The sequence below is a fragment of the Alosa alosa genome, chromosome 13 (assembly GCF_017589495.1).
Source record: "Alosa alosa isolate M-15738 ecotype Scorff River chromosome 13, AALO_Geno_1.1, whole genome shotgun sequence".
NCBI classification, from domain to species: domain Eukaryota; kingdom Metazoa; phylum Chordata; class Actinopteri; order Clupeiformes; family Clupeidae; genus Alosa; species Alosa alosa.
This window is the reverse complement of record NC_063201.1, coordinates 32,594,128-32,843,443: the sequence shown is the minus strand read 5'-3', so window position 1 is coordinate 32,843,443 and position 249,316 is coordinate 32,594,128. Positions and strand designations below refer to the sequence as shown.

The 249,316-nt window shown below is 40.2% G+C and overlaps 6 protein-coding genes and 1 long non-coding RNA gene across 7 annotated transcripts; 4 read left to right on the top strand and 3 right to left on the bottom strand.

The window, feature by feature from the left end:
* The first annotated feature begins 2,593 nt into the window (after positions 1-2,593).
* On the top strand, positions 2,594-4,110 carry LOC125306540 (zinc finger BED domain-containing protein 5). The gene is made up of 2 exons (XM_048261957.1): positions 2,594-3,448; positions 3,637-4,110. The coding sequence occupies exons 1-2, from the start codon at positions 2,594-2,596 to the stop codon at positions 4,108-4,110; spliced, it is 1,329 nt and encodes a 442-aa protein (XP_048117914.1).
* Positions 4,111-12,191: 8,081 nt separating this feature from the next.
* On the top strand, positions 12,192-107,180 carry kmt2bb (lysine (K)-specific methyltransferase 2Bb). The gene is made up of 37 exons (XM_048261956.1): positions 12,192-12,638; positions 23,313-23,388; positions 29,254-32,310; positions 32,568-32,785; positions 32,948-33,061; positions 35,036-35,192; positions 38,759-38,969; positions 39,135-39,199; positions 40,557-40,793; positions 45,193-45,287; positions 51,421-51,534; positions 57,415-57,528; positions 59,420-59,566; positions 59,872-59,964; positions 62,816-62,933; positions 63,817-63,930; positions 64,808-65,025; positions 67,917-68,018; positions 72,003-72,113; positions 72,685-72,761; positions 74,124-74,350; positions 75,283-75,386; positions 80,962-81,099; positions 81,236-81,394; positions 81,507-81,624; positions 81,728-81,806; positions 81,915-82,075; positions 89,306-89,455; positions 89,607-92,694; positions 92,979-93,074; positions 93,845-93,948; positions 100,268-100,402; positions 101,349-101,601; positions 103,005-103,112; positions 103,251-103,334; positions 103,948-104,077; positions 105,031-107,180. The coding sequence occupies exons 1-37, from the start codon at positions 12,192-12,194 to the stop codon at positions 105,304-105,306; spliced, it is 11,295 nt and encodes a 3,764-aa protein (XP_048117913.1). The 3' UTR covers positions 105,307-107,180.
* A 20,703-nt stretch (positions 107,181-127,883) lies between these two features.
* Positions 127,884-213,719, bottom strand: igflr1 (IGF-like family receptor 1). The gene is made up of 7 exons (XM_048262132.1): positions 213,651-213,719; positions 198,537-198,714; positions 190,241-190,280; positions 161,076-161,106; positions 155,582-155,656; positions 146,914-147,003; positions 127,884-128,720 (listed from the first exon to the last, which is right to left on the bottom strand). Exons 4-7 carry the CDS (start codon positions 161,104-161,106, stop codon positions 128,398-128,400), a joined length of 519 nt encoding a protein of 172 aa, XP_048118089.1. The 5' UTR covers positions 190,241-190,280; positions 198,537-198,714; positions 213,651-213,719; the 3' UTR covers positions 127,884-128,397.
* On the top strand, positions 162,474-164,502 carry LOC125306643. The gene is made up of 2 exons (XM_048262131.1): positions 162,474-162,659; positions 163,501-164,502. The coding sequence occupies exons 1-2, from the start codon at positions 162,537-162,539 to the stop codon at positions 163,984-163,986; spliced, it is 609 nt and encodes a 202-aa protein (XP_048118088.1). The 5' UTR covers positions 162,474-162,536; the 3' UTR covers positions 163,987-164,502.
* On the top strand, positions 164,722-166,373 carry LOC125306642. The gene is made up of 2 exons (XM_048262130.1): positions 164,722-165,023; positions 165,130-166,373. Exons 1-2 carry the CDS (start codon positions 164,723-164,725, stop codon positions 165,492-165,494), a joined length of 666 nt encoding a protein of 221 aa, XP_048118087.1. The 5' UTR covers position 164,722; the 3' UTR covers positions 165,495-166,373.
* A 13,464-nt stretch (positions 213,720-227,183) lies between the features above and the next one.
* Positions 227,184-229,050, bottom strand: LOC125306538. Its single transcript, XM_048261955.1, has one exon. The coding sequence runs from the start codon at positions 229,048-229,050 to the stop codon at positions 227,257-227,259; it is 1,794 nt and encodes a 597-aa protein (XP_048117912.1). The 3' UTR covers positions 227,184-227,256.
* Positions 229,051-232,382: 3,332 nt separating this feature from the next.
* On the bottom strand, positions 232,383-241,607 carry LOC125306280. Its single transcript, XR_007195534.1, has 3 exons — positions 241,348-241,607; positions 233,216-233,348; positions 232,383-232,896 (listed from the first exon to the last, which is right to left on the bottom strand). It is a non-coding gene; the product is annotated as an uncharacterized LOC125306280 (long non-coding RNA).
* Between the last annotated feature and the right edge of the window lie 7,709 nt (positions 241,608-249,316).

Genomic DNA, 249,316 nt, shown 5'->3' with positions numbered 1-249,316 from the left:
ACAACATTTTTAAGCAACAAACAAAATACTAACATAACAGTGAAGTTGATCGTTTTTACATCATCATCATTTGATCGTTGGTTTATTTTTTTCCAAAAGCATCCTCTCCCCATGCGTCTATTGCATTTACGTAAGGAGCTTGGAACAAAGTTGGGTTTTCTTAGTTTTCATTTTCTCCAGGCATAGTGCTATATCCTCAACAAATATCAGCTAGCTCAGCAGGTCATGAGAAGGCTATCAATAAACAGAAAACCGTGTTGGCTAACAATTTAAATACTCCTGTTATTGTCGTCAACGACGTCGCTGTAGGCTACTGCCTTTTCAGCGCCTTCTGCTTATCAGTCTTTTGAATTCGTTTGGCCTTGCCATGCAGTTGTACTGTAGGCTAACGTGCCATTCCCTTCATGTGTTCTATCAAAATGTTGTATGTCCTCATGGACAGTAGCTCCGTGATGTCTGCATCTTTCCAGGTCGGAGATTTTCTGGACAGCACTATGCCACTCCATCATAACACTGGCATTTAAGTCAGGTCACCAACACGCCCTCTCACTAGGTGTGCATGTTCTACGCCTCGTTCAGACACAGCACATTTACATAATGTCCGGAGGAAATACTAGGGGGGGAGTTGTAGAACAACCGGCTAAATTCGGACTTCCATATGACCGGTTATGTCGTTTAGATATACGGCCCCACCGTTTAACATCGGCAGAACCTCCGGTCTTACACGGATGTCTGAAAGCGCTTACAGAGAGGTGAAGCACACACTAATCCCAACGCAGTGAGCTGCCTGCTACAACAGCGGCGCTCGGGGAGCAGTGAAAGGTTAGGTGCCTTGCTCAAGGGCACTTCAGCCGGCAACTCTCCAGTTACAAGTCCAAAGCGCTAACCAGTAGGCTAACTTTCTGTCAATGAAGCTGGAATACATATGACGTAGCAGCACATAGAGCCTTGTTTACGTTTTTAACCAATGATATCTGCTCAGATATTGCTGCTGCAGCTGGCGTCTTTAGGGTAAAGTCAGTAGGAGTCGATTGCCAGGTGTGGAGTAACACGCTCTGGAAATTTCACAATTTCGTTGACGTTTAAAAAAAAAAAAAAAACATAGTCCAGTCCATACAACCTCATTTCAATTTCGAAAGAAATACTGGACTATGTTTTTTTTTTTTTTTAAAAAAACGGCAACAAAATTGTGAATTTCCAGAGCGTGTTACTCCACACTCGGCAATCGACTCCTACGGACTTTCCCCTAAAGACGCCAGCTGCAGCAGCAACATTTCCGGAAAGGTACTGGCTTGATGAAATTTATTCTGGACTCTCTATCCGACCACATAAAGACCTCGGGATACTTCATAAATTTTCCCATGGTCTCTAGTATTAATGAATGCCCTGTGAGCCGGTTTTGGTGAAAAAAATGCTCTCCTGCGTCTATTTCATGTTGTTCTAGTTTGGTGGGGAAGGTGGGAGGGGAGGAACGACAGGATTTGCCTCTTGCTCATGAATATTCATGACATGATGACCTCGCCTCTGATTGGCTAACAGTACTGTGACACTCCCTCCAGTGCGTCCTCATCCGATTCTGCCTGTGCTATGCTCCATATTCAACTTTACAGTGCTAAAACCTGGCTAAACCTCGAGTCAAAACTGTTGCACAAAATGTCTTCGGAAATACAACTTCATGTGTTTGATCCTAGTATCCGAGTAGGAAGAAGAACCGCTTCCTGATCGTTTGTCGGTGAACGTTTGAACACCGTCGGGGGGCGTTGTGAATGAGATAGCTGAGAGGGGGGCGATCAGGCACAAATAGGGGGCGTTGATCACTGATATTTATTATAATGTTTAAGCATTACATTTGTTTGTTTTGACACGAAATGGAATGATTTGTGCCTGGTGGCTCTGTCTAGTTTCCTCCTTAGAGCGCTCCATTCTAGAATCTTTGTTACTAACCTACCGTCTTTGCCGGCCGAAGATTCTACAGCGGAGCGCTCTAGGCTACTGGCATGTCATTTCCATGGCAACATCTATAAACAAATTCAGCAGACTGACCGCCGCAGAGCGGGTTGACGGCTCCTGACGGCTGCAACAGTCGAACCCTGCTTTGCGGGTTAAAATTACATTACCAACTACCAAATTACATATCCAATCAAAATGTACACAAGCACAATTACGTATACATATTTTTTTAATATCAAAACTTAAAAAACATGGCGGCAAACAAGAAGAAATGCAGACAGTACAGTGTCGATTACATAAACTTTGGCTTTATTCCCTCACCTACAAATGTTCAGCTCCCGATGTGCCTGCTTTGCGAGCAGGTTTTCTCTAATGAGGCGATGAAACCCTCACGTTTAAAGGATCACCTGAACAAAATGCATCCTGACAAGGCATCTCATGATGCGGCTTATTTCAATGCCCTCAAAGAGAAAAACATTCAAGACGGACCATTTCGAATCTGTTCGCTCGGAAGACAAACCAGACAGAGAACGGGTTAGTGGCGTCCTACAATATTTCTTTACTGATAGCTAAGTCTCGCACACCATTTACTGTAGGAGAAAAGCTGGTTCTCCCAGCGATTAAAGAGGTCATCTCCACTGTGATGGAGCGAGACCCAGCGCCAGTGTTAAGGGCCATCCCGCTCAGCAATGACAGTGTGGCACGGAGGGTTAGAGAGATGGCGCTGGACACTGAGGAGCAGCTGTGTGCCACACTGCGAGAAAATCGTTTCAGTATCCAGCTGGATGAAACAACAACAGCAGACAACAATGTTCTCCTAATGGCCTATGCGCGTTTTGTGTCTGGGAGGGATGTGGCCGAGGACATGCTGTTTATTAAATATCTCTCTGCGGACACAAGAGGAGAAACTATATTTAACGCGCTAAAAGAGTACCTCCAGGAGAAGTCCATTCCACTGGGGAACATCCTCGCCTGTGCCACAGATGGAGTTCCCGCTATGGTTGGGAGGTACCGCGGATTCACCACTTTCCTTAAGGAGCGTGTGCCGCAGGTGTTGACAGTGCACTGTGTCCTCCACCGTCACTACCTCGCGTCCAAAGCCATCAGCCCATCTCTCCACCAGTCACTCAACACAGCAGTAAAAGCAATAAATAAAATCAAAGCCCATGCTCTTAATGATAGGCTCTTCAGGCAGCTGTGTGGCGAGAATGATGAGGCCTTCGAGCGTCTGTTGCTCCACACCGAGGTGTGCTGGCTCTCCAAAGGCAACTGCCTGGTGAGGCTGTGTGAGCTGTTTCAGACAGTCCTGGAGTTCCTACAAGGTGTCGATGCCGATCTAACGGAGAAGCTGCTGTCTTGTCGCGCCGACATCCATTACCTCGCGGACTTCTTTGGGAAAATGAATGAGGTCTCCCTGAAGCTCCAAGGAGAGGCCGTGACGCTTGTCCATTCAAAGGCCACAGTGCACAGTTTCCTTACCAAGCTGGACCTGTACCAAGCTGGGCAGGCGTCAGCTAAATCATTTTAATCAACTGACCAAGGTACGTTATTAGGCTAATAATAATAATAATAATAATAATAATAATAATAATAATAGTAGTAATAATAATAATAATAATAATAATAGACAAGCAATGAAGGCTGAACTTTCTTTGGGAATAAGATAACTTTTATACTTACATTCAGGTGCTGGATGATCTCACAGACAACCATCTGCTCCGTTACACTGACCACTTGAAAACGGTGAAAGCGGACCCGGAGGTCTGTTTCAGGGATCTCAATGAATTAGACGTCCCTGAATGGGTGACGGAGCCATTCCAAGTGGATGTGTCCAGCATTGATGCTGCATTTCAGGAAAGCCTCATTGACCTACAAAATGATGAAGAGGCCAAGGCCACGTTCCGCACCTCTGGCTGGCGTGCGATGTGGGCCACACATGGTCTGCGATTTCCGCTGCTGTGGGAGAAGACTTGTGTTCTTCTTGCTTTCCCCACGTCCTACCTCGTCGAGCAGGGATTCAGCCAAGCTCTCCACTTGCAGACCAAGTACCGCAACCGTCTGAATTTGGTAGACTCCGGTGCGCTCAGGCTGAAGCTGACGTCTGTGTGTCCTGACGTTAAAAAGCTGGCAGCTAGCCACCAAGCACAGGGCTCACACTAAATTAATTTCCTTTTTTACTAGTTTGTTCATTTCTGTGGCTGAATATCCATTTCATCGAAGTTCTTTGCCTCAAATTTCTATTTTTCTTGTTTAAAATTGGCGACAGGCTGTTGCCGTCGTCTTCCCCCGCCTTCAGTTAAATAACGGCGATTTCAAATTATATTTTATAGGGCTGCTAATCAGCTTAATTGAGTGCGTGACCAAACGCTATTGTCATTGGTCAAAGAGGCATGCTGTTCACGTGATTGATTGATGTTAAAATGTCTGTTACCAGAGACCTGCATCAATCTCTGGTGTTGCGTTTTGAATGTGCAAATACATACTTTCAAACTTCCCCAATTCTTGTGCAATGTTTTTCCCTTATTACTAATGAACTGAAACAAGTAGACCACACACAAAACATAAATGAAGTATTATCAAGAATTTGATCATGTTCCACAGATCTGGCCAAACAGCATTCAAGCACAAAGCCTTGGCTACTCACTCGAGGTCCTATCTCAAACAAAACCTTAATTTGACTACTCATAGACCACTTTGATTCCAACATTTATACAACCATTTGTTATTATTATTATTATTATTATTAGTAGTAGTAGTAGTATTAGTAGGCTAATAAAAATAATAATAATAATAACAATAATAATTATCACCATCATTAGGCAATTATGAGCATATCAGTGGTCTATATCTTTGTGTGTGTGTGTGTGTTTGTGTGTGTGTGAGTGCAAGTGCGTGTGTTGGGTGGGGGGCATCAGGAGATTCATGATGAAGTCAGGGGGCGTTTGTTTCTAAAAAGGTTGAGAACCACTGGTTTAATAGAATGGTAACAATTGCATGTCAGCTTAAAATTTTTCCTAAAAGAGGTAAACGTTTGTGGCAATCGTCATCTTGCATTCAAGTAATAAATAGTTGGAAACGTTTTAAAATAAAGACCTATTTCTTTACACAGTCAAGTCTTTGCAATCTTCTTAGTAGATATTTTACTTCACAACACAGGTTATAAGCACCCTAAATGCAGTTCAGCCACTGGCCTAGCCTGCTAATTGTATGCTATCGGAATAGATAGTTATGGTTTGAATTCCATGATACTATCATTGAAAGACCACTTGGTCATAGCTCAATATATATATAGATCTAAATGCAAACACACTTACCTACTCCTAGCTATATTTCGCTGGAATTGCACCAGAATGCCTACAGAAGCAGAGAACGTGTGCTGCAGACTTCTCCAGTAATGAGTATAAACTATGGCTTTGATAGCCTACATTGGCAGAGGTTAGCCTACTCAAGTTGTTTCTGTCACGTATGACTCTTAGGAAAAAGTACTATAGGAATCTTATAGTATAAGACTACTATAGAAAAACTATAGCAGTTATAGGGTATTATAGAGTTATTAGTAGTACTTCTACAGTATGTCCCAAAATACGTATTCCTATAAGATTACTATAATATTTTGTCCCAAAATACTATAAGATTCCTATACTACTTTTTCATAAGGGGATTGCTCATGTGGTTAGAAAAATGGGCAACACCAGTACCCCTGTTGTCTGTATGACCCTGTACCCAGGATTAGAACCAGTCTGCCTTAACATAATGTACTCCCTTCAAAATGCACTAAACATTCGACTATGACGACTATGCCCCCCTGTGAGACAGAAGATATGAAAGGTAAGATAAACCTTTAGCCTAAAAGGGACAAAAACTGATGCAACTCCTAAAACGAATATACAAAACAGGTCAATTTTCAATAAATAGCTTTATTATATTTACATACAGCAGTGGTACTCAAAGTGTGGTCCGCAAGCTCTCAAGTGTTCCACAAGTAGATGTGGTAAAATATAATAGATGAGTTGTTTGCAATATTGAGCCAACTTGTATGTAAATCCAAACAGTTCTGCAACACTGATGTAACCTACAGTATGCCAGTTTAAATCATATGAATCCTCTGACAGCATAAGCAAGGTTCAAAGACAATAAGCAAGGTGGTTTAGTGAGAAGGCCTATTGTGTACTATACTGTTGAAGTAGGTCTACTGTTTTTTTTTTTGTTTAAATTATTATTGTTTAAGTGGTCCTTGGTCTGAAAAAGTTTGAGAAACACTGACAAATAGTAATATTGCAGTCTATTAAAATAATGCAAACACAAAACAAGTACAAGCCAAGGTGGGCAAGGCCATGAATAATTGTTTTCCCTGCGGCGTCACAGGGAAGGGCTTTTTCTGATTTGCTTGTTTTTCCGTGTATTTTCTTTCATTGGCTAATGCGGGCAATGGGGGTAGAAGATAATTTTCACGTGCAGCATGCATATGCAACTTGGAGTGAGCTATAGTATTTCGAAAGGAACAAGTATTAAACGGTTTCTCGGTGAATGAGACCTTTAAAATCTGACCGATAAAAAGCAGCAATAGTAGAGATGGCACGTAAGGACAATGAACTCTTACCTTTATGGTCTACAAGTTATTTTCATTACCCATAGTTAGTCCACTGTTATTTCCGTCATGCAATCTTCTCAATATGAGCTAGTTAGAGATAGAGATAGCCTAGTCTGACTAAATTCAAGTCTGACTAAATTTAAAGTTTCACTCCAGAAACACTTTGTTGTAGCCTATGAACCTTGCGTAAAACTTGCGACAACATAGCCTGACGAGCCAGACCCACATTAAAATGTAGGGTCTGGGCATTCACCGTTCGCAGTGCTCAGTCCAAGGGGCGGGATAATCGGTTGTCTTTCAAATTCCCTCTGCACGCAATAGGACAGCGCTGAGTCCCATGCGTTTTACCACCAGCGGAGCTAGTTGGCTAGTTCAAACTTTTGCCATCTTAAAACAAGCTTAACTTGTGTCACACTGTTGGCCAACAACAACATCCATCTTCTTTGTTTTCAAGTAGCAGGGAATTCAAACCGTTGCAACTCTGCCATCAATCATTATGTTAAGCCCGCCTAACGACTCTATACACGATTTGATTGGCCTGATAGAAGTTTATTTTTTCGAACTCACAAGCCAACGGAGAGTTGCTAGACTAGCCCTGGAAGCAAATGTAATTTGCTGCCGCTAGGGTGCGTCTAGATTTCTAGGCTAGCGACAACAGGCTTTACCCTTACAAACTGTCATAGTGTAATATGCAGTTTCTGCCATCCATAAGAAAAGCATTTGTAGATGAATGGTCAAAATAGCTGACTCATCTTTAGGGAATAGCAACATTGCTCTCCTTCAATAACATGACACACAACTTTATTTTTATACATTAATTTGATTGATTAATTTGAACAAGCTAGACTAGGCTACACATGGCGATCAAGCACACTGAAAATGTTTTCGTAAACGTAGCATGCCTATGAAAAGGCTTTGCAATAGGATTGTCCAATGGTCAATCTGTTGATTCATTTTGTGTTTTATGTGACGTGCCAATGCTGGGTTCATGCTGTTTTGTGCAAGTTTAAAATGTTTAGCGACTGCGTAATTTGTCAGCTATGATGAAATTTGTTCAATAAGTTCCACTGTTCATGCCATGAACGATGCCATGCCAATAATAAGGCTTTGCCGTTGTCCAATATGGTCAATCTATTGTGTATTGTAATCCTTGAATTTCCCCTGGGGATCAATAAAGTATTTATCTATCTCTGTTTAATGTGACCTGCCGAAGCTACATTCATGCATTGTTTTGCTCCGTTTGAAAATGTTTCTGCTTAATTTGTCAGCTGTGATCAAATGCGTTCAATAAATTCCACTTTTATGTCATAAATATAACATGCCTATGATTCACATATAGTGTATCTAATCTAGGGATCTCTTATTTTCAATGTAATTCTTCTGTGCCCACCCATTTGAATATTTCTATATGCCACTGTTTTAGATCCCAATGCAAATTGACCAAGAAGAGCCAAACGTCTGTCTACTGCGTTTAAGATCCTTGAGTCTTTCATCTGAACTGCTCCCTGATTCTCTTCAATTTCCCTTCCAAATTACTTTTTATTGTCCAAAGACGCAATCGCAAGAATCTGACATTTTAAGCATCGACACATACTGCACTATAATGCAAAGCAACTTCACTTGCATTTATAGGATGCTAAAATGTGTGCAGCAGCTAATGTTTTACACTGGATTTAAAGACTATGATACACTGAAAGCAGTCTTCCTAGAGTCAATGGGCCTCATTCACCAACCGTTCTTAGGAAGAAATTTGTTCTTAAAACCCACTTAGGCGTTTTTACGAATATTATGGTATTCACCATTGTTTTCTTGTTCTTAGGTAAGAACAAAATCTACGAACACTCAAGAGCACTCTTACACACATTTGAGAACTGACTTGTTTGTGCAAAATAAATGGTAAATTTACAGCTGAGTAATACACTTTTTTTCCCGAAAACAATGCTATCACGACGGAATGAGCACACTACTTAGCGTTGCACAGGAGCGAAGTAACCGTATACTCTGGAGAAGAAACTTGAAGGCAGTGTGGGTGAAGGTCCACGGGTAAGATATTTAGGAAAGCATCGAGGGGGAAAAACAATTAAGTGATGTTTTGATGGGTTGACACTACGTCAGAACAAATCCCCGACAAAAGCTGCACTCAAACTCGCAGCGCTCTACACATTATCAATTTTCTTAGCATGGCTACCAGACGAGTTAAGCCTGTTTTATGCTTCTGCGTCAAATTGACGGCGTACCCCTACAGACCCCTCTGTCGTAGCTTGACGTGCGCCTCCAAAAATGTTTAACTTTATGTCGAGGCGACGCAGACCGCAAGGACTGTGATTGGTCAACTCGTCCTGTGTTTTGATAGTCTGTGTTTCAAGCAGCCTACTGTGGGGAGTTAGCAACATGCTAGTTCACTGACATAAGCTTTGCAAATAAACTCAGAAATATTTTGCTTACAGGGTTATCCGTTTATAAAGTGTCTATATGTCAGTAACGTTTTGAAATTAGCACTTCGCCAGCAAGCAATACTTAGTGAGCAGTTGTGCTAAAGTTCGCTTGCTAACATAACTTAAACTGGCTGGCAGGCACCTCGCAAATAACCTCAGACTTATTTGTTGGTTATAGTAACTAGGTCAATGGATTTTACTGTGTCTATTTCTTGATACTTACAAAAATCTAAGCAACGAAAAGGCCAAACAAATAAGATTAATATTTTAGCATGACAGTCTATGGGTTTGCCATTCTGAGTACCATTCGGTCATACAGTCTATGGTTTCGGTGGTGAGCAACGCAGACACAGGCGACACCGAACTTCGAAGCCACATACCCCCTAGCGTTATGGTGGTGAAATGCACCCCGATGCAAAGCAACCCGACGCAGAACCATAAAAGGGTCACAACGCCATAGGAGTGACAGCGTAGCTACGCCGTGGAGTTGACGCAGAATCATGTAACAGCCTTTCAGTCTTTTGCTTAACGTCACACGTGTCTCACTCGCCTGGACTGAGGATGCACAAGAACCGAAGTCGACCAACAGGAAATGGGTGCTCGATGGTGTTTTAAGCCCCCACCGTCGACGTCAAGGCAGCGCTGCGACCGTCATCTTCAAGGCACTGTAACCTTAACCCTAACCCTTGCCTAACCATAATGCCTTCCATGCAGCGCTGCCTGGAAGACGATGTTGGGGGCACCGAAATGGGTTCAAATTTGCTTCACTTGTCTCCTTCGAAGTCTATGGGATGGCTGTGTCTATATCCTTTACTGCCTATGGGATGAAGTAGGACAGTATTTCTAACCAGTATGCATTGCGTTCAACCCAACATGCATCACATCAAGTCACATCTGCATCAAGTCAGATGACCCTAATAGCAATAGTAGGCTTGTTCAAGATGAACTGTGTCTGACTTTGGCTGACTTTCTACGTCAACTTCAGAGGCTAGCCGGGAGGAGCTACAACAGACGGCAGCTTATCCCGGACAGACAGAATTTTGTTTGCAATAAATACAGCATAACTTTCATTCTTACTTATTAAAATGAGCATGATGACTGAGGAAATAAATTCTTATGATGTAGTTTAAATAAACCACCGTCGTTGTCATACAGTTAACAGGCCTGCATTGTAGCACACAAATTCAATATCAAGTGTTTTCCCTATATGTGTGTCTATCTATTTAACCAACAGCAGAAAATAACAGAATATCCAAACGTTTTCAGTAAGCTAGCCTACCATTGTTGCAGAAATCACATATAAGAAGGTATCCCTTCGATTTTGGTTAATTTTTTTGCATATTCCAAGGAAGTAGCATGAGAAACCTGTCAAAATCATCATGAGGAGATTCCTCGCAAACGGCCCCATCACGTCTTTGAACTGACGTCATGAGGGCGGGTTTCAGCTCGTGCAGACCGTGGAAAGGCAACTGCAAGATCTGTCTGCAGGCGAAGACTCCTGCGATATTTTAAGGTCATGTGACATGGTGACACAGTGGTAAGTCCCTCCCCGGCTGACAGAAGTCGACAGGATTTCTAACCAGTATGCATTGCATCCATCCCAGTATGCATTGTGTTCAACCCAGCATGCATCACATCAAGTCAGATCTGAGCAGATCTGCATCAAGTCGAACAAGCCTACTATGGCGGATCTTAGGCTAAATAGGAGACCAGTTCCACCTAGCCGTTAATTGAACCGCCACTTTGACATCAAATAACGTTAACAGCTGAAGCGTTTTAAGCCTTTATATGAACTTTTTCTATTTTCGGAGTAATACATTGTGTGATTGGCGTCATAACCTCGTAACTGATTTACCGGCTGAGTAATAAACTTTTTTCCGAAAATCAATGCCAACGTGACGTAATTTACGTAATGAGCATGCGACAAGAGCAGGTTAAAGCGTTTCACAGGAGTAAAATAACCGTATTCTCTGTGTAACGGAGGCGAACTGAGCTAGCATGCTAGTTGCACGTGTAAATCCTCACACCCCTAACCTTAAGAACGCTTCTAACCACTGAGTTGGGAGCCTGGGCTTTTAGCTCAGTGGTTAGAGTGTTCGACTCCCATGCTGGTGTGTGTCGAGGTGGCGAGTTCGGGGGCTGTGAGCAGCGGACGAATTGCGACCTCTGTTACATTGGTGCTGTGACCCGGATCATGGGAGTGAGGATTTAGGGAGGTGAGTGTAACGGAGGCGAACTAAGCTAGCATGCTAGTTGCGCATGTAAATCCTCACACCCCTAACCTTAAGAACGCTTCTAACCGCTGAGTTGGGAGCCTGGGTCCTGGGCTTCAGTGGTTAGAGTGTTCGACTCCCATGCCGGTGTGTGTCGAGGTGGCGGGTTCGAGGGCCATGAGCGGCGGACAAATTACGACCTCTATTACATCTGGATAAGAACGAAAGCATCGGACCACAACATTTCAGCGAAGTTTTGATGGATTGACAGTAGGCTATGAATGTTGCAAGTGCTGTTTAATATGAAATCACATTTATCTACGAACAACTAGGACATTTAAGAAAACTAAATGTAGACGTGGTGGTAACGAAGTGGGCCTACATTAACCCAATCTCTCGGTGCAGCAATCACAAGAGTTACACGAGTCAGGCTATGTGCCTACGTCACCCTGAGCCTGCACAGAAAGCCTTGTCGGCCAATAGGAAACGGTTGAAACCCGTCTCGACCTTTACTGTCTATGGTTTCGATTGATGTCTACGTGATGACTGTCCATATGTTTTACTGTCTATGAGTGACACCAGTATGCATTGTGTTCAACCCAGCATGCATCACATCAAGTCAGATCTGAGCAGATCTGCATTAAGTCGAACAAGCCTAAAATAATTCAGCCATAATCAAGGACCCGAACCAGGCCTACCCGTTTTATTTTTATTGTTATGGGGCTAACGATAGGCTACCTGAGGGCAGACGGTCTACGCTCATCGACAGACAATAGAAATACGAGTGGACTGGCTACTGGAACTTGAATAAACAAAAACACCTGCTACAAATGTGCCCGTTCACAAGGCTGCTTGTCATATCGAATACGAACTGGATCACAGTAGAACTAAATCAGACATTTACTGAAATTCCCCTTGAGTTGAGAGCCAGTGTGTGAGCCCCACGAAGAAATAAACTCGAATATTGTTTACCATAAGCAGAGGCGGATCTTGTAGTTCTATATGGCTTGTGGAATTGTGCTAGTCACACGAAAAAACTACTCTACCCAGAATGCCTTGGATTATCTGTGGCGTCTCACCTCGCGCCTTCCCTCTTGTCTCACCCAGAAGTTGCCATCTATCGGTGTTGTTGTTGTTGGAGTAATGATGGCGGCAACGGGATTCGGATCCGCTACTGTGTCAACTGTCGCAGTCACAGGTGGTGTGGCAGCAGCTCGAGGTCGGTTTCCCGGCCGACCATTTTCTTCTCGTAGCCGTTTGCGATCAGAGAGACGGTGGCAGTTAAGCCGGTCAAGGACAGAACCTGACGACAGCCCGAATGGAGGCCTGAGGCCTTCCTGCCTGGCACTTGGATTGAACGAAGACCCGTCTCATCTGCGCTTGCTGGGTATAGAGGCAAGCCACAAGAGCCTAGGAGAGGTTGGGTACAGCTCAAGTGGAAGCGAGGAAGTAAGTAAAGTGGAATAGGACCTTACCCTCACATGGTTATGTATTAGCTTGTGCTAATGTTGTGCGTTTCTCCTAAATCTACGTAGAATAATACGTCTAACGTTACTCTGATAAAAATGGATTAAATGCGCACCTAGCATACCGTTAGCGAATGTTGTGCAGTAGCATTAGCCAGTTAGCAATATGCTAGCTAAATGTTCGTCGGTGGAGATTCAACAAAGAATATGCAGTTGGCTAATGTAACGTTAGCCAACTCACGTCAGCTGGCTAACGTTAGATACGTTTCCCCTTGCCTTCTCGCAATCTGCCGCAAGTGCGATCTTAGAATGTATACCGTTAAAGGAGGTTCACTTCATTCAATATCTATTTTGCAATAGAATATTTACAGTGGTAGGTAATTTGGCAAGCAAAGCGAGCAACGGTGCGTGATATTGAAGGGGAGGGGGTGGGGATATTCACTGTTGTAAGTGGTTAGCTAGATAACTATGCCCCAACTGAGTTCAGATTTGTGTCACTGGATAACCTGGAGTTCTTAAAAGTCAGATTGTCATTTTGATGTGTAGATACCTGTTGGCTGTAAGTTATCCCAATATCAGTCGTAACGCAAAGCTGTAAGGAAGCTACCTAACGTTATGGTAACGTTAACATAAACTAGCGAGAATTAGCAATGTGGTGTAGTTGTGCTCTGCTGGGCAGCACTGGCTCATGGAGGGAAAGGCCATAGTCTCACCTAAATTAGATATTTTTTAGAAAACAACGAACGATTATGCTACGCTAATATGAAGCAACTGTATATTGGCCTATCCATAATCCAAGTTAGCTCCTCAATTATTGAAATGTTGATCACTGTAACTGTCAGTATGCCTCATGTATGCCAGTATGCCACATCCGTGCTACGCTTGTACGGGTGAATGTCAGGTGAATAAGGTTTAAAAACTTTGGTTTCAACCCTTAACTTTTCGAAATTACCTCTATCAAAGAGTACATGACATGTGTGGCAGTTAGGCTAAAGCAAATGCAGTTAGTGAGAGTAAATGTATGTTTTTTGAGCATAGAGTGGACTGTAAAAAAAAGAAAAAAATCTCAGTAGATAAGTTAAATAGCACAGAAGGACAGTGTTTGGCAAAGCAACATTCAAAGCCTACACTACCCAGGCTAACAACACTAACTTTGCTATTGCAGCTGAATTCCTCTGATGGCTTCTTCTTTTTCTTCTAGGAATTATCTATGTTTTAATGGAATTTGAAGTGCTTAACATATAAACTGGTTCAAATTGTTTAGGCCTTAAAAAAGACACCGGAACTGTATTTATCATTTTTGTGCAATTTATGGTTTTTGAGATGTTCATTAAAAGCTAAGGGCGCTTTCATACCTAATTTGTTCTGAATCAAGGGTTGAATCGATACAGTTTTTCTCCATTCTCCCTATGTTCGTTTGTGTTCACATGCCAGCATTTAGATCGAAACAAATTATATAACAAACCCTTGTGAGATTGAAATTTTGTCTACAAACCCAAGCGTGATTAAATTGTTCCCTGATTGGTCACATTTGATAGCTGAAGACACTTTCCCGAAGTCGCCTAACACTTAACCCCACATTTAACTTATTATAAGAGCTCCATATATAGGTCTGTGTGTGCGCGTGTCCAAAGTCTCTGGGCTACTCTCCCACTCGTTCCTGTTTTAGGCTAGCTAGATCTCTACACTGTTAAAAGTTGAATAAACTTGTAGCCTAATGTGTAGGCCTACTAAATTGTAAGCACACATAGTTGTCCCGCTACACCAGCCCGATTGCCTTCTCACTGCAAACAAACTGCTCTAGAGTTCGATTGGAAACGAGCCAAGACCACCTCCTCCAGGCAGTCTCCGTCAGTTTGTTTTGTTCTGAAATAGAGTGCTATTACTGCTTTCACACATACCCAATCAAACCGATCTTTGGTGGGAACGCTCCACGTTCCGATTCAACGCGGCAGGGATTAAAATCCAAAGATCCTTGATTACTAGCTCCGCTTTAACCCTCTCTGTGAAATCGCTCTAAGAAAAATTCTGTTTCAGGCTAAACATGGGTCATTGTGACATCATAATTGGGTAATCAAGCTAGGTAGCACCTGTGTTCTTACTGACTGTGCAGCGACTTCAAAGGCACTTTTTCTCTGTGTCTATCTCAATTCTGGGTCTCTTTTTCTTTCTTCAGTTTTTCACTTTTGCTTTTTCTCTCTGTATCCCTCTTTCAATTACACTTCATTTTCATACTTCACACTCTGTCCATTTAGCATCTTCTCTATATCCCTTTTTTTCTTCTCCTTCAAACTTGATGTCCTTGTCATCTGTCCTCACTCTCTTCCAGGATTTTTCTGTGTGAAGTTACTAAAACAATTTCAATCACCCTAGCAACCACATGCACTGGTGCACAGGAGATGCTTCTCTAGTTTGTTTTGTAACTCTTTTTTTTTTTTTTTTTTTTTTAGCAGTTGAACAGGCCAGTCCACAACCTCTAACCCCCTAAACATATCTTCTAGTGGTCAGACTGAATATCAAAAGGTAGTTATTATAAATTACATTGGAATAAATTGACATTTCATTGTAACAAGAACTCATATTTATCTTTGTTACGTTTGCCTGCATTTGTGCACGATTGAGTGTGCATCAAATGTAGCATGCAACAACCTATGATTTCTAAGATGCCTATAGACAGGCTCATTTCTGACATCACTCGGCTATAAATGCATTTATCCCAATCCGTGAATTAGTGAAGCACACAGCACACAGTGAGGTGAAGCACACAGTAATCCCAGCGCAGTGAGCTGACTGCAACAACAGCGGCGCTCGGGGAGCAGTGAGGGGTTAGGTGCCTTGCTCAAGGGCACTTCAGCCGTACCTACTGGTCGGGGTTCGAACCGGCTTACAAGTCCGAAGCGCTAACCAGTAGGCCACGGCTGCCCCAAAGTTGTATTATTTAAGTTGTAAGGTAAACGTAATGTTATCAATCAAAGCAAACAGGGAAAAGAAATAGCAACACAATCATGACACTCATCAACACTCAAATAAATCAATGTGCACATAAGTCTGAATGAAAAGAGGCACTGGTTGAAGCCTGGAAATATTGTAAACAAAGTAGCTTAATTTGCTAGTTGGTCTACTGGTTAGACTGTTCAGTTTCCCCACGTGTTTCAAATTAATACTTTTTCTCCTTGGGACAGGCCCGTTTGAGTCTTGGAAAATACTTTTCCATTTGCATCGGGATTGAGATGATTAGAATTTAGCTGTCAATTTGAATGCAACAGTTTTTAACAAATTCGTGCAGCGTGCTAATAATGCTAACCGTATTTAATAGCAATTTAGCCAGTCGTCTTGCACGATTGTGAATGTTTGGATTACATGCCTACTTCTGTGGAGGGGCTGCGGATTGCGGCTGTTGAGAGAGAGAGAGTGCACGGGGCAAGGACTCATTGAGAGTCTGTGTTGAGGTAGGCCTACTTCTATCGCCTACTCTGGTAGAACATTTTTTATAGATATCGATTACATGTCTATTGCGATACATATCGTTACCATTTTAGCGCCCAGCCCTAGTGTTGAGTTAGGCCATCCTACATCAGTGCAGTGTCAAGAAGGCTCACATAAAATCGCCTTAAAACTTTGCTGATTTGGGACCCCTCAGAAAGAATCTCTTTTCAACAATTTTCAGCCAAGTACATTCATATTATGTACATTGAGAGATTCATGATTTGATTTTTGTGTTATGTCAAGTAGTGTTTTGTCAATTTTTACTATTTGCTTTTATTTGGAAAGATGAGTTTTGCTAGTTAGCGTAGCAAGCTAATCACAAGCAGGGTTTTAAATTAACACCCACCAACCCGTCAAATGCGGGTTAAAATTCATTTTGGCGGGTATTAATAAAAACTTACTATCCAGTTTGGCCGGTGATGCATGAGGCATTACATGCATGATACGTAAGGCTCTGTTCTCGGTCATATATCCCCCCTGGCAGTACTCCTACATTTCCCATGACCACTGTGCCGTAATGCTACGTGATGACGTAAGAACGAACAGAGACAGAACAGGGAGCATAGACTGAAAGAGGAGGGAGTTAGCCAGTAAAGTAAAGTAAAAAGTAACACATGTACATAACACAAATACATAACACGTTACGAAATCTTAACGCGATTAACGCATTTTGTTTACCTATTTCCTTTGTGGGGGGGCTGATGTCATGTAATGGAGGCTGCAAAACCTGTAGCAGCAAGATCGTTTATTTTATTGTCTATGGAGTTAGCTGAAGATGAAACGTGAGGAGCTTGTAGGCGAAAATTTTCAGTTTTAAAAAGTTTTCTGATCAGTGATCACCACCACCATATACATCACGCACTGTGCATAGGGCACCGAGACAGAGGAGGGACCAGCATTCAGCCAATAAATAGTAGCTGTACTGCAAACTGTTTTTCACTCTTGTTAGAGAAAGTAGGCTATACGTCAACATGCACCAACAGCATGTTACGTAAAGATGATACTTTTTCGGGTCCTCTCTATAAAGATCCAAATTGAACGTAGGCCCTATGCTACTCCATTTAATTGAGAACGCGTCTGAGCGCCCACAAGAGGGAGAGAAAACGAGTGGCAGGTTCCAGCTGGCTTGTCATTATGGGGGTGAGAAGAGGAATGAAGCAGGGGATGAGGACAGAGATCGACAGAGAATAGATAGATAGATAGATAGATAGATAGATAGATAGATAGAGATCCCAAACATGAAATGAAGTGTTTGCACTTTCTGTGTATATTTTGTGGTATTTATTCATGCCAACAATGTTAATAAAATGATCAAATGCATTCAATAACACTCATCTCATAAACTCATAATTCTCTTATTTTCACTGGAAAAAAAATGGCTAGTAGAAATTCTGATTGGCTAGTAACTTTAGAAAGTTACCAGCTGTGCATATGTGTGTGAGGAGAAAAGACGCACAGCCATAGGCTATTGGAGGAGGCGCTAGAAGCATGCCTTGCGCACACGCATGTTACTTGAAAAGAACACGGTCATTCTAAAAAGTATCGATACTAATAAAATTAGGCATCGTGACATTTTTAATTTCAGGGTATTGCGATACTTTTGTAGTATCGGTGCACCGTGCAACACTAATAAGGGGTAACCTCTCTCTTGGATACGTTCACTCATCTTAATAGCTGGAAATCTGTGACATTGTTGCAATTTCTACAAATCTGAAAAATTGACCAATAGGAATGTTCTGGATCAATTGTTTTGGATTAGGGCTGGGATAAACGATTATTTTAAACTATTAATCTAGCGATTATTTTTTCGATGCATTGATTAATGTAATGAATTATTTTTTCAGTCCGATTCGATTTCGATTCGATTATCGATTATCTCCTATTAATTGACTAATAGCAATTTATACATGTTGATTTATATATCTGAATGAAAAAAAACATGAATTTCTTAACATTGCAATTTATGTTTATTGCTCTTAAAATTCCAAAATAAAAGACTATACAAGTGCAAAGTAATGCATTCTTAGTCAGAGGTAGCATTTAAAAGTTCAGTAGTGTATAGGTCTAATTGAGTGCCTGTCACTTAAAGACGTTCGTTCCCTTGCAATTGTAACACTAACACAGTTCAAAGGCTGCTGATGTATGGATGCAATTCATAACGTAGTTAGTTCAAATAACAGTTTGTACTTCTCCTTGGGACAAGCACTTTTGAGTCTTAGAAAACACTTTTCCATTTACATCGGGATTTTGCAAACATTCAGTGTCAGAGTCAATAAAATGAGCCCTGAGTAACGAAATTGACAAACAGCTGTAAGTAAGCATGCTAAACTCAACATCCAAACAGTATTCTAACGTTAGCTTTGAGATACTGCTTGATTGAACTTAACTAAGTTTAGTCTCCTCAATGAACTATGTTGTGATAAGACCTTAGCAGAATTAACTGGGATTAAGCGGATTTAATAGCAATTTAGCCAGCCGTGTTCTATGCAATGCTTCTATGTCGCAACAACAATCCTTCAACAATTGTGAATATTTTGTGTTAAATGCACAAGCAGAGGAGGGGCAGCGGGCTCGTTACGAGAGAGAGCGGGCGAGGCAGGGAAAGGCTGCATGCGTAAAAAGTGCAGCTCAATGAAAGGATTTTCATTCGGTTTTGATTTCGTGCCGCCCCACCACAGATTAGTCAACGTATGGGAAACACTGAAGGTGTAAAATTCAAAATATTTGGCTGCACGCGTTTTGGGTCTGACAAATCGACGCGCATATTTTGCGTCGACGTGTTGTCCCAGCCCTATTTTGGATGATTACTGTCTGCCATCAAAGGTGTATTACGACTTAGTGGTTTGCGAAAAATTTTAGTCTCTTGTATTGTCTTTCCCCTTGGATAGTGTTAAGTCTAGAAAGTGAATCGAGGATTCATGCTGTTCCATAGTAAATGACAGATAGTTAGTTGTTGAATTTATATATTTTAGAAAGTCACATAGATCCCTTTGGTCACCTCGCCATATGACTATTATATTGTCTATAAATCTTTTCCATAGGACAATTTTAAAAAAGGAATTTATTTTAAAGTGGATTATGAATACAATTCTCTTCCCTGAAGCATATACATATTTTAAAAAGTTCATAGTAAGGATAATTTGGGACAATGTCAAAAGAAATTCATTGGGAGGCAGGGTCCCAGGACTGTGTTTCTCTAAGTAGTGGCTGAGCGCATCAATTTTGTGAGGTATACACGTTAGGGCTGTGACTATATGCGATTGCATTTGGGCACAATCCAAATAAAACATTAACAATTGTGAAAGCAAGGACGCATAGACGACTAGGTACTATTAAATCCGCTTAGCATCATTAGCATGCTGCACATATTTGTTTAAAACCATTGCATTCAAGTTGACAGATCATCTCAATACCAATGTTTCCCAAAAGGTCCTGTCCCAAGGAGAACAAGTATTACCTTGAAACTTAAACACGCATGGGGAAACTGAACAGTCCAATCAGTAGACTATGATAAGCTAGCCAATTATGCTACTTTGTTTACAATATTTCCAGGCTTCAACCAGACAGCTGAATTACAGAGGTAGGCTAGAGTTGTAATAGAAATAGTAGGCCTAGGCTATAGCCCCCAAAAAAAAAAAAAAAAAAAAAAAAAAAAAAAAAAAAAAAAAAAAAAAAAAATCAAGGTTTGTATCGAACCGTGGGTCGTGAGATTGGTGTATCGTTACAGCCCTAATACACGTGTATAGACTTTGGACATCAAAGGTTACAAAAATATCAGTAGGTTCACACTTATATTCTTTAACATTTTTCAATACATCTACAGTATCCTGGACAAGGCTAGAGACAAACTTCCTAATAAAGAAATCAACAAACTGATAGGGGTTCAAACTTCCAATACATGCAACAATAGGACGAAGGGAAGGAATGGTTGTGGATTTATGTATTTTGGGCACACCATAAAACACAGGACATAAAGGATGTGCAACAACCAAGAACTCTATCTTTTTTCGTGTTATCCAATCGTTATTGTAGGCAAGATTGACATAAACTTATTCATGAATTTCACTATGGAACTTATCAGTGGGATTGGATTTCAGAGGTGTGTAGCACTCCTTCACAGATAGTTGACTTAATATACTCAGGTTATATTGCTCAAAACCCATGACCATAACTGCACCCCCTTGCTGGGCAAATTATTATGTCTTTCCTGGATTCCAGATTTTTAAAGGGATATTCCACCATTTGGGGAATAGCACTACTTCCCCTTGAGTTAAACCATTGATCAGTTCATCCAGCCGTTCTCTGTGCCTGGCGATACCACTTTTAGCTCCAGCCTAGCATAGATCATTGAATCTGATTGGACCATTAGCTCGTTTAAAAGTGACTAAGATTTCCGGTAATTTTCCTATCCTTCCTATCCTATCCCTAACTTGTCTCCTCTCAAGTTAGAAAGTGTAATAAGACCAACAGGGAATGAAACGTGATGATTTTCTTGGCTGATTTGACATGGAACTATACTCTCATGCCAGCGTAATAATCAAGGAACACCACAATGATATCATGCAGCACCTCAAAATAATCCCTGTAGGCTAACTTCAAGCAAGGTTGAGCTGCAGCAGACAAATTGGTTAGTGACTGGATTATTACGCCTGATTCGTTCCTGAATTGACAGGGCCGGTCGGGTTACTGCAAACAAAAATATTTTTAAGGATGGCCTGAATATGAAAGTCAGAAATGTGACAAAATTAACTGTCGACAATTATTTGTAGCTTTTGTGATTAGATTAATTCAGTTGGTTCATATTGCGATAATTGTGCTGCCCTAATCTCAACGATGGTGATGGTGAACCCCTGGCACTGGATTGGTCTAGTACTGTAGTAGATTTCCAGCCATGAACTTAATTTGACTTTGACTTTTAAATAGATTATAATTAATACTACCATGGGTCTGAGCTCGTCACCGCCATCACCCCCCAAAAAAATAAAAATAAAAATATTTTAAATAAAATTCGGATGGGGATGGGGTAGGGCTTGTATCGGTTGCCGTCCGACCGGGGTGGGGGGTTATGGTGTCGGTCCAACCGGTGGGGGTGGGGGGGTGTGGGTGCTGGCGTCTTGTTTGTGCGATACACTACAGACTGTGTACATTTAACAATTATTTATTAAACACTACATATTAAATAAATAACAGTTAACAAAGTTATAACACCAAACTTGGATGCTAAGCCTGTATTCTTTTGGCAATTAACCCCGACTGATCCATTTAGTTTTAGGCTTATAAGTTATACACTCACTGGAACAGTGTCACCACCACATGTTTATTCTTGCTCTACATTGTTAGTATCTAGTTGTTTTGTAGGAATAATACACTGATTTATCCGTTTTCTTTCACAGTAGCGTAGCCAGAAATGTTCAAATGGGTGAGCACAGAAAAAACGGGTGGGCAAAGCAAATTTGATTGAACATAAGACAGGCCTAAATTAGATACACCATACAATCATTAATCATAGGCATGTTATATTTACGACATAAAACAGGAATTTATTGAACGCATTTGGTCACAGCTGACAAATTACGCAGAAACATTTTCAACTGGAGCAAAACAATGCATGAATGTAGCTTCTGCGCGTCATATGAAACACAATTGAGACAATAGATTGACCATATTGGACAACTGCAAAGCCTTATCATAGGCATGTTGCATTCATGACATGAAAAGTGGAACTTCTAGAACGAAAATGACAAATTACGCAAACATTTTAAACTTGCGCCGAACGGATGAACCCAGCATCGTTGCGTCGCATAAATTAAAACAGAAATTGAAGCAAAAACTTGATCATTGGACAATCCTACCACAAAACCTTTCCATAGGCCTGCAACGTTTATGACATAAAAAGTGGAATATGAACGCATTTCATCACACCTGACAATTAAACAGAGCTGTGGCTCTTCGCGATTTGACTGATTCTTGAGAGCGAGGAGCGAGATATTTGCACCACTCAGCTCCGCTCACTAGCTCTGATTCGGAGGCATATCACATATGTAAAGATTAGAAAATCTGATTATTTTTCGATTCATGACACATTTCTTCTAATTTTTTTAATGCGTTCTGCGGAGAAGGGAGATTGGCGTTGGTCACGGTTTGGAATGAAAGGGAGAAAACAGGACAGAGTAACACGTTTTTTTTTTTTGACGACGACGTAGTTAAGGCGGTAGGCTTGTTTTGCCAAGGCGGCCGCCTTGACTGCAAAGTGCTGCGGGAAACCCTGTTCATGTAGGCTACCCGCCTGCAGAGGTCTGACTGCATAACGTGATTATTTCTGAGGTTCTTTTCAACCATGACATACACAATTTCGGGTTGAAAATGTAGCAGAATCTCAGAATTAATTTTATAGGCTGTGATGGCGGCACAAGATGGCTGAGAAATCTCCCTCTCCTTGAGCTCATGTCCAATTTAAGTGGTGTAGGCTAACAGTAATGCATTATGTTTATGTCCTTGAAAACATCTGACGAGGAAAAAAGTGGAGGAAAAATGTTTTAAGAGACTTTAAGAGCTACTTAAAAAAGAAAAACATTAAGCGTGGAGCCCTGCACTCTCCTCACTCCCTGTGTCTCTTCTCTGGAAATGGGGGCATTAAGGTGAGATTGGTGATTGTTGTGGACTCCTCCATTAAATCAAACACACTGCTTACATTGATGTACAAAGATGATGGAGAATGCCTTAAAATTGTCATTTAGAAGCTTGTTATGCTATTACCTTGAGCATCACAAACGATTGCAATTGATTATGATTCTGTTCTTTTGGTAGGTAATCAAGTTATTATTTTGGTAAAATGTTTTCTAGGTTTATCCCCATGTTCCTAATTGTTTTGTCCGACAAGTTTAGTTTCCTCATCTTGTGATAAAAGGCTCTCTATGGTTGATCTGACTGCAGATATCTCTCACTCTCATGATAGAGCATGGGAATCAAGCTACGATTATTTCCTGTGTTTAAGAAACAAAACCATATTAATACTAATTAACTGCTCCTATGTATTAACCTCATAGCTGAAGAAATTTTGCAAAATCAATGTATAAACCATGGCTAATAGTTGGGAAATTACGGTAGGCTCTTTTTAGGTCGAAGCTCAGCTAATGGCTAAAAGTTATCTTTCTTTGTTGTTGTGTCTTAGGAAGATGACTTCCAAGGGTTTGAAACTGAGAATGGAAGCCCACTACAATCAGGACATAGGCCTAGCCTATTAAGAAGTAAGTAATCTTTATCTGTTAAACTTGGCGAACATGATTAGTCATTGTTGTCATTTTCTTAGTGCAGTCCTTGTGAAGCTTTAACAGTTTGGTAGAAATGCGTTGCATTTGGACTGAATTAGAGTTTTCACTAACAGAAGGAATGAGCACTGCTGCAACTACAGAATGTGTTAGTGGAGTCATAAACATGGCGGACTAATGGTTCAGCTTTGATTACAGTGCACACTTCCTATGTAATGTCAGATCATTATGACCGCTGCGCAGCGAAGTGGCGGTCATAGGTTTAGTCAGTTTTTTTTTTCTTCCGGATTTTTTTTTGTTTCTTCATTACCACCACCCAGTTACCAATGAAAAAGCAAAAATGAGGTGTTGTAATCACAGGTATCTCTGGCTGACATGATCAAAACTGCACAAAATTCAAGGCGTAGGATCATTATGACACCCTCTGAATGCATGCCAAGTTTTGTGGAATTCTGTTCATGGGGGCCACACAATAAATTAATTTATGTGTACATTTAGTGACTGTACACTACTCATGCACACACACAAACTCACGAACACAAGCAAACACACACATAAAGATACATGCACACACATGCAGGCACACAAGCACAGACAGACACTAGGGATGCACGATATTGAATTTTAGCCGATATCCGATATACAGCATTTGCATATTCAGAAAAGAACTTCTTCGGTTTCACATCACATATGCTGCAAATAGGGAAACGAAATGCAAGATGTAAAAGACGACAACGGATATTTTTTTACATACACATAAATTCAACCCTGTATCCTTTTAGAAATAGACATTCACTCATGAAAAATAATATTTCAATTATTTCAAATATGGCACATTTATTAAGCAATATTTTCACATAAACATGTAAATGTCATTGCCTACAAGACAGTTCCCCATGAACTGTATTGTTGACAATATGACACATTGTCTCAAATGAACAGAAATGCAGCTGTAACCCTGTAAACTTAAAATGTCAGTAGAGTAAAATGAATGAGACCTTCATTCTGGACTCCAGAAACTGATTGCCATTGTAAACAAAAGCTTGGCAATGCGTCACGGTTTTAGCTGGTGCTGTTTTTCTGGCTTAGTTTTCAGGATGATGGCTCTTAACTCTTTTCCCCATGGAACGCCTTATAGAACTACCCTTTTAGAACATTCCAAGGCTACCCATGGAGTATTATTGAATAAAACAATTAAAACTCGCCAGGTGATTACAAATGAATGATACACTCCATCAACTTACCTGAAACATAGTCATGTTATATATTTTTAAAAACCTGAGGTTCTGAGCTATCTATTATGACAATGTCCATTTGTTTTAAATAATATATAGGCAAGTCCTCACCATTGGAACATTTAAAATTCTCTTAACTAGTGTTTATTTTTTAAAATAAAACATACTCTCCGTTTGATATATACATGTTATGAACTTTGTACACACATAAAAAATATTCCAATATGTTGGCCAAGTTATTGAGACAATGAAAATATCACCAGGTATGGTATAGAACAGTTTTAGTCTATTTTAACTTTTAATTAATTGGGGGGAGTGGCATTCTAAACTCGCCAGATGATAAACTTGATGTTACACTCCATGGACCTTAGAGAAACCCAGTCATGTTATATATCTTTGGAAACCTGAAATTATGGACTATCTGAAAAGAATTATGTAAGTATGTAATGGTAAGTATGGTATTGAGACCCTGTACCTGTACACATGGAAATTGCAGCGAGGGTCTTCTCATGATCAGGTAAGTAATGGGAAATATGGCAATGAACTATTTCACACCTGTTTTACCAATCTTGTAGTCTGTTGTAGTCAAGATTCCCCAAGTGGTAAGTAATGATAAGTGTGGTACAAAACAGTTTCAAGCCTATTTGACCTGTTTTGTGTTGTAGTTTCAGTCTATCAGTTATCAATCTTATACGAAATAAAACCAGATTTGACAGTGTTTGGTTGTTTCAATTAATATCTGTTTTTACTGAAACAAAATCAGATAATATGATAAACAGATATCATAAATAGATAAAGATAAATATGTATCATGAACAACACATTTACCACCTCATTAGGTGTGGCAATAATATAAAAACAGATATAATATCAATAGATAAAGATAAATATATCATGAACAACACCTTTACCACATTAGGTCATTAGGCGTAACAATAATATAAAAACAGATATAATATAAATATATAAAGCTAAGTATATATCACATGAACAACACCTTTACCACCTCATTAGATGTGGCAATAATATAAAAACAGATATAATAGAAATAGATAAAGATATCAGATGAACACCTTTACCACCTCATTAGGCATAACAATAATATAAAAACAGATATAATATGAATAGATAAAGACAGACAACAAGTTTACCAACTAATTGGGCATAACAATAATATAAACATATATTATATAGATACATACATACTATATACATACATATCAGATGAACAACACCTTTAGTTCATTCCTCAGGTTGGTGCACCTGGAGGAAACAGTCCCTGCACATGTGTGTGTTGCATGTGGCACAACCAAACACAGTCTCATGCCGACGCTCAAGTCTATAACAATTTTTACACCTACGGTGCTTGCCGGGAAGTCGCTCGAAGGTGTGAGCCGTCTTGTGCCTTTTTGGATCAATTTCAACCCCCCTTTCTCTGATGGTAGATCGCTTCCTACTGGTGAAGCCATTGATCAAACCCTTACCAAGCTCCAAGATGATATCTTTCTGGGTGTATCACGTCTTTCTCCCCACTCGTCTTGTAGAGGCCATCCTGTACAAAATCCACGCATTCACTCGGCAGACGTCCACCACAAACCATAAGATATACTTCCAGCACTTCTTACTAGGACGAGAGGCAGCATATTTTTTTCTTAGCTGATCGTGCACATCCACGCCATTCATGTGCTGATTGTATCGAGTGATAGCTTGTGGTTGTGGCACGACTAGCTTTTCCGTCTCAGCCTGCCGATGACAGGTCACCATCTGACCAGGATGTGGGAGACGGGTGTGAGCGACGACAACTACATTGTTGTCATTCCATGCTGTGACAGTGATGCCGGCCTTCTGGAAAAAAAATACTGTCAATTCGTTTCGAAATAAACGCAGTGATTGAGGCCAATCAAATCCCTGGTCATATCACGCACGACCCTGTATCCCAAACCATGGATCCGTTGAAGAGGTGTCTGGTCCCGTTTTCCTGAATAAAGCTTGAAGTCTGACATGTAAGATGTGTTGCCGTCACACCGGGCCCAGAACTTGATTCCAAACTTTTCTGGTTTGTTAGGCATGTACATTACAAGCGCTGTTCTGCCTTTGAACCCTTTCATAGCCTCGTCAATAGAAATGTCACGGCCGTGTTGATAAAACAACTTGCAATTTTGACGTGCCATCTCAAACACCGGCACAACTTTAGCTATCGGATGATAGCTAGCATCAGCTCTCTTCACTCGCACGGCAGCATTATTACATTTTAAGTACTGGCACAACTTTTCGTACCTGTTCAGTCATGGCACGTTGAAACCCGCTGACACCCAGGAATGGATCCGTGGACCAGTAATCACTGTATTCATATTTCGGATAAACACCCATCAGGATATTTAATCCAAAAAAAGCTCTCATCTCAGCGCCGTCAGTCAGAAACCAGAGGCTATCAACTCGCGAGTGTTCTTGAGCACAGCGCTTTGCGTACAAGTTCGTTTCAGTAGCAATCTTCTGAAACATTGTCTCGACGAAAGAAAGAAAAAAATAATCCAAGGGTGTAGCGTTTCCTACATTGAATGTCCTTGGCAACTTCGGTCCCGAATCCATAGTAAATGGATTGATTGTTTGGTCCCTTATAAAACGACTCCAGGCTACATCTCCCGTTTCTCTCATCTCGTCAGTGACATTTTCGTGACCATCACTTTCGTTGTCACTTTCCTCCGAGGGTATAAAATCATCTTCAAACCCAGAAAAATCAGACCCATCAGACTCGTTATCAAGAAAATTCTCAATATAAAAGGCTGCATCTTCCGGATTCCTGAACACGCCGCCATCGTCAAAATGTCAACATTCGCGGGTTACTCTGACAGCTGACGCGCTCGTCTTTTTTCCCCTCAGCGGCTAGAACTTAAATCGTCAAACTTCGGAAAACCCCGCGAATATGTATCCCTCACTCCTATTGGTTAGCCTGGTGTTGCTAGGTTTCGGCTCTGCCGATCAGATTATTTGTTACAAAGGCAAACACGGTACTTGCTCTAGTCATCGTCAAAACACGTCTTTATTGATACAACAGACTCGTCAAAACTCATCATAAAGGATTTGTGGGGGGTAGTTATATGACGTCTTTATGGGGGAAAGAGTTAAAGATGTGTAATGAAAAAAGATGTGTAATGAAATTGGTAACGTTGAAAGAGTGTCGTTTTACCCCTCCTCACATCACTGGTACTTTACAAGCACTGCAAATAGCAATTTTGTTATCAGTTTCTGGAATTTTTAAATACTGCCACACAACCGACATGTTGAAATGTTGTTGGCGCTTATAGCAAGGTAAACATTTGCTTCGCGTGCGCATAATAAACAGGTCACCCTATCGGCCAAGCACATCGGCAGAAATGTTCGTATCTGCAGATGCCGATAATTAAGTTATGAAGCAGTATCCCTAACACACGCACACACTGTACGCACACACTCATACACGCACACATGCGCGCGCCACACACACACACATTACCACATACGCATAAACACACACACACATAAAGACACACGCACACACTGTACGCACACACTCATACACGCACACATGCGTGCGCCACACACATTACCACATACGCATAAACACACGCACACATGCGCGCGCCACACACACACACATTACCACATGCGCGCGCCACACACACACACATTACCACATGCGCGCGCCACACACACACACATTACCACATACGCATAAACACACACACACATAAAGACACACGCACACACTGTACGCACACACTCATACACGCACACATGCGCGCGCCACACACACACATTACCACATACGCATAAACACACACACACATAAAGACACACGCACACACATACACACACACAGTTGACATGCAGGCATGCGCACGCACACACGCACATGTACACACACAGGTATGCAAGCAATGACTCACAGAGGCACGCACACAAGCACGAACATGCACACACATGCACACACACACATATAAACACAAACATGTACATGCACGCATTTACAAACACACACACACACACACACATAAAAACACACACAAGCAAGCACACATACACACACACACCCCGCATTACCCTCCCCTATTAACCTGTATAGAGAATGTTAACAACATAGCACTTGTCAACCATCAATCCAAATGTCAGATTTTGCTTATACAGTGATCCATCACCTTGCACAGGAAAAATAGTTTTTTATGTTCAGAATCAGATTTTTGAAGATGTTGCATTAGCAAGACCATTCCCTTTCGCTCACAAGTTTATGTGGTAATATATCTGTTTTGTCACAGTTCTGCACTAGCTATAGGCCTACTGATAAATTAATATTTTTTACACTAAAATGTATAATTAACAGCAAAACTAAGTAAACACACATAGAAAATATTTCAGTTATTGGCCAAATTGTAATTTTAAACATTGGTATTGGCCCCAAATAGTACATAGCTGTACAATGTGCTGTAGTGTACATTTTATGCCAGGTCTCCAGTTTTTCAGTAACCGGGGAGATGAATACTTTTCTTCTGAATACCTATATTGTCTAGGCCTATTTCTTGTTACAGTACTTGGTTGTTGAAATATTTTATTCACACAATGTGTCTCTTTACAGAAAATGTTACAACAAAGGCTTCAAAAAAGGGGTTTAAGAAACCCACACATGTGATCTGTCGTCGATCCAATCCTTCAAATGACACATTAATGGAAGAGGGTTCTAACACAGAAGATGGTTCTAAAAAAACACGGAAGAGGGCTTCTCCAAAACAGACAATGCCATCTCCAAGGATCACCATTAAGTTTCCATCTGAAGCAGCAAGGAAAAAGGAAGGTATTGGTCCTCCAAAAGCAGAGCAGAAAACGAAAGGACTAAAATTCCCATCAAAAGCAAAGAAAATACAAGGTGCCCAAATATCCCATGTCCATGTGAAATTAAAGAAAAGTAAAGAAGTTGCTGGAGAAGCACCTGTCTGTGTGGAAGAGACTTTAATAACCAAGCGCCGTGGCCGCTCTGCGAACAAAACTGTAGATTCCAGTGTTCCTGAGAAGTCTGTAGTTCAACATCTTGACCAAAAATCAGGTGTCAAGTCTCGAAAAGTTGCATGCAAGTTGGATTCTGCACAGAAAGTTGAAAATGTGACATTAAGTGCAGAGAATGTCAATTTGAAACAAAAGGAAAGAAAACTTGAAGACAGCACCAGGACATGCCACAGAACCAGTACTCTGCAGCCAAATGATGTTGGGAGATCAATGAAAAAGCAAGATCAGGGTATAAAAGGCTCTGCAGAATCTGTTTTTGAGTCCTCAGCTTTGGATGACTTGAGTGTCCAAAAAGTGTCATTGTCCAAAAAGAAAAAGAATAAACGAAAAAAGAAGTACCGCAAAGATTCTGAAAATAATACTATAACCCCTATTGCTGAAAATGCACATTCATCTGTTGATTCAGAAATGGAACGTTTTAAAAATGGCATAGACATGGGAATCCCTGGGTTAAAGTTGACAAGGGTCAGAAATACCAAATCCACATCAAGAAAAAAGCGTAATAAGTTTGTATGGACTCTGACATTGGTCCAAGGCAAAAGTAGGGCCAATCAGATGCAAGAGGTGGAAAATTCAAGTACAGGCAATTCTGGTATAGATTCTCTTCAGATGCATACTTCCCCTCCAAATGAATCACTTCTTCCTCTTAGTGAACATCCACCAGGTGAAGAGACTACAATTGAAAAGTCTTCTGTCAAATGCAAAGATCAAGATGAGTCATCTAGACAAAGTGAAGAGGTAAACAACTTGTCTCATGAGCTGGAAACTCAAGGGACGACTTCACCAGCCACAATGGAAGCCACTGAGGAAGAGAATGAAGAGTTGCATTCTAAAGAGGTCGTCCCACCCCTTCAGATTAAGGTTGTTTCCACACCAGGAAAATGTAACAGTTTAAAACAGTCTTTTTTAATTCATCAAGTCTCTCAGCCTCAGAGGGAGGAAGAATCATCTACTAAAGATTTTTCAGAAACAACAAAGATGACTGAAAGCTGTTCTCCAATTCCACCAAGTAAACAGAGCTCAGCTCTCAGCACCATGCGAAAGAAACGCTCAAGGCATAAACCATGGACAACCTACAAACGTAAGCCCAAAAAAAGCTCTGAGGAGCAAACTAGAACTCTTTTTCCTGTGGAATCCATTTGTGATCCATCAACATCAACAGTCCTGGAACAGAAAAATAGCCAGGGTGGATTTTCAGGGGTAAAATCAGGGCCAGGTGAAAATAAGCCCCAGGTCACTGATATAGCAGATACTCAGAATGCAGAGCTGTCAGAGCCTCTTTTGCTGGAGTCAGTCCCATGCAAATCATCTACTTTCCCAGATGTCCAAACAGAAATAAAAAAAGAAAGTGAAAAGCAATCCCTAAAAGATAAAGAGGTGTTGGTGTTTGAGCCTTCAAGCAATGAAGATCCAGAAAAAGAAACCCATACAAAGTTGCCACTCAGACATGGCAAGAGAAGACGCAGGGTTTTGATTGGACGAAGGATGAAACTGCAAAAGCCAAAAGTGATGCAAGGGAAATTGACAAAGAATAATGATGGCTGTTCCACAGCATCCTCGTCCACCCCCGTCAGTAAATTAATTGGTGTGCTCAAGACCAAATATCGGAAAAGACGGTACAAAGCCAGCATGGATGCTACATCTAAACAAAGGGACAAGGTCTTTAGTGGAGAGGGTGGGGGTGGTGCTGTTGATGAAGCTGTTTCTGATTCTATAGCAAGTCCGCTTGGAAAATCAAAGTGTCTCAAAAATATAAAGCATTTCATCATGCCAGTTGTTAGTGCTCGATCCTCTCGAGTGATTAAGACTCCGAAGAGGTTTATGGATGATGCTGGTATGTCTGTTCTTCCACGTAGAAACTCCCCAAAGAAAGGACACCAATGTAATGTGCAGTCAAAGATGCAGAAGAGAAACTATGATTTATCTGGCACAGAAGCCAAGTCTGTATTTCAAGTGAAGGAGGAGGAAGAGGACGAGTTCACAGAATCTCAGTTAAATGTTGATGTCTCAGCTACCCCAGTGAGTCAAAAGGATTTGGATACATGCAGTAGTAGAATGAATCCACAGAATGCATCTCAGAAGATTGTTGGAAAAAGAAGATCTCTTTTGAGAGACCCAAGTTTTAAATGGCATGCGCTTGGAGAAGAAGTGTATACATTAGACAAAAACCTTGAATATGATTATGAAAGTTTTCTTGGTACCAAAGAGTTCCAAACTCTGATCAACTCTGACCCATCCACTTTACCACTCTCCATCCAGGAGAAGAAAACATCTAAAAAGTTCAACAAGAAAATGTCAAACCTGAAGAAATCCAAGAGGCTGAAGAAACTAAATCAGGGACAAACATGCAGTAAGAGGAAAAAGATTACACACAATATGATTGGAAATACTCAACCATTACCCTGTGATGTAGACAAAATCAAACAAGAGGAATGTGCAAGTGGATGCACTCCAGATCGCTCCCCTTCCAAGAGTGATAAATCAAAGTTGAAGATAGAAGACCTTGATACTCCGGGAGTTGTACGAAAGGTCTCAGTTAGTGTGCGTGCTCTCAGCTCCAAGCTCTTGGCGATGCAGTACGGTGCACATGAAGAGGTTTTTGAGATGAATTCCCTTCCAGAAAACATACTGGGTCAGTAAATTGTTCCTGTTTCAATCATTTTTGTGACTGCTCTCGTGCATTACGCATTGCTAAATATTTTATATTTCTGTAAATTGAAGTTAGCAATCTTTTACATTGATAGAAAAAAAGGTGTCGCTTACAGCAGTGTTAAGTGCATTAGTTCAAGCATGGGTTCAAACAAGATGTTGATTATTGAATGACTTGCCCGTTTACACAACACCAGTGGAAGGGTGGGCAACTGAAATTATGTTATGTTGATATTTCAGATTCAGATGATAGCCCTGTGGTCTCTGAAATCAGCAAAGTTTCACAGCAGAATGACTTTGAAACGAGGGTGGACAATAAGCTTTTGAATTCCGAAGAGAAGGTTACATCACACCGTGTTCGCCTCACAGGTGCAAACAAAAGGATGTTCAACCTTCTCAAGAAAGCCAAAGTTCAACTCATCAAGATTGATCAGCAGAAACAGCTCAAGTCTGTTGGGGTATGTGGACTTACACAATATATGTGTCTTCACAATTACTCTAGATTTGTCATTTATTAAGTCTTAGTGAATCAGTGGAACTGTGTCAGAAACTGGTATTATTAACTGGAAGTATTAACGTTGTAAATCCCTAATGATTTATCATCATGTCATTGTGCCCAGCTTGTTACAGGTTCATTTGCATCACAGGAAGGTGCTCTCGGAGTGACAAAACGACAAAGAGGGAAGCATAAGAAGCTTGCCAAGTTAGAAAATAGAGATTGTACAGTAGAACAGGTACAACTCTCAAACTCAAAATTGACTCAAATTGACTTCACTAGTAATCAGATAAGCTTGTAATACACAACAATTGTAATAAAAACATGTCTCCACAAAATAGGCAGACTTAGTCAGAATTGGAAATTAAGAGAATTATCACACTTCAAAAAAGTTGTCAAGATAAACTTATTGTGTAATGAACAATGCCCAGTCTCTAGTTGTATTTACGCATGAGATAAACTCCTGAAGTTCTCTTCTCATTACCATGTGAACACGATGATTGGAGAGAGTTATTCATCACTAGGAAGGTGTGAAATTAGTCAGTAGTGCTGGGCGGTATGACCAAAAATGTATATCACGGTATTTTTCTAAATTCTTACGGTTTCACGGTATATGACAGTATTTTTTTTCCATGCATAATCAGATGTTCACAGCATTTTCTACAGGTTGATAGATGAATTGCTGCAGTACATTGACTAAGGATGGTCTATTTTACTGTCATGATGTAGAATAACTCCACACTAGTGGTAATGCAGTTTTGCATGACCCCAGAAAATGATGCTGTTTACAAAGAGCCACTCATAATTCTAATGAAGAATCTAATCAGAATGCAAAGACAAGTGCAGTCAAAATACAGAACTTTTACTGTGCAAATTTCACAAACATCGTGTAGCCTATGAAACTAATACAAAAAGTAGTGCAACTTTATACTTTTTTGAAAATTATACAATTTAAAATGAAACCTCTCTGCTAATATGCTTACTCTGTCAAATAGGCCTGTCTTCTGATTAGACTCTGTCAAATCAGAAACATGCCTTATTGTTATTGTGTGGTTTACATGACGTTAGTGGTAGGCTAACGTTAACTTCATGTGGATGTGGATGTCTTGTTAGCCTGCCATGAGCTTCAGTTCGGTTCGCTAGGCAAAACATTAACAAAAAAGTTTGTTTTGGTGCACTGATGACAGTCAGGATTATTTCTAACTAGCCAGCTAGTATTGCTCAGTGCATGTCTATAACATGCTTTACTTGCTACCTGGATAATTTCAGCGAATATTCTTAAGGTGAGATGAATGATAAGCTCATTAAACTTCACTGTGGGTTGCTAACTAACGACATCACCTACTAGCCAGCTAGCTACAGCTGTTCTCAATAGAATTTTCGTGACGGTAAATCCCTTTCAATGCAGTATCCCTTAACGTTTTTCCTTAACTAAAGAAACAATTTAAGGTATTCTGTGTAACACCCTTAAATAAACCTCTTATCTAAGGAGAAATTAAGCCTTAAGGGTCATACTTCAGGGGAAAAACTTCAGGTGTTTTGTGTTTACCCTCATGCGTGGCATCATGCGTGCGTGTGAAAAAAGTCCCGTCTGAAACACTGTCGCGCGGCACAGCGTTCCAAACGTTGTGTAATCATATACACCGGTATATTAAAAATACATATCATAACGAACATATACACCGGTATACGGTGTGAACCGGTATACCGCCCAGCACTTTTAGTCAGCTAAACATTTCAACGAGGCTACCCTTGCCAACCAACACCAAAACACAAGTCCATTAAACTATTATTTTATCAATGTGCAATGCCAATAGAACATTTGTGCAGAGCAGGCAGCTCAATGATCCTTGACCTGAAGTCAGATAAGCATAACTTTGGAATCACTAGTTCAAACGCTGTACTGGGTTGACAGACAGGGCAGTTAAATCGGCAAATATACTTAATTGTGAGGTCAAGGCTATCCGCAGTCTTTAAGAATAGCAGCTTTAGCTCAATTTTGTATAGAGGCTCACTAGACAGAGCTTTCAACACATGCAAGGTCTCAGAGCTACTGAAACCAGTGGCCAGAGTTGGTCTGCTGATTGTGTTGATTTTTTTTTCAACATTGATTTTTTTTTTTTAGATTTGTTAGCAAGAAATAAACACTGTACCATCTGATTATACCATTATCGTATTCAACTGGTGGTTTTTTTTTTCCCTTCATTGTCAGGATGTTCGAAGAGCTGGACCTCGAATTAAGCATGTGTGTCGAGCTGCTGCAGTTGCTCTGGGTCAACCACGTGCCATGATACCTGATGATATCCCACGTCTAAGTGCTTTGCCTCTACATGAACGTTCAGGCATTTCCCCCTCACTCATGGCACAAGGTAAACTGCAGTGAAAAAATGGTTCATTCCTCTTATCGGCTACTTCTAAAAAGTAATGGGTTCTTTGCATACACACACACACACACATAAACATGCACACACACACACAAAGACACACTTGTGCACACCCACACACACACACGGTACACATGCACGCATGCACACACACACACACGTATACATGTACATGCAAACATTTTCTACTAGTTTTAGAAGTAATGTGCAAGTAACTTGAAATGTAAAGTAGAATGACAGAAGTATAGGCCTTTAGGCTTCCCAGGTAGGCTAAATATCACCCCCTATTTTCCCAGTGTCCTTTGGTATGCAACGTAACATCATAGTTAACAACACAACACTCAATGTTCGTTGACATGTCATTGGCGAAATTGAACATTAGGCCTACTAGAGATTAGATTTGGTGATGGCCTTGTAGTCTGACTGGCTCATATTCAGTGAGGTGAAGTTTCATGCAAGAATTGAGGCTGTCATCATTTAAGGGCAATTCCACGCAAAACTGTCATATCCATAATGCCAACTAAGTACAGTTTTGCACGGAATTGCCCTTAAACGTCAGGTGTAGGTTTGTGTTTATATTTTTTGTTTAGATTTCTCACATGCAAGTGGAACCGAACGGGGTTAGCACAGCAATACTAACTCGTTGCAGTATACAATATATAACGGGCAGTTCATTTCGCGTTTTTAGAATCGGTCTCCGGATGAAATCTTTCCCATTTCAGCCCACTTGTGCTCGCTCGCAAGCTTTGCTCGCTGACATTTCCTTTTTGACGTTTTCCTTATCTAGCCTACAGCATACATCAGCAATAACAATTAAAATGTTCTTGTTGACTGAAATGGAGGGAAATCTGTGATTTTGTTTGATATTGACATGGCAGCGAGCCACGAAAGTTACAATATTGTGAAAGCTATGGTTACGGAGTCAAGTGAGGTGGAAAGTTATATTAAATTACTCAGATAGACCTACATATTTGCCACGAAGCCTTGTCATTTAAATTTTTTTGTTCATCTTTTGCCAACCCATTTCGTCCGAGAGCCCCAGCAATGCAACAAAAGAGCCACTGGTGGATCATGAGTCCCAGGTTCCCAACCTATGCCGTAAATCAACATGCTCACCAAATATTCACATTTCTACTCATTAGTAATAAATGCTTTGATAATGGATGCAAAAATTACTTATTGTGCACTTTTGAAGCTCTGATTTACAGCCTCTTGTCTTCTAAAAGCATCCGGCAGTGGCTTTTTCATTTTTTTACATGTCACGGCATACTCTATGCCTGAGGCTTATTGTGTTTAAACTGCGAATTGCCTCCACTTTCGGCAAACTTTGTGTTCCACGCAGTTCTGGGGTAGCGACTGCAACATTCGTAGTTCATGGAGTTCGTCTCCTTACAGTACCTCAACCAGCTGAATTCTCGCAGCCAGTCTTCCCGAAAATGGTTGGTTTGGGCCTTTTTCGCCACACAAACCTCTGACTCTGAATCATCATCCGACTGTGACACTAGACTCTGGCACTAGCACACTAGCCGCAGGTCAGAAGAACGAGTCAATAGTTTGCTTGCTCATTGTTCAGACGCACGTAGCAGGTTGTGATACCTGTCTTCTTCCCACAGACGTTTACACACGCTCAATTATCTCTAGGACCCCCTCCACTAGGGGTGTCACAATTCTCCAAATCCTCGATTCGATTTAATTTTCGATTTTAAAGTCACGATTCGTTTCAATTTTTTAACTTTTGTTTAATATTACTATTAATGCATTCCTTATATGTTACTTACTCTTTTTTTGGCCTTTTCCGTTTCCAACCACGAGGTTGTAATGTAAACAGAACAAACATTAGGCTAAACAGAGACGTGAACATAGTGAAATGAAACGACACAGAATGATAATTTGATTGTTTCAGCACACTCCGAAGAGACCCAAGGTTTGTGACCCAATGTGCATTTTAAGCCTTAAAGTAATTTGTAACTAGATCATCTTTTTACTTGCTAAGTTAGTGTTAATTGACGTGAATGAATGACAAAATACTTCCACACAGTGGTTTCAGAGTAGCAAGAAGGGCTTTGGTAGGTTGATTTTAACTTGCTGCAGCCTAAAATTAGAGGAGTGTTGACGCCGCAGTTCAGCACGTGCATGTGCGTCTTGGCCAAGGGGGCAGGCGAATGTTCAGAGAGCGTAGACACTATGGCGGATCTGAGGCTAAATAGTAGACCAGTTCCACCTAGCCATCCCATTAAACCCCATTCAATTTGGCGCCACTTTGACATCAAATAAATAAAGTTACAGCTGAAGCGTTTTAAGCCTTTATATATAACTTTAGACAGTAGCAGTATATAACAGTAGCACTTTTAGCTCCAGCTCATTGAATCAGATTAGACCGTTAGCATCTGACTCAGAGAACGGCTGGATGAACTGGGGAAAGGTAAAACTCACTTGTTTAACTTGAGGAGAAATGGAAAATGAGTGGAATATCCCTTAAAGTGGTTGGCTGGTGGTATGAGCGTTCATTCAATGCATGCATGTCTACGCGAGAGACACTGAAACCAATCGATAACGTTGGTATAGCAAAGCTCCGCTTCAGCCTGTTGGAAGGCCATATAACGACATTTAATAGAAGTTGAGTCTTGCAACTTCCATAAAAACGAAACAGAGACAGGATAATTCACTGTCTTACATTGAATATTGTATAATATTGTATAGTATTTCTCATGCAAGTGTCATATGCATAGTAAAGCGGTGTTTTGATGTGCATGATGTGCAAGCTTTGACTGCTTCGAAGTGCATGTATAACAAAATAGCATAACAATAATAGTTGACATAATGATAATCATAATTATAATTGTATGTACCCAGATAAATAGATTAGACTAGGACTAGTCCTTAGACTAGGGGTGTGGGTGTGTGTGTATCTTGATGTGCCCTATGATCCCAAAGTCTGCCATGATCAGTTTCAAAAAGGCAAACCGATTATTGGGTCATTCCGTGTGAAATCGGATAGAGATTCACAGGCTCTCTGCACTGATAGTTGCACAAATCAATTGAAATCTACCCTATTTAAAAACTAGGCCTTGTCGGTTACATTGCCATTTTCGTCTATAGGCAAAATATTGTTAATTGTTTTTATATTAAAAAAATGAAACCGTACCTTTATCGTGGGCCAAAAAGCGTGATCCATACCGAAGTGTGGGCACACTGTACTGTTGCATCCCTAGTTGGCAGTGAATGGATTGAAAATCTATGTATGAAATCTTTTTGAAAAAATCTATTTGACTTTGTTATTGCCCAAATTATAAATTCTAATAACAATGTGTTTGATTTGAGGCTGCAACTTCAATTCAGTTGCATTGTTATATTGGTTTCTTTTGTTTATGTTAATGAGCAATTCACACTCTTGGAATATCCCACTGAAATCATCAATGCGTCTTCTACAGTTTGAGAGGACACTGCTGTGTTGTAGAGGAAAACTGATTACGTTAAAGGATTCACAAAATGAAATCCCATGAAATTACTTTTGTAATGGTATTCTGTTATTTTCTTGTATTAAATTTTAGGTGTAGGATCACTTTCGGATCCAGAGAGCCCTGACTTACCTGAACAAAAGCCCCTCAAATTCCGTCGCCCCTCACGGAACTGCTTTGGGTTACGCTCAAGGAGATGTGGCGAGTGCAAGGGTTGTTTGCATACAGAAGATTGTGGGAAGTGCATGAACTGCCTCGATAAACCTAAATTCGGTGGGCCCAACACCAAAAGGCAGTGCTGTGTGTAAGTATTTGGTAGCTATCCCTAATATTGGTGCGGCAGTCTCATTATTTAACATTTGTTTTGAAAGTATGTCTCCTTTCTCATGGAACTACATGTCAGTATAACATAAGGTTTGTAGCTCTCCTCAAAAACACATAAACTATAAATCATTTTCTATGCTTAAAGAATGAAGAGGTGTGACCAGATAGAGGAAAGGAAGGCATTGCGTCTCTCAGGAAAATTACATAAAGGTAAGCCTAATTATAGTCCATGATATATTTAGTCAGTTGCAGATTAACATATTTATACTAAGGGTGTGCACAGATTGTCGAATAATCGGTTAACCACTTGAGATATACTACTGTATTTTCCGGACTATAAGTCGCACCGGAGTATAAGTTGCACCAGTCAAAAAATGTGTCATGAAGAGGAAAAAAACATATATATGAATATATATATATATCTTGCACCTGAGTCGCAGGACCAGCCAAACTATGAAAAAAAGTAAAAAAACGTATAGTTCGGAAAATACGGTATTCGAATTTTAATATCCCTAATTCAGCTATTCTAAAAGTCACAGAATTGTGGCAGTTGTGCTACTATGGTAGCATAGCATAGCATAGAAGTCACGCTATCGTGGTAAAAGTTCTGCTACCATGTTACTGCTGATTAAGTTTGACAGTGGTTCTGAGACAGGCTCCATCTTGCTCCTATTATTTGGCATTGCAGTGACCACATTTACCTCACTACATTTTCCTCAGGATAAAGTTTCTGTCTGTCATTCTGCCTGATGCCTCTCTTTAAACTTGTTGGCTAGGCACATGCAGTTAACTATTAAATATTGGGCTCATATCAATATTGTGACTATATCATTGGCCACTCCTACATAAAACATAACATTGAGATTTTGTTTCTTACCAGTATTACATTTTACAGCAAAACTCTATGCTGTTAATATCACTGGGGATCGATCGTTATGTGGTCAGTTCTAAGAAGGCAGTTTGTGAAGGCAACAGTTTGGTCTTAAGTCTAGATTTAAAACTGGCTACAGTTGGGGCCTTTTTGATTACATCCGAAAGTTGGTTCCAGAGGTGAACCACATAGCAGCTAAAAGCTGCTTCACCATGATTAGTTCTAACAGCAGGTTTTACTAACAGGTTTTTCTGACCTGAGACCTGAGAGGTCAAGGAGGTGTGTGTACTGCTGAAGCATGTCTGATAGGTATTTAGGTCCTGCTCCATTTACTGACTTAAAAACAAGCAGTAATGCTTAAAGTCAATTCTGTGACTTACTGGAAAGCCAATGCAGGGACTTAAGAATTGGAGTAACGTGGTCAGTTTTTATGCTGCTGTTGCCTGCTGCTGTTTTAATGCTGCTTTCATTTACACTAGTGGGATTGGGTTCTTTAGTCTTTCATACTATGGAAATTAAGTGTCTAGCCCATGGTTAAGTTGATTGCTAGGATGAAGGAAGCTGAATAGAATTGTACCAGAAGTCCACGTTATGCTGGGTTTAATTTGGGTCGTCTGTACTTTCTCAGCTGTACCACTTAGTTTTTAATGTTTGCCAGTGTCTTGCCAATTTCAATAACAAAACTATTATTCATAGGCCATTTAAAGCGCAAACGTACGAGTCAGAGTGGTGGCCATTCCAGCACTGAGGAAGGAGAGGGTCTAGAAGGCATGGAGGAAGTTGGCGACAGCCCATCAGTGCGTAAACAGCCCAGACGTTGTGTGAGGCCAAGGTCCTACTGTGACTTGCTTGATTATGACTCTGATCTGGACATCACAATCTCCCAGTCCACTCCACCAGCTAAACGCAAGGGACTTGGCATCCGCAGCACTGGTAAATTTAAATTCCTCTTATTTCCAGTTATATTCCCTCCTATTGTGATAATTTTTGTCTGGTTGAAAATTAGCATTGAAAGCAGATGATCATTGTAACAGATGTTTATGTATTTGTTGAATAGATTAATATCTAATTGTATTTCAATATTTTTTACACAAATGTAAAGTGATAATGGACAGCATCGCTGTTTATATTTTAACTTTTACAAAATAGCCCAAAGCAGGCTACAGTGGTTTCAAATGGTTTACAGCAGACTTGAGTCGACACTAGGTCTACATGCTTGGGCATTATCAATCCATTTGACAAGGGCGGCTTCCACTACAGAGGTGTTTTCATATTCTGTGTTCCTCATTCATTTTTGCCTTCGGTGCAACTTTTGATTATGCTACCCACTTCTTGACAGTTGTGATTTTAGTAGCCATTGAGCCATATTAGCCATTGGCTAATAGACAATGAAAATCCTGTTGATGAATAAAGAAAATAAATTTGCAAGCTTGTTCAATGTAGGTACAAATGACACTCAGAAAATTGCAGCCGAACAAACTGGAGTTGAACATTTATTTGTTACTAGAAATGTAATGCCAGAGGAATTACAATAGTGGATGGAAAGCTGCTGGCTTAATGTTGGTGGGGAGATTCCTGGAAAAAAAAACATTGAACCGCTTAATCTTTGAGTTCATACAAAACCTCTTACCGAAAAACCTTGTGTGTCTGGCGTTCTTGAGATATCACACTCAAGGTGGGTTTGACCCTGACATTTGACTTCATCATTGAGTCCATACAAATATTCACACCAAATTGGAAGCATGTAGCCTACGTCAAGCCGTTCTGAAGTTGTGGCACAAGCACGAAAGCTGGCCTTTGGAAAATGTATAGAAAGCCTAATTGTATGCAATGCAATAGGCTACCTGCAAAACGGGGCTTTCAGTTGGTGGTGTTGACTGCTTATTCTGCACCCAGATAACAATTAGTCATTGAATATATGTTAATTCAACATTAGGCTACTTTGTCAACGTTAAAATCATTGAATCAACGTCGCACTGCAACATTGATTCTACATCACTTTTGCACCCTTCATTAATACTGAAGCAACGTTGAAATTCTAACTACAGATCAACGGGATTTCAATGGTATTTCCACTAAAATAACATTGAAACAATGTTGAAAGTACAACCATACTAAAGATCTCCGTGATTTCAATGGTATTTCAATTGATATTAAACCTCAGTAAACCACTATTAGCCCAATCTGGCAAAATATTGGGAAATTCATATCCTGCTTTATCTACAACCAGGATAAATTTGGCTAGGCCTAGGTATGTCTGGTTTAGGCTATACAAGCTTGCATAAATAACCATTGACAACTTGTTATCAGTTAGCAAGTGCATTTATTCACTCCATCTAGAAATTCATGTGTGCTGTGCTTTTCTGCCATCCATTCACTTTAGCATCCATAGCAGTTGCAGTCAGCCTGATCCTCCAGTAGCAGAGTGAAGTGGCACCTAACAGAAATAGAAGGGGGCGGGGGAAGAGACTGTTGTTAGATAAATTTGTTCAACTGAACAACAAACTAAGAGCTAAGCCTACAATCAAGTCATTTTATGCGACAACCTACCACTCATACAAACGTAGTTCAAGACGAAGGCTAAGTTTCAGCCAGTGACTGTTTGCCATAGAAGGCTATTACCCTCGTCAGGCCAGCTACTGTGTGAAAGGCAACTGACAATTTGAGTGTGAAGGCTTAGCACTACCGCCGCCACTGCACACAACCATAAAAACATTCCCGAGTTCTAGCTAACGTAATATAACTTACCTACTGAATCCTCGGTTATCGCTTAATGAAGTTATGAACTTACTCAACGTAATATCAATATTATCAAACTAACTAGAGTTAAACGTAACATCCTCTCTAGACGTAGCAGCTACGAGTGTGTTGCTAATTGATGGCAGCTAACGCCAGCTTGTTTGCTTACTTGTCTCTCTGAGTCGTTAAAAACAGACTTCACACAGATGCTCCATTCAAATAGAAAATACAAATGAATTGTAACTTACATTGGGTGTGGTAGGAAAACGTCCGTTTCGTCGTAGTTTGTTGGACGAAGCAGACACCAAGAATGTAAACTGTCTTGAAGAGAATTGATCTGTCGCTAAGCGCCACCCTTAGAACGCTGATGAGCCAATGACAGTTCAGCCTCAGCGGGACTCGGACATCAGCTCGGACAACTCCATAGGAAACAACAGGGAGGAGGCATAAAATGACAAATTAATGGTTATTTATGGAGTTTATTAACTAAACTAAACTTAATGGTTATTTATGGAGTTTATTAACTAAAACCCAGACGGATAACCATTGTCAAACGTTTTGCATGTGGGACGTGTAATACTGATAGCCGGTACCCCGAGAGGCTAGAAAACGGGGTATATTTCCATCAACAGTAGCCTACAGGACGTCTCTCGCGTTTGCAACAGCTCGACGTAATGTAGGCTACTAAGCCAACAATGTGGGCACAGGTTCCCTGTTAAATCCCAAGATGAAAATGCTCATTAACCAACTACTATATTCTTACTACATCAAATATTAACGTAACCTAACATATCTTAGTATCAATCTTCCGCTAGCTAGCTAGCATTAACGTCAGTGGTTTTTGCATGATGATTTGCACGGCTACTTGCCACAACTGCTTGTCACCTTGTATGTATTCTAAAGTTTTGAATACACCCCTCCATAGCATAATTAAGTCCCTTTTGATAGCTTCTGGAGGAAAGTAAATCCTTTATCGACCAAAACGTCCTCAAAGCCTGCTTTCATATACTGTCAGCTGCCATTGTCCACAATGTATTTCTAATCAAGTCTGGTTTGTTTGTCCGAGTTTTCACACGGTAACAATGGAGGGCGGAGCTTAGCGACAGGTCAATTGAGCAGTGTGGTTCAAAAGCGATTAATTACAGGATGTGTAGGACTAGTTTAGGGAGCGCCTGATTGTATGCAGGTAGACCCGCACCTGATTACTTTACGACCCTTCTAAATGAGCCTCCTTTGTGATGTCATACAGAGAAAAATTATTTCTCAAAAAGTATAAAAAAATCTGAAATGATAACTCTCTTGTCCAACTCTAGACCTACACAACGGTTATTTCAACATGTCTGTATGTTAAGCGGTTAGAGCCGCATTAATTACTGAAAAGGTAAAAAGAAAAGGTTATAATAAGAAGAAGCCAGGAGATTTCAAGATAGTGGATTCCATCCACTATATTAAGAGCGCTAAATAGGCCAAATGTAAGTACAGTATCAGTATTGCATATTTGATTGACAAACTTGTGTGACATTTTAGAGGAGACTGAGGCTAAAGCATACATCTACAGTAATTATACACAGAAACATAAAATGTATCAAATGCATACAGAATTTTACCTGCATGATGTAAGCATTGTGACCAAGTTAAAATCTTGTCAACATTTTATTAATGTAACATGCAAAAATGAGGTGAGGTAGTTGCGCATGATGTTCAAACTTCACCATCAGGAACATAGGAAGTATTGCGTCCTATGTCTAATAATCATGAAATTTAGCACACACAACAGAGTGCATTTGACAAACACATCACATGTGAGTGCATTATTTAAATGTAAATGTAACGGGTCACTGGACCAAACATGCATAGGCTTTTTGTCGCCGCTTGCAACTATATTTGCCATAGTATCCCAGTAGGTTATCCTGCTCTATAGCCTGAAAGACCTGCTGCAAATGTAATTCACAATCTCCCTGTAGGCTAGTCTGCCTTATAACCCAAGAGCCTTGTTGAATTCATGAGATTGTTTTGTCTTTGTGCTGCATTTGTTTGACCAAAGGATTTTGTGAATGTTCCAGGTAGGCTGTGTGAGTACTCATTGTAGGCTATGCTGTCTTGTGTGATGAAAGAGGACATTCTGTTCTGGTTTTTCTCCACCTAGCAATATGGGCTCCAGAACGTCATTTCTCAGAGGTGTTCACGCTGATGTACCCTCTGACATCAGCAAATCTAAATTCATCATAGACAAATGGCAAACACAACAAACAATTTAGTCATTCTATGATTTAGCCTTTAACTGTATGTAATAGTTAATGCTGCCACTATGAAATTACTTATTGGTCGTATAGCAGAATGTGAATTAACAACCATTTTGATGTGATGTTTATTTAGCATGTAAAGTGCAAACCAGCAAGAAGAGGGCTGCATGCCACTGTATTAAATAAAATACAAATAATGGAGGAGTGCGTTCAACACAAACCAAATCCTACAGAATTTCACATAGCTCCTTTTATGCAGTCATTTCAGCAATGAGTATTGATCCCAAGATCAGTAAGGACAATATTGAGTAGCTGCACCAAATGTAATTTGTTGTCTCTTATTTTTCTAGATGAATTCTTGGGAGATTATTTGGACGACGAAGCTGCACGACATCGCAAGCCAATCTATCATAGAGGATCATCTGGACGGCGTAAAATAGAAAAGGTGATGAAAAAAGGTGATGGGGGGGCCTACTGGTTAGGGCTTCGGGCTTGTACCCGGAGGGTTGCCGGTTCGAACCCCAACCAGTAGGAGCGGCTGAAGGGCCCTTGAGCAAGGCACCTAACCCCTCACTGCTCCCCGATCGCCGCTGTTGTTGTAGGCAGCTCACTGCGCCGGGATTAGTGTGTGCTTCACCTCACTGTTCACTGTGTGCTGAGTGTGTTTCACTAATTCATGGATTGGGATAAATGCAGAGACCAAATTTCCCTCACGGGATCAAAAGAGTATACTTATATACCTATACTTTAAAAAATACAGTATTGTGCGTTGACAATGATTGGAGAGAAGTTATTAGGCTCACTTTAAATTATGTTTACTTTAGGGCTGTCAAATGGATGTGCTTCACCTCACTGTGTGTACACTGCGTGCTGTGTGTGTTTCACTAATTCACGGATTGGGATAAATGCAGAGACCAAATTTCCCTCACGGGATCAAAAGAGTATACTTATACTATATATACAAATGGTTAAAAATCAAATTAATTAATCGCAACTTTGCTGTGATTAATTGCAATTAATTTCTTTCTTCAAATTAAGCCTTTAAAATCATTGAATTAATGTAGAATCAACAAGGAATTAGCATGCTATTGTTCAATATTTTAACTAAGATTCTGCTCAGAACAAGCAAACACATTTCCAACTAGAAAATGCAATTCCAGGGAATTACCATTGCATGTAAATGTAAAAAAGCTGCTGTGTATAACATTAAATTACTTACAGTATGATTATTCAGATTACATAGACGTGTCCAGTATTCTTGAAAACCACTTACTTGATTAGATGTTAGCTTAGAGTATATGACAGTCAGTAAAAATAAATTGTTAATTCAATATTGATCAACATTCTTTTTTTTAATACAGCAGAATGATACTCAGAATACACTAATGAACACTTAACAACCAATGTAAGCTTGAAGTAAAAAAAAATCACAGTTGTGTGTGTGTGTGTGTGTATGTGTGTGTGTGTGTGTGTGTGTATGTATATATATATATATATATATATATATATATATATATATATATATATATATATATATATATATATATATATATATATATATATATATATATATATATATATATATATATATACAGAACTTGATAATGCCAATCATATTATCCTAAGACGGATCTATTTATCAGTGGTAATTCTGAAATGGCAGCAAGAGCTAGAGGTCTCAGTTAATTGTAATAAATAGGTCACTTTTGATGGTGATATAGACTGAAGAACAAGATTCAGCCCTTCAGATGATCAGTTTTAGACAGAACTTAGGTTAGAATCTTAATTTTCACACAGCACAGCTCAGGTCTAAAAACAGAGGTCTAACAGCATAGCTAAGTTTCACAGATGTCACAGCACATGATTCAAATGTATGCATGCTTCATATAGTTGTCGGCATAGTCCTCCTGCAACAATATAATACTCAGAATGTCTCAGTGTAGATCTCAGATCTACGTCTATAGTTCAAAGGTATGTGCAGATATGTTGAGATATGGTCACATGTTTTTAGGAATGAATGTAAGTGTTAATGTCAGCGATGTATGGTTGGCAGGATGTGCACACAGACAGGCACACACGAAATGTAATACACGGTCACCACCACACTGGTCTGGCCTGGTCTGGAACCTAAAAGACAAAAGCAAACAAGTTAGTTATACCAAAAACAAGGAATGTTTACAATTGTTCAAAACTTAGATATTTAAGTGAGATTGTTGCACCATAAATTTGTAATGGTAGTTAAATATACTAGCCTATAGTATTGCAAACAAAGCAACACTTTGTGTTTTTTCATTTCAGTTTAGGGATAGTTGGTAGCCAAACAGTTTCAAGTAAACAGCTTAGAACACTTTGTAGGCAAAGGGTGTGTTGTTGCTGTTGATAATCATCAACTGAGTCTTAAGGATGGACCATTCTGATATTATGTATCTTGATAACCAACTACAATAGTTTATACAGCTTGCTAGGTCTGTCATCCACATTTTTTTCTACAGATTACGATGTAGACCTACTGGTAATACTTTACTTGACGGGTGAGTTCATAACACATTCATAGCAGCTGTCATAAACTGCACATAAAGCATTCATGACTGTTTCATGAGACATGACTCAACATTCATACCAAACCTTTCATGAATGTGGAAGACGGAACGACGACAACTTGTCAAAATAAAAGTCCAACAATCGCAAAGCAGCATTGCCATTTTTGTTCCAAACCTCTTACCTGATCACATCACATCTGAGTCAATGGGCTGTTTTATGATGTAACCTTTGCAGATGATTTCTCATCTTTTGCTACTGGGAATGTCCAACCTTTCCAGGTTACACAAATACGGGTCAGCTGAATGTAGGCTAGTTTACCTCCCAGTGTTAAACTCGGTGATTATGAATACTTCACAACTTGTATAGTAAAGTGACATTCCATGAAGACTTCATTAGATATATTTATGAAATATTTACAAAGGCTGGAGAGAAAAATGACAATGTGCCTTTGCGATTGTTGGACTTTTATTTTGACAAGTTGTCATTCTGTCTTCCACATTCATGAAAGGTTTGGTATGAATGTTGAGTCATGTCTCATGAAAGTCATGAATGCTTTATATGCAGTTTATGACAGCTGCTATGAATGTGTTATGAACTCACCCGTCAAGTAAAGTGTTACCGACCTACTCTAGGATGTACTACAACTTGGAAGCTTGATTCGTGTGCCAGGCTACACTTTAAATTTTAGGCCAGAATAATGCAGAAATTAGTAACGTTAGCCTAGGCCAAGTAAACATACTCTGTAGCCTATGTTGACGACACAAACGTTATACCTCAACTTCTGTACGTGTGTTTTAACAATACTTTGGTCATATGGTCCGTTTCCAAACAGTATGGCTTTTATCAGGTCCCTTTCCACAGGTGTATTTAATCAAGAGCCAGATAGTATCTGTACAATATGATTAGGCTAGACTACTGTATCTGGTTAACGTTAACGTTGGTTAGTGAGCAAATGTAACGTTAACGTCGGTGATTAGCTGGGAGCAATGTTAGGTTTGATTGTCGTTAGCTAACGTTATCGAAACCTACGGCTAACCGGTCACTTTAAAGTTGACGATATACAGTAGCTGCTAGGCCTATTAACACTGATAAGGTGGGTGCTAACGTTAACTATTCCCCTAACGTTATAACGTTAGTTTGGCTATTTGTCACCTATCATTTCATACAACATAATGTTTGACGACATAAATGAGTCAAATGCCAAAAAATCGGACCACTTACCGTGTCTGTAATTAGAGAAGGACAGTCAGTTACGAGCAAGTAGCCTAAAGTGGGATCACGGCAGGCGATAAGACGAACGTTCAGAAGACTCACAGCTCCAGCAAAGATCCTTGATTACTAGCAAGATAGAGCAACGTAATTCGTTACTATGAGAGCAAAATGGGACAGTTCCGGTCTGCATAAGTGGGAGTGTCACCTTACGTCACTAAATAAACTTTCTCTCTTAATAAGCAATAAGAACAGATAAACATAATTGTGTTCGCAATATCATTGTCTATAATCATGTATGAGACCAATGAATCATTCTTTAGGACATGATATAAATAATTTAATTAGTCATGTGTACCGAGCTAGCTAGCTAGCTAACGCTAGCTTAAAACGCCATACAAGTGGATGGGAGTAGCTATGGCAATACAGATATGCGCTAACAAGTGACTAGTAGTTGAAGGACTTCGCTTTAAACTTAATATACTGTTCCAAATTCGGCTTTGAGTATAAACTATCCACTTTAACTAATGTCAGTAATGTTATTCAGCTAGTTGTCATTTCAAAGAAATTACACTTCTCCGTTTAAAATGTTACCTTAGCTAAGAGGCTAGCTAGCATGCTAACAACTGGACAGTAACTGGCAACAGCATGGTCTGATATTAAGTTATTTTATTACAAATCCGAACACTAAAAAATTACACTTTTAGGCTTGACATGATCCCAAACACTTACAGATTATGACAAAATGTTCCAAAAAACCCTCAACAAATCCAGAAAGATATAATGACCAATTTATTGGTAAAATTCCACAAGTCTCCATTGACATTAGTGCAGCGAGGGTTTACTCTGTTCTGCATAAAGGGGGATTTTCCCCCCTCCCCTTGCAATAATCGAACGCGGAAATTGTCGAACGTTTGCGCCTCTCGCTCCGCTTTAACCCTCTCTGGCTCCAGTGGTAGAGGTTGATTGCGTTCAGCTGCAGGTCACGTCATAATGCTAAAAGTTGCCGCCAAAGCGGTCAATGTTAACTCAATGGGAATTTGTTGCTCTTTTATCGTAAATATCTCAAAAAGTATAAAGTTCACAAATGTAAAAAATACATTGTACAATTGTCCGTTACAAGACCTTTGTAGGAGTGTTTGAATGACGTCAAACGGTTCAGTGGTTTTAGTGTCATTAAACGTCAAACTTGGTCGGAAGAAGATTAATAAAAGACGATAATAAGAAGAACAGTGATAATAGTCCATTGCATTTACATGCAATGCAATAAAGCCATTAAGGTTATTGACTATTAACTTGAAAAGCATACTTGTGCGCCAAAATAACTGATACTTCTGGTTTAAAAGAATCTTGGACTTCTGGAATTGATTGATTATTTTGAATAGATCTTAAAAGGTCTTCAATTTATCTTGAATCAACCTGCAGAAACCCTGTTGTTGGCTAGTGATGCACCGATATTGAAATTCTGGGCCGATACCGGTATTAAAAAAAAATTTGATACACCTTTGCTGGCAAAAAAGTATTCAAAGTACATTTCAAATTTTTTCATCAAGAAAATTAGAAGAGAGAGCAGGGCTTAAAATTCATTTTTCAAAATGGGGGAAATTCCCCCCTTAGGTTCTTCATGTAGGGGGGGATTTACACAATTTGGGAGGGGGGCGGGCGGCATCATTAGTAATATTGAATATACTGTAGTGGGATCATTCACACCAGTGGCCATCCTGGATTCTGCTTGACTCTCTCCACACACAAACACACACAGAAATTGATTGCTTGTGTCATGTTTCTATTTCATATATTTTGAAATTCATATGAAGTGTATTTAGTTAATAATGTATGGTATTTTATAATCTGCATAATTACATGTAGCTAAACATATTTAGTAATTTGAATACTTCATATTGATTTTTAAACTATTAAACTATTACACAGGAATATCTTTAATGTGGTGTGTAGGTCTAATTGAGTGCACATTGGTGATGTGTAGGTGTAATTGAGTGCCTGTCCCTTTGAGAAATACCTGAGTAATTAGCCTTCAGTCTCACGGTTTTAGGCTAGTGAATAAAAGTTGTGCATAGTGCATAAGGATATGTGGATGCAATTTATTATGTTTTCTATGTCATTAGATAGAAATAATTGTTCAAAAAACTAACAAGTCAGAGAAAATCTTTCTGGGATCATAGAAGAGATAAGTGTCTTGCAATGTTAGCAAGGAGCTCTCTCCAGTTGTAAAAGTTTGTCATGGTTGCGTAGCCTATTTGCATAAGCGCAAAGTGGTTCTCTCTGTGTGTGCTATGTTCAATTCAACTCGGTAGTTGATCCATCTGGTCAATAGCCCCGCATTCACGCCACTTCATGATTATTAACGTCATCAGACAGGCTATAAAGTGTATGCAGGAATTTCTCGTATTATGATGGCTAGAGTTGCGGGACTTGAACAAATAATGCGCAATACCCGCAATCCCGCAGTGAAACTTAGGCCCTGGAGAGAGAAGAAAAGAACTTTGATCTTGCACTCCCTATGAAAAGTTTTCAGATCTGCACTCTTAGAATAGGTTGGCGACGCTTATCAGCGATTTAATTGTGGCCAGCATATTTAAGAATATCAGCCACTATAGAATATCGGCCGTTTCGCAGATGGCTGATGGCAGCAAAAAGGGCCATATTGGCCGATACCGATAGCCTGCCGATATATCGGTGCATCACTACTCTTGGCAGGCCTTGTTAAACGATGTATGCAGTTGGTTGCATTTTGTCATTTTGGACTAGCTTTATGACTGAAATATGTACTATTGATTTCATGCTTGTCCACATTCCCACTTCTGCAGAGCCCCCTGGAACAGACACCCCCCAGTGTACTGGCAGCTCTTGCAAATGGCTTTGCTCAGTTCGAGAGGGAGCCCTCATCTGAACCCACACATAAGATCAGAGTTGACTTCAAGGTAAATGCTGCAGTCCTTTCAGTTGTTGGTTATCCTTTTTTTCATGCACAAACATTAACCTTTTTAAGTCCATTACTAACATTTAGCATTTCCTATATTCATTTTCTTTGCGTTTCATATTGAGAAATATGCAAAAGTGCATGTGCGATATGTAGCCTAGGTCTAGCACATTTCAATGAAGTGCATGAAAAAACTGAAATATCCTCGTCCTTATCCTCATTTTCTTCTTACACTAAACTATGTTCAGGTCATGTGTAACATTGTAAACAATGTTAAGCTCGTAGATTATAGTTTAAGTAGTTAAGTAGCTTAAGTGCTTCGGTGATATTTTAATTCCATGTCGACTGAGCCGACGACAACGTGAGTGCAGTGTCACTTCACACCAAAGTTTTCAACTGGCAAACACTGGAAGAATAATGGTTTTATGACTGAGTTGAAGTAAGAACAATGGAATCTAATGTAATTGAATGTCGAAAACGGAGTGCGCCGCATTCATATCCTCGCCAGTGTCCTCAACGCTTTAAAGCGCTATTCAGCCAACCGGGAATTCAGAACTGCGTTGATGTTTATTATCTTCATGACTAATGGAGGAGGACAAGGCAAAAGGCTAGGAAGTGTCTAGTACTTTTGAGGACAAGAAACGGTGCGTCAAAGGATAAAACAGTAGCAGCCAAAGGGGATCGTTGATAACAGAAGAAGTGACGGTGTAAAATGAAAAAAAAACATTTTGCGTCCTTGCAATTAATGCGTTACTAGCGCTGTAACGATACACAATAATCGGTTTGTATCACAATTTTTGACCCACGTAACGTTTGATACATACCTCAAATGGTTTTTTTTTTTGTGTGTGGGGGTATGTATTACAGGGTTTCCACGGAGTCATAAAAAGTCATAAAACGTCTTAAATTTAATAATGAGAATTTTAGGCCATAAAAAGTCATAAAAACATTCGGATTTCCCGTACAAGGTCATAAATTACATTTAGCCACGTCTTAAATTGATATGTTAGTTCATTCATTGTTCTACCGTTGCGTTTTCCCCCGAGAAAATACGCTGGTGGCGGGATTCATTCGTTTCGCCTATTGTAGTTCTGTCTGAGGAATCTGGGTCGTAACATCGCGTTCCAGAACTACAAAGTCCATGCGGCAGTGCAGGAAACAGACTTGTCGGGAAGGACTTTCACAGAAACCTGTGCGAACTTCAAAGCTTCACTGCCGGTGTTCTGATGTAGCCAGGTATTGTCTCCTTACCGCATCTCTTTCTGTAGTCAGCGTTTCTCAAACTGTGGGTCCCGACCCACTACTGGGTCGCGGAGACATGCCAGGTGGGGCGCGAACTGACGTGAAAAACAGGAGTTTTTTTTATTTATTTTCTATCTGTAGCCTAGGCCCAGGTAGCACCCAATGCGCAATGGACGCACTGTGTTATTCACAGGGAAGCGCTCGTGTCAAGGCAGATTAGTTATTAGTCCCAACCTGAATGAGATTTTGAACGAGGTTGAGGTTGTGAGAGTGGTGAATTTCATCAAGACCCGGCCCTTAAAAGCGCGTCTATTCTCCGCACTTTGGCTTTCCAGAGGTAAAGTGCTGTCGCGCGTGTTTGAGCTCCGAGTCGCCTCTTCTTGGAAGAAGAGCGCATGTTTGAATCTGCAAGCACGTTCACTAATGAACATTTCTTGACAAAGCTGTCCAATCTTAGCTATATATCTGGAAAGCTCAATGAGTTAAATCTACAGTTACAAGGCAAAGACAAGCACCCACCTCACCTAGCAGATAAGATTACTGCATTCACCAAAAAACTTGTATGGGACAGGCGCCTCGATCGCGACAGTATTATGCCTTTGAGAATCTGAGTGAAATCGCTGAAACGTCTGATTCGGGAGCCACTCTTGGGATCCCATGGTATTAAACAGTAGGTCTACATCACATCCCTGCAAAGTTTATATCAAAAATATTTCCCAACCAGCAGTGCTCAGTATGACTGGATTATGGATCCATTTAATGCAGGTATTTCATTGAATTGTACAATGCCGTAAAATATTGTCCGATGCTTCCTAATATGTTGCTGGAAATATGTGTGTTTAATTTACAATGTCACATTATGTATTTATTTATTTATTATTATATCTGCAGCACCAGCTGATTTTAACTCTGCTGAAGAGGATATATTTAGAACTTGTCATTATTTCAGTAAATTTGACAATTTTAAGCTTGACCTACCACTTTCTTAGAGCGATGAGGGACAGGTGGGGCTCGAAAATGCCCCCTTGATCAAAGTGGGGAATGAAAGAAAAAGTTTGAGAACCACTGCTGTAGCTGATATATTTGGGTCTGATTAATTGATTAGTGAAATTTTCCACAATGGGAAAGTGTACGTTTAACATGCTATGGCTAGATGATGGCGCGTTTAAGAGCTGGCTTAAGCCCGTCGCGAACAACAAATATCAAGCATATTGCACCCTGTGCAAGAAGACCATTGAGCTCTCCAGTTTAGGCATACAAGCCTTGGCTGAGCTGAAAAAGGTTGAGGAGGGGATCACCGTTAAGGGGGACGAACTGAGATACATGTAGACTGACTGACTGAATTGTTTACAGTTGTTAAGTGTTCCTGTGATGTTGAAAAGGGAGCCTTTAGTTTGCTACTCTTCAGAAAATGGAACCTTTAAAGAATACAATTCATTGCTGTCAATGAAAGTCAATAAAAAAAAAGAAGATTTTTGAAAGGAATTTTAACGACTGAAGTTATTTTTCAGAATTCGTGTAGGTCATAAATTTATATCATAATGGTCATAAAAAGGTCTTAAAAAGTCTTAAATTTGACTGACTAAACCCTGCAGAAACCCTGATATTAAATCCTGAAAATATAATACTGAATTTCTGATATTCATGACGGCACACTTACAATGCAGCCTGGAAATATTGTAATTGCATAGTTGGCTAGCTCATCATAGTCTACTGGTTGGACTGTTCAGTAGGGCTTTGACTTTTGCCCAAAAATCATATTCGAAGTTCGTTTGTTTATTAATATTAAAATTTGAATATATTCGAATATGTATTAATAATATTTTGACCATTTAAATGTCTTCAGTAAGACCGATATTGGCATCAAACTTAAGTTCTATTTGTTCTATATGTCAATAGACTATGTGCACGAAAAGCTGAGTATTTATGCGTGTGTTAAAATTGTTATTATTGAGCATAGGCCTGGGCGATAAAACGATAGCGATATGTATCGCAATAGACATGTAATCGATATCAATAAAACATATGTTCAATAGAACATTCGATTAGTAAAAGCAACACACACCTCCCGCTTAGTTGTCCATAAATAAATAGGCTACATATATCTTGCATTGTAGTAGCAGGCTATGTGCAACTCTACCAGAGTAGGTGATAGAAGTAGGCCTACCACAACACAGACTCTTGCCCCGTGCACTCTCCCTCTCAACAGGCGCATCCCTCCTCAAGACTGGCTAAATTGCTAATAAATCCGGTTAGCATCATTAGCACACTGCACAAATTTGTTCAAAACTGTTGCATTCTGCTAAATTCTAATAATATCAATCCCGATGCAAATGGAAAAGTATTTTCCAAGAGTCAAACAGGCTTGTCCCAAGGAGAAAAAGTATTCATTTGAAACTTAAACACACGTGGGGAAACTGAACAGTCTAACCAGTAGACTATGATAAACTAGCAAATTAAGCTAGGCTACTTTGTTTACAATATTTCCAGGCTTTAACCAGTGCTGCTTTTCATTCAGACTTATGTGCACATGTATTTATTTAAGTGTTTTTCATGATTGTGTTGCTGTTTCTTTACCCTTTGATTAATAACTAAGGTGATTCAAATCAGAGGAAGGTTAAGTTTAAAATAAAAGTGTCTGTCTATGTGGGAGCTCACTAAGCGCGAACCAGGATGCTAACGTCACCTACAGGAGCCCAGATGACCAATAACAGCCTTGCTAATGAGCTCGTGATTTTACTTCACCAGGCGTGAAATAAAACCTCGAAATCTGAATTTTTAAAACAACGTTTACAAGCAAATACATTTACAAAAAATAATTTCCATAGTCTACAGGTTCGAATATTAAGAGATCCTTAAAATTCGTTCGAATATCTTTCATTTTTTAAATAATCGAATTATATTCGAATAACGAAGTTCGGAGTCAAAGCCCTACTGTTCAGTTTCCCCATGTGTGTTTAAGTTTCAAGATAATACTTTTTCTCCTTGGGACAGGCCCTTTTGAGTCTTGGAAAACATTTGTATTGAGATGATCAGTCAACTTAAACGCAAGCGTTTTAAACAAATGTGTGCAGAATGCTAATGATGCTAACCGGATTAGATAGTAATTTAGCTAGTCCTTTTCTATGCGTCCATGCTTTCACAATTGTGATTGTTTTATTTTGATTAATTTCATTGAGCGTGCGAGAGGGAGAGAGCGGGGCAAGGAGAGGGGGTTTACTTCTATACTGTTTGGTAAAGCTGCATGCATACTCGCATAGTCTACAATGAAAGCTAGGAGAGCTATGAAATTATTATTTATTTATTTATTTCTGGACAATGTACCGGCGGGAGATGTTTTGCTTATGTGGCCGCGTAAGCTGCAAAGCGCTGCGGGAAACACTAGAAGGGGTGTGCCACAATTCTGCCTTCTCACACCACGACACAGGTTTGTGGATATGAGTGTCACAATTTCGGTTTCAATATGCATATCGTTACAGCCCTAATTTGGACACATAGGAATACTGCCTTTACTGCTATGACAATATGGCAAAAGCCTTTTCTTTGCATCCAGCTCTGATGTGAGCTGGATGCAAAGAAAGCTGCTAGCGTCGCGGTAAGTGATTGTCAAAGTTGTTTTATTTTTATATTTTATTATTCCATACATTTTTGGTCAACGATTCCCGGGGAACATGAAACTTGGTGGGCATGAAGCCCCACTCAAAAATTGTCATCTTGTGTGCAGTGGTTCGGGTAGTTATGTAACGAATGCAGTTTTTGCTATATAACTACCCGAACCACTGCACTCCAGATGACAACATTTTTATGGTATGTGGGTCTCAAGGGCCTGCATCAACCGAGCCCATAACCACTCATTTGTGAAAATGAAGCCCCCAGTAAAAAATGAAAATGCAACAACATACCTTTTTTTCTGTCATCAATTGCGTCAACGATTACCAAGTCACCGAAACACAGAGGGACATGAAACTAGGTGGGCATGTAGCAGCCCCACTAGACTTTAACGGAAAATAAGTGTTTGGTCCTCACACACACATAAACACACACACACACACACACACACACAATGACACACAAACATGCACACATGCAGACGCACGCACACATGCAGGCAGGCACGCACATAACCACATGTACACATGCGCGCACACACACACACACACACACACACACACACACACACACACACACACACAAAAGCACACATATGTACAAAAGCAAACACACACATGCATACACTCATTTACATACACAAACTGTAAATCTCCCTCTAGAGTAGCGATGTATTTATATGTTACTCTGCTACATTTTTTTTTTTCTTTGGAAAATCACTAGAGGGCAGGTTTTCTTCAAATATGGCATACATACGACTGACATGTTGTTGGTAAATTTTAGCCAGATAAAACTACATGGGACTTTGGAAACATTGTTTTAAGTTACTTTTGTTTTCAAAAAATTTCAGAGCTTAGCAATCACCAAAAAGGCAGAATCTAGGGTACCCAAGATATAAGCAGTATGTTAATTTTCGATACTTTCCTAATGCTTGTGGTTATATGCTTGCATTATAGGATCTTTCTCATTTAGTTCTTGTCCTTAATGTGTAATAATTTATTTTTCTGTTTCTGTTTCTCACTTTTCTCAGGAGGACTGTACCTTTGAGAATGTGTGGCAGATGGGAGGCCTGAGCATTTTGACATCTGTACCTCTGATGCCAGACTACGTGTGTCTTTTGTGTGCCAGTAAAGGCCATCATGAGGTGAGTGTGCACTTATTTTATAGCCTACTAACTGCTTATTGGCATTCTTGTTAGTTTAGATCTGGCACACCATAACACTTCAAATAATAGCAGAGTCCCAAATAGACGCCTGTCTCTTTTAAATGCCTGGTATGGCAACAGGTTTGGGTTAAAGGCCTGGTCTGTTTTTTAGTTTCGGGTTGTATTTAATGTTCTTCTAAACCCGGTCTGTTTAAAGCCCAATTCACACCAAAGATTCGCGATGAGACGAAACCGTTGCAGAAAGGAGTTGCAGCGGTGTGAATAGATGTTACACGCCGTCGCAAAGCATTCACCATGTCTAGTCACAGTTGCAAGGTTTTAGAATGTTGCATCAAGTTGCTGGTTTATAGAATGTTGCAGCTCATCTCGTCCCATATCTTTAGTGTGAATTGGGCTTAAGCCAGTATGGTGCAGACTGCGCAGTGCACACGTTATAATTAGATGGCATTAAAAGACTGCGGTGGGGAAAAGCTAGAGTTCCAAATTGTTTAACTTTTTTCAATATGAACTATGCCTATATGCCCGACTTTGTCACCGTTCAATTCATCCCTTTAGTTTCAAATTTGCGGACAGGCCGATGGTAAGCTTGTTTTTATGCTGGCAACAAAACAAAAAGGTTCGCAAACGTTATTCTTTATTCTAAATGCGTACCGCCATGGCGATAAAGAGAATGAAGTAGGCTATGATTTGAAATGTAAGCTGACTGTTGTCAAATTTGCCAAATAAAATATGGTTATATGGTTCATGCTTTCTCATGCTGTTTCATTCATGCCGAAAAGGAGGGACAATGAAACATTACGCACGTTCCACTTTTGCATAAATAATTCCTGAACGGTTTTGGTCAGTGCTGATAATGCAACTGTATTTGACAGAGGACAGATATAGGCTAGGTTGCTAGTGACAAAATATGAGCTTTGTGTGATACGATCTCTTTGGAAATTATGTTTGATTAAAATGTGTTTCATCTGTTCTGGCTATTCCAGCTATTTGGATCTTATCTCACTCAATGAACAACATCTCAACACTAAATGAATGATGATCCATAATTGTCATCGGATAACCTAGTCATATGGGTAGACATTAAGTGTTTTTGAAATAATTAATTCGATAATATTTTCCATCTTTGCAGAGGAAAAGTTTTGTGTAAAGGGAATTAAAGGCCTGTCTCATATAGACGCTTGTCTCTAATACTAGCCGGTGCAGTTTGGCAATTTGGGAAAATAAAAGCCCGGGCTATTATTTGGAGTTTTACGGTATGTTAAAGTACATACGTTTTATGCTATGGTAGTGTTTGGGAGGTTCTGTGTACATTAGCTGTAGGCAACTCCAGTCATTGTCCATTTTTTAGTTTTTTTCTCTCCTATATATATATTATGTATTTCCAAGCAAATATTTGAAATTACTCAAGTCAATCTTTATTACCAATCTTTATTAAGTATGTAGTAGGGATGCACCGATCAGACTTTTTCAGTCTCGATACCGATGCCTGGGCTTTGTGTAACGGTCGATACCCGGTACCGATCCGATACATAGTTAACATAGTTAACTACTGTAATAAATAGGAGTGTCATGATTTCGAAGTTTGAAGTCGAAATCGATCGAAATTACATCTCAATCTTGAACTTCGAACTCTAAGGTAGAATCGACGATGTAGCCACACCCTCAATGTCACGTCCAGCAAGATGCAAAAACACACACGTTGAACTGTGGCGTCAACACTCCTAACTTAGGCTGCAGCCAGTTTAAACTGATCAACTGATCAAAATCGAAGCCCCTCTTGCTATTCTGAAATCACCGGTGTGAAAGTATTTTGTTGTTCATTCACGTCAATTAACACTTTGACCACTTTGACTCTCTGGCTGCTATACAGATGCTGTACTGCCAAGTGTGCTGTGAACCGTTTCATCACTTCTGCCTTGATCCCACGGAACGCCCCTCTGAGGAAAATAAAGAAAATTGGTGTTGTCGACGGTGTAGGTTCTGCCATGTTTGTGGACATAAAAGCAAACCTTCAAAGGTACTAGCATGATATGTATGCAATTTTGTTCTCACTGCTCCTGACTGACTAACTATTTAATTTCACTTGGATAGGTAACATGAGTAGCAATATGTCCGATATTTCCTCATTCTGTGTCATCAGTTTATGGATTTTTTTCTGCCTTTCTGTCCGTAATGTAAGAAGCACTTGATGAATTGACACATAATTACCCCTTTGTTATGTCATTCCTTACCTTTGTACAAGCTGAATTTGGGGTGTGCCCTCAAAGTTCTATGAAATTAAACTTTATTTAGACTTTATTGATTAGTGTAAATATTCCACAGCCTCTGCTGGAGTGTGAACGGTGTCAGAACAGCTACCACCCCTCTTGCCTGGGGCCCAACTACCCCAAACCCAACAAACGCAAGAAAACATGGGTAAGATACTGAAAACCTCATCTCGCAACAACATGTATACTGGCTCAGAGCTAGTGAGCGGAGCTGAGCGGTGTGAATATCCCGCTTCTCGCTCAGATGGCTGTTCACTCAGCTGCTCTTCCGCTCAAATTTGCTTCAGGCCGCTCCGCTACGCTCAATTTCGCACCCCGCTCCACTTAAAACTCCTCCCGCTCCGGTGAAATCACTCCACGCTCGCTCCAATTAAAAAGAGGGAGTAATAATCTACAAGCCGAATTGTCACCTTAAAGCTACAGTTGGCAAGTCTGACAGATTGAGGGGACTTAGCCAAAATTTTGAATGTTTACAACTCTCACGCTCCTCCCCCACTACCACCGAGCACCCTCTCATCGAGTTTGTGCTCATCAGTGCGCACCAGACTGCACCAGACTGTGATTGACAGTCAGATTTCACACAGCCCTGCTCTGATTGGACCAGAAGAACCGGGAGCTGTGGGTTTTTGCAAAACAAATAACAGGCTCTAGGTGGAGGTAGAAGTGCAGGGTTTTTTTCTAAAACCAGCTGATTTATGTTGTTCGGTTGGAACATAGTGTTGGTTTCAGTGAATATGATCAAAAAAAAAAAATCTTGCTAACTGCAGCTTTAATCAGAAAATTAAATCCCAAAGAACTAAGAGCAATGGCAATATATGTCACTCATAGAACATTTATTTTAAAAGATAGTGCAACACCGATAGTGCAACAACGAACAAGCTTGGCAACATCAATACACATAAGCCTAAAACTAAAGGGATCAGTGGGATTAATTGCCTAAAGAATACAGTCTTAGCATCCAAGTTTTAGCCTTCTACTTGATAAGAAGCATATTGAAATTGCTCACGTTTTTCTTTGCTCTCCATAGCACACACTCATGTTTCCGCGAGATGTGTCTTCTTAGATTCCAAAATGAATCTTTACTCACTGAAACAGTGTCACCACATGGTTGTTCTTGCGCTACATTGTTAGTATCTAGTTGTTTTGTAGGAATAGTACACTTGTATGACTTATCAGTTTCCTTTCTAAAATATTTAGCGAACTCCATCCCCATCAACACACTTACAATCGCCAATCTTTGAAATTTAACTGTCTCGGTTTTATTAGGAAGACATGAATTCTGGGTGGATTTGGACACGCTTCAGACTCATGGTGTGAGCGGTATCGGAGCGAAATTGGAGCAGAACAGAGTGGCCGCTCCGACCTCTAAATTAAAAAGTGCCCCGCGCTCCAACTAAATTCCCCCCGCTCCGCTCCTCGCTTGCTCGCGCTCCGCTCCGCTCACTAGCTCTGTACTGGCTGAAGTTAGGGCTGGACGACATATTGTATTGGCTTGATAAAATCCATTGTATTTTTAAATACACTGGAATTTATCAAATCAATACGTAGTCCAGGTCTTTTGCTTAGGCAGTGTAGGCTCTGAATAGGTCTTACCTATGAAACATAAATCGTGTTAAAGTTTATTTCTGTTGCATTAGTCACCAAACATTAAACTAGTACTGTGTCAGGCAGTGATGACCTGTTTTTAATATTGTGTCTCTAGTAAACCATAGATTAATATGCCCTCCCAGACATGTGCATGTCATCCTGATTCTCCCTATCATTTAAAGTCAGATCTCATTCTATGAATGAGGTAGTCCTACTAATCAGGTATATTGGTGAGTGAGAAATATGTTATTAGGCTATATCTATTTTGATGTGCCCCATTATGACATATTTAGAAATATTTTATTAATTTACACATTTTGGCAACGTATTGTAGTCAGAGTACCATTGCCACCTACTGATTAGCCTGTTTGTGCTAAAGGCTGATATGATGTATAGGATGCACGCAGCCCTAGCACACAGCACACAGCCCTAGTTACTAGGGAACCGCTTCAAGTCATGTTGCGTCCTTGCGTTCAGGTAGAGAGGGGGCGCTGTGGCGTAGCAGGCTACAGTGCCTTTACAATATACAGGTCCAAGTGCCCACGGGGACCCAGGTTCGAATCCGACCTGCGGTCATGTCCCGATCCCACCCCGTCTCTCTCTCTCCCACTTGCTTCCTGTCACTCTCCACTGTCCTGTCCAAATAAAGGCAAAAAGCCCCAAAAATATAATTTTTAAAAAAAAAAGGTAGGGAGAAAAAAATAGATTTAAATTAAAGGTACACTATGCAGGTTTAGGTATTTTTGGCGGCTGTAGAGCTCCCTCTAGAGTTGTGATATATTTATATTTTACTCTGCTATTATAGCACACTTCTCACAACTTATCCCCTCTGTGCACAATGAAAATGCTTTTGTTGTGGAGGTGAAGGATTAACAGGCCTCTAAAGAGCTATATCTACTGACAAGGTAATATTTCATGATTCTCATAAAATTTGTCAGGCAGCCGTTCTTGGAAGATGCATGGCTGGTTATCTCAGTAGGGACTCGCTACGCCTATGCTGTATAGCTGTGCTAGGTGAAAGATTTGCCTATTACAAGTTTGTTTACCATCAAATTGGCTTCGTAAAGGTGAAAATATTGCTCAGTGTACCTTTTTAGAATTGTCTACAACACTAAGAAAAAAAAGATTACATTTTCACCCAGCCCTAGTTGAAGCAGAGACATAGCTTGTGAACGCTAACACGTTCCCCTTATATCTATTTATCGTTCATAAATGTGTTATTATCTATCTCTACCATTATAGTTCAGGGTTTATAATTGTAGCTCTAGTCTTTCATGTCAAATGTTGTTAAACTGTTTGAAATATCCTGAATATTCTGCATGAAATGAGTGGATTCAGTGTCCTATGAACAACAGACAGTTCATGCTAGGAACAATGTAGGTGATTGTAGGCACTATTTCTCTATTTGTCAGGTGTGCATGAGCTGTATTAGATGTAGGAGCTGTGGCGTGACCCCAGGGAAGAGTTGGGACACCGAGTGGAATCACGACAAAGGTCTTTGTCCTGACTGCACCAAACTCAATGCCCAGGGTAAGATCATATGCAGTTTTTATTTATTTATTCTTCTTCTGCTACATGGTCAACAATATCACCTACTTAATCAATACACATGAAACTTGGCATGCTTCTAACCCCACATGGCTGATATGGTATTGGGTCGAGGTTGCATAGTGGCTGAGGAGCTAGAGGGTGCAGTAGACCGAAAAGTTGTGCATTCAATTCCTGACTGTCAGCATTGTGACTTTGAGCATGGCATTTAACTCTTTAAGGGTTTTTCTATGGGGACTGGTCCTTGTAATAATTTACATATAATGGCATTTGATAAAAGTGTCAGCCAAATTAATGAATAAATAATAAACTAATATGGGTTGGGGTTTGTACCCCTAGATGGGTGTGTCCCGTTGCGCTAGCGTTCTCTAAAGTGGGGTAGGCTCAAAGCACTTTTTGGGCAATAACTCAACAACCGGTCAATGACATCAGATAAGAAGCTAATTTTGCAGTAAACACACACTGAACAGAAACTCTTGGGACATGTGTGTCTACTCCATGGATGGAGTGACCTACATGACATTACAGTTAAGCTTATAATAAATCCAGTTGTCAGAAAAGTAAAAACAAATAGTTTTACATAACATCAGATATTCAGAAACCCAAATAATGGGAATGGAATGATTCATGTTCCATAGCCACATAGACATTTATTCAACTGTGAGATTTGCAGTTGAATCATGCTCTTCAGATTGATTCTTAACTTTATAGGCTTGGCAAGAGCATAGAACATTTTATTTTTTATTACATTAACTTCTTGCTGCTCATTGAACATTTCTCTCTTAAATAGTTTTGAATGGCCTTTAGTGTAGCAGTCTGACATAAAACATAATCTTTGTGTGCTTGATATCTTCCATGGGTTTAGGTAACTACTGCACAATTTGCTTTAAATGCTATGAGGACAATGACTATGAAAGCCAGATGATGCAGTGTGCTACCTGCAACCACTGGGTTCATGCGAAATGTGAAGGCCTAACAGGTGAGTTTACATTTTTAACTGAAAAACATATTGTGGAAATTGTACTTTCAAGCAGTTAACTTTGAATTAATCGAAAGTAAGGAATAAAGGGTGTATTAAAGATTTAAGAAGCCATTAATGCTCATGGTGGATTTTTTTATATTATTATTTTCTTTGCTGCACTTAAAATACTATCCAAGCAAAGTTTTTTTTTTTTTTTTTTTTTTTTTTGTTACATTTTTAGTCTCAAGTCAAAATTGATAAATGGTTTTTATGTTCCATAAAAAAGTTGTTTGGTTTTTAATGACACCGATTCTGGCTACAAGCAATTTTTGATACACACATAGTTCAGACTCCTTTATGCATTCAAGAAAATAAACTGATTTCTATATGGTCTTTTATTAATAAAATGTCAGTTTTAAATCTTGACCTCTTACCATATGTAAATACAGTATGTGTAATACCTTCTTTGTATGTATTTGTAATCACTTACCAGAGGTAACACTGCAAATCTCTGGTGTTGCTTACAGAAAAAAAACCTGAACATCTGGTTATATATGGAGTATTCTTGCCCAGGTCATTTCTTGAGGAAGCTTAGGTCTTTTAATGTGTGCAGCAGAATGTTAAATATGTTATACCATTTTGTTTTATGTGGTTCTCTTGACTTGTTTGTTTGGTTGTGATATACTGTATGTTAATATTATTAACCGCTGCTTTAAAGGCCCCCCTAAAGAGTTTTTTACCTTGTAAGGTACCTTTACCTTATATTGGTTCCAAAATCATTTTGATGACTCATAAACTCTTAATAGGGCGAATGGCACTTCCACATATTTTTTTGCCAACCTTTATTGTACCTGTTCATTCCTGAGCTGCAGGAAAACAATTTGTTTTGTTTTAGATGACCTTTATGAGATCCTGTCCAATCTGCCAGAAAGTGTGGTATACTCCTGTCAGCCGTGCAACACTCGTCAGTCTGGCATGGAAGCATCACTAGTAGGAGGTGAAGGAGTGGGATGGAGAGAACTGCTTCAGCTGGAGCTCAGAGCTGGGGTGGAAAAGGTTTTGGCCTGTCTGCTGAGTTCCACTCTCAGTCAGCACCTAGTCACATGCAGCCAGGTAAGAACATGCAATTATGGCAAAAAATATGGTCAAGAACTCAACCTACGCTTTTGAGAACATCTGTGAAAATTGTAATAATAGGCCTACACAGCTAAAGACTTAGTACTTGCTCTAAAGCAAATCTTACACTCTGATTTTCTCCTCCACCGGCACCTTCCACTTGGCTGTGAACTAGACCTAGGTCACCCAGACAAATTAACTCTTTAGAGCCTGAGTGGAACATTCAATTTGTTGTTCATACTTGATGACCCTTGTGGCACAAAAATGCTTATTTTGTGGCCATGCTACATAGCAGAGATCAAATATAGCCACCACTGTAAACAGGAGAAACAGCCCTTTAAAATGGTATAAAACATAAAATAAAACTTTTAAGTGCAACACACTCATTGTATAAGTTTGAGTGCAGCACAATTTTGTCTTCTACTCAGTGAAAAAAACAGAATCAATTTGTCATTTTTCTTCTGAAGTTATGATCAATTTATTCATACCTACAAATTGCAGTGTAGTTGAGTGTAACTGATCATTATCTGATTTGACATCCGACCCAAAAATACCCACATTATAGTCATGTAACAACATAAGTTATTTTAACCATCTGAGCAGGACGCATAGCTAAATATGGGATGTCATACTATGTTCTAAAGAGACAGTTAGAATTGTGAGGGAGGAAAGATAAATGAGCTGATGGAGACTGCTTCTCCATTTGAATTCATTCATTTATCACTAAACGGTGAAGTTTGAGATTGAGATGTAATTTTGATCGATTTCGACTTAAAATCGTGACACCCCTAATAGATAGATAGAAACTTTATTCATCACGAGGGAAATTTGAGGCATCCAGTATCGTTATTTATTTAAGGGGCTACCGGAGGCATCGTTATTTATTTAAGGGGCTACCGGAGTTTTGGGAGCATTAGTCAAAAAAGACGTGACCCTCCCTCGCCAGCAAGAATTTTTTCTATGACCCTCCAAAGTGATTATGAAAAAACGCATGACCCTCCCCTTCAATTTATTGATGCCTTCTGTAGGCTACTGGGTCAATTTGGGAGCTTGCATGCTACCACTCCTTTCTTAAAATGCCTTGAAAAGGCTGTCGTTTGCACAATTTCATAAATAATCACCGGGACCGAAACAGCCTACCTGTCACCTTTTTTTTTTTTTATCACATACTGTATTTTAACTTTTTTCCCCGTCTTAGGAGGAGCTGCAGGGCCGTCGCAAGGGGGTGCGAGGCCCTGTGCGAACTTGACAGGTGCGAGGCCCTTTTCACCCTTTTCACCCTTTTCTTGCGTGAAATCATGCGATAGCCTATTGACGGTGCATTTTAATAGTAGGCTAAAGGCTACACCAGCTTGTCTTTAAGAGGGGAAATTTTATAGCCTATAACATTAGCTGAGTCACATATTTGGCCATAAGCCGTTTATCATAGGATATCACGAAACCAAACTACAAAGGCGAACACTTTAACAGGGGGAATTAATTGGGCATAAATCATGCTGAACGCTTTTCGTCAATGAGTTGAAACACACACGACACGACACTCAACACTGACAATAATGTAGACAGCAAATTAAGATATTTTTTCGTTTTGTGAAGCGGCACCGGTAGGCTATCAAAAGCAGATATCGATTTTCGTTACCACCGTGTAGTCAAGCCTTAAGCCATACCCAAGTAGCCTAAATCGAGGTAATGTTTAATTATGCATGATTTATTTTGTTATTAAATTCGTAGGCTGGGATTCCTCTCGAAGACAATTATGTTTAATGGTAGTCTCCTGCTTTTTCAGAAGGGGCGGCAGGCAGGCTGACAGAGCGACGTACAGTGGCTGAAAGTGGTGCTAAAGCTTCACGCAGCTTCACGCCGCGTAATGCGCGACTGAAGTGGCCATTTGAAAGCAACGCCCACTGTACATATCTCACATACATAAAAATCACTCACAGAAATTTCAACATTTAAAGAGTTTTGTGAAGTGATTACAAAGGTATGGTATGGACTGACCATGTGATGCATTCATTGACCATGATAAGGTGCTATGGTAGAGTGTGTGCAATGGCGATAGGTCAAAAGTGAACAGTGCAACAAAATACTTCAACATGGTCAACAAAACTTATTTTAAAGGCATGAAATCTAATAGAACAATAAAACCCGAAATAATAAATCAGAATAAATAAGTCCTCGGCTGTGGAGGTCACGTGACCAACAGCAGCAATGGTCGCTGAGAAATGACCTCGCTGAGCTCTTCACCCACCTCCTTATTTCATTGAAAAACAGGTCTACTCCCTTTTGTTCAACGGCAAATCGTTTTATTTGTTATCACAATGACTCTGTGAAATGCCTGCAAACGCAAGAAAGCAAGTCTCATTGCCGTCTTTTCACCAACAAACCAACACTGTGCTAATGTCTGTTATACCCAAAAGGGGTAAAGATCTTATGGATTGCTTCAATTTCAGGCCCATCAGGCTCTCTTGGGACTGATCTAAAGCTTTATTCCAAAATCTTGGCACTCCGCCTAGAGCGCTTTATTGAGAAGCCAGTCCACCCCGACCAATCAGGCTTTATACAAGGCGCCATGCTGCAGACAATGTACACAGACTATTACATGTAATAGAATAAGCCAGAAATCTTCCAAGGGCGGCTGCTGTTTTATCAGTTGACGCGGAAAAGGCGTTTGGCTGTCTAGAGTGGAACTACCTGTGACAAGTAATGGAGATACTTGGTTTGGGGCCCAATTCATTGATGTGGTTCATATTCTATGTGAAAATCCCACGGCCATAGTCTCAACCAATGGCTTGCATTCTCAGCCATTTTCCGTTGAATGGGGCTCTCGACAAGTCTGAACGTACCCTTAGCTGGTGGCTTTTTTAGCTTTCCATCTTTTTCTTCCACAGTGCTCCATCAATCAACATTCTGATGGCGATTCTGAACAGCTTGCTGTCTGTGATCTTAATTCGGTTGGGAAGAAATTTGATAAAGGCTTGTATATCACTCTGGTAAGTCTGCCTATATGTATGTTGGCTCCTCTTTTGTTTAAAAAACATAGTGATAAATATCAATATTGTTAGCCTACAGTTGTTGGCTGAGAATAGAGAATTGAGGCCCAGATGGACTGTGATTATGTAAATGCATGCATCATTTGTTGACCCAGGGTGTCCATGCGGTAGTAAAAGGTAGTTAAAGGAATCTACCAAAATTAAGGCTCTTGAAAGGTGGTAAAAGGTAACAAACACAATTTGACTTGGTTGTAAACTTTTCATCACCACCTCAATATATAATAAGTTTCCAATTCTTTTGAAGAATTCTATCTAGCCTAATTAAAAAATCTATGTGGTGCTAACAGGACCTGAGTGAGTCGGAGTTCATAGCAATGACGTAGAAGTAAACTGTGTAGAGTTCCGTGGTTGATGGCCTATCAGTGATGCCAAGGTTTCTTAGTGTTTTATGCCCCCAACGTTGTCTTCAAGGCAGCACTGCCTGGAAGGTGCTATGGTTAGGCATGGGTTAAGGTTAGGGTTAGGTTTAGGATAAGGTGCCTTTAAGTCGACGGTGGCAGCGCTGCCTGGAAGACAACGTTGGGGTCATAAAACACCATCGAGCCAACGCCAACAACATTTTCCGCCTTTTTGCCTCAGTTGATATTTAAATAAATTGCCCCTTGGGGACAGTAATTCACTGCTTAAGTCTGCGTGTGTGAGAATGTGTATTTGTGGGTAAGTGTGTGTGATGTGACACACTTTATTATTAATCTTTATTAATGTTAATGGTTGTTAAGTGTCATTTGTTTTTAAGAAGTGCCAAGGTTATTATTCACCTTATTGCTAAGGGCTATGGGTAAGTTAAGGACAACTGAAACTCAACTCGACACTACAAAAAAAGCATAATTGATCACAATTAGACATTAGTGTACCTAATAATTATGATGGGTGTGACAGTGTCCCACTTATACCTTATAGTAAGTAGCAATTAGTGCTTTGCATACCCAAAAAAAAAAGGGCTGCTGCTGCTTGATGTTGATGTTGTGTTGGTAGTAAAAAATATTGTGGAGGTAGTAAAAAAGGTAGTAAAAGGTCCTACCTTTCAATTCATCTCTATTGTACTGCAGTACAATAATATTTTCATGTCCAAAATATTGTATTGCTGCAGTCAAATACAGTACTGTGCTATGCAATGCAGTTTTTTCATGTCCAAAATATTGCATTTCCTGCATACAAACTGCAAATATTTCCTCCAAAACTGCAGTTTTGATACTCAGAAAACTGCCGTTTTGACACTTGAACTAGTGCTGTTATTTTTTTATTTGCCATGAATCAAGTTGACTTTCAACAGATATTATAATAATAATAATAATAATAATAATAATAATAATTACAAAAACATAACTAGAAATGCAATTCCAAGGAATTACCAGTGCATGAAAATGCTAAAGTTGTGATGTAAAATATCATGTATAGTTAAAAAAGATAATACAGAGATGGTTACTACGGTGATGCTAGGATAGACATGGTGGTTGCATAGCTTAATAAAAGTTGATAGTTTAAAAGTAGACTGTTTAAAAGCTGAATGTAGATAGTTTAAAAGTTGTTGATAGACAGTAGATAGTTTAAAAGTTGTTGATAGACAGCTAGTTTAATAGATAGTTTAATGATAGTTTAAAAGTAGACCGTTTAAAAGTTGAAGGTAAATAGTTTAAAAGTTGTTGACAGACTGGAAGTTGAATGAATGTTGATATTCAAATAGTTTAATGGCTGTGTATAGGTAGATATTTGACGATAACTGAAAGTTGGAATGGCTCTAATGTTTGCTAGCAGTTATGCTAAGATTTTTAACTATGTTAACCATGTTACTTAGCTAACGTTTTCTAGCAGTTTTGTTAAACATGCTAGCAATGCTAACATGCTAACTATGTTAACCATGTGACTTAGCTAACCTAGCTAATCATTTTTAGTAGTTATGTTAACTAACATGCTAAGTATGTTAACCATATGACTTAGCTAACCTAGCTAATCATTTTTAGTAGTTATGCTAACTATGTTATCTAACATGCTAAGTATGCTAACCATATGACTTAGTTAACCTAGCTAATCATTTTTATCAGTTTTGCTAAAAATGCTAGCCATGCTAACCATGCTAACTAGCTACAGTGGGTAGGAGTCATAGTTGATGACAAGTGTTGATATAGTTGATGACAAGGTAAAAGTTGTTGATAGACAGCTAGTTTAATAGATAGTTTAATAATAGTTTAAAAGTAGACTGTTTAAAAGTTGAATGTATATAGTTTAAAAGTTGAATGTAGATAGTTTAAATGTTGTTGATAGACAGCTAGTTTAATAGATAGATAGTTTAATGATAGTTTAAAAGTAGACCGTTTAAAAGTTGAATGTAAAAAGTTCAGTAGTTTAGTGGGTTACATTGTTTAACAGTGTATTATTGTAGTGAGGACTTTTTTATTTTGAAACAATTTTGGGCAGAGGAAACAGTTGAATAGGATGTGTAGTCTTAATTGACCCAGATTGTATGCTTAAAGCCTGCAGGTGGCCGGCCATAGGATTCTAATTGCTTAATGGCCGTATTATGATGTCATAATCGGCAATGTTAAGTCTATGGGGATTTTTAAAAAGTTTTCTTTAATAGTTTAAAAAGTATAAAAGTTTCAAAGTTGAAAAGACATAGCAACCCGATCTGTTTGAAGACCTACGTTACAAAGTTTGAATGAAGTTTCTAAGTTGAACTGTTCAAGAGAAATTGCGTGCGGAAAAAGTGGTAAGCGGAATAATAATAAGAAGCCTAGGAAGAACAGGACAGTGCATTTTCATGCACTGTAAATAATGACATTTCAAGAATGTTTAAAGCAGTCATGGAATTTAAAATGGTGTGGCATAGTTAAATAACGGCATACATACAGTGAGCCTCAAATCCCATTGTCACCTGCTTCATATAAAATAAAAAAAAAAAACTTGAAATGACCGCTGTAAAACAGGCGCCACACCAGCCCACTAACGTTATATCATGCCGCGCAGCTATAGGAAGTCCCAGTAAGTTTAGCTTGGTATCAACTCATAGGCAGTGAATGGGATACCCGCTAGAATGCTAGCTTTGTATGCGAAGCTAAGCAAATAAACATACAAAACCCGTTGTGTGGTGGACATAAAAAAAAAAATTATTTGAGGTAACATGCATATACATGTAAATCCGTATTTTGAGGTAACATCACATATATAGCAATTGTATAAGAGCACACACAGTCTCATATTCCATTTCTTTAGACGAAACTCTCTTTTTCTATGCCTTGCTCAGGAGGTACAAACTAATCAGATAGCATACACAGCAATGCAGTAGCAAATTAAACTGGCGCTGAAAGAGGGTGTAAAGCACAAATTAAAGTTTGAAGCCGCACTCTTTTTTCGTGAGTTTATACTGTTAGTGAGCATCTAAAGAGGTATGGTTGTGCTAACTTTGTATCTAGGCTGAAGTGCTATGATTATGACAATAGAGAAAACACACAAATGAACAATAATTACAAATTCCAGTCTTTGAGGGAGTGGTTCTTCCTCCGATTCTGGCTCAATCATGTACGGCTCAATATGTATCTCTATGAGTGTATCGCTCCAGTAAACGGGCTCTGGGGCATACATTGCAGTTTTAAGATTCAGATAGAAGCTGGAGCCTGATTTGAGTTGTCATTGGCTGCAAGGCAAATAATTATTCATTTGGATGCCAGGGGGCGCCAGATATCTGCTAAATTGGACCGCTTTAATCCCCCTCCTAGGGTTGGGCTTCATAGACTTCAAAACAAAAGAAATTGGTCATAAATGTATCTTGGCACATGCTCACATAGCAAATCCATATTGAAGTGACATGGATTGTCATCGTAACATATACCTCAGGTGGCTTTACATATACCTCAGGTGGCTCATGTGTAATGTTTTGGCGCTCTATAAGTGAAATTAAATTGAAATTGTAACTTTTTTTCCCTCCAGAAATCCTTCCATGAGGATGTTGTGGAAGTGATTTGCAAGCAGTTAGAGGAAGAAGAATCTATGCCAGAAGATCAGAGACCCACAGCTTTGGCCCGTTCTTATTATTTAAAGGTCAATATATTTTTTTCTTCGTATCATTAGCTCAGTTTCCCCACATTTCTTTATTTTTATCTTTAATGCATGAATTGCAGATGATCTTACCATATCCATGGTTGACAGGGGAAATGTTATAAACTTTGCTATCATTACCTGTTTTGAATATCTCAAATATAGCATGTGGTGATGAGAGTAACAGTTAATGACTAGATTTGGAATGAATGAAGAATGCCTATCAATCACTTAAAGGTTATGGGCTGGAAATCACGTACGATCGATAACTGCACGTTTAAATCCAACATTTTGGGAAAAGGTTTAAAGTTTGTTGTGTTAACTGTTGACATTTTATATTCCCTATCTGATTTAATTGGGGAAATATATAGGATAAGTTATGTGTCAACAGTTCATGGTACGTGAACTTTTAACCTTTAGGGTTGTGGTAATAAATAATCTACAGTTGTTTATAGAGAGAACACAAATGAACTTGTAGGTCACCTTTGTGCCAGAGGTCAAGTCAGCCGGCGCAACTTTTCACAAAAAAAAAAGTGTTTCAGGGAATGTAAAACTCTCGTAATGGTTCTTTCAGCTGATGGAGGAGGTTTTCACTTGGTTCAACAGCCAGGACCCTAAGGTTTGGGAAACTCGTACCAAACATCTTCCCCCGTAAGTTAATTCTTGTAAAACCTATGCTTTTACCATATACCCTGAGCTACCATGATACATGATGAATAAAAGATAGAATTCAGAAATACATTTTTGCAAGTTAATCTGTAGTAGGATATTGTGACTTTGGCACTCGTGGAAGTAGTGCAGCTACCAGATTAGGGTTCTTTGAGAAAAAGTGTTTAAGAGGTTTTCCTCTTCAGTTTACTCAATCATCCATGTCTCTTTGTTGAAAGCAGGAGTGAATTCCCATCTCACAGGCCCTCAATCCCACACCCCTGCAGCAGAATAGGGATGACAATAGGCTAGATCAGTATAGAAGAATATTCCAGAGTGGTAAGACATGAATACACTGCACTAAGCAAAGTTATAAGGTTCTGTCCAAAAGGTTTGATGTGCTTATTTCTATTGTGAAGTACATGGGAATTTCAAAGAAGGTCACCAAATACCTCCAGATAAATTTCACTCTTCAAGTGCACAGAATTTTCCAAATATTACATGATCCAGTCCATTCAGGAATTTGCTCTTGTGAGACTGATCAACTTAATGCTAATTTAAAGATTTTCGTAACAATAAACAATATTGTCAGTTCAGACCATTTTATGCTAATCACGCAATAATGCAAATGCAAGACTCCCCACCTCCAACTGGATCTTTTGTTCCCAGCTTGGAGAACTGGATGATATTTTAAATGTATTTATGCTCCGTTGCGCACTGACTGCGCATACATGCAAGTTTTCAACCACTGTCTCTGGTCAAAAGAAAACATAATTACAGTGCATGTTATTCGTAGGCTTCTTATTATTATTCCACTACCACCTTCTCTGCATTTAATTCAGCTTGAAGCACAAGCCTACCAGGAAGTGTTTGTGACAGTTTAAGGACAAGAAAGGGTGCATCAAAGGCTCAAAATAGTAGCAGCTAAAGACAATTTGTTGATACAGCACAAGTGATGGTGTAAAATAAAACATCTTTGGCGGCACAAAAAAAAAAAAAAAAAAACGTCCTTAATCTCATCGCAGATAGAATGATGGTTTCATATATATCACCATTGGTCTTTGCTAAGGCATCACGCTGGTTTACGCTGATATTCAGTGTTAAAGGTAAAAGAAATCTTTAAGAATTTGTGTTGTCTGTTTTGATCTCATCATAAATACAAGTGTATATTTTGGTTCTCTGATTCAGTACTCTGTTTCTATTTTTGGTGTATACAGCACAGAATCAAATGGTAAGATTGATAAGCTAAGTGATAAAGTTAGAGTATGCAGTAAAAGCTTTGTGTGAGAACAAATTGAAGTACCTGTGATATGTGACCCATCTCCTTCTACCCTTTTACTAACTGCCCACCATTCTGTCTCCTAGTGGCATACTTTCACATGCAGTAATGCCTCCAACTACTGAGCATATGTATGCTCAATGGTGTGAATGGGACGAACAGCGGAAGAGAAAAGACCAGACAATCCTGGACAGGAGCAACTGTCTGCTTGCTGTAAACATGGAGGAGGTATCCAACCTCACCCCGCTCACACATAACATCAACAATAAAATTAACAGAAAAATCTTCAGAGCTGCCAGGCTGAAGTCAAAAGGTAAATACTATTGAATTGTACTTGACAATAATTTAGTTAAGGATTTGTGGTTGCAATCTATTTTGCATATGATATTTAAATGTGTGGATGCCATTCTCAGCATTCCTTGCTCAGAAATTGTGCTTCATCTGCATAGCTGTTGAAATTGAAAATATATTGGTTAATATTACCTAATGCCAGCGTATATATAGGGGTAGGGGACCAAGACTGCTTTATTGAGGTGCACCAAATGGTCAATTGTGTTCACTGACATATTATGATCCCCTTGACTACATTTTTTTTCTCTCTGCAATGTAAGTTTGAAACCATGTTAAGACATTACCTGAGAGACCAAGCCATTTTTCAGGTGGTGAATTAAAATGTTGTGATTATTGTAGTGAAATGCTTCACTCAAATATAAAAGAATTAGGATTGACACTTGGTTTTAAGTCAGAACTTGAGTCTTAGCTTTCAAAGCTCAGTGCAAGAGTGTGAACTGTGTGATTTCCAACTAAACCAATCCTAAAAGAAATAATGTGGAATCAAATGGCCAAAGGCTTTCTCATGTATGAATGTAGTGTGTGAAAATGGATGGAGGACACCAGCATAGCATATTGCCAGTAAAATCATGTCTTTCATGGTAAGTGAGAATGAGATTAGAATTGGCATTTACTCAGGGAAAATGTGCAAGCAAGCATGTGTATGTTGGGAAGATGTGGTCCATTAATTCAGGCCAATTGTATGTCAGTTTCAGCCCAGTAGTAAAACTGAAACTTAACTCTTGCAGACAGACATTATCAAAGTTGAAAAAAACTAAATGTATTGTTTTTGTTGTTATAATATCCAGTAACAAGTAATATCACTCCAATAACGTGTGAATGAAACCGACGTACTAGGTTTTATACAATTATTTAGAACATAATTTTGAAATTTGTTTGGGTGCATGAATGCAGGTATGAAAGAGAGGCTGTCTAAAGTCGACATGGATACAGGCTGGTCTCAAGAGGATGAGCGACAGTGTTCCCTTTGTCAGAAATATGGTGACTCAAAATCAAATGTAAGTATCAGCAACTTCAAAGTGCATTTATTATGATGCACTGTAAGACTGCCAGCTCAAAAGCTTGTGCACACAAGTTGGGATTTGACGTTAGATTTGAGCGTAGCCACTGCTCTGCCATGCATTTAAGTGTGGCAATGAGCGTACGCCTGTCCTATGCCTCATGCGTTCATTTCGGCAAATGAGTGCCATTATGTTTTCAGGTTGTACGTACACCTGCCCCGATCTTGTGAATGCAATATCTCAAGAACGCCTCAATTTGCACCTGCTTCAAATTTGGTATGAATGTTCAATTGCATTCAAAGATTAACTGATTAGATTTTGGTGGTCAAAGTTAAAGGTCACTGTGACCATCAAAGTCCCATCCTTGTGAACGTGATTTCTCAAGAATGCCAACTTTAGTAAGGATGTTTACTTGGACTCTTCAGATTAAAGGATACACTTTTTTTAGGACTAAGTTCATGATGTCTTTGACCACATGTGTGTCGCTTTCTCATGAACGCAATATCTCAAGAATGCCTTGAGGCACATTCTTCAAATTTGGTATGAACATTCACTTGGACTAAAAGATCAACTGGTTAGATTCCTTTCAACTCTATAACATCTATTACATACCTCGCTACAGAAATGTATGTCAACCAGAAATTCACTTAATGATCATGATGCATTTTGGTGCTCCTACCACCCTTCCTGGTACTGCATTAGCCATTATGTCTAGCCTATCCAAAATGTTTTTGTTCTGCTAGACCTACAAACAGTTATAAGTTCTAATGTTTGGAATAACGCCGTTTAAAAGAGCGGCATTAGGTAACAACGTTATTTTTTCAGTAACGGGGTAATCTAACTAATTACTTTTCCCGTCGTTACAACGCTGTTAACGTTACTGGACGTTAAATGAGGTGCATTACTATGCATTGATTGAATAAACTGTGTAATCCGAACGCACCCCTGGCTCACAGCTAGTAAGGAGGTGGGTTAATAACGACGTAAGCGATTATGATTGGCTAAGGCAGAGTCATGTTTCATGGTAGCCAATCAGAGCCAGTGTTTTTACACACTTGCCAGCACACGTGCCACACACACGCAACAGCTAAAATAGAGATTTGACAAAACAGCAGAGGTCTGGAGCAATCCGATGAAAAGTTGGCATTTTCAAGGTGGAGATATAAGCACTACTTCAAATTCATTGTGGTCAAAGGTTGTGTACATTATGTCCAGGAGCGAAGACTGTCGACGTAAGCAACTCTAATTTAATGAAGCATCTCACACACGCATCTAAAGCTAGTGGCCAAAAACACCGATACCTCCACCACAGATGATAGCTCGCCATCCACTAGCAAAGAAGGACTCGGAGCAAAGTCCTCCAAGCAGCAAAAGCTAAATCTTTCTGCCTCACAACAAAAACCAATGACACACAGGCTGAAGTCAACCGTAGGTCTGTCGATGTGCAATATCTTGAATTCAATAAAGCATCTATCTATCTAATACATATCGAAAGTTATGTAGCCTATAAACATCTGTCTGTTCTACTCATTTCAACTGGCTGCTCAAAACGGCCAAAAAAAATCCAAATTCTTTGACAAATAGCAACTTTTTTTTTTAACAGTAACGCAAATAGTTACTTTCCCTGGTAACGAGTTACTCTTATCATAGAGTAATTCAGTTACTAACTCAGTTACACTTTGGAACAAGTAGTGAGTAACTATAACTAATTACTTTTTTAAAGTAACGTTCCCAACACTGATTATAACACACGGGACCGACTTTATTAATAAGTCTACTTTTTCTGATCACATTATACATCACAATTGATTCTCAGCAGTCGACAGACAATCAAGTTACTGCAGTCAATATTTCCTTATTATATAATTTAACACATAGTTCACTGGGCTTTTTGTTAGTGGTAGAGTGCTAAGCTTTTGGTATATCACCATTAGTGAAAGTCGAGAGTTACTTACAGTGAGCTTATTGGAGCACTTAACTTCTGCACGGTGCTATACAGTGGGTCCCAGTTAAGTTTGGACGGGTTCCTTCATGAATCACGCACCCCATTTTCTCAGCAGAAATTGCACAAACTGCAGTTGACACAAACTATTTTTGATGTGACTTGACTTAACTGCTTCCATGACTCAGTGAGCCATTACCAAACATATATGATAATATAATAGCGTGAGTTTATATATCTTATACCCTACTTGTCACGGTTACTTATAGATGTGGTAGTGTAACGATAAGCGCATGAAACTTTCAGCGGGGGCACGGGAACTTAAATTGATCACGGTAGTTTAAGCTTACACTTAAACAGACAAAACATTCTAATATGAAAATGTAGATGCAATTGTTGTAAAATGGTGCAGCTCATTTAAGAAAGCCCCGTGCGCAGGGATGGAAAGAGAGAAAGCGAGAGGGGATGTGTGTTAGAACTTAGATGCGTGTGGAAAAAGTAGACGTGCTGTTGAGACTGGAGCGAGTCATATTCAAAATAATGCAAAAAACAAATCTGCAGATAAAACCAATTGCCCTCATTCATTGCAACCGCAGCATGCCTGCTTGCCGACGTTCAAACGAAAAAGATATCAAAGCACCTTTTGCGTTTGAATGTAGCACAATTTTTTTTTTAAACAGCTGGACAAATGATTTAGCTAATTAATTATAGCCTGCACACCAGCAATTGTTGAACATTTACCTGTACAAGACAGTAGCCCAGCCTAACAAGCATGTTGCATGTTGTAGGCCTACTGTAGACATTTCATTTAAATTGCAACCGCAACATGCCTGTTAGCCGACGTTCAAACGACAACGAAAAAGATATCAAAGCAACAAGAGGGTTGAGTCTGAATGACAACGGAGTTCAGACTCATATTGCTCTTCATAACCATTTCTTTTTGAGCACGTCCGAATCCCAGGACATGACGCACTGGACATTATAATAGGCTTGAGATATAATTCCAAAGGGGGCAGATAGGGGCCTCCTGCACTTAAAACTTCACAAACTTAAAAAGATTGAACGAAGCATCCCGAAATTTGAAATTGTGATCAGTGACTGGCATCGGGTGAAACTTTTCGAAGTTGAACAGGCTATTAAAAACTATTTGCGCACCTCAATGTCACAGGAGAGACTGGGCTCTCCATTCTATGAATTGAAAAAGACGTTATGCTACCTGCAAACTGGCCTATGATTTCATTGCTGAGTTTGCGGCAAAGCAAAACAATGTTTTTTCAGTGTCAGGATATGGCGAGTCAGTGTCATTTATTTGTCCAATGTTAGCCTACAGACCAGTTTCCATAGTGCACATCTTATCAACAGTTTGAATGTCGTGTGTTTTTCTGCTCATTGACAAATACCGTTCAGCACAATGATTCATGCCCAATTAATTTCCCCTGTTAAAGTGTTCGCCTTTGTTACACTATTTGGTTTCGTGATGTAGCCTATGATAAACACCATATGGCCAAATATGTGACTCAGCTAATGTTATAGGCTATACAATTTCCCCTCTTAAAGACAAGCTGGTGTAGCTTATTAGACTAGGCTACTAAAATGCACCGACGGCAGCCTTGGCTATGTGTAAAGTAAGCTATCACATGATTTCATGCACACAAGTTCATGCATCTGTCAAGTTCGCACAGGGCCTCGCACCATCTGTCAAGTTCGCACAGGGCCTCGCACCCCCTTGCGACGGGCCTGCAGCTCCTCCTAAGACAGCGAGGAAAAAGTAAAAATATGCGATAAACCCGGGAAAAGTTGACAGGTTTGTTTCGGTCCCAGTGATTATTTGTGAAATTGTGCAAACGACAGCCTTTTCAAGGCATTTCAAGGAAGGTGTCGTATGCAAGCTCCCAAATTGACCCAGTAGCCTACAGAAGGCATCAATAAATTGTTGGGACTGGGGAGGGTCATGCGTTTTTTCTCAATCACTTTGGAGGGGCAAATTTCTTGCTGGCGAGGGAGGTTCACGTCTTTTTTGATTAACGCTCCCAAAACTCCTCCGGTAGCCCCTTAAATAAATAACGAACAGTCCCTAATTGATTATAGCCTGTAGGCCTACAGGGTTCTCCGCGCTTCTGTCGTTTGGCGACAATCCGGTGCAACCAGGCCAAGACAGATATTTTAGAGAGAAGGAGAGACGCCGGTGCAGCTCAGATGTCTTCTTTTTTTTCTTTATTCTTTAGTAAAAGGTGCAGAACATTATTAAACTTTGACTAACGTTTCGATGTGTCGTTGTTTTTGACTAACAAACATCGAAACGTTAGTCAAAGTTTAATAATGTTCTGCACCTTTTACTAAAGAATAAAGAAAATTAAGAAGACATCTGAGCTGCACCGGCATCTCTCCTTCTCTCTCTCACACACTTTTTGGCTTTGGCTAAATATTTCTAAAATCAAAGAGTTTCACTAGTCACATGTTTTAACAAGGAACACTTGTTATTGAACTAATAACAGACGTGTGTCGAAAATTGACTTTATTTTCCATATAGAGAAATAACAAATGCAGAGTCTAACCAAGGTCAATCTTGCCAAAAAAGCCCTCAAACCTGAAAACACATGAGGCAAAAGTGCAAAACATCACAAAACTAACTAAACTAACACGCCGCGATATTTTTGTATTGCAATCATTGTAGCCTACAGTTGTAACATAGCGTAACAGTCGCTTTTACTCCCGTATCGCTCATTATAAAGAACGCTTAACGTGTCCCAAAAACAGCTATCAATTAATCACCAAACGTCTTATAAACAAGTATTGCCAGGAGCAACACCTTGCAAAAAATGATAACAATAGGCCTAGGCCTTAATGGCTCTGCTCCTGCCTAGATTCAAACTCAGAACTGCCTGAAATTTGCAGACCTGTTATGGAAATACGCGCATTAACCCACTCGACCGTCAGACAACGCTATCTGCTTCGAGTAGGCCTATGGGTAGGACTGTAGCCTACACTGGTTGCTGTGGCACAGTCTTGAGTGACCGAATTCGTTTTCCTTTGTCATATGAATGCTGTCATTTTGTTAACATTACTGTTAAGGAGATGCTGTAGGCAAAGGCTATATTTAACATCGTTAGTGTAGTAAAACAAATCAGAACTATTCACAAGGTTTCTGGGCAGCATATTTATGTTCTGTTAGCAAGCAAACTTCTCATGACTACCGACAAAGTAGCCTACTGCCAGCTGACGAAGCTCTCATTTTAAAACATTACTGAGAGACAGGCACTGTACAATCAAGACATCTTGCCATTGAATCCAAAACTAAGTTTAACATTATGTACAAAGCTTATAGGCTACAGTGGACTAGCATGTTGCAGGGGCTGCTAAAAACACAGAGAAATGCACTGAAAACTCGGCCAATCACAGCCCTTGCTGTCGAATGCTCCGTCCGGTTCGACCGTGGAACGCCACAGCGGACTATGCTGCCCCCAAGCGGCTGCAGTTGTACTTACATTTCACCCAGCTGCGTAAATCACCTTGATGGTGAATGAAGTGTCAATTCTTAACTGGGACCCACTGTATGTGAATGAATGAGTTGCCCTGTAACTTTTTTATTGTACCTCAAGCTTTCTGCTTTTATATCCACAATTGCTTTAGGAGGCAGGAAGGTTACTCTACCTTGGACAGAATGAATGGGCCCATGTAAACTGCTCTATGTGGTCAGCGGAGGTATTTGAAGAGGATAATGGCTCCTTGATGCATGTCCATAGTGCTGTAGCCAGAGGAAGACTTATGGTAAGTTTATTTTACTACCCTGTGTCTGTTAATTCATCCTTATTACCTCCTCCTAAAAACCTACCTTAAAACAACAATGCATTGTTTATCTGTTCTTTGCCTCTTTCTGTCCTCCCCGACACAATGCCGTACCCAGCGATGTGAGCGTTGCAATAAGACAGGAGCAACAGTAGGCTGCTGTTTGACGTCTTGTCAGAGCAACTACCACTTCATGTGTGCCCGCACCAGGAACTGCGTTTTTCAAGATGATAAAAGAGTTTTTTGTCACAAGCACCGTGATCTCATCAGTGGGAAGGTACACACTGAGCCGTTTAGCTTTTCATACTGTATATTTCATACTATGCAAAATGCATCTTTTTTTTTAACCGTATTGTGTGTTTCCTGTCATTCACATTGTTACTCTACAGATGATCACAGGGCAGGGTTTTGAAGTTCTTCGGCGGGTTTATGTTGACTTTGAGGGCATTAGTCTACGCAGAAAATTTCTCACTGGAGTGGAGCCTGAGTCTGTAAACATAATGATAGGTATGTTTCTTTTGCTGTTGGAGTGGCACCAATGAAGTTTCTGCTTTATAGTGTCATTTTACAGTTTAAGGATCATGGTACTAACTAGCTCTTTCATGTTCAGGTTCTTTGCACATAGGCAAACTTGGTAAGCTGACTGGACTCTCATCTAAGCAAGGAAAGCTGTTTCCTGTGGGTTATGAGTAAGTAGCTGATTGCTAGTAACTTTGTCATCTAACTGAACTAATAGATTTCTAGAGTTATCATTTCTCCTTTGTTATTCTTATTTCCATTTCATTGTTTTGACCTAGATGCTCTCGCTGGTACTGGAGCACCAAAAATCCTCTTCGTCGCTGCAAGTACAAATGCAGAATTTGGGAAGTCAGACCACCGATGCAAGAGAAACCTGTGGAGGAGTGTCTAGATCAGGGAGACAACTGCACAATAGCCCATAGTCCCTGTCCAAATTCAGGTGAACATCCACTGAAAATACATACTTATTTACATTAGCCCACAAAGGTCCAATGAATTATTGTTTTGTACAAGTAGGCTACTTAACTACTTCAGGCATAGAATGGATATGTGTCATGCAATATTCATTCATTGAGAAATGTTTATTTATATGGCCAACCCTTTAAATCTAAATTGTTAGGTTTTAGCTGTAGAACAAAGTGCCAAAGCCAAGGCTATAGGAAGTTGTAATGTTTCTTATATGGTGTTAAGGGAGATTTTCATTTAGATATCTGTTTCTCGAGCATGAACAAACCCCCAGAGTGTAGCACTGTATCTGTCTGGCTACTTTAGCTGTTGGCTGCAGCAACTCGTTTTTTTCCCCCTGACGGACAGTATGGAAAGGACAGAATTCTCCTTTAAATCACTTGTACCTATTCATAAATTTTAAGTTTTAAAGGTGCATATCGCTAGCCTGACGTTGTCATACTCAAATTCTAGTCAGAATATGAGTCTGATACTGTTCCATTGGGATGTAATTATGGGGCGTGTTTCAACCGATACGGGGGGGATGCCTCTGCACTCAATTGGATAGACCTAACCAATCAGAGCAACGAAACAGCTTACCGTGAGATGTAGGAAGAACACACAAACCATCCTTCTTCTCCACAAATGCTTTAACATTGTTTTCTGGTCTTTTGTAAAAGTTATTGTGCCATCAATTTCTCCTACGTCGTTAGCGAAATCTAAGAGATACGTAGCAGGGTAGGCTAAACTGAAAACTTTCCCCGTTTTTAAATGATTCTGTTGAACACCGATATGCTACAAACGTTATTAATGTTATAAACAGCTGGAGAAGGCTGTCGCAAATCCCTTGAGCAGGTGGTCAATCAGAGATTTCAAACGAACAAGGGAACAACATGTCACAATGCAACACACTGTTTTCCTTTGATGAAGATGAAACCATGATTTTTCCCACATCTCAACTTTGGCCAAAGTTTTCAGAAATAATCGTTTTCAGTGATAAAACCTCATTGAAATAATATGCATTTATCCATATGGGGTCTTAGCTACAGCGTTTTTGTTGCAAACAAAATCAACTTAAGCCTGCTCAAATAACACTGTTGCTCACCTGTCCATCATCGTAAAGCCCTATTTGATTGGTCCGAACAGCTCTGGTTCGAGCATAATTGCTCCACAACGGAGCAATGCCAGACCGAACTTCCCGACCTCAAATGTTGTGGGCGGGGCTAAGTTCGGCTGGCACCCAGGCTAGCATATCGCTATCAAGTCTGGTGTAGCCAGTTCTATTGATTATAGTGGACACTAATTGTTGCAGAATACGCTCACAAACTTCAGTTACGTGCCTGGTGTAGCCTGCCTTTAAGTGCTGTTTTAGAGCTTTTGAAGCAGTGAAGCAAAAATAAAAAAGTGAATGTCAGAGATCTGAGATCCGCGCTGAGATGTCAGGCGGGAAAAAACAATATAATTTGGTCAGTCATTTTAAGTCCCTCCACTCGGCACCTGTATTGTAACGTTTTTGGGCACTTATCTGGCATCTATTTCGGCAGAAATGCGTGTGCGCAAGGCTTCACAACCCCAACCTTGCTCCAGCATGTCGACTTTTTTGCCGCCGAGTATTCACAGCACACCACATGATTGGCACAATGTATTCACATGTCGACTTTTTGCCACAGAAATGTTCCTTTAACGTTCCTTTAAAAATTACATTGCCTTTACAAATTGATTTATGGCCGGTGCTGGCACAATATTTTTGTGCAATAATAACACTCTACCACCTGAGAGCAGAGAGAGACACTCTCAGCCCCCTCTTCCTTCAGCCCTCTCTCTTTTGGAGACGCCCCCTGTCCTCCTAAAGCCCTGTACTAATTGCTCTTACAGTGGGCAGTGCTTCGACTTGGCCAGCTTCCCTCGCGGCCCACGCGCGGGATCACGCGACTTTAATTTGTATTTTTCCAGTGACGCTGCAACGACGCTGCAACAACCGGCAGAGGTCTCAAGTGAGCAGGGTGTCTCGTAAAAAGAAATGGAGCTGGAAAACCCTACACAGACTTCACTACAGACTTTAGCAGGCTGGTTTAGACATAATTTAATAGCCAGAAATATGCCTTCCTGTTACGTCCTGTTATCACGGAGTTACAGGCGATAAACTATTTTTGATGGTCACAAGTTTACTTCATTAACGTTTATTTCTTTCATTATTAAAGAGTGTTTTTCATTTAAAGGCTTGACTTCGTGCTTATTCAGAAGAGCATTTAGTGCTCTCCCCAATCCCAGATGCAGACAGCTTTTTGCGCAGGGGAGAGAGCGCGTGCGCGCGCACTGTGCTTTATGATTGTTGCCTTCTGATGTTATCTTGCTAATTCACTGAACTGCATTAGGTGACAGAAATGGTATTGCCTTTATCTTATAACTCCTTGTCTGAGCGACTACCAGGCCTATGGTTTTTAAAAGTCAGATGTTCCCTGACAAAGACATTCGAAAATTAAAAATGTTTATTGACTTGAAAAATACACTAATTTTTGCGAACTCCCTTCATTCAACCCTTGAAGACATCGCGGTCTGGTACGCTATGTAGATCGTTTCTCGTACCATTTAATTTCTCAGAATGTAGGTCTACTAGGCCTACAATAACGTCATCACCAAATACATCTTTTATTTTTAGTTGATCAACCACAAAGAGTAGCATAGGCCTACTGTGCACAGTGCACTGACGACTGTAGTAGCCCAAGGTAACCAGTTGTTGTAGATGAGAGGCAACCCCTTGTTTCAGATAGCCTGGACAACATGTTACCTGGGTGTTGCCTACGTTATTAATTAATGGTAGCCTACAATAGTTAATTGATTCGCGTAACATATTAGTTGGCTCAAAGAGTAGGATGGAGAGAGTCACCCGTGTGTTGCTTTTGCGGGATCGAATCCAGTTTAATGCTAGTTTTCAAAACATATATTTTTTACATGTCTTTTGTCCGAGTGGCTGTAATGTAGCCAAGCGCTCATGGCGTATGAAAAGCGACTTCAAACCGCCTAAAACAACTTGTTTGTGAATGTCTGACAACTGCTGCAGCGCATGCACGCCAAAAGGAAACCAGTAGGTGGAGAAACCAGAAGGCACACTACACCGGAACGATTTTAAGGCTATTTCGCATAGGCTACTCAATGGTGCTATTTCACACGCATTATAGCGACCCCCACTCACCAGGGTTAGGTGGAAGGTGTTAATAGACGATTGGCGTAGCCTACACTGGCATCAGACATTTGTTCCCAAGGGTCTATGAATTGTTAATCCGGCCCTGCCCCCAACGAACGCAACTTTCCACAGCTGAAAAAGAAGTCTAGAGGACTCCTAACTCACTAAGACCTACTTACTGTAGGCGCGCAAAACCACAGGCCTTTTTGGGCAAGCCTGCATTAGCGCAGGCCTTCTGTTGAAGAATTTTATATAAATCCTGCGCTAACAGTAATCCTCCTACCCCCACACCACAGCTGTGGATAGTGTGGCATGCTCACGCTTTATGTCTCCTTCTTGCAAACTAGGCCTATAGCCCAACCATTTACGTCTTCAAAAAATAACAACTTGCCAGATATGCCTTCATATCTTTGGGCTTCATTCAGCATTTTGTTCTTCCACTGGAAATGACTCTTCTACATTTGCTGCCTGCTGCATCCTTTCTGTTTGTATTGTTTACAAAATGTTTGACGTCTTGAGTTAATGCATTAAACATTGTTTGCTGGTAACCAGCCACAAATAGCCTACAGGTTCTTGCGTGCGTACATTCTCTATTCTCTCCAAAATGTGCCCGTTCTGTGGGCTGGCCAAGTGCGTAATTCTGCGGCATAAAGCAGATGTATTTGTTTATTGTACAGAAAAATAAAAACAACCTGTCAAGCAGTCAATTGACTACATTGCAGTCAATAAGTAGGGCAAATTACGAAACCAAAACGTGGGTCATAGTTGTCTAAGGCTCTGCTGTGAGGCCAAACCCATGAACAAAGACGCATTGATATCTGCAATAGTTTTTTTTTTTTTTTGGCGAAACAAGCTCACAGCCAAACGAGTCATAGCACTGAAGGGAGAGGCAACTGGCATGTGATCTCCCCACGGGCCAATGGATGTACAAGTTTTCTCCTGTGCCTACGATATTTAATCCAGTGTTTTGTCAAGTTGCAAAATGCTATTCGTTTTAACGAATTTTTATGATAGTATGAAGTACTTTTTGTATAGGGTACTATCTTAATTGCTTTACACTCAATACTTGACCAATGGCTATTGCATCTGTCTATTGAAAGTGAGAATGTGGCATGTGATCTACTGTGTAGGCTTCATAAAATAAATAAACAGATTGCTAATGGCCTACAAGCTGATCTGGGGAGTGTTTCCCGTACTATGGAGGTTAGCTTTTTACTAACAGAATGCATCGTTCAACTAACCAACATGTAAGTTACGACTGTTTCCCAAAACTGTCATACTTACATAGTACTGTAAGTTTGGACCATGATAGTTTCCAAACTTCAGTAGTATGGACTAAGGTGGTTAATGACGTTTACTAGCACGTGAACGGGCACCTGCACATACTTCTGTGGCGCATTGCGTTAAGGCCGGCAGATGACAGCCGCCGTTGCACAGCAGTTACCAGTCCCCTGTCCAACAGTTCGAATCTGGGTTAAGATTTTGACAACAATATTGACATCGTTGTTTACCTAAGTTTATCTTTTGTGCAGATCATATTATCAAAATCAGAATCAGCCTTCTTGGCTTGAAAAATCCATGAAAAAAAGTGCGCATCACCTTATTATTATCTGCAGGTGTGTGACTTTTACTTACGTGCACATGGCTGCAAATTGACTTTTAATTTATGTATTTTCTGCCTTGGGCATTTTAAAATATGGATGTATGGTGGTTAGAAGTGTAAATATCAATTAGAAACCTAAATATATTTATAATTATTAATTTGCAAACAAATAACTGGCGTCAGTGACGTCTTTGACATGAAGATCCCTGGAACTATGCTTCTACTAGCATTCTACCACAGGTCGAGAGGTGTAGTTGTAACTACACAACTTTACGATAGTGGTTGCGAACGTTCGTTGCTACTATGGTTTTGGGAAACACTAACGTAGTGTAACGATGCATTGGACTATGTAAGTTCCAAATATGAATGTAATTCTGCGGCATAAAGCAGATGTATTTGTTTATTGTACAGAAAAATAAAAATGACATGTCAAGCAGTCAATTGACTACATTGCAGTCAAGAAGTAGGGCAAATTAATTTACGAAACCAAAACGTGGGTCATAGTTGTCTAAGCCTCTATAGCGTAGCCTGTTAAAAATGCCGCAGAAGCCTACCCAAGGCTACAGATTAATTCTGAACAGTTATTTCTCTACTGGCTCAATTGTCACACCACTGTTTTGATTTGCGTAGTTGCGTTAACCCAACACTGACAATAATGTAGACAACAAATTTCGATTTCCGTTACCACCGTGTAGTCAAGCCTTAAGCCATACCCAAGTAGCCTCAATCGAGGTAAATCGAGCTTTTTCAGAAGGGGCGGCAGGCAGAGCGATGCCCACTGTAGCTCCTTCCCCTGATCAAAGTCAGATATTAACCTGACCAGGTCCTATTAACAATCTACCTGCTGGCTAGGGGTGGGCGATATGGACAAAAAATAATATCTCTATTTTTTGTGATTTTGACGATAACGATAATTAGTCGATATCCTTTAAAAAAATTGTTTTTGTTAAAGTCTGAGTTACTTTACAGCTCATTATTTATGAATAGCATCATTAGGCCTACAATAATAACCAATAACCTAACCTGTGACTTTTTAACTTAATCAACCAATGTATTGTCACTCTATGACACATTTCCAATTCTGCCCACACTTGTGTGTGTGGCAATGACATGGTCTAGCCAGCTACATTAGAGAAGCTGAATAGGCCTAACAGTTTCCCAAGAGAAAGTCTGAAGCTGAAGTTCCTTTCAAACCTTTACATAGGGTTCACTGTAAAACTAAGAGCAGACCAACAGAGTAGCTTACATCTCAGTTATTTCCTTCTATGTTTTGTTTTAGAGCAATCACGTAGGCTAGCATTCCAAGTTACAGAATAGAAACTAATGCGTTAGCTTATGGCTAATGTATCTGAGAAATCCCATAGAGATGCTAACGGTTAGCATAATCGGTAAACGTAGATATTTAGAGCAAACTTCAGTCCATTTACAAAAGAGTTACATGAGAATAGTTATTTGTTTACAACTGACTATTAAAATACTCGAAAGGCTAATGTTTTCTCTCCATATAATACCGTAGGAAAAAACGTGACTGTCTCATCAATGCCACTTGAACAGAAGTAGCCGCATAAAATCCCAAGTAGGCTACTCTCTGCACAAAATAAACATTAGGCTGCGTGGGACAACGTTGTGACCATGTGACCCACTAGTGATCACGTGACACTTGCTCTGCTGCACTTCTCCCGCATAGCCTACCTCCTGGGAATATATGAGTCTTCCGTGCGTGATTTCGAGTGTTTTTTCCCCATAAGTAATTTAAATACTCGATAATGTCAATTTGCACATCGTTAAAACAACAATCACGATATTATCGCAGACGATATATATATCGCCCACCCCTACTGCTGGCCAATTACCACCCCCACTCTGAATGAGCACCATGCCAGATAGGCAGAAAAACCTTGTTTATACACTAAAGCACAATCATTAAATCCAAATATATATCTTGACATTGCCATTGTACTGTTAACTACTGTACGATGTGGGGGTGCCATCGTCACACAGGAACATAGTTAGGGGGAAAATGGTCCTTTTTCACACCATCCCATATCAATGCTCCTCTGGATGGTCACTATAACAGCCATAGTAAATAGTTAACAACCGAGAAGCAACAGCAGAATCAACTGTAACCAAGTTAACCACCAACCGTTATAATTGTCTGTGACCAAAGAAAGGGGTATAACGATCTGAATAGGTTGACTCATAGACATGAGACACTGAGACATGACTCAGTATTGTGGCCAAAAACTCAAACATACCGCTTATAGAATGAAATTAACTACATTTTGTGTTATTAATGTTATTTGTGTTGAACTAAAATCACCTGTGAAGCCATGGATTTTGTGTTCTCTTCCACCGCTAGCAGGCAGGTAATCTTTGTCGGACCAACATGAGTGTTCAGTTAAGTAATATTCAAATGTATTTCTTGTTTTGTTTTGAAGCACAAAGGATTGATGTCGCCCGGTCCAATTCTCAAAATGAAAACAACCCCAAACTATCCCCATTTGCTACACCAGCTCTGGGTAGTCGACACAAAGTCCCCCAAATCAGACGGCCTGCTGGAGGAATGTCCAGACCATTGCCATCTCCAGGTACATATTGCAAAATATTCGGCAAAATATAAAACGGCTTAGACATTTTGTTGTTGTTGATTTTGTTAACTGTGTCCATCCACAATGGAAAACCTTTTAACATTATTCCAAGATTCATTTAAAATTATTTCGTTGCTGTTGCTCTTTCTAGGTGCAGCGATATCAAAACCTCATCATATATTGACTACAAGTGACTTCGATGAATCACGGCCAAGACACCACAGCCCTCATTACCAAACTGCAAGCTCTCGTCACATAACAGCTCCCCCCTCGGGATCTACCTCTGGATCGTTTTGTCTCCGAGCTGGGGGTTCTATGCACCCAAAATCCTTGCAGTCTACATCTTCATTAGTACCCCTTGGTGCTGCTGAAAACCTGATGACCTCAAACATTTGCCCTGTCGGTCGAAATGCTTTCGCCACTCGTATCCCAGCAAAGCTTCCTCACTCTACCTCTGGATCACTTCCCCAGTCGCAATGGCCAGGTGTCATGGATAGTCCCTCAACATCCCTTTCTTCTACCATGCACTATTCCCCAAGAACAAGACTGCCTTGTCAGCCTGATCACTCTGACTCTATAGAAATACCACACACTTTCACATTGTCATTTGGAAGTGGCTCAGCTGAGAATGGTTCTTCACTGCATGAGACAAAAAGTACACAGAGGGCTGGTCATGTGGACCATCGTCAGGAATTTGCCTACATACCTTTCCATGTGGATGCAGATCTGTCTGTTAGCTCAGAATTGAAAGCAGAGCTTGAGATTGATGAGGCTTTAATAAATGAAGGTGTGGCTATGAACTGTAGTGCTCAGATTGATGTGGAAGGGGAGATGAACCAAGACGATTTCTGGGACAGAGATTTGGATGAAGATAAGGATAAGGAACAAACAATGTCTTGCACTTCTGCTGCCTCAAGGGAGAACTGGGGTAATGTCTCATCTGATGAGGAGATGGAGAACTATTTTGACTTTACCCGTACCGTTATTACTCAACACACACAAAGAGACACCCAGGCACCATTATCTCCATCCCTCAGGCCAATACCTCAGCTTGATGGTGTGGATGATGGGACAGAAAGTGATACCTGCATGACCAATATAGACATTCAAAATTTGAAATGCTCTGGTCAAATCCAAAATCCTGTGCACTCAGATAATGTTTTACCCCAAGCAGTTAAGACCAGTAATGGTCTGAGTATACAATTGGAAATCCCAGTCTCAAACACTCAGCCGGTCTCCTCGGCCAAGGCCTTGTCACAGAATGTCATTGTTAGTGATACCACTGGTGGACAAAGTCAAGAGGAGTCCATTGTTGCTGGATCAGTTTCAAGTAAAAGCTTACAGGTGAACCCAAGGCCATCTTTGACTAGTCCTACCTTAAATTATGCGAGCGTTCAGTCATGCATAATGTCATCGCATCAAGACAGTGTCAACTCCTGTCAGCCCTTGCCACAGAATTCCACAGTGGAGGAATCTCTGAACTTTGATCTGCAGGATCAAAATGCCCTCCTGTACCAGGTTCCAAGTTTAGACCTGTCTGTAGAAACACCACTGATCTTAGATAAGTGTGAGCCATCTTCCCCTAGTACTTGTTTTACCGAGTTAGTCCCAGTCCAAGAGAGTGTTTCAGTAGACTTTTCAGATTCTGACAAACAAATGTATTTAGATCCAAATAATGGACACTTTGTATCATCTGTGAATGGTTACACTGTTTATACACCTCAAATGTCAGGGGCATCAGACAGTCCCCTCCCAAATTATCTGAGTGATGGTAAAGATGCAACTGATATAATTCAGCCATGCTCTGTCACTCCAATAGATTCTTCAGTGCATAGATTACAGAACCATCCGGTTGACCAGACTTTCATTACTATGTGTAAGCCGGTCTCTCCTCCCAGCCTCCCTTTGAGCACTACAGATTATAGTCAAGAAAAGCCAGCTTTGCCTGCTTTGGAAACTTTTAGGGCTAAACTAAAGACCCCAGTAGAGTGTAATCTATCAGCTCCATCTGCTCCAATTGGAGGTGTGATGCATACATCCACAGAAGGTTCATTACAACAAGAGTTAAAACCATTTCCGACTTCTGCTACTACACTGTCCTTAAGGCCATGTAGTCCCGTTTATTCCACTAATTCACAAACTCTGAGTTCTACCATGCATGGCTTCATTGCATCATCATCTTCCATAACCTCTCAGGTATCAACTCCGTGCCACTCTATGTTCTCCGTTCTACAACCGGGCTCTGCCCCTCTTGTCTTAAATGGATATAACTCCAGTCGAGTTCAGAAGGAAGCAACTTTGGGTCGTACCATTTCTATAAACTTTTCAACCCCACGATCAGCAATAGAGCCTCAACAGCAGGTATTAAATCAAGCTTTACCTGGTCATGCCATTCTGACGGTGAAGGAGGTCGGTGGGCCAAATGTTGATCCTACTCCACATGTACTGCTTGTCAATCGTCTTGGTCAGATCTTTGTCAAAAATCCTGAAAGCAATACCTTTCAGCTACCAAGTCCTAATTCTCCCTCATACAGTTGCGTCACTCAAATTGCAAGCCTTCTTCAGAGTAATGCATTTTCAGCAACATTGGCAGCTGCAGGAAGTATGTCTGCCACTGCCCCAGTAGTTCCTGTGTCAACTCATGTTCCTAAAATGATGACCCCTGTTCAAAGTTCAGTCGCCATCACTCAATTATTAGGTTGTAGCAGTAATGGGGTAGACCTGGATGTCAGAAAGTCTCAGAAGAAATCCATTTCTGCTGTAGCTGCACCGAAAAAACCTAGAAAGAAGAGAGAATCCTTGTTATCAAGAAAAAGCAAGTCTGAAAGCAAACAAGACAGCAAAGGGAACCTGCCTCTTGTGAAAGCAAAGACCTCTTCAGATTCTACAAACTCTGTGGACAGTGCGCAAGCTATAATCAATCAGGCAATGGCCAGCTATTATGACCCATGTCGGACTGTTAATCAAGCACAGAGTGTCTCCTCCATAAAGGACACCTTACCTGCGGGCAAGGCTCAGACTCTGAGCTCTGTCCTTCCTACACCTTGTGTCCTCATTGAACCCGAGCCAGCATCCACCCCTCCATCAGAAGCATCACGACCACGTACCCAAGTGCGCATGAAAAGGGTGTCCTCCATATCTGATCGTGCCAGCACTAAAAAGTCTAAGGCTGAGGTCATGGAAATGGAGCCCCAGCCTGGAATGGAGGACCTGTGCAAAGTGAGCTTGGCTGTAGCCAGGTGAGAAGATGTTACAAACATTGAATAGTATAGTTGGAGCAGCCTTCACTCAGTCTCTTTTTTTTTCTGTTTTTTTTTCCTTCTGTTTCTGAGAGCGCTGGGCCAAACTTATAAATGATCAGATAGGATAAAAAGGCTGCACTTTGCACACTGAAGAAGGCACTACGCCGAAACGCATCTGTGCAATAAATGTATGCAAAGTGCAGCCTTTTTCTCCTTTTTAAACTTTGCATAGTGTCATCCCATTATTATCACTGGTTAATTTAAATTTCTTGTCTTTCTAGCAGATCTGGAGTTCGGATTAAAGCACCAACAGTCAAAGGAGTTCTAGACTTGGACAAATCACAAGAAGAGGGTAGCAGTGACTGTGAAAGCATAAGGTAAAACTTTATGTAACAAAGCCTGTTTCATGTTTGGTTCAACCCCTTTGTCCTGGTGAGTGGCCTACACATCCGGAGCAGTGGGCAGCCCTTAATCCTGGCGCCTGGGGAGCAGTTGGGGGTTAGGTGCCTTGCTCAAGGGCACCTCATCTGTGGATGTTGGAGAGCTGTTTTAATCACTCACCCCGCCCACATTTTTCCTACCAGTCAGGGATTGAACAAGCCACCCTTTGGTCACAAGTCCGATTCCCTAACCAGTAGGCCACAGATGCCCACACTAACTACTATAGTCTAGAATAAGGTTCTAAAATGAGGCTCTTTTTCTTCATAGATCAGGATTTGACTCTCAGGCAAATTGCCAGAGTTTATGTTGAGATGTTTGTATTTTCAGGAACACATTTGACTTCAATTTACATTTCTGACATTAATAAATGGGTCAGCTATTCAAACTGTATCTTGCGTGTTTTTGCCACATGCATATAGGCCGACTTGAGCAGAATTTTCTTGTCCTGGCACAATGTGGTTCTCAAAACATTCTTGGTTAGTTGGCAAGGTGTGCATGTCACGTGAAGGAGAGAACACACTTTTCATTCCCTCCAGCCTTTGTAGGCCTGTGCTTGGAGTAGCTATGTTGGCTGATGGTTAAGTTAGCTTGGTAGTTTTAGATAAACACATTGTAATGTCTATTTATTTGATTCACACTTTTCAACAGTTTGTCTAAGTTAAGATATAGTTTGCACAAAAATAATTCATACATTTTTTGGTAAAAGGCCTGGACCTTGGGACCGTTTTGCCATGTCCCGAAGCGGAGACAAATTACATGCTTGGGATGGTGCAGGACGGTATTCTATGACTGACTGGAATAAGTACTCAGGTAAGATAAACAGAAATACTACTTCTTGTGATTTTGCAGATCTTAACATGTAGTTTTTCATTACAGTGAATACTTGACTTATTAAGTTCACCACAAACTGTAGAAATGTTTCCTGGTCTCAAGCCTTAGAACACTTAATAATAATAATACATTTATTTTTTTAACGCTTCTAGACACTCAAAGGCACTTTACAGTTTTATACATAGGTACAACAAACAGACAAGGTACATAGACGACAGGGTTACATAAACAGGGAAAAGAAAACACACAAGTCCTATGACAAAGCAGAGGACAAAGCTAGAGAGGTGGACAATGGGGAAAGAAAAGGAAAAGCTGGGAAAGTCTTTTAACAGGAAAAAGCAAGATGGAAGGGGTGAGTTCTGAGGGCCCGTTTCAGAGGTAGGAGGCAGCAGCTAAGAAGGCCCTGTCGCCCCAGGTCTGGAGTATAGTCCTGATGGTCTTGAGCGTGTTTGCATTGACGGACCTGAGGCGGCGGGCTGGAGTGAGAGATGTCATTTTTTAAAGGTGCCCTGCCACACAAAACCGTTTTTACTTATTATTATTATTTTTTTTTTTTTTTTTTTTTAATAAGTTAGGTCCATATGTGTTTGTGCTATGTCGTGAATGTGAAAATTACCAGCTACCTCCTCTGTCAGCTCTAGCCACAGAAAAGAAATGAGCGGACAAATTAGGCCAATTGCAAAAGCTCTTCAGTTTGACGTGGAATTGATAGAGCTCATTACTATTCATTAACTCGCCCAGTTGAGACCATGCCCACAAAATTCGTTTAGCTCTGTGACAGTTTTCGTAGGCCTATGCAAGGATGGCTGAATGTCAACGGGCTTGTGCGCTATGCACAAATAGAACTTGAACAATGCATTTTGCCCAAGAACCCAGACTTGAGGATCAAATGGCTTTAGATTTTTTGATTTTTTGGAATAATGCCACAGACTTTGCAAAAAGGTTGCTGTTTAACCCTTAGAACCCTAAGCTGTTTTTAGGGCATTTTCACTACCTTTATTCATAAGGATTTATTCTGGTCTTTGTAAGTGCCACACTACGGAGCCCCCGAGATGTCATGGGGAAAAAAAAAAAAAAATAAGTTGTGGCCACGAAATAGCAATTCGTTCCCACAAAGTACTAATTTGTGGCCACGAAATATTAATTAGTTCCCATGAAATAGTAATTCGTTCCCACGGAATAGGTAATTTGTGGCCACGAAATATTAATTCGTTCCCACGAAATAGTCATTTCAACCACCACGAAAAATGTATAGTCTAACGTGCACTGGACAGCTGGGTGAGCAAATCGAGCGCCAGTAGAAGCCTGTCGTGTCTTCTCATCACTCCCCACCAGCTCTCAATTCTCTGGTTTGCAGTAGGGTACAACCGGGACGATTGAAACGGGGGACGAATGAAACATTCCGGTTTTCTCTCCCCAGTGCAACGATGATACAGACATCATTTGGACAAAACATAGAGCATATTAACCTCCGTTGCTCAGCCAAATGCCATCCTGTTACGTCCTGTTATCACGGAGTTACAGGCGATAAACGATTTCTGATGGTCACAAGTTTACTTCATTAGCGGTTTATTTATTTTTTTGATTATTAAAGATTATACAACAATTGGGTTCTATGGAACTATTTATTTGTTTCTGATTGGCCGAGAGACGTTCCATGAGTTGGTATATCCCTGGACATTTCAACTCAGACTTTGCACAGCTAATAATAAATCACTCCGCGATACAATGCGAAGATTTGACACAATGTTCTCATCCCAGCTCTCCACTATTTTAAGCAATGGGTTACTCCTTAGCAAACCATAACGAAACAGTGCGTCACCACATCTGTGGATTAAGCTACACAGTCAACTCAATGTAAGTAAGATAAACGAGGATGCTAATTGTTCTCAGCATTGCCAGCATTGTGTAGGGCCTATAATATGATTGTCACTTGGAGGAGACTTGTAGATAACTAACGTTAGCATAGTTAGCTAACCGCTGCTAACGTGCTAGCATCGTGTCAGAAAAACATATGGGGCTGTGCACAGTAGTGTAACATTTATTCACCATAAATTAATAAAGTTGAGTGGTTCTGCAATGTAGGCTATGTTTCCGTTTTTTTGCAGTACCATGTCCCTTACATAACATGGCCCAGTGTCCTTGTAACATGCATGCAGCAAAGCTAGATATGAATGTGATTTCAGCCCGACTTTCAACATTTCTTTCAAGAAGACAGGTAAACCACAAAGACCCGTAAAGAGGGATCTGGAATGTTGGTTACCTAGCAACCAAGACGCTGTCTATTGAAAAAGGGAACTGTTTTTGATGCGTAAGAACGATGTCGAAATTAACATTTTTTAAACAATATTGGGGTGTTTTCAGATTATTTAGTTTGTGGTAGAATTGTTGTATAAAAGCAATATAGCACTTCGTGATGGTGGGATTGGTCATGGATATTACCCACGGCTGTTGTTGCCTCGCCACTTTCGGCCTCCCGCCTAGTGGCTACGGCCGAACAACACCCGTGGGAATATCCATGACCAACCCCACTCTCACTCGTGCTATATTGCTTAAGTGTTTTTCATTTAAAGGTTTGACTTCATGCTTATTCAGTAGAGCATTTAGTGCTCTCCCCAATCCCAGACGTTCACATTGCATGTTTGTTTGTAATGGATGCAAAACAGTCTATAATGCTAAATGTCTATGGGGGGACGATTGAAACACCTTTTTCATTTGTCTCGACCAGGCAGTAAACCCCATTTATTCTTAGTCAATGCACACATATCTGTGTTTATGCTATATTTTATGCAGGTGAGACATGGAAAAGAGGTTTTAGATAGATGCAAATATATTTGGGGCTATCAGGTAGGGGGTCGAGTTTTGCCATGTTAACCTATGGAGACTGATGGCCTGTGGGTCATGAAGGGCACTTATTTGGATGTGTGGTGGCTTTAACCACATAAAAACAGAGTGACACATTGTATTGTTCAGAGTGAAACATTATATAATTCGAAACATGCATTATTCTAGCTATATTAATGGCATAGTGCATGCTATTTCCATAACCGCGAAATACGCGCATCACCATGACTGCAATGAGTTGTTAACAGACATGAACCAAGACATATAGCCCAGCAGCAATCTATCTAAAATAACACATACTTGAAGTACCATTCATGGTATGTTGTCAAATATTGAAGTTGTGGGAAGTTTACATAATTTAAGCTGTATGTTTCATTAAGTCCCCATGCCGTTTCATTTGTCCCAGCCAGGAGGGACTTAATGAAACATAACGACGCTCGACTTCTCCTTAAATAACTCTTGAGCGGTTTTGTTCAGAGCTGTAAATGCAACTGTATTTGACAGAGGACAGATGTAGGTTGCTAGTGACAAAATATTAACTTTCAGTGTTTTACAATGTCTTTGTAAATTACGTTTCATTAAAAAGTGTTTCATTTGTCCCGGTTCTCCATCAGCCTCGGCGTTGCTCCTGATCGTCCATCTATCTCGGCACAGGTCCTCGGGTCAGCGCAACGCGACGTTTTACAAAAGATAGAAGTGCCCGAGATATGATTTCATCAGCGCGCGGCGTAAGAACAAAGAACAAAGAAATGGAACAGTGATTGGTGTGTGGGTAGAAGGCGTGAGATGAGATGAGGAGGGGGAAAAAGTGAGAGTGAGGAGTGGGGGGGATGAAGATTCACCTCCAGCTATCTGATGCGTGTTTATAAAAAAAATGCAAACGAGAGAGACACGTTCAAGTCGTACCTACGCCGGTGCAGCGACCTGGCTTTTAATAGTCTGTGGAGATGCCTCTCGCTAATAATGAATCCCTCCAATGCCAGGCTTTTCAAAATGTCTTTGTATTTCATTCCCAGCCTAAAATAGCACTCTACCATACTACCCCTGTCCATTGTGTGACAGCGACTGTTCCTGTTTGAGGAGTTTGATTTGCTCATCCAGCTGTCCAGTGCACAGCCTATAGGCCTACCTATTTTGTGGCCACAAATTACTATTTCGTGGGAACTAATTAATATTTAGTTGCCACAAATTACCTATTTCGTGGGAACAAATTAATATTTCGTGGCCACAAATTAGTACTTTGTGGGAACGAATTGCTATTTCGTGGCCACAACTTATTATTATTATTTTTTTTTTCCCCATGACATATCCGGGGCTCCGTACCATATTATATATTGTTGTTTTTTTTTCAGCAGAGTCTAGGCTATCCAGATCTGCCATCATTTCATGTATTAGTACTAGCATTGATTTTATTTTTATTTTTAAAGAATTAAAATATAAAATGCGTATTATAAAAAGTTCTTATATTTCAACATGTATCTCACCACAGCAAGCTCATAGCTCTACATGCATTTCATGTGTGTTCAGACTGTCCTGAATTGGGCATTACAATTGCCATGTTGGAGGGATACTCTGGGGCTGAGCAATTTACAGAAATATGTGGTGTGTAATTTACGGAAATAAATGCCATTTTTTGTTTAGTGATGAAAAATAACCTTTCTGCGCTCCATATCTGTGACACGAACTGATCTGACTTGACCCGAGGTTGCGTGTTAGCCTGCGTTCATATGGTGTATGCACTCATAATGATTCTCAACTTTTTACTGCATTGCCATGAACAAAGTAAAGGCAAAAAAGGTGTTTCTTTGTTAAAGGAAAATTACGGTTTTTAGCACTTTAAGGCCCTTTTCTGGTTTGTTTTGGATGAACTAGAGTGGTGGAACACCACTAACCACTCGGTGAGTTGCACAGTTTTGAAAACGAACGTTAAGGGTTGTTTTAGGACATGTTTGAGTAGCCTACTACAGTATGCCCATTGCCAGCCACCCTGAGAAGTCAAAGGCGATTCAAAACGAGTCAGAAAAGTCGAGACAGGACCCATCGTCAAAATTTCGGTGTCCACCACCATCCAAAACAAAACAGAAAAGGGCCTTAAAGTGCTAAAAACCGGAATTTTCCTTTAAACAAATTGGGATGCATTGTGAGCCTTGAATTGGATGCCATGCAGGAATTTGCTAGGATCTCAAAACCGGATTATGAACATGCTTTGCCATAGAGAAACACACAACAGCGTTAGATTATAAACATGCTTTGCCACAAAAACAGAAAAAACGTGGGGTAAGTCCAGCAATATGAAGTTATTATTTTGCTGTCACTTAGTCTGTTTTATAACCCAGAAGGATGTACTTGGTATCAAATCATAGCGCTAGCCTAGCAGGTTTATTGCCCATTTGGACAATGCTAGCACTCGGTAGCCAAGCTAAATTCATGCCATGAAGCTAACATTAGACGATACCTTGCTTTTCCGAAAAAAATGTTAGAGAGTCCATGGTAGAACTTCAGACATTACCTCAAAGTAATGAAATGTGTGTGGCAGGGCATCTTTAAAGAATTATGAAGCAACATTTTGCCACAAGCAAAAGAGCCAAACTGAGAGTGACATTTGTAGACTGGCTGCCCATGGCATGCTTTGTATTCTATTCAGTACCTACATTTAAACAACTAATTATTACTTTACACTCCTGGCAAGAAAGTGAGACAACATACACAGCGCACTTGGAGCGCTGTGCGCATTCACACCCCAGTGAAATGTATTTCTTGAAATGTAGGTCTGCTGTTCAGACCCTGAAGGACTTTATTTTCTGTTCATTGCTTGTGGGAGTATTTCTACTTATCTCAATAAGGAAAATATAAGAGCCTATGTTGAGTACAAATATGTCTTCTGAAGGCCTAAACAGAGCCCAGCCAAAAACTCCAATAAAATTTTGATCAACTTTGAGGGACAGCTATGACCATGCAGGATCATCCAGACCAAATGTGACGATTTTGCTACATACTATTCCTATTTATGTACCAGCATGCCAATTTTGAGCCACCTACATGGTTTAGTTATTGCACTATGGGCTTGTGAACTTTGACAAAAAAAAGAGGCCGAACAAAATCGACAACCCCCTCCCCCCGTAAAACTGGCTGTATCTTGTAAATTATTGATCTTACATAAAAGTAATTTTACAGTGTGTCTCCTGGGTAACATGGGTATACCTGGTAAATTTTTTGAGACCTAAGTGCGTGGGCCCTGGTTGAATTGACGTGGAATGACCCAGAGGTGTTCTGGAGTTTCCATTTTGGATTTTAACGTGGATAATCAAGGAAATGCTGAAAATGGCATAGTTAGATTAGATTAGACTAGATACATTAGATTACGCTAACAGAATAACCAGTAGTCAATTCCTGTCAACTAGCAAAATACATCCTGCTGCAGACCATCATTAATTGTCTTACTGTTTCCCCCTAGGACCTACTTATTCATGTGATGAGCTGCCACCATCTGATTCAGAGGATGAGACCAAGCCCAACCAAGACCAGCCACACCTACGGTTTGAGATCATTAGTGATGATGGTTTCAGCGTGGAAGCAGACAGCATTGAGGGTGAACTCTTGCAGTCTATTCTGCATCTCTTTGTTTCACAGATCTACAGTATAGGGTTGTCAAAAGAACAAGCTACTTCTAATTAATTACTTATAGAATAAATAGAAAGGGGGAAAAAAACCTCAAAGTTAATTGCACTCATCCAATGAAAATCTCTCAGCATCGACCACACAGATTTCAATAGTAGTGTCTTTTTTGGAACAAACTACACTAAGTTCCTTTTTCTTGCAACCTTTTTGCATGTGAAAGTGTTATTTTCATTCAGAACAAACATATTGGGTCAAGAGAAAATAAACATTATATCAATATTTGCCAGGGGTATGAATAATTTTGTTCTTAACTATAAGCACAGAAATAATTAATTCAATAAATTGCCATCAAGTCTGGAGAGTTTTGTTGAAGTGAATTGTGTTAACCTGGCTGTGAACCATGGGGTGTTGTGCAGAATATCTTGCTTTGCACACATACTCTATGTCTTCACAAAAGGATTCTGGGTCCTGTACCATGAATGCCTTCCCCATTTCTCTCCCACTCAATTATTCACATCTCTTCACTATCTCATTAAATAAATAAAACATAAAAAGCCCTAAAATGTATGTAAAAAAGATGTCACAGTCACTGTGACCGTGTGTGTCAATTAGTCCAGGTCACCAGTACCAACCTAAAAAGTACTCCAATCAGTACTTGTGCTTTATCTTACTGGTCCATTTCATCAATTGATGAAATAATTTGAGCACAGGCTTTACTGATTTTAGTTTCTGTTTGCATTGTTGCAGTGAGTTAGAATTGCCTTCAAATTATGACAAAAGAAGTAAAGTCTATTTAACCTCTTGACCATGAAGGTTGAATTACCGAGAACACTTGTTTTATTAAATATATATTTAAAAGATGATATACTGGCTTGCTTTGTATTTTGACCTCATGAGATACCTTTCTGCCTCTCTAGTGGCTTGGCGGGCAGTGACAGACGGTGTTCAGGAGGTGCGTGCTGCCCACCACCTGAAGCAACTTACCTGCATGGACATAAGTGGTGCCCAGATGGCAGGCATGCTCCATGATGCAGTGGTGTTCCTTGTGGAGCAACTAGAAGGTGCTCACCATTGTCTACACCACACCTTCCGTTTCCATAAGCAGGTGGCACAAGAAGAGGACCTGCCTGTCAACCCCAGTGGCTGTGCACGTGCTGAAGTGTATCTACGGTAGGTTGTTGCCATGATGTTAAAGATCCCCCCAGAATGTAGCACTGTAGCTGCCTGGCTGCTGTAGCTGTTGGCTGCATCAACTCGAGTTAGGTAGCACAGATTTTTTTTTTTTTTTGTACCGACATTACTCGGTGACATTACTGAGTCAGTTGCCAGAATTATATGTTTTAGGCAGTAATGCATCATTTTTAGTCCCGCTCCCACCCACATCTGTAACATTATTTCCTGCTCCTGCCCGCTAAAGCCCACACAAGATATGCAAAAGGGATATTAAGTTTTGCTTTCTGTCTCACAAGAAAGGAGCACTTGACACACAGAGCTGAGAAAGACTTCCAGATGTCTTGATTGTGCCCTCTTCCTCTGTCATGCTTTCGATTTCAATATCCGTCAATTAGGCTGCTTTAACCTATTTTTTAATTCTGCCTAGTAGAACATCCAGCTCAACTATAGCCTACTTATGTAGCCTACACTACTTAAATTAATTTACATATTTTATTTTACGCACATATTTGATTTGCAGGATTACAGTGAATCATTTGTTTCAACCGCACCCGCAAACGCACCTCTCTCATCCCATCAACTCCCGCATAGAACTTTCAAAGCTTGTCTCAAAGACCTGCGGGTCTAGCGGGACTCCGGGAGTGCAGACCCCTAGATTGAATAGCACTTATATTTGTAATACCTGATAAAAGAACAGAAATGTTGCGGTTACTCGAGGTAACCTCTGTTCTCTGAAGGAGAATGCAAGACGTCAGTACTTTGGGATAACTTCAAAGAGCGTGCGTAGTCAGGACAGTGTATGGCCAGCCCGTAACTTACTCTTTCGGCATAAGCCCAGTGAAGGGACTTGGCTACTTGAGGCAAACAGTACTGACTCATGTCTCATTTTCACCCTCAAAGTTGAACGGCTTAACATAAATACTGGGGATAAAACAAGCATTTTCAGTTAAAGGAACCGTATGTAAGATTGTGGCCAAAACTGGTACTACAATCACTTTCAAATTATTGTAGAGCGGTGACCCCCCCAACCCCCCGCCCCGAATGGCAGAGCTGGCAACCCGGATGCCGAAACACTACTGACTTTGTGATTAGTAGATAGGTGGAGGATGGCACATCAGGCCAAAACACAACATGACAACATCAACATCAGTTGAGGGCTGCAACTTCACTTTTTAAATGACAATATCCTGGCCGGACTACTGTTGTCAGTGATAGTAAAACGAACATGATTTTTCAATGTCAAGTGACATAACAGGGCCATTTTCTGATTAATTGAAACACATTTCTTACATACGGTTCCTTTAACTTACATATTTTTAACAGGAAAATGTCTCAATTTCCATGCCAAACTGTTTCTTGTCAACATGTTCCCCTGACTCAAATGTTCCTTCCAATCACAGGAAGTCAACTTTTGATATGTTCAACTTCCTGGCTTCACAACATAGACAGCTCCCAGACATTGGGCCATATGAGGAGGATGAAGATGATATTCCTCTCAAATCTATCAGGTAAACAACTTTTTCTCAGTCAGAAATGGCATACCTCTAGATACTCTTGATACTGTTCTAAATTTGTGTATGAGAAAACATGCTGTGCATGCCTTTCTCTACCTGTTTAATGTATTTTGTGGTTTTGTTCTGTGACAGACGTGCCACAAATCAAGAGCTACCAATGGCCATGCGATTCAGGCACCTGGAAAGGACATCAAAGGAGGCTGTTGGCGTTTACAGGTAAGGCAGGAGGTGGTAACACCACCATGGTTATATTTGGAAATGTGACTATTTCCTGTGCATATTTTCCTCTGAAGTGACAGAATGGCACATTTACCATTTATATTCTTGTAGCCTTTTGTTAGAATATACTTTTATCCAAAGAGACAAGGCTCCACCATGCCTGCCTTTCATCATAACTTACGTTTAATGCTTCTGATTAAAGAAATCCAAATTAAGTTTGTAATTAATTCATAGAGATAACAGTGGCCACCAGCTGATTATAGTGATCCCACATAGTAGTACAGAATGAAACTGGTATTTTCACTCACTTTCATTGCCGGTCGTGATAGAGTAAACTGTAAACATTGCAGTGGCAGAACTAGTTCTATTAGTTTATTATAAACCATGATAAGAAATAAGTGTGTAACCCTACCCTGGTCATGAACGAATATTATGGTTGCCTATAAGAGATAGGATTGATAATGCATTTATCCTAGCCATCTTTTTAAACATCCAGAAATGTCCTAGAATTGTAAACATATGTCAGTGAACATGACACTGGAATTGACCCTTTTTGAAATGGAAAAATATGAATGCTATAATGTGATGTCCCCATTTTCTCCTTAAATAGGTCTGCCATCCATGGCCGTGGACTGTTCTGCAAAAGAAACATTGATGCAGGAGAGATGGTCATCGAATATGCAGGCATAGTAATTCGTTCAGTTCTAACAGACAAGCGAGAGAAGTACTATAACAGCAAGGTGAGCTCTACTGTAGATCAGTGTTTCCATTTCCTTGTAATTGCCTTCTTTTTACTGGCAATTAGCTGGTGAATTTAAAAAAATAATATTCCACAATGTCCAGTAAGAATGCTCATACATTTAAGAACAGTGTAGCACTAACTGTGAGTATAACCTACAAAATCACCTTTGTCGGCAGTCTCAACAGTCCTGTTGTATGAACATTGCAGGCCTACAGCTAATTGTCCTGTTTCAATTGTCTGAGCTTATCCACACAGCTATGTTATGGCTAAAATAAACTTAGCACAAAAAGTAAGGAAATTTGTGTTTGGTAGATTATTTCTCTGTGGTAACAATTATTTTTTGCAATACATCTTATACCGTTGGAAAGCCTGTTTAGTTCCCTTTCAAATGGTGCCCCATTTGGGATGTGGGGCACTTGTGGGGGCAGCATGTATGTGGGTTGCGCCCATGAAAAATTTGCCAAATCTTCTGACCAAGTCTTGTAGCTGAAGGACTATTTGTCATATGTGATTGTACAGGTACACTAGAAGTTAAATTGAGTTTTGTTACAACTCCCAACTGAAGAAGACAGTGAGAAACAAATAAAATAAGTAAATATTCGGTCATTATTCAGTGTATTCGGGCATTCCTTGCCTTAATTTCCAGAGGGTAGCTGCTGAAACTCTAAAACTGGGGTGGTAAATGTCATAAATGATGATCTTTGACCAGTGAGCTTTTAGATTTGACTGATAAAATATATTCTGGACACACTGAATGGAATCTTTTGAACCATAAGAGTATACCCTGAGACAGTAGACAATACCCTGTTTTTAATATTTTATATTTGGTAGCTGTCTTTAATGTCTTGTGATTGTGTCAACTGTTCACTTTCATCGTCTATAAAATAACATTTAAGAATTGCTTGTTTATTTTAAACTGAACTCATTTGTGTTTTATGTGGTCTTCTGCAGGGGATTGGCTGCTACATGTTCCGCATAGATGACTTTGAAGTTGTCGATGCCACCATGCACGGAAACGCAGCACGCTTTATTAACCACTCCTGTGAACCAAACTGTTACTCTCGTGTTATCAATGTGGAAGGCCAGAAGCACATTGTCATCTTTGCTCTGCGTAAAATTTATCGTGGTGAAGAGCTCACTTATGACTACAAGTTCCCCATAGAGGATGAGAGTAACAAACTTAATTGTAATTGTGGGGCCAGACGCTGCCGCCGCTTCCTTAACTGAAGGTAGACAGTTGCAGAAATATCACAGACGTCTTTTCATCTGGAGAGTTTCTAATTTTCTAATGCAACACGAAGAGAAAGGGCAACATGCATTATGGGTCTTCCAAATAACAGGACATTTAGTTATTGGCTGGTCAGTTGGCATAATTCAGCTATCAACTTAGCCTTCAAACTGCAAAACCATAACATTACTTTCTGCAGGATACAGATATAAGGAGAGGAAGTGAAACATTTCAGACTCCACCCCCTTCCTTCTTTGTCACTCTTTAAGTTGCCAGTGGTTACAGTAAGGACGAGGAGTTTGTGCAGTAATTTTGGCATGCTGACTTAGTAATTATCCTTGGTGTTGATTCAAACAAGAGACTACAGTAGATGCATTTCTCATAAGTCTGATCTTTGTTTTACTTTATTTTGCCAAACAGTTTCCCCCCCTAGGTCAGCCATTTGAGATGGTTGCCATAGTCTCATTTCCTGTTGGTTCCATCACACTTTTTTGAGTGCCTCTTCCTGTGTGACTGAAAGCTCTTCTCTTTTTTTATGTCAGATTTTTACGGTGCTAGAAAAGCTCAGAGCTTTCTTTCTCAGGTTCTAGAACTGAAGTATTGCTTCTTGTTGACCCAAGGGAGTAATGTGTCAATATTCTGTCATTTTAATTTGTATGTGTTTTTTGTTTCTTCTTCTTCTTTCAGACTCATACAATTTTTTAAAGCAACAGTAGTGCATTAGTGTCATACCAGTTATGAGAGATCACAGTAGAATGTTACTTTCTCTTTCCATGGTCATTACAAAGAACACTACTGAAGTTTTTGTGTAAAAAAAAAACATACATTACCACTTTTGTATTTTACTGTGATATTCATTCATTTATGGCATGTCTTGTTATGCTGTCAGAGACATGACTGCTAACTGTTGAGAGATTGTCTATCCAAAATGTCAAAGTTTGATTTCTTATCCTCAGGCTTAAGCATAATTTGAACATAGGCTGAGACTGCCATGAACAAGACCTGCTTGTCCACCTTCGCTATTCTGTTCCATAAGATAAATTGCTATAGTCTGTAGATATACAATTATGGATCCTGAGCAAAAACTGTTGTGTACAAGTTGTATTCAGGATCACAAATTGCTCATGGGACATTTATTCACTTCACATTTTGATGTGCTCTCCGTTTCATCAGGTGTCTTGAAGGTTGTCTGCAGTTCTTGGTACCAACCTTGGTAGCATGGTTTTATTTTCCACTTTTGAGTTCATCTGCTTGTGTAGCCAGAAAAAAATGGAACAAAATGGTTTCATTATGCATGTAAGTGTTTATGTGTATTTTTATAAAAATACTCTCAAGGAAGCAAAATCACTCATCAGCGCTGTCATCATAGAGCACCAGAGATTTTTTTAAGGTGTGAACTAAGCAGTTAGCTTAATGCCAGCCCTGTCTTGGAAGAGTTGTGTTAAACTTGTCCTCCCTGTGTCATCACATCAAAATAAGAAAAGATGGAATTCCGCAAATATTGCAAGGATTCTACCTCAACTTGTTATGGAATGACATCAAAACTAAGGCAACTAACAAAAATGGAGTACCAATATGTTTTTTGCCTGTTTTTGTGTGCAATGAAGGACACGTGAGATATTGGTGAAACCATCACAATTTGTTTTACTGCTGTTGAAAGTGTATGCTCATGTTAAATTTTATTTTAAACATATGAATAGGTTTTTTTTAAGACAAATAGTACATAAATGTGCAACACGTATCCTTGTAACTTTGTACAAAATGAACCCCAAGTTGTAAATAGTTGTATCATATTTCTAAAACTGATTCATTTTTTTCTATGCACTTTTTTATTTATTGTTATTTGATTAATAAAGCTGTTAAGACATTTGAACAAAGTTCATTGATTTGATCAGCCCATAGAACGCCTGGCTAAAAAGTGCAGATTTTTTGGCAGAAAGTTTCGGGACACTCCACTGACCACTCACACTCATTTACGGACCTCTAAACCCAGCCATCTAGCGCCACCAACAGGTCAAAATCTGGCCGAAAATTTCTAAAGTTATGAAATTTGGCACACTGATTCAGCACTGTCCCATGATCACTCTCACCAATTTCCAGAACTCTATGCCCAACACTCTAGCGCCACCAATGGGTCGAACCTGGATTGCATTCACGCATGTGACCATTGAACGGTGCGTCCGATTTTCACATATCAGGCACCGTTGGAATCCCTGGAGCGACCTAAGTTCAATGACCCCTATTACGTCACTTTCTGCCATATTGGACCTCCGCCATATTTGATTTAGTCCAAACTCTACGAAAAGTTTCAGCGGTCAGAAATTTCGTCCGATTTTCATGGAACTTGGCGGAGATGATCTTCTTCCCGAGCTGCACAAACGATACTTTCAATCACCAGTCAGATTTTTCAATTTCATTTTTGTTTGCCCGTGACAGTGAAATATGTGAAATATGGTGATGAAGACGCCAAACAGGAAGTGGACAAACATCTAGGTGACGCTTTGAGTTAACATAACAAGACTTGATGCCATTAGTCAGGACACTGTCCCAATCACTCACAGCAATTTTCATGCATATACATTGAACACTCTAGCGCAGTGTTTCTCAAACTTTTTCAGACCAAGGACCACTCAATAAAAATAGCCTCACGGACCACCTAGCTAAAAAAAAAAAAAGTAGACCTACTTCAACAGTAAATTACACAATAGGCCTACTCGCTGATTGTCTTTGCACCTTGCTTATTGTGTCAGAGAATTTATATGATTTAAACTGGCATGCCAGTGTTGCAGAAATGTTTGGATTTACATACAAGTTGGTTCAATATTGCAAACAATTATATTTGACCACGTCTGCTCACGGACCACTTGGGCTAGCTTGCGGACCACCAGTGGTCCCCGGACCACACTTTGAGAAACACTGCTCTAGCGCCACCACCAGTTCAAAGCTGGACATGCGTTCATGCGCGTGATCCTTGACTCTTTTGTCTGATTTTCACAATTGAGGTAGCGTCTGAATCCTTGTACAATCTCGAAGTTCATCGACCCTATCCCCGTCACTTTCCGCCATATTGGACCTCCGCCATATTGGATTTAGTCCAAACTCTACAAAAAGTTTCAGCGGTTACAAATTTCATCCGATTTTCACAGAACTTGGCGGAGATGATTTTTAGACCGAGCCGCACAAACGATACTTGTCAGATTTTTTATTTTCAAGTTTGTTTGCCCGTGACCAATTGTCAGATTTTTTATTTTCAAGTTTGTTTGCCCGTGACAGCCAATTACACATGGCGACGATGCCGCCTAACAGGAAGTGGGCTAACATCTCGGCTACGCTTTAATGTGTGAAGTTTGTACAGGGACTTGGAATCTGATTGTGAGGACGCACTAGGAAATTGGCATCATTTGCCCTCTATAGGGGGCGCTGTAATACAGGAAGTGAGCTTGTATCTCAGCAACGCTTTGATGTACAAAGTCCAAACTTGGTATAAGGACCTGTTACCATATTGTGATGATGCACTAGGAAATTGGCATCATTTGCCCTCTATAGGGGGTGCTGCAATACAGGAAGTGAACTCGTATCTCAGCAACACTTTGACGTATAAAGTCCAAACTTGGTACAGGGACTTGGTATCTGATTGTGATGACTCAATAGGAAATTGGCATCATTTGGCCTCTATAGGGGGCGCTGCAATACAGGAAGTGAGCTTGTATCTCAGCAATGCTTTGATGTATGAAGTCCCAACTTAATACAGAGACAAAGTAGCTGATTGTGAGGACATGCAAGGAAAGTGGTCTCATTTGGCCTCTAGGGGTGCTGTAATAGACAAATTGAGCTCACATCTCAGCAAATGTTTGGTGTATGAAGTCCAGGGACATGGTAGCTGATTGTGAGAACCCACAAGGACATTGGTGTAATTTTCACCTCTAGGGGCACTATAACAAAGTAAATTAGCTTATTTCTCAGCCATTCTTTATCCAATTGCAATCAAGCTTGCTATGAGTGCTTGCTCATGCCATGGCAACGCCATTCCTGCTATAGCGCACTGCTTGGCCCCCACATTGCTGCTTGCTATATTTATTATTAGGGGTCCAGGCAGCGTAGCTGCAGGACCCCTATTGTTTCTGTACCGTTCATTTTTGGCCAAAATTCTGTAAAAGTCATACTGCAGCCTAAACCGTAACTCCAAAACTCTTCAAATTTTCAGGTATGGTTACCAGTACCCCCCTCTACCCATAACCCAAAATGTGGGGTACTGCACCCAAAGGTGGCGCTATTGGAAAAAAAAGTTAATTATGCTAATTTCTCCTTACCAGATTGACCTAGACTCAAAATTCTTTCATAATATTAATCTCTAAACTCAGATCATTTTTTTTACTGCTCAGAATTTTGATATTTCGTTCCATTTCAGAGATATAGGCCAATAAAGTTAGACCACTTAGGCCTTTTTTCCTAGATCACCTATATTCCTATAAACTGTAAGTCCTAGAAACTTGAGATTTTCAAGTATTGTTACCAGTACCCCCCACTACCCATAACCCAAATTTTGGGGTACTGCACCCAAAGGTGGCGCTCTTGTCAAAAACGCTTATTTCTCCTTACCAAATTGACCTAGACTCAAAATTCTCTCATTATATTAATCTCTAAATTCAGATGCATCTTATTCACCCTGGTCTTATGCTCTAAAAATGTTTACTTTTGCCACAATTTCAGAGAAAAGCCAAACATCAAGTTATCAAAATAATTTGGATATGTTCTTCCATTTCACAGATATAGGCCAATAAAGTTCGACCACTCAGCCCATTTCTCCTATATCACCTATATGAGTATTTTTTTTCCTTGGATAACAACCATACAACCATCATTAGGTGGATACCATTAAAGGAGAATTCCGGTGTGATATTGACCTAAAGTGTATTGAAACATGATACCGAGTGTGAACGTATGTCTCATAGCCCATCTCGGCTTGTCCCCTGCACTCCAAAATCTGGCACTAGTTAGCCGATGCTACCAACAGCTTTTTCAATAGTGGTGCTTCGGCATCCATGCAAATAAATCACTGTTTTACACCCATTTACGAGGCTCAATGTATCTCCACACTTCATTGGTAGATTTCCGAGGGCCCTGACATTTAAAACGAGACATTGAGAACTTTGAAAAAGCACTGGTAGTTTACTTACAAGACGATTTATACAGACAGTCTTCTTCGAAGTTTAGCGTTTGCAGCCATCTTGAATTTAGTCACGATAAGTTGAGCAACGAGTCAGAATGAACTGGTATGATAAGGGATCAGATTCCAAAAATAATTCAGTGGAAATGCATGGATTCCAGTTTCTTCCAGTAGCAGCATCTGGAATCCATGCATTTCACAAGCACATCAGGTGTACCCTTTCAGGAAAGCCCTTCATTTTATTGTCAAATGTATGCTTGGAGTTTTTCTTGTGTGTTTACCAACACATATTTTCACCATGTGAATGTGACTGCCCAATATGTATGATTGTCAGTGGCTCAGTGGGCTAATGCCTTGTACTGATGTTTCTCAGGTTGAGTGTTCGAATCCCTGTTAGCGCTTTAGGTTTTGTCATTTCAGATTCACACCATTGAACGGCACCTGAATGACATCAGCCAATCAACATTCACACTCATCAGTTGCCAAGAATCAGAATGCCGGGACTCTCTATTACATTTAGGGGAACTTCTTTGTTTACTATTTTTCCTTCACGTCTATCATATTTATATTTCATCCATTAGTGTTCATCTCTACAAATGTGTAATTGCCCCAGAATTTCAAAAAGTTTTCAACACACATTTTCACCATGTGAATGTGACTACCCAATATGTAGGATTGTCAGTGGCTCAGTGGGATAATGTCTAGTGCTGGTGTTTGTTAGGTTGAGAGTTCGAATCCTGGTAGAGCTTTAGGCTCAACCTGCACATGCTATTGGGTATTGAAGATTCACACCATTGAACAGCACCTGAATGAGATCAGGCAATCGACATACACAGTCATTAGTTGCCAAGAATCAGAATGCCGAGACACTCTGACATTTAGGGGAACTTCTTTGTTTACTATTTTTCCTTCATCATTAAGTCTATCATATTTATATTTCATCCATTAGTGTTCTTCTCTACAAATGTCTAATTGCCCCAGAATTTCAAAAAGTTTTCAGGTGTACTCTTTCAGGAAAGCCCTTCATTTTATTGTCAAATGTATGCTTGTACACATTTTCACCATGTGAATGTGACTGGCCGACATGTAGGATTGACAGTGGCTCAGTGAGATAATGTCTTGTACTGGTGATCCTTAGGTTGAGAGTTCAAATCCCACTTGAAGCATTAGTGTTCGAATGCTGTTGGGTTGTGGAGGTCAGCATACTAGAATAGAATGCTGTTTGGTTCTGGAGGTTAGCACACTATAACATTACAGCTACTTGTCAATATGGACTTGTAGTGCAAGGCAAGTATAACTGTATGATTATAGGCTGTTTATCTTATTGACTCCGACACAGCTGTAGCCTATAATTATTTGTTATTCTTATAATATTTGTCATTTCTTATACATATTTAGTCGGCTCTTCAACTTGACAAAACAACTCTATATCGGTTAAGGATGTCACGCATGAAACAATGCTGCAGAAACACGAAAATACGGAAAATCAGTTCCTGTTTATCTATTGCACAATGGGTAATAATTTAAAGGAATCGTGTTGCAGTCTTGTAAATAGTGACCCTGCAAGATCCCTAGTCATTGCAAAATCATAGTCTGTGACTTAAAACTCTACTATTTGTCTTAAGATGTGAGAGGGTCTGAGACTGTAGTCTTTCAAAAATCGTTTCCAAATCTTTCCAAAGTCTGTCAGTGTAAGAAGGGCTTGAGGTGAGTGCTGTGGAGAAATTGCAGGATTGTTTGGCTCTGCCACCTAACCACACCCAGTTTACCTGCTGGGAAACCCTGTAGCTCCGGAGCAGGGGCTCAGACCAGGATAAATTGTTTGCTAAGCCCTCAGTTCACTCTTTTGTTCATCTCAACCCAGCACTCCAGTGTGTCCTGCTCTGTGTGCGTCTTTGAGTTAACGTAAGTCATCACTTTAATGACCCTCACTATGACTTTTGTGATGTTTATCAGTCTGTAGAGTAGCTCTGCCATCATGTGTAAAGTTAAGGTCTTTGTTTGTTGGTTTGGTGTGTTGGAGTCCCATGTGAGAGATGATTACAGTAGGTGATGTTGGTTGACTTGGGATGTCAAGTATTGTTTAGTTGTACCTTATATAGCCATATGATTTCAGTTTATTGTTCAAATGTCAATTGGTTTGTTTGTGAGTTGGGATCTGTACTGATTTACCCCATTTCACTGATTACTCCATTTTCTGTTTGTTTCACTTGTGTTGCACCGAAACCTGCCATCTCCGTGTCATCACTCCATACCATTGAGCCTTCTGACCGAGGCTCTGCCTGCTCGCCACACACTCACTCTACCTCGACCCACACGCCCCCTACAGTTCCTTCCAGTTGGGTTGTGGAGGTTAGCATACTAGAATAGAATACTGTTAAGAATACTGTTGGGTTGTGGAGGTTAGCACACTATAACGTTACAGCTACTTGTCAGGACTTGTCGTGCAAGGCAAGTATAACTGCATAATTATAGGCTGTTCATCTTATTGACTCCAACACAGAACCCACCCCCACCCCCCTTCACTTACCACCACAAATACAATTCCATTCTGTGGGAAACACTGCCTTCCATTATCAGACCCTTCATCTTATCCATGACAAATGCATAGTCCTGTAGAATAGAGTAGAATTGTTAGAATACTGTTGGGTTGTGGAGGTTAGCACACTAGAATAGGGTATTGTTAGAATACTATTAGGTTGTGGAGGTTAGCACACTATAACGTTACAGCACAGGGTAATCGTAATTTTATGCATCAAATTTATTCCAATCCAACTCAAAAGTTTTGAACAACACAAAGTGTAGGTTTTTATCTAGATCAAAACCAAGAATAGATTATGTGATCTAATCCAATTTCAGGATCCTTGTTTCCCTTTGAACAAGCCATTTTCAAGATTTGATCCAATCCGAGCAGCGAAATCCGGTAACTGAAACCGATAACGAAACCGATCACGTTTCTTTTGAACAATTGGGCCCAAACAATCAAAGCATATGTAAAACTAAAAAGCTATGCTACCTCATGTTCGTTTTGCTCGGACCCCGTAAATCACCGCTTGCGGTTATATTTAATGTTATTATTATTTCCGTCTCCCTAATTTTTTGCCAGCTCCTGTGCCTAGGCCCTTAGAGACAGAGACACCGTTCCAACTTTAAAACGTCCGGGCAGTACCGGTGTAACTTGCTCGAGAAGATGACGTCAAGTGGGCGTGTTGTTCGTCCGCCATATTGGATTGAATAGAAAGCGAAACTAAATTTTCACAGGTCACAAATTTGGTCTGAACGCCACGAAACTTGACGTACATCATCATTGGACCAAGCCTCACAAAAGTTACTAGAAGGATTTTTGATTTTTCGAAAGCGTTTGCCCGTCACAGCCAAATGAAATCGGCAGCTAAGCTCCGAAACAGGAAGTCATCCATATCACAGGAACACTGTCACATATCGATACCAAATTTTTTTTGTGAACTCGGGACTCCAATGTGAGGGTGCTTGAGCTAAAAAAAAAAAAAAAAACATTACAAAAGTTTGCAGCATTTGGCAAACCACCCACCTGTATTTGGTAACTATCACCTTCCACATTTGCAGTTGTACTGGTACATCTATCACAATGCCTTCCAAGTATGCACAATGTCTCTGGGCAGCCACAATGTCTCCGGGCAACCTTGTCCAATCATGAAATCCTTGCTCTGCCATGGAGTAAGTAGTATGGACTTACGAACTGAAGTAGCAAGGAGAACATTAGCTATTTATAGCTGACGTAGTACAGTTATTTTCACATTGACGGTATTCAAATTAAAATTTTCAGTATTGTTAAATATCATGATGGGAGAGTATTATTAAAAATGTTCAAATTGCAAATTCATATGTTTACGGGCATTTAGGTTTTACTGTGTTGTTTTGTTGTAAAGACATGCAAGGCATTCTGGGCCGTAATGAACAGTGGTCGGCAGCACTCCATAGGCTACGTATTAATATGAATAGGTGTTTCTGTAAACCTAGGGACAATAAACAGCTATCTCTGTTACAAAAACGAGCTGTTAATCGCTCATTGAAGAGGGAACTATGATTGTTTTCCTAAAAGCATGGAGTTGACGAAAGAATAAGCAAGCAATGTCACGTTAATGTTAAATAGCCTACATCTGAACGCTAGGTGGCAACGTTGTATTACATTTCACTAGTGTACTTGAAATACGGTGTGAGCTTCACAAGTAAGGAAGGTGCAAATATTATGTAATTTATCATGGGAAATTATTGGAAATGTTATTTCTTGTTTATTCTAATTGCAAACCACACACATCCATTCGGAATCACACATACACATTTAATACTGAAAGACTCTCATTGCGTTTATTTGATGTTGCCTAGCAACGCAGCCTTCAGAGCAAAGATTCTAGAACAGGGCTTCAGAGAGACACGTTTCGAGTTTGTGGCCAAGAACCTAAAATATCGGTTTCCATGTGTATGTGCTGGATGGTGTGCGTCCTTTATGAAAGTAAGTGTTTTATACAGTTAACGTTACAGACATAATGAGTCATGTTGTAGTGGTCAACATATATGTGCCCCTTCTGTTATTAGAATGCTAAGCGGAGAAGCTATGGGAGAAGCATGTTAAGCAGAGATTTAGTATCATTAATTTCTTGTGTGGCTAGCTATAGGGAGGAGATGTATGTTGCTAATTGGGATTTATGTTGTTTAGCGTAATACCATGGTCATTTGATATGAGATGCTTGCACTCGTAACTTCGTCACTTGTAACTTTAGGACTGCTATTTTTTTTTACTAACAGTAATTCACGAAGCACTTTAGCCCTAAAAGTAGCAGCACCTAAGTCTGTGACAGCTTAAAAGAAGTGGCAAGGACTCCTAACGCGATGTTTTGAAATGCGTCTACTATTGTCTACAGGAACTTCCAATCGCGAGGGAACTTGCATTGTAGGCATAACTAAAGGATGCAATAACCACCAACAACCAGAACTAGCCTACTCATTGTCAACATGTACATTAAATGTAACGTTTCATGTGAATCAAATTAAAATGTTTTCTTTGCAAACATAGGCATATGGTGACAGATTAATTTAATAATGCTGCTGTGTGAATCACGGTAATTCTTAATGGGACCCATTCTTAATGGGACCCACTGTATGGAAGTGGGCTAAGTAAAATAGAGATGTTTCAAATAAGATGAGGTTAATCAGAATTCTACGATATGCCCGCTTGACAACGGCAGAGATAGAACTGGCCTTTGGCCATAGCAACCATCCATTTAGAACAATTGGCCTTCATAGCAACCAAAGATCTGAGCTGTGTTGCAATGTGAGGCACAGTATAGAAAGGTGATGTATACAGAGACAGGTCAAAAAATATAGTGCAATGTAGACAGTAGTATACAGTTGATTTACAGACGGTGGTTTAGAGTAATATGAAGTATTCCTTTATTCTGAGATACATCTGAGATAGGCTACATCAATAGGCTCCCAAAACAACCCCAGGCTCATGAAGCGAGAAATTGGGTAACTCAGAATATTGAAGACATGCAAGAAGCGAGATATTGGGTAATGCAGCTGAAGAAACAGAACCTCTTAAAAGGTGAAGTGCATGTGCCACGCTTCCTTGCCATGGAAGACAGCGAGGCTGTACAGGCGCTCGAGAATTTTATTGTTAATGGTGACACTTTCAATGCTGATGAAAGGCATGAAGTTATGGATCCTTTCATCTTTAACTTTAAGCATGTTGAGGATGTGGAATTGTTTTTTGAAAAAATTGGAAGTATGAATATTAAAAGTCAATTATGGCTTGCTTAACAGTGTTTAACCGGCCATTGTGGCTTGTTTTGGCTCTGTGTTTATTGTTTTTTTTTTAATTGGAAGTATGAATATTAAAAGTCAGTTATGGCTTGCTTAACCGTGTTTAACCGGCCATTGTGGCTTGTTTTGGCTCTGTGTTTATTGTTTTGTTTTTTTAATTGGAAGTACAAATATTAAAAGTCAATTGTGGCTTGCTTAACCTTGTTTAACCGGCCATTGTGGCCTGTTTTGGCTATGTGTTTAATGTCTATGAAATGTCTTTAATAAAATTCTTTGAATTAATCTGCTGTCTCTTTGTTGTCACAAAGTGGATATGTAGCCTTATGTAGGCCTAATGGTCCCTGAAAATGCACTTAAAAGTCTGATGGGAATTATCCCAAGGATGAAAAGTCTTAGGGCAGATAGGCAGCCTGTCCAACACGTGGAATAATCTTTTCCCAAAATTGCATCAGAGATATAATTTCCTGACGTTCCATGTTTGGAATAGACTTCATTAAAATGCTGATGGTATTCTTGAAATTCCATGAACCCGTGGGAACCCTACTTTACTTTGAGGTCGGCTACGACAACGGGTCTACAGCTCCGATGCAGCCTACTTCTAGTTATCTTCGTGCATGGTTATTTTCATAAACGGACATTTCACCCTCTCCGTTTTCAAAAATAACATTGTGCACAAACTCCGTTTTCAGAGAAGTTTCCCCGTGTATATATGCCGTCAAGAGCATGCCAAACCTGTCGGTGGCAGTGTAAGGAAAAACTCAATCCCACGTTAGCCAATCAGAATCCCGAATTTAGCAACCAATCACTTCCTATTTCTTCCTATTTCTCTTTTGAACTGTGTTTGCAAGTGCAAAAAGGCCAAAAGCGTTTGCACAAACAAACGTGAAAATGAGTACCACCTTAATAGCACCATAGGGATGAACGGGACCGGTAACAACATTTTGTTATGGATCCTTTGAGAAACAGCCCGCATGTTTAGTTTTCACTAAAAACTACAAACTTCCGGTATAGCTATTCTCTCAAGTAATGGAACGAAAGGCAACTTTGATACGTTTGTAACCTAATGCATTTGTGAAGGAGGATATAAGAGGTAAACTGCACAAATTCTGACATTTAAGCAATAGTATTTGTTTTTTTTTGTGGGTGTGTTGTGAAACACCGATTCGCGTTCAAGTAGGCAGAGTCGGTTGATGATGTGTCACGCAGTGGGCGTGTCTGGGTTAGTTGCCGTGCAACGTAGTGGGCGTGTCTTGTAGTATTGCAGGACGCAGACAGATACTATTGAGATAACAAGCATCGATAGCACTACTGTACTACAAGTCTATGTTATCAAATAAACATGAAACAAAACTTCCTTTTCCAATTCCTGCATAGGTTACCAGCTATGTGCAGAGCTAGCTGACGTTATGTGCATCTTGCTAACATGTAGTCTAGCTGACACCGTAACGTACATTAGCCTATATGTGAACTGTATAGCCACAGTGAAATAAGAATCTTGGGGTTTTCTTTGACTCCTCTTTAAATTTTAATAAGCAAATAAATAGTGTGGTCAAAGGCAGCTTTTTCCAGTTAAGAACCATTGCAAAACTGAAGCCCTTTTTGTCCTTCTCCGATCTTGAAACTCTTATACATGCTTTCATAACTTCTAGACTAGATTATTGTAATTCATTATATGCAGGCCTGACCCACTCCACTCTCAACAGACTTCAGCTAGTTCAAAATGCAGCAGCTAGATTATTAAGTGGCTCTAAGAAACGTGAGCATATAACTCCTGTGTTGGCTAAGCTGCACTGGTTACCTGTGGAGCAGAGTTAAGTTTAAAATTTTACTTTTTGTCTTCAAAGCCCTCAGTGGTTTGGCACCTAGTTACATAGGTGACCTACTAATTCCTTACAGCACTCCAAGATCACTTAGGTCTTCATCTCAGAATCTTCTCTATATCCCCAAAACACGCCCTTAAGACTAAGGGTGATAGAGCCTTCTCTGTTGTTGCCCCCAACTCTGGAATAGCCTACCTGTACATATTAAGTCCTCTCCAACCATTGACTGCTTTAAGTCTAACTTAAAGACTTTCATTTTCTCCCAAGCTTTTTAATCTACCTTACCCCCCCACACACACACACACACACTCTTTATTCTTTATTTTATTTTTGACCAATTTGTGTATTATTTCAATTATTTATTTATTTTCCCCCCATGTTATATTGTTGTTGTACCATTGTCATTGTTTTATGTTTGTTTGTAAGCACTTTGGTTCAACTCAGTTGTTTTTAAATGTGCTATAGAAATAAAGTTGACTTGACTTGACTTGACTATATTTTGCTTAATGAAGGCTTATCACACTGTAAAAAAATATTTTCCCTTTTAGTTATGTAATAACTTGTAATATTTAGCCAAGTAGACTTAAATTTAACTCTGTTGTTCAGATAACTTATATATTTGGGTTTTAGTGGTGAAAACCAATGACACAATTGGTACAACTTATTTTTTCTTGTCATATCCACTAGCTATCATAGTTCACCTCCGTTTCACGCTGCGTCACGTAAATGTCGCATGCGCAGACACCTAACCGCACCTCGAAGTAATTTTTCGTGAGGGTGAACCTTTCTTTTGTTTTCAACCAACTCCTGCCACTGGTGGTGACTTCAACTGTCACTTTTCTGTCATGCATCTGACTGCAAGCTGTACAAACTCTGCAGTCATCACATTCAAGGTAAGAACTACAGTACTTTTGTATGCCAATTGAAAACTGGAATTAATTAGGAAAATACTGCTTTTATATTGTAGCATTAATGTTAACCAAAACCGTTTGTTAACCGTCATGTTAGAATTAGCTAACGTTTGCTAGCTAGCGAGCTAACATCGCTAACGTTAGCTGTTAATGTTGGATGTAAAGTTTTAGTTTGAATGAAATGGCCAAGGCTATCAGGCACGAGTACGTTAGCTAACCTATAACTTAGCCTGCATGGTCATTAGCAGACACTAACGTAGGCTAACGTGAACAGGTTGTTGACCTACCTCAATATGATGCCGACAAGTCAAAGGATCTTTAGTTTGTGAAGGGTAACCTATAGTGTTATATTAAGCCATCCTTACACCAGAAGACTTGACTAGATTTGGGTAAGATTATTGAAAGATTGTAGTCTTTTTAGTAAAGCTTGAATGGGGGGCATTAGTTAAAAAACGCCAATCTTTCCCAAATCTTGTCAAAGTATTCTGATGTATGGGTAGCATTAGGCAAAATGTTCTTCATTTCATAGCCCTTATTTGGTTGTACCTGACTCGTGCCAAGGCATGTGTTCATTTAAGATGCATGTGAGGGCAGTAGTGCTTCAGTGATGGTCTTTTCATGTTATGTGTATTTTGCCATTTATTCATTTTAATTTCCCTCTGTTCCCTGTTTGCAGGCAGTGAGTTGTGAGGACTGCTTCCCTGAGAACACTGAGTGCATTCTGGAATATTCCAAATGTGTGCCACTTCCATACAAAAGAAGTTCCAATCCTGCAAGACAGTTCACTTACCAGGTAGAGACAGACACACACGCACATGTAGAATAGAAAATAACATTATAATATCTGTGCATGCATTTGTGTCTGTTACTGTGTTAAGTTTATCCCCTTTTTTTCATGTATCTGTTTGTTGTTATGACTGTAGTGGGCTTCATCAACAGACCAGGGCAAAGTCGGTCTGTCCCGCTACTACAACATGCTACTTGACTATGTCTGGAAGCCATGGCTGCTGCCCTCAACATGCTGTAAGTGTTTGTGTGTTTTCAATGAGGGCTATGTCACTGTGCACACTCTAATTTGTTTGACAAATGTGCAATGTAATGCATTAATACAGAAACGAATCATCATTATTGTAGCTTTTTATAATAGGGCTTATTCGCAAACACCGCCACGGCCATATTGTTGATATGACATTCCAGTTCTATAGACTATTCTATGTGACAATCGCCTGTAGCGTGTAGATTTGAGCTGAGCAGAGCACCTAGCTTACGGCTTCATCTCGTCAATATAAGTAGATAAACGTATGGACCCATATCTAATAAACTCAATACCATTAAGTAAAGATCCGTCATTATTGTCAGCTGTAACTTACCCCGATATTTATTTATAGCCTACTGTCTTGTTCATACATCGGTACACGTCGCAGCTGAAGGAGACAAGGCAAATCAAGGTTGGCAAACTTATATTTGTTCCACCAACGACATCGTCTAACATTGCCATGATCGCAGAGAATAAAGTTGCAGAAGGGCTAACATATTTCTCTGTAACATTTCCAAAATCCAAGTGAACAAAACACTATACAAATCAGAAGTATCTACGGATATCTTTCTCCGCTGAGTTTGTTCCTACTATTTGCCACTTGCCGTGCCGCTAAGACGAGCTGAGAAGGCCGCATCATGAATAAATATATAGCCTATAGGCTACTGTAAACGTTGGCTAACATTGCCTACCTAGCAATGCTATCGATGCAAATGCAATATGTCCAAAGGTAATCTACGGTAGGCGACTAAATCACATGAAGTTTAGCCATGTTTACCATTATGTTGGTGGTAATGTAAATAACGTGTTGAATATATGCCAAACTGAGCATAATCATAATTTTGTTAAATCTTCTAAAAATCTTTTCTATTGACAGAAACTGAAACCCTCACAAATAAAGTCACAAATCAAGAATTAACATTGATGGTGATGGTGGCAAGGGTGCCTTCATAAGGTAATTATCATTTTTGTTTGTACACCTGATTGACTTACCAACTTATTTTGTAATGCTTTGATTTATATCTTAATCAACAATAACATAATGTATAGCAATTGCTGTTTTATTTTTTTAGGTGCCATCCAGCAAGTCCCAGCCTGGAGCCAGAGGCTGGCACTGCACGTCAGATGGGGGAGGATCTATGTTAGGCATCAGAAAGGTGGTTTAAGCAAGAAGGAAAGAGCTTCTGCAGACAGTGTTGCAATTAGGTATGATACTTTTGGAAATTGATCTTACTGCCTTAATTTAAAAAAAAATAGGAAAAATCCAGCCTTTAAGTACAACAATTTTCTTTGTGAATAAATAAGTGTTCCTTAAAGGTTTGATTTTTCCTCTTTTTTTTTTTAATTACGACATTAAGATCAGATGATTTTTAAATGTATGTGTATGCTAAGGTTATGTTAACTTATGAGCACAACTGTAATACATATCTCCATTACTTCTAACTATTGCACCTGACTTCTAGGCTGCTATTGTGGGTTTGCTTTTATTTGTCACACAAGCTGAGTTAATTACATTCATGGACAGGGTCAATTGTAACATATGCTTTCTTTCTCTTTTCACAGACACCTGACTTTTACTGAGTCCCTTTTCTGGTTTGTTTTGGATGAACTAGAGTGGTGGGCACAGAAATTTTGTCGATGGGTCAAACATTCAGACACTCACACTCACTCACACAACCACACTTGTGGATTTGTCAAGCAACAAATCTTTGTATATAATCTGTTGCTCATTGAATATGCTTAATAAATGTTGTCTTCTTGACTTGTACATCATGTTTGCGTATATATTTTTGTATTACAAACCAGGTTGGTTAAAACAATGCATAGCAAAGGGCATTTGTCATGTTCACTTAAGCAAGCGTTAGGAAAACTTAAATTTTCAAGGCAACCAGGTTACTTTTGTGGAAAAGTTAATACAACAAGCTTTATGAAGTTGATCTAAGTAAAATGTTTGGTGAATACAAATTCAAAATACTAGTCAGTACGACTTCTATGTTGTTAAGTTAATGACGACTTGAGTTGACTCAACTCAACTAGGTTAGTTGACATGATGCATAATTTAAGTTGCATCCACTAAATAGAATGTTGTGTCAACAATGACTCCTTAGTTGATGGAACAGGTCATATTTGTCAGATCAACTAGCCATCTCAAGTTGACACAACTTATTTGCCTCATTTAGTTAACTTATTGTATTATTTTCAATTAACTCAAAATTCCAAGGCAACCAGGTTACACGCGTTTTTAAGTTGAATCAACTAATATTTTTTTTACAGTGCAATATATATTTTTTAAACAAAAACGGTCAATTTACAGTTCATAACCATAACCATAGTCATGTCAGTGTGACATACTTTTCCAGTGAATGTCTGTCTGTCTGACTGACAGAAATTGCTCACGAAGTTCATCACGTAAAGCGTAAAACCAATTAAATTCAAAACGATCCCCATTCAATGTTGGCGTCACTTTGACATCAAATAACATTACATCTGAAGTGTTTTAAGCCTTTATATGAACTTTTTCTATTTTCGGAGTAATACAACATTGTGTGATTGGCGTCATAACCTCGTAAGTGACTTACCGGCTGAGTAATAAACTTTTTTCCGAAATCAATGCTAAAGTGACGTAATAAGCATACAACCAGAGCGGGTGAATGCGTCGCACAGGAGCAAAATAACCGTATTCTCTGGATAGATTCTAAGAACGAAAGCATCGGAGCACAACATTTCAGCGAAGTTTTGATGGATTGACAGCAGCCTAGGCTATGAATGTGGCGAGTGCTGTTTTATCTACGAACAACTAGGTCATTTAGAACAGTAATGTAGACATGGTGGTAACGAAGTAAGTGGCTACATACCAGTGGCGGCTGGTGTTTTTTTTTTTTTCTAGTGAAGCAGTTATGAAATTATGACCCCGACAGAAACGAACATTGTGCCTAACACACCTGCCAAAGTTGATGTCACATGATGACATTGAACTGTCTGCAATAGCATAAACAAAAGCTATGTTGTTTGATCAGTCAGAGAGCTCAGAGTAATTTGTTGAGAAATCAAGACCTGTTTACCACCATCTCGAAGTACAGGCCACAAATGGGGTGTAGTAGGCCTGTACTTCGAGAGGTATTATAAGGTATTATAAGTTTGCATATTTTTGTTAGACATATTGCTTGCAGAGACTAGGCTATTTAGCACCACTTTAGCACTTATTAGTGACTAGGTACGTTTTTGCAGTGTATTAATTCCAAGTTGTAGCCTAGAAATCTAGACGTACCCCTATGGCCATGTCCCCAAAAAAGAGCATCTCCACTTTAGCACTTATTAGTGACTAGGTACGTTTTTGCAGTGTATTAATTCCAAGTTGTAGCCTAGAAATCTAGACGTGCCCCTAGCGGCTGCCAGGGCTAGCCAAGTTGTTGATGTCCACAACATCTTGAAACAACAACCTTCCAATATTCTAAGCTACTAATTATGCCCCATAAGCAATGTCAAATTCAGTAGCCTATTAAGAGACACATTCTTGCCTCTGGGATATATTAAGAAATTATACCATGACTGCTGCTCTGGCATATGTTTGACCAACCAGTTTGTTTCTGTCACTGCCTTCCTTCTCTACAAAAGTAAAGATCCACTTTAGGCGGGTCAATATATGAAAAAAAAAAAAAAAAAACACCTAACCTCAAAAAAATTGATTCAAAAGGTTTTTCAACTGATTATGATACCTTTAGATGTACTTAATAACATATTAAAATCTAGTAAAATCTGACCCCAGTAAAGGGGTCATTTTCAAGATGGCGTCCAAGATGGCCACCAAAAGCTAATTTTGGCTATATCTGAAGCATTATTCAGCCTAGGAAAGTGTTTTTCATGTTTAATCAGATTTAGAGGTCACTGAATCATATATGTCACACAATCCTTCATTAAATCATGCCACCCTAAAAAGATGGTTGTGGCATAACAAGAGGTCATGAATTAATTATAATTTATTGAATTTTCCACAACTTTCCAACCATGCTGCCAATTCAGTCTACTTAAAGCATAGAGAACGATAGACATCATTTAATTCTACTTTTTTTTCATGACTTTCTGTCAGTTCAGTCACATACATACAGACTATTAGGGCCAAACATGAAGAAAACAAATATTTTTGCCATGATGAGAAGCCAAACCCAACATGTTGTTTAAAGTCGACATGTCAACATTAAACACAACATTTTGAGAATAAAGTTGAAATATCATGTCAACTTTAATCTCTAGGATCTTTGGTGTCAGCAAAAGACAGCATTCCAGAAGAGGAGATTTTGTCCTTCATTCATGTGCCAATGCCTTCACTACTCTCAATCAGACAACAGAGGTGATTGGTGAATTAAGATGCCAAGTGATGGCTGTACTTTTTGGTGGGAAGTCCACAGACTCTCTTACAACATTACAGCACAACACCCTGAGTAGGAAGGTTGTCCTTGCGTCATTATTTATGACTCCAGAACGTCTCCCTCCAACTGAATCTGCTAGTAAGCTTCACAGCTTTTGAAAGTTATCCGCTGTAACTGTGTGCATTTCTGCAAGACACTCTTCTGTTAATGTAGATACGGATTACGCATCACTGCTGCCTGTGGAACATGTCAAAATAAACAATGTGACAATCTGCACAACTTCCTTTCAGAGGACTGGAGGATGATGGATAATTATGAATAATGATATAGTAATAGAGTACCGAAGCCATGACGTAGCGTTGCCAAGGCAGCAATTTCACTGGATCTAAACAAATCAATCTACCATTAAAAATCACCATAGCGGTGGCTTTCTTAATCTATTTCAATAATTTTACAACGTTTCTAAGACGTTAGTATATTTTTTTTTACACTGTAGGAATCACATACTACAACATATATTCATACCAACACGATCAAATGTGTGACTACAGAGTTTTATTTTAGCATGGGTTTCCTCCGTAAAAGAGACCTGCATGTAACTTCACAGCATGCGGTTAAAATCCTTAAATTCACGGACGCGTTTTGGCTTTATTTTTTTGGCAAAAAACGTCGCTCTTAACAGCCGCCAGTCTTTGAGAAGACGGGAAATATCCACTGGAATTTTGTTTCTTTCTATTACACCTGCCAGGGAATCCGTGTTATGTGGCCAAGCTGCTGCCTAGCAGTAAAGCACGTTTAAATGGCTATAGCCTACATTTAAAACAATTTATTGAGAAATGATGCCACATGTCTACATTCAATGCTATTTAAGCCACTTCGAAAGTTTGTTTAGATCCAGTGATTCTGCCGTCATGGAAACGCTACGTCACACTTCGGGACTCTATTATTTCTGATATACTAATAAATATAGTTTAATATTAAGTTTAATTAGCTCCCCCCTTATGATAGATGCCAACATGTATTTGATGCACACAAATATATAATGCATGCCTATGCATGGGTTATGGTTCACTAACGTAATAGAACAGCCAGAACTATATATATTCTAAAAGCAAATACCCTGTACATGAAATATAACATCAATCAACTTATCTTCTACCACACTTTGCATAATACATACTGTACATATTCTGTATAGGCATATCTAGTGTGCAGCTGATACATTTTGGTATGTACAGTCCAGGGGAAACAAATTAAACATCCTAAACTATATATTTTCTGAGCATATAACCTGTAGATGAGACATAACACCAGTTAAGACATGTCCCATCTTCCTCCATGAGTGCACAATACATTGCCCTCTATTCTGTATAGGCGAATCTAGTGTAAAGTGGATTCATTTGGGCATGTCCAGTCCAGGGGAAACAAATTAAACACCCTAAACAATGATTTTCTGAAAGCATATAACCTGCAGATGAAATATAACACCTGATAAGACATGTCCCATCTTCCTCCATGCCATGAACAATACATTGCCCTCTATTCTGTATTGGCGAATCTTTTATATATTTTTTATATTTTTTTATATATATTTCCATTTAAAATCATATTCTTGTTTAATATGACCACAATTTCACATCAATTTCACCCCTGTAGGCTGAATAGTAATTGAGATATAGCCATTTTAACCTCTTGACAGCCATTTTGGCGGCCATTTTGAAAATGACCCCTTTCCAAGGTCAGATTTCAGTAGATTTTTAGTATGTTATTTAGCATATCCAACAGTACCAGAATGAATGTAAAACAAATTGAATGTAAAACAAATTATGCGAATGAATTACACAATTTATAATGAAACTCTAGTAAGGTCACTGAAGGCAACTGAAAAGTGATGGCAAGCTAATGGAGACAGTGATTGGACAGAGTGTTGCGTCAATCATATTCAACGGCAGGAAGTGTGAAATTCTGCCCAATCGGTCACTGCTTCACGGGTGGGACTTATCTGCCATAAGGATCCACGAGCCGCCTGGGGTTTCACCAGACCTCTCCAGAATAAGTCTCGCCTCCTAACTCCCGTATCCATCCAACCAGATCAAATGTCTCCAGAATAACATGGCGTTTTGAAAGATCGTACCTGTCAAACTCTGTAGGTGACAAAGTAGAAAAAGCTGCTGGGCAGATTGGCCTACACACTTCTGCCATCTACGGCACCGACAATCAAAAAATCCAGTGGAAACTAAAAAAACTGACAGAAGTTGCTCACGAAGTTCATTACGTAAAGCGTAAAACCAAGAATGGAACTGCTGATAATGTGTGATCTGAGGGGAATTTTTTGCAAACAGCCTCAAGGACATGTTTTGTGCAACCCATAGGTCTATTTTGACTTGTTGAAAAAGAAATATAATATGAGACCTTTAACCTCATTTCTAAAAGCTCCTCTGATAGTTAACATTTTGTAGGAAAGCAGCAAATTGTTCCATAAAAGGATACCTGTGTAGAAAAACACTTGGATAATATTCTGTCAGCAATAGTTTAAAAGGTTAGTGACTGCTCTAATGTTAACCCCAGGTATGTAACACTTTCCTGAGACACTATTTCAGTGTGATTACATGTGACCTTTAGAGCATTCTTTTAAGACAACTTCTGCTTCGTTCCAAATAAAATGGACTCAGTTTTACCTAGATTTATTATACAGCTCTTCACAATGCCAGTAGAACGCTCCATTGACTTGAAAAGGATTTCCCAAAGTTCTACCGGACATTATTGTCGTCTAAGGACTGTAAATAATGATAGCTGTCAATGGCAACAGATTTTAATTCAAAAGTGAAGGCAGACGGTTGATCAGTGTTCTAAAGCAGTGGTTGCAAGTGGGGGCCGCAGCAAGTTGGAAGGAAAAATAAAAGCAAAAAATAAATACATTTGGAAAATTTAAAATATACCTATTACTATGAGGGTTGTTATACAATGCCATTATAATAATGTGAGGCATATCTGAACACTATATTTCCCATGATAATGACTGGGAATAATAGTAGAGTGATAGCTCTCATATAGCAGAAAGCCCCAAATACAATTTTTACACACTGTATGCTCCATCACGAAGTGCTTGTGGCTAAAATAATTATTAGGATTAGCTTAATGGATTTTTATATTTGCCGTAGTATTGTCGATGGGTTTAATAACACATCAAGGGGGTCCTTGGCCAGAACCTAGTGGTATTTGGGGGGCCTTGTCGTGGAAAAGTTTGGGAACCCCTGTTCTAAAGTACATTTGATTCAAGTTCAGCGTGTGTTGCGAGCTATTTGTTTCTCAGCAAAAGCAACAACGAAACTGTAACAAATAAATGTAAAGAGACATCGTGGAGTTTATTTTTTTCGTTTTGGCAAGTAGCCGTATAATAAACAGGATAATGTATAGAATAATGTCATTATTGGGAAAATAAGTCCCTTCAGGGCGAAGCAAGACCGGTCCGGTTCGCCCTGTCGGGACTTATTTTCCCAATAATGACGTGTTCTATACATTATCCCTTACATATTGAGAGCTTGTTCAGAAGCCACTTGCTAAATCCATCTAGTTCATTACCAATAGTCTTCTCAATCTAACTGATATCGCTCCCAGAGACCAGTAATGCAGTCATCAGCATATAAAAGAAGCTTACTTTACATTTTACAGCAGCAGGCATGTCATTAACATAAAAAAATAGAAGGGGGCCCTGGATGGAACCTTGGCACCCCACATGTATTATTCTGAGGATCTGATATGGTGCCCTCAACATCACAAACTTGAGTTCTTCCAGTGAGAAGTGAACCATTTTACAGCAGTATTTCTGAAGTATTCCCGCCTTCCACCATTGGGCCTTGAGCAAGGTTCTTAACTCAGAGTTGCTCCAGGGACCCTTGTAATATAATTGACATAAGCTGATTCGGATAAAAGCGTCTGCTAAATTAATAAATGTTAATGAATTTTACAAGTATGTTTCTTATGTACTTAAACTTTCTGGGGTTGACTGAATTTCTTCAGGACATTGACAGCATCATGACGGTCAATATCGTGAAGAAGCCATGCCAGTTGACCCACAGTCCACTCAGGAGACCGGGCAGCAATTGCCTCCAGCACAGCAACTAGAGGGCTCTTGCTGTCTCTCTTGGAATAAGCATAATTAATCCAGGTAGATGAGAAATGGCAGCGGGAAGCCAGGTGACGAGTGTTCTTCAATCCACTGCAGTCTGGATCCAGCAAGATTAGCAGGTCCTCCAGCACATCCATGTTATCCAGCAGAAGTTGTAATGGCACCATCTGCAGTTCAGGTGCTAAGGGCAAAAGACCACAAAGACATATCAATGAATCTTTATTCCTCTAGAATCCTCCATAGAAATATATGGGGACAGTTTCTAATGCCAAGATGGCAGTTGTCTACACGTATCCCGCCCCTTCCCTAATTGTGGGTCAAATAGGAAACCCTGCCCTGTAATGTAAACAACCAATTGCATTGTTGGAAAAAGCATGACTGACTTTTTGCCTTCTGTTTACTTCCCCGTCATCATGGTAATAGCCATACTGCAAATGTTGACGCATGCGCAATGAGTAAGTTAACGTCAAGAATAATCTTCAAGTTCAACGTCAAGTTAAATGTCTTCATTAGCCTTATTTTAGCAAATTAGGGGATATTTATACCGTTCAATTCAGATATAAACACAGATTTCGCCTGATGTGCTTTTATGTCAATATGACCTACCTATTTGGAGTTACATATGCCTCCCCATTTATTTGAATAGGAGCCTGGGGCCGTATTCACAAAGCCTTTTATCTTACCACTAGGAGTACTCCTAAATCGCACTAAAAGATTTTAGCTAGTTTTCTCTTAAAAGTTATTCACAAAGCCTTTCAGACCTACTCTTAGTAAGGAAAAATGACAACTCCTAAACTAAGAGCGAGTCTTCGTTGATATGGATGACGCCATTACTCATGCACAGGCTTGACTAAAGTGACCACCTTGATTGTAATCATTCCCGCGTTACAATCATCAGCCAAACACCTCATGATGAGTGACAAGTGACAGGTCTGAGAATCTGTGCGCTACACAATGACAGAAGATAATAATAATAATAATAATAATAATATGCTTTATTTGTATAGCACCTTTCATACAAAGTATGATACTTTGATGCAGCTCAAAGTGCTTTACATTTGGAGCATGTAACACAATAATAGTCAGCAGAGCCGGACAGTAACGGAGTACATTTACTTGAGTACAGTACTTGAGTACAATTTTGAGGGATCTGTACTTTACTCGAGTATCATTTTTGGGGAGTTCTCATGACTTTACTCAAGTACATTTGAGAGGCAAATATTGTACTCTTTACTCCATTTCTATCCATAACCGTGAGTACCTGTTACTACTTCTAAAAAAAGGAAAAAAGAAAAATCTCGGAAACCCTCAAGTTGTTTCCCTCTCAAACGTGATTGGATTGTGCAGGCACCGCTAATTGGGACAGCCTATCAGCAATCACCTTCAGCTTTCCGCCAAAGTCAACTCCATGGTCAGATTTAGATAAGAGACAAAACCATGGACGAAACAATAGATGAAGACGCAGCAGGTCCAACCCCGGAATGTGCCAACCTGTGGCCCCACCTTGCAAGACTATTTCAATTTTCTGAACAAGTGAATGATAGTTTTCGCTTCAAGTATTTTGTATTTGAAATACGTATTTTAAATACATGTATTAGAAATACTGCCCATCAGAGTCCTGCAACGGGTCGGGTATCCCGATGGGTACCCGCAGAAAAGTTGCTAAAACGGGTAAATTATGACGTCCCTAAAATGTAACGGGGAAAAAAAACTCCTTTATGGGCGGATAATGATGAGAACCAAAACAGTATAGAAATAAAACATCATTGAAAAATATGTGAAATATTTGTAAATCTAAATTACCATTACCACATCGCAAATATGTGTTTTAGTCAACGATACGACACTTGACCCATCACATCAGTACTGCGACTTTTGAATTATTTGTTTGATGCATCTATGTGTGAAAACATTAAACAATATAACCGCCTCGTAGTTGGAGCTAAGAGAATAGGCTACAATGGATGAAGTCAAGGTCAAAAAGTCAAAAGTCAAAAGTCAGCTTTATTGTCAATTCCTTCACATGTTCCAGACATACAAAGAGATCGAAATTACGTTTCTCACTATCCCACGGTGAAGACAAGACATATTTGACCAATTTTAAGTCCACAGACAACATAACATTCAAGTAAACAAAAAGTAAGTAAATAATAAAGTGAATAAGAGGGCACATATAATAATTGAAAAAATAAGAGCAGCAATTTTTTTTTTGAAATTGTGCATAGACAGTCAATAAAATACTAGTGCAAATACTGTAAAAATACTATAAAATACTGTTTGACCTAAGTAATAAAGAAAGTGGCATAGTGGTGCAAGTTATTGTAAGAGCAGCAGAAGTGTTGTGTTTTCAGGACAACAACACCAAGTTGTAAAGTGTACAAGTTGTGCAAGTGTTCAAGTGTGCAGGTGGAGTAGTGCAGGCGGCCATTGTGGGTCCAATGTCCAGGGTGTTATGTAGCTGAGGGTGGAGGGGGAGGGAGGAGAGAGTTCAGCATCCTTACAGCTTGGTGTATGAAGCTGTTGGTGAGTCTGGTAGTGCGGGAGCGCAGGCTTCTGTACCTCTTCCCAGAGGGCAGTAGATCAAACAGATTGTGAGCGGTGAGGTAAAGTTGGCTAGTGGCAGGCTCAGGTTGTTTTTTTCTTGTTCTCTTTGTTTCATTAACAGGTCCATTTTATGTAGAATAATGTTCTGATGCAGCAAGGTTTGGGCTATGTGTCGTTGTTGTAAGGTTTATCCCTGACGCCAAAATGTAAAAAAAAGGTAAGCCCTTTTACGTGCTTCAATTGTGCGAGAAAAAAAAATAAAGCACATTCATTTGAGTGATTTTAGCTTGTGTGTGATTTATCGCGGGCACGGGTCGGGTAACAGGCAAAATATTAACGGGTCCGGGCGGGTGCGGATTTAATTTTAATATCACCACAGGTGACGGGTCGGATCTGGTGCTTAACTTCTCGGGTGGGGGTGGGTCTAAAAAAATGGACCCGTGCAGGACTCTGCTGCCCATCCCTGGCAACATGGTAAAAAGATGAAAATGACTTGATTTTACTTCCAATATATTTTACATTCTCCAAGGTACTCCATGTAGGACGTTTCTGTACATAAATGTAAGCACTGTGGCAGTAGTAATGCAATATTTAGAAAATGTAGGCTACTCTTGTACTCTTGATACTCAAGTACTTTTAAAAACAAGTACTTCAGTACTTTTACTTAAGTAGACATCTGACTGTTGTACTTTTACTTGTACTTGAGTAAAATTTAGCAAAGGGTATCTGTACTTTTACTCAAGTAATGAATCTGTGTACTCTGTCCGCCTCTGATAGTCAGTCAGTCAGTCATTATCAATCACTTTCACTTTTCTTCATTGCTGTGGCCGTTTATGATCCAATCAGCAAAATATCAGAAATATAGAAAATAACATGTAACACAGTTATTAGAGAAGAGTCAGTCATTCCCCTTTGTTACTGTGACCGTTTATGATCCAATCAGCAACATATCAGAAATACTATTATACTACTATGGATATATAAAGGCTTTGCTGACAAATGCCTAGGCTAACAAATGCTTAGGCCCCGTTGATGCGGACTCCAAGCAGCCAGCCTTAGCTTGTTCTTAGCATATGTCACAATTATTTGACTTTATACACAGACATTCAAGACTGGCAGCCTTAACCCTTTACCCCCCACAAGCACGCCATATGGCAACTGTGGCAAGGAAAAACTCCCATATTCCAGGAAGAAACCTTGAGCAGAACCTGGCTTAATAGGGGGAGCCTCTGCTTCTGGCTGGCTGCGCCCTCCAATGGCAGCAGATGTAGAATAATCTGAAAAAGTAGTCTACAGGATAAGATGAGTTAACTAAAGGCTTTCCTATACAGGTATGTTTTCAGATCTTTTTTAAAAATATTTACTGAACTCACCTGCTTGATGTATAGAGGCAGGGTGTTCCATAGTTTTGGGGCATAATGGATAAAAGCTAGCCTAGAAATCTAGACGCGCCCCTAGCGGCATATAGTCGTTAGGTGGGCTTAACATAATGATTGATGGCAGAGTTGCAACGGTTTGGCTTGAATTCCCTGCTACTTGAAAACAAATAAGATGGATGTTGCTGTTGGCGAACAGTGTGACACGAGTTAAGCTTTTATTAAGTTGGCAAACGTTTGAACTAGCCAACTAGCTCCGCTGGTTGGAAACGCATGGGACTCATAGCGCTGCCGCTGTCCTATTGCGTGAAGAGGGAATTTGAAAGACAACTGATCCCGCCCCTCGGACTGAGCACTGCGAACGGTGAGTGCCCAGACCCTACATTTTAATGTGGGTCTGGCTCGTCAGGCTAGATAAAAGCAGCTTCTCCACTTTGCTTGTGGAGCACTTTGGGTACAATTAAAAGATTAGAATTGGATGATCTAAGTTTCCTTTGTGGTTGATAAGATATTAAAAGCTCAGATATATGAAGGTGCTATGCCATTTAGAGCTTTGTAAGTAATTAACATAACCTTAAAATCAATTCTATAGGAAACAGGGAGCCAGTGCAGTTCAGCCAACACAGGGGTGATGTGTTCTCTCTTCTTGGTCTTAGTTAAAAGTGATGAATAACTGAATAAAAAGGCCTAGCCTAAATGAATAGAGTATGGCAAAACAAATAGCCTAGTAGCCTAATGAAACATATGGATTGATGCAGTATCTGTGCAACATTATTAAATTAATCTGTCACCATATCTATGTCTATGCAAAGAGGATAATATTTGAATTTGATTCACAACGAAACGTTACATTTAATTTACATGTTGATAATGAGTAGTTTTGGTTGTTGTTGGTGGCGTTATTGCATCCCTTAGTTATGCCTACAATGCAAAATTGTTCCCTCACGATTGGAAGCTCCTGTAGCCACATAGGCTACGCATTTCAAAACATTGCAACGTGAAATGCCACAAAAAGCGATTTGTGAATAGGTCTTAGTGAATTAGGAGTCCTCTGGACTTCTTTTAAGCTGTCCCAGACTTAGGTGCTACATTTAGGTCTAAAATGCTTCGTGAATTACTTTTAGTGAAAAGAGTCCTAAAGTTAGGAGTGACACGCCCATTATTTTTAGGAGTTGCTCCTAAATTCGCCAGTTAGGAGCTACTTTTAGCCTTAAAATTCTTTGTGAATATGGCCCCAGATCTTGTTAGTCTGAAATAACTGCCCGAAGGCATTACCAAGATGGCCACTGAGTGGAAAGCAGGGCTCTACAGTGCGCCCATTTCACTCGCACATGCGAGTAAAAATTATTGCATGCGAGTGCAAAAAAATATTTAGGCGCACTGGTGCGAATGACTTCTAAACATGTCAATGTTTGTCTACAGAATACACCGCAACATCGAGAAACATTACTGGTGCAAACCATAGAATCACGTCGCGAATGCAGCATTAAAACTACACCTCCCATCAACGTTAGCAGTTTCGCGTTGTGACTCGCTAGTAGTCGCTTCTATCAAATCCAAGAGCGCACAGAAAAAGCGGTAAGTTAGACTAGCCAGCCAAGATGCAAAGATTGAAGAATTCATCGGTTATGAGGAACAGGATGAGATTCTGAGAATGCAGTGAGAGAACGAAAGGTAACCTAACATGCCTTTTAGCCCAGTTGACGTATTGGCTGCAATATGCAAAATATAGCTGTAGCGAACAGGCACAAAAGTAGCCTCCCGTAATACTTCCATTTTATTCAAAGGTAGAACGCTACTGACAACTCCAGGCTTCCACGCATTCTTGTTTGTTTACACTGAAGCTGAAGTGCAAAACGAAAGTAGGCCTGATGTTTGCCTAACTGCCCCCATCAATGCAGATATTTCAAATAAAAAATAAAAGTATAAAAATGTATCCTTGATTAGACTATGTTGGGTTTTGTGGAAGAGCAAATGGACTGTTTTAGTAGTAGTATTCAGTATGCAGTCAGATAGGTCACCATAGGCATATTTGGATTAGCTAAATTAACAAAATGTAGGAAAATAGAACAGACAGTAGGCACTGATCTTTAAAATCCTGTTTCCTGTAGCCTAAATGTCGTCAGTCATTCTTAATCTTTGCAATTGGTGCAGTGTAATGTTAGATTATGTGTAAATTAAGTACAGAACTGACTGTGCGCCCAAATTTGTGTCTGTGCTCCTACATTTTTTAACTTGGGCGCACAAGTGCTCCTGGAATTTTTTTTTAGTGTAGAGCCCTGGAAAGACTTGCCATTAAAGGACCTTGCTTGAGTCCACACCTCTGGTCATTAGAATACATTATTCACCTTAAAGCAACACCAAAGAACTTTCCCTCTGTCGCATGCACGCTATTTGTTTATCCAGCACCGGCTTTGCAAATAACGATGTCCACAGACAAGGTAGAATATTTTGCATGACTTAAAAGTACAATGTATTGCGACATCAGATGCAAGTCAAATTTGTAGTTTCTTGTGTCTCATTCCATCGAACTCCAGATCCGCTACCCGATCTGGCAAACTTACATAGTGCGGTTATAGCGGATAGAGGGCCGCGAAGCGAATGCAGAATTGCCGTTCACCCTGTTACGAGTTGATGAACCACTGAAACGATTTTGGAAACATTATTTTAAGGTACAAAAAAACTCTTTGGTGTTGCTTTAACAGTAACTACTTAAAGATGCCCTCTAGTGGAAAAGTATTTAACCTTGTTAACATGTCCGTATGATGTCTGCTGTTTTACAAGACATATCATGAGTAAAGTAAGCAGTCAATGTCACTGAGGTTTTCTGCTTTTGATCTACAGTGGACCAATCACAGCCTTGGTGCGCAAATTCAAACTACAGTCCTTTACAATCATCATAAATCATAAAATTCAATATGATTTAACAGAATCACAAACTATCCTCCGAAATGATAATACTGCTCAACCTCCACTAAACTGTTAAAACCCTTAATGTTGCCAAATATCATTTCAAACAAACATAATGGGAGACTGTTGTAGAATGCATAGTTTGTGCAGGCAAATGAGCTTAATATTTGATGGTATAGTAGGTTTCCGACAAACAGGGAACGTCCCCGGACTTTAACTGGACATTCACAACGTTCCCGATTGGACCCTAACATTGTGTTCTTGGCGTTATTGACGTCCGGAGCAAGGTCGTCTTTGGTCTTTGTGTGATGTCTGGTGTCGGACCTTTTGGGGACATCCCCGTTATGTCCCTCGGTGTCGTCCGCATTGGGTCATTGCAAAAACATCCCAAGGACGTCCTTGTGTACAGAGGCAACGCGAGCAAGCAACGCTGGCGAGCTATGGTCCAGATGGATGGAGTAATGGATGGTTGGTGAATGGCCACCATGTCCCAACAAGGCTGAGACGTCAGCAAGGAGGTGGCGGAGTCATGTTTTGGGCCAGAATCATAGGGAGAGCTAGTAGGCCCCTTTAGGGTCCCTGACGGTGTGAAAATGACCTCGGCAAAGTATGTAGAGTTTATGACTGACCACTTTCTTCCGTGGTACAAAAAGAAGAACCGTGCCTTCCATAGCAAAATCGTCTTCACACGCTGCAAGGAATACCTCTGGGTCATTGGCTGCTATGGGCATAAAAGGAGAGAAACTCATGGTGTGGCCCCCATCTTTCCCTGACCTCAACCCTATTGAGAACCTTTGGAGCATCATCAAGCAAGCAAAAATATCTATGAGGGTGGGAGGCAGTTCAAATCCAAGCAGTGCATTTTGAGTTTTTTATTTTTGAAAAAATTACTGTTATTTGTAATTTATTTGACTGTCATTTGCATTAACTATTTAGGAAAATCTGAGACAAATGTCATTTGCATAATAATTTGGAACACAGTGTACGCACATATCTGACGTGTGTGCAATTTTTTTTGTGTGTGTGCCAAATTTCATGAGTTTTCGACCATGGGGACCATCTATAAAAATTAGATTTATAGCCTAGAGAAAACTATATATTTTTTTATCTGAAAGTTCCCAGGATAGGCCAGGCCTATTTTTAGCTTTCCGTCTCTGGTTTGACCATGGGTTCAAGAAAGCACCTTTGGTTTAAGAAGCACCTTTGGAGAGTGGATATAACTTGGCCTGAATACCAGCCGAACAGCCCCACCCACAACAGAAGTTCTGTCTGGACTCGCCACTCTTGGAAGTTGCATGGCTGGTTTTCTCGGTACGTCTATGCTATATAGCTATGCTAGGTGAACGGAGGTGGTGTTCGTTGATTATTAAAAACAAATATATCGGCGCAATGATTTCAAAACAAATATATCGGCGCAATGATTTCAATCTATGTTATTTGCTATTGTGGAACTATTTTTTCAGATACCTCAAAACCGTGTATAAACTTCCGCTCAATATTTGAGTTTTAAGCATAGACAGTAAAAGAAGGTCTCGCGGAAAGACTACAACCATCCTTTAGCGCAGTAATATCAATGGGATGTGAAATCAATGGGATTTTACAAAATGCCAAATAAAACATGACAGAAACTGTATTTTGCTATGCTACTTGTTTGGGAACATCAATGAACATCACTAACCACTCGGTGAGTTTCACAGTTTTAAAAACAAACGTTAAGGGTTGTTTTAAGGACATGTTTGTGCATGCCCATAGCCAGCCATTCTGAAACCGTCAAAGGCTATTCAAAATGAGTCAGAAAGTCGAGACAGGACACATTGTCAAAATTTCGGTGTCCACCACTCTAGTTCATCCAAAACAAACCAGAAAAGGGATTCAAAGTGCTAAATACCGGAATTATCCTTTAACACTAAAGGTAAGGATTTCTGTATATGTTATTAATAGCAATATGGATAACCATGATAATGCGATCTGATATTATGTAAGTAGTCTCTCTCCCCACAGTGGCAGTAACATCACCCATATTGAAGCATTCACTGGGCTTATAGGTAGTAAATGCGCTATAGCCTATAAGATGGGTAGTTGTAGTGTAAGGCTCATAGCTTATTATTATTATTATTATTATTATTATTATTAAAAGGTTGGCAGTATGAAGACAGTTAGTCACGTCGCTGGTATGTCCTTTGAACGTCCCACAATAACATCGCGGTGACAACTAGATGTTCCCTCAAAGTCTCTGCAATGTCCCGAGGACGTGGTTTAGACGTCCTGAATAATGTTCGCGGGACGTAACGGGAACCCTACACATTCTTGAGGAGGGGACGTTTGGCGGGGACCTGTAGGGGGCGTTGACGGGACGTTATTTTGTTTGCTGGGTTATGTTGTCTTGGTTATTGTAAGATCTCTTATTGCACTTCAACTAGAATGTTATGCTTTGGACAAAAACATCAGCATGCTTTCTCACCAGTTTATGCTTTCTTGGTTAAAGGTAAACTATGCAGTATTGGCAATTTCCTTACTGTTTTCTCAATTTTTGCTTCTTTTTCGCTGGCTTTGTCATGACGATTTTTTGAGAAACTCCATCGCTACCTTTTTCTAGCCGGTGCCTGGCGTGTATGTGTATTTGAAAGCAGTAAAGCAATTCGTTACACTCGTTATATTTCCTGAAACTGAGGCCGGCGGCCCGCTGGCCGACAGTTGCAAGGGTGGTTTTTCCGCTCACAGGCGGGATAATCAGTTGTCTTTCATATTCCCTCTGCACGCAATAGGATATTTGTTTTCAAGTAGCAGGGAATTCAAGTCAACCCGTTGCAACTCTGCCATCAATCATTATGTTAAGCCCACCAAACGACTCTATACACGATTTCAATGACCTGATTAAGTTTCGATTTCTGGAGCTCACAAGCCCACGGAGAGTTGCTAGACTAGCCCTGGCAGCAAATGTAATTGAGTAGTTGAACACACGTTGTGGTATCACATTAGGGCCCTAATAAATTCATGTTGTCACTTGTAATGACATTTTGAGTCTGTTAACACTTTGAATGCCGCGCTGTTTTCAGAAGCTTGACCCAGAGTGCCAGCAACCTAGATCATTGTTGACGTTGAGCCACAGTGTATTCTATGTTGTAGCTATGGACACATACTATGGCTCGTTTGAAAGGTGAGACTTAAGCTCTCAGTGGGTACAAACCGTTTATTTCTACATGCCTCTGTTCTCGAGAAATCCCAAGCAAAACAGTGGCTAGTTTTCATCAAAATCCCTGTTTTTTTTCTAGAAATGGAGACATAGCGTCTTTTATGAATTATGCGCTGTTTGAGCCTGTCACTCTTCTGACACTTACATTTCTGGGTCAAAGGACTTGTGTAAGATAAATATAGTTTTTCTGTTCACAAAACCACCTTTCTACTGCTGTCAGGCTCCATAATTCCTCCTCCTCTTGGTTGGTAATGTCTGTGTCGCTATCACTGACATATTCGGCACTCTGGCAAGGACGTGCCCTCTTCCAAGCACGGCTCAGGCACGGGCCTATCACCCACTCCGCTTGGCCCGTGGTGGAAATGAAACTCCCTCCTCAGCACGGTGGTCAGTCACTCTTTCTAATGTTTTTGACCTGGCGTGTGCTCTCCGCTGATTGTGTGGTGATCCTGGTCTCCCTTGATTGTCGGGGTCCGAGTCATCTTGTCTTAGTAGAAAGGTGGACTCTTGTCTGGCGAAAACGCACCTGCTGCAATATCTTTTTCTTCCCCTTCAGCATCTCGTGCATGTGTCACTGATTCGACCCTAAGCAGCAACCATCAAAAGCCGATCGAGTTATGACAAAATGCCCAGATAAAATGTCCAGATTGTGTGTTTTCATGAGTTTTCGATCGTCATCTATTTCAGTTCTATTCATCATAGAGTTCCCAAAATCGCACATAAGGTGTGTTAGAGTGTCTATTTTCGTAATTTAAAAAAAAAAGCTAAAAAACGCAATATTGCGTTTTTGGCACTCAACACATGGGAACAAAAAGCACAATATTGCGTTATTGACACTCAAGTGTTAAGAGGCACAAAGGCATGTCCCCATAGCATATAGCTGCTCTAGCCACTAGTACAGTAGCACAACTTGAGTTAGGTAGTACCGATGTCCAGAGTTCTCCTTATAATAGTGTCATGAGAATAAGATTGACATGACACTATTATAATCCTTATAATAGTGTCATGTCAATCTTATACACCTTATCAATACACCCTGATGCTTTGTACAAATGAATAATCACTTGGCTCATGGTAGAAGCGACATGAAGTGGAGACCACACCAAAGTATATTTTAAATGCAAGATGGATTCATTAAATTAAATATTTATTAGTCAGTATGTGTAAGGCAGAGCAAAATGGTCATGTAAGTCAACATGTGGACATATGGTAAAAAAAGGTAAATGACTCAGGGCTGCAGCCAGTACTGGCCAGAGCAGTAGAGAAAACAGAGTGGCGACACTCCCATAAGACAGTTTTAGAACTGAAAACGGCCAATCATTTGGTCAGTAGTCAATGAGTTACTAGATTACGCCCTCCAGGATCCAGAAATCCATCCCACCCTTCTGCGATACAGCATTCAGCACAAGTTTTTGGAACTATTTATCGTGTGATGGCGACATCAAAGAGTGTTGCAACTCCCTCTTTCTATGGCTCTGGCGCTGCCGAGAGTGCCTGAGCAAGAGCAGAGCAAGCAACAAACAGCAAGCTGGAGAGCACTGGTTTTATTCACCCTCCAATTAGGCCATCTAATTAGCACATTAGGCAGGACTCAAGAACTCCACCTGCAGGCCAAAAGAGGAACAGACAAAAGCAAACCACATACAATGCAGTTCTCGCGAGAGCATAATTTGAATTTGCTCAGGTATGGCTTAAGGCTTGACTACTGGTAACGAAAATCGAAATTGAAATTTGCTGTCTACATTGCCAGTGTTGGGGTAACGCAACTACGCAAATCAAAACAGTGGTGGGATAATTGAGCCAGTAGAGAAATAACTGTTCAGAATTAATTAATCTTTGGGTAGGCGACGTTTTTTAACAGGCTACGCTATAGAGGCTTAGACAACTATGACCCACGTTTTGGTTTCGTAAATTAATTTGCCCTACTTCTTGACTGCAATGTAGTCAATTGACTGCTTGACATGTCATTTTTATTTTTCTAACAAATACATCTGCTTTATGCCGCAGAATTACATTCATATTTGGAACATACATAGGCCTAGTCCGAAGCATCGTTACACTACGTTAGTGTTTCCCAAAATCATAGTAGCAACGAACGTTCGCAACCACTATCGTAAAGTTGTGTAGTTACAACTACACCTCTCGACCTGTGGTAGAATGCTAGTAGAAGCATAGTTCCAGGGATCTTCATGTCAAAGACGTCACTGACGCCAGTTATTTGTTTCCAAATGAATAATTATAAATATATTTAGGTTTCTAATTGATATTTACACTTCTAACCACCATACATCCATATTTTAAAATGCCCAAGGCAGAAAATACATAAATTAAAAGTCAATTTGCAGCCATGTGCACGTAAGTAAAAGTCACACACCTGCAGATAATAATAAGGTGGTCGCACTTTTGACGAGTCAGCTGAGAATATGTAGCCTTTGATTTTCATGGAGGGGGGGTCCTTGTTAGTTTACACAAACCAAGCCAAGAAGGCGGATTCTGATTTTGATAATATGATCTGCTCAAAAGATAAACTTAGGTAAACAACGATGTCAATATTGTTGTCAAAATCTTAACCCAGGTTCGAACTCTTGGACAGGGGACTGGTAACTGTTGTGCAACGGCGGCTGTCATCTGCCGGCCTTAACGCAATGCGCCACAGAAGTATGTGCAGGTGCCCGTTCACGTGCTACTAAACGTCATTAACCACCTTAGTCCAGACTACTAAGTTTGGAAACTATCATGGTCCAAACTTATTGTACTATGTAAGTATGACAGTTTTGGGAAACAGTCGTAACTTACATGTTGGTTAGTTGAACGATGCATCCTGTTAGTAAAAAGCTATGACCCATGTAGGCCATCTGTTTATTTTATTTTATGAAGCCTACACAGTAGATCACATGCCACATTCTCACTTTCAATAGACAGATGCAATAGCCATTGGTCAAGTATTGAGTATAAAGCAATTAAGATAGTACCCTATACAAAAAGTACTTAATACTATCATAAAAGCATTTTGCAACTTGACAAAAAACTGGTTTAAATATCATAGGCACAGGAGAAAACTTGTACATCCATTGGCCCGTGGGGAGATCACATGCCAGTTGCCTCTCCCTTCAGTGCTATGACTCGTTCAGCTGTGAGCTTGTTTCGCCAATAAAAACTCTATTGCAGATATCAATGCGTCTTTGTTCATGGGTTTGGCCTCACAGCAGAGGCTTAGACAACTATGACCCACGTTTTGGTTTCGTAATTTGCCTTACTTATTGACTGCAATGTAGTCAATTGACTGCTTGACAGGTTATTTTTATTTTTCTGTACAATAAACAAATACATCTACTTTATGCCACAAAATTACGCACTTGGCCAGCCTATAGAACGGGCACATTTTGGAGAGAATAGAGAATGTACGCATGCAAGAATCTGTAGGCTATTTGTGGCTGGTTACCAGCAAACAATGTTTAATGCATTAACTCAAGACGTCAAACCTTTCCTAACAATACAAACAGAAATGATGCAGCAGGCAGCAAATATAGAAGAGTCATTTCCAGTGGAAGAACAAAATGCTGAATGAATCCCAAAGATATGAAGGCATATCTGGCAAGTTGTTATTTTTTGAAGATTTAAAGCGTGAGCATGCCACACTATCCACAGCTGTGGTAGCGGGGGGTAGGAGGATTACTGTTAGCACAGGATTTATATAAAATTCTTCAACAGAAGGCCTGACTCGAATGCAGGCTTGCCCAAAAAAAAAGGCCTGTGGTTTGCGCAGCCTAGGTCAGTGAGTTAGGAGTCCTCTAGACTTCTTTTAAGCTGTCTCAGAGGTGGAAAGTTGCGTTCGTGGGGGCAGGGCCGGATTAACAATTCATAGACCCTTGGGAACAAATGTCTGATGCCCCCCCCCTGCCCCCCAGCCAATGTGAATCGGGCGGTCAGTTAATAGGCCTATCTGTGAGGCCAAGCCTCACCAAGTAGCCCGTTTGTTTACAACTAACATTACATTTAATTAAACTGCTTATAGGCTATGCCGAAATAGTTTCAACATTTTGAATATCAGTGTCTGATGGGTGAATTAGGAAATGCCTTATGGCTGAAAGCTGCTTGGGATCCCCCCTGTCAAGCAATAACCATACAAAAAGTTAAAAACAGAAGACATGATGCGCAAATAATATAGCCTAGATATTCCAATGTATTCGAATACATGTGTTTATTTTAGAGGGGATATTCAAACATTTTTGAGCAATTTTGACAGCCCTAGTCCACTGTAGGCTACGCCAGTCGTCTATTAACACCTTCCACCTAACCCCGGTGCGTGGGGGTCGCTATAATGCGTGTGAAATAGCACCATTGAGTAGCCTATGCGAAATAGCCTTAAAATCGTTCCGGTGTTGTGTGCCTTCTGGTTTCCTTGCGCGTGCATGCGCTGCAGCAGTTGTCAGACATTCACAAACAAGTTGTTTTAGCCGGTTTGAAGTCGCTTTTCATACGCCATGAGCGCTCGGCTACATTACAGCCACTCGGACAAAAGACATGTAAAAAATATATGTTTTGAAAACTAGCATTAAACTGGATTCGATCCCGCAAAAGCAACACACGCGTGACTCTCTCCATCCTGATTCCCTACTCTTTGAGCCAACTAATATGTCACACGAATCAATTAACTATTGTAGGCTACCATTAATTAATAACGTAGGCAACACCCAGGTAACATGTTGTCCAGGCTATCTGAAACAAGGGGTTGCCTCTCATCTACAACAACTGGTTACCTTGGGCTACTACAGTCGTCAGTGCACTGTGCACAGTAGGCCTATGCTACTCTTTGTGGTTGATCAACTAAAAATAAAAGATGTATTTGGTGATGACGTTATTGTAGGCCTAGTAGACCTAAATTCTGAGAAATTAAATGGTACGAGAAACGATCTACATAGCTCACAGTGTTGCGCGGTCTGCCCGAAATTAAGCGGTCGCCCGCGGGTTATGAGTCATAAACAAAATATTGTAATGATATTCAGGTAATTTGCGGGCGGGTCAGTTAAAATTAATTAAATATATATTTTCTACAAATAGGCCTACTTAAAATATCATGAGAAGGCTAGCATCAATACAGTAAAGCATCAATACAGTAAAGTCAACAGTAAAGAAGCTGAAGACGTGAGTTAAAATAATAAAGACACCCCTTCAGGAAAAGCGATATAGGCTATGGGAAATATTGGGAAAAGTTCTTAAAGAAGATGACAGTATTGCAAGTTATGGTCTATGTAGGCCTACTTCTTGCGAAGCCATTTAAAAGTATGACAGCCAAAACGGGCAGCCTGCAGGAATAAATGTTATGGCACAGACTACACAGCCATATCTACCGGTATAGGTTCGCGCATGCATAAAAGTTACCTTAGTTCGTTGTGTTTGTGACTTTTAACAGTGGATGTGCTTTAGTAAGTAGTAGATTTGCGTGAGTTCTTTCTATCTGCTTTACTTTTGTGAGTTGCGACCACCTAGGCTACAGTATGTTATAGACGTTCTATGAGGTACCAGTGTTTAGCTGTGTCACAAAACAATAAGCTTTGTCAGACTACTTTCAAAATGATATTCAGGGCTATATACATTTTAAACTTTCGGGGCTGAAGACCCGACAAAGCCTTGCGTTAATTCTTCAGATGGGAAGTGTCAGGATTTTTCATACGAGAGACGTTCTCATTGGTGGTTAGTATATGGAGTAGGGAATTAACAGCAACATATCCAATCACATTATGAGAGATGCTGAATTTAACATAAACTGCGATGTTTGATTTTAAATTAATATAAATTTAGCCGGGACTGTAAGCTGGCACATGTGGGTGCTCGATGTTTTCAGTGGGTGCCCGAGAGACGGAGCACCCACGGTATCGGCGCCTATGATAAGCGTATCTTGCGGTTGCATCCATTACAAACAAACATGCAATGTGAATGTCTGGGATTGGGGAGAGCACTAAATGCTCTACTGAATAAGCACGAAGTCATGCCTTTAAATGAAAAACACTCTTTAATAATCAAACGCTAATGAAGTAAACTTGTGACCATCAAAAATCGTTTATCGCCTGTAACTCCGTGATAACAGGACGTAACAGGAAGGCATTTGGCTGAGCAACGGAGGTTAATATGCTCTATATTTTGTCCAAATGATGTCTGTCTATCATCGTTGCACTTGGAGACAACCAGAATGTTTAATTTGTCCTGCGTTTCTTCTACGGCTGCAAACGGGATTCACTCGCCGTTAACCAAGTATTTCTTTATTAGGGCAGGGCAGGCATATTTCTGGCTATTAAATTATTTCTAAACCAGTCTGCTAAAGTTTGTAGTGAAGTCTGTGTAGGGTTTTCCAGCTCCATTTCTTTTTACGAGACACCCTGCTCACTTGAGACCTCTGCCGGTTGTTGCAGCGTCACTGGAAAAATACAAATTAAAGTCGCGTGATGCCGCCTGATCCCGCGCGCGGACCGCGAGGGAAGCTGGCCAAGTCGAAGCACTGCCCACTGTATACACGATTTGATTGGCCTGATAGAAGTTTAATTTTTCGAGCTCACAAGCCAACGGAGAGTTGCTAGACTAGCTAGGGTGCGTCTAGATTTCTAGGCTAGTCTAACACATTAACTGCCAACTCACTTGCGGATGTATCTACTGTCTCCATAAATCCCAAAAAAGACTCCATCACTTCTATATTGACAGCTTTATCCATTGCATTTCGCACTATTGTGACATATCTATACACCTGGCTAAGTTGGTCATGCTTGGACAGATCCTGCGTAGTGTCCATTATGATGGAAAAAAACGGAGCTTCATTAATGTCGGCTGTAATGTTCTGCTGAACACGCAAGAACAATATGTGAATGAGCTTGTTCTGGATAGCCGGATGCATGTGTGAATGGAGTTCGTGATTGGGGGCATTTATCCCAAAAAATTGAATTCCACGAGTCCTCCCGGGTACACATCGGAGCCTGTGTTGTATTTGAGCAATGGAAACTCAATGGGACCATTGATAGTAATTTGGAGAGGGACGTGCGTAATACAAGACGATTTATACAGACAGTATCTTCACGAAGTTTAGCGTTTGCAGCCATCTTGAATTTAGTCCACGATAAATTCGAACATCCAGTAAGAATGAACAGGTATGATAAGGGATCAGATTCCAAAAATAATTCAGTGGAAATGCATGGATTCCAGTTTCTTCCAGTAGCAGCAACTGGAATCCATGCATTTCCACTGAATTATTTTTGGAATCTGATCCCTTATCATACAGTACCTGTTCATTCTTACTGCTGCTCTAATTTATCGTGACTAAATTCAAGATGGCTGCAAATGCTAAACTTTGTGAAGATACTGTCTGTATAAATCGCCTTGTAAGTAAACTACCAGTGCTTTTCAAAGTTCTCAATGTCTCGTTTTAAATGTCAGGGCCCTCGAAGTCTACCAATGAAGTGTGGAGATACATTGAGCCTCGTGAAATGGGTGTAAAACAGTGATTTATTTGCATGGATGCGAAGCACCACTATTGAAAAAAGCTGTTGGTAGCATCGGGCTAACTAGCCAGATTTTGGAGTGCAGGGGACAAGCCGAGATGGGCTATGAGACATACGTTCACACTCGGTATCATGTTTCAGTACACTTTAGGTCAATATCACACCGGAATTCTCCTTTAAGCTATCGCTCATGAATGCGGAAGTAATTGTTTTTAAATAGAGGCGGTCTTGTAGCCTGGCATTGGCCTGTCTACGTACTTCCGGTCGATTTCTTTTCCCTACAGTACTCCGTCTGGAATAGGTTGATTCATTTCGTTTACTTTGGCAGTTGGGCAGCCGACCAACCAGCTTAACAGAGGGCGCCCCTGAGAGCGACACATTACTCAGGCATGGTGTTTAGCCACGCCCCCGCCCTGAAGCAGATCGCTTGGAATACATCAACGAGGGGTTTAAAAAGGGCTTATATTTATGAAATCTTTGAGCAAATGTGAATAATAGTTTAGCCTATTAACAGGAGTGTCACGAACGAAGTGGAGTAGGATGTTATATCGTCAGCTAAACTTTAGTCATAGATTTTGTCACTTGAAATAGGCTACGAACGTACTCGGAGTCAAACTCTAGTTTAGTAGGCTACATGGTCGCGTCAAAATCACTATTTTTCAAACACTAAGAAGGCTCGACATGAGTCCCCTCGAGTTGGGCCATTTTCATTGTAGCCGGACCCATAATCTTTCAGATTTGGGTCTGGATTTCCAGGCTAGCAGAATATTTTACATGTTACAGTTTTTTGTGATAAAATGTGTCTCGGGCTGCCCCAGACTTTACAATAAAAGATGCCTGCAAATAAACTACAGCTTAACTTACCAATGATGTTATCAACACTTGCCAGGGTGCCAAGTTGAGTGTCTGTTGCTGTTGTGAAGCTACATTGGGACTTGCTGTGGTTTTTCATCTCTATTTATTAAAGAAAACATTCTATCAGTTAGTACATATAATTGTACAATAAAGTGCTGATGGGCTCATTGTTAAATGTACTATACAAATAAATCAATTCAAACTGGCACTCAAACTATTTTCCCTTAAGGATTTAGTTTTTTTCTTTAGATAAGTAAACTGCATTCAACATTTCATGGTTGGAAAATGATGCCCCATCTTCAGTTCCACTTACCATAACATTTTAATTTCAGATCTCAGAAAACAGCCCAGTTACATTCATTCTACAACTAACTGACTTTTCCTCAACAAAGCCATTGTGGAGACCTGACCTCCAGCTTCTGAATGATCCTGTGTTCTGTGACTATCTGCGCTCAGAGATCAAAACATATTTTGATATTAACAATAAACCGAACACATCTCCTTCTGTACTATGGGAGACATTTAAAGCATACCCGCAGGGCCGGCGCTAGCCATTTGGGTGCACAAATGCTTGGTGGTTTTTTGTAATTGCAGTTTCACCAACAGATGTCGCCCTTGGCTAGCCTAGAAATCTAGACGCGCCCCTAGCGGCCGCAAATTACATTTGCTGCCAGGGCTAGTCTAGCAACTCTCCGTTGACTTGTGAGCTCCAGAAATCGAAACTTAATCAGGCTAATGAAATCGTGTATAGAGTCGTTGAACTAGCCAACTAGCTCCGCTGGTGGGAAACGCATGGGACTGCCGCTGTCCTATTGCGTGCAGAGGGAAATTGAAAGACAACTGATTATCCCGCCCCTCGGACTGAGCACTGCGAACGGTGAGTGCCCAGACCCTACATTTTAATGTGGGTCTGGCTCGCCAGGCTAGCCCTTGGCCTATGAACCTCTTGAAAATGACCGCATAGATAGAACAACTAAACTTATCTAAAGCTGTCTAATTTGGCAAAATCATATCACGTTCAGTTGCAGGGTTTTTCCAAAGTTCACCTTACTAAGAGCCGTTTTCCACTCATCATTTCATTACGTTGTGAAAGTGTCAGCATAGTCTTAGTTTTTCACTACACAATTAGATCGTTTGATCATAATTGATAACAAACGGCAAAAAAACGTGCTGAAATGCAAAGCAAACTAGGCTAATAGGCTAACGTTACCTGACTATATCTCTGATGGCTAAAAGAAATAGCAAGCCCAGTTTAAGCATAATCAGAAATACGTGGTGAAGTCCCGCCCCTTCCGTTTGCCTCCATGGGACCTATCTTTCAAAAAAAATTGAACGGCAGTCTATGGCGAAAAAGAAATTATTTTCTGGTCCCGGTTGACTTGTGCCTTGAATTACCCATATGATGTTTGTCAATTTTAAAGACAATTTTTCATGTAAAGACATTTGCAGTTTGTTTCGTAACTATTGAATTACAACATTGTAAAGGATCGTAATTCCAACGACTACAAACCCATCAGTCGCGCTAGTGACGTTAGCTCATTCACAGCCACACTAGATTGTACAAGCATACCAGCAACAGGTCTTAATTGGGCTTTCCTTGCCGAAGAAAATACCATGAGTCAGAGGATTAAACACATCAGGTAAGTTGTAATCATCCATAGACTGTACATTACATACTGTTAAGTGACATAGCAGGCAGCAAGATGCAACCGTTAACTAGCATAACAGCTCTTATCATTTCATTACGTTGGTGACGTACATCGTTCGAGACGAGAGATGTAGTCCACTGAGTGGATTCGCACAAAACCAACATAACTTTTGAAGTCTATCGAACAACAGTACTTTCTTGACGTGAAAAATTATATTTTAAATTCACACACATCATATGTGAAATTTGTGGCACAATTCAAACTGGACCAAAAAATAATTGTTATCTCTCCATTAACTCCCGTTCATAATTTTTTGAAAGATAGGTCCCATGGACCGGAAGTAGAAGGGGCGGGACTTCACCACTCTATTGCTAGCTAGCAACCTGAGGAAGGGTTGCTAGTCTTATGCACCGATTGCTAAATGCATTCAATAATCCATATCCACAACGTAAAATAAATAGCTAGCCAGCATCAATCATTTGCAAGGTAACACTTGAACATGAACATGGCTAGTAGGAGCTTACGTTACAAAGTTTATTGACGGTAGTATTGCTTGGCATAAGCATACAGTAGACATGCATACACGCAAGGGCTACAAAACTTTTTTTATTTTTTTAAACATTGTCTTAACTGCAAGTGATGCGCAAGCATCATCCCGCTATCTCTTCTTTTTCCTTTTTTTCTGCCCCCTACTCTTAGTGCCTTTTCGAGGCCAGGTGTCTGCCAAATTTGGGATTAAGGCATAATCGAACAGACCACTGGGAGGTGGGGGAGGGGGGGCCGCACAGGAGATTCACCTTTTTCTCGACTAATTCTAGGTCTAGGCCTATATTACTTTTGTATTGCTTTTGCATATTAACATGCTTTAGACATATTTTATTTGTTATTTATACTAGTAGCCTATTGTGGTGATTTTTCACGACCCAGATTTTTTGGTTCCCCCCAGGCACTTGGTGCCCTACGCGCAGTGCGTGTGTGGCGCGCTGGCACTGTATACCCAAGGGGATTTGTAATGTACGGAAGCGTATTAGGACATGAAGAGAAAATATTTTTTTTAATTTTTGAGAAAGAAGTCAACATTTTTGAGAAACAAAGTCAGAAATAATTTCTGAGATTAAAGTCAGAATTTCTGAGAAAAACAGTCAAAATTTCTGAGATAAAAGTCAAAATTTTCGAGATAAAAGTCAAAATTAGAGAATCAAAGTCAGAAATAATTTCTGAGATTAAAGTCAGAAGTTCTGAGAAGAAAAGTCAACATTTTTGACATAAAATTCAAAAAAAGCCAGAGGTTTTGACTTTAAAGTCAGAAATTCTGATTTTAATCTCAGAAATTATTTCTGACTTTGTTTCTTGAAAATGTTGAACATTTTTATTCTCAAAACTTTTGACTTTTATCTCAAAATGTTATTATTTTCTCTTCATGTGGCCCTAATACGTTTCCGTAGTAATTAGGGCTGGGCGATATTGCTGAAATCTGTATCACGATATAAGTATTTCATATCAGGCGATATCGATAATTATTTATTTTTTTTAAAATCTATTTCAGATAAGGACCAGAAGGGGAAAAAAGTTCAATTTAAACACTTTTATTTTAAACTTAACCTTCCTCTGATTTGAATCACCTCAGTTATCAATCAAAGCAAACAGGGAAAAGAAATAGCAACACAATCATGAAAAACACTCAAATAAATAAATGTGCACATAAGTCTGAATGAGCAGCACTGGTTGAAGCCTGGAAATATTGTAAACAAAGTAGCTTAATTTGCTAGTTTATCATAGTTTACTGGTTAGACTGTTCAGTTTCCCCACGTGTGTTTAAGTTTCAAATGAATACTTTTTCTCCTTGGGACAGGCCCATTTGAGTCTTGGAAAATACTTTTCCATTTGCATTGGGATTGAGATGATTAGAATTTAGCAGTCAATTTGAATGCAACAGTTTTGAACAAATTCATGCAGCGTGCTAATGATGCTAACCGGATTTAATAGCAATTTAGCCAGTCGTCTTGCACGATTGTGAATGTTTGGATTACATGTGCCTGCTGAGGAGGGATGCGCCTGTTGAGAGGGAGAGAGAGAGAGAGAGTGCACGGGGCAAGGACTCATTGAGAGTCTGTGTTGAGGTAGGCCTACTTCTATCGTCTATACTGGTAGAGTTGCACATAGGCCTACTAGCTACAATGCAAGATATATTTAGCCTATTTATTTATGGACAACGTAAGGCGGGAGGTGTGTGTTGCTTTTAATTATCGAATGTTCTATCGAACGCATTTTTATTGATATCGATTATATTATTGTGATACATATCGCTATCGTTTTATCGCCCAGCCCTAGTAGTAATGGCATTTAATAGGGCAAAGAAATAATAGTAATAATATTAATAATGATAAATAAGTTTTATAGTGGCTTTCTAGAAACTCTTTACAAGAAGAGGGTGGTAGTAAGTGTGTGTGTGTGCGCAGGAGCGCTGGGTGGGATGATGAGGGGATTAGAGGCTGAAGGCCTCAGTGATAAGATGTGTTTTTAGGGGTTTTTTTTAACAGGCACAGAAGAGGCACAGCGGAGGCGGCGGTGCCCCCTCAAATAAAAATAAAATCTTTGCCCGCTCTATTGTGACCACCATGCAGGCTATTACATAGATATATGGGTCATTCTATAATTCAGGGTACATTTCCAGTCTCCATGATAAAGATTTAGTTATTATCAAAAATCAAATATTATCAAATATCAATTATGCTAATAAAACACCCTTTCACCAATAACACTGCTTTATATTTATTTTAGACCCAATTTATCCACAAAATATTAACTAAATTACTTCTACACCCCGTATTATTGACTGTCTCCGACTACAGATTCATGCATTCAACTTGACTAAACATGATGTTATCAAGTCTTACGATCTATTTTTTGGAGATTAATTTACTAACTGTTATAACATATGTTCTGTATTATGCAACATTTAAGTTTAAAAAAATATAATTTTGGTCTGTCTCAAAGTTCTTGTCAAAAACCGCTTAAAATCCACGCAGACTTTGAATATGAAGCATATGACTCCTACACAGAGAGGTGTCAATTCCTCTGACAGGAAACTTTAGAAAGGCCGTGAGATATGGTATCTCACACCAACAGTAGATTAATTATTCGTCAACTCTGTTATTGTGTTATTGGAGTGAAACTCTCACTCAATTTTTAAAAAACAAAAATATGATTAAAAACCATGAGATTCTGGTTTTATACATATCATGCAGTAACTAGTTTGAGGTTAAGATGTGGAGCTAAGCCACAAAATGATGGGAAATGTCAACTCTGTTATCGTCAACTCTGTTAATTCTGTGTTAATTCTGCATAGATTAATGATAACAGAGATGATAATGATGCGTCTATAGAGATTGAATGATGTATTTTGCGTGCTCCTGCCCTGTTATACAAACAGTACATCTGTAGGCTACATATGTAGGCCCTATGCTATGGCCTTATAAACAGCGGATCTGTGTTCAAAAGAGTTCAAAGAATCCGCACATATTTATGGCTACTGTGGTAAACGTCAATCGAGGGTGCAGACGGATCAACATCGGAGTTTGGCATTTAGCCTAGCTTACTCAATGAAGTTATAGTAGGCTATATGTTAATTGGCAGAAAGATTGATGGTTTGCTACATCGATACGACAGTAAACTTCAGCTAGCGACAGTTACAACTAGTTAAGCAAGGAGATGGTTAACGTTATGTTTGTAATAGGGCTGTCAGCCATAACATGTTAATCTCGATGCAGTAAGGACAAGCATACGAGTTAATTTTTTAGAACCCGATTTGACGCAAAGTGCGTCAAAAACACCCTTTCTTCTTTGTTACATTGCTCCAGAACTGTTCATTGAAACCTTTATTGCGTGACAGAGCAGAAGTGGGGCTTTCCAACGAGACTACGCACTTGTCTGTACGATCAAGTATGAAAATAATAAAAAAAAAATCATGAAATTATATCAAATTGCATCATACTTACAGTCTATACTTCTCTGCGTTCACCTGCGCAACCATAGCCTGGCCTTGGCCTGTCTGGTTTCCAGGCTATCGCAACCATTACTCTCGTTTGAATTACTCGCGAACCCGTGATCGCATAGATATGGCAAGCATATCAGATGAAAGCGGAGACACAGGGCTATCCATTGGTACCATGTATATCGATACCATGTATATAGATTCTTCTGGCTTATAAAAACAGACGAAGAGACTGCAAAATAATAACGTCATGTACACAAACCAACGCTGCACACCCATTACTCTCGTTTGAATTACTCGCGGACCCGTGATCGGATAGATATGCCACGCATGTCAGATGAAAGAGGAGATACAGAGCTATCATTTGATACCAAGTACATCCTTCTGTTATAAAACAGACGTAGTGAAAGCAAAATAATAACTTCATATAGCTGGACTTACCCCACATTTTTGTCTGTTTTTGTGGCAAAGGATGTTTATAATCCAACGCTATCGTGTGTTTCTCTATGGCAAAGCATGTTCATAATCCGGTTTTGAGATCCTAGCAAATTCCTGCATGGCATCCAATTCAAGGCTCACATTGCATCCCAATTTGTTCAACAAAGAAACCCCTTTTTTGCTTCTACTTTGTTCATGGCAATGTAAAAAGTTGTTGTAGAGAATCATTATGAGTGCATACACCTAGGCACTCATAATGATATTTTGTGAGATACATGTCAAAATATGAAGAGTTCAGATGCAAAACCCTCTAAATCCGTCTGACCACTTTTCTTTTAAATGAGCATTTAAATTCAGTCTCCTATAGGTTTTTGCCTATAAATCGATATTTCAGACCAGGAAAGGAGTGGTATTTAGTGGGTTTAGAAGTTAAATTATTTGATTAGCGTATACTATGTGTGGAGAGCATCCCCTCACCATCTTTATCTCATTTTTGACATAGGTGGCATTTAGAGGGTTTTGCATCTGAACTCTTCATATAATCATTTTTATAATAGGGCAATTCCACAGAAAATGGACTTTTTGTCACATCCATAACGCCAGTGAAATTCCTTAACATTTGTATGATGTGAATGATAACATTCATTTTTTGTGCATTTTTTCTCATGTACATTCTTCAGCCAAAAATAGCAAATGCTCAAATTTCATGTAATCATTCACATCTTACCATACCATCATATTTTATTGGCGTTATGGATGTTTCAAAAAATGTAATTTTCCATGGAATTGCCCAATACGCTTTTTGTATTTTTATTATTTAACATAATCACCTAATAACCTACAGTAGGGCCCCCTTGGATTTTTTGCTTGGGGCCCCCACAGACTCTAGAATCGCTTCTGGTCCAGGGCAGTCTCTTCCAGCTCCTCCCAGCTGACTCTGGTAGATCACTTGGACAGTCAGACGCAATCGATTATTTAATAAATAAATGTTAATTATGAATAATAATGAAAGGGTTCTACCTAATGCGACTATTTTTTCCATAGACTGTCAAAAAAAACAGGTTTCCCCCGCTGTATTATCCATAAACAATAAAGTAAGTTTAGATTATGTACCTACTTCCGGTTTGACGTCACTTCCTGGACTCGTCTGTCTCGCCCGGTCTCGTTTCTAAATTACTTAACTCCTACTGGGGATTTACATTACAGATTCCTTCAAATGCGCTGCTGCCTATCAAAATACCGATGTGCTTTTGAAGTTGCACTGCGCGCTGTTAAAGGGAATGACAGATGTCATTCTCATTGGTTTAATTGATGTTACGCTCAAAACACACCCGTGACTGATTAAGAATCATAGGAACGTCTTGTTGCACCATCTGCCCGACATTTGATTACGAAAACACTCCCGATGTGGACTAACCTGACTCTCGCCAGATGAATTTCGTTCCGCCTAGCTCCACTCATCCATCTGGGATCCATCCATTGGAGTGGTGCTTCAGAAGGCTGGGCCTTATTAAAAAATCCTTGCATATGATTGGATAAGCCACTTGTCCGTCATCTATTGAAGTGCTACTTCAACCACTCATATCGAAGCCAACCCATGACGCTGAGAACAGTCTCACAGTCGCTTCTACGCTACGTCACATCTATGAAACTCCCACCCTGCGTCCTGATTGGCTCTACCATATAATCTGGTGTCGAAATCACTCTCAACGGAACCGATCCCAGATGGATGTGAGTAGAGCTAGGCGGAACGAAATTCATCTGGCGAGAGTCAGGTTAGATGTGGACTGGATATCCCACTAAATTTAAACAAGCTTTTAGACCATGATAATAGGGCCCACAATGTCAAGGCAATGTAGGCATTGGTCTGCTGTCAGATTTAAGTCGTTGCTGAAGAGGTAGTTTACTAAAATTGTTTTGTACTTACAATTCCAAAATGAATACTAACTGAGTACTAGTGACAATGCATAAATGATAACTGTGTAATTCTATTGAATAGCCCAGTGTGCACATTAAATCCTTCCCCAAGATTAGAAATGAACCATCATACACAATTGTATCCTACCAAGGAAAACATTTTCACAATTTCCAGTTTTTGGGAGGATTCAAATACCATCTAAAAAAACTAGTTATGCAGTAAAATATTTTTATACAACAATCCATTTCATAGACATATCAAAGATATAAAAAACATGGTTGTGTTTTGTTCTACCTCGGGTGAAGGTACCTCAAAAGCTAAGGCCTTTTTGGGGCTTTGTTTCCTGTACTATTTTCTTAGAATTTTGCAATTCCCAGCATTCCTTGAAACTCCTGGTGAGCCTTTTCCTGTCCTAGGATACCTTGCCATTACTTAAATACTACAACCACAGCATGCAAACAAATTTTGCTTGAAGTGTCAGTCCCCAGGCCCAGGTGGCATAGTACCCTAGAGCCAATATCTTTTCTTTAAATTATGTAGGTAGAAAATAGGAAATTCTATCAATAATTGTCCAGGCCATAATCTACTAATGTGGAACCTGTTCAGTGCACTCATGTCAAATATACAACCACATGTTCAGTGTGACAAACTACAATACCAATGTTATAATCTACTAACCTCTGTTTGTGATGATCCGCCGCCTTATAATGTAAAACAGAAACAAAGCGACCAGAATTATGGGGATGATGATCCCTGGAAAAGCAAATAATGTTTTCATGAAGAGAAACAACATAAATCCCTGATCGTCATCTCTTTTATTTATAAGTCAGGATAACATGGGTGTCATGGATCTGAAACAAAGCAAACACGATTTGCTCAAAAGAACATGCTAACATTTTAGGAAATTAGGTTATTCACCATCTGCCCCAGAGTTAGATAAGATGACACACACCCCTCTCGTGTTCTGCCTGTAGTAACTCAGTCTGAAGCATCCAACTAGCCTATCTCCCAAAAGTGACCAAAGAACTTAAACATTGTTCTATTTACATGTTTACATGTCATGTAGTATAATTAAAATGTGTACAAATTTCAATGTAAAATGCAACACAGCAATTTTCTAAACATGTTTGGAACTACATTCTCATTCAGGCAAAGCACTACTACAGCTTTTCAGGTGCTGCGTACAAATCACTCTGCATAAGTATAGCAATGCTTTTCCTGAATGAGAACATAGTTCCAAGTTTGTATATGCTTAGAAAATTGCCTATTTGTAGCCTATATGTTGTAGCCTAAATTATCCTAACCTCCTTCTCAGCCAGCATCACTGCTGCTAAGACGGCTTTCTACAATGACAAAAACAACAGCGCTACAGACACTCGAAAACTTTTCTCAACCTTCAAATCGCTACTCAACCCTCAGCTGCCTCCTCCTCCATCCAGCTTTACTGCGGATACCCTTGCCTCATTTTTTACAAACAAAGTGCCGGCAATCAGCAGTCAATTCTCTACATGCCCACAAAACGACTCAGATACCGCACTCCTACAACCTGTAGAGGCTGCTGGAAATTTTTTTTCAGCATTCGCGCCTCTCTCCGAAAGTGCAGTATCTAGACTCCTGACATGTAGCCGTCCTACCACATGCTCATTGGACCCTATACCTATGAGCCTACTTCAGTCCATCAGCCCGACCATCGCACCAGCTATCACACATGTGATCAATGCCTCGCTAACCTCTGGCACATTTCCAACAGCGTTCAAAATGGCCCGGGTAACACCGTTAGTTAAGAAAACTTCTGGATCATTCCACGCCAACTCAGCCACCCATGTACATGACACCTCTCAGATTTTGCTGAAAAGCGGCGAAAATATGCCTTATGTTACCAAACGAGGGAATCTGAAGTTTCAGGTCAATATCTCAAACGGTTTGTCCGTGGCGTCCATTTGAATTTCGGGTGCCACGGTCCTAATTGACACATTGGAATTTCACATTTCATCTTTTGCCATTTTTGGAAGCCCATAATGTCTGTTCTAATAGTGGTAGAAGGCTGGAAACTGGTGTGGTAGTTCATTGTAGCCTGTACTACACAATTCTGGAGGCAGAATCAACATTCCTTACTGTTTGGGTGAGAGGTGGGTCACCAAAAAAAATGTTGATGGCATGTGTGATTTTTCCCTTTTTGGGTGGCCTCAGCACCACAATTAATGATCATATTTATTCTAAACAGGATTATTTGTTATATGTGGGAACCTTGCTCTTGCCAAAAATAATTTGAAGGGTATGGTACCACTGGTGGGGGTTTTATGGGGGTCTAAAAACCCTCTCCGGCAGAGGTGACTCTTGGAACCCCATATGACCATGTGGGCACTTGATGATTCTAATGGGATTTATACCAGATAAAGATACATATTTGTTCTTTCTTTTAATGAAATATAGTATAGTATATATACTCTTTTGATCCCGTGAGGGAAATTTGGTCTCTGCATTTATCCCAATCTGTGAATTAGTGAAACACACCTCAGCACACAGTGAACACACAGTGAGGTGAAGCACACACTAATCCCGGAGCAGTGAGCTGCCTGCACAACAGCGGCGCTCGGGGAGCAGTGAGGGGTTAGGTGCCTTGCTCAAGGGCACTTCAGCCGTGCCTACTGGTCGGGGTTCGAACCGGCAACCCTCCGGTTTCAAGACAGAAGCGCTAACCAGTAGGCCACGGCTGCCCCCAGAAATAACATTTTTGACAATGAAGCTCCATAATATGAATTTTATTCTTCATAATGCACCATTTTAGACATTGTTTCCAGAAGTCTGGAATGTAGATCAGGGAGAATTTAGTGATGATAAAGCATGGAAATAGTGGAAATAACTGGAAGTGGAAGTATTATGCTCAGTGATGGCAAACAATTAAATACTGAGACTGTCACGGATTAACCCCTTATGAGATAGATAGATAGATAGATAGATAGATACTTTATTGATCCCCGAGGAGAAATTCAGGATTATCCCCCATGAGAGACCCGCCATCAAACTTTTAAAGAACTTAATAACAAGAATGTTCCATAGTGTAAGAGTTTTTCCTTGCCCCTGTCACTCTCCAAATAAAATTTAATTTAAAATTAAATTGAATAATGTCTAACTATTATCCAAGAAATTGTGGAAGCAGTGGCATAATTTTGTCATGGTCCTTTTGGTCAAGTTTGTATTGGCGAGCACTGCGTCCATAGATGTCTGGCACACTGACACAACAAATGATATGTTGGAATGGCACCCAACAGGGGATCTGTCTTTGGTCCGATGGCCATGGTGAAGATGTTGTTGACACACTTCATGAATTCCACAAAAACGTCACCATGTTCATCTGAACGTTAAACAATGTTTCCAATGAACCAGTCATCATCATAGATACAGGCAATGTATTTTCCTGGCAGGAAAATTGAGTTTTGTGGCTAAGAACATTTCATTCTTCTTTGTTAGTGCAGAAGATATTAAAAAACATGAGGAAACATACGAATTGGAGAGTTACACCTCGGCCAAAACTATCAGTGGAACACGATCGCATCATTGCTTTATAACAATTTCCAAAAATAAGATACGGATGAAAATAATATCACAGGATACAATATTCACAGATGTCGATGCAGGACAACGATCGGATTCAGAACACTTGGATACAGAGCACCCGGAGGCAGAACACTCGCAGTCAGATCAGCTACAAAACTCTACATTGCCTGTATCTATGATGATGACTGGTTCATTGGAAACATTGTTGAACGTCCAGATGAACATGGTGATTTTCAATTAAATTTTATTTGAAGAGTGACAGTGGCAAGGAAAAACTCTTACACTATGTAACATTCTTGTTATTTAGTTCTTTAAAAGTTTGATGGCGGGTATCTTTCATGGGGATAAGGGGTTAATCCGTGACAGTCTCAGTATTTAATTGTTTGCCATCACTGAGCATTTCCACTATTTTCATGCTTTATCATCACTAAATTCTCCCTGATCTACATTCCAGACTTCTGGAAACAATGTCCAAAATGGTGCATTATGAAGAATAAAATTTACATTATGGAGCTTCATAGTCAAAAGAAAGAAGAAATATGGAGCTTCATAGTCAAAAGAAAGAACAAATATGTATCTTTATCTGGTATAAATCCCATTAGGATCATCAAGTGCCCACTTGGTCATTTGGGGGTCCAAATATGGGGTTCCAAAAGAGTCACATCTGCCGGAGAGGGTTTTTGGACCCCCATAAAACCCCCACTAGTGGTACCATACCCTTCAAATTCATTTTGGCAAGAGCAAGGTTCCCACATATAACAAATAATCCTGTTTAGAATAAAAATTATCATTAATTGTGGTGCTAAGGCCACCCAAAAAGTGAAAAATCACACTTTGAAATGTGAAATTCCAATGTGTCAATTAGGGCCGTGGCACCCGAAATTCAAATGGACGCCACGGGCAAACCGTTTGAGATATTGACCTGAAACTTCAGATTCCCTCGTTTGGTAACATAAGGCATATTTTCACCGCTTTTCAGCAAAATCTGAGAGGTACCATGTACATGATACCCCGATATTGGCTGTTTTCACATGGAATGACCCTTCTCTCAACCCTGCTCAAGTCGAGAACTACCGCCCTGTCTCACTCCTGGCTTTCCTATCCAAAGGCATTGAACGAGCAGTCTCCAAACAGGTCTCTGACTTCCTTTCACAGAACAACATTCTGGATCCAAATCAGTCTGGGTTTAAAAGCGGCCACTCTACCGAAACGGCTCTGCTGTTTATAACAGAAGCCTTAAAAGAAGCCAGGGCGACCACTCAGTCATCAGTACTCATTCTGCTTGACTTATCGGCTGCCTTTGACACAGTTAATCACCGCATCCTTCTCTCTATACTCTCTAACATGGGAATCTCCGGTTCTGCTCTCTCCTGGTTTGAATCCTACCTCACAGGACGCTCGTTTAACGTATCATGGCTTGGACAGCTATCTGCACCTCACCATCTCACCACAGGGGTCCCCCAGGGCTCAGTGCTGGGCCCCCTTCTCTTTGCTATCTACACCACCTCCTTGGAACAGATTATACGTTTGCATGGCTTCTCATACCACTGCTATGCAGACGACACACAGCTCTATCTGTCCTTTCCACCTGATGACCCCTTGGTTTCAGCACGGATCGCCTCTCAGACATAGCTACATGGATGAAGGCACAGCACCTCCAGCTGAACCAGAGAACTGCTGGTCCTCCCAGCTACCATACACCACGACAACAACATCAACATCAAATTTGACTCCCTGTCTGTTTCACCTACCAGGACTGCAAAAAATCTAGGAGTTGTTCTCGACAACCAACTAACCTTCTCAGATCATGTTGCCTCAGTCGCCCGGTCGTGTCATTTCGCACTCTACAACATACGGAAAATCAGGACTTACTTGACACAAGATGCTACCCAACTCCTGGTTCAGGCAATAGTCATCTCACGACTTGACTACTGCAACGCCCTCCTGACAGGTCTCCCAGCCTGCACAGTGAAACCCCTTCAGATGATCCAGAACGCGGCGGCGCGCCTTGTCTACAACCAACCCAAAAGGGCGCATGTTACCCCGCTGCTCATCCAGCTACACTGGCTACAAATGGCGGCCCGCATCAAATTCAAGGCTCTAACGCTTGACTACAAAGTAGTCTCTGGTTCTGCTCCCACCTACTTTAATGCCCTCTTACAGACATACACTACCTCCAGACCGTTGAGCTCCTCAGACGAACGACGTCTAGCTCTACCACCGGTACGCTCAGGCCAATCCAAACTTTTCTCATCTGTTGTTCCTCATTGGTGGAACACACTGCCAGTTCCTACAAGGGCAGGGACATCCCTCTCCATTTTCAAAAAACTCCTGAAGACCCAGCTCTTTAGAGAACATCTCCTCTTATAGCACTACTTACAACAAGTCTTGCTGATCCTAGCACTTACCACCTGTCTTGAACTGTCACTCAACTGTTTAAAAACTGCACTCACTGATGCACTTATTCTTACTGTACTCTACTGTTTTTAAATTGTCCTAAAATTGTTGAGAGAATTGCTTTAAAACTTAAACTGTTTACCATGTTGTTAGTTGTTGGTTAAAAATGCGTCAGCCAAATGTAATGTAATGTATATTTGTTAAATTGCACCCTTACATTTGCCGAAGTCGTGGGTCATCACCTGCATCTAAAAAATAATAAAGCACACAGTAGCTTTTTGAAGTCATGCAACTTAATATAGAAATATGAGCTCAATTTTATGTTGAATGTCAGTTTAGTTTCAAGTTAGTTTCATTTTCACAAACCTTAAAAGGCCTATGTGTAGAATTTGAGTTGCCTTGAACGCATTGCATTATATTGCAATCACTCAATCAAATGACCATCAGTAGTGGGTAAAATTTCAGTGAGATATTAGATACCTACAGATGAACCTATGCACCCATTTCCAGCAAAAAATAATATATATATATACAGCGGGGAAAATAAGTATTCAACGCGTCAACATTTTTTTCAGTAAGTATACTTCCAATGAGGCTATTTGCATGAAATTTTCGGATATTAGTATTAACTTAGGTAATCCACACATACATAAAAATCCAAACATTAATGTCTAAAAGTAGAGTTATGAGTAAAAAAGTGGAATGGCACAGGGAAAAAGTATTGAACAAGCCTGCTGAAATTTCTTAAATACTTTTTGGAAAAGCCTTTATTCGTAAAGACAGCTTCAAGGCATTTCTTGTATGACGAAACTAATCAGTCACAGTATTCTGGTGTGATTTTGGCCCATTCTTTTAAACAGATAGTCGTTTAATATTGAAGATTCCAGGGGTCCCTTTTGTTAATCCTGATATATAGTTAACTTCCAAAACTGTTCAATTGGATTGAAGTCAGGGCCTTGATTTCCTTAACCTGACTCTCGCCAGATGAATTTCATGCCGCCAAGCTACCCTCATCCATCTGGGATCGATCCATTGGAGTGGTGCTTCAGAAGGCTGGGCCTTATTAAAAAAATCCTTGCATAAGATTGGATAAGCCACTTGTCCGTCATCTATTGACGTGCTACTTCAACCACTCACATCGAAGCCAACCCGTGACGCTGAGAACAGTCTCACAGTCACTTCTACGCTACGTCGCATCTATGAAACTCCCGCCCTGCGTCCTGATTGGCTCTACCCAGAGGTGGGCAGTAACGAAGTACATTTACTTAAGTACTGTACTTAAGTACAGATTTTGAGTATTTGTACTTCACTTGAGTTAATTTTTTTAAAAATACTTTCACTTTCACTTCACTACATCTGAATGACAAAAATCGTACTTTTAACTTCACTACATTTCTGTTAAGGCTCTCGTTACTTTTAACTTTCAGTAAACTAGGTCTAGCCTATATCGAAACTCTGTCCCCCCCTCCCCTCTCTTCTAAAATGTGATGGTTTGTTCGCAGGTGACAGCCTATCACTAATCAGGGTTGCGTCACATCTGTGCGCTAGGCTATAAAACCAAGTTCAACGTCTAACCGTTCTCTATTCCTAAATCGACAGCAAGATGGAGGTAGACGGAGACGGAGATGAAGGCGGATGCCCTGTCGAGTACTCGCACCCATGGCCGTATCTCGACAAAATGTTTAAGTTTACTGAACGGATGAACGATTCCTATCGTTTTAAATGCGTGCTTTGTTTGCCGAAAGTAAACCACATCACTGCATACAAAAATTCGCCGTCCAACCTGCGGAAGCATATTCTGGTATGTAGTCGAACTGTTTTAACGTTTTTAAGTGAACGTTTGCAATAGTCAGATGAGCCTTTGCAGCATGGCTAGTGAAATCACTTGTTAACTACTCCGCGAGGCTTGTCTATGAAGTTTAAACGATTAAGTAAACGTAAAGCTATGCCAACATTAATAGGGTAACTGAAGTCTCTATTTTAGCATGGCTAAAACATTCTTAATATCAGATTTCTAGGTTTTAAGAGTTGTAAGTTTGGTGTTGCGCCAACTTGACGGACAGTCATTTCGTTAGCCATATAGGTTAGACTACCGAGATAACACACGGCAGAGTTATGTTTGTGTTCGCTAATGTCGACATTGTACTTGAATGTGAAACTGCATGAGTCAGGTAGCATGACTGAATAGTGATAGGACGAGGAGGGAAAATCGTAAATTCATCATTTGTTCTTGTATGGTAGCAGCACTTGCTTTAACGGCTAGGCTACCTAAGAAGAGATGCTATACACAAATCCAGCGCGAACTTCACGGGCGCTGCCATCTTGCCTGCCGCCATTACTGCGTGCCTACGGAGTGTGACGATGTGACACTTGCCTGTGCTTTTCAATGAAAGCATCTAGTCAGAGAATGTCTAATAGGAGATCCTGCTCATAAAGGAACATGTCAGGTGAAAGCGAACATTGGGTAGATGATGTCAGGCAGTGGCCAAAACTTACCGATAAAGGTAATTTATTGACAACATAAGAAAAAAATAATAATAAAATGTGTCAGTGTATAATTGAATATAGGTTCTGTCTTAATTGGATTTGATGGGTTGGATACTTTTTAATTAGGCTAACTGAAATTCTACACTCTTTTCCAGAGGAAACATAATTGTCAGCTGGCAAAGTACTGTGAGCTAACCTCGGTGGCCTCCAAGAGGAAAACCGACCCAGGAACGACCTCAAACACCAAGCAACTGAAGCTGCGGGAAACGAGACAAGTGTCTCAAAAAACGGTAGACAACTCGATACTCCGCTTCATTGTGCAAGGTCTCCAAGCCTTCTCCCTCGTAGAACAACAGTCATTCCAGACCCTAGTCCAGGATTTGCAGTCAAACTCTGTTGTAATGTCTCAAGCTACGGTTTGCCGCAGAATTGAGACAGCCATGACTACCATGAAGGCAAAAGTTAAGGAAGAAATGAGCAAGACTGCTTACATTGCCACAACAACTGACTGTTGGACTGCAAGGAGGAGGAGTTTTATTGGTGTGACTGCACACTGGTTAGATTCCTCCAGTTTTGAAAGACATTCTGTGGCTCTTGCGTGTAGATGGATCACACATTTGATGTCTTGGCAAGTGCATTGAATGACATACACACAGAGTATGAAATCCGTCAGAAAATAGTGAGAACCACAACTGACAATGGTTCAAATTTTCTCAAAGCTTTTCGTGAGTTTGGACTGGATGAAAACCACAATGACCTTGCTGAGGAGGCAACCGAGGAAGGAGCCGATGAAGATAGCTCTGATGAAGAGACAGAGGTTGAGTTTGTTGATGTTGATGCCATTATGGCTGAAGATGATTGCCTCCAGTACCAACTGCCAAAGCATCATCGGTGTGCCTGTCACTTACTCAATTTGGTTTCCACAGTGGATGTTGAGAAGGCAAACAGTTCAGAGGCCTACAATAAACTTTCAAGGTCAGCCTTCTCTAAGTCCCAGGCTCTCTGGAACAAGACTTCAAGGTCGACTCCTGCTGCAGAGTCAGTTGAGAAGCACTGCAAGTTACAACTGGTACAGCCAAATAAAACAAGATGGAACTCTTTATATTTGGCTGTTGAGCGCATTGTGAGAATCCTCAAAGATCAAGGAGAAGGACCCATGAGGGCTGTCTGTGCTGAACTCAGTCCCTATGTAAGTAACAAGTGTTTGTCTTCTAAGAGTTTCATTACCTATAGAAATGCTTGCCACATTACCTGTTAAACATTATTTATAAGTAACAGAAAAAGTGTTTAAATTCTTAAAAAAAAAAAAAAGTCTAATTCAATTGTAATCTGAGGGGTTTTTTTTTGTGTGTGTGTTTTAGGTACAGTCCCGCTGATATGGCCTTTTTGAGTGAATACTTGACCACCATGAGCCCAGTTGCTAAGGCGATCAACATATTGCAAGGAGAAAAGGACGTTCAGATGGGATGGCTACTCCCCACAATCACCACCCTCATCACCAAGCTTGAGAAAATGAAACCATCACTGAGGTTCTGCAAGCCACTAGTCGATGCCCTCCTGGGTGGTTTGAGGAAACGTTTTGACCCTATGATGTCTGATCCTGAGCTCATTGCAGCAGCCGTTCTCAATCCGAAGTTTAAAACCTCCTGGACTAGTGATGAGGACATCCTCAAGCTTGGTAAGGAAGATGTTCTAAATGTCCTAATTTTGCCTACTCTTTATTATTGAAACTGTATGTCTCGATGTAATGATGAAATTTATGGTAAATCTTTTTTTTTATTTAGGCCTCGGTTACATCAAGGAGCATCTTCCTGACCATGATGAAGGTCTTTATCCTGCTGACTCTTCGAGCACTTCTGATGAAGAGGATTTTTTCTCTAATATCAGGCACACGCACACACAGGAGACGGTCAAACAGTTGGATGCATACCTAACATGTGCAGCTGAAGGTGTGACCATGTTAACAGCTTATGCTGCTGTATGTAGATCTCTCAAATTAAACACCGCCCTGCCTGCCTCTGCAGCGTGCGAGAGGCTTTTTAGTGCAGCTGGATTAATCTTCAGGCCAAAGCGGGCAGCAATCAGCTCCCGCAACTTTGAGAACCAGCTTCTGCTTAAGTTGAATAAGGACTTTTACAACTTCAACTGATTTGATGTGTCTATACTGTAAACACGACATGATGGAGAGTGAATTTGTGAACCCTTGTAGTCTGCTTTGTTCATTTAAAATGGTTGGCTGTCTACTGTGAACACGAAGTGATGGAGTGAATTTGTACACCCATGTAGTCTTGTTTTGTTTACTTGAAATGGTTGACAGTCTATACTGTAGACACAAAGTGATGGGGAGTGAATTTGTGCACCCATGTAGACTTGATCATTTTACTTAAAATGGTTGGTTGTCTACACAAAGTGATGGAGTGAATTTGTGGACCCATGTAGTCTTGTTTTGTTTACAGTATAGACAGGCAACCATTTTAAGTGATGGGGAATGAATTTGTGCACCCATGTAGTCTAGTTTTGTTTACTTAAAATGGTTGGCTGTCTATACTGTAAACACAAAGTGGAAAGAGAATTTGTGCACCCATGTAGTCTTGTTTTGTTTACTTGAAATGGTTGGCTGTCTATACTGTAAACACAAAGTGGAAAGGGAATTTGTGCACCCATGTAGTCTTGTTTTGTTTACTTGAAATGGTTGGCTGTCCATACACAGTGATGGGGAGCGAATTTGTGGACCCATGTAGTTTTGTTTACAGTATAGACAGGCAACCATTTTAAGTGATGGGAAGTGAATTTGTGCACCCATGTAGACTTGTTTAGTTTACTTAAAATGGTTGGCTGTCTATACTGTAAACAAAGTGGAAAGGGAATTTGTGCACCCATGTAGTCTCTTTTGTTTCCTTGAAATGGTTGGTTAGATTTAAGCATGAAGTTAACCATGAGCCACTGTTGGACCTGTGATGTAAAGTTGCTTGAATGTTGCTTTCATGTCAAGCCAGTTTGATAGAAAATAAACATTTTCTTTCTGTCAGTTGGGTTTCTTCATTCTGTAACATTCTATAATCCCTTATTCTGCAGCTTATACAAGCTAGTCGGGGGGCATGCATTTAAGTGTTAAACCTTACACATGTAATTTCAAATTGTACTTTAATACTAGTATTTTTAAGTATTTTTAAAATCGAGTACTTCAGTACTTTCACTTAAGTACAATTTTGAATATGCAACTTTTACTTGTATCGGAGTAACATTTGACCAGTAGTATCTGTACTTTGACTTAAGTACTGAAATTGAGTACTTCACCCACCTCTGGCTCTACCATACAATCTCGTGCTGAAATCACTCTCAATGGAACCGATCCCAGATGGATGTGAGTGAAGCTAGGCGGAACGAAATTCATCTGGCGAGAGTCAGGTTATGATTTCCTTTCTCTGAAACCAATTGAGAGTTTCCTTTGCTGAATGGTTTGGATCATTGTCCTGCTGGAAGGTCTAGCCATGTCTCATCCTCATCATCCTGGTGGATGTAAAGATTCTCCCAGAACAAAATGACTCCATTTATCATTCCTTCAACTGTATGAAGTCTGCTAGTACCATGAGATGAAAAACAGCCCACACCATGATGCCACCACCTCCAAACCTCACTGTTGGTAGGGTATTTTTAGGGTGATGCACAAGTGCCATTTCCCCTCCAAATATGGTGTGTAGTATGACATCCGAAAAGTAAAATTTTGCTCTCGAATACATTCTCTTAGTATTTCATAGGATTGTCCAAATGTTGTGTAGCAAACTTTCAAGGAGCTTTGACATGTTTTTCTTCAGCAATAGAGTCATGCGGGATGAGCGTGCATAGAGGCCATGGCAGTGGAGTGCATTACCTATGATTTTCTCTGTAACAATTGTACCTGCTGCCTCCAAGTCTTTCTGGAGATTTCTCCGAGTGGTCCTCGGTTCTTGGGCTACTCTTCTGACTATCCTTCTGACTTCCTCGTCAGAAATCTTGCAAGGAGATCCTGTGCATGGCCAGTTGATGATGCAGTGATGTTCCTTCCACTTGCAGATAATGGCTCCAATATTGCTTGCTGGATGATTCTGAAGTTTTGAAGTGCATCTGTAACCAGTTCCATTGATATGTTTTGCAAGAATAAGGTTGCAAAGGCCTTGGGAGAGCTCTTTGCTTTTACCCATCATGAAATGTTTCTTGTGTGACACCTTGGTAACTTTTTATAGCCCACCAGTATGTACTAACCCAGCTTATATCAATTTGCACAGATAGGAGGGATAATTTCTCTAACTACTTATAGATTCCAGATTGTTCCTTACCTTTGTGTACTGCTTATTCTTAGCGTGTTCAATACTTTTTCTATGTGCCATTCTACTTTTTTACTCATAACTCTACTTTTAGATATTAATGTTTGGATTTTTCTATATGTGTGGATTACCTAAGTTAATACTAATGTGAAAATTTCATGCGAATAGCCTCACTGGAAGTATACTTACTGAAAGAAATGTTGATGTATGTCTATATATATAGATATGAAATACGTATTTTGCCCATCATTTTATATCTCATTATTTAAAAGGCATATCTCAAGAATTAAATGAGATCTCGCTGAATTACAATGCCCTCGAGAATAATTGGCACCTCTGCTAAAGTTGACTAAAAAAAGCTTGATTTTGTGTTCAGTAAATCATTTTCTTTTTTTTTATCTGGAGATTTGTTTTGGTTCATTGACCTGATGAATGATCCAATCCAATCATGGCCCACTTTTAGTGTCTTGGCAGAGATTGACAAATTTCCTTTGAAAATGTTAAGGTTTTTCTTGGGGTTCACCTTAAATAAGGTTCCTAAGGCCTTTGGGAATAAAAACTTTTATGTACACTTAACCCACTTAAAGTGTTTCTTGCCATAGAGTACAATTTTAATTTAATCTGAGAATAGACCACACCTCCAGACAAAGTCACTGTACCATTCAGTAACTCCTGCCATTTACATTTGTACTTAAATGACTAGAGCGGCTTTTACCTGGCATGCTCTCTAAATAATCTATTAGCAGCAGGGCTTTGAACCAGAATTTTTTTCCCAATTGGTTCGTTCCGAACTGAAACAGTATTTTACCGTTTCCTGTTTACGGTTCAACCCTAAAATAATGTTCCCAAACTGGTTATTAATGTTCCATGTCAGCTGCAGTAGGCTGATCATTAGGACTTGAAAATTATATTGTCAGTCTACATAATTTTCCTTAAAGGAATTATCCGGTGTAAAATGCACTTTAGATCAATTTACGGATGATTGGGAGTACATACGTTGAGTTGACATCAAAATCATGTCATTCGGATGTGTTTTGAGAGTTCGATTTTACCGTTTTTAGTCAAAACTCGTTAGCCTGGAAGTGACCAGGGCAAGTCAATTTGCCGCTACAAAATGCTATTTTTATACCTCTTCTACAGTTCCAAACAACATTACACTTACGTGGTAGTGAGTAGAGGGTCCCTAAAGCCAAACCGAAGTATCCCGAGGTCTTTGTGGTCGGATAGAGAGTCCAGAATGAATTTCATCAAGCCAGTACCTTTCCGGAAATGTTGCTGCTGGCGTCTTTAGGGGAAAGTCCGTAGGAGTCGATTGCCGAGTGTGGAGTAACACGCTCTGGAAATTCACAATTATCCGTAAATTGATCTAAAGTGCATTTTACTCCGGATAATTCCTTTAAGTCTCTATCCTGTCATCAAATATTAAAAAAGCATTATAGGCTACATCATGTAAGCAGCATAACTGTAACTCGGACATGCCTACATTTTTTTCAGTATTACCGTATTTTCCGGACTATAAGTCGCTCCTGAGTATAACTCGCATCAGTCAAAAAATGTGTCATGAACAGGAAAAAAACATATATAAGTCGCACCGGACTATAAGTCGCATTTAATTAGAAATGTATTTCACAAAATCCAAAACCAAAAACAGAGACTATGTAACTGGACACATCAAGGCCAAAAAGATTAATGTTAATGAAGATGGAGGAGTGAAGGCAGCCAAGAGGAGGGCCAGAAGGTAATTGTAAAGCAATTTAGGCTACAAAAGATTCACTGAAATGTGGTACATCAAAATTTAGCTAAAATGTGGAGAACAAAATGCAATACAATGTGATGTAGAGTCACAAGTCAGCAGCAGATTAAATGCTCACGAGAGAGAGAAAAAGATGCAGTTTTAAAGCAACACCAAAGAACTTTCCCTTTGTCGCACGCATGCTATTTGTTTATCCAGCACCGGCTTTGCAAATAACAATGTCCATAGACAAGGTAGAATATGTCGCACGATTTATGAAAGTACGATGTATTGCGACATCAGATGCAAGTCAAATTTGTAGTTTCTTATGTCTCATTCCATCGAACTACAGATCCGCTACCAGATCTGGCAAACTTACACACTGTAAAAAATTAATTCTAACCAAGTGTTATTGATCTTATATTAAGATTAAAAAATCTATTTGGTATTGTTTTTAGTATGAAAAGACTTGCCTAGCGCCCTCTCAAAAGATCATTTTGACTTCATTTTAACTTATTTTAAGGAGTCTTATCAAGACAAATTTGCTCAATGCACTGGCAGACAAATTTGCTTGTTTTTAGGACAAATTTGCTTGTTTTCAAGATGAGATGTCTTAAAATAAGTCTTTTTTTTTTTTTAATTAAGTCAAATGATTTCACAAGAAAGCGCTAGGTAAGTCTCTTCATACTGAAAACAATACCAACTAGTTTTTGATATATAATCTTGATATAAGATTAATAACACTTGGTTAGATTTTGTTAGATAAACAGTTTTTGCAGTACATAGTGCGGTTATAGCCGATAGAGGGCTGTGAAGCGAATGCAGAAGTGCCGTTCACCCTGTTACAAGTTGATGAACCACTGAAATGATTTTGGAAACATTATTTTAAGGTACAAAAAACTCTTTGGTGTTGCTTTAAAAGGATATGACGGAAGCTGATGCAAGCCAGGCGATAAGAGTAGGCCTAGTGCCCAACTGTAATTGTAAAGCAATTTACAAAAGATTCACTGAGCAAAAATGCTGATGTGGTAGATGACAATTTAGCTAAAAATGTGGAGAATGCAATGCAATCAAGCATTATGGGCGATGTGGAGAGACAAGCTGGCAGCAGATTAAATGCTCATGAGAGAGAAAAAGATGCGGTTTTAAAATGACGTGCAGACTGAAGCTGCAGCAAGCAGGTGATATTTAGAAATTTATTTCACAAAATCCAAGACCAGGAACAGACAGACTATGTAACTAGACACATAGAGGCCAAAAATATTGAGAATTCTACTGGGAATGTTAATGAAGACGAAGTGAAGAGTGGCAAGCTGAGGCAAGCCCGAAGGCTGCCAACGAGGGCCCGACGCTAATTGTAAAGCAATTTACAAAAAAATCACTGCACAAAAATGCTGATGTGGTACATGAAAATGTAGCTAAAAATGTGAAGAATGCAATGCAATCAAGCACAGTGTTTCCCACAGGATTGGATTCGATTTGTGGCGGTAGCTGACTTGGACAATGGGTGTGGGGGGAGGGGTTAAGATTGTCTTGGTAGTGTATAGGTATAATTTAGCGCCCTATACGTTCGTGAGGGAACCCTTGCAATTGTAACAGTTAAAAGGCTGCTGATGTGTGGATGTAATTCATAACGTTTTCTACGTACTTAGTTAAAATAAAGGTTCGTACTTCTCCTTGGGACAAGCACTTTTAAGTCTTGGAAAACACTTTTTCTATTTACATCGGGATTTTCATTCAGTGTCAGAGGCAATAAAATGAGCCCTGCATGAGTAACGAAATTAACAAGCAGCTGTAAGTAAGCATGCTAAACTCAACATCCAAAACAGTATTCTAACATTAGCCTTGAGATACTGCTTGATTGCATAACTTGACTTAGTTTAGTCTCCTCAATGTACTATGTTGTGATAAGACATTAGCAGAGTTAACTTTATTGCAGCAGTTTTGCCCGATGTCTTCTATGCAATGCTTCTATGTGGCAACATATAACAACAATCCTTCAACAATCTTGAATGTTTTGTTAAATGCACATGCAGAGGAGGGGCAGCGGGCTCATTACGAGAGAGAGCGGGGCAAGGAAAGGCTGCATGCGTAAAGTGCAGCTCAATGAAAGGATTTTATCTTATATTTAATTTAAATAGTACAACATAGAACATTAATGTGTGGCGTAGGGTTGTGCCGATCGTGATGGTTGACAGACACCCCCACATGCCAGTCACTAATTCCTGCTGTAACAGGCTAAAACATAAAAAAAAACCTTTCCCTGGAAATTAAATTGAGACTACTTTAAAGGCTGTCAGCCAAACAGTTATCACGTATTAGTCTACCGTCTTGTAAAATAAAAGACTTATTAGTCTACAGTCTTATTCAAATAATTCCTGACTGTGACGTGAATGTGCAGCCTAATTGTCTTTTTGTAGCCTACATTGGACGTATAATATGTAGCCTAATGTTTTAGCAGAAAATAGTCCTACTGAATTATTATTGTTAGGCTACGACTAGGACATTCTAGCGCTCAAATATTTGTGCGAGGCTACAGCAAGCGCCATATGCGTCCTTCTCTTCTGTGTTAAAATAAACCATTTCTTTCGTTAATTATAGGATCAGAAGGTAGCCTATCCGTCTTTCACTGTAAGGCTTGTATTTCATGCATTTAGCAAAAGTCCCAGACAGCAGCGGAGTGGTAATCGGGATTCGTTATTTGTAAACGTTTTTTTACTTCGCCCTCCTATATATAGCCTGGACTGCGCGATCGCAGCCCTTTACTTTCACTTCCCGCCGCCCTCATAGTCAGCATAGACGGTAGCCTGATAACGTGGGATGCTGCATAGTACTACTTAAGATTTTAAATGAGTGACCACGATAGTAATCTTAAGTAGCTTTTTTGCTAGGCCCAGCGAAGGCTGGCAATGTGTAATATTCCGCTGGTTGGTGCACACGCAAGTGTTCAGATTGATTGTCTATCCATCTCTCACAACGATTTTCTTGGAGCAGATCTTCCACACAACTTCCGTAGCCTGGTCAGTATGTCTCTCTTAGTTGTCCACTTTCATCAGGCCGTATAGCCTAAATAATATATTTTTTATTTTATTATTTTTAAATTCAGTGGAAATGCATGGATTCCAGTTTCTTCCAGTAGCAGCAACTGGAATCCATGCATTTCCACTGAATTATTTTTGGAATCTGATCCCTTATCATACCTGTTCATTCTTACTCATCGCTCGACTTATCGTGACTAAATTCAAGATGGCTGCAAACGCTAAACTTCGTGAAGATACTGTCTGTGTAAATCGTCTTGTAAGTAAACTACCAGTGCTTTTTCAAAGTTCTCAATGTCTCGTTTTAAATGTCAGGGCCCTCGGAAGTCTACCAATGAAGTGTGAAGATACATTGAGCCTCGTAAATGGTGTAAAACAGTGATTTATTTGCATGGCTAGCCCGATGCCGAAGCACTACCATTGAAAAAGCTGTTGGTAGCATCGGCTAACTAACGCCAGATTTTGGAGTGCAGGGGACAAGCTGAGATGGGCTATGAGACATACGTTCACACTCGGTATCATGTTTCAACACACTTTAGGTCAATATCACACCGGAATTCTCCTTTAAGCCGGCCTCCTTATCCATACGTCACACACTGCGGCGCTCGCAACATTATTGGAGTCGCAAAGCCTCGGTAGGCAGACGTAATGGAGCTGGGTCTTTTCACTACTAACCATCCAAAAGCTACATCCAGTCCATGGGCTACAACTACCTGGTTCATCAGCGTTTTCAGGTCACTGCACAGAGCAAGGGTAAGCTACAACTATCGATTATGCTATAGCCTACACACCCCAGCCTACTTCAAGGCTCTAACATCAGGCTGCTCCAAGTCGCGTTTTCACGTCGCAAGATGATCCAGGTAACTCGAAATGCTTTAAATTCCAACATGGTTCGCCACGCCAAGCGTGAGGGAGTGGAGGCCAATCTTCCAAAGATCACTCAATCCGTAATCCGTGTTGGCATCGGAAACAAACAGGTTTTGTTCATTCACTTCCTATAGTTGCCCAGTGACTTCTCATAAACTGATACTAGCGTTGTTGGATATTTAAGCTACTTATAACAAACTGATAAGCCTCAACCTTAAGTGCCCAGTATTTCCGCTGGTTTGCTGTTTAAATGATGGCGCTGCGTCGTAGACGTCAGCAATTATTAAAGCGACAGTACACATTTGTAATTCGCGTCAGGCGACGCAGACAGCAAGGACTGTGATTGGTCAACTCGTCCTGTGTCAATGGCCAGCGTTTCAAGTAGCTACTGCGGGGTATAGCAACAAGCTAGTTCACTGATATAAGTTTTGCAAATAAACTCAAGTCATATTTGGTTACAATGACTGGTTATCCGTATGTTTTAAAATTAGCACTTCGCCAGCAAGCAGTGCTTTGCACTGCTCAAACCCCAGTCTACAGCCAAAATATATTAATGACACTCCTTGAACACTGGTTTATTGTTTCATTCATGCCAACACTGACAGGAGGGAGTGATCGCCCCCCCCTATTGACAGCTTATTAAAATGTTTGCTATTATCGCATCGCATACAATCGCATCGCAATGCATTATCTAATTGCAAGCTGCAATTATTTATGTCGTCTTGTGTGACAGTTAGTGAAACACGACACTGCACTGACGTGCTCACCAATCAGAAGCGGCACAACTTTGGATATTAGCTAAATCTTGACATCAACATTTAAAAAAACCAAACAAAAAAAAAACCATTATCACTATTGCATAGCTCCCATCATTGGACAGCGGCACACATCCGCAGCACTCTCCATTTCCGCGGCATCTTGTTCCGTAGGTCGGATAGGAAATTCCATCCTCCTCCGTCTTTTAACTCAGTCCTATAAACCAATCTTTTCTCCTTCCCGCTCTATTCATTCTCTTCTCTTGGTCGCTTAGCAACGGGGACGCTGGCTGCAAGCCGCTCCGTCTGACCTGTTTTTATTCGGATTTTTTAATATTTTACTATTTTATTCCTGATTATTTTTCTTCAATTATTGTAGATTCGTTAATTCAGCTGTACAGTTATAGATAGCCTTTTTTATTTAAACTGATTATTTTGTTTTCCACACTTTTATTGCGTTTTATGAAGTCTGCCTCTAGTCCGAGTTCTAACGTTACCTGCGCTGTTTTTTTTCACCTGGTGATCAGCATTTTTTATTTATTTATTTTTTTTCCCACTGCCGATTGCCATCAGCAAGGCCTTCACTGCTATTGGACTTGCTGTCTGCTTGTGTGGTGGAAGCTGTACTGGATTCGAGTTTGCTAGTGTCTCTCTCCTTTTCTATCCTGAATACGCTGGGTTCATATAGTCGGTTGACCGTCCAGCTGCTGGTTTAGTCGGTTGACTGACCAGCCGGAGATTGAGGCTTCGTGCTAGCTAGGTGATTAAACTGCACACTTTGGACTGGCTGATGCATCAAGCCGTGTCGGAGTTTGTGTTTTGGCTATGGGGGTCTTTCAGTTCACACCCCTTGAACTTCGACAGTTCGCCTCCAACGACACCATCAACATCGAGGTGCTCCACCTCTGCCGGGCAGCGGGGATCCTCCGGCGGAAACGCTACTTGCACAGAGGCGCACGTCGCTCTATCATCCGTGCGACAGACGAAAGCATCCCTCCATCATCTCCATGGGATTTCTTGCCTAATCAACGGTTTTCCAGAGCAGTCCGCTCCCGCAATCAACTTCGCTCCCAACAGTGTCAGTGGAGAATCTACAGCGACCAACAACGCAGCGAATCTGTCTCTCACATCTTGGACAACTTCGATGGAGCTGCTGAGAATGTCACATCACCATGTCAGACTGCGCCTGAACCGCCGCAAGACCTTCATTCAAAGGTAAAGGTTCTCACAGCTGGTTCACCGCAGGAAGTTCTGCAGCATGCGCAAGACCCTCCTCCCGTCAAATTTGCGTTATTGAACGCACAATCTATCTGTAACAAGACTTTCATTTTAAACGACCGCTTCACGTCTCATCACCTGGACTTTCTGTTTATAACGGAGTCTTGGCTCAGCGGAAATGACGTCATTCCACTTGGTGAACTCTGCCCTCCTCACTGCAGCTTCATGAATTCCCCTAGGGCTACTGGTCGTGGAGGTGGTCTGGTCACTGTTTATCATAACAACTTTAAATGTAGAATTGTACAAATTGATATGTTCTCCACTTTTTTTTTTTTTTGAGGTACAGCTTGTAAAGATAAATGCCACCCTTCTCTGTGCATTAGTTTACCGACCACCAAAAATTAAGCTTAATTGTAATTTCATTCAAGAATTTGCTGATCTACTATCTTTTATGGCCTCTCGCTCTGACAATTTCATGATTTTAGGGATTTTAACATTCACATCTGTTGCCCATCAAAACCTTTGGTTAAGGACTTTTTATGCCTTGTGGACTCTTTCAATCTTGTGCAATCTGTTATGGCCCCGACGCATCAGAAAGGCCACACATTAGACCTAGTATTGTCTTATGGTTTCAATGTTTCCAACTTAGAAATTATGGATGTTGGGGTCTCTGATCATTTTTTGATTTTATTTGAATCTATTTTGTTTGGTCCCCTGTATCTCCCCTAAGTCCTATTCCTTTGCCCGTTCTATTAATTCCACCACAGCCACAACATTCTCTAATACTTTCATCCTCTCTCACTCACCTACTATCTCTGTTGCTATTTCCACCTGCTCTGACATTGAAAAATTAGTCACTCTCTTTAATGCATCATGTCTTGAGACCTTAGACTGTGTTGCCCCACTAAAACAAAAGCGTGTCAAAACTATCACCACTCCATGGTTAAATGCCACGACCCGTTCTGTCAGAAAATCTTGCAGGAAAGCAGAGCATAAATGGAAAAAGAGAAGCTTCAGGTCTTCTATGACCTTTTCAGAGATTCTCTAAAGACCTACCAAAACTCTGTTAAGGCAGCAAAGGTTGAGTATTATGCTCAGCTTATCAACAATAATGCTCATAGGCCAAAAGTGAGAAGTGAGAAGTTCCTCAACTTCTTCATCGATAAAATTGACAAAATAAAATCTCAAATCTCACCTCCAGATTCGGATCCCTCAGTGAGAGAACTTTCACCTAGCTGCCTCCAACAGTTTCAGGCTATATCTTCCTCCCAGCTTTCTGAGGTTGTCTCCCATATGAAATCTACATCCTGCCACTTAGATGTTTTACCTGCGCCTTTTTTAAAGAAGTTTTTACCATCATCTGCCCTCTTGTATTGGCCATAATTAATCACTCACTAACCAATGGAGTGGTCCCCTCAGGTTTTAAACGTGCAATTGTGCAACCTTTACTTAAGAAACCTAACCTTGAGCCCAGTGACCTGAAGAATTATAGGCCTATTTCTAAATTACCTTTTCTGTCAAAGATACTAGAAAATTTTGTCCTCTCTCAGGTTTCTTCTTATCTGAGTGAGTTCAATATATGTGATAAATTCCAATCAGGTTTTAGATCTCTGCACAGCACTGAATCGGCCTTGCTTAAAGTCCAAAACGACATCCTCTTAGCAGTTGATTCTGGATCTTGCGCCCTCTTGGTGCTTCTTGATCTGAGTGCAGCATTTGACACCATTGACCATAACATCCTATTAAAAGCGGCTTGGAGGTTGAAGTTGGTCTCAGGGTTCTGTTCTGCAATGGTTCTCTTCTTATCTTAGTGATAGATCATTTTCAGTTAGTTTAGGCAATTTCTCCTCTTCCTCTGCCCTTATAAAGTGTGGTGTTCCTCAGGGTTCCATTTTGGGCCCTCTTTTATTCTCTCTTTATATGCTACCCCTTGGCTCAATTTTTAAAAAGTATAACATTCAGTATCACTGCTATCACTGCTTGGTAAAATATGTCTTGTCTTCACCGTGGGATAGTGAGAAACGTAATTTCGATCTCTTTGTATGTCTGGAACATGTGAAGAAATTGACAATAAAGCTGACTTTGACTTTGACTTTGACTATGCAGATGACACTCAGTTTTACCTGCCTGTTAACACTAATGGCATTTGTTCTTTGGAGAATATTTTTAACTGTCTCAGTGACATCAAATGCTGGATGGCAAGAAATTTTCTTCAACTGAACGAAAGTAAAACTGATATAATTATTTTTGGCCCTCCAAGTGATGTTTCTATCTTGAAAAATGCACTAGGACCTTTCTCTGCAAACTGCCACAGTGAAAAAAAAGAATCTTGGGGTTTTCTTTGACTCCTCTTTAAATTTTAATAAGCAAATAAATAGTGTGGTCAAAGGCAGCTTTTTCCAGTTAAGAACCATTGCAAAACTGAAGCCCTTTTTGTCCTTCTCCGATCTTGAAACTCTTATACATGCTTTCATAACATCTAGACTAGATTATTGTAATTCATTATATGCAGGCCTGACCCACTCCACTCTCAACAGACTTCAGCTAGTTCAAAATGCAGCAGCTAGATTATTAAGTGGCTCTAATAAACGTGAGCATATAACTCCTGTGTTGGCTAAGCTGCACTGGTTACCTGTGGAGCACAGAGTTAAGTTTAAAATTTTACTTTTTGTCTTCAAAGCCCTCAGTGGTTTGGCACCTAGTTACATAGGTGACCTACTAATTCCTTACAGCACTCCAAGATCACTTAGGTCTTCATCTCAGAATCTTCTCTATATCCCCAAAACACGCCTTAAGACTAAGGGTGATAGAGCCTTCTCTGTTGTTGCCCCCCAACTCTGGAATAGCCTACCTGTACATATTAAGTCCTCTCCAACCATTGACTGCTTTAAGTCTAACTTAAAGACTTTCATTTTTCTCCCAAGCTTTTAATCTACCTTAATACCCCCACACACACACACACACTCTTTATTCTTTATTTTATTTTTGACCAATTTGTGTATTATTTCAATTATTTATGTATTTTCCCCCCCATGTTATATTGTTGTTGTACCATTGTCATTGTTTTATGTTTGTTTGTAAGCACTTTGGTTCAACTCAGTTGTTTTTAAATGTGCTATAGAAATAAAGTTGACTTGACTTGACTTGACTTCTCCTGACCAGGAAGCAGGCTGCTCTTTTACATAACATTACATTTAGCAGACACTTCTTTGCCAAAGTGACTTACATATGTCAGCTATATTACAAGGGATCACATTGTCCCCGGAGCAACTTGGGGCTAAGTGCCTTGCTCAAGGACACTTGATTGGAAGCCGGGAATTGAACCGACAACTTTCAGGCTACTGCACGCTAGCCCAGCTCCTTAACCACTACACTACCACCGCTCTTGACAGCGCTTTCCTGCACCACACGCTCCAGAGCGTATCACTCCGCTGCTTCAGCCACAGCCACGCCAGCGGCCCAGGTTCTTAACCACCGACTTCCTTCCCGCAGCACCTCCGCCGTACTTCCGGATCCGACTCCACTTCTTCAGACGGCCCCGGTAGCGACCGCGTCACTACTCCCTCCGTTCCCTATTCCCCTCCCCCACCCACTTCCCCCAGCCAGGACCCGGTCCAGGGCTGCCCCTCTTCCAGTCGTTTCGATGACTGCTCCCTCCCTTCCCCCTTTTCCCCCTCCCCTTTCCATTCCCGGAGCCACGTCTGTACAGCACACCACGACGCATGAAGAGGCGTCCGTTCAAATTCACCTCGCCAGCTCCCTATTTTCTTTATGAGTTAGCGAGCATCTGGTCTCAGCCGGCTCCGGTAGGGACCGTGTCGCTACTCCCCCCTACCCATCCCTTCCCCGGCTCCGCGCTAGACCAGCCCGCCGCAGCAGGTTATCAGCACTCTGCGAGTGCTTCGGATCACGATGTCCCATTCCGGCTCCCCAGCTATTCACTAGCCACAGCAAAGGCCCTTCGACCACCTCCTCACGCTGCACGTTCGAGCTTTAACATACCGTTCCGTCTACCCAGCTATTCATTAGCCACAGCCATTTCATCTGGATACTCATCATTCTTGCTATTCATGCCTTATCTGCCTATCATGTATTATGTGTTGTATCATGCTGAATCTGTCATGTTTTATCAGGTAATGGTATTCTAAAAGTTTTCTTTCAGCCCAGTTTTCTTTCAGGTTGAATTATTTAAGGCTGCCACAGATAGTACGGAATGAGCTTGGACCCAATGCAACAACAGCTTCAGGGAGACCCATGCAGCAACTGCTCCGCAAAGCTCCTGCAACCCTGCTATAACGGCTCCGCTGAGCCCCAAGACCCATGCAGCAAAAGCTACACAGAGCTACAGGACCCATGCAACGACAGCTTCGCTTAGCCTCAAGAACCATGCAGCAACAACTACTCTGAGCCCCAAGACCCATGCAACGACTGCTTCGTTGAAGCCCCAAGAAGCACGCAGCAACAACTACTTCGAGCTCCAGGACCCATGCAACAGCAGCTACGCTGAGCCCCAAGACCCATGCAACGACTGCTTTGCTCAGCCCCAAGAGCCATGCAGCAACAACTACGCCGAGCTCCAGGACCCATGCAACGTCGGCTCCACCAAGCCCCGAGAACCATGCAGCAACAACTACGCCGAGCTCCAGGACCCATGCAATGTCGGCTCCACCAAGCCCCGAGAACCATGCAACAGCAGCTATGCCGAGCCCCAAGACCCATGAAACAATGGCTTCGCAGAGCCCCAGAACCATGCAGCAAATACACCGAGCTCCACGACCCATACAGCAGCAGCTACACCGAGGCCCAAGATCTGTGCAATGTGGGCTCTGCCGAGCCCAAAGCCCATGCAGCAACAGCTCCACCGAGCCCCAGGACCCAGGCAACGACGGCTCCACCGAGCCCCAGGACCCAGGCAACGACGGCTCCACCGAGCCACAGGACCCAGCACAGGAAGCAGCTCCGCCGAGCCCATAGGACCATTTAGGAACCGCTCCGCCAAGGTTCAGGACCCATCTAATGACTGCTCCGCTGAGCCCCAAGACCATGCAGCAACGTCTCAGCTGAACCTCAAGACCCTCGCGGCAGCAGCTCTGCTGAGCCCTGACACCCATCGTTCCCACGGTTATGCAATCCACAAATGTCCGCCGCTGAGCAAGCGTAACGAAGATCCACTCTTGCGTACTTGCCGCTTGCCTCGCTATACTTGACATGGGGTTCATGTCACAGCACCCTAATTCACCCATTACGTTTACTACCAATCAGACTAAACCGATCAGTTCCGAAAAGGGCACTCCATATTCATATCCAACTCTGCCTCAGATTCTCAGCTTCATACCCATCACACTACATCTCATATCGGTCAGCTCAAGCATCGCCTACTATCCCGCTCTTCATCTCAGATGAAGGGTACCCATCACTCGTGACAGGTTCCAGACTCTAATATATATCCTTGTCAAATCTGGTTCCCGCAGACCGCTACTCTGTGCATTCAGGATGGGAGCTGCTACTACAGCTGCATGCATTGGCCTATCAGAGCAGCAATCAAATACTGAGCCGTTGGTCCACAGATGCCTATCAGTCCTACTGTACATCCACTCCATCTAGTGGATCTATGACTTGCTAAGCAAGCGCTAAGGTAATTCCGGTATTGGCCTTCCTTTCTGCTCTTTTGGGGTGCAAGCGGCCATCGCTCTATCGCGATCTCCGCTTCAGGCATTCCATGACCACGGCCAGCTACCATGCCAAACATGCACTTAGCAATACACTCAGTATAGCAATCATGCCGACGGGCGAACTAGTGAAATGATGTTTTCTAAACAAAGTTCGGGAGGGATGATTGACAGCAATTAACTCACCTGTCTCCCGCCGCCAGGGTATTTAAGCCGGCCTCCTTATCCATACGTCACATGCTGCGGCGCTCGCAAAATTATCCCTCCTCCTCCCCTTACTCCTCCATTTCACTGATAGCCCAGTTACGCATCCTCCTTACACTGGGGGGTGCAAGCGGCCATCGCTCTATCGCGATCTCTGCTTCAGGCATTCCATGACCACGGCCAGCTACCATGCCAAACACGCGCTTAGCTTATACACTCAGTATAGCAATCATGCCGACGGGCGAACTAGTGAAAAGAAGCTACTAGTTTCATGCAAGCTGTGTCTCAATGTGCCATGCACTCTGTATTTTAATGAAGTCACATTTATTTATTTATGATACATTATTCATTCACAAATAAAATTGGTGTCCTTAAAGGTTGGATTTTTCCTCATTTGTTTAATTAAGGCATAAAGATCTGTAAGGAGTCCTAATGTTTCTATACTGTTCGAACTCCTGATCATGTGAACTGTTGATTAATTACCCTACCACATGATGGTATGACCTCATGGTGGGCCCATTGTCACATATTGCTACTACAACAACTTTTGATTGCATTGCATGTAAATGCAATGGACTATTATCGCTGTTCTTCTTATTACAGTGCATGAAAATGCACTGTACTGTTCTTCCTAGGCAACTTCTTATTATTATTAATCCGCTTACCACTTTTTCCGTACGCAATTTCTCTTGAACAGTTTAACTTAGAAACTTAATTCAAACTTTGTAACGTAGGTCTTCAAACAGATCGGGTTGGTATGACTTTTCAACTTTGAACTATTTTTCAACTATTAAAGAAAAACTTTTTAAAAATCCCCATAGACTTAACATTGCCGATTGTGACATCATAATACGGCCGTTAAGCAATTAGAATCCTATGGCAGGTGTTCAGGCCACCTGCAGCCTCAGGCTTTAAAGATGAACTGAACTGAAAGAATCAACATTGATAATGTGTTGATTATGACAATTAAAAATAAATGACACTAAAAAAAATAATTTAAAAAAATCAATCACGTAGCCTTTTTAAGCAACACCAAAATTGCATTTGTTAGTATTAGAGCGCTGCCAGTTTCAATGGCGTCACTGGCATGGTAGGACCTGAGGCGTTCTATAGGCAACAGCTGCAGCATATTATGTATACCATTTTAAAATTAGTAATTTTAATGGCATGGGTTACAAATTTGAGCCTGTGAGGGACAGGCCTGTAGTGTCTTGACTGCCACTAGATGGGTTTCAGGCTCCAGCTCAACCTTCAGTAGGATCATTTGGGTGAAAATGACTGTGTGGGCGCTGCCGGAGCATGGACACTGGAATCTATCTGTTGCAAAGCAGTGGCAAAACGTAGGGAAAATGTTCAAGGAAGCCAAAGTGACGGGAAAAATATGTTTATTTATGTATGTGTTTATTTCGGGGGGTATACATTTTGTGCAATGTACAACAGAGATACATTTTGTGCGGCACAACATAGGCTACTGTAGACCTAGCCTACAGGTCATGTAGAAAACTGGACGAGGGGCGCTTGAGACAGCAACACGCACGCTGTCTCTCTGTCTCCCTCCATCCCTCACACACACACACATTGCCTACTGTACATCCTCCACACAACTGCATACTCACTCACCACCACTACATTATGCCTATGCGAAGGCTATACGGTGCATATACAAATATAACACGCATTGTCACGTCAATGTAGGCTAACGCAGTATGAACTACTGGCACTCGTAACAGCAACTCACACTGGCTCTCTCTCTCGAAACTGTTAAAAACTTCGTTACCCCAAGTTAACCCCAGATACATGAGTTTGCCGTTTATTTTAGGCTAACGTTAGTGAAGAGTTTGCAGATTTTTACCTTGTGGATGTTGATACTGCACGAGTCTCTTGGATAGCAGCACTGCGAGTTAAACTCCCTCATCAACAATCTGCCCTGAGACGGTGAACAACTGGCTTCAGGGTGAGTAGAAAGGGACATTGGATTCTGTTTACAGACCCGCAGTGGTTTAGTTACCAGCTAGTATTATTATCGATCTGTGATATCGTCGGAGTCATGGTTTATACTCTCTATGGTCGCTATGGAGTGCTAGCTTGTGGAGTTTGACATAAGAGTGTTTCCAAGGTGTTAGCTGCTAGCCCTTTCCTAGGTTGGATCGTATGGTAGCCTATCTAACACTGGACCTCATCTGAGGCTACTTCGAGATATTATTCCAAAGTGGACAGATAGGCTACTGCACTTAAAACTTTAAACGATTGAACGAACCTTCCCGGACTTTGTAATTGCGACCAGTGACTGCATTGGGTTAACGAAGCTGAAGTTGAAACTTAGGCTCCATGGCACATAGACTGTGGGCTCGCCCTTCTATGAATTGAAAAAGACTACAAGCTGGCCACCGAGTTTGCGATAAAGTAAGCAAGAAAAGGGTTTTTTAAGTCAGGATATGGCAAGTCAATGGCATTTATTCGTCCAAAGTTACAGACCAGTTTCCATAGTGCACATCTTATTAATAGTTTGAATGTCATGTGTGTTTCTGCTCATTGACAAAATAGCGTTTAGTATGATTCATGCCCAATTAATTTCCCCTGTTAAAGTGTTCGCCTTTGTTTCACTAGTTTGGTTTCATTTTGTATGAGATTTTGTGATGTAGGCTAGCCTATGATAAATGGCTTATGGCCAATATGTAACTCAGCTAGGCCTAATGTTAGTTTCCTCAGCCATACAGCTAGCCTCAGACTCATTATCTGCTATGGCTGCTAGTGCTAGTGCAGAGTAGCTTACCATGCCAGTGACATAGCCGATTGTTGAAATCCAACATGGCGGCGCCCGTGTAACAACAACACCACTTTCAACGTACAATTTTATCCCTTTTAATAAATTCAGCCATTTTAATCATTGTACCAATGAGAAGAAATAAAATACATCTGTTATATCACTTTTACTTCAAATTCCAGTTCAGTTCATCTTTAAGCATACAATCTGGGTCAATTAAGACTACACATCCTATTCAACTGTTTCCTCTGCCCAAAACTGTTTCAAAATAAAACTCCTCACTACAATAATCCACTGTTAAACAATGTAACCCATTAAACTACTGAACTTTTTACATTCAACTTTTAAACGGTCTACTTTTAAACTATCTACATTCAACTTTTAAACTATATACGTTCACTAGCTGTCTATCAACAACTTTTAACTTTTCATCAACTATGACTCCTACCCACTGTAGCTAGTTAGCATGGTTAACAAAGTTAGCATGTTAGCATTGCTAGCATTTTTAGCAAAACTGCTAAAAATGATTAGCTAGGTTAGCTAAGTCACATGGTTAGCATAGTTAGCAAAACTGCTAAAAATAATTAGCTAAGTTATCTATATAACATGGTTAGCATAGTTAACATGCTAGTTAGCATAGTTAGTATAACTACTAAAAATGATAAGCGTGGTTAACTAAGTCACATGGTTAACATAGTTAGCATTTTAACATTGCTAGCATAGTTAGCATGTTTAGCAAAACTGCTAGAAAATGTTAGTTAAGTTAGCTAAGTAACATGGTTAGCATGTTAGCATTGCTAGCACTACTATAAAACATTAGCTAAGTAGCATGGTTAGCAGAATTACAAATCTTAGCATAACTGCTAGCAAACATTAGAGCCATTCCAACTTTCAGTTATCGTCAAATATCTACCTATACACAGCCATTAAACTATTTGAATATCAACATTCATTTAACTTCCAGTCTGTCAAAAACTTTTAAACTATTTACCTTCAACTTTTAAACGGTCTACTTTTAAACTATCATTAAACTATCTATTAAACTAGCTGTCTATCAACAACTTTTAAACTATCTACTGTCTATCTACATTCAGCTTTTAAACAGTCTACTTTTAAACTATCAACTTTTATTAAGCTATGCAACCACCATGTCTATCCTAGCATCACCGTAGTAACCATCTCTGTATTATCTGTTTTAACTATACATGATATTTTACATCACAACTTTAGCATTTTCATGCACTGGTAATTCCTTGGAATTGCATTTCTAGTTATTATTCTTCTTCCGACCAAATTTGACGTTCAAAGGCTCTAAAACCACTGAACCGTTTGACGTCATTCAAACACTCCTACAAAGGTCTTGTAATGGAGATTTGTCCAATGTATTTTTCACATTTGTGAACTTTAGACTTTTTGAGATATTTACGATAAAAGAGCAATACATTTCCATTGACTTAACATTGACCGCTTGTGGCGGCAACTTTTAGCATTATGACGTGACCTCCAGCTGAAAGCAATCAACAGTTGAACGTGAGCTACCGCTGGCCCTGGAGCTGTGAATCTTCTGAACGTCTTCGCCTGCTGTGCCTTGGTCACTTTATTTGCTCGTAAAACTCTTCTTCAGAGGCACATTTCTCTAATTACAGACAAGGTAAGTGTTCCGGTTTTTGGTATTTGAGTCATTTATGTCGTCAAACATTATGTAACGTTAGCGTGTATGAAATGATGGGTCACAAAAGGTAACGTTAACGTTAGTGAAATAGTTGACGTTAGCATTGGTGCTTTATTAATACTGCTGTGGAAAGGGACCGTATGAAAGCCATGAATAGGCTACTGCTAGGAAATGGACAATACGACTAAAGTCTTGTTAAAACACATAACAGAAGTTGAGCTATAATGTTTGTGTTGTCAACATAGGTTACAATGTTTACTTGGCCTACTCATTTCTGCATTGTTCTGGTCTATAAATTAAAGTGTAGCCTGGCACGTGAATCAAACTTTCCAGTTGTAGTACATTGTAATCTGTAGTAGTGCTGGGCGGTATACCGGTTCACACCGTATACCGGTGTATATTTTCGTTATGATATGAATTTTTAATATGCCGCCATACCGGTATATTTGATTACCTAACGTTTGGAACGCTGCGCCGCGCGACAGTGTTTCAGACGGGACTTTTTTCACACGCACGCATGGTGCCACTGCGAGGCATAGTGAGGGGAAACACAAAACACATTTTTTTCCCCTGAAGTATGACCCTTAAGGCTTAATTTCTCCTTAGGTGAGGGATTTATTTAAGGGTTTTGCACAGGATACCTTAAATTGTTTCTTTAGTTAAGGAAAAATGTTAAGGGATACTGCATTGAAAGGGATTTACCAAAGATCCTTGATTACTAGCTCCGCTTTAACCCTTTCTGGATTTACCGTCACGAAAATTCTATTGAGATTGTTCAACAACTAGCTGGCTAGTAGGTGATGTCGTTAGTTAGCAACCCACCGAACACAGTGAAGTTTAATGTTCTTATCATTCATCTCACCTTAAGAATATTCGCTGAAATTATCCAGGTAGCAAGTAAAGCATGTTATAGACATATAGGCACTGAGCAATACTAGCTGGCTAGTTAGAAATGATCCTGTCATCAGTGCACCAAAACGAACTTTTTTGTTAATGTTTTGCCTAGCGAACCGAACCGAAGCTCATGGCAGGCTAACAAGACATCCACATGAAGTTAACGTTAGCCTACCACTAACGTCATGTAAACCACACAATAACAATAAGGCATGTTTCTGATAGGCCTATTTGACAGAGTAAGCATATTAGCAGAGAGGTTTTATTTTAAATTGTATAATTTTCAAAAAAGTATAATTATTGCAAGTTGCACTACTTTTTGTATTGGTTTGATACAAGCTGTTTGTGAAATTTGCACAGTAAACGTTCTGTATTTTGACTGCAATTGTCTTTGCATTCTGATTAGATTCTTAATTAGAATCATGAGTGGCTCTTTGTAAACAGCATCATTTTCTGGGGCCATGCAAAACTGCATTACCACTAGTGTGGAGTTATTCTACATCATGACAGTAAAATAGACCATCCTTAGTCAGTGTACTGCAGCAATTCCTCTCTTAACCTGTAGAAAATGCTGTGAACATCTGATTATGCATGGGGGAAAAAAATACCGTCATATACCGTGAAACCGTAAGAATTTTGAAAAATACCGTGATATACATTTTTGGTCATACCGCCCAGCACTAATCTGTAGGAAAAAATGTGGCTGACAGACCTAGCAAGCTGTTTAAGTTATAGCAGTTGGTTATCAAGATACTTAGTATCAGAATGATCCGTCCTTACTCATATGATTATCAACAGCAACAACAGACCCTTTGCCTGCAAAGTTTTCTAATCACCTATACTAAAACTGAAAATAATAAAACACAGAATTCTGCTTTGTTTGCAATTTAATATTATAGGCTAGTATTTAACTACCAGTAGCTTGACGGTGCAACAATTGTATTGTAGGCCTACTCTACCTTTTTTTTTTTTTTTTAATTGTCCTAGAATTGTTGAGAGAATTGTTTAAAAAGCTTAAACTGTTTACCATGTTAGTCATTAGGTTATAATGTGTCAGCCTAATGTAATGTAACAACTTCACTTAAATACCTTAGTTGTATTGGACAATTGTATAATTGCAGACATTCCTTGTTTTGGTATAACTGTTAAACTTGTTTGCTTTTGCCTTTTAGGTTCCAGACCAGTGGTGATGACCGTGTATGACATTACGTGTGTGCCTGTCTGTGTGCACACCTGTCAACCATACATCTCTGACAATGTTGCTAGCAACATACCTACTGACATACATTCTTACAAACATGTGACCATATCTCAACATATCTGCACATACCATTTAACCATACTGAGACTTATCTGAGATCTACACTGAGACATTCTGAGAAATATATTGTTGTGTGAGGACTATACTATATAACTATATGGAACATGTATACCTGTGAATCATATTTGTCAACCATTCATACCTTTAATCATACCTGTGCTGTAACATCTGTGAGACATAGCTGTTAGACCTCTCTTTTTAGACCTGAGCTGTGCTGTGTGAAAAAAAATATTCTAACCTAAGTTCTGTCTAAAAATGATCATCTGAAGGGCTGACTCTTTATTCTTCAGTGTATACATCACCATCAAATTTGACCTAATACCATTAACTGAGGCCTCTAGCTGTTGCTGCCAGTTCAGAGTTACCACTGATAAATAGATCTGTCTTAGGATAATATGATTGGCATTATCAAGTTCTGTATATATAATATACACAACTGTGATTTTTACTTCAAGCTTACATTGGTAAGTGTTCATTAGTGTATTCTGAGTATCATGCTGCTGTATTAAAACAAAGAATGTTGATCAATATTGAATTGACTTTATTTTTACTGACTGTCATATACTCTAAGCAAACATCTAACCAAGTAAGTGGTTTTCAAGAATACTGTAAGACTATGTAATCTGAATAATCATACTGTAAGTAGCCTAATATAATGTTATACACAGCAGCTTTTTTGCATTTACATGCAATGGTAATTTCCTGGAATTGCATTTTCTAGTTATATCTCTAACCTTTGCCTTTTTCACAGGAGAAACTAACTAGGAAGCAGGAAATGTAATTAATGTGTACATTGTCATGTCTTGATTAATGCACTCTCACTACAACAATGGTCTCAAGTCTCATCAAAGTACTTCTCATGTGACCCAAAGTCAGCTGACCTCCAATCATGTGATCCATTTCAATATAACCAACCACAAACTGGGTAAACTATTTAAGTGAGGTTCACAGAGTAGTAGTCAGAATCTCCCTCACCACTAAGGTGTGTAGTCCTCATCCTCTGAGCTGGTATGTTCATTCTCTGATTGCTTCATATGGTTTCCTAAATGTTCCTTTAACCTGTTTTCGTAACTTTCACATTATTCATTTAGATGTATCTTCTATAATGTATTGGATGAGTTGCTTGTACCTGACAAATAAATTGTGATGTTCTGACCCGCATAGCCTTACTATTGTACTTGTAGTCCAGAGTAGCAGTTTAGGTAACGTTACTAGCATAATGGACGGTTGGGATTAGTTATCGCCGCCGTAGAAACTAAATCACCTGGGAGCTGGCATGTTATTATGAAATGACCAAGCATTACACAGCGGTGGGCAGTTTGTCAGCGATGGTCCTAGATTGGTCGCGAAAACCTAGCACAGCTGGACCCCCTGTAGCATAGGAATTTGATTGACTGTCTAACACGCTGATGAGTATAGCAGTCCGGATTAGCATGTAACCTCTGACCACTTCTAGACCAATACGTGTTATGTTTAGAAACCGCCCGAATTAATCGGCAGATGGAGGAGACCTATAGTATATATTCCTAAGCTTAAGCGCGTGTCACAAGAAAACGAGTTAGGCATTCTCATTAACAATATGCACTGTGGGCGTACCAACCCACTATGGATAGCAATGTTTCATTGAACTGAAACTTTTCCAATACTGAGCAGAGTCAGATTTATTAGGTTTAACGGGTTTATAATCAATTGACATATTTCCAACAGCGCGGACAGCTTCACGATTTCCTTCGACCACTACCAGTTCCCTCATTGGTCCTGACGAGTGACGTCATTTACAGATCCATTTCCAAAAGATGATTTGTTAAATTCCTCTTTTTAGTCAACTTTAGCATGGGGCTGAAGACTTTTTATAGGCACTGTAACTGAAAATAAAGGCATTTTGAATTTTCAAGTAGTTTTCAACCTAGTTTTTATAGCCATTCCCTGAGTTACAAATGTCAACACACTTTTTAAATTTAATTTTAAATTTAGTGTATTCTCTTGTCTTTCCAATGTTGAAAGATTACTCAAGGATTTCGCCTCTGTCACTTTATTTTCATAGTGAAAAAGAAAGTCATGAACTACTGAAAGTTCACAGATGCTCTGAACCTAACAAAGTTGAAATTAGATAGGAAAATGCTTCTGTTACATTGTGTATAAGATTTTCTAGTGGCGCCAATAATTGTTGCTAATGTGTTTTTGTTAAATAAATATTTATTTCTTCATGAGATTTTCCTTTTTCTCAGAATAAATTTGCTTACCTTCAAGGTTGGATTTTTCCTCATTGTTTTCATTGTGAGATTACAATAAATTGGCAAAAGATAATTATTTATACCTATTTTAGTTAACTTTACCAAAGTTGCCAATAATTCTGGAGGGTACTGTATATGATTGTTATAAGACATGGTAGACAAAAAATAAACATGCTGTCCAAGCTGTTTGAACTGATATATTATGTATATTAATGATACTCACAGGTGTGGAGTCATCCTTGTATGTTGCAGTGGTATGCTTCCTAAAAAAAAGAATCTAAAGTTATAATTGGATATGTTATTCTAAAATCTACTTATTGACCTTGGAATGTGGATGCTTGTTGCATATTAAACTAGATGTACCGCAGAGCAGTACAAAATATGACCGCCGCCCAGTCAAAAATAAGTCACACTTATTTTTCAAACACATCAAATTGTGTTCATTTCAATAGCCCAGGCTACTGGTTCGCATGCCAGCAGCACTCTTGAGGCGTCGGGGAGTGAGGTTTACCAACATTCCACAAGCACAGCTAAGCTAGCTGGCATCCGTTACACTCACCTCCCTAAACCTCACTCCCGATCCGGGTCACGGCACCAATGCAACCTGCGTTGTGTTGAACCTGCGCGATTCAGCCCTGCACACGAACCCGCGAACAGCAGCACCTCGGATCGGGAGGCGAGCGCGCCAACAATTGAGCCAATAGCCCAGGCTACTGGCTCGCATGCCAGCAGCACTCTTGAGGCGTCGGGGAGTGAGGTTTACCAACGTTCCACAAGCACAGCTAAGCTAGCTGGCATCCGTTACATGTGTGTGCGTGTGTGTGTGTCTTTATGTATGTGTACATAAATAAAGCAAATCAGGGAACCACCAACTCTTCGCGATAAGTGCCATGGGATCTTTAACAACCATGGTGAGTCATGACCTCAATTTAACTTTCATGCAAAGGAAAACATCTCCTGCAGTACAGTGTCCCTGTCACTGCAATAGGGCATTGGGATTGATATTTCCCAGATAGCAGACGGGCATTGAAACTGTAGAATCAACATTGCATTGTCAACCATAAATCATTGAATCAATGTCGGATTTCGATGTTGATTTAACATCAGTTTGCACCCTCAGTTAATATTGAAACAATGTTGATTTATTAACTATAGACCAGTGGGATTTCAATTGTATTTCAATTAAAATAAATATTGAAACAATGTTGAAATTACAACCAAACTAAGGATCAATGCAATTTCAATGGTATTTCAATTCATATTAAACCGCAGTAAACCTATAATCTGGCAAAATATTGGGAAACTCATACCCTGCTTTATCTACAGCCAGGATACATTTGGCTAGGCCTAGGGATGTCTGGTTTAGGCTACACAAGCTTGCATAAATAACCATTGACAACTTGTTATCAGTTTGAAAATCAAGTGCATTTATTCACTCTTCTTCATTTATAAAGTCCCGTGTGCTGTGCTTCCCTGCTATCCATTCAGTAGGCCTACGGTTGCAGTCAGCCTGACCATCCAGTTGAGTGAAGCGGCACCTAACAGAAATAGAAGAAAGATAGACAGTGTTAGATAAATATGTTCAACTGAAGGCTACTTACAAGTGAAACTTTAGAATAATCATATTCCGTCTATGTACATCATAGCCTACTGTCTAACTTACAAACTCAAAATGCGAGTCAACTTAGGCTAGCTAGCTGGTTCACGTTAGCCAGCAGCACATCATCTTCAGCCTATCATTTTGACAGTAAAGTTTAAACTCAACAAACATTTTATGTAAATCATATGAATATAATAAACTCTAACTTACTGACAACTAACGTTAAGGAAGGCCTAATTATAAATCAGACTGCCGAGTAACGTTAACGTTAACATAACAGTATGATGAACTGCCATAACGTTACGTAAAACATTAATTTGACAACAGCAACGATAACGTAGCTAGCCTAAGTTGACTCAAGCATGAATGAGTTTGTAAGTTAGACAGTAGGCTACGATGTACATAGACTGTAAACATGCCCGAATTTAATGTAGTACAATTTCACATTGAAACATTATCGTTAGATAAATAAATGTTTGCTTACCATTAAGGTGGAGCGGCGAACTTGACAGAGAGCTCAAAATGATCTCCCGCCGGACAGTTCAAACGTCGTCGCGCGGTCAACTAAAAATCCACTACTTTTCAATCACCACGTCAAAATTTCCCAGTAAACCATTATCCATGACTTTTCAATATCTTTTAGTGAACTATGTATCGATGCTCTATCGATTATGGCAATATACACTATAAACCAATGTTGTTTCGATGTCTCTCTATCTATGCTCATGCACTGCCGGGGTTTTGTCAGGATTGTAATGCTGATTCAATGTCTATTTACCATTGAGATTTCAATCTCAACCAAAATGATGATTTGGATGGAAAATCAACATCATATCAATGACACCTTGCTATCTGGGTTGTTTGGTGCCACCTACTGGCCAGCAACCAACGCCACTTTCAGCAGGAACCTACTCTTCCAATGAGGTTTCTTATCCAAGTACTAACTAAGCCTGCTTAGCTTCAGTAATTCAGCAAAGTCGGGGTATCTGCTGGTCTGGCTGCTGGCTAAAAACAAAAGGTGAAAGGCATATATGATTGTCTCACTGAATTGCATTATGCACACTGAATTCTCACTGGTATCTGCTAGACAACAAGTTAGTTCATAGATTTCACATGTAAAATTCATTTTATACAACCCCACCCCCATCGTGCCTAATCATAATTCTGAAAAATTCTTGAATTGTTTGCATGTGTGCATGTACGTGTTTATGTTTGTGTGTGTGTGTTCGTGCATGTGCTTGTGGGTGTGCCTGTGTGTGTGCATGTGCATGCATGCGTACATATGTCTACTGTGTGTGTATGTGTCATACGTATGATTACTGTGAATGTGTGTGTGTGAATATCTGTTTATGCACACACAAACTGAATTCATTCAGGGTAAACATGGTCTAGTGTTATCCAATTTCGTGCAGTGAGATTTTTAAATGCATGCTTGTTGCCGCCCCTCGAGTTGGGCCATTGTTCTTGGCCAGACCCTTAATCTTTCTAGATTATCAGGGTCTGGATTTTCTAGGCTGCGCTACACATGAAATGAGTGGTAATGGCATGGGTTGACATGGCCCCTTAAGACTAACATACAAACAAAAAGGTGGTCCTCCTAGGCCCTACGGTTCTCGAGATATTCACAGAAAACTGTGTCCGGCCACCTACAGGCCAGTTGGTGTACAGTAACATAAATTCATTTATTGTATGGCCCCCCATGAACAGAATTCCAAGAAACTTAGCATGCATTCAGAGGGTGTCATAATGATCCTACACTTTCAATTTTGTGCAGTTTTGACCATGTTCGGTCATAGATACCTGCGATTGCAACACCTCATTTTTACTTTTTCGTTTTTAACTAGGTGGCGCTATACATGAAATGAGTGGTTATGGAATGGGTTGACATGGCCCCTTAAGATCAACATACAAAAAAGGTGGTCCTCTTAAACCCTGCGGTTCTCGAGATATTCACAGAAAACTGTGTCCGCCCTACCCTCCTTTCGGGGGGTCCAGTCCAGCGGGGGGGGCTACAGCTCAAAACGAAAAACAATGGTTCCATGCTATCCTTGTGGGGCTACATGCCCACCATGTTTCGTGCACCCCAGTCTTTCAGTGTCCCGGGAATCCTTGATGGAAAATTGGCCATGCTATGCTTGCCTCCTACCCAGCAAACACTCAACCAGAGGTGGAAAGTAACGAAATATATTTACTCACGTTACTGTATTGAGTAGTTTTTCTGTGTATTTTGTATTTTTTAAGTAGTTTATAAAATCGGTATTTTAAATTTTACTTGATTACATTTTGAGTGAAGTATTGTACTTCGCTACATCAAAAATCCCATCTGTTACTTGAGTAAAAAAAAAGTTAAGACTAACGAAAACAGAAAGGGAGAGAGAGAAAAATCGCGCCCTAAACCACTAGCCTAGTGATAATGATCAGCATGTAGCCTACAACCGACATGAATCAAGCTGGCGCCATGTCTTTCTGAAAGTGATTGAGATGGAGCTGGATCACGAGATGCATCAGATTACATGTGTAGCCTAACCTATGAAAGTGTATTTTCCGCTATTTCAATGGGTTGTCTCAGTTCGTTTTAGCACTATGATTGAGGGAGATATTCAAGCAAACACCATGGGATTTCGTGTTTTGACGTTTGTGCTCACCTTTCTTTGGAAAGTAGTTCATTAGCAGTTGTTTCCCCTCATTTCTCTCTTTTTCCTGTTTTGGCATTTGTTTTTGGTAACCTGACTTCTTGGATAAAGGCATTGCACCAGCAGCACAACAATTAGCGGTCCACTACTAGAGATGCTCAACTAAATAAACAAAAGATAGACTACCTTATGAATCGTGCAGGCGGACTAAACCATTTAGCTCTATAGCAAGGGAGAGTGAGAGTGACCTTAGACAGTTTTCACTATGTTTTGTATAAACATCCAGTCAGTCAAACTTTACATTTCGTATGACATTCATTTTGACATTAATTTGGAAGTTAAAATATTAAGGTAAAATAAATATATGGTGGAAATAAGTATTGAACGCTTAGACTTTTTTTCAGTAATTAGCCTAAACTTCCAGTGAGTCTATTCGAAATTTTCCCCACACATTATATTAACACACATATAAAAAATAACATGTGTAATAAAGTAGAATGACACAGGAAAAAAGTATTGAACGCCTACTGAAATTTCTTCAATACTTTGTGGAAAAGCCTTTGTTTGTAATGACAGCATCAAGACATTTCCTATGACAAAACTTATTAGTCGCAGTATCAGGTGTGATTTTGGCCCATTGTTCTAAACAGATTCCATGGGTCCCTCTTGTGAATCCTGATCTTTACTTCCAGAACTGTTTAATTGAATTTAATTGAATTGGCTGCCTTCGTCTTTCTGGAGCTTTCTCCGAGTGGTCTTTGGCTCTTGGAATTGACTATCCTTCTGACTCCCTGGTCAGAAATATTGCGAGGAGATCCTGTGCATGGCCGGTTGATGATGCAGTGATGTTCCTTCCACTTGCAGACAATGGCTCCCATGCTGCTTACTGGAAGATTCTGAAGTTTTGAAATGCATCTGTAACCAGTTTCATTGATATGTTTTGCAACAATAAGGTTGCAAAGGTCTTGGGAGAGCTTTTTGCTTTCATCCATCATGAAATGTTTCTTGTGTGACACCTTGGTAATGAAAAACCTTTTTATAGCCCATCAATATGTAGGCTACTAACCAAGCTTATATTATATTATATTAAGATTATATTAATTTGCACAGATAGAAAGGATAACTACTCTCTAAGATTCCAGCTCGTTCCTTTCCTTGCCTTAGTGCCTTTTCTTAGCGTGTTCAATACTTTTCCCCTGTGTATTTCCACTTCATTACACATGACTCTACTTATGGAGTTGTTTGGATTTTTTATTTGTGGATTACCTGAGTTATTACTAATGCCTGGTGAAAATGTTGTGCCCCCCGTATTCCACTTTTCAAGGGCCCTCTCCTACATTGGGGCCCTATACTTCCCACTTTTCCCCCCAGTTCGACGCCCTTTAATCTGCTGAACCTTCTGCTCGGGGCTTTTCAGTTGTGCTGGATTACTGTTCACTGCAAAGCGACCAAGGATGAGTGCAACTAACTTTGAAAATCAACTACTGCTCAAACTTAAAGGAGAACTCTGGTGATTTTTCACATAGATCTCCATTTCTCAATGTCACCGAGTACTGTCGGTATGAACAAAACTGAAACAATCGGTTTTACCTAGCTCGAGTTGCTGCACCTACAGCGCTACACACTGGGAGCCTGAACACGGCTGCCTTAGCTGCTGGCTGCAGCAACTCGAGCTAGGACCAAAATCCTTTTAGGCAAGTACCTCCACTCGCCGGCCATATTGCAACGCTTTTTGGGCACTTATCAGGCATCTATTTCAGCAGAAATGCGCGTGCATAATAACCTGACCCTCGCCAGATGAATTTTGTTCCGCTTAGCTCCGCCTAGCTTCACTCACATCCATCTGGGACCTCTTCCATTGAGAGTGATTTCTGCAACCGACTTTATGGTTCAGCCAATCAGGGGCCTTAGGCGGGAGTTTCATAGATGTGATGTAGTGGAGAAGCGACCGTGAGACTGTTATCAGCGTCACGGGTTGGCTTCGATGTGAGTGGTTGAAGTAGCTCGTCAATAGATGACAGACAAGTGGCTTATTCAATCATATGCAAGCATTTCAGTGTTTCCCACAGAATTAAATTCTATTTGTGGTGGTAGGTTTGCAGAATTGACTTGAATGCAACAGTTTTTTTTAACAAATTAGTGCAGCCTGGTTATGATGCTAACCAAATTTAAGCACAATTTAGTAGAACATGGAAAATCATTGTGTGGTGTTCAGTGTTGATATTGTGGTGGGCCGCCACAAATAAGTCAATGTATGGGAAACACTGCATTTTTTGATTAGGCCCAGCCTTCTGAAACACCATTCCGATGGATCGGTTCCAGATGGATGAGTGGAGCTAGGCGGAGCGAAATTCATCTGGCTAGGGTCAGGTTACATGCATAAGGCTTCACAACACCAATCTTGCTCCAGTGGCGAGATCACAACAGATGATTGGCACGATGTCTTCACAGCACACCACATGATTGGCTCAATGTATTCTCAACACACCACATGATTGGCTCAATGTTTCAATACTTTTTTCCTGTGTCATTCCACTTTATTACACATGTTATTTTTTATATGTGTGTTAATATAATGTGTGGGGAAAATTTCGAATAGACTCACTGGAAGTTTAGGCTAATTACTGAAAAAAAGTCTAAGCGTTCAATACTTATTTTCACCATATATTTATTTTACCTTAATATTTTAACTTCCAAATTAATGTCAAAATGAATGTCATACGAAATGTAAAGTTTGACTGACTGGATGTTTATACAAAACATAGTAAAAACTGTCTAAGGTCACTCTCACTCTCCCTTGCTAAAGAGCTAGTCCGCCTGCACGATTCATAAGGTAGTGTCACGGTTCAGACAGACGACCAGAGGACCACAATTGCGTCACACCAGAAAGTTTATTAAACTTAAGGGAAAAGGGAAGTAGGGAGTGAGTGAAGGCTCCAGGGGTTACTGGGAATAACCGGGATTCCGCCCAATGCTGGGTCTGTGTGCCCCAGTGGCAGCGATCGTCCTATGGCGCGGTGGTGGGTGGTCGGAAGTCCTGGGGGGGAACACAGACACAACGGGGCGGATGAAACAAGGCAGAAGTACAGTTCAAAGGGAGATCCAAATTCAGTAGTAGCAAGGCAGAAGGCTGGTCAGAGTTACGGGATGGAAGAGTAGTCAGGAGTGGATTCTGGCAGAAAGCAGGTCTGGTTCTCTGGGGCAGAAGAGTATCCAAGATTCAGGCAGGTCCAGGGTCACAAAACAAGAGTGAGCCAGCCTGGCGAGCAAACAGGTTCGGTGTGAGCTTTGCAGGCGATCTGACAAAGGAGAGCTGAAAGACAGGGCTTTAAATACTGGGAGAGGTTAGTGGGTAATGCAGCGCAGCTGGCAGAGTAATTAGAGCAGAGCAGAGCAGGGACAGGTGGAGCTAGTTAGGCTGAGTAGAGAGAGTGGTGAGCAGAGTGGAAGATAGTGGAAACCAATTAAGGTGGTAACCCGGTGGAGTGAGAGGGCTCATGACAGGTAGTCTATCTTTTGTTTATTTAGTTGAGCATCTCTAGTAGTGGATAAGCTAATTGTTGTGCTGCTGGTGCAATGTCTTTATCCAAGAAGTCAGGTTACCAAAACAAATGCCAAAACAGGAAAAAAAGAGAGAAATGAGGGGAAACAACTGCTAATGAACTACTTTCCAAAGAAAGGTGAGCACAAGCGTCAAAACCACGAAATCCCATGGTGTTTGCTTGAATATCTCCGCAATCATAGTGCTAAAACGAACTGAGACAACCCATTGAAATAGCGGAAAATACACTTTCATAGGTTAGGCTACACATGTAATCTGATGCATCTCGTGATCCAGCTCCATCTCAATCACTTTCAGAAAGACATGGCGCCAGCTTGATTCATGTCGGTTGTAGGCTACATGCTGATCATTATCACTAGGCTAGTGGTTTAGGGCGCGATTCTCTCTCCCTTTCTGTTTTCGTTAGTCTTTTTTTTTACTCAAGTAACAGATGGGATTTTTGATGTAGCGAAGTACAATACTTCACTCAAAATGTAATCAAGTAAAATTTAAAATACCGATTTTATAAACTACTTAAAAAATACAAAATACACAGAAAAACTACTCAATACAGTAACGTGAGTAAATGTATTTCATTACTTTCCACCTCTGGTAAATGGTAGCATTCAGTGAAATAATATGCTGATCTTAGGCTACAATTAAGATGTAAATAGTTGCATGCACATCAGAGAATCAGAGAATGGATGGATAAAACAAAAAAAACATGAGATTTCTTTCCACTTACACATAGCATTGAGTGTCTGCAATTGGAGTACAGCGAACCACGACTAAGGAACATGGTGAACACTTTTGACAGCTCAGGAAACTGCCATTGTTGTAGGTTCCGCTACTGCAATCTTCATACTCGTTCACATGCCGTCCTTCATCATCGCTGAGACCACAATTTGCTGTAAATCCTTTACCTTTTAAAAAATACAAAGTTTATTAGAACTTACTAAACAACATTTTTGGGCTTTTGGAAAATTTACTTGCCCAATCTGTGAAAGTGAAAAAAAAATTAAGCTAATTATATCTCTAGATACTGTGTGCATATGCCAAGATTTCTTGCAGAAGTGGTTGTTATGTCCATGGTTAACATGCCACTCTATATTAGAATGTTGAAATGTATTATTGGTATACCCGAAGATCAGGGAGTTAAAGAAGCACTATGCAACAATTTTATTAATTTAATAAATTATGCAGGTTGAGAGTCATTCTGATGGTTCTACAACACTTTCTGGGTCGTTTGGTGGGTGCTTCGTCTCCCCCTATCGCTTCTCCGCGGAAAAAACGAATATGCAACTTTCTGGACCAGCTAAATCCGGATGTGACTCAGCGGAAGTATCCAATCGCTCTTTGAAAATGTAGTCAGATTGTAGTTTTGAAAATGCTTTACGGCAGACACACCCCCAAACAGGGGCAGCCGTGGCCTACTGGTTAGCGCTTCGGACTTGTAACCGGAGGGTTGCTGGTTCGAACCCCGACCAGTAGGCACGGCTGAAGTGCCCTTGAGCAAGGCACCTAACCCCTCACTGCTCCCCGAAAGGCCGCTGTTGTTGCTGGCAGCTCACTGCGCCCGGGATTAGTGTGTGCTTCACCTCACTGTGTGTTCACTGTGTGCTGAGTGTGTTTCACTAATTCATGGATTGGGATAAATGCAGAGACCAAATTTCCCTCACGGGATCAAAAGAGTATATACTTATACTTAAACATGGGACCGGCTAGATATAAACAGCCAGTTGCAAGGCAATTGTTGCATTCATCATGGATCAATCGACAAATAAGAGAGCCAAGAAGTGACTGTCGGAGGAACAGAAGAAGAAGAAAAGGGAGTTTGACAAAAAAAGAGACCAGACACGAGTGGGGAGCTTTTGAGGAATGGCGTCAAATGAGAGACTCTGAAGACTGCAAAACGGATGCCGACTTGGCTTTGTTGCTGTTGAAATTGTAAGTAGCCTACCCTTGGGTGAACTTCGTCTTTGTAATGTGGTTTGAAAGTCTCTTGAACAATGTTTTTGCTCGACCGTTTTATTGTGAGCACTGTATGTGTTTAGCTTGGTTCAGGCTTCCGCGAAAAATAGGATTTTATTAGGTTGAGTGCACATTTATGCATTACCTTGCCATTACTCTGACAATCATATGCACTTGTTTTTGTTCAGATCCATTATTTTTTGCTAAGATTCTTTATCATATGACAAAGCTCTGCAGCTGTTCCACTATAAAACGGACTTCACTAAGCTGTGTGATGTCTCTTGATTTTTGTGTGATGTCTGTTGATTTTTCATCTCCTCAGTCATCATGGTCTTCATTACTTTTAACATTTTGTCCAATTCAATTTCCAGCTGGTCTTAAACGTTCCACATACTCGACGCACCCGACCTGTAGCGCGACAATGTGACGTCACTGAAGCGCCGTAACCATTTATACTCGCGCGTCGTGGTCACGACACTAGTTGCAATATTCTCCTGAATCGCTGTTGTGAAAAGATTAATGCTAACTACGTTACACAGCAGAAGAAGCTGCATTAAGAAACACTAGTAGCAGAGAATGTAAACTTTGGTTGCTACTATTCACACCATCATTATCATCTAGTTTCCAAAGTGTGCGCACAGGTAGATAGATAAATAGATAGATAGATAGATAGATACTTTAGTCATCCCGAGGGAAATTTTAATAATTTAAACAGTTTAGTTAGTTGGCTAGCTAGCTAGCAGCTGGCTGAGTTTGTGTAATTTCCTGAAGTGGAAAGAGATTTTGTTCAGGCCTTAATAGATATCCTTTGTTTGAAAATAAATCGTTTCTATTCTTTCCTCTTAATTCCATGTGTTGCAACTCTCGCTGGTAACTTTATTAACTTATCCAGCAAACTATTACAAATTCACGACTAACAAAACACTGCAACTCTCGCTTGCCCTCGAACTAGTCCATCTTCCTGTTTCGGCTTTGTATTTCGTCTGAAAAAATGAGTGGTGGTCGCTACCGGCGCTACCTGGCTAAAATCCTGGCGCGCCAGCAAGATCTACGTCATTTTGACGTCACGGTGTCGCACTACCGGTCGGGTGCGTCGAGTATGTAGAACGCCTTAGTGTTCTACATTAACTGTATCAGGTTTAATAAAATGTTGATCTGTTTTGTCAGCAAAAGCCATCAGTTGGCCTCTAAATGAAAACGACTCTGTCCCATTTGTTTTGACAAATCTCACAGATGACTAGTGCAATAACTTAATTTCTCAAAAACCAAAGACCAGTTTTCTGTATGGCCCAAAGACTGCAAAGCCAGCCTTCCAAGTGTAGAGGAATCCTGCATAGTAGCATAGTCGAGCAAGCAACATTGATTGGGGGAGGGACGAGCTGATTGCTTGTTAGATTGAGCCTATTTAAGCCAGCCTTGCACCTCCACTTGCACGATGTTTCCCTCTATATCGCTCTAGCGCGAACGCATTCACGGGGGTGAATGGCAGTAGGTAATGCTCCCTCCAGTGTTCTGTTATGATGTATGGTAGATCCCTCTTTTTGAAGTCATCCCTTTCCCTTTACACAGGTCCCACTCGTGCATCTACTGTTATCAGAGATCACTGACTTCGCTGTAGGTATTTATACAGTTCACCTTAGTTTCAACCTGTAGGCAGCTCTCTATACTGATCTGTCCTTTGTCTCATTAGAATGACTCCTTGGCACTGGCCCAGCCAGAGTCCAGACCTCAATAAGTCAAAAAAGTGAGCACAAGGCCAAGGTGATGGCAATCGTTCCTGCTCAAAACCCAGATTGCTGCTAAAAAGGTGCGGTCTACAATCATTGTGGAGACATGGAGAGGCTTGGTATGTATTATAAGAACCATTTTGAGAGCTTTGATGGCAAATTAAGATGTTTCTATTGATTATTTAAAAAGGGTATGAATAATTTTGGACATGCCATTTTTCATAAAAATGTTAAAAAAGATAAAGAAAATATATTTTTTATTCCATGTTTCTACCACATTGTCTTACAACCTCTTGGCATGTGGCAGTGTCATTTTCAGTAAGAAACAAACATATTTGTCAAGAGAAAATCAACATTGCATCAATATTTGCCAGGGGTATGAATAATTTTGTTCTTAACTGTGTATATATATATATATTAGGGGTGGGAATCTCTCATGTAAAAGACGATACGATTCGCATCTAGATACATGGGCACGATTCGATACAAGGAAAAAAGATACATGTTCATAAAAAAACGATTCAGTACGATTCGATGCAGTTCAAGAATGGAAAGCATTCGGAAATATTTTTTATCATTTGCTCAAGGTGCACAGTCATTTTATATTATCAGTTATCATGGTCATGGTTGTCAATTAGGCAAAAAAATGTGTTAATATGATTATCTAAACTGAGGTTTGTTTCATATACTGTATTGAAATGAAAAAAGAATAGTCTACATTTCAGTCAAACACAGCAGCCAAATACAACATAATTTTTTTTTATAGACTTTTTAGATTTTATAGAGTTATATCTGATTGTTTTCATGGAGCTGTAGCCTTATTGAGGTAAGACAATACCGAAATAAAATAAAACAGTGCTTAAGACACTCTTGGCCTTTTCTCATATAGCCTACAAGAATAAAATAGGCCTACATATCAATGAACTCTCTGGGCTTATTTTGTTCCAACGGTAGACCTAATGCAGAAACCTATAATGCCACAAGTCTGAGTGAATATAAACAAAATAATTGGCTAATAATTTGTGCATTGTTTTAGCAGCAAGGGCCAAATTATTATTTAACATTAAGGAAATCCTTTCATCAAACGTAATATCGTTGCTGTTTAGGAATGCTATAAGTGTTTAATTTCACGCAACAAAAGAGTAAAAACTGTAAAACAAACGACCGAGTGCGAGTTGTCACGTGCTTAAGTTGCAGTAGATGAATGTAGGCAATGAATATAGCCAAAAACGAACTGCATTACCCACAATTCCGTGCCACGTATAGTTTCAAAACCGGAAGTGGGATGAACGCGCTGCTTGGAACGTAATTGAGAGTCTGAGTGAGCAGAAAAGGTTGTGAACCGATTCGTAACAAGTAAATCGATATAACGACCGGTTCATTTCAGTTTTATTCCGATACGGGGCTTCACGTATTGATGTAGCCGTATCTTACAAGTTAAAAAACGGATACCGATACGTATTGGTTAATCTTTACATCCCTAATAAATATATAAATATATATATATATATATATATATATATATATATAGATATGAGATCAAAATACTATATAAATCACCCACAATTTTGCTGCACATCTGCCGCAAACATTTCATTTTTGTAAGGGACTTTGTTTTATCCTATATCCTATCATGTGCATTTGTTGAATTATGTGATGAATTATGTATGAGCAATAAATTACTAATGATGAACAAACCATTAACTAATAAGTAACAAAGGCTTAATAAATGATGAATTGTGTGTAGTTATTATAAAGTGTGTTGATAATGGTTTTATATTTGAAAATGTTTAGGGCTCCAAACTGTACAAGTTCACCAAGTTTCATGCCTTTAAGCAACGTGATCACAAAGCTAAGGTAGTAAACCCATGTACGAAAAGTCGTGTCACGATAGATAGTACACAGCTGTAAGATTTAACACGTTGTTAACCACACCCCCATTGTCCACGGTCTTTCCTCCATATTGGATCTTTTCTAAATGAGATTTACTATTGATTTAATTGTACTGATAGTTGATTATTTACTGTGTTTCATGTTATGCAATATACAATATATAATACAATTTTGAAACGAAGATCAATTATATCATAGGTTTCTCATGGTGAATGAAATCATGAGTCATGACTCATCATAGTTTGTGTTTGCGAAGGTGTTTCTCCGGCAGAAGCTAGCAACTGGCTATGTACGTCAATGCGTCAGAACCGGTCAGAACGCTTCTGGAACGTGGAGTGATGACGAGGTATGTAAACAGGAAACGGTGAAGTGCGTGATGGTTGCTGTCATGTGACACACGCCACCACAAGAAAGCGGAAACGCATCGTAGAGCGAGAGTCATGTCGGGTAAGTTAAACTACATAAATTTAGTAAATAATAATAATGTTGGTTTTTGTTGTTTCGAATAAAATATAGGGATACTTATCCTGACCAAAACTTCTTCATGCTGTAAAACGACTAGAATCACGCGAATTTAGTGTTTTTTTCTTAGTAGGCCTACAATTCAATGTCTTACTGTAAGACGTGGACAAATACGTGATAATTAGCCAAATAAATCATTGTTCACGACACGTTATGGTTAAATTATCGAAATAGGGAGGGAAAGTGAAAACCAGCGCCCCAAGTGGTTGCGTTCCTATCGAAGAGCAGCTCCAATGTTAAGTCCCATAGACCTATTTTTAAAAAAATACTGTGAAGCCAAATCAGCGATCTTATCCACCAAAAATACTTTTCAGTGTCTATACAGTAATAATCTTCTAACTGTGAAAATGTCAGACCATATTTTGCCTTATTTAAAAAAATCGAAATTGCTCCTTTTGTTTCATAAACGAACTACAAAAAAGCCACGTGACTTTACCCTTCGACGTTACTCACGGTAGCATGGTTTGTTTATTAGCCTGGTTAGCATTGCCACTTAACACTTACTGCCAGCTCTTCATGTGAGTAGAAGCACAACACCAGTTATCCAGACATAAAGGTTATCACCACGCGGTTTACATCACCTTCCGTTATTACAAAAATATGTAAGCCAGTTAAGCAAATTGCTGTATTGATCAGTTCGAGATTAAGCGCCCAAACCTGTGATGTCGCATGCAACTGTAGTTTGTTATCACCATGTTACGACAAAAACTCAAAACAATTCAACTGATCCTAAAAATAAGGTATGACCACTTGAAGCAATAGAGGTGACCCCAGTGCCTAACATATGGAAGGCATTAAATTAAGATCCCAATGTGCACCGAGATATATTGTTTCTAAAAAAAAATCCCATCCCCTCCGCTCTAGGAACGCAACCACTAGATGGCGATGAGATTACTTTCCCTCCCTATGAGTGCGATGATGATACAATCCTGCTTTTCAATTAGTTGACATGGTGTTTGACATGAAATTATAAGCAGGTGAGTTTTACGTAATAAGCAATTTGTTTCTTTGGGTCTGGGTAATTCATGTGACAAATTCTGTTATAGGCTACTACCGTTTTTCTGAAAAACAAACCAGTACAACAATGTTTCTATCTCCAAAATAGCGCATTTCTGCAGTGTACTACGTAGTGCAATACAGCTTTGTCCAAAGTAGCCTATACTGTATTTTCCTGCATAAGAACTAATACTCCTACAGTGTTGACACTTGAAATTGTGGATAGTTTAGTAGCCTATTCCAGTATTTGAATAAATACCCACACCAGTGTTACACTTGTCTCACCTATATACAATATATGTCTATGAATTGCAGTAGTGATACAATGAGAAAGGAAGTGTTGTTTAGCAGTGTTGTGTAGCAGGGAGTAATGCATTAAAAAAGTAATGTAATTACAGAAATGCGTTGCTTTTTGCTGTAATGCAGTAACGTAAGACATTACCAATACAATTAAAGTAATATTTTACTCGGTACAATTCTCAGTAACTGAAGTTACTTTGCTTTTTAATCCAAAGTTGAGAAATGCTCAATTGACACCAGAGAAGATTATCCAAGAATTAAAAAAAGTAATCTATGCTGGTCCTGGAATTGCCTTGTTTAGATGACTGTAGAAAGGAAATTTGAGTTATCTCTGCCATTAATGCAACAGATCTAACATGGTTAGGCTTTACTTCTTATTTCAAGCAGTGAGAATAAATAAAATGTTGCTTTCACAGACAAAGATCGTAGCCATTATTCTCAAATTATTTGCATTAAGTCTACACCACTGTAAGTGGAAGGAAAGGCAACCAGCAATGATGAGAACCATTTAAAATCAACATACAATTTCACTATGGCTATATTTTACTATATTAAGTTGTGAGTGACCTTTGGCCTTTGGGACCGACATTGTCCCATGAGCCATAACTGCAACCATTATATTGTTCTTTTGTTAGCCTTAAGCCTAACTCAGTCATTATGCCATACCACATCACCTCCTGCCGTGTAATGAGCTGCATTGAACACATGAAGATCTATTGAGAACACCAAATCCATATTTTCTGTTATTTTGGTGAAAGTAATGTAAATGTAGTGTAATGCCTTACAATTAAAAGACAGTAATATTGTAATGTAACAAATTACTGACGGTAACAAGTAATAAATAATGCATTACGCTTTTGAAGTAACTTGCCCAATGCTGTTGTTTAGGGATGGTCATGTAACGTTTTTTTGATGTCTTTATCTTTATGTTTTTTTGTCTCCCCTCTACTATGTTTTCACAGATCCTTGCTCCTGATATCCTGATGTATGGGTTGCATTTCATTATATGACTCCAACAGAACACTTACAGAAAGGAGAATGGTGTCAAACTACAAGACAGCCAGCATGTAAACAAGGCCTTGTTTGTCCTTGTTTGGCTACTCATTTGTTTACTTCCTGAAGAGGCTGAAGCATTCTGGTCTTGACACCTCAGCCCTTGCTTCCATTAACAGGTGTTTTACGGAGCGCATCCTCACATCATGATCTACTGCAGTGGTGGAAACGGAGTACAATTGGCAGGTATTTTACGTCATTTTTACATTACTTTTACTGCTATGGTAGATATGGTTGTTGCTGTGCTAAATATAGGCCCATATTGTTTGACCACCTAAACCAGTGGTCCCCAAACTTTTTCTTCCGAGGGCCAGCTCACTATGCCTGGCTCCAAGAGAGGGCCAGAGACTCGGAGTAGTTCTATATCAGTAACCATAAATAGCTTAGTGCTGTGAACAGCAGTCTACTGTACCTTAGTTGAATATTCTATTACATTTAGTCATAGGCTATTGCGATTTAATACCATTGTTAGCTGTGTTTATATTGTCATCATGCCATAGTGTAAAATTGTAGTGTAAAATTAAGTAATAGCCTACTAATAAAAAAATGTTTGCATTCCCAAAAGTAGTTTTAAGTTTTATTAAAAAATGTGTGAACTCTGAATTCTGTGTCTTTGCATACACAGCTCAAGTTGTGAATATCCTACAAATAATTTATAAGTTCTCAAACTATGAGAATTTTATGAAGTGCTGAAGTTGTCTGAAATGACCACCATTCTAACTTTCAGTCACCTGATGAGAACTTTGTGAACTCTTTGAATGAACATTTGAACGAGTGAATAAAAAATTGAAATAATTATCCCAGAAAGTCCCAGAAATATGACTTGAATAGAAGTTAGTTAGTTATTAACAATTAATTGAAAATTCTTTTTCGATGGCAAACGCAAAACAGTGCCAAAACAACCACCAGTGGACAACAAGAGTATTACATGTGTACTGTTAAGACTCGCCATAGAGAATGAATGGGGGAAATTGCGGAGGTTTTAGTTTGACGATGTTGTACTCCCGTGCGGGCCGGATGATATATACTACGAACATGTTTTGGGGGGCCACCCAAAATGAAGTGGCGGGCCGTAGTTTGGGGACCACTGACCTAAAAGCCTATAGCCTCTAGATATCAGTTAATATCAATTAAGACATGTCCCACCTTCCTACTGACTTTGACATATCATAATGCGTACATAGGTCTATATTGTAGATCGAGAAACAAATTGTTCAGCTGATACATTTGGGCCTATACTATTAAGGGACAGCTGAACTGACCACCTACACCATATATTTTCTGAAAGCCTATAGCCTCTAGATGTCAATTAATATCAATTAAGACATGTCCCTTTCTACTTTCCTACTTACTCTGGCATATCATAAGGCATACATAGGCCCATATTGTAGCGCGAGAAACAAATTGTTCAGCTGATACATTTTGGCCTACACTATTAAGGGACGGCTGATTCAACCACCTAAACCAGTCCATTAACATTAATTAGGCTGTGTTCCACCTCCTGAAATACTTTGGCGCACTATATTAAAGGCATAGGTCTGTGTTGTATAGGTGAACTTTAGTCATCAGTATGTTTTAACATGTCTTTCTATGTACACTTTTATTTCTAATTTCCAGGTTGTCAGCTGTTGTCAGGCTCATCACCAAAGCAGAAAGACATAGTGAGACCAGACATGCCAGGAAGGAGCAAGGCACAGGCCAGGAAGGAGCAAGGCAAAGCCCGGGAATTTTTCTGCAGCTGTTCCCGCCAGCTATAGAAGGACTGCTCCTGAGAATAGATGGGTGTCTACATTGTTTTGCAAAATGGGTCTTCTACACATGATGCTTGTCAAGCACTGCTCATTGACTGGCCAGGGGTCCTCTGTATTGTGGCCACTGGTCAAAGGCGCCACATGACTGTCTCAGAGTCCTCTACATCATTCCGGTGACGGGACTTCTGGCCTAGTCTGACAGGATGGGTCTTGTGTTACTGTGACCAGACAGCTCAACAATGCATCATTCTCATCCATGCCCTCATCGCCTCAAGACTGGAGTACTACAACAGCATTCTCTATGGTCTTGAAAAATATTATTGTCTTTATTATTATTATTATTATTATTATTATTATTATTATTATTATTGTTATAAGTACAGGTCTCTCTGCACCCGAACCAGCAGGTTCAGAGAAAGCTTCTTTTCTGTAGCTGTCATCTGACTGGACTGTAGCTCTGTATCCCGGTGACAACCCATCAACTAAGCCCCCAATACCCTATCCCACCCATAGTGTTATTTATTTACAAATGCACATACTGTACTTATAATTATACATAACCATATTCTACTGCTCTTCATATTATCCATCCTGAACATACACTTCTTACTACTTTTATAATGTTACTGTAGCTGTACGTACTATACATATCTGTGTATGCAGTGGTGGAATGTAACGAAGTACAAATACTTCGTTACTGTACTAAAGTAAATTTTCCACGTATTTGTACTTTACTTAAGTAAAATTTATAGTGCATACTTTTGACTTTTACTTCGTTACATTTTACAGCAATTATCTGTACTTTTATGCCGCTACATTTCTACAACACCATCGTTCCTTTTTACGATACATTTTATGATCAGTTTTTTTTTTCTCTCTGACAAACACGTTTGTTTTACCAGGGGGCGGGGTTGCTACCAAAGATTCTGGAGCTTCACGTGCATTCTTAGAAACATAAGCTTCTAGTCTAGACCAGGCAAAGTGTGAGCTTGTAGCCATCTGCATTCGGTAGGCTATATTCACCAGACCCATGGCTACACTGTACATGCAACTGTGTTCTGTGCCTTTCTCTGTCTGTTATCTGCAGCGTTAGGGCCTCCTCTCCGATGAGATTGCTATCTGCAGATCAGCGAAGTTACAGGCTATGCCCATGCTTCTGTCACACTGATCATTTGTGGCACAAATTAATGGTAGACTATTAATGAACCGGTGGCCGGAAAAAATGTAACATTTTCCAGATTAGGAAATATTCCTTAATTGTGTGTGATCAAATAAAGATGCATAGCCTACAATTGGGGGGTAGTAATGTGAGCGTTCATTCAATGTCTATGCGTCTGAACCTAATCATAAAGACACTTTTCTCAGCAACTTTTCTGTTCAATCAGCATAATTGGCATTACGATCCACCCGACGTTTCCCTTGTCTACCCCGTTAAACTTCAGGCTCTCGTGTTTTGCTGACTGATATTACTCAGCAGATCACCCTAGTTAGATAACCAGAATTACAGTCTCTAGAATTGTAGGTCAGAATGTAAACTGGGCCACAGATGGTAAGCACAATTGCATTAGCTTCAAACTATCTAGTCGAGTATAACCTAAAACTAGCTTAATTAAAATGCCACAGCCCATACTGATTTTTCGTTTTAGAATAGCCTATAGATATTAAGAGAATAAATCATTATGCAAATACTTTTACTTTTAATACTTAAAGTACATTTAAAAGCAGGTAATTTTTACTTTTACTTAAGTAGGGTTGTCATTGTGGTACTTTTACTTTTACTAAAGTAAATATTTCTCTGTGTATTTGTACTTTTACTTAAGTACTGAGTTTCAGTACTTCCTCCACCACTGTGTATATGGTATATGGTTCATATCTGAATATCATATTTATTCTGTGGCACATATATTGATAAGGGGTTAAAAACGTAATTGTTTGTGCAATTTGAGACCTCTAGCTGCTTATGTGTTGCCAGGAGGCGGAGCCAAAGATTGAAAAAAAAAAGGATTTGTAGGGGGTGCTACAGAGTCTGTGAATATGTGAGGGTTGAGTTGGCATAGCCAACCTAGCAACAACCTAACAACAATCCTAGCAACGACTACCATAGCAACCGCTATGTTTCACCATATTGACCTATAGCAACAACCTAGCAACCACTTTGATATTGTCAACCAATGTGACTACCCTAGCAGCAACCAGCATAGCAACCACTTTATTTAACATTACAACCACCATAGCTACCCTAGCAACAACCTAGAAACCGCCTCTCTAGTAACTGCTTTATTTAGCATAACCGCCACCATATCAACCCTAGCAACACCAAAGAGACCTTGTCAGTTACCCTAGCAATAACCTAGCAACCACTACCATAACGTCAAACTTGCAACCACCATAGCAACCATCTTAATTACCCTAGCAACAATCTAGCAACCACTTTGATAATGTCAACCACTGTGACTACCCTAGAAACCTGCATAGCAACCACTTTATTTAGCATAACAACCACCATAGCTACCCTAGCAACACCATAGCAACCTTCTCAGTTACCCTAGCAACAACCCAGCAACCGCCACTACAATGCCAACATAGCAACACCATAGCAACCTTCTCTGTTACCCTAGCAACAACCTAGCAACCACTACTATAGCAACTGCTATATTTAACATAGCAACCACCATATCGACCCTAGCAACCATCTCAATGACCCTAGCAACAACCTAGCAACCACTTTGGTATTGTCAACCAATGTCACTACCCTAGCAACGGGCATAGCAACCACTTTATTTAGCATAGCAACCACCATATGTTACCTTAGCAACACCATAACAACCTTCTCAGTTACCTCAGCAATAACCTAGCAACCGCTATGTTTAAAATAGCAATCAACATATCTACCATAGCAACAGCCTAGCAACCACTATAGCAACCAACATGATTACCCTAGCAACCAGCATAGCAACTGCTTTAATTAACATAACCGCCACCATATCTACCCTAGCAACACCATAGAGACCTTGTCAGTTACCCTAGCAATAACCTAGCAACCACTACCATAATGCCAACCTAGCAATCACCATAGCAACCAACATGATTACCATAGCAACCAACATAGCAACCACTTTATTAAGCACAGCAACAACCATATCTACCTGCCAATTGTCCTCTGTACCCACCTGCTGCAGTAGACCATAGGATGTGCTCCACAACACAGCTGTAAATGGAAGCAAGGACTGAGGTGTCAAGGCCAGTATGGTTTAACCTCTTCAGGAAATAGACAAACAAGTAGCAAATCAAGGACAAACAAGGCCTTGTTTAAATGCTGGCTGTCTGTCTTGTTGTTTGTAGCAGGACACCACTCTCCTTTCTGTAGGTGTTCTGTTGGAGTCATATAATGAAATACACCCATACATTGGGATATCAGGAGCAAGGATCTATAAGTAGAGGGGAGACATTTCTTGAATTTCCCCTTGGGGATCAATAAAGTATCTATCTATCTATCTATCTAAATTTAAGATATGTCTAGAAAACATTGCAGGACCATTAAATAAAATATCAGAACACCTTTATTTCCTTTTTCATTTTATCACTATTACAATTCACAGACATATCTTATATATTGGTGAGACAACGGTAAAAATGTTGTGGGTTAATATTCAAATACTACATTAGGCTACTAAAATATAACTCCACAACTTCAAGTGTCAACACTGTAGTTTTGGAGGAATATGTGTAGTTCTTATGCAGGAAAATACAGTAGGCCTAGGCTACTTTGGACATTAAAAGCTGCATTGCACTAGACTATATTGTACACTGTACAAATGCACTATATTTTGGACATAGATATGTTGTTGTACTGCTTTGTAATTTCAGAAAAACTGTAGTAGCCTATAACAGCATTTTTTTTGTCACAAGAGTTACCCAGACCCAAAGACACAAATAGGCTATTATGTGAAACTGACCTGCTTAAAACTAGACAATTTAATGTCAAACACCATGCCACCTAATTGGAAAGTTTGGCAGGATTGCACCATCGCACTAATTTCGATCATTTAACACGTGTCGTGAACAATGATTTATTTAGCTAATTATCTGTCCACGTCTTTGACAATCACAAGACGTTGAATAAATTCGTGCTATTCCAGGGCTCTTCGCCGTTTCCCGAACGTTTACAGACCTCATACCGCTGGGACGCTCTCCACCAGTATGCAGAAGATAGCTGAAGCAAAATAGACCTCCAACTCCAGACTGAGAACTAAGGAATTGATCGTAACAGGACGATATTAACACATTTAATAGGCTATCACTAATTAGATTTATTTTATTTTGTCTATTCGTCTATTTTGACGAGTAGGTTTTGGATATTTTGGTTAACCATGCAGGTAGGCTAAGCCTAAATGCAGTTTTGTTGTAGGCGAACCGTTAAAAAAGGCTGTATAGCCTATTTCAGATTTAGATAATGATAATAATAATAAAAGAATATAGCCTATAGCGCATCATGTAAATCCCAGACTGAAATTAATGCAATTTTCTAATTAAATCGCCCGTTTATAGGGCTGATTGGGGCCGGGAAATTAAAAATGACCAGAACGCTCCTCCCCCCTCAAAACCGACCGCTAGACTAGTACAAGGTTTTACGAATTAACGTGAACTGACATTTCGTACACATATGTACTACACTTGTTTTGAGATCAGGCTGCTTTAAGAAGGAATGGAAAAACAACAGTTTTTGGTCATTGACCTATTTTGACAATGTTTCCGTTTTTACTACTGGTTTTATTATGTTTATTTATTTGCCTTTTTTGTCCTTATTTTACTGGAATTCACCTTTTGTCTTTTTACTTTACTAATCTTTTAATGTCTTCCCTCCCTCAACCTTTGTAAATCTGGGCTCCTTTTCCATTCATGTATGTACAGTCATGTACGTTACTTGTGAAGCACTTTGGGTAAACTGTTGTTGTTTTTAATTGTGCTATATAGATAAAGTGACTTGACTTGACTTGACATTAGGCCTCCCTACACAAAAGGGGAAATTGTGCTGAGGACTACATCCTGAAAAAGGCTGTTTGTGCTGTTCCGTGTGGGTTGTCACTCAGCTCACTTTCACATGTATACCACATTTTTAAAGATTCAATCATGATATAGCCATTAAAATAAAGGCTTTTTAAAATATATATTTTTGTAAAAGAAGAGTGCCTTGGATTTTCTCTTTCCTTCCAGCTCTTACTGAGATATCACTTGTTTCCCCTAAACTCCCTTTGGGAGAAATAAGGAGCAATATAATAGAATGAGAAGTAAGAACGTTTTGATAGTAAATTAGCTCAATTTTTCAAATGTTTCTTTCCTCTAGATGACCAGCATTTTCTAAGCAGATCGCATTGCATAAGCCATGAGCCAGTAGCTTATTCCATGATAGCCAGCCTCTGCGATCAGCAGGCTGCCATATGCACACAAGAGCAGCATAGAAGGTTAGACAATGATGCTCGAAATTGTCCTAATGCGCACTACAGATGTAAATAACTACTGCTCATAACTTTTGCCTACATTTATATATGTTACCACATGACAAAGACTTGTCTAGACTTTAAATCTCACTAACAAAAACAAGTATTATACATGTAAAATGTACAGACTTTGTTGACTGAAACCTACCTGCTTCTGGCCAAGGAAATCTGTTTATGCAAGATACACAATTATTCTTGTTAGTATCCCAGTACGTTGTCAGGTTCTTGCAATTCTCAGAGTAAGCCATTGTTGCTATGATGTTTATATGGTCATATATTCTCTGTCATACTTAAACAGAAACCTGTCTAACTTCCTGTTTCAGTATGAGAATGACGTGAAGTGGAATTTTTTCACTCTGAGGGGCTGTATTGTGCTACATCTGAGTGTATAGCTGTGCCATTATTCGTGTGAATTGGAGGCTTTGATGGCACCCTAAGTGTTCCTATCTATTTTTTATTATTATTATTATTATTATGCTTTATTCTGCCATGGAAATCTATGGCAGGCAGTCTATTGAAACGTCTTGTAAAAAGTTGTGAACTTTGGCACACTGATTGGGGACAGTCCCATGATTCATGTGTTTGTACTATGTACATATTAGGATATCCTCAGATGTCAGAGTCAGATGTCAGACATCAGACAGGGATGCTGGCGAGACACGCCGCTCCGTCTGGCATCATGTTTTTGTTTGTTTTTATCTAATGTTCGTACAACCCCAAAACAGAAAAAAGTTGGGACGTTGTGCAAAATGCAAATAAAAACTAAATATAATATACAAGTCTCATAAACCCATATTTAGCAGCAAAAAGGACAAACATATCTAATGTTGATTGAAATGAAAATTTGGACTATTTCATGGAAAATATATGTTCATTTTGAATTTGATGCCAGCAACATGTTTAAAAAAAAGTTGGGACGGGAGCATGTTTACCACTGTACTGCTTCACCTCTTCATTTAACAAAATTCTGTAAATGTTTAGGAACTGAGGAGACTATTTGCTAGAGTTTTGAGAATGAAATGTTGTCCCATTACTGCCCAATACATGATTTCAGTTGCTCAACAATATGGGGTATTCCTAGTCATGTTCTTCATTCCATTATGCACCTAATTTGACAAATCTGGACTGCAGACAGGCCATTTAGCACATGGACTCCTTTAGCACATGGATTCCTCTATGGATAAATACTAAAATATGTGCAGAATATATACATTTAAATATGTGCAGAATTCATTTTGCCATTGTTTTCCTGAAATATTTAAGGTCTTCCCTGGAATAGATATTGCCTGGATGGCGGTATATGTTGCTCAAAACCTGTATACATCTTTCAGAATTGATTGTGCTTTGCCAAATGTGCAATATGCCCATGCTGTAGGCATTAATGTTCTTTCACACCGTCATAAATGTTGGGTTTCGAACTGAGCACTAAAACAAGTTGGATAGGTTGGATACATGGATAGGCCCTCTCCTCTTTAGCCCAGATGAGTCCATGATTTCCAAAAATAATGGCAAATTTTGACTGGTCTACCCACAGGACCTTTTTCTATGTTACCTCCATTTTAAACAAGCTCAGGCCCAGATAAGACGGTGGTATTTTCTATATTGTGTCTCAATACAATTTTGGTTGTTAAAATTTTGGCTGCAGTTTTTGAATTGAGTATCAAACTGTGCACATAGACAATGGTTATCAGAGGTTGTCCTGAGTCCATACAATGACAGGTGTGGAAACAGGTCTGGTGTTGATGCAGTGCCATCTGAGGTCCAGAAGACCACAACCATCCAATGTGTTTTTCAGCTCCTTCCCAGTTCGCAAAGATTTCTCTGGATTCTCTGAATGTTTTAATAATATTATGTCCTGTAGATGATTAACCCCCCCAAATACTTCACAATTTCATCTTAAGAAGCATTAAAATGACATTGTTTCATCATTTGTGTACACAGGTTTACACAGAGTGATGAATACCCCTACATCTTTACTTCTAAGAGACCCTGCCTCTCTGGGATGCTCTTTTTAATACCCAATCATGTTGCCAGTTACCCTAATTAGTTGTGAAACATTCCTCCTTTTGTTTTCTTTATCATTACACACCTTTTCCAGCATTTTATCCCTTTTTTTGAAACATGTATTTTCATATATACATATATTCTAGTTTTATGTAATGTCATGTTCATTTTTTGTATTGATTTGCCTAGTTAAATGTATTCTCTCTTTATTTACGTTATTTTCAATAGTTTTCGTGTTGTTCTTAGTCCCTTTTACTGCTTCCAAGTCGGCTGATGTCGTTAACGTTGGTAATATTTGAAATAATATCTGTTTTTATCAGTTGTAAGGGTATAGTTGTCAACAATTGTCACCATTCAAACCAATCTCATGACCATAAAGCTTTGCACCCCTTCTACCTTTACATAATTATTCATCACCTTTACTAGGAGGCAAGCAAAGTTACACAGACAGGTCCCTGACTCTTTTTGCAAAGTTGCTTTGGCACCAACTGTGTTTCTCCCTTCACTCACTGGGGACCTAGCAGTAAAGCTGCAGTGTACCCTTCTAACTTACGTTTTGTTAATTAATCGAGTTTTAGGTGTTATGTAAGGGATAACGGCCACCAAAGTGTCCCAATACCAAATTAATTAATGAAGCGGTGGCAAAGAACTCCACGACACACAGCGGAGTGGAGTTTCCTCCAGCAAGTCCATTTTCCTCCACCAAGAATCAATCATTTTCAAAATTGTAATAACCTCACGTTTTGTTATTTTGTTTGCATGAGTAAGCAATATGAGTGATTTGCATGAGTAAGCAATATGTACAGGTTGAATTTAAGTTAAAGGCCCTCTAAAGAATTTACCCTAACATTTTACAAATTGTACGTTTACAAAATAATTTTGATGGCACATAAATTATTCTGAGTGTGTCACATTGCTTCTGGTGCTGGTCATATAATTAGAATATCATAAAAAGTTGATTTATTTCAGTAATTTCATTCAAAAAGTGAATATATACATTTATTCCACACAGACTGATATATTTCACGTGTTTATTTCTTTTAAATTTGATGATTATAACTGACCACTAATGAAAACCCTAAATTCAGTATCTCAGACAATTAGAATATTGTGAAAAGGTTCAATATTGAAGACACCTGGTGCCACACTCTAATCAGCTAATTAACTCAAAACACCCACAAAGGCCTTTAAATGTTTTTTTTTGTTCATTTTGTTTTTTAGTGTTCATTTTATCACCTATTTTTAATTTAGTCTTAGTCTTAGTCTTGTGATGAAATGTCCTTTTTAGTGTTTGTCATATTTAGTCATTCAAATATCATTTTTGTTAGTCAAGTTTTAGTCGACTAAAAGTCTCGTCATTTTAGTGTAGTTTTAGTCAAAAGAAAACTAAAGGTATCTTAGTCTTAGTCAGTTTTAGTCAACACATTTTAGTCTTTTTTAATAACAAATTATTTCTGATTACCATTTAAGTCAAATAGTGTTTCACACATCTCAATTTTCCAACAACATTGTGTGTCCACAGGGCTACTCGTCTGTTATAATTACTCATTCTGATTTTTTGTCAGTCAGTATGTTTACATGCACAGGTAAGTCGAGCTACAGTTATAGCTCGGCTGGGATTTGACCATAGACAGTAAAAGATTTGACTGGACCACTGTCATATTCGTAGACCAGTGTTTCTCAAAGTGTGGTCCGGGGATCACTGGTGGTCTGCAAGCTATCCCAAGTGGTCCGCGAGCAGACGTGGTAAAATATAATATAGATGAGTTGTTTGCAATATAACTTGTATGTAAATCCAAACAGTTCTGCAACACTGTCTATGTAAGATATGCCAATTTAAATCATACAGTATGAATCCTCTGACACAATAAGCAAAGTGCAAAGTCAATAAGCAAGGTGGTTCAGTGAGTATGCCTATTGTGTAGACTAATTATAGGCTACTGTTGAAGTAGGTCTAATCTTTTATTTTTTTTTTAGCTAGGGTTAGTTAAGTGGTCCTGAAACTGAAAAAGTTTGAGAAACACTGTTGTAGGCCAAACTATTAATGTTTTACTCCATATAAGCTAGATGCGATATATATGCCAAACACAACACATTCCCCAAACAGACTCTCCATCTTAGCCATAGCTAACCTGCTAGCGAACTTTCCATATTAGCTTACTTGCTAGCAAACTTTGCATCATCAGTCTAACTAGATGAATAGTTGACATTACATGCTGAACATTTTCACGTATGGACATTCTGGGGATGTTAATTTGTATGAGAGAAGCTTCAACTTCTGGGTATGTAGCATTGTGGCATAAAGCTTAGGTAGTTAGCTTGCTAACTCTGGCAGAAATCTCCAGTGTTCTTGTTCCATGTAGTTTCGTGTTGCAGCCACAGGGTTGCAGCAGCAGCACGTAGACTAGCCTACAGGAAAGCTGTTGCGTATGAACTCATTCGGAATATTTTGAAAACATAACAGCTAGATATTCTGTCTTCTCATTTTGTAGACGAACATGAAGGGAGATTTTATCTTAGTTTTTATTTCATGCAAAACATTTTAGTCTCGTCTTTTTTCGTCAACAATAATGCATCTTAAGATAGTCTTAGTCAGTGTTTCAGGACATTACTGCCGTCTCGTCATTGTCTCGTCTTAAAGGGGTGGTTCAGGATTTTGGACATAGGACCTCATTTCCAAGTAAGCAAGTGTGATATTTATCAGTGGAGACCGTTTTCAACACGTTTCATCCAGTCCTTCTAATTGCAGAGTTCGCAGGTGCTAGGTTAGCGCAAGTCAACGGTATGTGCTAGCCTGCCTAAAAACTAAAAACAGACATGGAACCATGTCATTCATTGAGTCATCACTTGAACATAGAAGGTATCTCATGTTATGTTCTTTAACAACCAACCACTTGTTTGTAATGTTTACTCTAATTTATGTTATGTCATGGCCCCTTTGTTATTTTTTCTCAGTCGCTATGGATGATTTCTCGAATCATCATTAACGTTTGCACAACATTTAGGTTTAATAAGTTTGCAGTATTGCACCAGTAGAGGGCGCTCACATTACAGAAATCAAGCCTGTTCCAGTAGCCTTAAATCCTGCCCTCTTTATTTTGTGCAGAACCAAACACTTCTGAGTATGTAATTTGGCTACAGTTAACTTAAGCACAGATTATTCCTACGCCAGGGTTATTAGTGAAATACAATTTAATTTTCATCATTTTCTAAGGGCATGTTTTGGGATTAATTGCTCATGTATTTTTGACACAGGGTTTCAAGTAACATTCAGGTTGAAGAGAGATAGGAGTCAGACATTGTGGACGTAGACGTTGTACAGACAGAAGGTGATGACTGTCAACCAACCCCTAAACGAAAGCGTAGCCAGGGTGCCACTGGTAGCAGCTTTATGGAGAGGTACTTGGAGAGGAAAGAGACAAGAGAGAAAGAGAGGGAGAAAATACGTGAAGAGGAGAGAGACGCAATTTTTTTTTTTTTGGCTAGCTTGGCTCCAGTTCTGAGGATGCTACCTGCAGAGAAACAGTCACTGGTTAAGATGAGGTTCCAACAAATTCTGCACGAGGCAGAATTTGGCCAGATGACCAGTATGCAACCACAGATTTTCAATGCTGGGCAGACACACATTTATGGGGAACATCACACATTTTCACAACCAGCCAACACATACATGAATTTGTGATTAAATAAATGAATGAGTTGAGAGTAAAATATTGTCATGTGAAATAATTTTCTGATCTTATTTATATCGTTACTGTTACTGTTAATTGTGACTTGGGTTAGAGCATGGCAACATGACAGGGAGACCAATTGCAGATTGCATACAATAAGCACATTTATTACACAAAGAAATAAATTATTAACAAATCAAATATGAAGTATGCAACGGTGCATGATCACAGCAAGCCCGGGCAAGACTTTGTAATATTGGCTGCGTGTTTCCCCTGCAGGAGAGGAGAAATAGCGGCATAGTGTGTCCCGATTGTGCATGGCTAGGACAGGTCCACGGTTCTCTCGTAGAGGTGGGATGGGCTGCAAAGCAGGGCCCACAGCTACATCACCTTCCTCATGTTGCTCATCCTCTGCTGCTGCCTGGCCTGCATCTTGCCGTAGGTAGTTGCAGAGGACACATGTGGCCTTGATCACCTGCAGTAACAAAGAACTAGATGTACCGCATAGCGGTACAAAATATGACCGCCGCTCAATCCTGTACATCCGTTCCGCGAAAATAAATCACACTTCAATTTGTCTCCATATTTTACTCCATCCCCCACTCTTGAAACTTTTGTGTATGCTTGTTTGGCATGCCTGAGTGTGTGTGTGCAGCTGCACAGAAAGTACCCTACTGGTGCTGAAAAGGTGAATAGATTGTAGAATAGCCAAAGAAGATGTAGAATTGTTATAAAACCTTTAAAATCTCTAAACAATCACAAGTAGGGCAGTTCATCACAGTTCATCCATTGCAACTGGATTGATGAAAGGTCACTTACACCTGTAGGCTACATTGTATTTGGGAAAAGCAAAAGGTATCAGCATAATGTTATTTTTTTTTTTTTTTTTTTTAATGTATTTTTAAACAAAAACATCTCTGTCAGTTCCATGCCGTTTTCAACAGCTATCAAAAACAAAGGTCATTTTTGGATGGATGGATTTTTTGTGAATGTTTCTTCTTCTACATAAGATTTTAGTCATCTTTAGTTCATGTAATACTTTATTGTCAATGCACAAATTAAGTAACAGTAGTCTGAAACGCTATTGTTTATGCACAAATTAAGTAACAGTAGCCTAGTCTGAAACGAAATGCTGTTTTACATCTAACCAGTGGTGCAAATAACTGACGGTCCAAATGGGCCTTGATGAAATGCGCCGCTAGACTGTTCATACACATTTTAACGGGCCAAAGTTGAAGAGCTTTTTGTCCGTTATTGTTAGTGCAAATATAGGCTGATTCATGTTCCCTTGCATTGTTTAACTGAGGTCCATGGCTAGTCTGGCTTTCATCAGACCAAGCTCAATCTTTTAAGAAATCAAAAATAAATAGCGGGAGCAGATCAGGCTGGGTTCACCCAGCCTAGTCCATAGGCACCGATATTGTTTAATTTTCCGATTGAGATATACACGCCTGGCTATTCTAAATGCAAAAATGCATCAGGGAGTTATGACAAAACGTTAACTAACAAACTAGATCCTAATAGAAAGCTGTTAGCTTCCCTAAGCTACAGGTAGGATTATAAGGTAGGCCTATTTACAACATAAATTGTCAATAGGCTATGCTGGCTTACACAAAATAAAATCTCCTTTGAAACCAATGGCTTACGCCTTACAGTATCAAGCGGACTTAAACTGTCATATCGCGGGCGAAAAGTTGTAATAACATTCACGCAGCTCCATGAGTCAATGAAAGCGAATGAAGTAGCCACTTCTAAATGGGACCCACTACACAGTAGCTTAAGGTGTTTTGCTAAAGCAGCCATAATGAAATGAAGGTGTCATTGTTTGGATACTTCACACACATTGCTTTTAATTTCACAGACTACAACTACCAAGCTGTAATCAAAGCACATCGATTCCCCCCTCTCACACCCTGCACGACTTAAAACAAAATAAACAGGCGTCTCAGTCTCACACATGTATAGGCAAAACTGTATCAGACCGGTGTAACGTTGGTAAATCTTCCATTGCACAGAATGATTTTGTAGCACGCGGCAATAAATGACAGTCGAAGATACAAACAGTGCTGCTATACATTTGTTTTGGTATAACCAAGATTTATAGTTTTCTACAAATGCAATAAATCAAATGCCTCCATCACTCAACCAACGCTTAACGGTAACATTACCTAGGTCCTTATTGATATTACAAGATTAACGTATTCTGCAGTAAAAACCAAGCATGTCCGATAAACATCCTCAGATTTATTTCGGGCTTCAAGAAGAAATGGGAATTACACTTCATGTGAACATCGCCCTATCCTTATTAGATGTTAAAAGGCGTAAATTACAGTCCTTGTATGAAGCGCCCATTGTTTTTCCAACCCACTTTTAACTTCCAACAAAATTACGCCTCACTGCAACGATGTACCATCTAGTGGACAAACGACTACTTCTCGCCAATACTGAAAATGCAGCCATGATGATGAATATTTATTTTGGCTTTCTTTTAATCCTACTGATTTTCATTTTTTTACGGGGGGCAAATCACAAATGAGTGATTATGAGCCAGGTTGATGTGGGCCCTTGAGACCAACATACCATAAAAGATTCACAGAGAACTGTGTCTGCCCTACCCTCCTTTCGGGGGTCCAGTCCAGCGGGGGCATGCATTCAGAGGGTGTCATAATGATCCTACACTTTTAATTTCGTGCAGTTTTGACCTTGTCAGCCAGAGATATTGAGATGAAAACACCTAATTTTTTTGCTTTTAATTTTTAACTAGGTGGCTTATACATGAAATAAGTGGTAATGGGATGGGTTGACATGCCCCCTTAAGACCAACATACAAAAAAGGTGGACCTCCTAGGCCCTACAGTTCTCGAGATATTCACAGAAAACTGTCTCCGGCCACCTACAGGCCAGTTGGTGTATACTAACATAAATTAATTTATTGTGTGGCCCCCCATGAACGGAATTCCACAAAACTTGTCAGGCATACAGAGGGTGTCATAATGATCCTACACTTCCAATTTCGTGCAGTTTTGACTATGTTAGGTCACAGATACCTTCAATTACACCACCTCATTTTTACTTTTTGTGTTTAACTAGGTGGCGCTTATACATGAAATGAGTGGTTATGGAATGGGTTGACATGGCCCCTTGAGATCAACATACAAAAAAAATGGTCCTCCTAAACCCCTACGGTTTTCGAGATATTCACAGAAAACTGTGTCTGCCCTACCTCCCTTTCGGGGTCCAATTCAGCTGGGGGCTACAGATCAAAACGAAAAACGATGGTTCCATGCTATCCATGTGGGGTTACATGTCCACCAAGTTTCGTGTACCCCGGTCTTTCAGTGTCCCGGGAATCATTGACGGAAATTTGGGCATGCGAAAAAAAAAAAAAAAAAAAAAAAAAAAAAAAAAATCTGACTAAACCTATATGACCGCCGCCACAAGCTCTTGCCGGGCGGTCATAATAAGGTGTAATCAGTAAACTTGTCTAATGACTAACAAACATCTATTTTATTTTTAACTGATATACTGTGCAATATTTTACCTGGTCTACTGTATCCGGTGCCACCCGCAATCGCCGTTGGTATATCTCCCATCTCTGTGTTAAAATACCAAAGGCATTTTCCACCATCTGGCGGGCACTGGAGAGGCGGTAGTTAAAGATTCGCTGGTCTTCTGGTAAGCGTCTCCCTGGATATGGCTTCATGATGTATGTCCTCAGAGGGAATGCATCATCTGCCACTATCACATAGGGCAGATCTCCCAATTCTGGGGCACCAGGTAAGGCAGCAGGTGGAGGGACATGCAGTGTGCCTGCCTCAAGACTTTTGCCTAGATTAGAATGGGCAAAAATTCCTCCATCGCTGTTGCTACCAAACGCTCCCACATCCACAGCAATGAAATTGTAGTTGTCATCAACTAGGGCTAGCAAAACCACTGAAAATGTGCCCTTGTAATTAAAGAATGATGATCCAGATCCAGCAGGCTTCTGGATAATGACGTGTTTCCCATCCAGTGCACCAATGCAGTTGGGGAAGTTACGTTTTTCTTGGAAACCCCTCGCAGCCCTCCTCCACAAAGCCTCGGTGGGTGCAGGCATGTACCGATCCATCATCTGTTTCCAGATTAGGTGGCAGACCTCCTTCACAATTTCTGCCACTGTCGATTTCCCCAACCTGAAGCTTGATGCAATTGTTTGATAGGAATCACCAGTACAGAGGAATCTAAGTAAAGATAAAATACATAAATATACATGTTATAAGTCCTACTTGGCTGTCTTTATTTATTATTGTTTCTGTTTCCATCTATCTACATCTATCTATCTATCTATCTATCTATCTATTTTTCTTTTACCCAGGTTACTTTGATCAAGCTAGGATGATAGCCAACCAACGTTATGTAAACACCATATGAATGTAACCAGACGTTCATAATAGAACAGAGGAACATTTCGCGAAATTGTGATTTAATGGATTTCGTGATTTTAGTAGGCTAGCAGCTAGGCTACTCATGTATCAGACAGCAACATGAAACTTGAAACAGTGGCTACAATGTATCGTTTACGTCCGCTCATGAAAAGCGGACCTATTAGAAGTCGTCTAAGATTTTCATTAGGCGTATAGGCCTATTATATGCCTACTAGGGCATATCTTACCTTAGACACACTGCCAGGCGTTGTTCTGGATCGATTGGCTCCCTGTAGTTTGTATGAAGTCTCCTCAGGTGAGGAGCCAGGATACCCAAAATATGTTCAAATTGAACGACACTCATCCTAAAATATTGACAGAATCTGTCGTGGTACAGCTTCAGTTCTTGGATGAGGTGGTGGAACTCTCCCTGCTGTTGCCTCAGCTGTAACGTAGGATGCACCCAAAACTGCCTTTTTCTCTTTCTCAAGAGGATGTCGATAACAATTAGCTCTTCGTCGCTGCTAGACGTCTCCATCATTAAATTCAATTCACGGGCTCACGGCGCGAAACAATGCGAAATAGAATGCGAAATATTAAAATAATCGCATCGGACTCGGTGTGTACACTTTGAGTGCGAAACTTTTGCACACAAATTCTTCGCATTTTCGCACCGTAATTTCGTGTCGTATCTGGTGTGTACGGCCTTTAGTCATGAAAAAAAAGGTCGTTGACGAACATATTTCCTCTTGTCTCGTCTGACGAAATTAACACTATACCCAGTGTTGCCACAGTTACCTTGAAAAAGTAACTTAGTTACTTTACTGATTACTTGATTTTAAAAGTAACTAAGGTAGATTACAAGTTACTTTATCAGTTACATTCAGCAGCTGCCGACAACACCCCTGCCGCCTCAACATGAAAATAACAACCGGTTTTGCGAATGCTCACTTTATTGGAAGTGCATTTTAACAGTAATGTCAACAATATCCCAACCTGAAAAAAAAATATTTCAGGGAGGTATTCCTTTAGTCTACTTAGATACTGAAATACAGATGAATAAATAAGGAAGGCCTATAGATAGAAATTATGATAATAAAATATGTAGATTTAGGTATTTTGGGCTTTTCATGTAGCCTTGCCAACTAACCATCTAGTAAAGGCCTGAATAATATGAAAATGAAATGACACTTGTTAAACTCAACAAGTCTTTTGCAATCATTTAACCCACCATGGGCAATGCTAAAGTCACTGTTACAAACAGTGCAGTGTGCAAGTCATTATTTTTTACTCTTAGGAGACAAGGGTATACTTTTGTGTAATCTGATGTGAAATGGGTCTAAAATGTTCCTTTTTGGGGGGCACTGACTCTGCCATGACGCTTCTGTTCCTATTCACACTGAACTGATTAATTTAGTTCGGGAGAAAAGACATAAAAGCCCACCTACACTGAAAACTGATTGGTTGATTTAGCAAAACAGGCCAGGATGCTCTCTGTCTTGGATGCGCTTCAGGCACACACACACCACCCCTCTCTTTTTCCCTCTCCGTCGTGTGCGCGCTACACTCAGATGCACACGCAATTTGAAGTCTCGGTTTCACGTGCGCCCCCATGCTCGCTTGCTCTAGATTCTGGGAGATGTTATCTAATTTGCAGGCGTCAGGGAGCTGCTATCAATATGCGGGAGACTCCCAGAACTTCCGGGAGACTTGGGATGTCTAGCTAGACAGCACGTTGTCGCCAGCACAGAGTGTACAATGTACCTTAATGTTGTCATGTTTAGCTGACACAAAATCAAAATAATGACTGTATAGTTAGAAAACGTGTATCTCTCTCCTCACCTCCATTGTTATTTACATTTGTGTCGCTGCGTGGTATTACACATGAGTTGTTGTCATGCTGAAAAACGTGAGCATAGGCTACATCAAAGATTCTAGAGCGCTATGCGCTCTGCTCTATACATGATGGATGTTAATCCCCGAGACAAGAAGAAAGCAAAAAATATATCTTTTTACTAAGGAAAATAACACAAAAAAAATAGGAACACACAGTGACTTGGATAAGTGACTTTAATCTGATTACTGGTTTGGAAATAGTAGATTCAGATTAGATTAGATTCAACTTTATTGTCATTTAGCAGAGTGCAGGTACAGAGCTACGGTGGCCCTGACGGCTCAGCGAAATACAAACGCTACAACACTTGCAAGTAAGTGTCCACAACACTTGCAAATAAGTGTCCACAACACTTGCAAATAAGTGTTCGCAACACATGCAAGTAAGTGTTTGCAACACATGCAAATAAGTGTTCGCAACACTTGCTAATAAGTGTTCACAACACTTGCAAGTTCACTAGTTCGCCCTTCTATATGATTGCTTCAGCTAGACTAGAATGTATGGGAGAAGTGTGTGTTTGGCAAGGTAGCTGTCCGTGGTCCTGGAGTGCCTGGAGCGGACATCGCGATAGAGCGATGACCGCTTGCACCCTCTGTGTAAGGAGGATGAGTAACAGGGCAGTTGGTGAAATGGAGGAGTAGGGGAGGAGGGGGATGATTTCGCTAACGCCGGAGTGCAGGACGATGGGAAAAGGAGGTCGGTTTAAATAGGCCTACCCTGTGGCGGCAGTGGGTGAGTTAATTGCTGTCAATCATCCCGGCTCCTCCCAAACTTTGTTTAGAAAACATCATTTCACTAGTTCGCCCTTCTATATGATTGCTTCAGCTAGACTAGAATGTATGGGAGAAGCGCGGTTTGGCAAGGTAGCTGTCCGTGGTCCTGAGTGCCTGGAGCGGACATCGCGATAGAGCCGATGACCGCTTGCACCCCAAAAGATCACAGAGAAAGGCCGCTACCAACTACATAAGTGCTTGCTGAGCGAAGTCAGAATCCACTAGATTGGAGCGATGTAAGACTGGTAGGCATCCGAGGACCAACGCCCAGTATTTTAATTTGTTGCCCGATAAGCCATTGAGCGCAGCTGTTGTGGCAGCTCCTATCCTGAAGGAGTGCGCGGAGTAGCGATCCGCTGGAAACCAGATTTGACTAGAATGTTTTTTTTAAGAGTGTCTGGAATCTGTGGCGAAGTGATGGGTAGCCCTTCGCCTGACACTAAGAGCGGGCTAGTAGACGGCTTGAGCTGACCGGTATGAGATGTAGTGAGATAGGTATTGGAAAGGCTGGAAGATCTGAGGCGGAGTTAAAATGAATATGGAGGTCCTTTTCGAACTGGATCGGTTTTACTCTGTTTGATGGTAAATCGAATGGTGTCTTGGTCTAGCTGTTTAGATCTGCGATGCACGGGTGGACATCGGGAATGAAGAGAGACGAAAAGGCATGTAAACTCGCTACATCTCAGCAGCCCAAAAGGCCAGTATAAACATAACGGAGATGGTGAAATCGAATGTGGTGATATGAACCCTCGGCGAAGGGTAGCGAGGCAGGTGGCGAGAATGCTTGAGGTAATGGGAAGGCGGGAGTCTTGGGGGACTGGCTGTTGCCTACGGATACGGTGATAAATGATGATATGGTGACTGCATCGAAACTGGGAAATGGTAGTGAGTGTTTTGCATGGAACTGTTTAGATCCACCAAGCAGTCCAGTAGGACTGCATGGTCCTGGGTGCGAGGGCTTGGAGGGCTAGGTCGGCCGTGATGGGCTGAAGATAGCTGAGGGGGTGGTTTATAGGAAGATGGTCTCCGAAAAGCTGGGGAGTGGAGTAGGGTACGGGTCCGCCTCTGGAGCCAAGCTTCTGAATCTCTGGAAATTAAGACGAGAAAGAGAGTCAGCAATTTCATTGTGGCAACCGGGGACGTGCGCGGCTCTTATAATGAACTGGTAGCTGGCTGCTATCCAGATTAGACGCCTAATAAGAGGGGAAAGCGCAGACGATTTTGAGCGCGAGTTATTTATGACGTGCACTACGGCTTCGTTGTCGCTGTGGATTAGCACGCTCTTGGAGGTCCACTCCTTCCCCCAGAGTAGGGCCGCAATGACTACGGGGTAGAGTTCGAACACGGCTGACGATTCATTTTCCGTTATTAGCTCTCTGAACTCTAGTGCCCAAGGGGATGCAAACCAGCGCCCTTTGAAAAAGCCTCCGAAGCCTATTGAGGGGGCTGCGTCTGTGTACAACTGGAGGTCTTCTGGAGATGATTGGCAGTCGTCGTAGAACATGCACAGACCATTCCATTCGTCTAAACACATCCTCCAGAGTTTGAGATCGGCCAGGCACTGGGCATCTAGAGATACTACGTCTTCGAGAGATGGGGTTGCTGAGGCGCAGTTTAGGAGATGCGAGATGAAAGGGCGGCCCTGGGGAATGATTCGCATGGCGAAATTGAGGTGGCCTAGAAGGGAGAGAATTTCTTGTTTGGTGTGAGATGGTGAGGTTATAAACTCGTTCAACAGTAAAGAGATTCTGTCTTTTTTCTCTTTAGGGAGAGATGAAGAGAATTCTTCGGTATCTAAAATGATGTCGAGGAATTTGAGTCTGGATAAGGGACCGCACGTCTTCTCTTCTGAGAGTGGGACTCCCAGTTTGTTGAATACGTCAATTAGCGTAGAAATGCCTAGGGCCGGTGGGTAGGAATGGGGGATAACTACTAGAAAGTCATCCAGAAGATGAACGAGAAATGGGAGCTTATAATTATTTAGGAGAATCCAGCACAGGGCTTCTGATAGCGTATCAAAAATTTTGGGACTGCTGCGGCAGCCGAAGGTGAGGCGAACTGCAAAATAGTATCTCCTATGCCATTTGACTCCGAAGAGGTGCCAGAATTCGAGATCAATGGGCATGACTTTGAAGGCTGAGGTGATGTCCGCTTTAGCTAGCCAGCAACGTCTACCTGCCTTTTTGATCAGAGCGATAGCGTCGTCAACGGAGTGGTAGTGCAGCGAGAACTCTTCTAGTGGAATCAAACTGTTAATGCTGGGAATGGTACTATTGTGCGGAGCTGAGAGGTCGATGATAAGTCTCTTTTTCCCTGAGTATTTGCGCGTAGCTACGCCTATGGGGTTGATCCTGTAGACTGGGAATGGAGGCTTGGTGAACGGACCGATCATAAAACCAGATTCAACCTCTTTGCTTAGGAGTGAGGTGACTACCTCCGGATCTTTGACGGCAGATTGTAGGTTTTTACAAACGAAAGACTCTGTAGGTCTTGCTAAAACACCTGGATGGAACCCATGCGTCAACCCCAAAGTCAAATAGTCGCAAAATTCCCTATTTCGATTGGACTGAAGTTCTGAATGGAGAGCAGAAACAATGATTGGAGTAGAGAGGTACTTTTTAAACTTTTTATTTATGTTCTTGAGTGCGGAACAGACTGACTTGGCATGGGCGCCTGCGCAGTAGCTGCAAACGGAGGTAACGGGCAGGAGGATTGGCTTACACTGAGCAAAGTTAAATTTTCGGCAGATTTTCGACCTTTCCAGGAACGCCGCCCTCTTCCCTGGCTTCTCCTGCCGTAGCATCGGGGATGCGGGGAACATAGGATGAGGATTTAGGGGCTGTGGAGCTGGTGCTGGGGAGTTGATGGTCGGGGTTGACTAGTGGACTTGTGTCTTAAGTCCTAGAAAAAAGACTAATGGCTTAAGTCCTAGAAAAACGCGGTTATGGAGCTCCATATCGAGCGCGCCCCAGTAGGGGTTTTGGTTCCAGAGGCTGACTCTGGCAGCGCATTTAGCTGAAAACAGCCGGTGATACGTGTAGAAACGGGCTCCCCCGTAGGATACGGCTAGACCGGCGATGATGGCCAGGTAGTCGTTCAGCTCTTTGCGTCGGCTGGGGAACGCGAAACAGATGACTTCCGTATAGTTAGTAAAAGCTACGGTGAACTCGGGAAATGACAGGGTTTTTGATGCTGGGCCAGAATTTTTAGAGAAAAACCAGTTCGCCGCAAACCAGATTCCGTTATGAGAGGGAATAGGAAGGAGGGAAGAATGGTAGAAAGGTCTACGCCTGCACCTGACAAGATGAGGTTCCTGGTGGACGCCTGGTGACGGTGGTGGTTGAATGCTGCAGCGTGAGGAGGCGGTGGCAGGGCCTGTGCTGTGGCTAAAGAATAGTTTTGCAGCCGGAACGGGACGTCGTTGTCCGAGGCACTCGCTGAGTGCTGATGATGACCCGCTGCGGTGGGCTGGTCTAGCACGGAGCCGGGGAAGAAATGGGAAGGGAGAAAAGGGGGGAGGGAGGGAGCTGACGCCGACCGAAGTGGAGCAACCTGGGACAGGGTCGCGGGAAGTGGGACGGGGAAGGAGAGAGGGTTAGGGGGGAATAGCGAGACCAGGTGCTCGCTAACTCGTAAGAGAGAAGGGGAGCTAACGAGGTGAATCTTCTAACTGACGCTCGGTGAGTTGAGGCGTGCAGTACAGACGTGGCTCCCGGAATGGAAGGGGAGGGGAAAAGGGGGGGGAGGGAGCAGTCGCCGGAACGACTGGAGGTGGGGGCAGCCCTGGACCGAGTCCTGGCTAGGGAGGTGGATGGGGAGGGAAAGAAGGGTGGGGGAGTAGCGACGCTGTCGCTACCGGGGCCGTCTGGAGAAGTGGTGTTGGACCCGGAAATACGGCGGAGATGCGGCGGGAAGAAAGTCGGCAGGAATGGGCCTGAGCCGCTGACGTGGCAGTGGCTGTGGCTGAAGCAGCGGAATGATACGCTTTGAAGCGTGTGGTGCCGGAAGGTTCTGTCGGCGTGCCCAGTTCGCGAGGTGGCTGGTGGTGTGTGCTTCGTCCAGCTGAATGGCCGGCGGAAGGAACCGCGCCGGGATGCCAGAAAGAGCAGCCTGCTTCCTGGTCCGGGGAGGAAAACAAAGTGAGGGAGCGGAGGGCTTAAAAGACCGGGCTATCCGGATCATCGCGTTAGAAGGCGGAGGAGATGGAACTTCCTATCCGACCTCACGGAACGATGCCGCGGGAATGGAGAGTGCTGCGGATGCGAGCCACTGTCCAGTGGGTAGGGTCATCGCCTTGCTGGCGCTGGGTCCTGGTGCTGCCGCGAGTTGAGGCTGCTGAGCGGGAAATACTGCCGCTCAGCACCTTCTGCGACCCTGTGTCCTGGGTTCCCTACGCTGGCGGCGAGAGGAACGAAAAGGATTATTTTTGCCCGGCGGAGGGCCCTGGGTGTCGGGTGTTGGCGGGACGAAGTTGTCCTCCAGATCGCTGGAAGAGGCGTGGATTTCCAGTTCCATGTCTTGTCTTAAGCAAACGATACGCGGACTGGTTGATTTCGCGAACGTCGGAGCGTGTGACGTATGGAAAAGGAGGTCGGCTTAAATAGGCCTACCCTGCGGCGGCAGTGGGTGAGTTAATTGCTGTCAATCATCCCGAAGGCTCCTCCCGAACTTTGTTTAGAAAAACATCATTAAGTGTTCACAACGGATATGAACCCACAACGGAAGTGAGCAGTTGTAGCTTGGATGAGTTACTGAATGGACGTCTCTTGAGAGACGTGTACAATACAGATGTAAGTTTGTAATGTTTTGATAATAAACGAGTTAAATATTAACCTTAGTCATTCTTTGATAGTATGTCTGTAATTGGTGGGTAAAGTAAAGTTGACTTACTCGATAAAGTCGGACTTCACCGTAGGCTAGTAGGTGAAGTCCGAGGCATTAACCAAACAAATGTTAGGGGAGAGCCGGGACAGTTGAAACACTTTTTAATTAAACGTAATTTACAAAGTGATCGTACCACACTGAAAGCTAATATTTGGTCACTAGTAACCTACATCTGTCCTCTGTCAAATACAGATGCATTTTCAGCTTTGAACAAAACCGTTCAGGAATTATTACAACAAAAGTGGGACGTGCGTAATGTTTCATTCGTCCCTCCTGGTCGGGACAGTTGAAACAACATAAGGGGACGAATGAAACATACAGTTTAAGCCATATAAACGTCCAACAACTTCGAAATTTTACTACATATCATGAATGGTACTCCCAAAAGGTTTTATTTTAGATAGATTGTTGCAGAGCTATAAGTCTTTGTGCATGTCTGTTAACAACTCATTGCCATCATCATGAAGCGTGTATGAAGCGTTTTTTGAAATATCATGCCCTGTGGATGATTCTGCCATGTTTATAGCGAGAACGGTAAGCTTTCCCATTTATATCATGTTTATATTGTTGAAAATGTCGTTTCACTAGGTTTTTACGTGGGTTAGGCCAATGCACATCCAAATAAGTAGGCTTAACGACCCACCGGCCGTCAGTCTCCATAGTATAACATGGGAAAACTCAACCCCCTACCTGGTGGGCCCAAATGTATTTTCATCTCCCTAAAACTGTTTTTCTATGTCTTACCTCCATAAATGATTGTTTAAACACAGCTATTTGTGCATTTAATTAAAATACATGGAGTTACAGCCTGGTCGGGACGATTGAAACACGTGTTTCAATCGTCCCGACACAGACAAATGTCACTATAGCTTGTTTTGCTTTCCATGTAAACAAGCATGCGATATGGATTGTTTCATTCGTCCCGTGTTTCAATCATCCCGGCTCTCCCCTAATGTTGTCAATTTTATCCACACGATGTTGCTACTATGCGACTACAGCTCAATGCCCTCAGGGCAGGCTAGTAATGAGCGAATTTGCAAATCTTAAATCATAGAACTGCCGTTGGAAATGTACATTAAAAAATGGAGATGACAGGCTAACTTGAGCAAAAACCATTGTCTCAGCTCAGGAGCTCATCTACAATAAAACACAGATCTCACAAAAACCTATAACGTTATAGGGACAGACAGAACTCTTACTGAAACTTCTGAAGTTCATGACACTTTATTGTACACAAACAACAAACTGCACTTCAAGAACTGTAAACAAGTCAAAATACAACGACTTTCAACTGCAGACAGGGTGGTGTGTGTGTCAAGATGCCTACTATGGTCTACTACCACTAGTATGGTTTCTCTATCACTCTGGTATGGTTATGTTGTCAAGAGGATGTCAAAAGAGAGGATGTTATGAATCAGATGAGGGAACTATAGTCTACTTCTCATACCGGAGATTACAGTATCCACTCAGACAGAGGACAAAAGTGTGTAGAACAAAACATTTGAATTTCCGATTTTGTCGTCCCTGCGAGGGTTTAACAGGTGGGATAATTCCAAATCCCCATATTTTTTTCAGAAGTCTATGGAGTGACCAGAGGTAAACCTCTAAAGGTGATTGTGCACTCCTTTATGTGTGATGCTTCAGCTCTGCACCAATCAAGGTTCTTGCTGTGAAGAGATGTCAGCTCTCCCAAGACGCACTCAACACCTCACAGTGGCACAGGTCTGCCAAGATCGGCACACTTGACTTCCAGCTCGAGTCCTTTCTGTATGGAGCATAAATAAAAATAATGGAAAGTAAATATACATTTGGCTATCCTAACCACTAAAAAAACCCCACACAATTAAGAACACTATGAGACATGGTATACCCCACCAGCAATTAATATACAAGTGTGATACGTTCAAAAAATTAGATCTACTTCATAGGTGTTCAAATAACAATGTTAATAGTCATTCTAAATTACGTAGGACAATGGGAAATCCAACCAAGCAGTGGAATAAGAAGTTATAATCCAAAACGTGTTTAAGCTGCTGAAAGTGAACAAGGTATATGAAAGATGAGCATGAAAGCACAATTCTTACAACAGGGTTGCGCTTTTCAGTGGCAGCAACAGCTTCAAGTATCCTCTTCCCAGGTTGACCTCCAGTTGATCCTTGTTCCTCCTGAAGGTCAGGAGCACTTCACAGAGTAGTGTGGTGTGCATCACAAATACTCCTAAAAGGAATCATAAAAGATAATAATTTTAAGGATACAATTTCAAAAGCAGTGTTATGCATTAACCAATTTCATTTCCTATTAACTGAATTCAACTTAACACATTCCTAACATAATAACTTGATCTAGCTCAGATAGTTCAGACTCAATTTAGGTCCAGCTTGGTAACACATGATTATTGTTTTAGATGTGACTGAAATAGGTAACACAATATCCACATAAACTGGAGACGGTAGTGATGGAAAGCTGATTATGAAAGGAATTGTTAAAAGTTTATTTTAGGGCTGAATTAATTACTTTAGTAACTCAAAATAATTAAATTACAAAAATTGATTGAGGAAAATTATCTGCCTCGAAGCTTCGCTTAATTTCCATCACTTGCAATATGGCCTGCTCAGCTCAGGGGTTATTGTTTCACACGGACTGTTATTACCGACACGCACACCACTTTCCGAATTAAGTTGGCGTGATGACACAACAAAGAAACCATCCGTAAAAGGCAGAAGATGTCCAAAGTTTTGGGATCATTTCAAACTTAGAAAAGACAAGGACGTCAAAACTGCACTGCACTGTACTTTACTGCAGAAATTCTGTATTTTAAACATGAAAATACTTAAGTACTGCACTGTATTGTAGAATAACTGCACTGTGAAAACTGCAGTTATTTTTTGTAAATGAGGTTATTTGGTAGGAAAGGTAGATGCTGCAGATGCACAAATCTACATAAAATAAATACATTTACTTTGAAGTGACTAGGGCTAGTTTACAGCTTGACATTTATTGTGCATATTAATCAATTTGCACTTAAAGCAAAATATTTTAACAAATAAATACATAAATATTTTGTTATTTGATGAAATAATCACTAGCATACTCGATTCCAAAAAGACTCATAGCTGCAGCCCTAGTTTATTTGAAGAGAGAAACCAGAAGCACTCACTGTCTTTCTTCATTTAAAAAATATGAACTGAATGAGTCTCAATTGAAAAGAACCATGAAGGTTAATTTATGCATTTTCTAATCACATCACGACCTGAAGAGTGATTTCAAATGGCATTCCCCGAACACAGGAGATGGACAAAGGAGATGCATGAAAGAGGCAAGTCATTTTCCTCACCTCTGGAATAAGAAAGATATTTACTGAACAAAGGTTGTAATGCATTTGATGGTATTGCCTTCCATTGCTTAGGTGCTAGGTCAACTTAACCCACTTAGTTAATTCAATTCAATTCAGTTTTATTTATAAAGCGCCTTTCGTGCAAACAGCAATACAAGGTGCTTAACAACAGCACTTAGAAATAAGGTAAAACAAAAAGAATGATAAGAGCAATAAAATAAGTGTAAAAATAAGAATAAAAATCAAGGTACAAAAGTCATAAAATATGAAGAGATGTGTACACACGTGCATATGCATACAGAACAGACACACCAAGACCTAAAATTCCAGAACGGACAGGGATTTAAGAGAAAGCAAGGCTAAAAAGGTATGTCTTAAGATGTTTCTTAAAAAGTTCAACTGATTGGACCATCCTTAGCGCAAGTGGCAGGCTGTTCCACAGGGCAGGACCATGGTGAGCGAAGGCTGCCTCCCCATGTGTCTTGGTCCTCACCCTGGGAGTAACTAGGAGGCCGGAGTCTGAGGATCTGAGTGGCCGTGACGGAGAGTACGGTAAGAGCAAGTCAGACAGATACACAGACACAGGCGCAAGTCCATTTAGGGCTTTAAAAACCAAGAGTAAGACCTTAAAATCAATTCTAAAACTGACAGGGAGCCAGTGAAGGGATTTTAGGATAGGGGTAATGTGAGCTCTCTTTTTGGTCTTGGTCAGCACACATGCTGCTGCATTCTGAATTAACTGCAGCTTGTTAATATCTTTTTTTGATAGGCCAGTGAAGAGGCCGTTACAGTAATCAAGCCTGCTAGTAATAAAAGCATGTACCAGCTTTTCTGTGTCAGCCTGGGTGAGCAGAGGCCGCATTTTAGAAATATTTCTTAGATGGTAAAAAGCACAACTGGTGACATGATTTATATGTGACTCAAAGTTCAGGTCAAGGAGCACACCAAGGTTTTTGGCCAGGGGTTTGATGTTCTGTGCCAGGATGCTTACATTTTTACTTATAAGTTCCCTCTGAGGCTTAGGGCCAATGACTAAAACTTCTGTCTTGTCTTTGTTCAGTTGTAGGAAGTTAGTAGACATCCAGGTATTCATTCGTTCAATGCACTGAATGAGATTGGCAATAGGGCTGGTGTCGTTGGGGGAGACAGAAAAATAAAGCTGGGTGTCGTCAGCATAGCTATGGAAGTCAATCCCATGTCCCATGTCTCCTGATAATGTTTCCCAGTGGGAGAATGTACAGACTAAATAGAACTGGCCCGAGAATGGACCCTTGAGGGACACCGCATGTGATGGGAGTGGTGGCAGAGGAGTGGTCACTAAGGGAGACAAAGAAATCTCTGCCGGAAAGATATGTCCTGAACCAATTAAGGACAGACCCAGATAGGCCAACATGATGCTGTAGCCTGCTGAGAAGCAAGGCATGGTCTACCGTATTAAAGGCAGCGCTCAGATCAAGCAGTACAAGAATGGAGGGAAGGTTGTTGTCCATGTTTAATCTAATATCATTGACTACTTTAAGTAGGGCTGTCTCTGTGCTATGGTGGCGGCGGAAACCAGACTGTAGCTTCTCAAAAATGCTGTTCAAGTTTAAGTAGTCATATAGCTGTTTGTAGTCAACTTTCTCAAGGATTTTACCAAGAAAAGGGAGGTTTGGTGGGTATGGGATCAAGCAGGCATGTAGAAGGTTTCAATTGCATAACATTTTTCCTGAGCATGTCTTTGTCAATCATGACAAACTCAGACATAGTGGCTCTGGGCCCAGGGACAGTGACCAGAGACTGGAGCTCAATGTCATTCAGTGTGGTATGGTTAAGATTCAGCCTAATATTCAGGATCTTATCCCTGAAGAAAGCAGCGAGCTCCTCACATTTTAAGGAGGTGATAGTATGAGGTTTGGGAGCTGGATTTATGAGACTGTCAATAGTGGAAAAGAGTACCCTGGGGTTATTTTGATTTTTAATGATGAGATCTGAGAAGTAAGCTTGCCTTCCATGTCTGGATTCCCTGTTAAACTTAGTGAGAAGTTCTTTAAGAATGTTGTGATGGATGTGCAGCTTAGTTTTACGCAATGCCCGCTCAGCTTGCCTACAGGCTCTCTTTAGTTTTAGGATTTCCCCTGTTCTTCAGGGAGGCTTCTGCTTGGTTTTGACTTTTCTTGGTTTGGCAGGTGCTACAGTGTCAATGGCATGCCTCAGATTATTATTAAGATGTATCACAAGATCATCACAAGTAAAAGGGGGGACCAGTGGAGGTAAGTTATTTAGATGAAATTTAAAAGCTTGAGCAGCATCTGAGGTGAGGTGTCATTTCATTACTACATGCTCAGTCATTTTGTTGGGCTGACTTAGCATCACAGAAAAAAATACACAGAAATGATCCGAGACAGCAAAATCCAGTACTGAAGAGACCTCAATACTGAGCCCACGAGAGATGATTATGTCCAGTGTGTGGCCATGCTTATGAGTAGGCTCATGAACTTGTTGAGTGAAGTCCATGGATTTTAATAAATTTAGAAATTCAGTGGCTGCAGGGTTTGCCGGATTATCCACATGTAGATTGAAGTCACCTACAATCAAAATATTGTCAAAGTTTAAACTGACAATGGAAAGTAAGTCACTGAACTCCTCTAGAAAAATAGCATTTGGTTTGGGGGCTCTATAGACAGTAATAGCAAGAACAGGAGGAATAGAGGATAGGAGTATGGAATGTTGTTCAAAAGATGAGAAATCACCAAGAGAGTTACTTTTGCATTCTAGGTGGTTAGCCCATATTGATGCAGTTCCACCACCTTTCTCAGTCCTTAAAGAAAGTTAGCAGAGGTGTAGCCCGTTACAATTCAACAAAATGATGGGGGGATACATTGAAGAGTTCAGTGCCATGTGAGCACTTCACTTATCAGATTATTTAACAGAATACTGCACATCTAAAAGTCGCGTGCTTGCCAACCAGCCGCAACTATAATAGCCCCAGCTACCAACAATCTGCGCAGACGTTGGTGGTGATGACAAGAGACAGCATTTTTAGCGATACATAGCGATATTTAGATTGATTTGTTTTTATATTAATATTAACTTTAGCTTAGAATAGGAGATAGGTAGAATAGATTTTGTATATATATTTGTATAAAGGTCACCCACCTTTGTATTAATGAAAACAGCAAAAAATCAAAGTGGCTTTTTTGATTGTTGATTTCTGTCGCCATATAACGTTCTCTTTCGTTCCAGCTATGAATCGAATGAATCGTGCTTTCACGACAACCACGTCGTTAACTTAAATAGGTCTACTGTAGGTTAACATCACTCTGAGTTCGCATTCAAGCAAGCAAAACGATGATTTGAATACATCTGTTTCTCTGGAAGGGCAAGGGGTAACAACAGGACAACACAGAGACAGGCCAGAATGCAGGACTAATGTTATGAGAGTATTACAGTAGGCCTAATATGGGATATTCTACGGGAAAATATTAAAACGGCAAGACAGCGGGGAAAAGTTAAAATGATAGTGAAATAGGCAAAATGAAATTGTGCAAACGGCCTTTTCAAGTCATTTGAGAAGTAAGGAGTGTAGCATGCTCCCAAATTGGCCTTTCGTCTGAGAGTTTTGGATAATGTTCAGCTCGCAGCTTTACAATGACTGAGGAAGCCTAGAGACGAGTCCATAGCAACAAGTTCATGTGTTGAATTTGTTATTACCCAGTGTGCTTTGTTAAATGGTCTCAATGTTTTATTGTTTTATTTCATGTGAATACTTACTAGAGGAGTAACTTATTTCAAGTAGCCTAGGCTAATGCAGTTGCAGGAAGTGTGCATTTAGTTTCCATGCTTATTGTGTTTCCACAACAATGTTAGTGAATAAATCTACTGAAATGGCCACCATCTTGGTGAAGTGTGATGTGATGTGATCACAAAGCAGGGTGAGTTTAGAACGATAGCACACGTCGATGTGTTATAGCGCTTTATAACGTGATCGGAAGGTATCGACAATTGGCTGGGGAGGGTCATGTCTTTTTTGAAAACACTGCTGGAGGGTTGTTGAAAATTTTTTGGAGGCATTGGAGGGTCATGCAATTTTTGATTGAAGCACTCAAAATCCCTCCGGTGACCCCGATTATAAATAACGAACGGTCCCTAAGCCCAGGCTCCCAGTCCCAACCCACTGACTAGCGCGACTCTGGGCATCGGTAACGTTCCAGCTTCATAGGCAAAGATGGAACAGTACGTGCGCTCTGCTCTAAGATCTTTGGTGAGAGATGGTAGTGTTTGAGAAAATATACCATTTTGGGTGGGGAGACTTCTGTGATGGAAATAAACTTACATTTGATTAAGATAGTGGCAAGTGATGTAGCGGTGCTACCCTAATATTTAGGCTGCAGTAGATCACCATGTTAAGCGTTACTTTTGATTATGCCTCATTTGCCAATAGAATATGAATTGTTACATGTGGAATTGCTTGTTGATGAGTGTAAGTAATGATAGCAAAATAAACTCATTCTGCTCGATCAAATATGCACTTATGCAATATATTTTTTTTTTCAGAGACACTGTTGAAGTACTTTGGAGCACATCTCTACCACTACTTAACTCTACCTCATCAAGTGTCTGCCTCCATGGCTGATGACACAGAAGGTGAGGTTTTCTTGATGGCAAATGGTTACATAGCCTGTTAATATGACATGACACATTTAACATAGTTTTTGTTTTATTTATTTATGTATTTATTTAATCATTGCAGGTTCGTCCACTGCAGAGCTGCAGATACCTGAAAGCCAGGAACGAAGTAGGAATAAGTATCTACTCTTTGGGACATTTTATTTTTGTCATTATTATTAATGTTTGTCTATTTTGGTTTTATTTTGTAGTTGAAGAATGATCATTTAATGCACATTTGCGGATTTGTTCTGCAAATCTGTTGAAAAACAAGTCATTAAACGGATGTACTTGTTTACAACAAATACAAATGCTGTTGTATTTTGTTATTTGTCAATTCAACTTCAGTAAACCACCCTTAGTGCTTCACTTTGAATATGAATGTTTCAAATAAATCTGTGATTTTGGTACCCTCTAAGATTAAAAGGTGACAGGGTTGGTGTAAATAACAACTAATACATTGGTTTACCAAGCACATGGGGCCAGAAGTGTAGAGCGGAGCCCCAAAACATTTTTTGGCATGTCAGCAAGGATGGATTACTGAATGAGCCTACCAAGTCCTTATGCATCTGTGTCCAGGGGGACAGTAGTTCATAATCAGTCACTGTATTAATACATAACCTCACTGTATTAATTTATAATATGACATTATAGTGTGAAGTTGTCAATTATCGCCAAGCACAGGTGACTCTGCGTTGTGGGAGGGGGCCCCCAAATCAAATTCTGCTTAGGGCCCCCAAAAGGCTCGGGCCGGCACTGCCTGTAAATTAGGGAATTCGATTGCGCCCACCGGGGCGGTTCAGCGAAAAGACAGGGCGTGTTCCGGCGCAAACGTTCACTGTTGATATTTTGCAGTTTCAGAAAACAATTCCGCCACAGACCAGGAACTCCCTGGTCTAAAGTCTGTGGCGCAAATGCAGATGCTATTTTAAGGGCGCATGCATGACCACAGGCCTGCATGAATGAATGCGTTGCACACCAATCTACAGACACCCCTGTGCACAGATGGAAACATTCAAAGCCTTGATAATATTTGTCCATTTCCCGGTTTTGTTCGTGCATTGGTGACCTAAAAATTCAGTAGCCTATATAGTACAACATCTACATGCAATATCTTTACAACAACAACGCCTAATTATAACCTATTAATTTGGACAACTTTATACAGCCCTATAAAGGCTAAAGTTTCCAATTTACCGTTGTGTATGGCTTTAAACATCGCGTGCGCTTTAACATCAGCCTAAGCATTATTCCAGCTGCGCTAAGGTTTTAAGCACCACAATTTTGCCTACTTTGTTGCAGCCCATCTGAAATAACTCCAAGCTTTGTTATGTTCCCTCCATCCTTTTGTTATTTTCAAAAAACGTTTTATATCCATGATGGCCTTAAAGTCTTGAGTTAGTGAATTAGCTTAAATCAGCTTTTATGTGCTGTTAACCAGCAAATAGTACAAGAAAGCAGCAAGTATGGCTACAATTTCTGTAGTTGCTGCACCCATTCATTGTTATTCTCTCTCCTGCTCAAACGAATGTTGTGCGTGTATTAAGTTGATGATAAAGTGTTTACAAACTCTACTTAACAGAAAATATTGTAAATAGCCTACTGTCATGCAGTTAATGGGATATACTGTACTGTGCAGAGTTGAAAGTTAGGTCAACTTGGAAACTTTCTCATAGGCCACCTGTGCTGCGCAACGCACACTTCGCTACATTAATCTATACAACGTAGTTCCCATTTCGGTAAACCATACATAATTTCAAAGAAAAATATTACCACTCGAGGGAAATCAGTGTGGTGTCTATTAAGATGTGAAAAAATAGGCATAAATCTAGCGTACACATTTTCACGAATCACGGATGTGTTGATGACATAAATTAGGAAATATTAGATGACTTAAGGAGACGTGATGTTGAATTGCATGCCGATGCCATTTAACCCAAATGCCCCAGCTGCAGCACGGGAGCGAAGAGATTAACTGACAGAAGATATGCATTGTCTATAGAGAGGTAATGTTAGATTACATTGTACATAGCAAAAATATCACCATGCATTCATAATCTCGTGATTCAGTGAGAGTGATCCCAAAACATCGGAAAGTATGTCTTTGTGACAATTCTGTATTACATTTTGTCAAGAGGAAAAATCAATACAATAAAATAGATAGATTTACTCCTGAATAAAAATTATGGATCATGGATCAGTTCTTATTTGGTTATTAATTTCAGAATCACTTACATGAAAGGAAGTCTTCCGATGCACATATATAGAGGGTGAGTCTTTGATATCCTTTCCCCACTGCATCTTTATAAAGTTGCAGTAAGAAAGGCATATCTGTCCCGGGAATGTTGACGACTGGTGTCGTGTCAGGGTAGAGCAGGACATACGAATCACCCTGTATGTTTGTAATGAAAGTTTTCATTTTCATTTGGGCTGCTCTGATCTCTGGCGACACTTGCCGGGGGGAGGACCCATCCTTGAGGCGCATATAGGCCTACTGAAATCTACAAAGAAATGCAGAAGTAGATTTGGTTAAATGAATGTGATGCACTACAAAAACTACTACATTGAACTACCAGCAGAATTATTAGCCTGCATCAACAGACGAGTTACCTTCACACAGTTGTCTTGTGGGGATCTTTTTTTTTTTTTTAACATTGCTGCCTTTCCCTGGACTTGAGAAGCTGGAAGTCCCGTGCTGCCTCCACATACTTCCCAGCCCTTTCCTGTTGCTGAGGAATGTGCAATCCTGCAAAATAAGAGGTGTTAACTCTATACATTCAAAAACATGCACATGTAGTAGTAACAAATAGACAGTAGTAAAACATACCTGTTGACAATAGTAATAAAGACACGTAGAGACAACATACATATAGGCACATATCAACATATTAACATTATTTGATAACATTTTACTTTACCATTTTACCTTCTGCTCCTTCCCCGATCGTTCTCGACTACTACCACTGTCCGCTATGTGATTTGATTGGCAGATTGTGTGAACATATAGTGAGGGGTTGCGATACATTTTCATCCAATCGCATGTCTTCCCTGAACTACATGTTAGCAAGATGCACATAACTTCAGCTAGCTCTGCATGTAGCTGGTCAGTGGCCCATGCAGGAATTGGTAAGTGTTGTTTCATGTTTATTTGATAACATAGACTTGTAGTAGATGCTTGTTATCTGGCCTTTTTCTATAAAAAGTGTTTTTGTGCTGCTTGGTTACTACTAGATTGTATGCTAGCTTGTGTGTGAGTTGATGTGGCTTTGGTGAAGCTGTCTGGATTGGCATCTATGTGAAAACTGCTCTGCTAGTTTAGTCTGACTTTTTATCTTTCTGAGTTTTGTCGAAGTTATTGGTGAAATCCATGTGGCCATCAGACATTCTGAAATAGCCAACAAGCAGTAGCAGCATTAGGGCAATCTGTGGCATTTTCTTATAATTTTCTGTTGAGACATTTTCTCGTGGTGTACCCGAAATACACTGTAGGATAGCCTATGTAGTTCCACATTAGCTTGAGTAATCAGTGCAGCGGCACAACCTAGAACAGTTGCACTGTAATGTTAACAGACTGAGCTGCAGCTAAATAGGAGAGCCATATACAGTCTAAAGCAAGCCTGCTGATGTCAGATTAAACTATTAAATGATTTGCACACATCATTGTAGACCTGTAGCAGTGCCATGCGCGTGCGAGTCGTGAACATAAGTTGGGCATGATAAGGATGATGAGGTGGGTGCTATTCGCCTAATAAAGATGTTCTGTTAACCAATACGCCAGTGTTACTCATTGCGCATGGTAGCTTTGGCGAGATTTCGCCAAATTTGGTTACTCATTTTGAGTAGGCCTAAACTGTTCGCCAAAGGCCATCATCTCCGGCCCCAGCTTGATAAAAACAAAAGTAGGCTCTGATTTAGCCTAGTCTACTGTATGACTTCAACGAAGTGATCTTTAGTTTCGTTCTGCTTACAGTATCTCACTGCCACTGCAACGCCTTTCAATGCAATCCGCTGCCCTGTTTACAAATGCTACAGCGGACTTAAACTGCCACCTTGTGGCGATAAGTTTTAATACATTTCACGCAGCTGCATGAATCACGGAAAGCCACTTCTAAATGGGACCCACTGTATGTGGTAACAGTCAATATATTCTAGAATATATAAATAAGATTCTAGAGTGCTACGCAGACTGGCATAAGAGAGAGAAAACTTTTACACCGTGAAATGCTGGGAAATTGCAAATTTTAATGCTGAAATGTAAAAAAAAAAACTTCGGGGGGAGCCACCCTAATTATTATTTTTGTCAAAACAAAAATAGTCGTCATTAAACGCCTAACCACTGAACGCACGGTTCGCCACTATTTAACATAATACAATATACAAATAGGCTAAGGCATAGAAGGTGCAGCAACAAAGTAATATTTACCGGTACCTTCACTGGAGCCAGCCAATGTTCTTCCCACATGTTATGCGGTATGTGGCTTGAAAACTTTTGAGGCTGACTCCACAAAATGGACAAAACATACTGTAAAGGAAGTAGTATTAACGTTATCACCAGGCTTGTTCTATTATTTCTCTCAAAACAGTTAATCTAACATGAAAGGTGATGTAACCCCTTCAATTAGGAGATTGAGAAGGAGCGTGGTGCCTCCACTGTAAAAAAAAAAATATCCACACTCAACTTTAAGCTATAATGTGTACAATATAGGCTTAATCGAGGTAATTAATTGATTCCTCACCATACAGTAATAAACAGATAAGATTCACGTGAACTCCACAATTGTCTCCTTCCACATCTGTAGCACTATTTCCATTTCGCTATAGGGCACTTAACTTGTTGCGCTATTCACTGACTAGCGAGCGGCAGTCTCTTCCATCAATTTACCTCAGACACAATTTAACCGTTACCTCAGCTGACATCAACGCACAACAAAAATTATAACACATATTAACAGGTGTCTCTCCTATCTTATTGAGCGCTTTACGTCTCAACTCCGAGCGCTTATTGGCAATTTAACCTAGGCCTATCGGCTTCAGCGTAAGGCGCACCCTCATCAACTAATTACAGTTAGGAGGGGGAAAAGACACAAATGCTTCATTAATGTAGCTTACAACCACACAAAAGTCTATCAGCTACTTATTAAGATGAACGACACGAGCAGGACTTCTTAATCTACGATAATTTATGCTAAAGTTACCACCATGAATTAATCAAGCCTTTCTATGTAAACTCAACAACTACCAAAATCAATGTTAATGTCAATTTATTTTACCTCTACATCTAAAGGCTAAAGGTACTTATATGAAGGATTTCCCCATTTTTGCTTTAATAAAGGGCACTTACCTTGAATAGGGTCGTAGCACAATCTGCGGTCAGCGGTTTCCACCTTCAGCAATTTACCTCAGACTGACAATTTGACAGTTACAAGTTACCTAAAGTTATCATGCATTGGTGACGACATCATTAAAAGAACCAATTAACATGATTTTTTTTACAAAATCTGCTTGTTTCTGAGGAGAAACATGTTATTCCTGTAGCCCAATTACATGCCTGCAGGTACGCCTGCTTTGAAAATAGAATAGGGAAAAACATAATTCCAGGTTAGCATTCAATAATGAATAGGCCTACAGATAATATAATAATATTATTGTTATATTGGTTGTTTTAAATTGTGCTATATAAATAAACTTGACTATGACTAACAGCTGTTTGAGTCAAGGCTATATGCTTAGCCTATTGAATAACTTGATGATAGAGAAAACAAACCATTTTGTGGAATGATGCATCATATGAAATTTGCAACGGTGTGACTCAAAAACAGTCTCTGGTGGCCTATAAGTGACATCACACTCTGTCTGCCAGACTGTCACTCGTTGCTTGTCGCTGGTTATGCTTTGCATGTGTGGCATTCTGAGACATTCTTTAACCTCTGGTGAGTAGCCTTCCTAACCTTGTTACACCGTTCTAACACTGTGTGTTAGACTAACACTAAGTTAAGCAACGTTAATGGAATGCTACGAATGTCATGGCTGTATGAATAGTAATGACAGCTTAGTTTGCTTATTCAAAGTCTAAAGACAGTCCAAAGTAGCCTGGGCTATTATGTGACATCACACTCTGTCTGTCACTCGTTGCTTGTCGCTGGTTATGCTTTGCATGTGTGGCATAACGTTCTTTAATTCGGGACCATTATCGCTCGTTTCAATTTAGGACCTTGCAGTTGGAATTGTCGTTTGCTTATTCAAAGTCTAAAGACAGTCCAAAGTAGCCTGGGCTATTCATATGTGACATCACACTCTGTCTGCCACTCGTTGCTTGTCGCTGGTTATGCTTTGCATGTGTGGCATTCTAAGACATTCTTTAATTCGGGACCATTATCGCTCGTTTCAATTTAACGCACAATTTAATGCAGTTGGAAATGTTGTTTGCTTTATTCAAAGTTTAAAGACAGCCCAAAGTAGCCTGGGCTATTGGAAGTGTCCGATTATTTCACATCATTTTTTACGTCATTTTGAAGAGCCACTGCATACCTGTGTGTGTTGGCGTGTTGTTGCAAAATCCGCGGAGTTCACTCTATTGTTGAGGTCAGACATGTTACGTTTTTTACCCGTGTAACCTACACTGATCCAGCTCTGCCAAAGCCCTGCTTCTGTCCTCACTGGTAGCTTACAGTACAGTGGTGTGTTGGAGGGGGAGTGGCTAGCGGCGAAGTGTGCTTCTTTTACCGATATATTTAACAATATCTTTTGCATTTCTTATTCAAACAACAATTTGGCACTGCACTTACTCATGCCCGTAGCAAGACACCTGCCAAGTTTGAAATCAGTCTGACAAACGGGCAGAGAGATATGCGTGCCACAGACAGACAGACACACAGACGCTCAGACGCTTCTTGCTTTATAGATAGATATAGGTCATAGGTGAAACAGTGTAGGAGTAAATATAAACAGGTAAACAGTGCAATACAGTCAATGTAAACAGGTAAACAGTGCAGTAGTGAAAAATAAATAGGTAAACTAGTAACAGCTAAAGTGCAAGTGCTAGACATGAAGTGAAGTTTTGTTCAGCAGTGTTACAGCCTCTGGAAAGAAGCTGTACCTGAGCCTGCTGGTGCGGGAGTGCAGGCTCCTGTATCGCCTGCCAGATGGGAGTAGACTGAAAAGACTACTCTTTGTAGTGCCTGCACTCAGCAGCATTGCAGTTGCCGTACCATACAGAGTATGCTGTCAATGGTACAACAGTAGAAGTCTGTTAGAATCCTAGGACATAGGTGTGCATTCTTCAGGGTTCGTAGAAAGTGAAGGCGCTCACCAGACTGGAGGAGTTGAGACCAAGAAAGATTTTCAGTGATGTGTACCCCAAGGAACTTAAAGCTAGACACACGTTCCACCTCAGCACCGCTGATGTGAAGGGGGATGTGTGCCCTGCTATTGGCTTTCCTGAAATTCACAATGATCTCCTTGGTCTTCTGGGTATTGAGTGCCAAGTTATTGTCTTTGCACCACATAGCTAGGTTCTGAACATCATATCTATACGCTGTTTCATCCTCCTCTCTGATCAGGCCCACTACTGTGGTGTCATCTGCGAACTTGATTATAGCATTGGAGCCATAAACAGGGGCGCAGTCGTGGGTGATGAGGGAGTAGCAGAGGGCTCAACACACAGCCCTGCGGCACGCCAGTGTTCAGGGTGATGGTGGAGGAGGAGATAGGAATTAGGAGAGACTTCCTAATTCAACAGTCTGGGGTCTGTTAGTAAGGAAGTCCATAATCCAGTTGCAGAGTGAGTTGCTGATGCCAAGCTGGCCGAGCTTGGAGATCAGCTTGGAGGGGATCACAGTGTTGAATGTCCAGGTGGGTTAGTGCCAGATGGAGCGCTGTGGAGATGGCATCCTCTGTTGATCTGTTGTGTCGGTAGTCAAATTGATACGGGTCCACTGTAGCAGGCAGACATGATTTCAGTTGTGAGAGGACCAGCCTCTCAAAACATTTTCCAATAATGGGTGTCAGTGCAACTGGGCGGAAGTCGTTCAGTTCTTTGGCTGTGGACTTAGGCACCGGAACAAAAGTGGCAGATTTCAAACTGTGGGGGACTGTTGAGTGGGCCAGAAACATGTTAAGGAGCTTGCACACTGCTCCAACAAACTCCAACAAACACCAACAGTTGGGTCAGTGTGGGCCGGCCGTCTGTGTTTGTTGGCGGTTGTTGGATGGAGTCGTTAAGAGTTTGACATGTCCAGTCGGGTCGGGTGGAGTTGTAGAATGTCGGACCAATGTAGGCTAGCCCATTTTCCAACAAACGGCAACATTCTAACAGCTCGTTCCCTTGACAACAACTAGCTTTGCGTGCAGAACTTCCGTGAGCACAGTTACCTTGTATCCAGTTGTGTATCACACTAGTAGTTTTTGCGTTGAAAGTTTGAAAACGGCAGGTTTCTGGACCCAGGAACGCGAAGAATCGCTAATTGAACTATGGGAAGAGAAACCTCAACTTTATGACATTAGGACCCAAGCATACTCCAACCGCGACAGCAAAATGCAAGCGATTAAACACATCACGAAGAAACTGGAAACCTCTGGTGAGTAGCCTTCCTAACGTTAACCTTGTTACACCGTTCTAACACTGTTATTTTTATTTTGAGTTAAGCAATGTTAATGGAATGCTACAAATGTCATGGCTGTATGAATAGTAATGACAGCTCCACATAACCTCTTTGCAATTTATTCTATAATTATTTTAACTTGAAGTAGGCTAGTGTGAGAAGAAGGGCTTGGATACGATACGCTCTTACTGTAATTTGGATATGTTATGTTTAAATTTAATTTAAGTAGCCTAGCCTACCCTAGTTGGTGGTCTTAAAATCTGAACGTAGGCTAGTAGCTGTTACTAATGTAGGCTGAATCTACTGCTTTTTACAGAAGCTACAGTGAAAGCAAAGATGGAGAGTATGAGGACTCAGTACAGCCGCTACCTGAAGGCAAAGCCATCAGGCAGTGATGGCTTTATCACACCCTGCCAGTCCTGGATGTTGCAGAGGATGACATTTCTTGAGATCCATATGAGGAAAAGGCAGCAAAGTCAAACTTGTCTAGAGTTTAAACATTCTGTTAAGTGCTCCCTGGTCATCTTAGCCTGCTGAGTGGGATTTGTAGACCCAGGTAGAGCAGCATGTGGTAGAGCAGGATCCTGTCCCACTGTCTCCATCACTGCCTCCCAGGTGATATTTTAAAAGTAAGCCTACCCTTCCCACAAAACACAAAAACTATCACTATCTAAGAAAAATTGTCAATCATAACTGGAAATCAAGAAAATCTTGCCATATCCTTGCCAATTTAATTTCAGCATACATATCTATTCTGCTACCCTTATACGCGGCAGATAGACAACTCAGTGCCGGCCCGAGCCTTTTGGGGGCCCTAAGCAGAATTTGATTTGGGGGCCCCCTCCCACAACGCAGAGTCACCTGTGCTTGGCGATAATTGACAACTTCACACTATAATGTCATATTATAAATTAATACAGTGAGGTTATGTATTAATACAGTGACTGATTATGAACTACTGTCCCCCTGGACACGGATGCATAAGGACTCGGTAGGCTCATTCAGTAATCCATCCTTGCTGACATGCCAAAAATGTTTTGGGGCTCCGCTCTACACTTCTGGCCCCATGTGCTTGGTAAACCAATGTATTAGTTGTTATTTACACCAACCCTGTCACCTTTTAATCTTAGAGGGTACTAAAATCACAGATTTATTTGAAACATTCATATTCAAAGTGAAGCACTAAGGGTGGTTTACTGAAGTTGAATTGACAAATAACAAAATACAACAGCATTTGTATTTGTTGTAAACAAGTACATCCGTTTAATGACTTGTTTTTCAACAGATTTGCAGAACAAATCAAAGAAAATGTGCATTAAATGATCATTCTTCAACTACAAAATAAAACCAAAATAGACAAACATTAATAATAATGACAAAAAATAAAATGTCCCAAAGAATAGATACTTATTCCTACTTCGTTCCTGGCTTTCAGGTATCTGCAGCTCTGCAGTGGACGAACCTGCAATGATTAAATAAATACATAAATAAATAAAACAAAAACTATGTTAAATGTGTCGTCATATTAACAGGCTATGTAACCATTTGCCATCAAGAAAACCTCACCTTCTGTGTCATCAGCCATGGAGGCAGACACTTGATGA

Bases quoted from the DNA above. Each gene is read 5' to 3' on its own strand.
- igflr1 (XM_048262132.1), bottom strand. From the start codon at position 161,106: ATGCAGGTGATGACCCACGACTTCGGCAAAT. The intron at 147,004-155,581 runs GTTAGTAGATTA...TTTAATAAATAG, and splicing joins GCGGATCATCACAAACAGAG to AGATGAAAAACCACAGCAAG. The intron at 128,721-146,913 runs GTAAGTTAAGCT...TTTTGCCCTTAG, and splicing joins AAGTGTTGATAACATCATTG to CACCTGAACTGCAGATGGTG.
- LOC125306538 (XM_048261955.1), bottom strand. From the start codon at position 229,050: ATGCTACGGCAGGAGAAGCCAGGGAAGAGGGCGGCGTTCCTGGAAAGG.
- kmt2bb (XM_048261956.1), top strand. From the start codon at position 12,192: ATGGCTTGTGGAATTGTGCTAGTCACACGAAAAAACTACTCTACCCAG. The intron at 82,076-89,305 runs GTGAACATCCAC...TTTGTTTTGAAG, and splicing joins TAGTCCCTGTCCAAATTCAG to CACAAAGGATTGATGTCGCC. The intron at 93,949-100,267 runs GTAAGATAAACA...GTTTCCCCCTAG, and splicing joins TGACTGGAATAAGTACTCAG to GACCTACTTATTCATGTGAT.
- LOC125306643 (XM_048262131.1), top strand. From the start codon at position 162,537: ATGTTTAAGTTTACTGAACGGATGAACGATTCCTATCGTTTTAAATGC. The intron at 162,660-163,500 runs GTATGTAGTCGA...ACTCTTTTCCAG, and splicing joins ACCTGCGGAAGCATATTCTG to AGGAAACATAATTGTCAGCT.
- LOC125306642 (XM_048262130.1), top strand. From the start codon at position 164,723: ATGGCCTTTTTGAGTGAATACTTGACCACCATGAGCCCAGTTGCTAAG. The intron at 165,024-165,129 runs GTAAGGAAGATG...TTTTTTATTTAG, and splicing joins TGAGGACATCCTCAAGCTTG to GCCTCGGTTACATCAAGGAG.
- LOC125306540 (XM_048261957.1), top strand. From the start codon at position 2,594: ATGGAGCGAGACCCAGCGCCAGTGTTAAGGGCCATCCCGCTCAGCAAT. The intron at 3,449-3,636 runs GCTGGGCAGGCG...ACTTACATTCAG, and splicing joins CCAAGCTGGACCTGTACCAA to GTGCTGGATGATCTCACAGA.